The sequence below is a fragment of the Coregonus clupeaformis genome, chromosome 34 (genome assembly GCF_020615455.1).
Source record: "Coregonus clupeaformis isolate EN_2021a chromosome 34, ASM2061545v1, whole genome shotgun sequence".
Taxonomy (NCBI): Eukaryota; Metazoa; Chordata; class Actinopteri; order Salmoniformes; family Salmonidae; genus Coregonus; species Coregonus clupeaformis.
Genome location: NC_059225.1, coordinates 32,353,786 through 32,642,143, shown reverse-complemented (window position 1 = coordinate 32,642,143; position 288,358 = coordinate 32,353,786). Strand labels below are relative to the sequence as shown.

The 288,358-nt window shown below is 43.4% G+C and overlaps 7 protein-coding genes, 1 long non-coding RNA gene and 1 pseudogene across 10 annotated transcripts; 5 read left to right on the top strand and 4 right to left on the bottom strand.

The window, feature by feature from the left end:
* Window positions 1-45,047: 45,047 nt before the first annotated feature.
* LOC121549560 lies at window positions 45,048-72,104 on the bottom strand (annotated as a pseudogene).
* LOC121549573 (delta-type opioid receptor-like) lies at window positions 71,753-83,672 on the top strand. The gene is made up of 4 exons (XM_041861361.2): window positions 71,753-71,862; window positions 72,161-72,419; window positions 79,765-80,117; window positions 82,455-83,672. Exons 2-4 carry the CDS (start codon window positions 72,181-72,183, stop codon window positions 82,982-82,984), a joined length of 1,122 nt encoding a protein of 373 aa, XP_041717295.1. The 5' UTR covers window positions 71,753-71,862; window positions 72,161-72,180; the 3' UTR covers window positions 82,985-83,672.
* Window positions 83,673-113,903: 30,231 nt separating this feature from the next.
* On the top strand, window positions 113,904-116,595 carry LOC121549572 (charged multivesicular body protein 5). The gene is made up of 8 exons (XM_041861360.2): window positions 113,904-114,053; window positions 114,632-114,736; window positions 114,937-114,983; window positions 115,155-115,248; window positions 115,355-115,426; window positions 115,632-115,740; window positions 116,030-116,145; window positions 116,383-116,595. Exons 1-8 carry the CDS (start codon window positions 113,985-113,987, stop codon window positions 116,431-116,433), a joined length of 663 nt encoding a protein of 220 aa, XP_041717294.1. The 5' UTR covers window positions 113,904-113,984; the 3' UTR covers window positions 116,434-116,595.
* A 121-nt stretch (window positions 116,596-116,716) lies between these two features.
* On the bottom strand, window positions 116,717-122,833 carry LOC121550021 (FAST kinase domain-containing protein 3, mitochondrial-like). The gene is made up of 7 exons (XM_041862082.2): window positions 122,753-122,833; window positions 120,771-122,266; window positions 120,147-120,232; window positions 119,849-120,023; window positions 119,660-119,729; window positions 117,733-117,847; window positions 116,717-117,331 (listed from the first exon to the last, which is right to left on the bottom strand). Exons 2-7 carry the CDS (start codon window positions 122,230-122,232, stop codon window positions 117,233-117,235), a joined length of 2,007 nt encoding a protein of 668 aa, XP_041718016.2. The 5' UTR covers window positions 122,233-122,266; window positions 122,753-122,833; the 3' UTR covers window positions 116,717-117,232.
* Window positions 122,834-123,542: 709 nt separating this feature from the next.
* On the bottom strand, window positions 123,543-129,326 carry LOC121550020 (myosin regulatory light polypeptide 9). The gene is made up of 4 exons (XM_041862081.2): window positions 129,245-129,326; window positions 126,826-127,031; window positions 126,089-126,250; window positions 123,543-124,141 (listed from the first exon to the last, which is right to left on the bottom strand). The coding sequence occupies exons 2-4, from the start codon at window positions 127,007-127,009 to the stop codon at window positions 123,969-123,971; spliced, it is 519 nt and encodes a 172-aa protein (XP_041718015.1). The 5' UTR covers window positions 127,010-127,031; window positions 129,245-129,326; the 3' UTR covers window positions 123,543-123,968.
* Window positions 129,327-138,024: 8,698 nt separating this feature from the next.
* Window positions 138,025-189,433, top strand: LOC121550019 (M-protein, striated muscle). Of its 2 annotated transcripts, XM_041862079.2 has the most exons (37): window positions 138,025-138,192; window positions 138,966-139,181; window positions 143,996-144,127; window positions 144,269-144,443; window positions 150,561-150,718; window positions 151,082-151,174; window positions 153,011-153,099; window positions 153,348-153,389; window positions 155,087-155,248; window positions 155,481-155,642; window positions 156,543-156,684; window positions 157,286-157,485; window positions 157,642-157,695; window positions 157,975-158,099; window positions 158,363-158,546; window positions 158,946-159,120; window positions 159,305-159,426; window positions 162,491-162,687; window positions 162,802-162,928; window positions 163,271-163,455; window positions 163,978-164,092; window positions 164,237-164,393; window positions 164,486-164,592; window positions 164,765-164,809; window positions 164,923-165,059; window positions 165,245-165,389; window positions 165,813-165,872; window positions 165,972-166,039; window positions 166,167-166,280; window positions 170,825-170,912; window positions 171,010-171,048; window positions 171,201-171,306; window positions 171,849-172,012; window positions 173,833-173,869; window positions 182,648-182,670; window positions 182,816-182,871; window positions 188,036-189,433. In XM_041862079.2, exons 2-37 carry the CDS (start codon window positions 139,018-139,020, stop codon window positions 188,282-188,284), a joined length of 4,398 nt encoding a protein of 1,465 aa, XP_041718013.2. In that variant the 5' UTR covers window positions 138,025-138,192; window positions 138,966-139,017; the 3' UTR covers window positions 188,285-189,433. The 2 variants fall into 2 exon arrangements, with proteins under 2 accessions (XP_041718013.2, XP_041718014.2); XM_041862080.2 differs by lacking the exons at window positions 138,966-139,181; window positions 143,996-144,127; window positions 144,269-144,443 and having other exon boundaries at window positions 138,026-138,192.
* Window positions 189,434-191,134: 1,701 nt separating this feature from the next.
* On the top strand, window positions 191,135-193,212 carry LOC121549604. The gene is made up of 2 exons (XR_005996840.1): window positions 191,135-191,905; window positions 192,992-193,212. It is a non-coding gene; the product is annotated as an uncharacterized LOC121549604 (long non-coding RNA).
* A 14,633-nt stretch (window positions 193,213-207,845) lies between these two features.
* On the top strand, window positions 207,846-252,614 carry LOC121550018 (phosphatidate phosphatase LPIN2). Its single transcript, XM_041862078.2, has 20 exons — window positions 207,846-207,942; window positions 232,364-232,564; window positions 234,931-235,026; window positions 235,225-235,541; window positions 235,733-235,849; window positions 236,270-236,402; window positions 236,635-237,130; window positions 237,768-237,870; window positions 238,000-238,187; window positions 238,444-238,537; window positions 242,446-242,515; window positions 242,590-242,673; window positions 243,208-243,305; window positions 243,766-243,913; window positions 244,147-244,295; window positions 246,471-246,557; window positions 247,084-247,236; window positions 250,623-250,737; window positions 250,831-250,934; window positions 251,140-252,614. The coding sequence occupies exons 2-20, from the start codon at window positions 232,373-232,375 to the stop codon at window positions 251,282-251,284; spliced, it is 2,889 nt and encodes a 962-aa protein (XP_041718012.2). The 5' UTR covers window positions 207,846-207,942; window positions 232,364-232,372; the 3' UTR covers window positions 251,285-252,614.
* Window positions 252,615-253,604: 990 nt separating this feature from the next.
* LOC121550017 (EMILIN-2-like) lies at window positions 253,605-283,766 on the bottom strand. 2 transcript variants are annotated; one of them, XM_041862076.1, is made up of 9 exons: window positions 283,492-283,766; window positions 282,928-283,053; window positions 280,798-280,985; window positions 278,546-280,564; window positions 255,516-255,731; window positions 255,291-255,341; window positions 255,157-255,210; window positions 254,858-254,974; window positions 253,605-254,642 (listed from the first exon to the last, which is right to left on the bottom strand). In XM_041862076.1, the coding sequence occupies exons 1-9, from the start codon at window positions 283,647-283,649 to the stop codon at window positions 254,305-254,307; spliced, it is 3,267 nt and encodes a 1,088-aa protein (XP_041718010.1). In that variant the 5' UTR covers window positions 283,650-283,766; the 3' UTR covers window positions 253,605-254,304. The 2 variants fall into 2 exon arrangements, with proteins under 2 accessions (XP_041718010.1, XP_041718011.1); XM_041862077.1 differs by lacking the exon at window positions 255,157-255,210.
* Between the last annotated feature and the right edge of the window lie 4,592 nt (window positions 283,767-288,358).

The following is a 288,358-nucleotide window of genomic DNA, read 5'->3' as shown; positions in this document are numbered from 1 at the left end:
TTTGTAACACATTTATGTAGTGCTCATGAAGGCATTATGAAGGCTTTATGTAATATCTTGTTTGGAACATTATAGATAAAAATTTGGTCAACACAAGACTTTGATTTAGATGTAGGACTCGATGGCTAGATTATCTTAGGTCTCAATGGTGGCTACCACTCGAGCAGCAAGATGAATGGTTGCTCTGTCTTGTCATTTTTTATTGGGTTTTGATGCTGTTTGTTAAACCATTCAGAGAAACCTCTTAATGTTCCTTATGGCCCTATAACATTTCTTTCTGAGAGGAAGATAGAAGCACAGGGAAGATGGTAATGGACAGACATAGTCAGCATTCACACCTCATTCACTGTCAAACAGCCACACGGTGAGCACAGAAATGCCTGAGGACTGGATGCCAAGAAATACATTAAGCATGCACAAGTCCAGCCCTTGATGGCATTCTGATGGCGTTTTAGTTCCTTAGCACTCAACTGGTCTACCTGCGTTGAAGACTCCTGGTTTCTCAAGAGTGGGTATGTTTCTCATTAAAAGGCAAGGGCAAAACTCTCTTTCTCTGTCAGTTGAAAGTGCTGCTCTAGATATATTGTTTCCAAGAAAGGCTTGAAATGACATTGTACGTCACTGGTCGCTAGGCGCTCACCACAGTCCAACATTATGAGGCCTATTGTTCACTGGTAACTGTCAGAGAGACTGTTAGCTTCACAGCCATCCTCCACATTACTTTATTCCTTGTCTTAACTCACCTGCAGCTCACAGAAGCTCTGGAGGTACAGGGACTAATTGGAGCTCTGTGGCGAATTAAGAAGAAAAAGAGAGTCCCTCAATAAATAATTGGCCATGATAATGACTGCAGATGTACTGCCTCAATTAGAAACTAAAATGGAGCCCATCCGTCCCGTCCCCTCCCCTTCACTACCGCTCTCCACTGTCACAGTACCTTGTGAACTTTATTTTATGTTGGTTAGGCTGTAAGGGGGTGCATTTAGATGACAATGCCATATCCACATCGAAGAAAATAAAAGGACGTAAGTTATAGCTTTATAGTAAGCAGGCCAAATCATAGTGTCATTGATAAACAAGCTGGGTAAAGGAACACTCATTCCATGCATTCCTTTTCCCCATTGCAAAAACTTGAGGCATTTGTCTTTCCCCCAGATTGTCTCTACCTTTTTCCATCTTATTTTTTCTCTTTTCCTATAGCGTCAGCAGCAGAGAAACTCTCTTCTCTCTTGTTTCCTCTGCCGTGATGCGATGCTGCTGTTACTGCCAGGGGTGCTGCCTCACCAGATCATCATGATAACCGTCAGAAGGTGAATTTCTACTAAAAGCCACTGGACCCTTTACTCTTAAGTTTCTAACGTTGTTGTTTTTAATCATTGCACGTTACTGACATTGAACACTGGTTGAAGCATACTCTAGAAATCTATTTTTGATTACACAAGGATGAATAGGATTTTACCTGAATCAAGTTTATCCCTCTGGTGCTCCCTGCTATATTCCATCTCCCTGAGTTATCAAAGGAATGTATCCTGAAAACAAGGCCACTTATTTATCAGAACCCACAACAGCATGCAGTCATGCTATCTTTACAGCAGCAAGCATAAACAACAGGGAGTATGTGCTAAGGCTTCCTCTCAGAATTGTACCCCCCATTTTGTCATTTACATTTTTTACATTTTAGTCGTTGAGCAGACGCTCTTATCCAGAGCGACTTACAGTTAGTGAGTGTATATATATTTTTTCATACTGGCCCCCCGTGGGAATTGAACCCACAACCCTGGCGTTGCAAGCGCCATGCTCTACCAACTGAGCTACACGGGGCCCATTTAATCTTAGCTGGTGCTGGAGAATGTTCTGGAACAGACAGGTTTTTCGCTGTTACAAAGAGGCCGTCAGATTGCTTATTGTTATTCAGCCGGATAAAGGGATGATTCAGGTGTAATCCCTCTGACGTGGGTGTGAGCCAGATGAAAACACGGTGGGGGAATGGGGGGGTTCATTGACAGGGTCAAAGTGAACAGGAGTCTGCAGGAAAATCAAACGCTGTGTTACTTAAGCCGGGGGGATAAGAGGATTTAAGGCAATCCCGTTGCAACCATTATTTGTAGGTTATGCATTATTTTGTCCCAAGCTGATCACAGAATGATAGTGTTGTGTCTGAATCATTGGTATGATGATAGACATTTTCCCCAAACACGACCTGAGGCATCCCCTGACAGCCGGAATGTTTGTCGACATGCCCTCTGACATGCGTTGATTTGTTTTGGCAAAGATGTGTTGTTATTGCCAAGATGTAGGGATTTGTGGCGTGTGTGTGCGTGTGTGTGTGTGTGCGTGTGTGTGTGTGTGTGTGTGTGTGTGTGTGTGTGTGTGTGTGTGTATATTCACCATACTATGTATTCAGCATATACACGCTGGAAGTCATTAATTTAGCTTAATATCCCCTGAGTAACTCCATCTTATCTCCCCATCATAACAATAACTATGATAGGCACTGAGGTGAGACTATTCCTCAGATTTTCTCATCCATATAAGAGTTAGAGGCATAAACACCATTAAAAGCACCAGTGTGTGAGCTATGTGTGAGAGCTTGGGCAGTCTTCTGTACTCCAAAGTAATTTAGAGTCAATAAGATGGAGTCCACTGAGATCAGCACACAGCTTAAACTGGAGACAAGCCAACCGATCGCTCCCAACAACTCTTCAAGCAACTTACTTTCTCTGCCAGAAAGTTTAGGAATACTTTCTGTGAAGTTAAGATTGTTTTCTCTCCTGGGAAAGATGTTACCTGCTCTCTCTCACCTGTATTCGGTCCTTGGCTTTTGTGATTCTTTCCGAGAACCCGCTGATGTCCTCCTTGACACCATTGATAGTTGTCATGACACCATTAAGGTGTGAGGAAAAGTCCGTTTTCAGGCCACTATTGCGGGCAGAAATCTCTGGTTGCCTGCGTCATCTTGGGCCAGAGGCTGCCCCGCTGCTTGGGCCTCTATGTCATTTTTTCCCCACCATTTTCTTCTGGTGACGGGTTTGCTGCATTAGCCTTATTGTTTCCACTGTCTTTGTCCTGACTGAGTCAAAGATCAGGTTTCGTTGCCATTCTCGAATGCTAGGATCTATTGTATTTAAGTGACAATGCCCGAGAAGCCAGTGTTTGGAGGATATATTGGCATGGGTGTCGAGGACCGGCAAACCGTGCCAATATATCCTCCAAACACCGGTTTCGAGGGCAATATCACTTTTATACAACGGGTTACCAACATACTCAAATAATGATTGACATATTTTCATTATTTTGATTAATTTATTCATACTATTTCATCCTTCCACAAAATATACATTTACATTTTAGTCATTTAGCAGACGCTCTTATCCAGAGCGACTTACAGTTAGTGAATACATATTTATTTTTATACTGGCCCCCCCGTGAGAATCGAACCCACAACCCTGGCGTTGCAAACGCCATGCTCTATCAACTGAGCTACATCCCTGCCGGCCATTCCCTCCCCTACCCTGGACCAATTGTGCGCCGCCCATGAGTCTCCCGGTCGCGGCCGGCTGCGACAGAGCCTGGATTCGAACCAGGATCTCTAGTGGCACAGTTAGCACTGCGATACGGCGCCTTAGACCACTACGCCACTCAGGAGGATATAGTCCCGACACAAATCTAGGGTTGCTACCCAAGGAGGCTGGTCATTCATTCTATCGGTTCGGTTGCCAGAAACGCAACCCAGTCGTTTAGTCTTTTTGTTCTGTATCTATGGACGCAACCCAGTCGTTCGTTCTAAATGTTCCATTGCCATACTGGCTGGCAACGTTCTTATCCCTTGCTTGCTAGCTAGCCAACTACGGCTAACTTACAGTCACGTCAAACAGTGCAGCCAGAATAACAACAAAGTAGCTGCATTTGCATTTGTTTAAGCTGTTTTCAATTGACATTTCTTGATATATATCCATGAAAATGATGCCAGCTGATTCATGACTTTGACTGGAGCTGGAAAGACTGCAAACTAGCTGCACTTCGTTTCGGTTTACCTTTTTTCAATTGACATTTCTTTGTATATATCCATAAAAATGATGCCAGCTGATTCATGATTGCGACTGGCTGAGAAACGCTGCCTGATTGTCTCGTGCTGACTCCTGACACATTCATTACTATGGGACAGCTGGAGATCTAATTTGAATATATAATTTGTTTTGCAAATTTCGGAGAGACAGACAGCAATGTTTATACAAATGTTAGTCTAAAAGAAATAATGTCTAGATGCCTTCTATTGTGGAGATCTGTCACGGATTCTGCCGAGACTGCTCCTCCTCCTGGTTCGGGCAGGCTTCGGCGTTCGCCGTCCCCGGAGTACTAGCTGCCACCGCTCTATGTTTCGTAGTGTGATTGCTTTTGTCTGTCTTTTACACCTGTGTCCATTTGTGTGTTGATTACTTGTCTTATAAGTTCCTTGTTTTGCATTAGTCTGATTGTGTGTTGTTATTTTCTGCCTGTCGTGCGGAGCTGCGTGTTTGTACTCTGCCTATGTTGGATTATTGTTTACGCGTGTTTGCGTAATTGCCTCGCCTCCGTCTGTTTTCGAGGTCGTGTTTGTTTGTTGCACTTGGGACTATTAAAGTCTTTTGGACGTATCCTCTGTGTCCTGCGCCTGACTCCTCCACCACATCCACATCGGAACTACTGACAGAACAACACACCTAAACTATGGAGTCAGCAGGAACAGCGGCGGCACCCGAATCCCTGGAAGACCGGATCAGCTACCAAGACACCATGATCCGGCAACTTAGGGCCGCCATGGACGAGGTGTCCAACACTCTGCGCCGGTTGGTGACTCGAGAGGTGCCCACGCACTCTTACACCATCCCATCACCAACGGCCAGTCCTCCTCTCTCAGCACCGGAACCCAGTGGCATTCGGCTCTCGCTCCCGAGGGCATATGACGGTTCTGCAGCTGGGTGTCAGGGATTCCTCCTGCAGGTGGAACTCTACCTGGCCACCATACACCCGGCGCCCTCGGGATACGAGAGCGTCTCCGCCCTCATCTCCTGTCTATCCAGCAAGGCGTTGGAGTGGGCCAATGCCGAATGGAGGGGAATAGACGCCGCTACCATCACCTACGCGGAGTTCTCCCGCCGCTTCAGGGCTGTCTTCGATCATCCACCTGAGGGGAAAGCGGCGGGAGAGCGTCTGTTCCATCTCCGACAGGGGAAGAGGAGCGCACAGGAGTTCGCACTGGAGTTCCGGACGCTAGCGGCGGATGCGGGGTGGAATGAGAGGGCCCTCATCGACCACTACCGGTGTTGCCTACGAGAGGACGTTCGTCGTGAGCTGGCCTGCAGGGACACCAACCTGTCGTTCGACCAGTTGGTGGACATTTCCATCCGTCTAGACACCCTGCTGGCTACCCGCGGACGTCCCGAGTGGGGGTCGTCCATTCCACCCTCCAGCGCCTCCGAGCCGATTCCCATGGAGCTCGGGGGTGCTGGCGCTAGAGAGAGGAGGAGAGAGAACCCGAGGGGGGCCATCCCCTGCACCAACTGTGGTCGTGGAGGACACACCGCGGCCAGGTGCTGGGGAGGGTCTCCTGGGAGAGGGGACAACAGGTCACGCACTGGGGAGTCATTTCAGGTGAGTAGGCGCCCCACTTACCCAGAGCTTTCTGTTGGTCACATGAGTATTCCTGTGAGATTTCCACAGGTGGCACCTCATTCCCAGCATAAGGCGCTAGTAGATTCAGGCGCAGCTGGCGCAGCAGGCGCAGCTGGGAACTTTATTGATTTGTTGTAGGTTAGGAATTCCCCTTCGGCCGGTGGAAGCTCAATTTCCTGTCCACGCCTTAGACAGCCGGCCGTTGGGGTCGGGCCTGATCAGGGAGGTCACAGCACCACTGACGATGACGACGCAGGGGGGTCATGAGGAGATCATTCAGTTTTATCTGATTGACTCTCCTGCGTACCCCGTGGTGTTGGGGCTTCCCTGGTTAAGCACCCATGATCCTACCATTGCGTGGCAACAGAGGGCTCTTATGGAGTGGTCTGCCCAGTGTGTAGGGAGATGTCTAGGTGTTTCCGTAGGGGCGACCTCGGTAGAGAGTCCGAACCAAGTGCCCGCACTGCGCATTCCCCCTGAGTATGAGGACTTAGCACTTGTGTTCAGCAAATCGAGGGCAACACGGCTACCTCCTCATAGACAGGGGGACTGTGCGATAAATCTCCAAACAGGAGCGGCTCTTCCACGGAGTCGTGTGTATCCCCTGTCTCAAGAAGAGACAGCGGCTATGGAGACTTACATAGCCGAGTCCTTGGCACAGGGATACATACGGTCCTCCACTTCCCCGGTTTCCTCGAGTTTCTTCTTTGTGAAGAAGAAGGACGGGGGATTGCGCCCGTGTATTGATTACCGTAGTCTCAATCAGATCACAGTTAAGTACAGTTACCCACTTCCACTGATTGCGACTATGACGGAATCGTTACGCGGAGCGCAGTTCTTCACAAAGTTGGATCTCAGGAGCGCGTACAATCTGGTGCGCATTAGGGAGGGGGATGAATGGAAAACAGCATTTAGCACCACCTCGGGTCATTACGAGTATCTCGTCATGCCATACGGGTTAATGAATGCTCCTTCAGTCTTCCAATCCTTTGTTGACGAGATTTTCCGGGACATGCATGGGCAGGGTGTAGTAGTGTACATCGACGACATCCTAGTGTACTCTTCTACACGAGCCGAGCATGTAGCCCTGGTGCGCCGAGTGTTGAGAAGACTGTTGGAGCATGACTTGTATGTCAAGGCAGAGAAATGCCTGTTCTTCCAGGAGTCCGTCTCCTTTTTGGGTTATCGGTTGTCCGCGTCTGGTGTGGAGATAGAGGTAGACCGTGTATCGGCCGTGCGTAATTGGCAAACTCCAACCACTGTAAAAGAGGTGCAGCAGTTCTTGGGTTTTGCTAATTACTACCGGAGGTTTATTCGGGGTTTTGGACAAGTTGCAGCTCCCATTACGTCCCTGCTAAAGGAGGGTCCGGTTCGTTTGCAGTGGTCGGCTGAGGCGGACAGGGCATTTGTCAAACTGAAGAACCTGTTCACCTCGGCCCCGGTGCTGGCGCATCCGGATCCCTCTTTACCATTCCAAGTAGAGGTAGACGCATCCGAGACCGGTATTGGGGCAGTCCTGTCACAACGGTCCGGCAAGCCACCTAAACTCCGCCCCTGTGCGTTCTACTCCAAGAAGCTCAGCTCGGCGGAGCGCAACTATGACGTTGGGGACAGGGAGCTGTTAGCCGTAGTCCAGGCCCTAAAGGTGTGGAGGCATTGGCTTGAGGGGGCTCAACACCCTTTCCTCATTCTGACTGATCACCGTAACCTGGAGTACATCCGGGCAGCTAGGAGATTGAACCCTCGTCAGGCTAGGTGGAACATGTTCCTAACCCGGTTTGTTTTTAAGATCACATACATCCCAGGGTCCCAGAATGGTAAGGCAGACGCCCTGTCCCGGCGGTATGACACAGAGGAGAGGTCCAACGAGCCTACTTCCATACTGCCGGAATCTTGTTTGGTGGCTCCGGTGGTATGGGAGGTCGATGCGGAAATCGAGCGGGCACTGCGTACCGACCCTACTCCCCCCGAGTGTCCTGTGGAGCGGACGTACGTTCCGCTCGAGGTTCGTGATCGTCTTATTTATTGGGCTCATACATCACCCTCCTCTGGACATCCAGGTATTGGCCGGACCGTGCACTGTCTTAGCATGAAATACTGGTGGCCAACGTTAGCTAAGGATGTGAGGGTTTATGTCTCCTCCTGCTCGGTGTGTGCCCAGTGTAAGGCGCCTAGACATTTGCCCAGGGTAAGTTACATCCCCTGCCCGTTCCACAACGACCATGGTCCCACCTATCGGTGGATTTTGTAACCGACCTGCCCCCTCCCAGGGGAATACCACCATTTTGGTCGTTGTGGATCGGTTTTCCAAGGCCTGTCGTCTCCTTCCAATGCCGGGTCTCCCTACTGCCCTACAAACCGCTGAGGCCCTATTTACCCATGTGTTCCGGCACTATGGGGTCCCCGAGGATATTGTGTCTGACCGAGGTCCCCAGTTCACCTCCAGAGTTTGGGGGCGTTCATGGAACGATTGGGGGTCTCGGTAAGCCTTACCTCGGGGTACCACCCAGAGAGCAATGGGCAGGTGGAACGTGTCAACCAGGATGTGGGTAGGTTTTTGAGGTCCTATTGCCGGGACCGGCCGGAGGAGTGGTCTAGGTTCATCCCCTGGGCAGAGATGGCCCAGAACGCTCTCCGCCACTCCTCCACCAATTTAACAACTTTCCAGTGTGTTTTAGGTTATCAGCCGGTCCTGGCACCATGGCACGAGAGCCAGATCGAGGCCCCTGCGGTGGACGAGTGGATTCGGCGCTCGGAGGAGACGTGGGACGCTGCCCATGTACATCTGCAGCGTGCCATCCGTCAACAAAAGGCGAGCGCCGATCGCCACCGCAGTGAGGGACCGGTGTACGCACCGGGAGATCGAGTCTGGCTCTCGACTCGAAACCTGCCCCTCCGCCTGCCCTGCCGGAAGCTGGGTCGGCGGTTTGTGGGGCCCTTCAAAGTCCTGAGGAGATTGAACGAGGTGTGTTACAGGTTACAACTGCCTATAGAGTACAAAAATATTAACCCCTCGTTCCATGTGTCTCTTCTCAGGCCGGTGGTAGCTGGCCCACTCCAAGAAGATGAGATAGGAGAGACCCCTCCGCCCCCTTTGGACATCGAGGGGGCCCCGGCGTACAGGGTCCGGACCATCTTGGACTCGAGGCGCCGGATGAGTGGTCTCCAGTATCTCGTGGAGTGGGAGGGGTACGGTCCGGAGGAACGGTGCTGGGTGCCCAGGAGGGACATCCTCGATCCATCCCTCCTGACTGAGTTCCACCGTGGGCATCCCACGCGCCCGGGTCCGCGTCCTCCTGGCTGTCCCCGAGGCCGGGGTCGGCGCACGGCTGGAGCCGCGCGTCAAGGGGGGGGGGTACTGTCACGGATTCTGCCGAGACTGCTCCTCCTCCTGGTTCGGGCAGGCTTCGGCGTTCGCCGTCCCCGGAGTACTAGCTGCCACCGCTCTATGTTTCGTAGTGTGATTGCTTTTGTCTGTCTTTTACACCTGTGTCCATTTGTGTGTTGATTACTTGTCTTATAAGTTCCTTGTTTTGCATTAGTCTGATTGTGTGTTGTTATTTTCTGCCTGTCGTGCGGAGCTGCGTGTTTGCACTCTGCCTATGTTGGATTATTGTTTACGCGTGTTTGCGTAATTGCCTCGCCTCCGTCTGTTTTCGAGGTCGTGTTTGTTTGTTGCACTTGGCACTATTAAAGTCTTTTGGACGTATCCTCTGTGTCCTGCGCCTGACTCCTCCACCACATCCACATCGGAACTACTGACAAGATCAAGTTTATAAATTGCCTGGCTGGGCTGATGAGACAGTGGAGTCAGATGGAACAGAGTAAATAGGCATTTTAACATCATATATTTAGCCGGTGGTAACTTGTGTAATAGACACCGGCTGGAATGCGGTTTTAACCAATCAGCATTCAGGATTAGCACCACCCGTTGTATAAATAACATTAAAAACAAGTGTTTTAGCATGGCTTTCAGGGCAGTATGAAAATAAATTAAAAAGAATTGGTCGGAAGGTCAGAAAAGTCAGCCTTTCAGCAGTCCTCCATAACCGGAAGCCCTCTCTGATCTCTATTTTCCAATGAGAATGGTATTCAGACTAACCAGAGGCAGCACTGTGACATGCAGTACAAACACAAAGAGCATGCACAGTTACCATACCGACCAGGATCAAAGGATGAGTACAGTAACCACAGCAAATACAGACAGAAATGATTCCGGTAATAAATACAAAAGCATGCATCCCAAATGGCAATCTATTCCCTATATAGTGCACTATTTATTTTACATGGCCCCTAGGGCTCTGGACAAAGGTAGTACACTGTATAGGGAATATAGTTCCATTTGGGAGGCAATCACTGTTCTGGTCTTCATCTCACACAACTCCAGCTAGCAGAGTTTATTTCTAGATTGGGCTAATTGATGTGACATTTTGTGTGCTTGTGTGTCTGTGTGTGAGTTTAGTAATGGCCTCTTTTCATAATAAATCAATTGCTTTTCATCTTACTAGCCCAATGTCCTGCTTTGTGGTATAACGTTATGTATCATTTATTAAACGTAGTGAACTCATTTCTTTGAATGTGTCATTTGGGTGACTCATGTTCAACATAAAGGTAGTACTCTTGCTTTCCATGACGCACACACATTATCTAGATTCTCGTGTATATAAAGCAATTTGATTGATCCTGCCTTATGAATTCCGTCCAGTTTTGCAGCATGGCTCTTCTTTGAATATATTTCCCTGATCCTAAGAATTCTAGTTGTCAGAATTATCCCAATGCACTGTCTGTAACTATACTGCTTTAGGAGCCTTGTACACAGGACAAGTTGCTTATAGCCATGAAAATATCAGTGTGTGAAATCTCTGCAGTGATGACAACAACATAACCTTGAGAGTGTGAGTTGCTATCACTGCACATCTGGTCTGCGACAGACACCACAGATGAACGAGTCTTACTGGCTGACACGTTCCACAACACATCTGTAAAAATGTCTACACACTCCAGCTGAACCACATCTGGCATGTCAAACTAAATCAATGTGGCTACGTTGCTTGGCTAAGTCTCTTGCCATTCATTGTACAAACGTTATTTTCATTGGTTTAGAGCGAAGTTGGTTCAGTTGAGCGAAGATGGAGCGCATTTAAGGATGCATCTCACATTGAGCCTTGTGTTCCTCATTGGCTTTGCTGCATTGTTTTAGTGGTTCAAGGACAAAGACAATACTTCAGTGGGAATTGTAATACCTTAAATTATAAGTGGAGACAGTACTATATAATATGGAGACTGATACTCACTGTACCATGTTTGATTGATCATTTGTTTTGCCTTTCTTCTTCCCAGGTAGTATTGTTCTGATGTTTTGTCTGCTGGAAAACAGCCATCTGGGCTGTGTGTGTGTGTGTGTGTGTGTGTGTGTGTGTGTGTGTGTGTGTGTGTGTGTGTGTGTGTGTGTGTGTGTGTGTGTGTGTTTGCGTGTGCATATTTGTCTGCCTGTGTGCGTTGGTGTGTGTGTTTCCTTAAACTTGAAAGTTTGATGATGCTGCTGGGTTGGGGGGCCTCCTGTGATTTGGCCAAGAACACAGAATCTCTGGCCCATCTGGAGCCATGGCGTCTCCAAAAGTATGCTTCTCCTCTGAATTATGGATGCAGCTCAATGGGCCTGTTTGGCTGGAAATGGGATAAGCAGAACAACACAAAAATAACTAATGAATTCCCTATACAGCTCCATGCTAAAGGAACATTCATATTGATTCACACTCACATTGATACTAAACATTAATTCAAATACCCTCTTCCACGTGTCTTCATCGTGATTCTTTTTGAACTGAAGCACAGAGTGGATCATTTATTTGTGAAATATTTAATTGTATTTCCTCTCTCTGCTCATCAATTTCCTGAAATGTAGATGTAAAAAATACAATCGACACTAATCCCGTTCGAATAGGGCTTTAGATACAATCTGAGAGTAAGATAGCCTCATCTGATTCGTGATGATATTGCGGCCTCTCACTCCTTCAATTTTGTGCTTTGAATCATATCAGACAACAGTATTTCTGATAGGCTTATGTTCCTGATGTCCTGGTGTCTGTCTGGGTCATGTCATAGCACACAGTCTTCACACCTTGTCACTCTTTCTCTCTCAGTCTCTCTCACAGACCCCCCCTCTCTCTCTCTCTCTCTCTATCTCTCTCTTGCCATGTCTGTCTCTACACTTCTTCATGCTTTAATGCTATGTTTTCATTATATTTTTATCAGGCGCACAGTATGATAAAGAACATACAGGGATAAGTCTCTCTAACTATGAAAATCAGAACATCTCCTGCAGGCAAAGTTGTAATTCTCTACATGTTGCTCTCTGAATCCTAATTACACCCTGTATTTGTTACATTGTTCTCTAGTCATGATTCATGTTAGATATTCATTTTTAAATGCCAAAATGTACAATGAATAGGACAACTTTCTTGTACTCATTCTTGGACTTGGACAGTTCATGGAACAAATGAACAAATTCAAAGAGTGTGTGCATTTCAGACTCTTGGCTGCAAAGGGTTGACCGATCAGAAAAGTATTGAAATTCCTCCCAGGCAGCACCGCATTCATCTGTCTCATTCCTCTGCCTACTGGAGTTGCTATGGGAGGTCATGGTCATGGTCTGTTAATAATAATAATAATTTCTTACATTTGTATAGCGCTTTTCATTATAAAATTATAATCTCAAAGTGCATAAAATTAAATAGAAAATAGTTAAAGAATAATATATACAATATATACTGTATATCTAACCATATCATGAAAGCAACATTCAAAGTCTAGAAAGAAGGGTAGGCCAGCCAATAAAGAGGAGTCTTAAGTCCTGCTTTAAAAGCTTCAACAGTCTGAACAGAGTTCCATAGGTGTGGTGTGTGGGAGGAAAAGGCACGGTCCCCCATTGTGCTGAGCCTGGTCCTGGGGGCATGACAGCCTGGTCTCATAGCCTAGATGTAACATAGTAAATGTATATCCGGCCCAAATAGTATGATATGTTACGCTTGGTATGTCTACATAAAACAGAAGGTTACTTAAAGCAAAAATTAAAGTAGGGTGGTTGGTTGGTTTGGGCAGATGGGTAGATTTATAACGCAAAGCCAAAGGTTGTGTGTTCGAATCTCATCATGGACAACTTTAGCATTTTGGCTAATTAGCAACTTTTCAACTACTTACTACTTTTTAGCTACTTTGCAACTACATACCATGTTAGCTAGGCCTTTCCTAACACTAAACCTAACCTTAACCTAACTCCTAACCCTAACCTTAACCCTAACCTTAACCATAACCCATAGCCTAGCTAACGTTAGCCACCTAGCTAATGTTAGCGTTAGCCACCTAGCCACCTAGCTAACGTTAACCACAACAAATTGGAATTCGTAACATATCATACATTTTGCAAATTCACCACATATCGTACAAATTGAAATTCGTAACATATCATATGAATTGTAATTCATAACATATCATACGAAATGGATGATGAACATCCACAAATGAATACATAACATAACATGGGGGGGCTAGGGTCAGTCTGTCCTATCTGGTGTAATTCTCCTGTCTTATCTGGTGTACTGTGTGATCTTAAGTATGCTCCCTCTAATTCTCCCATCATCTCTCTCTCACTCTCTCTTTCCCCTCCTGGACTGGCCACCCCTCAGAGCCTGGTTCCTCTCTAGGTTTCTTCCTATGTTCCTGCCTTTCTAGGGAGTTTTTCCTAGCCACCGTGCTTCTACAACTGTATTGCTTGCTGTTTGGGGTTTTAGGCTGGGTTTCTGTATAAGCACTTTGTGACATCTGCTGATGTAAAAATGGCTTTATAAATACATTTCATTGATTGATTTGTGCCATCTGCCTTGGCATTAACTGGTAGCAGTCTACCCCTGTGTCCAGGTTGGGCATGAAGGAGTTTGGCGTGGCTTGAACGTAGGGTATGTGGAGGTTCATAGGGGGAGAGTAGGTCTAACAGGTAGGCGGGTCTGATGCCATATAGAGTAGATCTGACAGGTAGGCTGGTCTGATGCCATATAGAGTAGGTCTTACAGGTAGGCGGGTTTGATGCCATATAGAGTAGATCTGACAGGTAGGCTGGTCTGATGCCATATAGACTAGATCTGACAGGTAGGCGGGTCTGATGCCATATATATAGTAGGTCTACCAGGTAGGCGGGTCTGATGCCATATAGAGTAGATCTGACAGGTAGGCTGGTCTGATGCCATATAGAGTAGATCTGACAGGTAGGCTGGTCTGATGCCATATAGAGTAGGTCTAACAGGTAGGCGGGTCTGATGCCATATAGAGTAGATCTGACAGGTAGGCTGGTCTGATGCCATATAGAGTAGGTCTAACAGGTAGGCTGGTCTGATGCCATATAGAGTAGATCTGACAGGTAGGCGGGTCTGATGCCATATAGAGTAGATCTGACAGGTAGGCTGGTCTGATGCCATATAGAGTAGGTCTAACAGGTAGGCGGGTCTGATGCCATATAGAGTAGATCTGACAGGTAGGCTGGTCTGATGCCATATAGAGTAGATCTGACAGGTAGGCGGGTCTGATGCCATATAGAGTAGATCTGACAGGTAGGCTGGTCTGATGCCATATAGAGTAGATCTGACAGGTAGGCTGGTCTGATGCCATATAGAGTAGATCTGACAGGTAGGCTGGTCTGATGCCATATAGAGTAGATCTAACAGGTAGGCTGGTCTGATGCCATATAGAGTAGATCTGACAGGTAGGCTGGTCTGATGCCATATAGAGTAGGTCTAACAGGTAGGCTGGTCTGATGCCATATAGAGTAGGTCTAACAGGTAGGCTGGTCTGATGCCATATAGAGTAGGTCTAACAGGTAGGCGGGTCTGATGCCATATAGAGTAGATCTGACAGGTAGGCGGGTCTGATGCCATATAGAGTAGGTCTAACAGGTAGGCTGGTCTGATGCCATATAGAGTAGGTCTAACAGGTAGGCTGGTCTGATGCCATATAGAGTAGGTCTAACAGGTAGGCTGGTCTGATGCCATATAGAGTAGGTCTAACAGGTAGGCTGGTCTGATGCCATATAGAGTAGGTCTAACAGGTAGGCTGGTCTGATGCCATATAGAGTAGGTCTAACAGGTAGGCTGGTCTGATGCCATATAGAGTAGATCTGACAGGTAGGTGGGTCCGAAGACATTTAGGGCTTTGTAGACAAGGAGGAGAAATTTGAGGAACAGGTAGTCAATGGAGATCAGCAAGGATGGAGGTGATGTGGGCAGACTTTTTTGTTTGTGTCAGAATCCTTTCGGCACTGTTTTGGATGAGCTGTAGTTTATGAATTACATTTGCAGGCTGGCCCCCAAGTACTGCGTTCCCGTAATCAATTCAGAAGACTAATGTGAGCATTGAAGGAGAGAGCAGGGTCGAATTTCACATCCAAATTAGTGATGACTGAGGTGAGGGAGATTATGTGGCCATATATGGCAGGGCGGATGCTGCAAGAATTGGTGATCTGCTGGTAGGAGCCTATCAACATTGCCTCTGTCTTGCTGCTGTTGAGTTGGAGGAAGTTGTTCTGCATCCAAGATTGGACCTCTTCCAGACAGTTGGACAATGTTGACAAAGCAGATGTTGTGTCAGGCTTTGTTTTAATGTACAGCTGTGTGTAATCTGCGTAGCAGTGGAATTGGACACTGTGTTGTCTGAAGATCTGGCCAAGTGGGAGCATGTAGACTAGGAAGACGATAGGTCCTAACACCGAGCCTTCTGGGACACTGCAGGTTATGGTGGGATTCTCTGATCTTGCCTCACCAATGGTGACGTACTGCTTGCAGTTAGAGAGGTAGGAGGTGAACCAGTTTAGGGCAGTCCCACAGATTGCAGTTTGCTCTCTAAAGCGCTGCAGTAGTATGGTGTGATCTACTGTGTCAAAAGCAGCACTGAGGTCCAGAAGAATCAAGATCCTGTATCTGCAGCCATGAGCAGGTCATTTACAACCTTCACCAGGACTGTCTCAGTACTGTGCATAGGCCTGAAGACAGACTGGAGAGCCTCATAAAGCTGGTTAACACTGAGGTGTGACTGGAGAGCCTCATAAAGCTGGTTAACACTGAGGTGTGACTGGAGAGCCTCATAAAGCTGGTTAACACTGAGGTGTGACTGGAGAGCCTCATAAAGCTGGTTAACACTGAGGTGTGACTGGAGAGCCTCATAAAGCTGGTTAACACTGAGGTGTGACTGGAGAGCCTCATAAAGCTGGTTAACACTGAGGTGTGACTGGAGAGCCTCATAAAGCTGGTTAACACTGAGGTGTGACTGGAGAGCCTCATAAAGCTGGTTAACACTGAGGTGTGACTGAAGCTGAGTTGCCACTGTCTTCTCCAGAACTTTAGATAAAAATCATAGGTTGGAAATAGACCTGTAGTTTGAGAGGAGGTCTTGGTCAAGGGATGGTTTCTTGAGCAAGAGGGTGATGGCAGTGATTTTGAACAGTGATGGCACCTGCCCAGTGTGGAGGGAATTGTTGAACAGGTTGGTTACAAACTGAATGAGAGCAGCTGAGCATGTTTTGAACAGTGATGTTGGAATAGGGTCGAGAGGGCCACTGGTAGTTTTCATTTTGGAGATTATTTCTAACACAGCAGCAGATGAGACCAGAGCAAAGTCACTTTGAGAGGGGGGCAAATATGGGTGGTGGGGTAGGAGCCAGAGTGGGGTTGAGGTTGAAGGATACAACAGTCCAAGCTCTTCTCTGGCCTGGCACCCCAGTGGTGGAACCAGCTTCCCCCTGAAGCTAGGACAGCATCTTCTGAAAGCACCTGAAACTCTACCTCTTCAAAGAGTATCTTAAATAATAGCCCCAAATGTTTTTAAATAAATAATTCCTGAACCAATACTTGCACTTGACTCCCCCTCCCCCTCCCCCATTTCTAGCTCTGATTTAGCTGATAACTACTTTATTGAGGAAAAGTGTACTTACTATGCCTGTGATATGTGGTTGTCCCACCTAGCTTTCTTAAGATTAAAGCACTAACTGTAAATTAGAGTGTCTGCTAAATGACTAACATTTTAAAATGTTAATGTTCTGTCGGATGGTGTTGATTTTAGCCTTGAAGACCTCTGCAAATCTGTTGCATTGTTTGGTAGTTGCTGTGTGGGGGTCAGAGTCTGTAGGGAGAAGGAGGCGACTGATAGTGGAATACATGGTCCTGGGATTTCCTCGGTCGGTGTCTATCATGGCAGATTAGAAGGTGGAACGGACTGCTTTTAGTTCTTTGAAATAGCAAGCCTGATGGTCTTTATAGGCCAGTAGGTGGACAGGTAGGCCAGTACTTCTTCACAGATGCTCTAAACTGCAGCCATGGGCCTTCATGCTGCCAGCTCCTCTGTGAACCATGGGGAGGACCGTTGGAAGGATATTTAAGGCGTTGCTTAGAGTGCTATTATACAGGTCGACCATCTCGTCAGGGTTGGACTCAATGCAGTCAGCTTGTAGGGCAGGGCGAACAGACTCCTGGAAGAGGGATGTGTCAAGGGACTAGATGTTTCTGCATTGAATAGTTCAAGGGACTAGATGTTTCTGAATTGAATAGTGTGCTTGGGGTGGAGCTGAAGGGCTGGAGTAATCACAGACATTGTCACGGCCCTATGGTCAGATACACCTAGCTCATATACATTCAGGTCTGAGGCAGGAACTTCTCCAGTGGTGATGTCTAGTGTATGCCCATGATTGTGTGTGGGATATTGAGATTTGGACCAGGTTGAGACAGTCAAGCATGTTCAGGAAGTCAGTAACAGAGGAACATTTTGTTCAATCAATGTGAATGTTGAAATCACCTAATGGGGTATTGACAGGGGGTCTAGCCTGAAGACTCAACACACATTGCCAGATTGTACTCCAAGATGACACTCAGAGGTGATTAGCCTTTTACTGCAGTGGGATAAATCAGGGTCACACAAAGTGATTCTTGGTAGTCTTAAACAAATCTACTTTGAAACAAAAGTATACACCTCACACACATGGCTATGGAGTGCCAAGTCTAGGTCCAAAAGACTTCTCAACAGCTTCTACCCCCAAGCCATAAGACTCCTGAACAGCTAATCATGGCTACCCGGACTATTTGCACTGCAAACTATTTGCACCCATCCTTTTTACGCTGCTGCTACTCTGTTAATGATTTATGCATAGTCACTTTAACTCTACCCACATGTACATATTACCTCAACTACCTCAACTAGCCGGTGCCCCCCGCACATTGACTCTGCAACGGTACCCCCTGTATATATAGCCTCCCTACTGTCACTTTATTTTACTTCTGCTCTTTTTTTTCTCAACACTTTTTTTTGTTGTTGTTTTATTTTTACTTTTTTTTGTTTAAAATAAATGCACTGTTGGTTAAGGGCTGTAAGTAAGCATTTCACTGTAATGTCTGCACCTGTTGTATTCGGCGCATGTGACCAATAAAATTTGATTTGATTTGATTTGATATGGGCTTCAAAGAAGAAGACACCTGTACCATGTCAGATATAGAGTTGAAATGTATTATATTTTGAGTTTGCATCCCAATATTGGACTTTATATACATCACAGAAGACTGAAATATAACAAAACTGTTTGACATAGAAACACCGGATTTCGTCGTAAACAAGCTTTTATTAATTATGAAATTATAAAAAATATTAATAACATTCCACCCATGAGGGCAAAGAGGGCGCTTTTGGTCATTGACTGCAGGAAAGGGCTACGTAATTGAGTGATAACCTTGAAAGGGTCTATAAAAGTCAATTAGGAAAAAATTTGACTTATTAACCTTTGTCGAAGCATGTGAGATGGTTTTTAATGAGTGTCTATGACATGCCTGATAAGGTATTTTAGAAGAGACTGGTCACTCGACATGTCTGTGTGCAGTAGCGGTGCGTGGGTCAAATCACTGAGGAAGCGAAGCCAGGAAAAGCCATATTACAACCTATGTGTTGTGATAATTGCATTGTTTGCTCTATAACCTGTTAGTTCATATGCCTTGCCACCGTGACATATAAGCCTAAGGCCGAGACAATAGGAAGACACAGTGGCAGAATAAATTCAACCACACCTTTGTTTCATCACAAAGCTGGAGAGCAACATCTGTCCGGTGTGGCCCACAAAGCATATTGCATATAATAAACAGTTACATGACCAACAGCATGGTCAATCAGGTTAATGTTTCCAACATTTTTGGACTACTAAACAACTATTGATTTAAAACACTGGAGAGTTACCGCAAGTCGCAAAGAAACAGGAGCTGCCTCCAGTTTTCCAGAACCATTTCAACTTCAACATTTCAACATCATCAAATCACCTATGCATAGATTCAAAAAACAATTTAGTCCAATCAACGTAAGCTAATTATCCTGTGGCTGTCCATGGTACTGATTTCTGTGTGTGTGTGTGTGTGTGTGTGTGTGTGTGTGTGTGTGTGTGTGTGCGTGTGTGTGTTTGTGTGCGTAAGTAGAAAAAACATGTTGACTCACCCTACTTGTAGAGAAACACCAATGCCATCCTCCTCTCTTTCATGTTGCCGAAACGGTCTATGACTCTGTCACACAGTTCATGCTTTTAGTATTTGTTGTTCTAGGCTACCTGGCTAAAATATTTGCTCGCTAGTCTAACTTCCTTTCATGGGCAACGATTAGCCAGATAGTTAACATTAGCCTACTACATCTAGCTACATATTGAACTTCCATCCTCTCAGGCCAGAGGCACAATGTATGAATTTATGGTTGGATCAGAATCGCCATTATAATCATTGGCCAGTATGGAAAATTAAGTAAAACAACAAGTCCAAATCCCTATCTCTGTCTATGGCTAATTTAGGAAAGCGCCAATTTTAGCTAGCTAGCCACCGGAGGACAACAACACATCGAGATGCAATAATTGAAGTTTTTTTCTGTCAATGACATTTGGATTGATGTGATTGATGTGAAGCCAAATCCAAACTGGCTTCCCTTGCTAAATTTTTTTGGTGCGCCAGGACCATTCACGTGTGACCAAACACCGCCAACATCGCTGCTGCATGTGGCTGATAAGAATGGTTTGTGTTCCACTAGTGAGGGACCCTGTTCAAGACGTGTAATATTATTCCAACAGAGGCATAGGATACAAAGGACAGAATACGAAACCAGCCGAGCGAGCGTCCGCCAAGGACATGATCTGGTGGAGACTTTGGGTCTGCTTGTTACATCAGTAGTTTGTTACATCAGTGTCTCAGTGTGTAATTATAATTTTGCACTAGATATTAGATATCATCTATGAAGTGGATAATGACAGCAGCCAATCATATCAGCAGAGTGCCTCATACTGGAGTGCCAATTAGATTCAGAATGAGTGTATGGCATTGGCATGTTCTCTGTACTATAACTGTGGCACCTGTGACTCTCGTGAATGGGACTCTGATTACAGCACCAGATGCCATGCCTCAGCATGCCTCAACTAATATTGAGGGTGATAATTCACTGAGCCATAGTCTTACAATAGCAATGACAGATCCTCCGACATTTTGTTGTGGATGACATGCATTATTGAAGTAGCTAACAGAAGAACAGAAGAATTTGAAATATACACAGAACAAAAATTTAAACGCAACATGCAACACTTTTTTAGATTTTACTGCATTACAGTTAATAATTTATAAGGAAATCAGTCAATTGAAATACATTCATTAGGCCCTAATCTTTGGATTTCACATGACTGGGAATACAGATATGCATCTGTTGGTCACAGATACCTTTAAAAAAAAAGTAGGGCCGTGGATAAAAAAAACCAGTCAGTATCTGGTGTGACCACCATTTGCCTCATGCAGTGCGACACATCTCCTTCGCATAGAATTGATCAGGCTGTTGATTGTGGCCTGTAGAATGTTGTCCCACTCATCTTCAATGGCTGTGCGAAGTTGCTGAATATTGGTGGGAACTGGAATATGCTGCCGTACACGTCGATCCAGAGCATCCCAAACATGATCAATGGGTGACTTGTCTGGTGAGTATGCAGGCCAGGGAAGAACTGGGACATTTCAGCTTCCAGGAATTGTGTACAGATCCTTGCGGTATGGGGCCGTGCATTATCATGCTGAAACATGAGGTGATGGCGGCGGATGAATGGTACGACAACGGGCCTCAGGATCTCATCACGGTATCTCTGTGCATTCAAATTGCCATCGATAAAATGCAATTGTGTTCGTTGTCCATAGCTTATGCCTGCCATTTCCATAACCCCACCGCCACCATGGGGCACTCTGTTCACAACGTTGACATCAGCAAACCGCTCGCCCACACAACATCATGCCCGGTACAGTTGAAACCGGGATTCATCTGTGAATTGCACACTTCTCCAGCATGCCAGTGGCCATCGAAGGTGAGTATTTGCCCACTGAAGTCGGTTACAACGCTGAACTGCAGTCAGGTCAAGACCCTGGTGAGGAAGACGAGCACGCAGATGAGCTTCCCTGAGACGGTTCTGCCAGTTTGTGCAGAAAACCTTTGGTTGCGCAAACCCACTGTTTCATCAGCTGTCCGGGTGGCTGGTGTCAGACGATCCCGCAGGTGAAGAAGCCGGATGTGGAGGTCCTGGGCTGGCATGGTTACACATGGTCTGCGGTTGTGAGGCTGGTTGGACGTACTGCCAAACTCTCTAAAATGACATTGGAGGCAGCTTATGGTAGAGAAATGAACATTAAACTGCATCGCAGTGCTAACTGTGCCACTAGAGATCCTGGTTCAAATCCAGGCTCTGTCGCAGCCGGCCACGACCGGGAGACTCATGGGCGGCGCACAATTGGCCCAGCGTCGTCCAGGGTAGGGGAGGGAATGGCCGGCAGGGATGTAGCTCAGTTGATAGAGCATGGCGTTTGCAACGCCAGGGTTGTGGGTTCGATTCCCACCGGGGGCCAGTATAAAAAAATATGTATTCACTAACTGTAAGTCGCTCTGGATAAGAGCGTCTGCTAAATGACTAAAATGTAAATGTAAATTCTCTGGCAACAGCTCTGGTGGATATTCCTGCAATTGCATGCTCCCTCAAAACTTCAGACATCTGTGGCATTGTGTTGTGTGACAAAACTGTACATTTTAGAGTGTCCTATTATTGTACCCAGCACAAGGTGTAATGATCATGCTGTTTAATCAGCTTCTTGATATGCCACACCTGTCAAGTGGATGGATTATCTTGGCAAAGGACAAATGCTCACTAACAGGGATGTAAACAAATTTGTGCACAAAATTTGAGCGAAATAAGCTTTTTGTGCGTATGGCAAATTTCGGGGATCTTTTCTTTCAGCTCATGAAACAAGGGACCAACACTTTAGATGTTGCGTTTATATTTTTGTTCAGTATATATGCTTCCACATTAGTGCTGTTTGTCTGTGATTCCTTCAGCTCTGGGCAAGTATTTTCTTTAAAGCGTTAGACTCAAAATGTGTCTGTTACCCCCACAATGAAGGTATAGAGGAGGTACATTTTAATCATTTAGCAGACGCTCTTAACCAGAGCGACTTACAGTAGTGAGTGCATACATTTTCATACTTTTTCATACTGGTCCCCCATGGGAATTGAACCCACAACCCTGGCATTGCAAGCACAATGCTCTACCAACTGAGCCCCCCTCCTTTGCTGTGTTAAGTGTTAAATGATTTTTTAAGTGGGTTGGATTGATTGATAATGGTCTGTTAATTACCAGAGGTGTTTTTGAGAAGAGCTTATTAAATATCACCCAGAGGGTTTGCTGTCAGACCAAGGGGAGGGATACAGCACTCATTAGCGGCCTGCCTGCCAAGCTGCCAGCCCCACTGACCATTAATATCCAGCCTGAGTCTGCTAGATACTAGCCCCACTGACCATTAATATCCAGCCTGTGTCTGCTAGATGCTAGCCCCACTGACCATTAATATCCAGCCTGTGTCTGCTAGATGCTAGCCACACTGACCATTAATATCCAGCCTGTGTCTGCTAGATGCTAGCCCCACTGGCCATTAATATCCAGCCTGTGTCTGCTAGATGCTAGCCCCACTGACCATTAATATCCAGCCTGTGTCTGCTAGATGACAGCCCCACTGACCATTAATACCCAGCCTGTGTCTGCTAGATGCTAGCCACACTGACCATTAATATCCAGCCTGTGTCTGCTAGATGCTAGCCCCACTGACCATTAATATCCAGCCTGTGTCTGCTAGATGCTAGCCCCACTGACCATTAATACCCAGCCTGTGTCTGCTAGATGCTAGCCCCACTGACCATTAATATCCAGTCTGTGTCTGCTAGATGCTAGCGCCACTGACCATTAATATCCAGCCTGTGTCTGCTAGATGCTAGCCCCACTGACCATTAATATCCAGTCTGTGTCTGCTAGATGCTAGCCCCACTGACCATTAATATCCAGTCTGTGTCTGCTAGATGCTAGCGCCACCACCATTAGCCTCTGAACCTGTCTGTCTCTACGACTCTCTACTCCTCTACCACCACAGCCCTCTTAATGGTGAATGAAAGGGCTGATGAATGAGCTGGAGTCATCCAGAGGCATTACCGGTTCAATCATTGTGTTAAAGGGTGAAATACCACAGTGCAAGGGAACAAGAGACAGAAACAGCTCTGATTCTGACGGAAAGGAGACAAAGCACTTTGTCCATCTGTTTAAGCTCAATTGAGCTCATGAGGAGCACAGATGAATGCATTTATAGATCCTGTAGGCGGACTTGAGCAATAATAAACTACTTGGCTTGATCATAAATTGCTCTTGACAGATTGCTTCAATCTGTGTTGACTGGATTTGATGCAGAAATATGGTTTTCTTCTGTACCCAGATGATCCGTGTGAACTCCCATGCTGATGGCTTCGGTTGAAGTCAATGAAGCCTTAGGTAAGATCAGTCATATACACTGAGTATACAAAACATTAGGAACACCTGCTCTTTCCATGACATAGACTGACCAGGTGAATCCAGGTGAAACTATGATACCTTATTGATGTCACCTGTTAAATCCACTTCAATCAATGTAGATGAAGGGGAGGAGACGGGTTAAAGAAGGATTTTTAAGCCTCGAGACAATTGAGACATGGATTGCTCAATTCAGAGGGTGAATGGGAAAGACAAAATATTGAAGTGCCTTTGAACAGGGTATGGTAGTAGGTGCCAGATGCACCGGTTTGAGTGTGTCAAGAACTGCAACGCTGCTGGGTTTTTCACGCTAAACAGTTTCCCGTGTGTATCAAGAAAGGTCCACTACCCAAAAGACATCCAGCCAACTTGACACAACTGTGGGAAGCGTTGGAGACAACATGGGCCATCATCCCTGTGGAACGCTTCTGACACCTTGTAGAGTCCACACTCCAACGTATTGAGGCTGTTCTGAGGGAAAAAAGGGGTGCAACTCAATATTAAGAAGGTGTTCCTAATGTTTTCTACACTCAGTGTTTATAGAGAGTTAGCCTAATGTGGTTTCTGTCTGAACGTTCCGAGAGCGCCACTTTCTCCTCCATAGCTGTTGCTAAGTGATAATTGATGCTTCCACGTGTGCTGTTTATTTCTGATAGTTTTCAAAACCTATGAAGATGTCCAGTGAAAGCAGATATACAATTTGTTGATACAACAACACAGTATAGAGTTGGATACACATTATTGCAAATTCGAATCAATAAAAACATATTGTTAAATTCACAGCTATGTTTTGCCTGTTTACGGAGGGTCATTTCAGAGGGAATTGTCTCCTGTGTTGTTGCATCACCAACATGTGGAGAATAAAGGCGCTAACATGCCGTCCATTCTAAAACCTGGCTGAACTCTCTTATTACATGGCTCTGGGTAAGATAACCAGCGGGAACCTATGAGTTCTATGGTCGACTAGGCAGGCAGCTCTGTAGATGTTGTACATATTTAATTATTTGTAAGTGTTTTTTGGTTGATTTTCTTGATCAACTTTTAAATGTTTTATTAGCCTGTGTTTTAATTGCACAAATATTGTGGTCTTAACTCACAGTGATGAAGGACTGTGATGGCAGGAGTGGAAGTTTGACTTGGCTAGCTAACGGTTAGCTAGCTTGTAGGTAGGCTACTGTTCCAGACCACTGTCGAAGTGTGGTGGGCTTTCTGCACTTTTCCAGCTGCAAGGGCAATCCCACAGGTGGGTGCTACACTTTCAGCAATGGAGGACGAGCAACCTACGATCGGGGGTGCGGCTGTGGAGGAACCTCAAAAGTCAGACACGGTGAGGTGCCCTACCGATCAACTCCTATCTGTCTAGAGACTCCATCACTCTCCATCTTGTACACACAGTACATACATTTTAAAAACGTGACAGGGATAACACAAAAAAGTTTGACTGTTTTTTGAAACTGGCAAATAAAATCAATTATTACATGCCCTTGTAATTCTGACTTGGGAAAGTGAGACGTAATATCCCTGAAACAAAGGCAATTTGACTAGAACTTGGTCCACAAATCATGCATTCCCAATTAAGTGTCAAGGTCTCACAGGACCATTTTTCTCCCAACTTCTAATCAGAACTAATCAGCTCCTTCTCAGCCGATGAAAACTCTGTCATGTCCTCATAAATCCTCTACCTTTGAGGGGGGGAAAAACAGACAGATCTGTGATCTCGACTGTCCTTACAGAGGCGATTAGCATGGCAACAACATCCTTGTTTTAGGCATTCAAGGTGGACCGATGTCTTGAGGCAGGATGGAGGATGGGTCTTTTAGCTGTCCCATTTCAACAAAGTAAGAGTAATGCCCGCTGTCAGGATGCCACCTCTGCCCCAGCTGATTGCATCTGCCTGGCATGGCAGGATGAGCTGTTACTTTTGGGGAGGAGGGCAAATGTGTCATGCCTGCTCGAAACAGACATACAGTATGAGTGTGTCTGCAGGGTGAGAGAAACTGTCGTTGTATTGTACTGTAGATTTTCTCCTGTAGAGCTGTGACAAGCTGTGACAGACATAGTCAATTCTCTATCCAGACAAAGTATAAACAACATCATGTATTTTCACAATGACCAGGATTTTGTTCTTTCTGAGATTTTTGTGGCACCGTCGAGGTCCCTGTAAAAGCCTCTGGTTGTTTTTAGCATGACCCACTTGGCTTTTATATATAGCTCAGTTTCTTGTTGTTTCACAACATGGCGTGAACAACCAAAAAATGAAATACCATGCCCAGTGGGCTGATGTCTGTAGAGTAGAGAGGTACTTTAAAGCCTCGAGATACTGTCACAAAAACTGTGTGTGAAGAATCAACTCTGACCTTCACACAATCCATGCACACTGTCTCATCTGGGGAAGCACCGGTCTGGACAAGCTCTGAAGAGATATCATTGGAGCTTCTGTATTTGATCAGGAACGGTGATGAGACATAGGGAAGATAGTAGTCTGAGTATGCTGGGGGGAAATAGGTTGTTGTACACTCTTAGACATTTTTTATCTTCATTTATCCCCATAAGAGAACCCTTTGTGTGTCCAGGTAGAACACTTTGTTGGTTGAAAAGGTTATTCACAGAACCTTTTAGTGGTGAAAGGGTTCTACGTAGAATCTTGTATTAGTGAAAGGGTTCCACTTGAAACCAAAAATAGTTATTTTCAGAGGGTTCTCCTTTCGGGACAATTTAAGAACCCTTTATGGTATATACTGAGGTGGACTTCCAAGGTGAGGTGCTGATGGAAAGAAGACACCTGCTGGGCAGGCGGGGGCTTATGGTGGGTTCCTCTGATGACTGATCCAGAGTAACATGCTGCCCCATCCTCCATCCCCCATCACCAATTGTAGATACCTACCTGACTGGTATCTGTTTCTTCTCACACTTTTACAATTTGACAAGGACTTACAGTATAGCTTGCTCTAAGTCTGTTTCCTTGCTGTCATGGAAACATTATACGCCTATGGTGAAGCTGTTTGGATTGGATGGCAATGTGGATGCCATTAATAGCCTGTGTTTCTGTTACACTTGCCATATATGACAATACATCACTTGGCAATCTGCAGGTGCTCTCTCCAGTTGACTGAGATTTAATTCATATAAACCCAAGAAAGGAGAGTTGGTGTTGATTTTAAAACACATTAATGATGCAACAGGGTATTATTTAGTAGCCTCACACCCTCCCCCTTCCCTCTCCATCCCATACACTCTGTGAGGACACATTCACACCGTCTGAATTATAAAAACAGCACACAATGTTGTACTTCATATGCAATGGAATACTTCCCTGAGCTAAACCTTTGCCATTGAAGAAGAAACATTCTTTCCGCATGCCCTCAAGGTTTGAATTATGCACCTTTTCTGTATGATTCCTCGCAGTGACTCAAATGTTTCTGCTTACCTATATTTAAACAGTACACAGTAATGCACGTTGCTATGGTAACATTCACCACAACCACTCCAAAGGCCCTGCCTGCATTCCAAATGGCACCCTATTCCCTATACTGTATATTGCACTAATTTGACCAGGACCCATAGATGAGGGAGAGAGAGAGAGAGAGAGAGAGAGAGAGAGAGAGAGAGAGAGAGAGAGAGAGAGAGAGAGAGAGAGAGAGAGAGAGAGAGAGAGAGAGAGAGAGAGAGAGAGAGAGAGAGAGAGAGAGAGAGAGAGAGAGAGAGAGAGGGAGAGTATACATTAACTCAACCTTAATCTGATGCAGCTGTGATGAAGAGGGCCCATCTGTATTGTATGGGGCTGCCCAGAGTCTGATTAGTTTGGGCTTGTCATTATCCAACAGGGCTTAGGGAGAGACAGGGATGTTACATAGTCAGGGTCTCTACATGCAGTCTCCTATTCACTACTGGCAATATCAACGTGCATAATGAGATGTCAGCACACTGAGTTGGCTTGATTAAGTAAGTAAGAGGCTTACAGATTCATTCAATTTAGTGAAAAAAATCAATTGGTGACAATCTGAGCCAGTCACTCATTTACTGGCAGGGTTTTATATTACATTTGAGTTATTTAGCAGACACTCTTATCCAGAGCGACTTATAGTTAGTACGTGCATACATTTTGCATACTGGCCCCCCCGTGGGAAACAAACCCACAATCCTGGCGTTGCAAGCGCCATGCTCTACCAACTGAGCTACAGGGTTTTATATTGAGGGAAGAGTCTCTCTGTCTCTACTGGCATACTGATTGTTCAGGATTATTCAGTCACCAAGGTCTTCTACTCTTGTTATGAAGCCCTGACTTTGAGGCTACTTCTTTAATGTGCATTTTGGAGAGCCTGATCTGCCTACATGGTTATTATGATAATGGGGGTGAAGGCTACATGAAGTGCACACAAACTCTCTATCGCTCTCTCTCTCTCTCTCTCTCTCTCTCTCTCTCTCACTTTCTGTCTGGTGCTCTCTCTCTCGCTCTCTCTCTGTCTCACACACACACACACGCACGCACGCACGCACACACACACACACACACACACACACACACACACACACACACACACACACACACACACACACACACACACACACACACACACACTCCTTTTCTTGAGACTTTTCAGTGGGTGAAAATAAGATATGTTGAGACAGGAACAACAATAGGTGGCTGCAGGTTTTAGACAGCTGAAATACTGTACCATAGCCATAATGGAGTGTTCTGCATTCCTAAATGGAAACCAATATGTCCTCTCCCTCCAGGTAGCTGCTTCTGAACTGTAGATTCTATAGATAAAATCACCGCATCTTGGACACCTGTCAGTTTCTCCCCAGGAGGACTCTTTCTCAGTCCGCATCTATGATCCTTTCAATTCTACTTTCTCTTTTATTTTCCTTTCTTCCCTTTCTTTTTTGGTCGAGCACTTAGTGAAAAGGCTTTCTTTCTATTCGCAAACAAAAGCCACCCTTATATTATAGCTCTATAAGCGCTCTCTGGCCCTCCAGTCTCTATAAGTGGCAGAGTAGCATGTTCCACTGCTTCCCTTCCTGCTGCTCATATACTGATTCTCTCTGGATCTCTGATTCATCTTTTGATTCATTATCAGCAGCTGCAGCTTTCTAAATGAGTGTAATTGAGTCTAAATTCGATATGTTCCAAAAAGACATGTGGATGTGACAGTCTTGCCCTTGGGCCCCATATAGCTCAGTTGGTAGAGCCTGGCGCTTGCAACGCCAGGGTTGTGGGTTCGATTCCCAGGCGGGGCCAGTATGAAAATGTATGTACTCACTAACTGTAAGTCGCTCTGGATAAGAGTGTCTGCTAAATGACGTAAATGTAAAATGAGATTGGATCTGGTTATTTCAAATTGATGGGCCGAGGGAGTGAGTAGGTCACTGGCAGAGAGAGATGCCTCCAGCCCTGTCGTTCACAGAGAGACGCTTCCTCGGGGACGAGGCCACTACTCACTCTCCCAGGGAAGCACACCGTCCTGTACCCCTGGCCTTTTGAACCCACTCTCAGATGTGCTTAGGACCACCTTGTTGGTCTTCATTTGTGGTCCCCTGCTGTTAAATGACAGTGGCCAGGGTGACGTGAAGTGGTCTTCTCAGTGTGAGTGTGTCTCAGTAGAAAAGCATCGACACCAGTTACTCTGGCAGGAAATAGCATCAGCAGGTAACTGACTGCATAGGCTGTGTCTCAAATGCGACCATATTCCTAATAGTTCACTACTTTTGACCAGAGCCCTATGAGCAGTGGTGGAAAAAGTACCCAATTGTCATACTTGAGTAAAAGTACAGATACCTTAATTGAAAGTTACTCAAGTAAAAGTGAAAGTCAGCCAGTAAAATACTACTTGAGTAAAAGTCTAAAAGTATTTGGTTTTAAATATACTTAAGTATCAAAAGTAAATGTAATTACTAAAATATACTTAAGTATCAAAAGTAAAAGTAAAAGTATAAATAATTTAAAATTCCTTATATTAAGCAAAGCAGACAGCACCATTTTCTTGTTTTTAAAATGTATGGATAGCCAGGGGCACACTCCAACACTCAGAGTACTTTTGGTTGTCAGGGAAAATGTATGGAGTAAAAAGTACAATATTTTCTTTAGGAATGTAGTGAAGTAAAAGTAAAAGTTGTCAAAAATATAAATAGTAAAGTAAAGTACAGATACCCCAAAAAACGACTTAAGTAGTACTTTAAAGTATTTTTACTTAAGTACTTTACACCACTGCCTATGAGTCCTGGTCAAAAGTAGTGCAATATATAGGGAATACGGTACCATTTTGGTACACAGCCATAGGCTACTTATCATCATTCAGATTTTAAAATACGGCCAATTCCTCTCCAGCCCTGTTTAATGTTCACCTTCCCAAGTCTATTTGATTTACCGTGTCGTTACAGAAACTTTCTAAGTCCCATCCTCACCTCTTCATTTATAAAAAAAAATTCAACAGGCAGTCATGCTGAGACCAAGGTCTCTTTCACAAATGAGCCCTGCATACACATCAATACACATCAATATACACTATACACATCAATATACATTATACACATCACTATACACTATACACCACCATAGACTCTTTAAAAAAAAGTGCAAAGTAGAGGATTCTACCTAGTACCCTCTATGTAGGGTTCTTCAAATAACCCCTGTATATGGTTCTACCTAGAACCCTCTTTGAAGTGTTCTACCAAGAACCCTTTTATCTTTCAAAAGGTTCTTCCTATGAAGCTTTTGTCTTTTGAGGGTTCTTCCTAGAACCCTCTTATGAACGGTTCCACCAGCCTTATTAGCCTTTTGAATGAAAGGATTTATGATAGTAAATTACATACAGTGCCTTCATAAAGTATTTATACCCCATGATTTATTACACATTTTGTTGTGTTACAGCCTGAATTCAAAATGGATTAAATATTATTTATTTCTCACCCATCTACACGCAATACCCCATAATGACAATTACCCCATAATCATCATTTTCCTGCAAATGTCTTGAAAATGAAATACAGAAATATCTAATTTGCACAAGTATTCACACCCCTGAGTCAACACATGTTAGAATCACCTTTGGCAGCGATTATTTAATTAAATTTTTTTATAATTTTTTTTATCAGGTAGTCATACTGAGACCAAGGTCTCTTTTACAAATGAGCCCTGAATTACATAAATTACAGAAAATACACACATCAATATAAATACAAAATGCAAGTACAAAGAAAAACATGGTCATAAAAAACAAACACATTCGTCAGTAATAAGGTCCTCAATCAGCTTTCTGAATTGCCCTAGAGGTACCAAAACATCACATTTAAGAACATTCTGAAGCTTGTTCCACAAATAAGGTGCAAGAAAACTAAAAGCTGATATACAGTGGCTTGCGAAAGTATTCACCCCCCTTGGCATTTTTCCAATTTTGTTGCCTTACAACCTGGAATAAAAATGGATTTATATCATTTGATTTACACAACATGCATACCACTTGTGAAACAAACAAGAAATAAGACAAAAAAACACAAAACTTGAGCGTGCATAACTATTCACCCCCCCCAAAGTCAATACTTTGTAGAGCCACCTTTTGCAGCAATTACAGCTGCAAGTCTCTTGGGATATGTCTCTATAAGCTTGGCACATCTAGCCACTGGGAATTTTGCCCATTCTTCAAGGCAAAACTGCACCAGCTCCTTCAAGTTGGATGGGTTCCGCTGGTGTACAGCAATCTTTAAGTCATACCACAGATTTTCAATTGGATTGAGGTCTGGGCTTTGACTAGGCCATTCCAAGACATTTAAATGTTTCCCCTTAAACCACTCAAGTGTTGCTTTAGCAGTATGCTTAGGGTCATTGTCCTGCTGGAAGGTGAACCTCCGTCCCAGTCTCAAATCTCTGGAAGACTGAAACAGGTTTCCCTCAAGAAATGTATGTATTTAGTGCCATCCATCATTCCTTCAATTCTGACCAGTTTCCCAGTCCCTGCCGATGAAAAGCATCCCCACAGCATGATGCTGCCACCACCATGCTTCACTGTGGGGATGGTGTTCTCGGGGGTGATGAGAGGTGTTGGGTTTGCGCCAGACATAGCGTTTTACATGACGGCCAAAAAGCTCAATTTTAGTCTCATCTGACCAGAGTACCTTCTTCCATATGTTTGGGGAGTCTCCCACATGCCTTTTGGCGAACACCAAACGTGTTTGCTTATTTTTTTCTTTAAGCAATAGCTTTTTTCTGGCCACTCTTCTGTAAGCTCAGCTCTGTGGAGTGTACGGCTTAAAGTGGTCCTATGGACAGATACTCCAATCTCTGCTGTGGAGCTTTGCAGCTCCTTTAGGGTTATCTTTGGTCTCTTTGTTGCCTCTCTGATTAATGCCCTCCTTGCCTGGTCCGTGAGTTTTGGATGGAGGCCCTCTCTTGGCAGATTTGTTGTGGTGCCATATTCTTTCCATTATTTAATAATGGATTTAATGGTGCTCCGTGGGATGTTCAAAGTTTCTGATATTTTTTTATAACCCAACCCTGATCTGTACTTCTCCACAACTTTGTCCCTGACCTGTTTGGAGAGCTCCTTGGTCTTCATGGTGCCGCTTGCTTGGTGGTGCCCCTTGCTCAGTGGTGTTGCAGACTCTGGGGCCTTTCAGAACAGGTGTATAGTTACTGAGATCATGTGACAGATCATGTGACACTTAGATTGCACACAGGTGGACTTTCTTTAACTAATTGTGTGACTTTTGAAGGTAATTGGTTGCACCAGATCTTATTTAGGGGCTTCATAGCAAAGGGGTTGAATACATATGAACGCAACACTTTTCCGTTATTTATTTTTTAAAATTTTTTGAAACAAGCTATTTTTTTAATTTCACTTCACCAATTTGGACTATTTTGTGTATGTCCATTACTTGAAATCCAAATAAAAATCAATTTAAATTACAGGTTGTAATGCAACAAAATAGGAAAAACGCCAAGGGGGATGAATACTTTTGCAAGGCACTGTAGACAGGTGTGTGCCTTTCCAAATTACATTTTCGTCATTTAGCAGACGCTCTTATCCAGAGCAAATTACAGTTAGTGATTTTATTTTTATTTTTTTTATACTGGCCCCCCGTGGGAATCGAACCCACAACCCTGGCGTTGCAAACGCCATGCTCTATCAACTGAGCTACATCCCTGCCGGCCATTCCCTCCCCTACCCTGGGCCAATTGTGCGCCGCCCATGAGTCTCCCGGTCGCAGCCGGCTGCGACAGAGCCTGGATACGAACCAGGTTCTCTAGTGGCACAGTTAGCACTGCGATGCAGTGCCTTAGACCACTGCGCCACTCAGGAGTACAAATCATGTCCAATCATGTCCAATCAATTGAATTTACCACAGGTGGACTCCAATCAAGTTGTAGAAGGATAATCAATGGAAACAGGATGCACCTGAGCTCAATTTCGAGTCTCATAGCAAAGGGTCTGAATACTTATGTAAATAAGGTATTTCAGTTATTTATTTATAATACATTTGCAAAGATTTCTAAAAACCTGTTTTCGCTTTGTCATTATGGGGTATTGTGTGTAGATTGCTGAGGATTATTACTTTTAAAATGCATTTTAGATTCAGCCACCTATATGCTTGAAAATATGGAGAATGGTACTCAGTACTGGATTGGATTGGATTTGCCCCAAACATAACACTTTGTATTCAGGACAATAAGTTAATTGTCATTTTTTTCAGTATTACTTTAGTGCCTTGTTGCAAACAGGATGCATGTTTTGAAATATTTTTATTCTGTACAGGCTTCCTTCTTTTCACTCTTTAAATTACATTAGTATTGTGGAATAATTCCATCCTCAGTTTTCTCCTATCAGAGCCATTCTGTAACTGTTTTAAAGTCACCATTGACCTCATGGTGAAATCCAGGGGTGCAACTTTGGTTTTAGAAGTGGGGGACACACAAATGTGGGACACACACAAATGTTAGGGGGTAGATCAACTTTAATATTGCAGATAGATTGTGGCTTCCATCAACGTAATTGTCTGCATCATTTCCAATCCCCCATACATTTTTTGGGAAATACATATATTTTTTAAAATATATTTTCCTTTATTATTTTTCCCTAACCCTACCATCCCTCCCCTAATTGGAGTAAACTAATGGACAACAACACTTAGGCTTTTACTTCCAGCTTATACATACAATATACAATTTACGGACACAGTATATTTTACAATAGTTATCTTTTGTTTGTTTTTAGTCCCATCGTTCAGCTCCACTCAACCCCTCACATCTATCTCTGAACACCCTCCAGTTTAGATTTCTATTTGCCATGCATTTTTCAACTGTGCTGTGATGTTTCACAAAAGTTCTGAACCTTTCTATTCTCATAGATTCTACATATTGTAAATTAAAATGATTATTTTTTGCTAGAGTATTATTATATTATTGATCGATTTACTATTACTTTTTAAATCATCCAGCAGTGCTATTTGCAGAGGGGGACATAACTTGGCAGAGGATCTGGGGGTCCTCCCATTTTTGGGGGCATCTAATGCACATTTCTTGCATTTCTACCCAATCTAATATGACCCATCGCCCTTCTAGATGTCTCTATTTAGAACAACAAAAAGTAAGCAAAAATGCCCACAGTCATCAAGCTAGGTAAGAGATTATTAAATATGTTTAAGTGATTGATAAGACTGAACTAGATCCATGATAATTCAATAATCAATATTGTGTTGCACCTTTAACCAATAGCCTAACAAATGAACAACTCCTACAAATAAAGTACAAAGACAACTTTTGATTGTCTTTAAGACATCCTCTATATCAAATTTCAGCCAGACCGCCCAGCCAACCCGAGCCGCCTACACGCCCGACCCCCACCAGTCTAGTCAATAACTCAACTCTCTCCCCAACACAACTTCCTTCCCATCTTTGTTTTTATGTCTCAAGGGAAAGGTTTGGAAAACAAAAGTTGAATGAAAACACACGTACACCTCCACATTAACACACAGAAACAGTACACCCTCCATATAATTCATATCATAGGCCTAATAGTACTGTAGAGTTATTTTTACTTGCACACAATATAGCTGGGTCTCCCCGTCCTGCCTTTAGGGGTCCACGGCCCTGTAGCGTAACCAACCAACACACCCCACTCAGCTTCAGGATCTTAGTGAAACATTCATTATTGGTTTCAGGTGTGTTAGGCCAAGACCAGAGTGACAACAGTACACCAGACCCCCAGGGCCAGGACTGAGCAGCCCAGCAGCTAGGGATTACCTAAATCAAATCAAATCAAATCAAATTTTATTGGCCACATGCGCCGAATACAACAGATGTAGATATTACAGTGAAATGCTTACTTACAGCCCTTAACCAACAATGCATTTATTTTTAAATAAAAAAGTAAAATAAAACAACAACAACAAAAAAGTGTTGAGAAAGAAAGAGCAGAAGTAAAATAAAATAACAGTAGGGAGGCTATATACAGGGGGGTACCGGTGCAAAGTCAATGTGCGGGGGCACCGGCTAGTTGAGGTAGTTGAGATAATATGTACATGTGGGTAGAGTTAAAGTGACTAGCAGCAGCGTAAAAATATGGGGTGGGGGTGGGGGGGCAGTGCAAATAGTCTGGGTAGCCATGATTAGCTGTTCAGGAGTCATATGGCTTGGGGGTAGAAGCTGTTGAGAAGTCACTCTGGTACCGCTTGCCGTGCGGTAGCAGAGAGAACAGTCTATGACTAGGGTGGCTGGAGTCTTTGACAATTTTGAGGGCCTTCCACTGACACCGCCTGGTATAGAGGTCCTGGATGGCAGGAAGATTGGCCCCAGTGATGTACTGGGCCATACGCACTACCCTCTGTAGTGCCTTGCGGTCAGAGGCCGAGCAGTTGCCATACCAGGCGGTGATGCAACCAGTCAGGATGCTCTCGATGGTGCAGCTGTAGACGTTTTTGAGGATCTGAGGACCCATGCCAAATCTTTTCAGTCTCCTGAGGGGGAATAGGCTTTGTCGTGCCCTCTTCACGACTGTCCTGGTGTGTTTGGACCATGATAGTTTGTTAGTGATCTGGACACCAAGGAACTTGAAGCTCTCAACATTCTCTTTGCCAGAATTCAGCCAGCCTTCACAAGACCACAGCATATGCAAATATGTCACCTTTTGTGCTTTACACCTCCAGCAGAATAATACAATTTCTGAGTGCATGATATTCAGTTTCACTGGCATATAGTACGTTCTATGGATGGTCTTAAACTGCAGTAATTTATGTCTGAAATTATATGAATATGACTGGGCATTCTAACATCTGTATCCATTCATCATCATCAATAGCGTCTCCCAGGTCTTCCTCACATTTTTGTTTTAACATGTTTTGTGTCATCGGGAAAAGCCTCTATCAGCCCTTGATACAGTTTGGAAATCAACTTTGGAGGTTTGTCAGACTGCCTTAAAATAGCATCTGGCTTGTCCAGTGTTTGCTGGACAGAGAGAATAAAGTGTTGTATCTGCAGTTATTTACCTCACCTCTGTCACAGACTGGTCTTCCCTGGCTGCCTGACTCCACTGAGACTCCTGTCACCATCTGATCCTATTAAAATGAGACATGACAAATAATTATCTTGGTGTACATTTATACATTATATTATCCAAGAATAGAATCAATGGTTCAGTAATTGAAATCACCATTATTCCCAGATCCCAGACTGTAGCTTTAAGCTGACGCTGCTGTCCTGTAGCTACTGTAGGTCTACCCATCAATTCAAGATGAAACTTTGTATCATTCACTGAATATACTGCTAAATTCTCCTGAGCTCCATAGACTGGTCTTCCCTGTCCCAATCTGATCCTGCTAAAACATGATGAGCATAGCGTTGTGTACTGACTGCTCTAGAGGGCTGCCTGCGGGACCTGTGGGTCCTGATCGAGATCATTGCGGCGCGGTCGGCCTGAAATTATTTTTGTTGTCTCACAGATTATTTTGAAACGGTCCTCTTTCTGTTTTGTATGCGTTAGCCTACCTATTGTATTAAAAATCACATCTTTTTTGCATTATTCACACACTCAGAATTCGCTGCTTCAATTTCAGTAGCCTACCTCTCCTAGTTGGGCGTGAGAGTTCAAGTGTGCCTAGTATGTGTGGTCTCATTGAAATAGAGTAGGCTGTCTATATGGGCGGAGAATCACGTGGCAGTTAACTTGAATATGATAAGAAAAGAGAATGAAGAAGAATCCCGCACACTGCTCTTGCTAGTATCACTGCTTTTTAATAAACTTTATGTATCAGCCTCAATGCCTTCGTCAGAGCTTTTGTGAATATGAATATGAAATTAAACACTACATTAGATTCACTGTTGCTATTGAAGTTATTCCAAAGGGTAGGTTAAACAGAGCAGATTAAATGCCTTTACATCCATCTGTGTATAGTAGTACATACAGTGGGGAGAACAAGTATTTGATACACTGCCGATTTTGCAGGTTTTCCTACTTACAAAGCATGTAGAGGTCTGTAATTTTTATCATAGGTACACTTCAACTGTGAGAGACGGAATCTAAAAAATCCAGAAAATCACATTGTATGATTTTTAAGTAATTAATTTGCATTTTATTGCATGACATAAGTATTTGATACATCAGAAAAGCAGAACTTAATATTTGGTACAGAAACCTTTGTTTGCAATTACAAAGATCATGCGTTTCCTGTAGGTCTTGACCAGGTTTGCACACACTGCAGCAGGGATTTTGGCCCACTCCTCCATACCTTCAGGTTTCGGGGCTGTCGCTGGGCAATACGGACTTTCAGCTCCCTCCAAAGATTTTCTATTGGGTTCAGGTCTGGAGACTGGCTAGGCCACTCCAGGACCTTGAGATGCTTCTTACGGAGCCACTCCTTAGTTGCCCTGGCTGTGTGTTTCGGGTCGTGGTCATGCTGGAAGACCCAGCCACGACCCATCTTCAATATTCTTACTGAGGGAAGGAGGTTGTTGGCCAAGATCTCGCGATACATGGCCCCATCCATCCTCCCCTCAATACGGTGCAGTCGTTCTGTCCCCTTTGCAGAAAAGCATCCCCAAAGAATGATGTTTCCACCTCCATGGTTCACGGTTGGGATGGTGTTCTTGGAGTTGTACTCATCCTTTTTCTTCCTCCAAACACGGCGAGTGGAGTTTAGACCAAAAAGCTATATTTTTGTCTCATCAGACCACATTACCTTCTCCCATTCCTCCTCTGGATCATCCAGATGGTCATTGGCAAACTTCAGACGGGCCTGGACATGCGCTGGCTTGAGCAGGGGGACCTTGCGTGCGCTGCAGGATTTTAATCCATGACGGCGTAGTGTGTTACTAATGGTTTTCTTTGAGACTGTGGTCCCAGCTCTCTTCAGGTCATTGACCAGGTCCTGCCGTGTAGTTCTGGGCTGATCCCTCACCTTCTTCATGATCATTGATGCCCCACGAGGTGAGATCTTGCATGGAGCCCCAGACCGAGGGTGATTGACCGTCATCTTGAACTTCTTCCATTTTCTAATAATTGCGCCAACAGTTGTTGCCTTCTCACCAAGCTGCTTGCCTATTGTCCTGTAGCCCATCCCAGCCTTGTGCAGGTCTACAATTTTATCCCTGATGTCCTTACACAGCTCTCTGTTCTTGGCCATTGTGGAGAGGTTGGAGTCTGTTTGATTGAGTGTGTGGACAGGTGTCTTTTATACAGGTAACGAGTTCAAACAGGTGCAGTTAATACAGGTAATGAGTGGAGAACAGGAGGGCTTCTTAAAGAAAAACTAACAGGTCTGTGAGAGCCGGAATTCTTACTGGTTGGTAGGTGATCAAATACTTGTGTCATGCAATAAAATGCAAATGAATTACTTAAAAATCATACAATGTGATTTTCTGGATTTTTGTTTTAGATTCCATCTCTCACAGTTGAAGTGTACCTATGATAAAAATTACAGACCACTACATGCTTTGTAAGTAGGAAAACCTGCAAAATCGGCAGTGTATCAAATACTTGTTCTCCCCACTGTATGCACATTGCTTTATCAGCCTACATTTTTACATGATTTGGAAAATAAGAATAACATATACCAATTTCAGTTCAACAAAGGCATTTTTGCAAATAGACCAACATAGAGACAGTGTCACTGATCCCCCAGGTAATGCTGCTCATTCCGTTCACCAGCTCCGGAGATCTACGTCACCTGTCTTCTAGGCGTCAATGACCTGGATCATTACCACCAACCTCGGACTGTCTTGTCTCATTACCCCCTGGTTCCCATTTCCCCTGATTAGTATGTGTATATATGTGCCCTCTGTTCCCCATTGTCCTTGTCGATTATTGTCCCATGTCCATTGGTCTCGTGAGTACATTGTATTACAGTTTACATGCCGAGTAATTGTGCTCTTGTTATTACGGGTCTCGTCCCGTGTATTATTTAGATGTTTACACCTCGCTCTTTTGTTTGGGTTACAGCCCTGTGTTATATATATATCCGTATTTGTTTTAGGCTTCGTCCCCTTCGTTTTCCATGACGTACCTTGTGTTGGGTGGAGTAACAAAAAAAAACAATACGTATTCCTGCACCTGTCTTCTAATCATTATACAACGTGACAGAATAATCGACCCAGCATGGCGATTCGGTTTATCCGCCCCTCTCCGTCACCAGCCTCCTCAAGCTTATTTTTTGTTAAGAAGAAAGATGGGGGACTGCGCCCCTGCATTGATTATCGAACACTGAAGAAAGCCACCGTTAAGTTCAGCTATCCTTTACCCCTCATCCCAACCATCGTCTAACAAATGCACAGGGCGCAGTACTTCACGAAACTGGACTTGAGGAGCGCCTACAATCTGGTGCGCATTCGTGCAGGCGACGAATGGAAAACAGCCTTTTCCACGACCACGGAGCATTACGAGTATCTTCCAGGCCTTTATTAACGAAGTGTTTTGGGATGGGGGTAGTAGTTTATATAGACAACGTTTTGGTCTATTCTGCTGACCGAGCCCAGCGTGTCTCGTTAGTCAGGTCTGTGCTGGGAAAACTGTTGGAGCATAACCTATATGTTAAACAAGAAAAATGTTTGTTTTTCCAGCGGTCCGTGTCCTTTTTGGGATACCTCATATCCACGGAGGGAGTGGAGATGGAGGAGCAACGCGTCAGCGCAGGCAGGTCATGGTCCATCCCCAACTCCATGAAAGCAGTCCAGCGATTCCTAGGATTCGCCAACTATTTCTGGAGGTTCATCCGGAGCTTCAGCACGGTGGTCGCGCCTCTTACCTCCCTACACTGAAGGCACGCTTCACCACTGCTCCCATGCTGGCACATCCCGACCCCTCACTCCCCTTCATCATCGAGGTGGATGCCTTCGAAGTAGGAGTCAGGGCAGTGCTCTCCCAGCGCACCGGAACCCCTCCAAAACTGTGGCCCTGCGCCTTCTACTCCAAGCAGCTTAGCCCCGCCCAGAGGAACTACGACGTAGGGGACCGGGAACTCTTGGCGGTCAAGAAGGCTCTGAAGGCGTGGAGGCACTAGCTGGAAGGGTACAAACACCCTTTCCTGGTGTGGACGGACCACCGAAACCTGGAGTACATCAGGGCAGCGAAGAGGTTAAATCCGAGACAGGCCAGGTGGGCTCTATTCTTCGGCAGGTTTCAATTCACGCTTTCCTATAGGCCAGGCTCAAAGAATGTGAAGGCGGATGCCCTGTCTCACCTCTATGATGCAGAGGAGAGGCAGGGAGAGGAGACCCCAATCATCCCTCCATTCCGTATCATTGCGCCAGTGGTGTAGGACGTGAACGCCGACACACGGCAGGCCCTGGGTACGGAACCCGCACCTGCACAGTGTCCGGAGAACCGCGCCTACGTGCCCATGGGTGTGCGGGACCGCCTCCTTTCCTGGGCGCTTATGGCGCCTATGTCGGTTTATCCTAGGATAGGCCGTACCATCGCCTGCCTGACTGAGAAGTATTAGTGGCCCACCTTGGCTTCATTGTTTTGCAATGAATGTCTACAGTAGCCTCAACAGCACTCTGTAGGGTAGCACCATGGTGTAGCCGGAGGACAGCTAGCTTCCGTCCTCCTCTTGGTACATTGACTTCAATACAAAGCCTAGGAGGCTCTTGGTTCTCACCCCCTTTCCATATACTTTATTATGACAACTTCAGGAGGAAGTCCTCCAACCTATCAGAGCTCCTTCAGCATGAACTGACATGTTGTCCACCCAATCAAAGGATCAGAGAATTAATCTAGTACCGAAAGCATAAGCTACAGCTAGCTAGCACTGCAGTGCATACAATGTGGTGAGTAGTTGACTCAATGAGAGAGAAAGACAATAGTTGAACAGTTTTCAACAAATTAAGAAGCAAGAGAGAGATTTCGTCATTTTTTTTCACTTTCAGTTTCACTTACTTAGCTAGCAAATGCAGCTGGCTAGTTTAGTTACTCAAACACCCAGCTCAAACAGAGGGATGCTATGTTAGCTAGCTGGCTATGACTATCCAACACAACACTGGAACTCTTCCAAGTCATGGTAAGCTTTTGCTTTTATTAATTTATTGCCACCGTATTGTTACTGCATGATTGTAGCGGGTTTACTAATGCATTAGTTCTATTAGCTATGTTGACTAGGACGTTATTTTAGCTAATATGGTGACAACGATGTAGGCTGTGTGTAGCGGTTATGACATGGTTTGACTTGGAACGTTTTTTTTGCCTGGTCACATACAGCTGATGTGTTGTTCATTGAAGTCCACAAACGAAGGGAAAAGGTGAGAGGAGGAGAGTGCATAGAGGCTAGAATGAATACAACATGGCTGCTATGAAAGTGAACTCTGTTTATGCGTGATCAGGGGTGTATTCATTCCGCAGATTCTGTTGAAATTTTTTTCTTAAACAGAAGCAAATGAAACGGGGATGAAAATACCTGCATTTTCCAATAGAAACTCTTGTTTGCAACTGTTGGACTAAGGATTACACCCTAGATAAGATAGATGCAGGCAAGAGTGTGCAAGGCGGTATTGAATGTGTCACTGTCTGTCCATGTGTCACTGTCTGTCATCTCAAACTTTTCTCTCGAACTGTGTGGACCTACATTGTAAACTTTCATTCATAGGCTAGGTTGTAGCAACATCATGATGGGTATAGGGAAAATTATAGTATCATGTTATAGCCTAAACCTATCTATATTACATTGAAGATGCTGGAGATGTTGCATCTCCCCTCCATCCACCATAGAAAACCCATAGCCAATTCTACATTTATAACAGTTCAACATTTGTTATACACTGAGCTCGCTGCCTTTACATCCATCTGTGTATAGAAGTAGATATGCACATTACTTTATGCATACCTGAGAGTGCTAAACAGGCTTTTAGTATTCTTAACTTGACTTGTTTGTCTTCATGCTGTAACAATACATTAGATAAGGAGGAACTTCATGTACAGTCCTGTGACTCCTCTTCATATTACCTTCCTCTCTCTGTCTAATTCAAGGAACACCCTTAAAGGGATAGTTCACCCAAATTAAAAAAGGACATATTGGTTAGCATTTGGAGACAGTGGCCAGGTAAACAAAACCAAAGCATGGATTGCTGTCTTGCCTTTTCCATAGACTGTTTACAGGGTAAGGAAAGCAATATCATATCAAGTCATGTTGTAATTTTGGTGAACTATCCCTTTAAGACATTAGGGGAGCGTGGGGTATGCCGTGCCAAAGGGTTAGTTGAGCCACCCCTTGTTTCTAGGAACATTGAATACTGTGACCAAATATTTAGGAAGAGGTCATCATGTCATGCGTCTGTGAAGGAAGAAACCACATGGAAAAAGTGGTAAGCAAGTTAGGTCCAAAAAACTGATGCTCACAAAGTCAAATGAATTTCTTGTGTTATAGGTTTCATGATGCTTGTATCTAAACCAAAGTAGATAGTTTTAAGACTGTACATCAGCTGGGGTCTCTATAAGCTACAATATGAGGTCCTAAACCTAACATGAAAGTGCATCCTTGTAACTGTGTGGGCTAATATAGTAAAAATGGTTGCTTTTGGGTAAATTGTGCCATTTGACCAGGGGCAAGTTGAGCCAATGGCTCAACATACCCCATACAAATGATGATATGCATAGTAATTTTTCAATTTTTCATGCATATGAACTCAAGATAGTGCAGTTTTATTGTTACAGAGCAAGCTTCGTCCCAAATGGCCCCCTATTCACTATTTAGTGCACTTCTTTTGACCAGGGCTCATATGGTAACCCATAGGGCTCTAGTCAAACGTAATTCACTATATAGGGAATAGAGTGCTATTAACTGGGATGCAGACAAACTGGAACCACCACAGCACCCAGAGGTTAGGAGAAAGTCAGGGTTTTTGTTGATATTTATCATCTGTTCATCTCCTCTTGGCTCCTGTCTGTGTAGCGTTTCACACTGGTCTGTGTATGTATCAGATGTCTGGCTTGATTTATTAATGTTATATACTGAGCTGAATGTCCGGGGGATTATGATGAGGCTATAGGAGCAGCCAGTCCCATAGAAATATAATTACTATTTAATGAATAATATTTATTTGAGCAGTGCACACTTTAGAGACGGGCCCGCAAATCGTGTTTCCTCAAGATGTCCCCTGTGGTCATGTTCTTAAAATGTCATGTACTATAGGAAATGTAATCACAATTTACACTAAAATGTACAGTGAAGGGTGGATGAGAAAACAAATCATTATAAGCCGAAATGATTGGACAGGTGTTAGGCTTGCTGTGGTTAGGCTTTCTGTGAACCGTGATGACAGGCTCTTGCCAGTATCACTTAATTTATTTAAGCATACGTATCGTCCTATTGGCCTTTGTCAGAGCTTTTGGAATTTTCTGGCTAGAGCAGTCGAAGATATCATAACATTATTCCCACGCACCCACAACAAGCAAACTCAGATGTGTGAGTGTGTTTTCTATTTGGAAACAGGAAGTATGTCTTGCCGTTGTGCTCATCTGCTTTGACAGTCCAGGACTGTTACAAGATACTCATCTTAGGAGATGCATAATTGTCTGAGCCATTGTCATTGCACTGAAGTGAAGTGTTGAAGTGGTTGTATATTTCCAACTGTATACACAGTGAATTTGAATGAGTCTGTATTTTCAGCGGCATTTGAATTCCTACTGGGATCAAAGGATGTGTGAGTTGGAGGGAGACTGTAGCTAAAGGAACTAGGCAGTGGCTTTACAAGCTCCCATCATTATGCCATAGCTGGGGGTAACTTCTAATTAGAGAGAGAGAGAGAGAGAGAGAGAGAGAGAGAGAGAGAGAGAGAGAGACTTTCTCCCCTCACTTTTTATGTAGGCACTTTTTCTTGAGATATAACTCAGGTCATTATACTCTCTGGTAGTCTTGATGGAAATGTCACTAGCTGTGTAAAGTTAAATCCGTATGTGCTGGTTGTCAAGTCCCCATTGAAGTGAAGTGTTAGGCACCCACCGGTGTTGAGTGCAAAGTCCATATCACCTCAGAGAGCGTATTAGAATGTATATATTTACCCCCACCCTGTAATCCCTCTTTTAAAAATGGTCATCAATAACACACTGCTTCTCTCCTCATTCAGGTACTAGTGGTGATAAAGCTCAGTATAAATGTACAGCTATTTGGAAAGCCTGTGCTCTTCAAGCTCTCTGGCACAACAAATGTAAAATTATATTCGGGTTATTTAAGGTTACCGACAGCCTCTAATAGGCCTCCATACTCTTTTCATCCTTCAGAATGAATGTTTGCCTCTAGTCACCCAGCAGCACTCTTGTAGCAGCTGCAGAATGAATGGGAATGAGATTGCTTGATTTATTGCAGGCGGTGGGCTGAATCGTCGTATCTGCTTTAGTTTCCAAGATTGTTTTTACATATTGGGTAATGTCTTTCTTCTGAACAAATTTCTGTTTGTTGGCAATGTCAATTCTTGATTATTTTTTTCTAAATACTTACTTTTATGTTTGCTAGCTGGACAGGCTGCCAAGTACTAAACAGCAAACCAATCAATACTTGTGTACTATCCAGGTACTATTTATTCTGATCACATCTGCCAATCACGTTCTCCGTACCTAACATACTAAACACAGCTGGTGACAGCTTTAAAGAGATCTCCGTCCGACAAACTGCTATCAGGTAAAGTATTTTTTATATTTGTTATCTATTTAGTTATAGAAACATGATACCATCAGTGTAAGCAGTAAAATAACTCCCAACTTTACTTAGAAGGCAGCAACCATTTCAAAGGAAACAAGCCACATTAATATCAGGTGTGGATAATTAGTGCAGGGGTTCTCAAACTTTTTGGTTCCGGGGACCTCTTTTGTGATAGCAAATTCATCAGGGAACCCCTCGTAATCAGGACACAACTCCAGTGAGATACAAATAGCAAACAAGGAGTTTTTCTGATTTTGGCAGTGCATGGCCGGACGAACCTAGTCTCAGGCCCTGGGAAGGAACATTTTCAAGGCTGCCAGCATCGGAGAGAACATTTTGTTTTCAAGTTAATTTCCTGTAACTCTACACCAGGGTTTTTTCTGGATCAAAAAGGGGCTGAGGTGGTGGGCGTGACAGGGGGCGTGGCAATGGGTGCGGTCGGCCCGTCGGCGCGGCTGAATTTCTCTACAGCCCCATCTTGGCGGTGTAGAGAATAAACATTTTAGACAATATCCTGCAATTCTACAATTTTCTCCATGGAGCTGAGAGGAAATGTTGCCATTTTAAAGTTAATTCTATGCGATTGTATATATTCTGGCATGGAGCTGAGAGACAATTGTGCAGTTTTAAAGGTAATTTCCCGCAATTTTATGCATTTTGACATGCTAATGCTAAGTTATTTTGCTCAAATATAATAACAAAATAATTACTGCTAAAAGGAATTTTCAATTCTCCCTGACTGTCTAGCTTTTATTTTAGTGATCTATTACCTTTCTACATACTTTATATCTGGTTTTTGTCGTTTAAGTTTACGCTGAAAGCATTTTCCATCCTGAATATTACACTGGTTTGGCCCGCCCAAGGAACACAATGGCAGAAATATCCCTGTACACATTTTCGGCGCATTCGAGCTGATCACTTTTGTCAAGTCGGTGACTATCATTGGACACCGCCTTTCAGTGTGTTGCATTATGTGATAGAAATTGTCTGACTTGCGCCTACATGTCATCTGCATGAACTTTACAAAAATTATGTGATCAAAGGTCATGAAGCTTTGACTGCAGTCGACTGCAAGTTTCTGTAGTTGCTCTTCACCAACTTCTTCCTGCAGCCATCCCCTGCATTGTGGGAGGCTCTATTGTCATCCAATCATTAGGGTGTTTTTGATTGACCCAGCAATTCATATATACAGTGGATATACACTGAGTGTACAAAACTTTCGTCTGCAGTCGGTTGCTTCAGCCTTACCACTCTAAGGAGCCCATTGTCATGGGGCACAGAGATTTTTTGTTGTTGCAGCTTTAACATGAATGTAAGTCGCTTCGGATAAAAGTGTGTGCTTATTAACACTAATATACTACAATTCTACACATTTTTCCATGAGGCAGTGAGAAAACCTAGCATTTTTTATGCTGAAATTACAGTGCATTTATGTAAAATATATGCACTACCGTTCAAAAGTTTGGGGTCACTTACAAATGTCCTTGTTTTCCATGAAAGCATACATGAAATGAGTTTGAATGGGAAATATAGCAAAATGCATAGGAAATGTAGTCATTGACAAGGTTAGAAATAATGATTTTTCATTGAAATAGTAATTGTGTCCTTCAAACTTTGCTTTCGTCAAAGAATCCTCAATTTGCAGCAATTACAGACTTGCAGACCTTTGGCATTCTAGTTGTCAATTTGTTGAGGTAATCTGAAGAGATTTCACCCCATGCTTCCTGAAGCACCTCCCACAAGTTCGATTGGCTTGATGGGCACTTCTTACATACCATACGGTCAAGCTGCTCCCACAACAGCTCAATAGGGTTAAGATCCGGTGACTGTGCTGGCCACTCCATTATAGACAGAATACCAGCTGTCTGCTTCTTCCCTAAATAATTTTTGCATAGTCTGGAGCTGGGCTTTGGGTCATTGTCCTGTTGTAGGAGGAAATTGGCTCCAATCAAGCGCCGTCCACAGGGTATGGCATGGCATTGCAAAATGGAGTGATAGCCTTCCTTCTCCTTTTACCCTGTACAAATCTCACACTTTACCACCACCAAAGCACCCCCAGACCATCACATTGCCTCCACCATGCTTGACAGATGGCATCAAGCACTCCTTCAGCATCTTTTCATTTGGTCTGCGTCTCACAAATGTTCTTCTTTGCGATCCGAACACCTCAAACTTCGATTTGTCTGTCCATAACACTTTTTTCCAATCTTCCTCTGTCCAGTGTCTGTGTTCTTTTGCCCATCTTAATCTTTTCTTTTTATTGGCAAGTCTGAGAAATTGCTTTTTCTTTGCAACTCTGCCTAGAAGGTCAGCATCCCGGAGTTGCCTCTTCACTGTTGACGTTGAGACTGGTGTTTTGTGGGTACTATTTAATGAAGCTGCCAGTTGAGGACCTGTGAGGCATCTGTTTCTCAAACTAGACACAATGTATTTGTCCTCTTGCTCAGTTGTGCACCGGGGCCTCCCACTCCTCTTTCTATTCTGGTTAGAGACAGTTTGCACTGTTTTGTGAAGGGAGTAGTACACAGCGTTGTACGAGATCTTCAGTTTCTTCGAAATTTCTCGCATGGAATAGCCTTCATTTCTCAGAACAAGAATAGACTGACGAGTCTCAGAAGAAAATTCTTTGTTTCTGGCCATTTTGAGCCTGTAATCGAACCCACAATTGCTGATGCTCCAGATACTCAACTAGTCTCAAGAAGGGCAGTTTTATTGCTTCTTTAATCAGCTCAACAGTTTTCAGCTGTGCTAACATAATTGCAAAATGGTTTTCTAATGATCAATTTGCCTTTTAAAATGATAAACTTGGATTAGCAAAAACAACGTGCCATTGGAACACAGGACTGATGGTTGCTGATAATGGGCCTCTGTACGCCTATGTAGATATTCCATTAAAAATCAGCCATTTCCAGCTACGATAGCCATTTACAACATCAACAATGTCTACACTGTATTTCTGATCAATTTGATGTTATTTTAGTGGACAAAAAAAATGTAAGGACATTTCTAAGTGACCCCAAACTTTTGAACGGTAGTGTATACAGTTAAAGTTGGAAGTTTACATACACTTCCACATATATTTCTATGTACATATATATACAGTGCATTCAGAAAGTATTCAGACCCCTTCACTTTTTCCACATTTTTTTACATTACAGCCTTATTCTAAAATGTATTTAAAACATTTTTTCCATCATCAATCTAGACACGTTACCCTATACAGGTTTTTTGAAATGTTTGCAAATGTATTACAAATAAAAAACAGAAATACCTTATTTACATAAGTATTCAGATCCATTGCTATGAGACTCGAAATTGAGCACAGGTGCATCCTGTTTCTATTGATCATCCTTGAGATGTTTCTACAACTTGATTGGAGTCAACCTGTGGTCAATTCAATTGAATTGACATTATTTGGAAAGGAACACACCTGTCTTTATAAGGTCCCACAGTTGACAGTGCATGTCAGAGCAAAAACCAAGCCATGAGGTTGAAGCAATTGTCCATAAAGCTCAGAGACAGGATTATGTCGAGGCACAGATCTGGGGAAGGGTACCAAAAATGTCTGCAGCATTGAAGGTCCCCAAGAACACAGTGGCCTCCATCATACTTAAATGGAAGAAGTTTGGAACCACCAAGACTCTTCCTAGAGCTGGCAGCCCGGCCAAACTGAGCAATCAAGGTAGAAGGGCCTTTGTCAGGGAGGTGACCAAGAACCTGATGGTCACTCTGAAAGAGCTCCAGAGTTCCTCTGTGGAGATGGGAGAACCTTCCAGAAGGACAACCATCTCTGCAGCACTCCACCAATCAAACCTTTAATAGAGTGGCCAGACGGAAGCCACTCCTCTGTAAAAGGCACATGACAGCCCACTTGGAGTTTGCCAAAAGGCACCTAAAGGACTCTCAGACCATAAGAAACAAGATTCTCTGGTCTGATGAAACCAAGATTGAACTCATTGGCCTGAATGCCAAGTGTCACGTCTGGAGGAAACCTGGCCCCATCCCTACGGTGAAGCACGGTGATGGCAGCATCATGCTGTCGGATGTTTTTCAGCGGCAGGGACTTGGAGACTAGTCAGGATCGAGGGAAAGATGAATGGAGCAAAGTACAGAGAGATCCTTGATGAAATCCTGCCCCAGAGCGCTCAGAACCTCAGACTGGGTTCACCTTCCAACAGGACAACGACCCTAAGCACACAGCCAAGACAATGCAGGAGTGGCTTTGGAACAAGTCTCTGAATGTCCTTGAGTGGCCCAGCCAGACTCGAACCCGATCGAACATCTCTGGAGAGACCTGAAAATAGCTGTGCAGCGACGCTTCCCATCCAACCTGACAGGGCTTGAGAGGATTTGCAGAGAAGAACGGGACAAACTCTGCAAATAAAGGTGTGCCAAGCTTGTAGCGTCATACCCAAGAAGAGTCGAGGCTGTAATCGCTGCAAAAGGTGCTTCAACTAAGTACTGAGTAAAGAGTCTGCATACTTATGTAAATGTGATATTTCAGTTGTGGTTTTTTATTTACATTTGCAAACATTTCTAAAAAACCTGCTTTTGCTTTGTCATTATTGGGTATTGTGTGTAGATTGATGAGATTATTATTTTTCAAAGGCTGTAACGTAACAAAATGTGGAAAAAGTAAAGGGGTCTGTATATGCGGCGGATGCACTACCGGTCAAAAGTTTTACAACACCTACTCGTTCAAGGGTTTTTCTTTATATTTTACTTGCCCAAACCAGATGGGATGGTGTATCGCTGCAGAATGCTGTGGAACCATTCTGGTTAAGTGTGCCTTGAATTCTAAATCACAGACAGTGTCACCAGCAAAGCACCCCCACACCATAACACCCCCTCCTCCATGCTTTACGGTGGGAAATACACATGGGGAGATCCTCCGTTCACCCACACTGCATCTAACAAAGACACAGCGGTTGGAACCAAAAATCTCATGTTTGGACTCCAAACCAAAGGACAAATGTGCATTGCTCGTGTTCCTTGGCCCAAGCAAGTCTTTGCAGCAATTCGACCATAAGGGCCTGATTCACACAGTCTCTTCTGAACAGTTTATGTTGAGATGTGTCTGTTACTTGAACTCTGTGAAGCATTTATTTGGGCTGCAATTTCTGAGGCTGGTAACTAATTAATTTATCCTATGTAGCAGAGGTAACTCTGGGTCTTCCATTCCTGTGGTGGTCCTCATGAGAGCCAGTTTCATCATAGCGATTGATGGTTTTTGCGACTGCACTTGAAGAAACTTTAAAAGTTCTTGAAATGTTCCGTATTGACTGACCTTCATGTCTTAAAGTAATGATGGACTGTCATTTGTCTTTGCTTATTTGAGCTGTTCTTGCCATAATATGGACTTGGTATTTTACCAAATAGGGCTATCTTCTGTATACCTCCCCTAACTTGTCACAACACATCTGATTGGCCAAACGCATTAAGAAGGAAAGAAATTCCACAAATTAACTCTTAAGAAGTTAATTTAAATGCATTCCAGGTGACTAACTCATGAAGCTGGTTGAGAGACTGCCAAGATTGTGCAAAGCTGTCATCAAGGCAAAGGGTGGCTATTTGAAGAATATCAAATATCAAATATATTTAGATGTGTTTAACACTTTTTTGGTTACTACATGTTCCATATGTGTTATTTCATAGTTTTGATGTCTTCACTATTATTCTACAATGTAAAAAATAGTAAATATAAATAAAAACCCTTGAATGAGTAGGTGTTCTAAAACTTTTGACTGGTAGTGTATATATATATATATATATATATATATATATATATATATTGTGTTGTAGTTCCCTGTTTTGTATGTTATTATTTATTCATTAATTAATACGTGTCACATATCAGTTTGCAAACAATGTAAATAAATAATTGAGTTAACAAAACTGCATACAAACGTTGTCTCTTTTTTGCTTTCTTGAGTAAGGCAGCTCCAAAATGCAGGTGTTTCAGCCTAGCTCAGTGCTTTCTGTGGTGGTGGGGGAGCCAGCGGAAAATACGGAGTGTAGGGGTTGGTAATGTTCTCTAGCTGCGCCGTGATTGGCTTAGTGTTCTGTCACTCATTGGGACACTACATCACTGCAAAATCTACGGGGAGAGCTTGAAAATTCAAGCCCCTTGGGTGCTGCCATAGAGTTACTTTAGAAGTGCCCATCCAAGAAGGCGCAAGGTCATTGGCCACAGATAAAATGACGTCAAATCACGTTATATCTACCATAGCTTTGATTGGACTGATAATGTCAACATCATACTTTCAAAATCTTAGCTAGCAAGCTAGACAAGCAGTCATCATCATGAATCAAGTCGACAATCTGCTGGCAAATCCTTTTCAATCCTTGTCATATGAAGATAAATTATAGATAAAACGAATCGGTGGTCATTGGCCATTGGACATAAACATTACACAACAAGTTTGAAATTGCAAATTCAACAATGAGTGGTTTGGAAGGAATCAGTGGCAAACTGCAAGCGTTGCAAAGCAATCACTAGCCTGCTATTCAGTGGAGTGGGTGTGTGGTCCAATTGTGGATTTAAGTGTCTCTTTTCCAAGCTTAAAAGGATGAACATTCACATGCAACACCATGGGCCAGAAAATATTGAATACATTGGCCATGCTGTCAGTCCAGCATGACTTCTGCCGCGTTCAAAACAACTGGAAACTCTCAGACTTCAGTGAGTTCAAGTCAACTGGGAACTGAAAAAAATTAGCCCCGACTGGGAAAATAAGTTTTGAACAGTCATCCAACTCGGAATTCCAAGTCGGGAACTCAGGCCTCTTTCTAGAGCTCCGACCTGAAGATCACTGACGCCATGATTCAACCTTGTTTTTTTCCAGGTTCCCAGTTGTCTTGAAACCACCATAAATCCAGAGAATGCCAGACTTTGATGACAAAGTTTGATGACAAAATTTGCCCACAAGTAGGACCGCCGCACAGCACAACAAAGTGAGTCTAAAAATGTATTGTATGCTGCTGCATAAATTATGTAATATGCCAGGGAGATATGTATACTTTAGCAAAGAAAATAATACTAAGTGTATATTGTGTAGTAAGCTGTTAGTAGCCCATGTGCCTCACCCTAATAATTTGGTCCCTTTTCCCCTCATAACTTAGCCTACTGTTCTGACTTGGTGGTGCACATGTAGCCTATAGCCTGTTTTAGAGAAATGTAATCATTGAATATTGAAGAGCTTTCATTGTCTGCTTATATGCCCCCTTTATTTATCCTACGGTTCTGACTTGGTGTACAGGGAGAATACTGTAAGAACGGCCCATGTTCTGAGTTCTGTCGCTGAACAAATAGTTATATTGACTACGGCCATCCTAGCTCGCTCATTAATGTCTTAATCGAAATTAAGGATTGCATCTTATTTGCTCGTCGTTCCCTTATGCCATAGTTTGTACATCTCAATTGTCAGTAGAAACCACATTTGTTTAAGCAAGTCAGCCATATCAGCTATGTTTTTTTAATAGCCAGGTGTAGCCGTGTTAAGGAAGCACTCTCCACTGGCGGGAGTTTGGAGAGCGCAAGTGAAGAGCCACGCCTATGGTGCGTCTTAGCCTCTGTAATAATTCATTTTAAACAAATTCCAAATGCAAGCTTCGAAAGTAAATTAGCAATTTCAAGCAATTGTTACATACCAAAATACCAGTAGGCCTATGCTAGTAATTGTCTCTGGCTACATGTAGAGTAATCCACATAGACTCTGTGCCACAAAATGAGTGACAAAACATTTAAAAAACCTTGTCAGATAAATTCAAGTCATCAGTCTCAAGTCAAAGTCGAGTCCCGAGTCTTGAGGCTCCAAGTCCAAGTCAAGTCTCAAGTTATTTTATTTTCTATTGTCGTGTATGACGATTATGACTATTTTAGAGGAACAAAGAAAATAATGTTTATCTTAGTTCAAAAGTAGCCGTTTGTGGGGTGACGCCCCAGGGGAGACTGGTGATTGGACCGCAGATGGAGCAACCCATATTTTTACATTGTTTATAAGTATATGCTGGAGGCACAGGAAAGCAGAGCGGCCATTGCAATCTGGGATGTTGCTCTCCGGGGGTTTCATGACACCTGTAACTCATGCTGAAAGCTTGTGATATCAATAAACTTATGATCAAAGGTTCAGTATGAGCGGACTCCTTTGTTTATCAGCAATAATTGCCAGCATTTACTCGATACGACACTATCAAGTTGAGTCTTAAGTCATCAAATGTGTGACTTGAGTCCACAACTCTGCTAGCTAGGGCTGCAGTCCAAGCATGTTATTTTTACCCCCTCAGCCCTCGTGCTAGACACTTTCCCTATGGGGAATCCCCGTCAAAATCGGATGCAGTTTGATTGCCATTTTAAGGTCCAATTCACAAACGTTGCGCCCTCAGCCCTAGATTTAGCTCAAGGGAGGAGTGAAGTACTTTGATCACTGGCGGTGTTGATATGACCCACAATTCAATGCAAACTGTAGTCGTGTCAAACTCCAGTGGCCGCGAAGTGTCAAATTGCATCAACATGGCTGCATTTTCAGCATGTCAGACAACATTATGATGTTAGCTTGCTAATAAATATCTAAATTACATGGATTTTAGCATTAGCAAATTGCCTAGTCGCATAGTGAGGAGCCTATAAAACATAGCTAGCTTCATAAACATATTTTTGGGAATTCTGAACTGTATTGGAATAAATGACCAAGCTATAAAACTAGCTGGCCAGCTATGGGTAGCTAGGTACCTGACAGGAGTGCTAGCTAGCTATGTTAGCTTGCTAGGTACATTAATATCAAATCAAATCAAATTTTATTGGCCACATGCGCCGAATACAACAGGTGCAGACATTACAGTGAAATGCTTACTTACAGCCCTTAACCAACAGTGCATTTATTTTTAACAAAAAAAGTAAAAATAAAACAACAACAAAAAAAGGGTTGAGAAAAAAAGAGCAGAAGTCAAATAAAATAACAGTAGGGAGGCTATATATACAGGGGGGTACCGGTGCAGAGTCAATGTGCGGGGGCACCGGCTAGTTGAGGTAGTTGAAGTAATATGTACATGTGGGTAGAGTTAAAGTGACTATGCATAAATAATTAACAGAGTAGCAGCAGCGTAAAAGGATGGGGTGGGGGGGCAGTGCAAATAGTCCGGGTAGCCATGATTAGCTGTTCAGAAGTCTTATGGCTTGGGGGTAGAAGCTGTTAAAAAGTCTTTTGGACCTAGACTTGGCACTCCGGTACCGCTTGCCGTGCGGTAGCAGAGAGAACAGTCTATGACTAGGGTGGCTGGAGTCTTTGATAATTTTGAGGGCCTTCCTCTGACACCGCCTGGTATAGAGGTCCTGGATGGCAGGAAGCTTGGCCCCAGTGATGTACTGGGCCGTACGCACTACCCTCTGTAGTGCCTTGCGGTCGGAGGCCAAGCAGTTGCCATACCAGGCGGTGATGCAACCAGTCAGGATATCCTCGATGGTGCAGCGGTATAATTTTTTGAGGATCTGAGGACCCATGCCAAATCTTTTCAGTCTCCTGAGGGGGAATAGGCTTTGTCGTGCCCTCTTCACGACTGTCTTGGTGTGTTTGGACCATGATAGTTTGTTGGTGATGTGGACACCAAGGAACTTGAAGCTCTCAACCTGTTCCACTACAGCCCCGTCGATGAGAATGGGGGCGTGCTCAGTCCTCTTTTTTTTCCTGTAGTCCACAATCATCTCCTTTGTCTTGGTCACGTTGAGGGAGAGGTTGTTGTCCTGGCACCACACGGCCAGGTCTCTGACCTCCTCCCTATAAGCTGTCTCATCGTTGTCGGTGATCAGGCCTACCACTGTTGTGTCGTCTGCAAACTTAATGATGGTGTTGGAGTCGTGCCTGGCCATGCAGTCATGGGTGAACAGGGAGTACAGGAGGGGACTGAGCACGCACCCCTGAAGGGCCCCCGTGTTGAGGATCAGTGTGGCAGATGTGTTGTTACCTAATAGCTTTAGGTTGGTTGTTTTTAAGTTCAACTTCAAGATTTCCACATTGCCTCTCCTATCACTCTCTCTCGCTTGGGCAAGGGACTTTTAAGCTACACTCGGATATGACAATGTAAATCATCATTCGAGGGCTGTCTACTTTGAGTTTGGACTGCAGCTTAGGACAGTTACTGTTAACCATTAGGCTGGAATGGCATATGAAAACAAGGTACGTATTCAATAGGGCACACCGTAGCAAAACATTTTACAACGGAAGCGAAAAGAGTGTTTGTTATTGGATATGTTTACATAGTCCCTCCCTGTTTCAGTACGTTTTCTTCCGTTTGGTGCTAAATGAATACAACCCTGTGTATTTGATCACTGCGTTTAGACTAACATAGAAAATGTTTAGACTAACTTCAAAATGTTTTCTTCTCAACACTGAATACCATTTGTGTCGGGAAGAAAATGTGTTATGTATTTACACCCGGGGAACCCTTTGCAGGACAGATAGATCACGGAGAAAGAGTTATTTTCATCTGTCAGGGTAAAAGCCACCTGTAATTCCCAGCCTCCAGAACTGTAAACCAATTTAGAAAATGGATGAGAGGAGATGGGTAATGTCCTGGGGAGGGAAACATAATGTTGAGGTTTTTGGGAGGAAAACACAGCGTGATCTGAAAATGGTAAATGATGCACCATGGTTTGTCTTTTTCTCTCCCTCTCTTCCCCTTCTCTCATTTTCTCCCTCCCTCTCTATCTTTGATCTGCAATCCTGCTTGTTCTACCCCAAGGCCTGTCCCCTTGCTCATCATTTTCTGGTCCCACACTAACTTTTGCTCTCCTCCCTCCCTCCCTCCACATCCACTCTCTCCCTCCAGCCCTCTCTCTCCCAATCTCCCTCAATTGTTGATGGAGTGTGCGCTGTGAAGTGGGTATGCACTCTGTGGTCCGGTTGGCTCTGGCACCGGCCATAAACGTCCAGGCATCCCGTAGTGCACCGTCAGCGTTTTGGAGAGATGATCACCTGTTCTTCAGGGCCATACATCAAACAGGAAGCCCTGCTGACTGGCTTCACTAAGGCTAAACTGACCCCGGCCACACGCATTGCTTTGTTTACTGGGCATTTTGTAGTTTTTAGTTTAGACATTGATTTGTTATGGATTTTTGATATACAGTGTACAGTCGTGGTCAAAAGTTTTGAGAATGACACAAATACCAATTTTCACAAAGTCTGCTGCCTCAGTTTTGATGATGGCAATTTGCATATACTCTAGAATGTCATGAAGAGTGATCAGATTAATTGCAATTAATTGCAAAGTCCCTCTTTTCCATGAAAATGAACTTAATCCCCAAAAGCCATTTCCACTGCATTTCAGCCCTGCCACAAAATGACCAGCTGCCATCATGTCAGTGATTCTCTTGTTAACATAGGTGAGAGTGTTGACGAGGACAAGGCTGGAGATCACTCTGTCATGCTGATTGAGTTAGAATAACAGACTGGAAGCTTTAAAAGGAGGGTGGTGCTTGAAATCATTGTACTTCCTCCGTTAACCATGGTTACCTGCAAGGAAACACGTGTCATCATCATTGCTTTGCACAAAAAGGTCTTCACAGGCAAGGATATTGCTGCTAGTAAGATTGCACCTAAATCAACCATTTATCGGATCATCAAGAACTTCAAGGAGAGAGGTTCAATTGTTGTGAAGAAGGTGTCAGGGTGCCCAAGAAAGTCCAGCAAGCGCCAGGACCATCTCCTAAAGTTGATTCAGCTGCGGGATCGGGGCACCACCAGTGCAGACCTTGCTCAGGAATGGCAGCAGGCAGGTGTGAGTGCATCTGCACGCACAGTGAGGCAAAGACTTTTGGAGGATGGCCTGGTGTCAAGAAGGGCAGCAAAGAAGCCACTTCTCTCCAGGAAAAACATCAGGGACAGACTGATATTCTGCAAAAGGTACAGGGATTGGACTGCTGAGGACTGGGGTAAAGTCATTTTCTCTGACAAATCCCCTTTCAAATTGTTTGGGGCATCTGGAAAAAAGCTTGTCCGGAGAAGACAAGGTGAGCGCTACCATCAGTCCTGTGTCATGCCAACAGTAAAGCATCCTGAGACCATTCATGTGTGGGGTTGCTTCTCAGCCAAGGGAGTGGGCTCACTCACAATTTTGCCTAAGAACACAGCCATGAATAAAGAATGGTACCAACACATCCTCCGAGAGCAACTTCTCCCAACCATCCAAGAACAGTTTGGTGACGACCAATGCCTTTTCCAGCATGATGGAGCACTTTGCCATAAGGCAAAAGTGATATCTAAGTGGCTCGGGGAACAAAACATCGACATTTTGGGTCCATGGTCAGGAAACTCCCCAGACCTTAATCCCATTGAAAACTTGTGGTCGATCCTCAAGAGGCGGGTGGACAAACAAAAACCCACAAATTCTGACAAACTCCAAGCATTGATTATGCAGAATGGGCTGCCATCAGTCAGGATGTGGCCCAGAAGTTAATTGACAGCATGCCAGGGCGGATTGCAGATGTCTTGAAAAAGAAGGGTCAACACTGCAAATATTGACTCTTTGCATAAACTTAATGTAATTGTTAATAAAAGCCTTTGACACATATGGAATGCTTGTAATTATACTTCAGTATACCATAGTAACATCTGACAAAAATATCTCATAACACTGAAGCAGCAAACTTTGTGAAGACCAATACTTGTGTCATTCTCAAAATGTATGACCATGACTGTACTGTAAGGTCCCCATTTAAAGATTTGAAGTGTAGTAGTGTATTTTACAGGTTGGTAAATGTGAAATATGCCTGCATACTGTACTTATGAATGTCTTGGTGACATGCTCAGCTGTTTTATTTTCTCCTCCTGTTGTGTCTTTGTCTTTCGACTCATTCTTCAAGAGTGGATGATGGTTAAGATTTTCTTACTCTACTCCATACTACATGGGAGACTGGTTGGTAGAGATTATCCCTGTAGATTATCCCTGTAGATTATTCCTTATGTCAACCCACCATTCCTGTTGCCAAGACTCATTCAGGCCTAATGGCTAGAAGACATGCTAGCATTTTCCAATAAGCATCATTGAATTAGAAGATAGCCAGTCGATGTCATTGTTGGAAGTAACTCCACACAGACACAGAAAACAGCAGTCAGTCACATTTAATCAGGGCAATTTGACACTGATTTCTTGACAGCTGGCTTCTCCATTCCTCACTCTGTCTCCAGTGATTCAAATCATAACCAAAGCTAGACAGCGACATCTTAACTTCAGCCATACCCATACTAAAGCGAAATAAATCTGAAAATATTGATTAATTAGAACTGTTCACAGTCTTGCTCCCATCTGCAGCTAGTCTGGCCAAGCGATACTGAACTGCTCACAAAACCAACATCTATTTATTTTCACCCAATAAATCAAAAACAATTCACATGTATTTCTGAGAGAGGCAGTGGGGATTTTTCAGAAGGTTCTCTAAGTATGCAATTAGACCTATACTCTGGTTGCTATTCCCTTCTCACTTCTCAGTTTAATGACACAGAAATGGAAAGGTGTCCCAGTGGATTAGAATGAGTTATGTACAACTATTATGCATAAAAATGACTGAGTAGTAGCATTCATCATGCATGAAAGTGAGTGAATAGACTGTTCAAATACCAGCCCAAACTCCAGAGGATTGCAAAATTCCATGTGTGTATGCATTCACGCGTGCATGCGTGTCAGTGTGTGAGCATGTGTGTGTGTGTGTGTGTGTGTGTGTGTGTGTATGTGCGTGTGTGCTTGTGCGTGTGTGCTTGTGTGTGTGAATTAGAAAGAGACTGATGTAGAGCAAGAGAGACACTAATAGAAAGTGTGTGTGTGTGAGAGAGAGAAAGAGAGACACCTCAGAGAGCCTCAGAGAGCTCAAGGTTCACTGGTTCACATTGAGAATTTCTTCTTTTTCAATCAAGCTCCATTTTATATTCCTGCTGTCTCAACAATCCCTTCATGTCCAGAAATCCAGGATAATGGCATTGATACTAAGACTCTAAACATACTCCCAAAAGAAATCAAGACAGGACTCAAAACACACACACGCCGCACACACGCACACACACAACATTTCAATCTCAATTTGTGATCTCACTGCAATCCCAGAGATTCCTCCAGGGACTAGACACAATCATCAAATGACTGGAGCAGATTGAGATTGATCTTTGACCCACACTGTTTCAATAAACATCAAGATCATAAATTAATTTCCAGCAGCAGTAGATTTGTGGGAGGATAGATGCGTAAACTGTTCTCCTGCTACCATCCCACTGGGCACAGACATCAATTCAATGTCTAATCCACGTTGGTTCAAAGTTATTTCATTGAAATGATGTGGAAACAACGTTGATTCAACCAGTGTGTGCCCAGTGGGATGAGATTGAAACCCATAGTCAGTGGACTGCTACCGACCAGAGAAATATTACAATATCTGTGCAAGAGATGTAAATATGGTTTGAAAGATTAAAGGGGCAACCTGGCATTCAAACATCAACAAATACAATGGAAACTTCTTAGCTAGGCTAAATAGTTACTTGACACATTTAATGTCAATTCATAATTTCATGTTCGATGGATCGATCAAGGAAATGACAATGACAATCAATACGATTTTAGTTCACTGAGAATATAACACTTTCTCATGAGAGTATTTACAAAAACAGAAGCTCTTCACTGTATTTCTTAGAACCTCTTTATAATCGATGTATTTTTCAACCTTTTGGCCTTTGTTTGTTTAATCCATAGCCATGGTAATGCAGCTCACAATGCTCACAGGAACATTATTGTTTTTCTCTTCACATATACTTGTCAATCATCCTTAATGTTCACCTAACACATGAGTCATGACATGTAAACACTGCAGCAGTACTACATTCTTATGATCTGTAAGAAGAACCCTTCATTTGTTTATAGTACAATCGAGGTGTTTTTAAATGAATTGTACAAACATATATTAATCATTGACACACAGGTCAAAACAATGAATTCCTGTTTGGATTTTGATTTCTGCATTGTGAATGTTTTCAAATCAAATCAAATGTTATTTGTCACATGCGCCGAATACAACAGGTGTTTGGAATGCTTACTTACGAGCCCTTAACCAACAATGCAAAGTTTTTAAAATGTAAGTAAGGAAAATGTGCTAAATAAACTAAAGGAAAAATAGTAACACAATCAAATAACAATAACGAGGCTAAATACAAGGGGTACCGGTACCGAGTCAACGTGTAGGGGTACAGGTTAGTCAAGGTAATTGAGGTAATATGTACGTGTAGGTAGGGGTAAAGTGACTATGCATAGATAAAAACAGAGAGTAGCAGCTGCGTATGTGAAGAGTGTGAAGGAATGTGAATGTATGTGAATGTACAGTAAGTGAGTGTGTGTGTGTGGCGTCAATATGAGTGTGTGTGTTTTCTGTTTGTGTACGTGTGTGTGTGTTGGAGTGTCAGTGTAGTATATGTGAGTCCAGTGAGTGTACATCGAGCCTGTGCAAAGAATAATAATAAAATAAGGGGGTTAATGCAAATAGTCTGAGTAACCATTTGATTAACTGTTTAGCAGTCGTATGGCTTGGGGGTAGAAGCTGTTAAGGAGCCTTTTGTTCCCAGACTTGGTGCTCCGGTACCGCTTGCGATGTGGTAGCAGAGAGAACAGTCTATGACTTGGGTGGCTGGAGTCTTTGACAATTTTGGGGCCTTCCTCTGACTCTGCCTGGTGTAAAGTTCCTGGGTGGCAGAAAGCTCGGCCCCATTGATGTACTGGGCCCTGCGCACTACCCTCTGTAGCGCCTTGCGGTCGGATGCCGAGCAGTTGCCATACCAAGCAGTGATGCAACCAGTCAGGATGCTTTCGATGGTGCAGCTGTAGAACGTTTTGAGGATCTGAGGTCCTAAGCCAAATCTTTTCAGACTCCTATCTTGGTGTGTTTTGACCATGATAGGTCCTTAGTGATGTGGACACCAAGGAACTTGAAGCTCTCGACCCGCTCCGCTACAGCCCTGTCGATGTGAATGGGGGCGTGCTCGGCTTTCCTTTTTCTGTAGTCCACGATCAATAATAATATAATAATATGCCATTTAGCAGACGCTTTTATCCAAAGCGACTTACAGTCATGTGCGCATACATTTTTACGTATGGGTGGTCCCGGGGATCGAACCCACTACCCTGGCGTTACAAGCGCCATGCTCTACCAATTGAGCTACAGAGGACCACAACTCCTTTGTCTTTCTCAAGTTGAGGGAGAGGTTGTTGTCCTGGCACCATACTGCCAGGTCTCTGACCTCCTCCCTGATACAGTTCTGAATATATATTCTAAACACGTGATTTAAAAAAAATATATATATATATTTTTAAACATTTTAGCAGAAGCTCTTATCCAGAGCAACTTACAGGAGCAATTAGAGTTAAGTGCCTTACTGAAGGGCACATGGAAAAATGAGTACCAAGTCGGCTCAGGGATTGGAATCACCTACCTTTCGGTTACTAGCCCAATGCTCTCAACCTCTGGACTACCTGCCACCCTAACAAGTAATACTGACATATGATAACTTTGTTGACTTCCTTCCCAAAAGAAGTTGCTACTATATAGAGGGAACTAAAAACGGAAAGGGACTGACTCGGGCAGCCCCGCAACGGCACAGTGACAGGGTTAAGGGAACCGTTCCTGCTGAAGAACTTGGTGAAGGCCTCTTCTAGTACAGTGGCCATCCTGCTCTGGTCCACCTCGCTGATGAAGCCCAGTTGGACCAGCTCAACAGCCAGTTCCTGAACATTCTCATTGGGTAACAAATCACAGCTTACAGTACAGTGTATTCACACCCCTTGACTTTTTCCACATTTTGTTGTGTTACAGCCTGAATTTTAAATGGGTTACATTGAGATTTTGTGTCACAGGCCTACACACAGTACCCCATAATGTCAAAAGGGAACAATGTTTTTAGAAATGTTTACAAATTAATTGAGTCAATAAGTATTCCACCTTTTGCTATGGCAAGCCTAAATAAGTTCAGGAGTAAAAATGTGCTTAACAAGTCCCATAATAAGTTGCATGGACTCACTGTGTGCAATAATAGTGTTTAACATGATTTTTGAATGACTACCTCATATCTGTACCCCACACAATTGTCTGTAAGGTCCCTCAGTCGAAGAGTGCATTTCAAACACAGATTCAACTACAAAGACCAGGGAGGTTTTCCAATGCCTCGCAAAAAAAGTGCACGTATTGGTAGATGGGTTAAAATAAAAAAATAAGACATTGAATATCCCTTTGAGCATGGTGAAGTTATTAATTACACTTTGGGATGGTGTATCAATACACACAGTCACTACAAAGATACAGGCGTCCTTCCTAACTCAGTTGCCGGAGAGGAAATCAAATCAAGTTTTAATCAAATCAAATGTTATTGGTGGCATACACATGTTTAGCAGAAAACTAGGAAAACCTAGTTCAGTCTGCTTTCCAACAGACACTGGGAGACAAATTCAATAACCTAAAACATAAGGCCAAATATACACTGGAGTTGCTTGCGAAGATGACATTGAATGTTCCTGAGTGGCCAATTTACAGTTTTGACTTAAATCGTCTTGAATATATATGGCAAGACTTGAAAATGGCTGTCCAACATGACAGAGCTTGAAGAATTTTAAAAATAATAATGTGCAAAGCTCTTAGAGACTTACCCTGTAATCGTGCCAAAGGTGATTCTAACATGTATTGACACAGGGGTGTGAATACTTATGTAAATGAAATATTTCTGTATTTCATTTTTAATAAATGTAAAAAAAATTCTAAAAACATGTTTTCTCTTTGTCATTATGGGGTATTGTGTAGGTGGGTGATAAAACAATATATTTAATAAATTTTGAATTCAGGCTGTAACACAACAAGATGTGGAATAAGTAAAGGGGTATGAATACTTTCTGAAGGCACTGTAGGTGTCTGTCCAGTTTGTCCTCCAGCTTCCACAGTAGTGTCAGATTATGTTTTGCACACTCCTCCACCGGCTCAATATTACACTGCATCTGAACAACCTGTAGTTTAGCCAGACTGGTCTCATAGACTAGGCGTAACATAGTAAACGTAAATCTGGGACACTCAAATTAGTATGATATGTTATGTTTGGTATGGTTACATAAGACAGAAGGTTACTTAAAGCAAAACAAAAGGAGGGTGGTTGGTCGGGGTGCATGGGTGGGCATATAATGCAAACGTCTAGCAATCCAAAGGTTGCGTGTTCGAATCTCATCACTAATTAGTAACTTTGCAACTGCTTACTACTTTATTGCAAATACTTTGCATGTTAGCTAACCCTTCCCCTAACCCTAAACATTTACATTTACGTCATTTAGCAGACGCTCCTATCCAGAGCGACATACAGTTAGTGAGTTCATACATTATTTTTTAAAATATATTTTTTTCATACTGGCCCCCCGTGGGAATCGAACCCACAACCCTGGCGTTGCAAACGCCATGCTCTACCAACTGAGCTACATCCCTGCCGGCCATTCCCTCCCCTACCCTGGACGACGCTGGGCCAATTGTGCGTCGTCACTAAACCTAAACTTAACCCTTTAACCTAACTCCTACCCTTAACCCCTAACCATTAGAGTTAGCTAATGTTAGCGTTAGTCACCTAGCTAATGTTAGCCACGACAAATTGGAATTCATAACATATCAGACAAAATGGATGATGGACATCCACAAATTAATACATACAGTACCATACGAAACATATCATACTAAATGGATTGTCCCGGATTTACGTACAGAATAATACAAAATACACTGAGACAACGTTAGTTCAGCAGGTTCTGGGGTGGGGGTTTTGACGGAGGGGGTGACAATGGGGGATTTGACAGGGGACTGCTGGGGCTGCTGGAGAGAGAGCAGACCGAATGCTGTCAGGATGTACAGTGGGGAAAAAAGTATTTAGTCAGCCACCAATTGTGCAAGTTCTCCCACTTAAAAAGATGAGAGAGGCCTGTAATTTTCATCATAGGTACACGTCAACTATGACAGACAAATTGAGATAAAAAAATCCAGAAAATCACATTGTAGGATTTTTTATGAATTTATTTGCAAATTATGGTGGAAAATAAGTATTTGGTCACCTACAAACAAGCAAGATTTCTGGCTCTCACAGACCTGTAACTTCTTCTTTAAGAGGCTCCTCTGTCCTCCACTCGTTACCTGTATTAATGGCACCTGTTTGAACTTGTTATCAGTATAAAAGACACCTGTCCACAACCTCAAACAGTCACACTCCAAACTCCACTATGGCCAAGACCAAAGAGCTGTCAAAGGACACCAGAAACAAAATTGTAGACCTGTACCAGGCTGGGAAGACTGAATCTGCAATAGGTAAGCAGCTTGGTTTGAAGAAATCAACTGTGGGAGCAATTATTAGGAAATGGAAGACATACAAGACCACTGATAATCTCCCTCGATCTGGGGCTCCACGCAAGATCTCACCCCGTGGGGTCAAAATGATCACAAGAACGGTGAGCAAAAATCCCAGAACCACACGGGGGGACCTAGTGAATGACCTGCAGAGAGCTGGGACCAAAGTAACAAAGCCTACCATCAGTAACACACTACGCCGCCAGGGACTCAAATCCTGCAGTGCCAGACGTGTCCCCCTGCTTAAGCCAGTACATGTCCAGGCCCATCTGAAGTTTGCTAGAGTGCATTTGGATGATCCAGAAGAGGATTGGGAGAATGTCATATGGTCAGATGAAACCAAAATATAACTTTTTGGTAAAAACTCAACTCGTCGTGTTTGGAGGACAAAGAATGCTGAGTTGCATCCAAAGAACACCATACCTACTGTGAAGCATGGGGGTGGAAACATCATGCTTTGGGGCTGTTTTTCTGCAAAGGGACCAGGACGACTGATCCGTGTAAAGGAAAGAATGAATGGGGCCATGTATCGTGAGATTTTGAGTGAAAACCCCCTTCCATCAGCAAGGGCATTGAAGATGAAACGTGGCTGGGTCTTTCAGCATGACAATGATCCCAAACACACCGCCCGGGCAACGAAGGAGTGGCTTCGTAAGAAGCATTTCAATGTCCTGGAGTGGCCTAGCCAGTCTCCAGATCTCAACCCCATAGAAAATCTTTGGAGGGGAGTTGAAAGTCCGTGTTGCCCAGCGACAGCCCCAAAACATCACTTCTCTAGAGGAGATCTGCATGGAGGAATGGGCCAAAATACCAGCAACAGTGTGTGAAAACGTTGTGAAGACTTACAGAAAACGTTTGACCTGTGTCATTGCCAACAAAGGGTATATAACAAAGTATTGAGAAACTTTTGTTATTGACCAAATACTTATTTTCCACCATAATTTGCAAATAAATTCATAAAAAAATCCTACAATATGATTTTCTGGAAAAAAAATTCTCATTTTGTCTGTCATAGTTGACGTGTACCTATGATGAAAATTACAGGCCTCTCTCATCTTTTTAAGTGGGAGAACTTGCACAATTGGTGGCTGACTAAATACTTTTTTCCCCCACTGTAGATACCATTCCTGACATCCTCCAGGAACTTATCCAGTTCCAAGGCAGGAAACTGAAACAGCTTGAGCTGCACGTCCGCCTTTATCTCAGTGATGATGAGGTTGTGGTCCATATCCTTAATGATCTCCTCTAAGGCATTCTCAGGGATCATATATGACTCACAACCTGGATTTGGTCTTATGTAGCAAAATTTGAAATGCTGTTTTTTACATTGGATAAAAGTAGCGACTCAGAGCTACAAAATTGTATATCATACACTGCATTTTTGAGGAACAATGGGAAAGTAATTCTGCTTTGAAAGTTGATAAACTTGTAAACTCACTTTTGAGAAAATGGCATTTGAATGTTTTGTCTACACCCATTCAGCATCGTTCACACCCTCTTTAGCTTCAGCCCCACCCATCTCGTTTCGCTCTGGCCGATGATTTGTTTACCTCTGGATGATATGAAAACAGCATAACCAGCTCTGCTGGCAACAATTTCATTAAGATTGTTTGCCGACGTTTACTGACACCGGCCATATTCAACGGGTGTTGTACCGTTACACTTTAGCTTAAGACATGTAGCTAGCTAGGTAAACAATTATGTAAGATCACACACGTCACGTAACGTTAGCTAACGAGCCAGCCAGCCAACGTTAGCTAGTTGAAAAACAATGAATAATAATGTCATACACGTAACGTTAGCTAGCTAGCTAACAGTACACTTTAGCTTGAAATTAAACCACTTTCTGTCAAAATTAGAAACTTGTAATATCTGAAAATATAGCTAGCTAGACTATCTTACCCGTATACATAATCATGCATGATGGGCGCGTCTCCCTCTCACGGATGCATTGCCACGGTTGCCCTTAGTTTGAAGATTTTCGCCATCTCTTTTGCTATCATACTCTAATTCCACTGATTTAAAAACTCGATCCTCCAGAAAGTGGAGAGCAACACTTATGCAGCTCCACTACATTATATATATTTTTTTAAACAGCGTTCGACAGGATTACCAACACAATTCTGACCAGCTCAAATAGACAGAAGGCTTCAACATGGCAGCAGTGATGCCAACTTAGCAATTTTGTTGCTAGATTTAGCAACTTTTCAGACTACCCTGGCAACTTTTTTTTCAAACAGCACCTAGCAACAAATGTAGCTACTTTTTTAAAAAAATATTTGGAACATTTAGCAACTTTTGAAAAGTGACTAAAATGCTAAAATGCACACATTTTCCCTCTAAATGACACAAAAACGATTTTCTCTGTCACACACTCAGTCACAACACACGTGCCTGGCTGCAAAAGTGCATTGTGAGTGACGTCAGCACAGGCAGCAGCAGGCCAGCCAAGCAGCACAACAACCTGGAGAGAGCTGGAGAGAGATGCCTAGCGCACACATCATTATTTGAGTTAAGTTGCTTGTTCGATAAGTTAACATATATACCTTGTTATTAGTTTGTACCTATAATTGTTGATCAGTTTGGTAGCATGTTAACTAACTACCAATACACTTCTTAAAACTATTTACTAGTTAATAAGAAAATAAATCAAATGTAATTGCTTAATAATGTGTAATGTGTAATTGTTCAATAATTCAATGTGTTGTGTTTAAAAATAAAAATATCTGATCATATAAAATGTGTTGTGTTTATATTACTTTTACAAATAAAAAATATGTGATAATAAACAAACAAATCTACACTAGCAAATGTCAAATCATATTTGTCGCCGAGATGGCCAGTCAATTTGAGTAACGTTATTGTGTATTTTACGTAATGACTCAGTTTTACGTTATTACATAATGACATCATCACGCAATGACATCCCAACGTTATTTAGCAACTTTTAGCAATAAATCGACCTGCTTCTAGCAACTTCCCTGAAAATTTGTTGGCAACACTGCATGGCAGACCAATCCGAACTCCGAGCTCGGCATGTCCAGCCCACTCATTATCTCAGCCAATCATGGCTAGTGGGAAGGTTGCTGTCTTTTTCTGTGGCTTAACCAACAAGGCTCGTAATTTAACAATTTTATTCGTATTTACAGATGGCATACAAGTTTGTTATTAAGGCACATGTAAGTTTACATGTTCCAGAAGGCATTTCTGCCAAAAAAACGCATTTTGATTAAAAAATCAAAAAACTTTCAAATGGCTCTCCTGTGAAGTTGTGACTTGCGACATACGCCTGGTTTGCTGAAACAGGTCACATATGCTGGTGGCTAACGATGCAGTGTGCAGCTAGCAGCTTTAACAGGGGCACCTAAAACAGAGACTGGTGGAAAAGCAGCTCTCTGGCTGTAGGCCTCTTAAACAGGTCAGCATCCAGAAACTTCTGAATAAACTCCCTCTGTAGGGGTCTTCCAGTGACTCTATGGTGTTGTTGATGGCCTCCTGACATAGGAAGTTTCTCAGTTTCCCTGGATCTCAGACACTGCCATCTCCAAGGCACACATCCCAAAGGAATAGATATCCATTGCAGTGTTGACATCTACAACAGTTCCATATTCAGGGAAGAAGAAGTGCAGGTCTTTCTGTTCCTCTCTGCAGGTCTTCACATGGTTGTTGATGGTGTCTGGAGACACTGATCCCATCTTGATGAATCCGTTGTGTTGGATGAAGATGGTGTCACAAGTCAGGTTACTGTGGATGATGGGCGGCTCACAGGAGTGGAGGTAACTGAGCGCTGAGAGAATCTGGGTGCACGAATCTCTGTACAAGGTTGATTTTATTCTGCACTAGTGTTGAAATTACTGCATATCTCATCTTTGTCTCTCATCTCATCTCAATACATTTTGCAGCAGAGGAACAGCGTGTGCCTCAATCCCTCTCCTTTAAATCAAAACAGTTTCTCATACCACATATGAAAATGTAATATCTAAATGTACTACCGCCCTTGTCCCTGATACCTCTAATCAAGAAAGCTGCTTATGCAGAATAAGTCTGCGTCTCGAATGGCATCCCATTCCTTATAGGGCTCCCCATAGGGCTCTGGTCAAAAGTAGTGCACTATAGGGAATAGGGTGCCATTTAGAATGCTGCCTAAGAGATATCAATCTAGGCTTCTTCGCCTGGCTTACTTTTGGGGATCTCTTTATCAAATGTCCACTGTTACAAATTAAAGTAGACTCCGCAAGGTGACACGATCATTCATTGTCATGTGTCTGATTTGCCTGACGTTGTGAGAGCCGTGTGTGATGGAAGGTGTGAAATACAGTTTCCTTAAAGCTCAGGAAGATTTCAGAGCTTAAGTCCAGAGATGACTTGAGCCTTGCATCAACACCTACCAGAAGAACAAGACATGGGAAGTGATCCACATTGAAATGACAAGACATCCACATTGACAATTGATACAGTGGGAAAATAAATGACATTGTAATTTACAAGAACTATATTACATTTCAAACTAACCCTTATTCATTTCAGCCATTGCAGTAGAATACGCTTTGTAAGTACCTGGGACTGACTAGTACCTTCAATGCATGTAATAATGGAGGACTTATGTGTTCTCTTCATATATTTTACCAGAAAACGTAATTAACACAAGGTTAAACCCTTGAATAATGCTACTCCTTTATGTAATACATAGTGTTGCTGAAATGCCATGACATTTTACCATTATTACAAGCAACAAACTAGTTCACCCATTCAAAACATTATGAGAAATGCATTAGGATGACCCCCTATCCCAGCAAATAAAACATATTGTACAATGCTTTACAGAGAACTTCCAGGAAATAATTTTGCTGTACTAGTGTTTGAACAAAATATGAGACGATTGCCACTGAAAATACCCCTGTTCAACCAAAGGAAATTCTTTTTTGAGGGAAAAGGGCCTTGAAAATACGACCCTTTAGAGTATGACTAAAAGCTCATGGACAGAAGAGAGTGAGGTGGGGAGCCATAGTGGATGCCCTATGCTCCCAAGGGGGCCAAGATGACTAAGTCAAGTCAGAGTATGACTCAGTAATCATCAGTACTGTAGCAGTACAGAATAAAAGTGCACCAATCAATTGATAACTGCTAAACATTTGCATGACCAGCGCTTAAGCGTTTCAATCTGCTTCCTGTTGTTTGTGTATCTGTTTAACTTATTTGAACTGAGGACCCATCATGCATCATATCCACTATGTGAATCACTGTGGGAAAATGTTGGGCTACATTAACAAGGTTTGACTTCTCATTTGCTTTCTTCTCTGATTAGTTGTACTTAGTGTTAAGAGCTCATGGATCCTTGGCTTCCCTCAGGCTACCGAGGAGACTACAAACCGAGACTGAGACCCAGCATTTCCACTCACATCAGTTACAGCCTGTACATGCATTTCAGGACATACACAGAGTAGCCTATATTTACCTACATTACAGGATAGAGGGTATGCAATGTATCATTATACAGTGAGGGAAAAAAGTATTTGATCCCCTGCTGATTTTGTACGTTTGCCCACTTACAAAGAAATGATCAGTCTATAATTTTAATGGTAGGTTTATTTGAACAGTGAGAGACAGAAAAAAACAAAAAAAATCCAGAAAAACGCATGTCAAAAATGTTATAAATTGATTTGCATTTTAATAAGGGAAATTAGTATTTGACCCCCTCTCAATCAGAAAGATTTCTGGCTCCCAGGTGTCTTTTATACAGGTAACGATCTGAGATTAGGAGCACACTCTTAAAGGGAGTGCTCCTAATCTCAGTTTGTTACCTGTATAAAAGACACCTGTCCACAGAAACAATCAATCAATCAGATTCCAAACTCTCCACCATGGCCAAGACCAAAGAGCTCTCCAAGGATGTCAGGGACAAGATTGTAGACCTACACAAGGCTGGAATGGGCTACAAGACCATTGCCAAGCAGCTTGGTGAGAAGGTGACAACAATTGGTGTGATTATTCGCAAATGGAAGAAACACAAAATAACTGTCAATCTCCCTCAGCCTGGGGCTCCATGCAAGTTCTCACCTCGTGGAGTTGCAATGATCATGAGAACGGTGAGGAATCAGCCCAGAACTACACGGGAGGATCTTGTCAATGATCTCAAGGCAGCTGGGACCATAGTCACCAAGAAAACAATTGGTAACACACTACGCCGTGAAGGATTGAAAGTATGGTCCCCAAGGTCCCCCTGCTCAAGAAAGCACATATACAGGCCCGTCTGAAGTTTGCCAATGAACATCTGAATGATTCAGAGGAGAACTGGGTGAAAGTGTTGTGGTCAGATGAGACCAAAATCTAGCTCTTTGGCATCAACTCAACTCGCTGTGTTTGGAGGAGGAGGAATGCTGCCTATGACCCCAAGAACACCATCCCCACCGTCCAACATGGAGGTGGAAACATTATGCTTTGGGGATGTTTTTCTGCTAAGGGGACAGGACAACTTCACCGCATCAAAGGGACGATGGACGGGGCCATGTACCATCAAATCTTGGGTGAGAACCTCCTTCCCTCAGCCAGGGCATTGAAAATGGGTCGTGGATGGGTATTCCAGCATGACAATGACCCAAAACGGCCACTTCCCTCACTGTATGTCATATTGGCACAGGATATGATTATTCACAGTGCGTAATCACATAGAGTACATCCAAGACATCATCTTTGTTAGAGGGTATTTTGTGTGTCTCTGATCATGATGGTTAATGATGATGGATGATTGGTTGTGTGTTGCTCTATCACTACATAACATGCATTTTAATGTAATCAGAGGTTATAGCAAGGGGCACAGAGGAATTATCAGATTTCTCTGATAAATCTGATTATTGATGTATGTTATATCAGCTGGTATTATTACTTTGATGTTATGGCTATATGTTTTATAAATAATTTAATAAATTAAACCAATCAGAGTATTGCACAGTTGTTCTCCAGAACATGTTGAAGACCCCTGCTGTCACGGTCGTTATGAGATGAAGCGGACCAAAGCGCAGCGTGATATGCGTACATATTTTATTGAAGTACACCACACGAACAAAACAACACAACAAACGATACGTCACGTCCTAGGTTAACACCAAAACAAACCTTACGGAACAAGATCCCACAATGACTAGTGAAAACAGGCTGCGTAAGTATGGTTCCCAATCAGAGACAACGAGCTACAGCTGCCTCTGATTGGGAACCACCCTGGCCAACATAGATCTAAACGATCTAGAATGAAAACATAGAACAACTAAATATAGGAAATCCACACCCTGGCTCAACAATTAAGAGTCCCCAGAGCCAGGGCGTGACACCTGCAGAATAGAACAGTTCTGGAGTTAATTCAAACAATTCAAGTGAGTCGATAACATGGTCAATAACTTCCACATATAATATAATATAGTGTGATATAATAAAAATACTATTGTTGTGATTTAAATAATGTAATAAGGAAATGGATGTCTGTGTTTTCTTTGCGCACTTTGTCTCTCACCGTTGCAGGCTAATCCATGGTTACATCGAATTATATGGTTACATGGGGACGTTAACTATGCCTTGAGGTTATTGTCATTTCTCTGATGTCATATTTGTGCTGGATAGGGGGGGCGTTGGGTAGGCTACTGAGCGGGAGTGGCTCGAGTCTCTGCCGAGCCGCGGTGCTGTGGTTGTCGCTCTCATACCCCACTCTACAAAGTTTGGCGAGCCACATCCTTCTGCAATCCAACAGCAAATATCTTACATCGTTTCGCACAAATTCCATGTTCTACAAACACAAAAAGGAACAGAAGGAACTAATATCCAGAGGGTAAGTTACCATGGGCTCGGATGGGTGAAATTACGCATTAAGCTTTAATTGATAATATCACATAAAAAACAGGTTTGAATCAACCTGTATATATATATATAATGGAAATTGATCGTTTCATTTGTTTTTTGAACGGCATATAATAGAAAGTTGGTTTCATATACAAACTATGATCATTTGACGCATATCTTCAACTTTCTTACTGTTATTTTTTCTTCTTCTTACGGGCTTCCTTCACGCATAGCCAACAGCCAGTCAAAGGCATATGCTGGTAACCAGCTTTTCTCCTTTTTGTTAGGTGGTCAAACATAACCAAAAATGGATGCCACCCCGGTTGAAATTTTCAAAGACGACAAGTGCATCTTGGCGCTCGCGGAAGACTGTTATATGAATTCTACTTCGCAATCTGGATATGCAGCAGATCACAATCTGACTTTTGACTCTGACGGGGAAGAGGAGTCAATGTCCCCAATCATCCCAATTATCACAGCTGTGTACTCCGTGGTGTTTGTGGTGGGCTTGGTGGGCAACTGCCTCGTCATGTATGTTATCATCAGGTAAGGTTTATTATCATTTATTTGCACACTCACCTCAATATTGCATTGATATCAATTGCCAATATATTAGCTATTTCTAAAGAGTTTTGGCTAATGAAGGGTTACACCAAGTATGCTAAAAATACAACATTTCAGTCAGATGCCCATGCATACACTTTACCACATTTTCGCACAAAAAACTAAACAAAAAAGTGAAGTTTTCTTTAAACATTTGGAACACTTGTGAGCCACCCAGTGGCAGGTGCATGTTTAAACTTAATAGTACAACATGTACAATCACTATATGGTTTGTTAGGATTTATTATTTTTGTTTCAATCATAACATACTGTACAGTTCAATTGCAGGGTAAAATACCTTTTTACTATTGGGCCTTTTTACAGTTGGAATGCTACATCTGTTGGGGCAATGTTTAAAAGTGTTCTAAATGTGTCAAGCCTATGAGAAATAGTGTTATTTTGGCAGAGAGAGAGAGCATATTAATTGCATTTAATACCAGTGGCCCTCTATCATGCTGATAGGGTTGCTTGCACCTCATTGGGTTTTATTTATGGTGTGTAAGACAGATAAAACAGTGCTGGTGTCATGCGCAGTGCACCAACGCCTCACAAAGCACTCCAGACTAGAGACAATTACCTCAAATCAGATTGATTGCACATGATCTTCCGGTGAGCAAAATTACGTATTTTAGACGTCCATGGACGTCTGCGTCCGAATATGCTCACAGGGCCATTCCGTCACCTCCCCAAGTTAGTTCCATTGATGAGCTAATAGCGATATACTCTCAGCTCTCTGTTTCATGTAGACAGCTCAGTTTACAATTGGTATATTTTTTATCCGGTTGATTGATTTTGTCTTACACATTTTCTTCTCAACAGAAGAAAATGTGTAATCAGAGCTGTGATTTATTCTAGTGTAGGCCTAGATTCAATCAGATCGAGCGTTAACCATCGTTAATCAGTATTGGCCGACATCCGCATACAATATGTTTTGGCTGTGTTGGAGCTGACATATCGGTGAATGGCTGCTCTTGTGTGTCACAAACCCTTCCTTATTATCCCTACCACGTTACATTTTCAAAATAGCAATGGTAAGTGTAGAATCTATCGATAATAGTAATAATGAATCTCAAATGTCAAATGCTTGTTTTCATGTTAATTTGGATGGGGAATTTATAGCCGCTTGTGGATTTGACAGCTCTATCGCAGTTCCATCGCCAAAACAATGCTATGTGGATGTCAATCTGATTAAATCTAGTCCCTAGATTGGGGTTTCAGTCCCGTTGTTTTGGAAATATTTTACTGTGGTCTGTCCATAAATCAGCTGTGACAGAAGTCATTGGAAGACAGAGGCCTCATCAGCCCTGCAGTGGCTGGAGCTTTATCATGTGCTCCCAATGACTAGGATTTGGCTATGGCTATGTCACAAATGGCACCATATTCCCTATATAATGGACTATTTTGACCAGAACCCTATGGGTCACATACTGTATGTATTGTGCAAAATGCAACAAAATGAGATACAAGCTTTTTGTGGGATGGTTAAAAGATATGCAAATAGATTATACACTGACATTTGCTTGTTCTTCCTCTCAACACCTTTGAGGCAGTGGTCTCCACAGCAATTACCCATTGCATGCTCCAAAAAAATAGGCTGAGTGAAATGGAGCATGTCCAAGGTATTGATCCAAAAATACAGGCTCAGCTAACTTCTAGTGGATCATGTGTATGGTAACTGACCAATAGTCTATAACACTATACTGTATGTAGAGTGCATTCGGAAAGTATTCAGACTCCTTCCCTTTTTCCACATTGTTACGTTACAGCCTTGTTCTAAAATTGAATGAATATAATTATTTCCTCATCAATCTACACAAAATACCCCATAATGACAAAGCGAAAACAGGTTTTTAAAAATGTTTGGAAATGTATTAAAAATATAAAACAGAAATACCTTATTTACATAAGTATTCAGACCCTTTGCTATGAGACTCGAAATTGAGCTCAGGTGCATCCTGTTTCCATTGATCATCCTTGAGATGTTTCTACAACTTGATTGGAGTCCACCTGTGGTCAATTCAATTGAATGACATGATTTGGAAAGGCACACACCTGTCTATACAAGGTCCCACAGTTGACAATTCATGTCAGAGCAAAAATCAAGCCATGACGTCAAAATAATTGTCCATAGAGCTCCGAGACAGGATTGTGTCGAGACACAGATCTGGGGAAGGGTACCAAAACATTTCTGCAGCATTGAAGGTCCCCAAGAACATAGTGGCCTCCATCATTCTTAAATGGAAGAAGTTTGGAACCACCAAGACTCTTCCTAGAGCTGGCTGCCCGGCCAAACTGAGCAATCGGGGGAGAAGGGCCTTGGTCAGGGAGGTGACCAAGAACCCAATTGTCCCTCTGAAAGAGCTCCAGAGTTCCTCTGTGGAGATGGGAGAACCTTCCAGAAGGACAACCATCTCTGCAGCACTCCACCAATCAGGCCTTTATGGTAGAGTGGCCAGACGGAAGCCACTCCTCTGTAAAAGCCACATGACTGCCCGCTTGGAGTTTGCCAAAAGGCACCTAAAGACTCTCAGACCATGAGAAACAAGATTCTCTGGTATGATGAACTCTTTGGCCTGAATGCCAAGCGTCACATCTGGAGGAATCCTTGCACCATCCCTAAGGTGAAGCATGGTGGTGGCAGCATCATGCTGTGGGGATGTTTTTCAGTGGCAGGGACTGGGGGACCAGTCAGGATCGAGGGAAAGATGAACGGAGAAAAGTACAGAGAGATCCTTGATGAAAACCTGCTCCAGAGCACTCAGGACCTCATACTAAGGCGAAGGTTCACCTTCCAACAGGACAACAACCCTAAGCACACAGCCAAGACAACGCAGGAGTGGTTTCGGGACAAGTCTTTGAATATCCTTTAGTGGCCCAGCCAGAGCCCGGACTTGAACCCGATCGAACATCTCTGGAGAGACCTGAAAATAGCTGTGCAGTGAGGCTCCCCATCCAACCTGACAGAGCTTGAGAGGATCTGCAGAGAAGAATGGAAGAAACTCACCAAATACAGGTGTGGTAAGCTTGTAGCGATCATACCCAAGAAGACTCGAGGCTGTAATCGCTGTCAAAGGTGCTTCAAAAAAGTACTGAGTAAAGGGTCTGAACACTTATGTAAATGTCATATTTCATTTTTTTCTTTTTTATACATTTGCAAAAATGTCTAGAAACCAGTTTTGGCTTTGTCATTATGGGGTATTGTGTGTAGATTGATTAGGGGAAAAAATAATTTAATCCATTTTAGAATAAGGCTGTAACGTAACAATGTGGAAAAAGTCTGAATACTTTCCGAATGCACTGTACCTTATGCTGTAGCCATTTCAGATCTTAAAGATTAAGTTCTTTAAAGGGGTAATCTGGGATTCAAACAACAACAAAGGGTCACCCCATCCCTTCTTGGGGTAAACAGCTGAGGAACGGGGCTAGAGAAATGTAACCACACTAAAATGAGACAGAGCAATGAATGCAAGGACTGGCCATCCATGAGATCAACATTTTTGTTTCAAGCTTATACAGTTGAGACAGCTACTGACAGGGGGAAGAGTTGAACTAATCTTTTGAGACATTTATAGGTTATCCTGATTTCTTCAAGAATCAATGGCTATACAGTGCCTTGCATAAGTATTTTTCCTATTTTGTTGCATTACAACCTGTAATTTAAATGAATTTATATTTGGATTTTATGTAATGGACATACACAAAATAGTCCAAATTGGTGAAGTGGAATGAAAAAAATTACTTGTTTCAAAAAATTCTAAAAAATAAATAACGGAAAAGTGGATCGTGCATATGTATTCACCCCCTTTGCTATGAAGCCCCTAAAGAAGATCTGGTGCAACCAATTACCTTCAGAAGTCACATAATTTGTTAAATAAAGTCCACCTGTGTGCAATCTAAGTGTCACATGATCTCAGTATATATACACCTGTTCTGAAAGGCCCCAGAGTCTGCAACACCACTAAGCAAGGGGCACCATGAAGACCAAGGAGCTCTCCAAACAGGTCAGGGACAAAGCTGTGGAGAAGTACAGATCAGGGTTGGGTTATACAAAAATATTCGAAACTTTGAGCATCTCACGGAGCACCATTAAATCCATTATTAAAAAATTGAAAGAATATGGCACCACAACAAACCTGCCAAGAGAGGGCCGCCCACCAAAACTCACAGACCCGGCAAGGAGCATTAATCAGAGGCAACAAAGAGACCAAAGATAACCCTGAAGGAGCTGCAAAGCTCCACAGCGGAGATTGGAGTATCTGTCCATAGGACCACTTTAAGCCGTACACTCCACAGAGCTGGGCTTTACGGAAGAGTGGCCAGAAAAAAGCCATTGCTTAAAGAAAAAAATTAGCAAACACGTTTGGTGTTCGCCAAAAGGCATGTGGGAGACTCCCCAAACATATGGAAGAAGGTACTCTGGTCAGATGAGACTAAAATTGAGCTTTTTGGCCATCAAGGAAAACACTATGTCTGTTGCAAACCCAACATCTCTCATCACCCCGAGAACCCCATCCCCACAGTGAAACATGGTGGTGGCAGCATCATGCTATGGGGATGTTTTTCATCGGCAGGGACTGGGAAACTGGTCAGAATTGAAGGAACGATGGATGGCGCTAAATACAAGGAAATTCCTTTCAGTCTTCCAACATGGCTGTTGTCATTTTCTCCCCTAGTTACAGATATCGTTTTTTTCAGAGATATCAAAAGACCTTGTCTGATAATTTTGTATTGTTTTAGTCTGCCTCATGTTGTTGGGATTATCAATAGAAATAAAAAAATCACCAGCTCAGATGATGGCAAGGTAGACCCCTTTCCTGCAGTCAAATGACAAAATCGCCCTCTAGAGGCCTCATGGGTGGAATGTTATTCATATTTTTCATAATTAATTAACATTATTATTTTTTTAACTCAGAAAATCCGGTGTTTCTATGTCAAACGGTTTGGTTATATTTCAGTCTTTTGTGATGTATATAACGTGTAATGTTGGGATGCAAACTCAAAATGGAATACATTTCAACTCTATATCTGACATGGTACATGTGTCTTCTTAATTAAGCCCATAACCTTGTGTGTGAGTTGTATACTTTTGTTTCAAAGTAGATTTGTTTAAGACTACCAAGAAACCCTCTGTGTGACCCTGATTCAGCCCACTGCAGTAAAAGGTTTAACAGATTGGGTTTCATTTAGTTCTTTCATCAGCTGTCAATAACAATAATTGCCTGTGTTCAAATACTATTTGAAATCTTTCAAATACTGTTGGCATTTGCTCTAGTCTAGCCTTCTTCAAACCTCTCCATGGGGATTCCCAGCCATTCTATGTACAGTGCCTTCAGAAAGTATTTATACACATTGACTTACTCCACATTTTGTTGTGATACAGCCTGAATTCAAAATTGTTGAAATATATTTTTTATCAGCCATCTACACACACTACTCCATAATGACAAAGTGAAAACATGTTTTTAGACATCTTTGCTAATTTATTGAAAAATGAAATACAGAAATACAGTATCTAATTTACATACGTATTCACACCACTGAGACAATACATGGTAGAATCACCTTTGGCAGCGTTTACAGCTGTGAGTCTTTCTGGGTAAGTCTAAGAGCGTTGCACACCTGGATTGTACAATTTTTTAAATTCTGTCAAGTTGGTTGTTGGTCATTGCTAGACAGCCATTTTCAAGTCTTGCCATTGATTTTCAAGCCGATTTAAGTCAAAACTGTAACTAGGCCACTCTGGAACATTCAATGTCGTGTTGGTAAGCAACTCCAGTGTAGATTTGGCCTTGTGTTTTAGGTTATTGTTCTGCAGAAAGGTGTATTAATCTCCCAGTGTCTGTTGGAAAGCAGACTGAACCAGGTTTTCCTCTAGGATTTTGCCTGTGCTTAGTTCCATTCCGTATATAATATGATGCAGTCACCAAAATGCTTGAAAATATGGAGAGTGGTACTCAGTAATGTGTTGTATTGGATTTGCCCCAAACATAACACTTCCTCTCCGGCAACTGAGTTAGGAAGGACGCGTGTATCTTTGCAGTGACTAGGTTTATTGATACATCATCCAAAGTGTAATTAATAACTTCACCGTGCTCAAAGGGTTATTCAATGTCTGTTTGTTTTTTTACCCATCTACCAATAGGTGCCCTTCTTTGTGAGGCATTGGAAAACCTCCCTTGTCTTTGTGGTTGAAACTGTGTTTGAAATTCACTGCTCGACTGAGGGACCTTACAGATAATTGTATGTGTGGGGTACAGAGATGAGGTAGTCATTCAAAAAACATGTTAAACACTAACACACTGAGTCCATGCAACTTATTATTTGAATTGCACATTTTTACTACTGAACATATTTAGGCTTGCCATAAAAAAGGGGTTGAATACTTATTGACTCAAGACATTACAGCTTTACATTTTGTATGAATTTGTAAAAGATTCTAAAAAAATAACTCCACTTTGACATTATGGTTATTGTGTGCAGGCCAGTGGCACAACATCTCAATTTATTCAAATTTCAATTCAGGCTGTAAACAATAAAATGTGGGAAGAAGTCAAGGGGTGTGAATACTTTCTGAAGACATTGTATTTATACTATTCCAGAACTAGCACACCTGATTACATTTGTCAACTAATCATCAAGCCCTTGACTACTTGAATCAGGTGTGCTAGTTCAGGGCTACAACAACATTGTGAAAAATCTCAAGTATGATATATCTCAAGTATGGGTAACTGCATACATGGAATGTGTCTGAAAGTGGGCGTGGCAAAATAAGTGGGTGGATCATCAGCGATGGGTGTAACATCAGCGCTCTGTGATTGGTTAGACTGTTTTGATTGAGCGGTCTTGTTTTTAGTTTCTAAATGTGTTTTCATTGGTCAGTTCCTGTGTGTTGATACTGATGGTTTGTCGGGACATTTGCAGCCACGCAAAACGTTTTTTACTGATAAAAAATCTTCCCATTTAGCTGTTCGCTTTCCATACACCCACTTGTGTTGATACGCCTGTATATGTTGACACGCATGTTCCGGCAGCCATGTTGACTTCCAGTTACCCATGACTCAAACGTCTGGGGGTCCCTGAGGAGAGATTTGAAAAAGACTGCTCTAGTCTGCCAGATGGACGGGGTTAGCACTCTTCTCGCTATTCTATTGTTTCCACTGTGCCATGCAGTTAAGCTCAATCAAGCCCAGATAGAGTATTTAAGATGATTTCATATAGTATTTAAACTCAGGTATGGACCTTACACAATCTACCCTACATTATTTACTCTATGCTGTTTTTGAAACAGGTACACAAAGATGAAGACGGCCACCAACATTTACATATTCAACCTGGCTCTGGCCGACGCCCTGGTCACCACGACAATGCCTTTCCAGAGCACCGACTACCTGTTGAACTCATGGCCATTTGGCGAGGTGGTGTGTAAAGTGTTCATATCCATCGACTACTACAACATGTTCACCAGCATCTTCACCCTGACCATGATGAGTGTGGACCGCTATGTGGCCGTGTGCCACCCGGTCAAAGCCCTGGACTTCCGGACTCCCATCAATGCCAAGATGATCAATGTGTGTATCTGGATGCTGTCCTCGGCAGCAGGGATACCAGCACTGCTACTGGGGGGCACCCAGACCAACAATGGTGAGAACGCACGCAGACATACACACAATCATGAAGCACGCACACAAACATGAATGCATATGCATGCATCCACACACGCACACATTTCCCAAGAGAACATAATGAAAATGCCCCTGCACTGTTTGAGCTGGTTCATTGAATGTCTCTGTTTAAGTGAATCAAAGTGCAGAAGTGCCCATCTAATCTCAGAACATAGAGGCCTAATACAGCCCAATCTCGCACCTATTTTGAAGAGGGGAAAATCATTCCATCTAAGCCATCTGTTAGTAATGAGCTTGCCATTATCTTTAAGCCACATATTATTGTTTCTAAATACAGATGAAACTGTGAATACAGTTGAAGTCGGAAGTTTAAATACACTTAGGTTGGAGTCATTAAAACTAGTTTTTCAACCACTCCACAAATTTTTTTTAACAAACTATAGTTTTGGCAAGTCGGTTAGGACATCTACTTTGTGCATGACACAAATAATTTTCCCAACAATTGTTTACAGACAGATTATTTCACTTATAATTCACTGTATCACAATTCTAGTGGGTCAGAAGTTTACATACACTAAGTTGACTGTGCCTTTAAACAGCTTGGAAAATTCCAGAAAATGTGGCTTTAGAAGCTTCTGATAGGCTAATTGACATAATTTGAGTCAATTGGAGGTGTGCCTGTGGATGTATTTCAAGGCCTACCTTCAAACTCAGTGCCTATTTGCTTGACATCATGGGAAAATCAAAAGAAATCAGCCAAGACCTCAGAAAACAAGTTGTAGGTCTCCACAAGTCTGGTTCATCCTTGGGAGCAATTTCTAAACGCCTGAAGGTACCACGTCTGTCTGTACAAACAATAGTATGCAAGTATAAACACCATGGGACCACGCAGCTGTCATATCGCTCAGGAAGGAGACATGTTCTGTCTCCTAGAGATGAATGTACTTTGGTGCGAAAAGTGCAAATCAATCCCAGAACAACAGCAAAGGACCTTGTGAAGTTGCTGGAGGAAACAGGTACAAAAGTATCTATATCCACAGTAAAACGAGTCCTAAATCGACATAATCTGAAAAGCCGCTCAGCAAGGAAGAAGCCACTGCTCCAAAACTGCCATAGAAAAGCCAGACTACGGTCTGCAACTGCACATGGGGACAAAGATCATACTTTTTTGAGAAATGTCCTTTGGTCTGATGAAACAAATAGAACTGTTTTGCCATAATGACCATCGTTATGGTTGGAGGAAAAAGGGGGTTGCTTGCAAGCCAAAGAACACCATCCCAACCGTGAAGCACGGGGGTGGCAGCATCATGCTGTGTGGGTGCTTTGCTGCAGGAGGGACTGGTGCACTTCACAAAATAGATTGCATCATGAGGAAGGAAAATTATGTGGATATATTGAAGCAACATCGCAAGACATCAGTCAGGAAGTTAAAGCTTGGTCGCAAATGGGTCTTCCAAATGGACAATGACCCCAAGCATACTTCCAAAGTTGTGACAAAATAGCTTAAGGACAACAACGTCAAGGTATTGGAGTGGCCATCACAAAGCCCTGATCTCAATCCTATAGAAAATTTGTGGGCAGAACTGAAAAAGTGTGTGCGAGCATGGAGGCCTACAAACCTGACTCAGTTACACCAGCTCTGTCAGGAGGAATGGGCCAAAATTCACCCAACCTATTGTGGGAAGCTTGTGGAAGGCTACCCAAAATGTTTGACCCAAGTTAAACAATTTAAAGGCAATGCTACCAAATACTAATTGAGTGTATGTAAACTTCTGATCCACTGGGAATGTGATGAAAGAAATAAAAGCTGAAATAAATAATTCTCTCTACTATTATTCTGACATTTCACATTCTTAAAATGAAGTGGTGATCCTAACTGACCTAAGACAGGGATTTTTTACTAGGATTAAATGTCAGGAATTGTGAAACTGAGTTTAAATGTATTTGGCTAAGGTTTATGTAAACTTCCGACTTCAACTGTAAGTGAGAAAAAGTGGATGTTCCCTTTTGAGTTTACATTAGGCATTCCATAACAGCATCGCAGAGTGAGAGATGAACCAGGCACAGAGGGAAATGTATGTGTTCTCAGAGCACTTTGTTTGAGCCTAGGTGCATTTCATCAGTGCTCTCTTTTTCTCGACCTCTCCTCTCCTCTCCTCTCCTCTCCTCTCCTCTCCTCTCCTCTCCTCTCCTCTCCTCTCCTCTCCTCTCCTCTCCTCTCCTCTCCTCTCCTCTCCTCTCCTCTCCTCTCCCTCTCCCTCTCCCTCTCCCTCTCCCTCTCCCTCTCCCTCTCCCTCTCCCTCTCCCTCTCCCTCTCCCTCTCCCTCTCCCTCTCCCTCTCCCTCCCTCCCTCTAGGTACCACGGAGTGTGCCTTACAATTCCCCGAGCCGTACGTGTACTGGGACACCCTGATGAAGATCTGTGTGTTTGTGTTTGCCTTCGTGGTGCCTGTGCTCATCATCACCGTGTGCTACTCCCTCATGGTGCTACGACTCAAGAGCGTGCGTCTCCTCTCTGGCTCCCGAGAGAAGGACCGCAACCTGCGACGCATCACCCGCCTGGTCATGGTGGTGGTGGTGGTGTTCGTAGTGTGCTGGACGCCCATCCACATCTTCATCCTGGTCAAGGCGCTGGTGAGCGTTCCCGAGACCACCGCCGTCATGGCCGCCTACTTCTTCTGCGTAGCGTTGGGCTACACCAACAGCAGCCTCAACCCCGTCCTCTACGCATTCCTGGATGAGAACTTCAAGAGGTGCTTCAGGGACTTCTGTGTCCCGACAAAGCTGAAGAAGGGGGACAAGGGGTCGGGTAAAAACAACACCGTAAGGTCCCGGGAGGCACCGGTTCCACTGGAGAACCCACATGGGACTATAAGTCCGGCATGACTAGCCATGGAAATGTCTTTCATTTCCCAAGTTGGAAAGGAAGACTCTACTGATCTGGGCCTAACCCAGGCGACATCAGGAATGTGAGCACAGCAGTGCTACTGTTCCTCTCTGTAAATAGCTCACACTAGATGACTGGTGTTCCATTGGTTCTCTTTCAGTTATTCGTTTCGATATCTCACAAAGGGATTTGCTAGGATCACCTACTCTCTGAAGAATCTATCAAAAGCGGCTGTTGGAGACAGAGCCATAGAGTGGTGAATGAGGTGAGCCCCTCACCTCCTTTAAAGGAGCCACTCTCCCGCTCTCTGGTTATTCTTGCCTCTCTTCCAAATGAAGAGTATTACTCTCTAGGTCACCTCAGATCAACAGGATCCCTGTTTTCCTGCTTAACGGCTCACAAGTGAACCGTGAAGGATATCGCTTCTGAGCGTAGGTCTTCAGACCCTGTCAAGAGGTTGAGTACTGACCGAAAGGTTTGTGTTTTGTGCAGAAATTTATTTTCTACTTCTCAGTCTCCATTGGTAGCTAGCTTCATGGCTATTGAAACTCGGTTAGCCCACGCTGCAAGGCTAACTTAGCTAACTTGGCTAGCTCGCTTAGAGCCAAGCTAACCTCACTAGCATATCCTACCTGCAACACCGTAGCATTGCTAGCTCCCTTCTCTCGTCTAGTTTAACCTACGTTCACCCGTTTGTGTTAATTAGACCGACCGTCTCAGCCTCACGGCTCCTTCGGTCGCGGGAGCACACTATCTGAAGGCTAACTCTGCCCGCACTTGGTTTCCTTCAGCCAACACTGAGCTAGCTACGCCACACATTCACCAAGTGGTAGCTGCTAGCTAGTTAACAGCCCACTAGCCTTGGGGCTATAGCGTACTACTGTGCTCATTATTGCTAGCTGTTAGCCACAAGGCTTCTAACTAGCTAGCTTATTACGCTGTTTACATGAGCTACTATTTCCTAGCCACCAGCCGCAAGGCTTCTAACTAGCTAGCCTATGCCATCTACACGTTGTTCTTACTAAAGGTGTTGCTTTGTCCCCCTAGCAAGCCCTAGCAAGTTCCTCACAATTGCCACTGCTATCCCATCCCAGGATGAGCCCACACAAACCCCCACGTTCTTCAAATCAAACAAGTTTATTGGTCGCATCCACAGATTTGCAGATGTTATCATAGGTGCAGTGAAATGCTTATGTTTCAAGCTCCAACAGTGCAGTAATATCTAGCAATACAATAACCAAAAAGTAAGAAATATCAGAACAAGCAATATCAGAACGAGCAATGTCAGAGTCCGAAACATATATATATATATATATATATATATATATATATATATATATCTCTATATCTATATATATATCTCTATATCAGTACCATTCAAAAGTTTGGACACACCTACTCATTCCAGGGCACACCTACTCATTTGGACACACCTACTCATTCCATTTTCTACATTGTAGAATAATAGTGAAGACATCAAAACTATGACATAACACATATGGAATCATGTAGTAACCAAAAAAGTGTTAAACAAATCCAAATATATTTTATTGATGACAGCTTTGCACACTCTTGGCATTCTCTCAACCAGCTTCATGAGATAGTCACCTGGAATGCATTTCAATTAACAGGTGTGCCTTCTTAAAAGTTAATTTGTGGAATGATTTCCTTCTTAATACGTTTTAGCCAATCAGTTGTGTTGTGACAAGTTAGGGGGGGTATACAGAAGATAACCCTATTTGGTAAAAGACCAAGTCCATATTATGGCAAGAACAGCTCAAATAAGCAAAGAGAAATGACAGTCCATCATTACTTTAAGACAGTCAACACGGAACATTTCAAAAACGTTGAAAGTTTCTTCAAGTGCAGTCGCAAAAACCATCAAGCGCTATGATGAAACTGGCTCTCATGAGGACCGCCACAGGAATGGAAGACCCAGTAAACCTTGCTGCAGAGGATAAGTTAATTAGAGTTACCAGCCTCAGAAATTGCAGCCCAAATAAATGCTTCACAGAGTTCAAGTAACAGACACATCTCAACATCAACTGTTCAGAGGGGACTGTGTGAATCAGGCCTTGATGGTCGAATTGCTGCAAAGAAACCACTACTAAAGGACACCAATAAGAAGAAGAGACCTGCTTGGGCCAAGAAACACGAACAATGGACATTAGACTGGTGGAAATGTGTCTGGTCTGGAGTCCAAATTTGAGATTTCTGGATCCAACCACCGTGTCTTTGTGAGATGCGATGTAGGTGAACGGATGATCTCCGCATGTGTATTTCCCCCCGTAAAGCATGGAGGAAGAGGTGTTATGGTGTGGGGGTGCTGTGTTGGTGACACTGTCTGTGATTTATTTAGAATTCAAGGCACACTTAACCAGCATGGCTACCACAGAATTATACAGCGATACGCCATCCAATCTGGTTTGGGCTTAGTGGGACTATCGTTTGTTTTTCAACAGGACAATGACCCAACACACCTCCAGGCTATGTAAGGGCTATTTTATATCCAATGAGTTTTGAAGCATTTGGCTGAATCTGAGCAGATAATATAACCCTAAACACTTAAGAATTCATCCTGCTGCTTTTGTCAGCAGTCACATCATCAATAAATACATTGGCAGCCATACATGCCCACGCCATAACACTACCTCCACCATGCTTCACAGATGAGGTGGTATGCTTCGGATCATGAGCAGTTCCTTCCCTTCTTCATACTCTTCTCTTCCCATCATTCTGGTACAAGTTAATCTTTGTCTCATCTGTTCATAGGATGTTGTTCCAGAACTGTACAGTTTTTGTAGATGTTTTTTGGCAAAATCTGGTCTTCCTGTTTTTGAGGCTTACCATTGGTTTACATCTTGTGATAAACCCTCTGTATTTACTCTGGTGAAGTCTTCTCTTGATTGTTGACTTTGACACAGATACGCCTACCTCCTGGAGGGTGTTCTTGATCTGACCAACTGTTGTGAAGGGGTTTTTCTTCACCAGGGAAATAATTATTCTGTCATCCATCACAGTTGTTTTCCGTGGTCTTCCAGGCCTTTTGGTGTTCCTGAGCTCACCAGTGTGTTCTTTCTTTTTAAGAATGTACCAAATAGTTGATTTGGCCACACCACATGTGTTTGCTATCTCTCTGATGGGTTTGTTATGATTTTTCAGCCTAATGATGGCTTGCTTCAGATTCCAAATGCAAATGCTACACTTGAAATCAACTCTAGACCTTTTATCTGCTTGCTTGTAAATGAACTAATGAGGGAATAACACACACCTGGCCATGGAACAGCTGAGCAGCCAATTGTCCAATTACTTTTGGTCCCTTAAAAAGGGGGGGGGGACCACATGTAAAAAGTGCTGTAATTCCTACACTGTTCACCCGATTTGGATGTAAATACCCTCAAATTAAAACTGTGGTAGACAGCTAAAATAATAATAACTTGGTCAATGTCCAAATATTTATGGACCTGACTGTACAAAGATAGTGCATTCGGAAAGTATTCAGACCCCTTGACATTTTGTTACATTACAGCCTTGTCATCAATCTACACACAATACCTCATAATGACAAAGCAAAACAGATTTTTAGATTTTTCTTTGCTAATTTATAAACAAATAACACACTGAAGTATCACATTTACATAAGTATTCAAACCCTTTTATTCAGTACTTTGTTGAAGCACCTTTGGCAGCGATTACAGCCTCAAGTCTTCTTGGGTATGACGCTACAAGCTTGGCACATTTGTTTTTGGGGAGTTTCTCCCATTCTTCTCTGCAGATCCTCTCAAGCTCTGTCAGGTTGGATAGGGAGCATTGCTGCACAGCTATTTTCAGGTCTCTCCAGAGATTTTCGATCAGGTTCAAGTCCAGGCTCTGGATGTGCCAATCAAGGACATTTAGAGACTAGGCCTGAAGCCAATCCTGCATTGTCTTGGCTGTGTGCTTAGGGTTGTTGTCCTGTTGGAAGGTGAACCTTTGCCCCAGTCTGAGGTCCTGAGCAGGTTTTCATCAAGGAGCTCTCTGTACTTTGCACCGTTCATCTTTCCCTCGATCCTGACTAGTCTCCCAGTCTGTGCCACTGAAAAACATCCCCACAGCATGATGCTGCCACCACCATGCTTCACCGTAGGGATGGTGCCAGGTTTCCTCCAGACGGGATACTTGGCATTCAGGTCAATTAGTTCAATCTTGGTATCATCAGACCAGAGAATCTTGTTTCTCATTTACATAAAAAAACAAAAAAACATTGTCATTTTAGCAGACGCTCTTATCCAGAGCGACTTACAGGAGCAATTAGGGTTAAGTGCCTTGCTCAAGGGCACATCGACAGATTTTTCACCTAGTCGGCTCGGGGATTAGAACCAGCGACCTTTCGGTTACTGGCACAACGCTCTTAACCACTAAGCTACCTGCCGCCCCATTGTCTGAGAGTTCCTTAGGTGCCTTTTGGCAAACTCCAAGTGGGCTGTCATGTGCCTTTTACTGAGGAGTGACTTCCGTCTGGTTACTCTACCATAAAGACCTGATTGGTGGAGTGCTGCAGAGATGGTTGTCCTTCTGGAAGGTTCTCCCCTCTCCACAGAGGAACTCTGGAGCTCTGTCAGAGTGACCATCGGTTTTTTGGTCACCTCTCTGACCAAGGCCCTTCTCCCCCGATTGCTCAGTTTGGCCGTGCGGCCAGCTCTAGGGAGAGTCTTGGTGGTTCCAAACTTCTTCCATTTAAGAGGTCAATGTGTTGTTGGGGACCTTCAATGCTGCAGAAATGTTTTGGTACCCTTCCCCAGATCTGTGCCTCGACACAATCATGGCTTGGTTTTTGCTCTGACATGCACTGTCAACTGTGGGACCTTATATAGACAGGTGTATGCCTTTCCAAATCATGTCCAATCAATTGAATTGACCACAGGTGGATGATCAATGGAAACAGGATTCACCTGAGCTCAATCTCGAGTCTCATTGCAAAGGGTCTGAATACTTATGTAGAGAAGGTATTTCCGTTTTTAATTTTTATACATTTGCAAAATTTCTAAAAACCTGTTTTCACTTTGTCTTTATGGGGTATTGTGTGTAGATTGATGAGGGAAAAACATATATTTTATCCATTTTAGAATAAGGCTGTAACGTAACAAAATGTGGATAAAGGGAAGGGGTCTGAATACTTTCCGAATGCGCTGTATATATACACTAAAAAGTATGTGGACACCCCTTAAAATTAGTGGATTCTGCTATTTCAGCCACACCCATTGCTGACAGGTGTATAAAATCAAGCGCACAGCCATGCATTCTCCATAGACATACATTGGCAGTAAAATGTACTGAAGAGCTCACCGACTTTCACCGTCATAGGATACCACCTTTCCAACAAGTCAGTTGGTCAAATTTCTGCCCTGCTAGAGCTGCCCCGGTCAACTGTAAGTGCTGTTATTGTGAAGTGGAAACGTCTAGGAGCAACAACGGCTCAGCTGCGAAGTGGTAGGCCACACGAGCTCACAGATCGGGACCGCTGAGTGCTGAAGTGCGTAAAAATCGTCTGTCCTCGGTTGCAACACTCACTACTGAGTTCCAAACTGCCCCTGGAAGCAACGTCAGCACAGGAACTGTTCGTCAGAAACTTCATGAAATGGGTTTCCATGGCCGAGCAACCGCACACAAGCCTAAGATCACCATGTGCAATGACAAGTGTCGGCTGGAGTGGTGTAAAGCTCGCCGCTATTGGACTCTGGAGCTGTGGAAACGCGTTCTCTGGAGTGATGAATCACACAGTCCGACGGACGAATCTGGGTTTGGCGGTTGCCAGGAGAACATAGTGCCAACTGTACATTTTGGTGGAGGGTGAATAATGGTCTGGGGCTGTTTTTCATGGTTCATGCTAGGCCGCTTAGTTCCAGTGAAGGGAAATCTTAACGCTACTGCATACAATGAATGACATTCTAGCCAATTCTGTGCTTCCAACTTTGTGGCAACAGTTTGGGAAAGACCCTTTCCTGTTTCAGCATGACAATGCCCCCGTGCACAAAGCGAGGTCCATTCAGAAATGATTTGTCGAGATTGGTGTGGAAGAGCTTGACTGGCCTGCACAGAGCCCTGATCTCATTTTCCAACATCTAGTGGAAAGCCTTCCGGAAGAGTGGAGGCTATTATAGCAGGAAAGGGTTGACCAACTCCATATTAATGCCCATGATTTTGGAATGAGATGTTCGACGAGCACATACTTTTGGCCATGTAGTGTAATATATATATATACATAGAAAGTGGGTGAAACAGTATGTAAACGTTATTAAAGTGACCAGTGTTCAATTACTCTATGTAGATAGGGCAGTAGTCTCTAAGGTTCAGGGTAGGGTACCGGGTGGTAGCCGGCTAGTGACAGTGTCTAAGGCTCAGGGCAGGTTGTCCTTGCACATGCGGTTTCATGATTGCGGGGAAAGATTCCCACCCTCTTTGCATGAATTGCTTGGGTAAGGAACATGCCCAAGAGGTGCTAAACAACCCTTAGTCCTGTGAGCACCGCAAACTGCTGACGAGGGCAGGTCTGAAGAGGAGGCTTAAATGAGTTTCTATCTCGGTAGCCCCTCTCGCCTCTGAGCCAACAGCGACAGATGAGGCTCAGCTCCCCGCAACCGAGCCCAGTTGGGGCGAGGCCATGGATAGCCTTGACTCCCTCCCCTTACTGTCTGACGACGTAGTGTCAGAGCTAGGGGATGACGAGGATGACGATGGGATTAATCTCACGGATATCCTCGAGCTAGCTCAGGAGATCGGCTTGACGACCCCGTTCTCCCGCCCTCTCAGGCCCGCAGGTCTGACGGCCCGACAGCAGTGAAGCTGCCCCTCCTCCATTGGAGTTTGAGCTCCTTCATGTCTGCAAGCGGGCTGCGGCCTGACTCGGCATCGAGTGGCCATCTCCTGTAGGGGCTGAGGGCCCGTTAAGAACCTATACGATGGGAAGAGACTCCTGCAGTACCAGCTTGCCTCAGGAATGCTGAGAGGTTGAGGGACAAAGTCCTCACTAGCAATATTCTTGCTATTGGCAACCCTCCCACGGTGGAGCCATTACTGGCTGACCAACTCAGCCCCTCGTTTTGTGTTACTATCTACATAAGCGCCTCATTTCCTAGGAAGACGGAGCGCTTTACTGCCTCCGTTTTTCAGAAGACGTATAAGGCCTCGGCCTAAGCAATCAGAGCTCTCAATGTGACCTCTTTATTGTTTTCTGAGATACTGGAGGAGGTAGGGAAGCAACTGGACTTGGACACCCTAGACCCAGATGCTTGGGAGGAGATCTGTGTAATTACAGACCTAAACCTCTGTTCCTCCCGTAGTGCCATTCAAGGCTGTGCTCATACCATGATCCTAGCAGTGGTGGGAGAAAGGGCTCTTTGACTGAGCTTATCCAGCTTAACAGAGAAAGAAAAAGTGGACCTCCTGGATGCCCCAGTGACACCCAAGGAGTTTTTCGGGCCTACTGTCGCCGCCGGCAGAAGTGTGACATGTGCAAGAAAGAAGGCGAAGGGGGGTGCCGAGGGATTATTTAAAATACTCTTTGAAGAGGTAGGGTTTTAGATGTTTTCAGAAGATGGGCAGTCTGCCAAGAATCAGGCTAGGCACCTGAACCAGGCCAAACCTGTAGGAAAGCAGTTATATGCTGCAGCCGCAGTAAGGATCCACCACTCTAACCCTCCTAAGGGAGGTAATAAGGGGCGGCCAACCTACGGCTCCCTGCCCTACCCTCTCTCTTCGGGTTTGACGTTTGCCACTCTGAAGTTTTCGCAGCAGTGGGAAGGCATGTCTGCATTAAGACAAATCCCTATTCTCTGTGCAGCGGTGAGGCTGCCTCTCACCCGACTCACCGTCCCTCCGCTCTCCCTCCCTGGTTGAGAAAAGGGGACACAGTCTTCCAGCTGATGGCAAAACTTGTGTCGCACTGCATTATTTCTGCCTCATGCACCAATTCATGTTGTTACTCCTATGACCAGAGAAAGTGAAATATTGCTTGATATTAAAAAAGACACAAGCCGCTAATAATAACAACGCAAGCTTATCAAAACACTTTGCTATATTCATTCATTGCAACTGCAGTGCTGGTTGTAGCGTGAGTGGAAGTAGGGAGAACGTGCATTTTATGGCTTATAAAAGTGTTGAACAAAGTGTTGACAGTGCTGAAGAACAACTTAAAGATGAACTTTCTTATAAAAACATCAGCTCTTTGCTGTATTCATTGAGTCTGTCTCTAGTCATGGTTTTAAACGTTTTTAAACCTCACAGTATCAACTTTGCTGTGCGCACAAGGCTTCTTTTTACAACCTATGGCTTGAGAAAACTGTTCAGACATAGTGATCTGAGCGCTAGGGCTGCTGAATCAAGTGCACCTACCGGCAACAGCGCTAAACAGAAAAATATATAGGAACGCAAGGCTTTATCGTTGTTATTTTTTACAGAAATGTTTGGGGATCGACTATGAATGCCTTGGAGATCAACCACTGGTGTATTCTATGGAGTTGTTGAGCCAAAGGCCTCTGCATTGTGGTCTGCATGATGGTTGCTGCAAAATATCTGCAAAAAATTAACTTCAGTCAGAGTATCGTTTAGAAATGTTTAAAGGTGAAATCCTCAGGGACATAGAATGGGTAAAATATTTCTGCCTTGTAATATAGATACTGGTGAGAATTCACTCTAAAATATGTTAAGTGCTACAAGTTTTATTTGCTATTTTCTATAAATGTATGTAGTGGTACTCTATTTATTTACATATCTTATTGACTGTTTATTTTTTGTCCATTAATGTTTAATGTATCTATTTATCTATATTGTATCTATATTGTTCTGTCTCTTTCTGTGATTTCCAAATGGCATCCTATTCCCTATATAGTGCACTACTTTTGACCAAAGTACAGTATGTCAAAGGTCAAAGGTAGTGCACTATATATGGAATAGGTTGCTATTTTGGACACAGATTTGTCTTTCTGTATGTTTCTAGACTATATATGCCTTTTACAGTCCAGGATACAGTGGGATACATCTCCAGGCAAAAGTAAAGATGTAATACTACAACATGTTAACTTGAGTCAAGTAACTTCCCATTGAGCTAATTGAAAATATGTATTTTTGGTTGAAAAGACGTTAAATATATGAATTCTACTGATTTTGCTTACTGGGAACATGGTCATTAAGAAGAGGAAGAATTAAGCTTACCGTATGCTTCCCAATCTAAACAGTTTGCGCATATGTAATGACGACATTCCTTGAAGTTTTTATTCAACAGGTTGTTTTTGGGCTGTTCTTGCACACACATTTTTTTATTCATGCAAGTCGAAGTTCGGTAGCCGAAATCTACACCCCTTTGTCAGTGATTGGTCAACAGTACTACTCCTGGTAGGAGTGGGAACTATGGGCGGGATTCTTCAATTAAGTGTTTGTTGTCATTCAACGAGAGACGACTAGTTTTCATGCACATTTTTTCACTTGAGAAATACTGCATCAAACATTTAGTTAGATTTAAAATTGCCTGACTAAGACCTCCTCTGCAAAAATGTCAAAATTAATGTCTTAGATTAATTCGGCCTATTTTGAGAAAGTGTTACTGGGTATGTTGTTGCTACGGTGGCTCAAGAGGGACAAACAACAGTAATATTGCCGCTTTTTTCTTGTTTTTCAAGTGAAGTTCTTTAGGGAGTATGCGAGCACAGACGTTCGTTTCGCCTAGCTGAGTTCTGCTAGACGCAAACCAAACCTATGTATGCAGACGCCTTTACTGTAGGTGACTTGAGACAGGCTCTTGTGAAAATCCTGGACTTGAATGTTTATAGTATGAATTTTTTACACAGGGCTTACATCAACTTTGACGTCTGGAGCTATCTCCTGTATGTCAAGTTGTTAATTTTATGATATCCAACTTGCGCCTGGATACAAATATTCATATTTGGATATACATATTCTTACAGTAGAGAAACGTGAGTAAATCAATGCAATCTAAGAAAATAAAGACTGCTTATATGAATTTGTCATGCATGTGGTTGAATATTCAGATTACTGTATGATAAAATATACATAAATAAATACTGTATGTATGGTATATATCTTTGCACAGACATCATTTGTACCATCAAATGTACCAGTATTTCAAGCATGTCAATGAGCATTGCAAACGGGACATATAAGAGTTTAAACGTTTGATCAAGCAACGTTAACAAAGTAAATGCATGATAGTCAGCTCCGTCTGTAAATGTTCTAATTTTCGCCGGTTCTCCTTTGGAATGTATATTCAATGACTAAGATGTACTGTGTATCTTACATGTCATTCATTCTTAGAACCATTTCATTCATATAACAAGTGATTAATTCTCAGAGACATATAATACATAATAAATACATTCCTCTTCAGTTTAAAGGGGCAATCTGGGATTGGTACATCCATTTTTGGACTATTAAATGAATGATATATAACCATTGATTCTTGAAGAATATAACTTATGAATGAGCTTAGTTCAACAATCATACCCCATCACCTTTTAGTCATTACAAAGGCACATGCACACAGTTATATAAGTGCCTCTCTACCTGTGAAAACACAGAAGAACAAACATTTTAAAATGTGTTTAGAGTTACTGACAACAAAAGCCTTTGGGTTATGATACAGAAAAAGAAGTGGTGATATGGCTGCTATATCTAAGGAGCTGAAGGAGTGCAATTAGGCCTACACTAAGTGTGTGTGTGTGTATGTGCACAAAGTTAATGAAATAAAAACGTAATGTCATCTCACTACTACAGTACATCTCATTGACTGGGATGAGCTTTTAATCATATTTATCTCTCAATTAACTTATTCCTTTTACTACTACAAATATATCATAGATATCAAGGGCTATTTGCATGTGGACATTTAATTAACCTTTTAACTCTTATATGTTAAGTCCCCTATTTAGGGAACTTTGAGCGGTTCTGGACCAGTGCCGACTGACATTGTAGTGTACAAAACGCTCTGTGAACATTGCAGGGTCCAGTGCCTTATAGTGCCAGAAAGCCCCATCTCTGCTTCCCGCTACCACTCTGTCAGCAGAGCTGACCCGAAGTGTCAGGTTTCAAACCCGACATTTGCATATGGAGTGATGTGTCACATTTCTTGGCATATCCAGACAAATACTGGATTTCCTCTGCCTCTGAGCGACGGAGCCTGGCCTGGGAGATGGCACATTAAAAGGAACAGTCTAGCAAATCCAGCAATCATGGGTTCAACTCGGATTTAGAGCTCTCAACATAAAAAAATACTAAATCAGTTTGTAGAATTGAAGCACGACCACTTTCTCTTGGTCACAGAGGGACAAAATCACTGTGTGTGTAAAGCTGAAGTTGTAACGAGTCTGCAGAATGGTGTCTCTGCGTCACTCAGAGGACGCTTGGCAGAAAATGCCCTATCATCAGTTATATGAAATCTGACGAAATTCGTCACTAAATATGATCATATTTATTTTTACAGTTAAAAGAAAGGTGAAATCTTAGTTGTTTATCATTTAATTGTTACTATATTTAGAAAGCATTTCAGTAATTTCAAGCCCTATTCCCCCACTTTTGTTGAATAGGGAAATAATATATAGGATTTTTAATATTTTAATAATATTTAAGCTTCTGTCCTCAAGTGAGTACACCTCAGCAATTTATAACTATTTTTACCAGAAAGGTGAGTTCCAGACCTTTCTAGAACTATGCAGCATTACTAGTTATTGTTTATGGCCATCTCTATTTGGGAGGAAATCTACATTTTGCCATAACGTTCAAGAGGCCTTTTAAGAGGGTCTTTGAGCCAAAACATATTATGTGAATAGGCTGCTGTAATAGTTATGGATCACATAATGCATGTTTCTGGAGCGTCACCTGTTGGAAAACAAATGTTACTCTCTTAATATATACAAAAATATGTGGACACCTGCTCATCGAACATCTCATTCCAAAATCATGGGCATTAATATGAAGTTGGTCCTCCCTTTGCTGCTATAACAGCCTCCACTCTGGGAAGGCTTTCCACTAGATGTTGTAACATTGCTGCAGGGACTTGCTTCCATTCAGCCACAAGAGCATTAGTGTGGTTGGGCACTGATGTTGGGCGATCAGGCCTGGATCACAGTCGGCGTTCCAATTCATCCCAAAGGTTTTCGATGGGGTTGAGGTCAGGGCTCTGTGCAGGCCAGTCAAGTTCTTCCACACTGATCTCGACAAACCATTTCTGTATGGACCTTGCTTTGTGCACGGGGGCATTGTCATCCTAAAACAGGAAAGGGCCTTCCCCAAACTGTTGCCACAAAGTTGGTAGCACAGAATTGTCTAGAATGTCATTGTATGCTCTAGTGTTAAGATTTCCCTTCACTGGAACTAAGGGGCCAAGCCCGAACCATGAAAAACAGCCCCAGACCATTATTCCTCCTCCACCAAACTTTACAGTTGGCACTATGCATTTGAGCAGGTAGCATTACTCCTGGCATCCGCCAAACCCATATTCATCGGTCGGACAGCCAGATGGTGAGGCGTGATTCATCACTCCAGAGAACGCGTTTCCACTGCTCCACTGCTCCAGAGTCCAATGGTGGCGAGCTTTACACCACTCAAGCCAACACTTGGCATTGCGCATGGTGATCTTAGGCTTGTGTGCGGCTGCTCGGCCATGGAAGCACAATTTGGAACTCGGTTGTGAGTGTTGCAACCGAGGACAGATGATTTTTATGCACTACACACTTCAGCACTCGGCAGTCCCGTTCATTGAGCTTGTGTGGCCTACCACTTTGCGGCTGAGCCATTGTTGCTCCTAGTCGTCTCCACTTCACAATAACAGCACTTACAGTTGACCGGGGTAGCTCTAGCAGGGCAGAAATTTGACGAACTGACTTGTTGGAAAGGTGGCATCCTATGACGGTGCCACGTTGAAAGTCACTGAGCTCTTCAGTAAGGCCATTCTACTGCCAATGTTTGTCTATGGAGATTGCATAGCTGTGTGCTCAATTGTATTCAACTGTCCGCAATGGGTGTGGCTGAAATAGCTAATTTGAATAGCTAATCGACTAATTTGAAGGGGTGTCCACATACTTTTGTATATATAGTGTAGCTCTGGAGGAAAGATAGAAGAGTGTGCTGAAATAGCAGTGGGCCGGATTTGAACCCATTTGCAGAGGTATAAACTGTATGTGAGGAAGCGGCTAAGACCCGTAGGCCACAGGGATTTTCATTGTTTGCGTTGGATTACATTGCTCACTCTTCCTCCCTCTAACTCCACCTCCTGGCAGAACAAGGAAGTCCCTCCCTCTCCTACAAACTTTCTTCCAAGAAAATACAATGTAAGAGTCTCTGTTTCTATGTCTGTGTGAGAGTGAACAACAGTCCAAATGGCTCAGCAGGGAAGCCCTCATGTTCTGTCTGGTGTCTTCTTGCAAGACTCACCTCCAGCCTCACTACAGTGTCCCTGCACTAAAGAAGGACCAGCTGGTCAAAGCCTCCACACATCTACAGGAGAAGATCTGCTCCCATCATGATGAACTGCTGAAGATTTATTGATTGTTGCTGCCTTCTTGGCCAGGTCTCCCTTGAAAGAGACTCTGGGTCTCAATGGGCTTTTCCTAGTTAAATAAAGGTTAAATAAAAAATGTACTACCTTACTGATCAGAATTGTATTGGTTATCTGTGTATGATGGATGAACATAAAGGCCATGATACAGTGTCAGCTGCAGCAGAGAAGACAGAACTAGGTTAGACCAGAACAACTTGTTGGTGACTCTGATAAAATGTGTAAGAACTCCATAGGTGTACGAGTGTGTCACATGCGTGGTCGTGCAAAACCAAGAGTCAGACAAGGCAATTCAGTTCTCAAATGGGGATTTATTAACACAAAAAACATAATGTCCCAAAATAAGTTCTCACTCAAACATGGCAAACGCTCCAAATCAAACACTGGCCCTTTAAGGCAATAACTAAAGTAAACTTATATACTTGGGAAGATAGTATTTTACCCCAGGGCAGAGAGAGCTTCAAACCTTAATCATATTGGGGTTCTGTTCTGACTGATCCAACGACTGTGACAGAGCTTCAGGTGTCCTTCTAAAGCAGAGTTCACATTGGCAGTTTGAATTGAGTCAAATACTATTTATTTGCATATTATTTTCCTGCAGTCTGAACTGCCAAAAAGCACATGGAATCGGATATTTCAAGGCACATTTCAAACCACCTTCATAGGTGGTTTGAAGTCAAATACAAATCTGATTCCTGGCCATGTGACTTGTCTGAACGGTCAAATCTGATGTATTTGCCCTTGTGTTTTTTTTTTTACTGTTATTCAGCATATCTTGTCGCTTGCTAGCTACTCTGTTGACAGTTCGACAAGAACATGTGGTAGCTAACTAGCTTGTTAATTGTTTACAAACAAATTTGTGAAAATGCTAGAAAGCTAAACAGCTAGCTAGTTGACTGCTGTAGCTAGCGAAAAGGGACTCATTTTGAAAGTTGGATCATCTTCTCCTTTGAGGCTTTAAACTTGTTCTTACCCTATGGGAAATGTCCATGGCAGGCATTGTCACCTTAGCTTGCTACATAACGTCTGAGTGGTAGGACGCAGCAGCACCACCAATCAGCCTACACCACTGCACACACCAGTCGTTACTATGACAACTAGTGTCGCCTTGTCAGCAAATGAATGCTGTCTGAACACACACAAATCTGATTTGGTCACTTGTAACCTGCTGTGTGAATGCAGCCGCATGGCCTATCTGCTGCAGCCAGGTGTGTAAGATGTGCAGCTGCAGTCAACTATGAATCTGTGGAGAGCTGCTACACCTTGTATAGAGTAATTTAGCCAAAAGATGGCCTTTCCCACCCCTACACCCCTTGGGTGTTCACAATATAATTCATTGAAGATACAGTAGGATGGCTGTTTGAATATGAGAGAAACATACATAGTTAGTTATTCACATGAAAAATATTCTCCAAATGTATCACAATTTGCTGTAGTCACACATCATAATTTTCTTTTGAGTTCAAAGTTCAGTTTAAACTATCTGATATGAGTACTGTAAAACTATAATAATTCAACTAATATCATAGATTTTAGTTGAAAATGGACTTAGTCTACAATTTAATTCCTACCTTCTATGTGCCCTATATCATAACACTATTTCACTACTGGACAAGTAAATCTTGATAGCTCAATGAACAGTTTTTCTTAATAGAGTCAGCTGGGGATGAGTTAGCAGAATTTCCAGCAGAGTATCCAGGAGAAGGATGAGGAGCTTAAGAATCTCCAACAAGCTGTGGAGTCTCTCAAGGTAAATATTATTGATCAGAGGACTGGGCCCAGTTTTTCAAAAATAACTTTTGAAAGACTGGGCCCTGTAGGTGCACCATTTAACTTCCCTCCTACAGTCAGCCAGTCAGAGAGAGATGCCACTCTCCAATCCCAATGAAACCCACTGTGGGGAGCGGGCTGTCTTCAGTGCTTTTAGCAACGTAGGTGTATTTACATACACTAGCGTTGCTTTCAACTGTATTGGGTTGCACAAAAACAGTCAGTGGTAAGCCAGAAGTTAAATACAATTCCATTTCAACTTAATGTGCCAGTGGACAGGACGGTTGTTCATTATGAATGGGGGAATTTGTGACAAAATATCTAAAGGATCGTATTATTCAATCAAATAAAATAAAAGTTTATTGGTCGCGTACACAGATTTGCAGATGTTATCGCAGGTGCAATGCTATCTAGCTCCAACAGTGCAGTAATACCTAGCAATAAAAAACAATACAGATATTTTTATTTTTATTAAATGTATAAATATCAGAACGAGCAATGTCAGAGTCCGGAATATAAATATATATATACATATAATGGTGTGTATAGACAGTATGGACAGTATATGAATAGAAAAGGTGTGTACAGCAGTAGTTATATAGGATGAGACATGACTAGAATACAGTATATACATATAAAGTGGGTAAAACAGGATGTAAACATTAATAAAGTGACCAGTGTGACCAAATAGGGCTATCTTTAGGATACAACCCCTACCTTGTCACAAGACAACTGATTGGCTCAAACGCATTAAGAAGGAAAGAAATTCCACAAATTAACTTTTAAGAAGGCATACCTGTTATTTGAAATGCATTCCAGGTGACTACCTCATGAAGCTGGTTGAGAGAATGCCAAGAGTGTGCAAAGCTATCATCAAGGCAAAGGGTGGCTATTTGAAGAATCTCAAATATAAAATATATTTTAATTTGTTTAACACCTTTTTGGTTACTACATTATTCCATATGTGTTATTTCATAGTTTTGATGTCTTCACTATTATTCTAAAATGTAGAAAATTGTAAAAATAAAGAAAAATCCTTGAATGAGTAGGTGTTCTAAAACTTTTGGGCAACAGTCTCTAAGGTGGAGGCTAGAGTACCGGGTGGTAGCCGGCTAGTAACAGTGATTAATTTCCTCGTTTGATATCTGGTACTGACTTCGAACCAAGTAGGCCGGTGGGTGGGGTTACAAATAGCCATACTCAATGATTGGTCTCACGTAATGATCACAGTATCGCGTATGTTGTTAATACTCATGCACGAGTCACTGGTGCCATTTCTATAAGAGAAGGTACGTCTGACTACAAACGGTACAGCCACAGATAGAACTTGGTACAGCTACACTAACAAATAAATTGCTCAGTTGGAGCGTTTTTTAGCAAATATTGAATAGGTTAGCCGAGATGGGAATCAATCGGTCAGTAAAACAGTGCAGGGAAAATTAAGAAACTCAAACAAGAATATAAAAAGATCATAGACCAAACAACAAAAGTGGATCAGAGTCAGACAGTGATATTTGAAGCCATGATGACGCCCGGTAATACATTGTTTTTAGCCAAATTACTATCTAGCTAGCTACCAATGTCTTCAGCGTAGCTAGCTGTAGGGTGTGAGAGTGAGCACTGTGCGAGACGTGAACCAGGGTCGACAATTTGTCATATAAACATGGATGGAAGGCCAACTCTGTGGATTGATTGATTGAATTTATAGAATTTATTAGACTTTTTTTTTTTTTTTTTGCAGCAAGATGGCCGCTGGAAAGTTTGGTGTGTTGGCAGCATTTTGAATTTACAGTTTTATATTAACCTTTATACATATTGGCCCTTTTTGTACATCAAGTTGTACGCGGTTTTAATCAGAAGATTTGTCTCGAAGGCCAGTTTGGCACTAAGCACTTTGGCCACGGCAAAAACACCCTATTCAACACGTTCATATATATCAGCTGGTACAGTCCCTCCAAAAGGGCGATTAAGGTAAACGCCAAATAGATGGTGGAAACCTCATAATTACTCTATGCCTGTTACTGTTGGGTGATGTTCATCAGTATCCCGGCCCATTTGCCAGCGACCCATTGGAGCAGAGGCATGCTACAATGGAGAGGGACAGAAGGAACCCTCTCTTTCAGGTATGCATAATAAACAGATCATTTTCTGACCTTGGTCATGACAACCAACCTAATCCTCCTGCTTCCATCTGCTGTCAGTGTGCGGCAAGGAGACCATCAAAAGATGCTGTGGGAAGACCCGTAAGAGACGTGGAGCGTGCCGAATGGACGTGGAGCGGACCGGGGATAGGGACGAGGGACAGGAAAGGCAAACCCTGGGTCAGATGCCAGCGCGACCCCTGGATTAAACTTCACTGCTGCAATTGGACTACAGGGAGTCAACACTCATCTCAAGTGAACAAGTTCGGCTGACAGTTCCAACAGATGAGGAGAACTTGACTTTAGAAAAGGTGTTTTCTACGAGAGGACTACACATCCGTCATCTCAACGTTAGAAGCCTTTTTCCCAAGATCGAGGAAATGTGTCTACTCTCCAGCTGCCATGCTATGTTGTTGTCTTAGGTCTCTCTTTATGTAGTGTTGTGGTGTATCTCTTGTCGTGATGTGTGTTTTGTCCAATATTTTTATTTTTAATCCCAGCCACCGTCCCCGCAGGAGGCCATTTGCCTTTTGGTAGGCCATCATTGTAAATAAGAATTTGTTCTTAACTGACTTGCCTAGTTAAACAAAGGTTAAATACAAAATAAAATAAAAATAAAGATTGACGTACATTACTGAAGTGGGAACATTTTCACGCTGGGAGACATTTTACAGCATGACGTCACAATCAGAACGATTGGGAACTATTTCACACTGGGAAGATTTTTACACGACACCCTGAACCCCCAGGTGCCAAGGGTCCATTCTCAAATGGTAAACAGTTCAATGTCACTTCTTTAACCCTAATCACACAATTTAGCTGTCTTCAACAGGGGTGGGCAATATCATCCACAGAGGGCTTTTGTCATGGCAGGGTTATGTTCCTAAACATTATTGAAGGAGACAGTGTGGATCTAGGAATTTACACACTCATTCAATTATTCATATTCTGACCCAAGACCTTTATTATTTGCATCATTGGTGAATCTGGTTGGTAGATCATGTTGGTCCCTGTTATGAGGCGGCAGGTAGCTTAGTGGGTAAGAGCGTTGTGCCAGTAACCGAAAGGTCGCTGGTTCTAATCCCCGAGCCGACTAGGTGAAAAATCTGTCGATGTGCCCTTAAGCAAGGCACTTAACCCTAATTGCTCATGTAAGTCGCTCTGGATAAGAGCGTCTGCTAAATGACTAAAATGTAAATGAGAATTATTTAACTAACTATTTCAGTGTCTCTGTGCGTCTCCCAAAAGGTTGTAAGGCTTTTGGATCAAGAAACGGACAGAGTCCAGTCTGCATAGTCAGGCCTTTATTCATTGAGAATTCTGCCACAAAATGGTCATACAATATTTGTATACGCATATGTCATACGTAAATCCCACCCCTCTGTAGGCGGGCTGTAGTTTTCCACTTTAAAACCATCAGTTCACACACACACACACATACATACATACACACACACACATACATACACACACACATACATACACATTTTCTTATCATAGTCTCTCTCCTCCCTAAATTCCTCAGTTATCGCCGTTCTCACAATATTCTGCACCATGTTTAACAGTTCCCCTTCTTCTTCGCCGTCCGGTCTAACTCCTACTCACATTGCTAAATAGTAACACAATGTCATAATCTTTACTGGTCCTACACTCAGACATTACCAGGTAGTAGATTCTAACACATCTCACACAGTTTCGGAGTATAATAATTAGTTACTGCTAAGAAAGTACTAATCATACTTAAAACAAGAACATTTCACAACTATATTTAAGGGTGGAACATTTAGTCATTACTTTTAACCTGTATATATTTTAATTTCTATATCAATCCACCCTTTGACTAAATTATCCACACTTTAATACACAGAAAATCATTACAATTACTTTTAAACTAGAGATGTATAGTTCTAGGTAAACATCCAGTCACAGCTCTTCGTTAGATTTTCACTGCAACCTTCACACATTAGAACTAAGAAAAGTTTCATCCAGTCTCAAACTATTTGAATCGTCGTCATCCTCCACCAAGCCTGGTGGGTCCTATTCTTCATTCCTTAGGTTGGAGTCTGGGATTGGGCCGTATCTCACCATCTGTTGGGAAACTGCATCTCCAACACCCTGCTCACCAACCCTCGGACACAGGGAATAAGACAACATCCACAAAGAACAAGCATACCCATAGAAGCTATAGCTGCACCCAGAATAGTTGCAACAATAGCTTTCCATTTTCCAAACATGTTATCAAACCAACCAGTCATTGATGTATTCACCCCCCAGTTCTCAGCCCATTCTTTACTTAATGCAGTGAGACCTGCCAGTGCTCTAGTTACTGTACCATCTGGGGCTGTATTGTTGGGGATAAACATACAACAATGACCTCCCACCATCTTGCAAATCCGCCCTTCTCTGCTAAAAGCATATCGAGAGCCAAACTTTTCTGTCAGGTCATGAGTGAGGTGGCGGATAGTTGGTCTGAAATTCCCTTCACTGCATCCCTTGTCTAATTAACAAACCTTTGTAGATGTAATTAATCCAGTCAACATTTTTATCAATTGTAACCCACCAGAAAAACGTTGTTGTAAACCCTTCTCCAATTTGATCTGTGATTTGCATTACTTTGGTGTCTATAACATTGATAATCTCCGGGGGTCATGGTGAATTGGGGTGCCTAAGTAATATCCTTTTTAAGAGTGGTTATTTTAATATCAGAACAATTAGGTGAGGTTTGGTTTGATCCCAAATCTATCACAGAAGAGAACATGGTCCGAGGCATAGGTGCAGTTAGAAGGGTTGGCCTACTTGTTGAACAGGCATAACAATTAGTTTGACCCAACACCCTAGCTGTGTAGTTATCCACCTTACCCAGAAGTTCTCATTTGAAATTCCTTCTACTTCTCCTTGGTTCATTTCCTGCAAGAGGAAATATTCTACCCTTGGTGGTTTAGTGCTATTTAGGATTCCTTCTGACGGCCTTCCAAGGGGTATTAGACTAGTTTTTGATACCTCTGGTGATAACATTAGATCTACCTGCTGTTCTGTCTCGGGGGTGGAAGATACATTTCTCTCCTGAAACATGAGCCTCACACATGTATTTGCCCGACATCATCAACACAGACCCAATAGTTCCTTGCTATGTCATCTTGCATTATTGACTTTACCGTTATCACCAGTTCCGTTTTACATTCATCATGGGTTTGTTTAATTCCCCATCGGTGTGCTGCATCCATTCCATTCTCATAGTATGTTCCCCAGGTATGTTTAAACACCCTTGCCCAAGGACATGAGCGTTCCCCAGTGCAAATGTATTTACCATACCTTCTAGGACCTAACTTTCTTGCACACGCCCCCTTCTTACCAAAGCCCCCAAAACCTCCTATCTCTTCATGGGAGAAGTCGAATAGTATCTTGAATACCCCATCTCGTCCTAAACTGACTTTAACTATAAAATAATAATTCCCCCAATAGTCTTTCTTGGTTTCAGTATTTCTACGAGATCGAATCAGTGCCTTGGTATTATTTTGTTAATCATTTCCCTGTTTAGGTTGACCTGGATTAATCCATAATATGGTTAACACGATGATGCAGCTCAGAGTCCCCCAAAATCCCCAAAACCACCATCCCAATCCTGTCCCTGACCCACCTGGTGGGCTGGGATTACACGGATAACTCCATGTTTCATTAAATTCACTAAACCTATAAATAACAAGCCCATAACCACCTTCCGGTAATCTACTGATTTAAACCTGTTGCATTAATTTATTAAAATATAAACCTATTGTTTAATAAATCCACTGTTTGCATTGAACACATCTCTCAGTCTCTCTAGGTATTGACGAATAGTCTCACTGTCTCCCTGCTTACACTCGTGGACTTTGGAGAAGTCGGCATGTCTGTGATAATATTCTCTCAGATTATCACAGAGTTGTGCCAATTTATCACCATAAGCCCCTCCCTCTTCCCACTCTAACACCAGCGAGTTCCCATCCCCGGGAACCCAGTTTCCCTTTACTGCCACCCAGTCCTTCAACACTATCTGTCTGACTGCCCTCTCTAGTTCCCCTGTATTCAGCTTAAAGCTGGTGGTCAGCCCTTCCATATCTCTTCTGAACTGGTGTACCCCCGTTTTAGGGTGGGGTATCCCTTCCACTGCTCTCACTACATCTCTCTGTTTCGTTTACTAAATCCTGGCATTAGTAAATTCTATCCACACACCACCAAAAACGAATAACATATTTGCATACACATAACTAGAAAGCATGAATTTAATACCATTCTTGCTTAAACAATGCAATTCAACATTTCTCATCACCCAATTTCTATTACTTTTTTCACACAGGAAACCCTGTACAATCTCTATCCTCTATTGCTGACTTTCCATCTAACATTACTTTTCAACATTTCTCAAATCTAATTACCTCTGTTATCAACTAAAATTATAGCCACCTCTTATGAAACCCCCAATCTGTCATTGTTTAGAATACAGCAGATATAGGTAACTGTCCTTTCTAAGTAGGCTACAAATAACACCAAACACATGCCGTAGTTGACCAGCATATATTGAATTTATCTCCATAGTATTAATATCCAATGTAGTGATTGACGTTTCTCAATGGAAACCCTAAATTGGCTTTGTACAATAATATATTAATTATGTCTCACCCATGACGTATGTCTACGTTTGGGTGAGCAAGTTAATATATAATTATTATTCCAATTATTATTTTATGAAGTCTCTAGCCTCTCATTCAACACAAATCCCCATCATCAAATATACTCCCAGCAGAACTGAAAAAAAACAACAACAAAAAACTCACTGTGATTTCCAGGACACTGCCCCTTTGTTTCTGGCCTCACTATCTCCCAGAGAGTTGGCACTCCCTTAAGGTCTCTCCCAATCTGCTCTTCGTAAACTGCATACCTTTTAACCTCAATATGTGTTGCTGTGCTTTTCTCCACCCTATCAAAGTATTTTTAATGGTCCTGCTTATCTCTGGTCTCATTCCACTGAGGAAGACTATATTTTTAATTGCTGATGGTAGGGCACATCATTCCCCTGTCTGGTCTGGCTCGGGTAAGCCACTGTTTGCGTTAAACACATTTTTAACCCTCTCTAAGTACTGGCTGACAGTCTTACTATCCTCTTGTTTACACTCATGTGCTTTAGAGAAGTCTGCATGACGATGGTAATGTTCTCTGAGGCTATTACACAATTCAGTTATTTTCCCAACATACTCTCTGTGATCGGCCCATGGCAAAAGTGCCCTCTGGGCATCCCCTGAAACCCACTGCCCTCTAACGGCAGCCCAAACCTTACTATTCCTGTTTTGGGGTGGGTCATTCATTCTACCGCTCGGGCCACGATGTTCATGGCCTGTATACATCTAAGGTTGCTGGGGCCCCTTCATTCCCTGCCAATAGATTAGGTAAGGCTATCAGTGGGTACTGGCCCCTCCTACTCTCTCATCTCCTGACTCATACTGACTCCCTCCTGAGCTCAGCTCGTAACTGGACTTTTGTTGTGGGGTTCAAGTCTCCTCAGGGACCTGGGTCTTCCACCCTTCGGTCCCTTGACCCCCCTATTGTACCCTAGTACTCCAGTTACTTTCTTAGCCTTCTCTTTCCATCTCTCTCTATCTTTCTAATTTCTGCAATGACCAATTGGGTTGCTGCTGTTGTTCCAAAAATGTCCTTAGAACCTCAACTGTACTATCTTCCTTTGCCTTATCCTCAACCCCCCTCTGTGCTCCCTCAGCTTCCCCTTGGTTCTGGTAAGGGGGTGGAAACTCCAAAACGGCAGCCTGCTGTGGCACCCTTCCCCTCACCACCACTACCTAATTGTCTGGATTTTCCCTCCAGGCCTAATCTGCCAAGGAGGGGTATAATCTGGATCCAAACTGTTCTACAGGAGGGGCTGTGGGTTCTGTCTTAGACCTTTCTTACTTACTTTTTCCTTCTGCATAACTTACTTTTTCCTTCTCTGACCCTCCTCTCTCTTTCGAGACTCAGAGGGCCACACCTTGGCTGTATCTAGCCCTCTCTTTTCTTTAGATCATTACCACAATTTACATGCATTTGTTTAATCATGGACTCTAGTTTAATTACTCTATTTTCTGTTTAATTTAGATCAGTACCACAATTTACATGCATTTGTTTAATCATGGATTCCAGTTTAATTACATCAAGTCGCCCAGTAAAGCCATTTATTTCATACTCTACGGAGGAATTTATCCCCACAATGTAATCTTGATAATTCCTGACAGTCTCATACAACAGGAATGGATTCTCCCTCTCCTCCCTCTCCTGATCTTAACCGTCTAAATTTACTCAATTATATCCTCTCTTTTACTTTTTGTATTTGTTTAACCCGGATTATTTGTTGAACATCACTGTTCTATAATCTACTACAGGTTACATCCCTTAGGTGTACTTTTAATAGTTCCTTCTATTTCAACACCGGGTACTTTCTTTTGGTAATGACCTATTACCGTGAATCTTTACGGTCCCACCAACATTTCACTTTAAATTGGCTACGCATTGATCAATTTGCTACTTTAAATTATGACGTTTAAACTTCAGTCAATATTTTAGCAAGTTCTCAAATCAATTTCACCAATTAATGAATAAAGACTGCCGACCTTATCCTTGCAGCCGAGATTCAATGTAGGTTTGGATTCCGTCACCGTCTCTGTCATTAATTAGGTGTCCTCTGGCCTGTCTTAACCCTTAATATCAAAGGGCAGGACTTTCTATTTACGAATGTATCATTTGCCCGTCAACGGCTTTCAGAGTTACCTGGAATGACAGAGGCAGGTATTGGATTCCGGCTCAGAAGGACCAAGCTGTTATGAGCATTATTTAACTAACTATTTCAGTGTCTCTGTGCGTCTCCCAAAAGGTTGTAAGGCTTTTGGATCAAGAAACGGACAGAGTCCCGGTCTGCATAGTCAGGCCTTTATTCATTGTGAATTCTGCCACAAAATGGTCATACACTATTTTTATACACACACGTCATATGAAAATCCCACCCCTCTGTAGGCGGGCTGTAGTTTTCTACTTTAAAACTGCTCTCCTGACCATCAGTTCACACACACACACACATACACACACACACACATATACACACATTTTCTTATCATAGTCTCTCTCCTCCCTAAATTCCTCAGTTATCACCATTCTCACAATATTCTGCACCATGTTTAACAGTTCCCCTTCTTCTTCGCCGTCCGGTCTAACTCCTACTCACATTGCTAAATAGTAACACAATGTCATAATCTTTACTGGTCCTACACTCAGACATTACCAGGTAGTAGATTCTAACACATCTCACACAGATTCGGAGTATAATAATTAGTTACTACTAAGAAAGTACTAATCATACTTAAAACAAGAACATTTCACAACTATATTTAAGGGTGGAACATTTAGTCATTACTTTTAACCTGTATATATTTTAATTTCTATATCAATCCACCCTTTGACTAAATTATCCACACTTTAATACACAGAAAATCATTACAATTACTTTTAAACTAGAGATTTATAGTTCTAGGTAAACATCCAGTCACAGCTCTTCGTTAGATTTAGTCATTACTTTTAACCTGTATATATTTTAATTTCTATATCAGTCTCACACTGGCCTTTGCTGGAAAATATTTAATACATTTGATAATGGGCCTCTGAACGCCTATGTAGATATTCCATTAAAAATCTGCCGTTTCCAGCTACAATAGCCATTTACAACATTAACAATGTTTACACTGTATTTCTGATAAATTTGATGTTATTTTAATGGACAAGAAAATTGCTTTTCTTTCGAAAACGAGGAAATGTCTAAGTGACCCCAAACTTTTGAGCGGTAGTGTATACACATACATACATATAAATATGTATACACACATATATACATATATATATATATATATATATATATATATATATATATACAGTGGGGAGAACAAGTATTTGATACACTGCCGAATTTGCAGGTTTTCCTATTTATAAAGCATGTAGAGGTCTGTAATTTTTATCATAGGTACACTTCAACTGTGAGAGACGGAATCAAAAAAAAAATCCAGAACATCACATTGTATGACTTTTAAGTAATTAATTTGCATTTTATTGCATGACATAAGTATTTGATCACCTACCAACCATTAAGAATTCCGGCTCTCACAGACCTGTTAGTTTTTCTTTAAGAAGCCCTCCTGTTCTCCACTCATTACCTGTATTAACTGTACCTGTTTGAACTCGTTACCTGTATAAAATACATCTGTCCACACACTCAATCAAACAGACTCTCCTCTCCACAATGGCCAAGACCAGAGAGCTGTGTAAGGACATCAGGGATACAATTGTAGACCTGCACAAGGCTGGGATGGGCTACAGGACAATAGGCAAGCAGCTTGGTGAGAAGGCAACAACTGTTGGCGCAATTATTAGAAAATGGAAGAAGTTCAAGATGACGGTCAATCACCCTCGGTCTGGGGCTCCATGCAAGATCTCATCTCGTGGGGCATCAGTGATCATGAGGAAGGTGAGGGATCAGCCCAGAACTACACGGCAGGACCTGGTCAATGACCTGAAGAGAGCTGGAACCACAGTCTCAAAGAAAACCATTAGTAACACACTACGCCGTCATGGATTAAAATCCTGCAGCGCACTCAAGGTCCCCCTGCTCAAGCCAGCGCATGTCCAGGCCCGTCTGAAGTTTGCCAATGACCATCTGGATGATCCAGAGGAGGAATGGGAGAAGGTCATGTGGTCTGATGAGACAAAAATATAGCTTTCTGGTCTAAACTCCACTCGCCGTGTTTGGAGGAAGAAGAAGGATGAGTACAACCCCAAGAACACCATCCCAACCGTGAAGCATGGAGGTGTAAACATCATTCTTTGGGGATGCTTTTCTGCAAAGGGGACAGGACGACTGCACCGTATTGAGGGGAGGATGAATGGGGCCATGTATCGCAAGATCTTGGCCAACAACCTCCTTCCCTCAGTAAGAGCATTGAAGATGGGTCGTGGCTGGGTCTTCCAGCATGACAACGACCTGAAACACACAGCCAGGGCAACTAAGGAGTGGCTCCGTAAGAAGCATCTCAAGGTCCTGGAGTGGCCTAGCCAGTCTCCAAACCTGAACTCAATAGAAAATCTTTGGAGGGAGCTGAAATTCCGTATTGCCCAGCGACAGCCCCGAAACCTGAAGGATCTGGAGAAGGTCTATATGGAGGAGTGGGCCAAAATCCATCCTGCAGTGTGTGCAAACCTGGTCAAGACCTACAGGAAACGTATGATCTCTGTAATTGCAAACAAAGGTTTCTGTACCAAATATTAAGTTCTGCTTTTCTGATGTATCAAATACTTATGTCATGCAATAAAATGCAAATGAATTACTTAAAAATCATACAATGTGATTTTCTGGATTGTTGTTTTAGATTCCGTCTCTCACAGTTGAAGTGTACCTATGATAAAAATTACAGACCTCTACATGCTTTGTAAGTACGAAAACCTGCAAAATCGGCAGTGTATCAAATACTTGTTCTCCCCACTGTATATATATATATACATATCTTTAAAAAATATATATTTCCCTTTATTACTTTCCAACTCAACGACCCCTTCCCTAATTTGAGTAAACTAGTGAACAACAACGCTTAGGCCCCACTTCCAGCTTATACATACTATATACATTTTATGGACACAGTCAATTTTACAATAATTATATTTTGTTTGTTTTTACTCCTGAACTTCCTCTACCCTCAAACTCTTCTCTAAGCCATATCTTTCTAACTGTGCTCTGTCACAAAAGCTCTCAACCCATAACCTATATACTTATTATGGACACAGTATGCTTTACATTAGTTATCTTGTTGTTATTAGTTGTTATTAGTCCCATCCTTTAGCTCCATTCAACACCTCCCATCTATCTCTTAACACCTGTCACGCCCTGATCTAGAGAACTCTTGTTGGTTGGGTCAGGGTGTGAGTTTCAGTTGAGATCTATGTCATTGTATTTCTATGTCTAGATCTAGTTTGATATTTCTATGTTTGGCCAGTCGTTGTCTCTGATTGGGGATCATACTTAGGCAGCCATGTTGCCTACCTTAGTTGTGGGATCTTGTTTGTGTTCCTGTTGGGCTTGTTGTGTGTATAGCCCATAGGATTCGTTGTTTTGTAATTTTGGCAAGTGTTTATTCGTCTAAATAAATATGTACGCATATCATGCTGCACCTTGGTCTGACCCGTCTCTCAACGATCGTGACAACACCATCCATCTATTTGCCATATATTTCTCAACTGTACTGTGATGTTTCACAGAAGTTCTGAACCCTTCTAGTCTCAATGTTTCTACAGATTGTAAATTGAAAATAAACATTTTTGCTAAAAGTATTATTATATTATTGATCGATTGACTATAACTTTTCAGATCACCCAGTAGTGCTATCTGCAGGGTTAGCTCCAGGTAAATATTGCAATCCTTCAGCCATTCCTGGACCTGTGTCCAAAAACAAGCTACAAATGGACAGTACCAAAACAAATGATCTAATGATTCTCTCTTCGTAGCAAAATCTGCATAAAAAAACTGTTCGCTAGGCGTAGGCAAGACCGTAAGCAAATAGGTAAACTGGGATAATACTAAAGAGTTGATCAGGGTGATTTTTACACAAATAGACGGGTATTTACCTTTCCATGGTAGCAAGATCTTATCTATTTTTGCTAACTTTCTATTAAATGTATTGGAGTGAGATCATTTATTTCATTTGGGATATGTATTCTGAGTATATCCACATCACCATCAGACCATTTTATTGGTAAACCGCATGGTAATGTATTTTTTATTTTTTTTGTGATCCAATACGTAATATAGTACATTTATCATAATTTGGTTGTAATCCAGAGAGGTTAGAAAATGTATCTAGATCCTCTATGAGGCTGTGTAGGGATTCAAGTTGTGGATTTAAAAGTAAACAACATATCATCAGCGTACAATGACACCTTTGTTTTTAAGACCTGGATTTCTAATCCCTTGATATTATTGTTGGGTCTGATTTTAAAAGCTAACATTTCAATGGCCATAATACATAGATATGCCGATAGTGGACAACCTTGTTTTACTCCTCTTGACAGTTTAAAACTTTCTGAGAAATAGCCATTATTTACTATTTTACACCTAGGGTTACTATACATGATTTTAACCCATTTTATAAGAGATTTTCCAACATTGAAATGCTCCATGCATTTATATATAAACTCCAGTCGTACTTTATCAAATGCCTTTTCAAAGTCTGCTATGAATAGCAGGTCTGGTTTCCCAGATTTTTCATAGTGTTCTATTGTTTCCAGTACTTGCCTTATATTATCTCCAATGTATCGTCCATATAAAAAAACATGTCTGATTAGAATGAATAATGTCCGACAATACCTTTTTAATTCTATGTGCTGTACATTTTGCTCAAATTTTACATCACAACACTGAAATGTAAGGGTCCTCCAATTTTTTTTATGGACTCTTTATATTTCCCACTTGTATCCTGTTTCAGTAATAATGAAATCAGACCTTCTTCTTGAGTGTCTGATAATCTACCATTTACATTGGAGTGGTTAAAACATGCTAATAACGGTCCTCCGAGTATATCAAAAAAGGTTTGGTATACCTCGACTGGTATGCCATCCAACCCTGGAGTTTTCCCGGACTTAAAGTATTTAATTGCATCCAGAAGTTCCTCCTCTGTAATTGTCTTTCTGTATGGCTTTTAATTTTACATTATCAATAGAAACAAAAATCCCTACAATTAGCTTCAGTTAGAGGAGATGGATGTGACTGCAAAGAAAACATATGCTTAAAGTACTTATCTTTCCTTCAAAATATTGTTTGGTGAATCATGGGTGACTCCGTCATTTGTAACCAGTTTAAGTAAATTATTTTTGGGAGCATTTCTATGTTGAAGATTAAAAAAGAATTGCAAGTTTGTTAGCACAAGCTTCAGGCTGGACCAAGTTGATAGTTGTCAAGTTCCTTGCAGACAGGCCATGTGTAGCCAATGTGATTTATTTTTAATCAGGATATTTTCTACCTGCAGGCTGCAATGTTTTTATTTGTTGGCTTTATGTAGGCTATTTTTACATAGTTGGCAATGGCAATAGAAGTTACTATTAGATTTGTATAATTTTCATTTAGATTTAGATAGGGGCAGGGCTGATCCCAGAGCTAATTCTAACAATGGTTTTGAGATACGACGACTTTATTATAAAATAAATGAAACTGTTCCACGGAAATGTGCATCTGAACTGGCACGCAGATCAGTAGAAATTGTAAGATAAATTGGCACTGCAAATGGAAAAGGTTGCCGACCTCTGGTGTAGCCTATTACCGGCAACTTCGGGAGCTTAATGGCAGAATCTGTGAAGGCCAGCAGCAGCGGGAGGAGGAGGTTCGGGAAAAGTTATTTTTCTTCTGGTTAGGCTATCTTGATCTCTGGCTCCCTCTTGAGTCATTTGTGTGTCTTAAATATTTAGTCACAGTGTGCTTAAAGCATCAGACAAGCTCAGTAGCCTACATATAGTTGATTTTATTAAAACACATATATGGAAAAAAACATGTTTTAAAATTTTCGGTGGGTGAAAACAGAGTTGGCTCCTCTTTTTCCCCAATTGGTAGTTACAGTCTTGTCCCATCGCTGCAACTCCCGTACGGATTCAGGAGAGGCTAAGGTCGAGAGCCATGCGTCCTCCGAAACACGACCCTTTTCCAAGCCACACTGCTTCTTGACACACTGCTCGCACCAATGTGTCAGAGGAAACACCGTACAACTGGCGACATGAGTCAGCGTACATGCGCCCGGCCCGCCACAAGGAGTCGCTAGAGCTCCGCGTTAAACGAAAGGGGACAATAGATGTGAATTGTTTTGCTCTCAAGAAAAGGGCGCAATTGAAAGGAGTGATTACTGGGGTAGCAGTAAATGTGAAACTTGACCAACTGAAGGGGAAGAGTCCAGGTGTTTGTGATGCTCGTTGTTTGGTGCGACACAGACAGGGTGGCGTGATTGGTGAAACAGAAGAATCGTTGTCTGTTCTTTTGAGTTTTGATGTTGAGTTATCCCGTACAAGCTTTTGTGCCGAATACATTACGTTGCTACAGGTGTCAAGCTCATGGACATGTGGCAGCAGTGTGTAGGAGGGATGTTCCTAGGTATGACAAGTGTGCATGAGACAAAGGAATGTGTAGCATTGGGGAAAGTAGTGGTATGTGTTAATTGTAGGGCTGCCCATGGGGCTGGGGATCAGAAATGTCCGGTGCGAGAGAGGCAGGTTGAGGTTTCCAGGGTTAGAGTAGTGCAGAAGTTGTCTTATGCTGTAGTATAAGGGAGTTATACTCCAGTCTAGTAGGTGGCGGTAATGCAACATTTATTGGATGCCAGCCGCCGTTAAACATCATGGAAGAAGGAGAAGAAGTATGTGACGTCAGCTCGATGTTGCTTCCGGGTTTGCTTTATTTCCTCGACGGTCAGGTAGATTCTTTGTTGATTTGAGTTATTGGATATTTATTTCAAAATGAACCGTATTTTCGGTCGAGGAAAACCTAAGGGACCACCACCAAATCTCACAGACTGCATAGGGAGTGTAAGTCTCTATTGACATAACTTACAGAGCAGGTTTCTATGACAAACGAAATAACTTGGCTTGCTGGCTAGCTAACGTTAGCTAACTAGCTGGACGACAGCTGATTGTTCCAGCAACATGGTAGAAAGTTGTGACAGCCCATAGAAGACCTATAGTGCATAAAATACTGTTTAGCTACTTAATGTTATCTTGAAAGTTAGTTTGATTAGCCTTGTAATAGTGTCCTAGTGACTTAGCTAGCTAATGAGCTAGATGAAGAAAAAAAAAAGGGGGAAAAAGACCAATCGTCAATAGGGAGTTCAGTAGGGTGATGCTGGTTTTCCAATGTAGGCTAAAAGGTGTTGTTCCAACCAGTTTTACATGTTTGACCAAATCAGGTATTTAGCTAGTGCCATTGACTGTAAACATTGAAGGAAATGTAACATTGATTATTTGATCATTATAATAACTAATACATGCATTTAAATAACATTTTCTGATACCACAAGTTCATTACAAAGTCTTCAGACTCTTACAAGATCATTGAAGTATGAAACCAGTCTGCCTGGCTAACTCTTGCCCATTCTTTCTCTCTTAAGGTTGACTCACGAGCGGAGTCTATTGACAAGAAGATTGCCAGACTAGATGTTGAACTGGTCAAGTACAAGGATCAGATGAAGAAGATGAGAGATGGCCCTTCAAAAGTAAGATTGAACCCTACCCTGAGTGAAGCAGGCTGTGATTTTAGACAGATATGTTTACCTAAGTCATTCTATTATACATGTAGGCTAATGCTGTTATTGGACAAAACACAACAATACACAAGTAGGGTCCCACTTGTTCTCAGCAGTATCTAGCTATGTCTGATGTCACGTGAATTGTTTCCTGTTAATGTTTTCATCAGAACATGGTCAAGCAGAAGGCGATGAGGGTACTGAAGCAGAAAAGAATGTGAGTAACTTATGAAGGGAGTCTGCCAACGCATCAATAACCTCAAATCAATCAGGACAAATATCACAGTAACCTAATGAACCACATAAGTAGCAGTGGACTGTCACCAAAGTCAGGATATGAGTGCATAAAAACATCTGTATTGATCATTTCAATCTTGTTCTTTTTCAGGTACGAGGGCCAGAGAGACAACCTCACACAGCAGTCCTTCAACATGGAACAGGCCAACTACACAATCCAAACTCTCAAAGACACAAAAACAACAGTAAGGGGCCACAGTAATGTACTGACTGTAGCACTCAGTCACAATTTACTGTAGTTGTCATTCCAGGCTGTTCTCTGGGTTAAAAATCTCAGATTTTGCATTATAGGTTGATGCCATGAAAATTGGAGCCAAAGAGATGAAGGCGGCATACAAGAACGTGAAGATCGATCAGATTGAGGTATTTGTCTTCTTCGAGTCTTAATGCACTACAACACCATTTGGTGGTCTAACGTAGAAGTGCAGTAGAATTATACAGACCCTCGTCTTGAAAGACTCAATATATTTCAGTCATCTGATCTGGGTCATATTCATCCAGGTAAAGTGAATGGCCTATTGTGATTGAGAGATGTTTGGGTTAAGAGTTCCATGTTTTCGTGATGCAGGATCTCCAAGACCAGCTGGAGGACATGATGGAGGACGCCAACGAGGTGCAGGAGGCGATGAGCAGAAGCTACGGGACGCCAGAGATCGATGACGATGACCTGGAAGCAGGTCAGTGCTTTAAGAGTATGACAAAGCCACAAGGAAGACATTACACTGAACACAGTACATAACTGTAATTGTGTTCCAACACAGTTGGTATTGCTCCAGTACAGTACAGGTCTATATTATAACATAGCTGTAGGTCAATAGATGGCATCATTTCCCGCCGCACTACAGATAAGTTTTGTTTACTTCAGCACAGTGATACAACAGCAGTCAATGCAGTCCTTATGTCAATAGACTGCGTGTGGATGCATGTAATAACTGTGCATCAATGGCTGTGCGCGTGTGATCTCAGAGCTGGATGCCCTGGGAGATGAGCTCCTGCTTGATGATGACAGCTCCTACCTGGATGAGGCCAACACTGCCCCCTCCATCCCAGAGGGAATACCCAGCGACAGAGCACCAAACCGGGTACACATATCTCTCTCTGACCACTGTATTCTTGTTTACCCAGTTTAGTCTTGAATAATTCACTGGAGTATTATGTTAAAATGCAATCACAACTGACACTGTTTCATCAGTATAGAAGACGGATGCATTGTTCGAAGGGTTCAGTTTTGTTTTTAGGACATTGGATGAAGACACATTCTGCACCTATTTAGACATAACTGGAGTTTCCTACAAAATTGTAATTTGTCTGTTTTACAGGATGGAGTTCTGGTGGATGAATTTGGCCTGCCACAGATCCCTGCTACATAATGGATGGACAGCATGCAGAAACCAATGGCAACACTCCAAACCAATTTTTTTTTAATGTATCATACCCTTTTTAAAACATATACACTGAGTATACCAAATATTAGGCACACCTTCCTAATATTGAGTTGCGCATCACCTCCACATACCCAACAACCCCCTCCATCTACACTGATCAATAAGGGATCATAGCTTTCACCTGGTCAGTGAAAGAGCAGGTGTTCTTAATGTTTTGTATACTCAGTTTACATCCGACTGACCTACATTACATGGTGGTGGACAGAGAAAAACAACTTGCCTTAATTAGGTTCTCTTGAATTTAATCATTTATCAAAAATGTAAATCAATAATCGATAGTGATGCTTGGCTATGTTCAAAATTCTTGTTCTTTGTATGAACAAATGTACTTTTTCCCCCTCCAAGGTGATTCTTGGTATTTGGTTGTTCTAACTTTCTACTGCAGCACTGTGTTGCCTACTAACAATAAATATACATGTATTATATATTTCAAATTTTGCCATGGCGAAGTCCATCATGGTGGATTAAAGCAAAGGAGAGAAACAAGACTAAATAATACCTTTAATTATACAATAGAACACTAGTAGTGTGTAGAATTACAATCACTCAAAAGCAATAAATACATGATTTGTTGACGGTATTCATATAGTTGAACGATATGCTTTCTCTTCCGGTAGAAATGTTGGACAATGTGGCACTTTGAAAAGTCAAAAACAGTGCCCAAACTGTATAGCTCACAGTGTTATAGCTGTATGGCAGCAACAAAGACCTTTTGTGCCAGTCATCACCAACTGAGCCTGTAGCTGAGGGGGAAGATCTTTTTGTGAAGATATTCAACAACCTCGGTCTTGTTCCGAAGCTTCTCAAATTCATAGTAAGGAATCTACAAAAACAAAAGACTTCTATTAGTAACAGATGGAGCAAAGAGTAGATCCAACTGAATACAGATATGCTCTTTCTTGACAGTAGACGCCTAGAGACAGGCAGAACACTAGCAAAGGGGCTGAAATCAGAATTTACAGCATTTACATTTTAGTCATTTAGCAGACGCTCTTATCCAGAGCGACTTACAGTTAGTGAGTGCATAATTTTTTTTCTTTTTTTCATACTGGCCCCCCGTGGGAATCAAACCCACAACCCTGGCGTTGCAAGCGCCATGCTCTACCAACTGAGCTACACGGGGCCAGCAGACAGAACACATATAATTTACAGCAGACGGAACACTCAAAAAGGTCAAAACATCAGTCAAACGTGGTATTCAGGGTTTCAGCATGGGTTTCTGACCTGAACAACTTCATATCCCAGAAGCCTCAGGTGCCGCTGCTTGATGGCCTCTTTTCCCAGCAGCTGTCTTGTGTTCACAGTGAACCTCTTGTGGCCGTCAATGCAAACTGCTATCCTGCAAGTACACAACAAAATAAGAGTGCATGAATAAAATAGCTATAGTACAACAATTTGATCACCTACAGTGCATTCAGAAAGTATTCAGACCCCTTGACTTTTTCCACATTTTGTTACATTACAGCTTTATTCTAAAATTGATTAAATTATACTTTTCGCATCTACACATAATACCCCATAATGACAAAGCGAAAACAGGTTTTTAGAAATGTTAGCAAATTTAAAAAACAGAAATACCTTATTTACATAAATATTCAGACCCTTTGCTATGAGACTTTTTAATTGAGCTCAGGTGCATCCTCTTTCCATTGATCATCCTTGAGATGTTTCTACACATGTCTATATAAGGTCCCACAGTTGACAGCGCATGTCAGAGCAAAAGCCAAGCCATGAGGTGGAAGGAATTGTCCTAGAGCTCAGAGACAGGATTGTGTCGAGGCACAGATCTGGGGAAGGGTACCAAAACATTTCTGCAGCTTTGAAGGTCCCCAAGAACACAGTGGCATCCATCATTCTTAAATGAAAGAAGTTTGGAACCATCAAGACTCTTCATAGAGCTGGATGCCAGGCCAAACTGATCAATTGGGGGAGAAGGGCATTGGTCAGGGAGGTGACCAAGAACCAGATGGTCACTCTGAAAGAGCTCCAGAGTTCCTCTGTGGAGATGGGAGAACCTTCCAGAAGGACAACCATCTCTGCAGCACTCCACCAATCAGGCCTTTATGGTAGAGTGGCCAGACGGAAGCCACTCCTCGGTATAAAAGGCACATGACAGCCCGCTTGGAGTTAGCCAAAAGGCACCTAAAGGACTCTCAGACCATGAGAAACAAGATTATCTGGTCTGATGAAACCAAGATTGAACTCTTTGGCCTGAATGCCAAGCATCACGTCTGGAGGGAACCTGGCACCATCCCTATGGTTAAGCATGGTGGTGGCAGCATCGTGCAGTGGGGATTTTTTTCAGCGGCAGGGACTGGGAGACTTGTCAGGATCGAGGGAAAGATGAACGGATCAAAGTAGAGAGAGATCCTTGATGAAAACCTGCTCCAGAGCACTCAGAACCTCAGACTAGGGCGAAGGTTCACCTTCCAACAGGACAACGACCCTAAGCACACAGCGAAGACAACGCAGGAGTGGCTTCAGGACAAGTCTCTGAATGTCCTTGATTGGCCCAGCCAGAGCCCGGACTTGAACCTGATCGAACATCTCTGGAGAGACCTGAAAATAGCTGTGCAGCGACACTCCCCATCCAACCTGACAGAGCTTGAGAGGATCTGCAGAGACGAATGGGAGAAACTCCCCAAATACAGGTCTGCCAAGCTTGTAGCGTCATACCCAAGAAGACTCGAGGCTGTAATCGCTGCCAAAGGTGCTTACATCTTATCCAGAGCGACTTACAGTTAGTGAATACATATTTTTTTATACTGTTCCCCCGTGGGAATCGAACCCACAACCCTGGCATTGCAAACGCCATGCTCTATCAACTGAGCTACATCCCTACCGGCCATTCCCTCCCCTACCCTGGACTACGCTGGGCCAATTGTGCGCCGCCCATGAGTCTCCCGGTCGCGGCCGGCTGCGACAGAGCCTGGATTCGAACCAGGATCTCTAGTGGCACAGTTAGCACTGCGATGCAGTGCCTTAGACCACTGCACCACTCAGGAGTATGCTTCAACAAAGCTTTGTCATTATGGGGTATTGTGTGTAGATTGATTGATTCTATTTTAGAATAAAGCTGTAACGTAACAAAATGTGGAAAAAGTCAAGGGGTCTGAATACTTTCCATTGTTTGAATGTCTATTGTTTTTACCTCTTGAAGATATCATCGATTTGACTGGCAGGCAATACATATCCTTCCTCATCAAGCTTTATTTCCACATCTGAAACAAACATATTTATCTTTGCACCTTCATTTTCAGTAGGTATAACCATAACATAGTCTGAAGCATTGAATTAAAGGTTACCTGTGTTGTATCTTACAATGTGCTGTCTGCATTACCTAGTGTGTAGCAGTATGGAGTGAGGATTCTGGAAGCGAAGTAGGCGCGGGCCCCTAGTAGATCCACCAGTCCAGTTTTCACATAGTTGTAGAGGTGTCCGTCAACCGGCGTCTCCAGAGACCGACCAGGAGTAAGGAAAGACTTGACATGGTACTTAGGAAGGAGCCTTGGACCCTGGGGTTAAAGCAGGGTGTTAAAGGTGAATCAGAGGATAGTGTGCTAGGATTGCAACACAGCAGTTGAGCAGAAGTGGCAATGCTATCATAGAATGAATATTGATTTGTAGTAACTCGTTACCTCATAGAAAGGACATTCAAGCTTCACAGTCATGTAGAGTTGGGTCAGTTGGGCCAGTACAACCCGGTCGACCCCCGTACCTTGCTCTGGAACACAAATTAATTTACAATTGTTAAACCAAAGATACTGCAACAATTGCAATTATGAAGAAGAGTAAAAAGGTGTGGGGCAATTCAGTTTAAAATATACCAAACAAGCCTCCCGAGTGGCGCAGCGGTCTAAGGCGTCACTACAGACCCGGGTTCACAACCGGACGTGACCGGGAGTCCCATAGGGCGGTGCACAATTGGCCCAGCGTCATTAGGAGAGGGTTTGGCCGGGGGGCTTTACTTGGCTCATCGCGCTCTAGCGACTCCTTGTGGCGGGCTGGGCACCTGCAGATTGACTTCGGTCGTCAGTTGAACAGTGTTTTCTCCTACACATTGGTGCAGCTGGCTTCCGGGTTAGCGGGTGGGTGTTAAGGAGCGCGGTGTGGCGGGTCATGTTTCGGAGGACGCATGACTCGACCTTCGCCTCTCCCGAGCCCGTTGGGGTGTTGCAGCGATAAGGCAAGATTGTAATTGGGAGAAAAAGGGGGTAAAACACACCAAAAGAAATGGCCTGTGGGCTTATCAATGAGGGTACCTTGTAATTGCTGGAGGAAGTAGCAGTTGAAGACCTTGGACACAAAGTTGACAGGGAACCTCTCTACCAGGATGCAGGAGTGCAGCAGGTTGAGGAGTGTTCTGGGCTGGAAATGAGAGAAGCGTGCGCGCAGGATGGCCTCCACCTTCCGGAACACCTCCCCAGCGTTGGGCGGCAGGTAGCCCAGCTTCCCGAACGGCGTGATCTGCCTGGCCACTTGGCCGGTGCTGTAGTCGTCCGCCCGGTACACAAAGCTCTCCGCCACAGCGTCAAACACCGGCAGCGACAGGATGTTCCGGCGCCCAAAGTACTCCATCACCTTGGTGACTGTCTCTGGGTGGGAGGTAAACGCCATCTTGGGCACGTGTCTCTCCATAGCCTTCACCAAGAAGTGGTCGCTGTGTCCAAAGTGCATGAGCGCCCCGAGCACTAGCCCCAGCTCCTCGTCTTTGAAGTGGGGTACGTGCCTGACCGCCTGCTTACACAGACTGATGACCAGGGGCATGGCCTGGGTCTGGTTCAGGACAACCAAGGCACTGAACACCCCGCTGACAGCAGGGGGGTCCATATGGGAGGTGACTGACACAGCGTGGGTGTGCATAGCGTTTAGGAGGTCTTGGTAGCTGCCCTCCTCCCCTACTCCTGCCTGCAGCAGTCCGTATACAGCAGTGAGCTCTGCTAGGCTCCACTGGCCTGGCTCCTGCTTCTGTACCTGCTCCATCACCTGCTCCAGCATCCCACAGCCCGGGCCCTCCAGGGCCAACAGGGCCTGGCCGAGGGTGCACAGCTGTCCTATGCTCATCTGGCCCCTGTCCAGCCGCTCCTGGCTCTCCGAAACCAGCCGCACCACCAGCGTGCTCCAGGGGTCCACGTAGAGGCGTGTGCAGGCCAGCAGGGCAGAAACCAGCCCGGCCTCTGTCAGACGTCCAGAGTCCTGCTCTAGCTGGCAGCACAGCGCACTGAGAGGGTCCTTCTCCAGCACTGAGGGGTCCTTCAGGGAGGTGCCATCCTGCTCCAGGTCAGCCACTCGGTGCAGGGCTGCCGCTGCCATGGTGTCAGACATGATCTCCACAGTGCGGAGGAGTCGCAGGACCTGTCTAGAGGAAGAGCAACTGCTGAGGCGGTCCAGGAAGGCTTTCTCCTCTGCAACAGTGGGCCGGTGCAGCTGGCTCAGACGGAACCTGGGGACGGAGTCTTTGTGGAGGCCGACTGACCCAGTGGTGTAGAAAGCGTCCTTGGCAATGGTGGACAAACTCATCCTCCCACAGGCTGGCTTACTGAGTCTCTGACAGCGGTGTCTCTGGATACAGCTTCCCGCTGAGGTCCATAGGCACGCCACACACAGGGGCTCCCCTACCGGAGCACTCAGAAGTCTGGAGATGCGACCCAGCCTGCCTGGAGCACAGAGGTGTGCCCCTGTCTGCCCGAGTAACTGAATCCTCTGGATCACCTTTAAAGCCATGGCTCTGTTCCAGGACTCACCAGGCGGTTCCAACCTGTATGAGCATGAGAGCAGATTAGCCTTCAAAGTTCTGTTAGTTACCAGAACCACTACAGTAAAATAGACTACGGTGCGGTGGAATATTTACATCTGATTCAAGCGTTTTCCATAAAAACAGGTCCATGGAATGTCCCATTCATTTTGATGTTTACTAAGTAACCTTGGCTTGTTGGTTATCAAACCACTCGCAACATATGCCTAACAAAACATACCACGACCTAGCCATACTGTAAGAAAATCCATTCAAATGTCAGCTTTTGGACAACTAATACACGGGATGTCACAAAACATCATTTCGCCCTTGTCATGTAAGCTAGCGAGCTACAAAGCGGAAGTTCATGTTACGTATGGCCAACAGCTAGCCTGCTAGCTAGTTAGCAAACCAGACAAAGTCCGACAACGAAGGCATTGAAATGCTAAATTCGCTTACTTTATAAACTAAACAGCTGGCAAGATGAGTACTATGTAAAACTATGTTTACCTTTCAGGGAACAGGGAAAACAGAGAATATGTGAAAGATCCATCCACCGGTCCAGCGTGGTTCCGTAACGAAGGAAGGTGCTCAGTCGTGATTGGCCCCGTTAACTAAGCCAGTGGGGTGGGTATGAGGGCGGGTTAATATTTTTCACAAAGCCACTAAGGGGCGCTACAATACAATGTCATGAGTTACCAAAATAGACTCACTGTGAAGTTAGAAAAAGTGTTTAAAAAAGTTACAATGTAATGTATATTTCAATATTGTTCATTTAAACAGTGTAAAGATGACGGGAACAAAATACAAGTGTTACCGAAATATTGTTATGTGTGAGTGGTAATATTTAGATTATTCTCAGTAAATCCCCAAATGTTGCATTATGGTCTGGTATCTTTTGCTGTGGCAGTGCCAGTTGATGGTTGACTGCTGCTTTATGTATCTTTTGGGAATTTATTTAAAATAAACTGAAGACTCAAGGAGGATCTGATACATTAGTTTAGTACTTAGATATCATCTCAGGCTGCATTTACACAGGCAGTCTAATTCAGATGTTTTGCCAATCCTTTTTGCTAGATATCCCTCTAAAATGTGTGGTTGTTGCAGTCTTTAAGATGGCTGTATATAGATTTAATCGATTTTAGCATTATCTAGGAATTTCAAACAAACCCCTTCACTATAGCTCCCTCTTCGACATGTCCACACACGCTAGGTGGAAAGGGTAATGACTGAGAACTCCATGTTGGGACATAACATACCAGCACAGGAGGAAGGGAAAATAAGGGAACCAGCAGCTTACTAGACATAAGAGACAGCATTTTATTTCAACAGTTAAGTCATGATTTAAAATAGGGTAACGAATGGAGCAAAATACAAGTTGATAGAGTACTTTATTTCAAGTTTATATTTATTATAAAATGTAAAAATTCAGCTAGACCAGGCCATTTGAGTAGCGTTGGAGCTTGCTTCCAGAGTTGCATTTTCAATTTAATGTCACAGACTAGTACATTGTTTTGCAAATTCACAATTACCAGCTACATTTCTCAATACAGATGTGCAAATCTGGCAGTATTGAAATGGGAGCTCACGGGTATGGTCGAAGCCATTGTTTCACCTTGCTAAACATGGGTTTATAGAGCTGAGACATGCAGCAAGATGGTCTAGCTGGAGGTAAAGGAGTAGAGGGGTAGAGAGAAACCATAATACGACTGGCATGGCTGTGGCCTTAATCGTCCTTGTCCTTGGCTCCGTGTTTTAGGATGCGTGTGAACTCCACATAGTTGAAGTTGCTCTTTTTGTCGATGGGCGCCTCCCTGAAGAGCTCATCCACCTCCTCGTCTGTGAAGCGGTCGCCCATTGTGGTCAGTAGCTCTCGGAGGTATTCCTCCTGGATGACACCTGAGGACAGACAGGGTGATGCAGTGAGACCGGTATGCGATAATGCCCATGTCATGGTTACTTCCCCCGGGCAGTGATGCATGGGTTATTAATTTGTTGACTCACACCCAACCCCTCAGCGTTATCTTAAATAACATGCATCTGGCCAACCCAATATGAAACAAAAACATTAACCAAGACATTTTATCAAAGTTGATAAAGCATATTTCTGTATTTACAATCCATTTAAGGAAAATGCAGCCCCCTCAAGCAGGATATTTTGAAATGAAGTTTTGGGGTAGCGATCCTTTCAAGGAAATTAAACAAAATGCCCAATGTGTATTTCTGTAAGCATGAATTTCCCATATGGACCAGAGCCCTCACCTTTTAGCCAGGCAGGCTAACTCAGGGCTAACTCCATTTATCCTGAATAAAGTGTCTTAGCCACGAGTTGAGAACCAATGAAATCAGATACCCTCCCTCTTGCAAAGATTGTCATCATTTGAGGAAGTGATTAAATATTACATTTTTTGTGTGTAAAAAAATGGTAATGTTAAAATACCTATCACATTACACATTTAAATGGCAGCATTTGCTTTCCAAACTGTACGTTTTTCACACTATTGTATTTTGAAATTTGCGAAAGACTGACAGCCACAACCATAGACATAATCCATAGATGGCAGGTCCCATTCAAATCAAGACTGGCAGCAATTGCTAGTGTACCTGAGTTTGATTCAAATTGCCAGGGTTGGAGGTTCCAAAACCCTTCTATAGATGATATGTCTATAGCCCAACGCAACAAGCTGTTCCACAGATAGGAGCGATAGTGGTGGGAATAAGCACACCAAAGACGGCGTTAACGATAAGTAATAAAATAAAGGCGGCACCTCTACAAGCCCATTTCACGCCATAGCCTGATGCATTTGTAATAACTTCTTTCATTTTGATTTCGGCACAAATTTTAAATGAGACACTGACTCACACCCATGGATTGAGGTTTCAGCATTGTCTCAATGAAGAGTTTGGCGTTCGACTAGCCACGTGCGAAATGCACGCGCAATTACAAGCCTGCTAGAGCTAGCGGCAGGCAGAGGAGCGATATACATCATCTTAGTACGGATGAAGCCTGGCCTGGAATGTGAAGCTGGCTAGCTTTATAAAAGCCTGAGTAGATCTAGCTTGCTTCGTAGTATACCACTGGTTCCATCATTATTTGGGGACTAAACCCCTGGGAGCCATGGTTTAACCCAAAGGACCTGTTAATGGTACAGCCCACACATCCAGAGGCACTGAGGAAGCTAGTACAGTCTATCCAGCTGAGAATGAGATTAGGAATATCCTGAAAAGCAAACAACTCGGGAATTGTATCTTCTTCATCAAGAAACCCACACACGAGATGTGCTCTCCCTTACCGGTCAGGCAGACTGAGAATAAGGTCTGATACCAACAGGCTCAGAGACAGTTTCTATCCACAAGCCATCAGACTGCTGAGCACTTGAACTGGACTGACCACCTGCTCTGATTCTCCGCACCTTAGCACACATACATATATACATTCATTCTACACACACCACAACTGCTGCTACCAGACTTATTATACTGCTCAATTTATACACTTGCCCCCCACCCCAATACACGTGTAAATGTTGGACTATAAATTGTTCCTTCCTATATTACTTACACTAAAACGTTTATTCTATTCTACTGCCATTCACTTGGTTCGCATTCTTCTTTTACTATTTCTTATTGTTGTTAGCAATGTCGAGAAGGAACCTGAAACTAATCATTTCGTTGGATGATGTATACCATGCATATCCCGTACATACGACTAATAAAACGTAACTTCTCTACGCAACTACGGCATCCATTATCAGTATCTACAACAGTATGAATTTATACAGCCCGACAGCGTTCCTATTTCCCCCCCCCTCCAAAAAAAAAGCCTGAGATTTGCTATAGTCTTACCTGTGCCCTCTTCGTCGAAGCAGGCAAAAGCATTCCTGATGACGTCCTCAGGATCTGTGCCATTGAGCTTCTCTCCAAACATGGTGAGGAACATGGTGAAGTTGATTGGCCCAGGCGCTTCAGTCATCATCGCCTCCAGGTACTCATCAGTCGGGTTCTTTCCTAAAAAACAAAAGGACGATCACACAGTGCCACATTAGAACAGACTGCATTCAACTCCCTGTCAACAGTAATAATAATAAGCCATTTAGCAGACGCTTTTAGCCAAAGCGACTCAGTCATGTGCGCATACAGCAACCTAGTTTTACAATAATATCTGCATAAATGGTTTCAATCATATAAAACACAATGGGAACAGGGTGGTAGGGAATGCTGGACAAATGAATGTTCTTTGTTAATGGATGACTGTTTCAATAGAATGCCTCTCTCCTAACACCAACTTACCAGCTGGGAGACACACCCAACCTTAGCCAGGGGGTAAACATACTGTATCCCCTTACATAACAAACCTAAACCCTGTCAGCAAGACTGACTGGGTCCACAAACACTACAAAGTCTAACGCCAAGCAGTGATCAAAAGACATACAGGCAATAATTTAAAGGGGGAGCCCAACACAAGCACACAAGAGATAACACGAAATCATTCAGTGCCTCAGTTTCACATTGAGTGAATCAAACGAAGTCTATGATAAAACAATTGACTGATTTCAGATAAGGGGAGCTTCAGAGATACTCACCCAGTGAGGCAAGCATGTCGTGCAGGTCCTCCTTGTCGACAAACCCGTCACGGTTCTGGTCGATCATGTTGAAGGCCTCCTTGAACTCCTGGATCTGAGACTGGTCGAACATAGCGAACACATTGCTGGTAGCGCGCTGGGGGCGCTTCTTGGTAGTCTTTCCCTTGGCCCTTTTGCTCGACATTTTAGCTGTGTTGTGTGTGTACCTGCAAGGGTGAAAATAGCATATTCCTGAATAAGACCACAGCACCAGATTTGTAATATCCTAAAAAAGTCACTTAGCTTTTACCATTTCAATCAGACTTAGAAATAGTGTTTTAATGATGTCAATGAAGCTCAATTCTAGGGACAATAACATTTGAGGTTACATAAGGGGCTATGAAAAACAAGCAGGTAACCTGGCTCATGTCATTACCCAAAATAAGATTTGACCAGTCATGCCCAGCTTTTCGTGGCTATGGGCTACTCTAATTCAAATATTCCCCAGAGATGTGTCCTCACTGTGCTATAAATGGAAATGTTCTACTGCTGTGAAGGTTGTTCTATCTGTTCCCTTTGCACAGGATAGGAAAAAACTACAGATGTGAGAATAAATTCCCTTTTCAGGCAAGTTCAACAACCTCTTATTCGAAGAGGGCCACTGCCTCTAATATGCCTCCCTACCTAGCAAGTAAGAGGGAGCCAGTGGTCCACACCATTGATTCACTATTATGGCAACAGAACACGGCTGGATAAGACTGATGCAGTGACCTCATTTTCTAATTTGAGGTTGTACAATAATAGGGGGACTGAATTAAGACTGAAGTTCTTTCCGAGACCACATCGACTTCTCTCTTGTTGAGATAGGTGAGATAAATCAAGTTACAGTTTAGCCCTCATTAACATTCTATAATGATACTTTGAGAAAGAATTGAGGGGAAAATTCTCATGCGAAGTTAGGTCTATGTCATGAACGGGGCCTATAAACTGCTGCCATCTGTTACTACTTGCATAACCTACAGTAACGTAGATAGTAGTTTCGTAGAAATTAAAATGAAGCACGAATATCAATTGACACATTTGGAATGGCTATGAGCAATATGATAGAGATAGACAGCTGACGTTGGGAAGGCAGGTAGCTTAGTGGGTAAGAGCGTTGTGCCAGTAACCGAAAGGTCGCTGGTTCTAATCCCCGAGCCGACTAGGTGAAAAATCTGTCGATGTGCCCTTGAGCAAGGCACTTAACCCTAATTGCTCCTGTAAGTCACTCTGGATAAGAGCGTCTGCTAAATGACGTAAATGTAAAAATGTAAATGTTAGGACTTGTGTCCTGAACAACATTAGCAACAATAGTGGAATCGGCAGTTCGCCTTCAATATAAAAGTCACCAATTGAAACTGATGCAGACTGATACAAATAGTGGAATCATGCCACAATTGGACTAGAAAATGCTAAACAAGGTTGGAATGTTATATAAATTCAACAAAATACACTTAGTTATAATTTGACCAAAAAATGAAAATCAGTTGAAATCTCACTGTGGATGCATTTGAATTCAGAATTGTATTGGGGGCATACTTATTTATACGCACTGTACAGCCTAACCTATGAATTGTGCTCCCATGAAATGGGGTATCAGACTACCCAGTGGCACTCACAGAACATAACTATTTAGAGTTTCCACAAATATCAGCATCTTAGCTCTTATTGCGGGACTCTGAAACTAGCAACATTAAGCCCACCAATCAACCGATGTGTAGACGTATGACCCCAATGAAATTCTGAATTCAAATACACCCACAGTGAGAAACATTTAGAATTTTGGGGGTAAGATTAACGAATAATTGTATTGACGAATTTATATAACATTCCAAATTGGTTTAGCATTATCTAGTCAAATTGTGGAATGATTCCCAAAATTGTATCCTTTTGTATCAGTTTCAATGGGGGACTTATTTTGAAGGCAAACCGCCGATTCCACTATCGTTGCTCACGCGGCTAATGCTGTTCGCGACACACTGGTGACGTTAGCGACATTGTTGAGGAGATGACAAAAACATTACGAAAACCAGGACGTTAGCTACGCTAGTAACGTTAGCTACCTACTTTGTTTTGGCACACATATTTGCGTCGTTATAATACCTAACTAGCTACCGTACGGTCTGTTATGTAATTTAAAACTATTTCAATTTGCTAGTTAGAACGAAATGTTATTTCTCCCCGTGCAGGAACTACTGTAATCTTGGCAGCTACTAGGAACAAGCTGATTTCGCTAGCTTGCTAGCTATTGCTAATCAGCCAGCGAACACATACTTCCATATGAACACGACTGTAGCTTAGACATTTTACACTGTATAGTTGACAGTTAAATAATAAGTAGCATGGAATTGGCAAGTGAAATAACACATTTTACGTTCAAATAGGCAAATATAAGACCTACCTAATTCCGAAAAGATGGATAGTCAGCTAGCCCGTGTTGCCCTATCTCTCAACCACCGCCCTAACTTCCTAATAATGGTTCCGCACAGGAAATGCAGGCCAAACCAACTTCGGGAAATGGGGAGGACTTTAGAATTTCTAAATTATTTATATTTGTATTCAATTATGTTTTCCACTGTACAATAAAACAATACATATTTAGATATTTCTTTAATGTTTTTTGCTTTGACTATACACAATTGATGTAAATGCTCGTGAATCAGTTCATTTTTACTTTGGTATACCCCCCACTGGAGTTAATGGTGTTTTCTCAAAATACATTCTTGAGATATGCCCAAATACGGAGAAAATAAATGCATCTTCCTGTGCCTAATCATGAGTAAGATAACATTGCTATAATTTTCATTATATTAAAACTCGGATTTCCTTCATTTCACAAAACATATACAAAAATACAATGATTATAGCTAAGCCATGTTCAACACTAGTTGAGCCCCCCTCCCTTGTCATAGGCCAAAGGAACAGTAAACATAAATCATTATCCCTAATAGTGCTATTTAACTATTTAATAGTTTGGTTGTTCAAGATATGAGCTATTGCTAGTTTACTACTATGATCCAATAACCATCTTTTTAATTAAAAAGGAGTGCATTCTGCCTGTTCCCAAGAGAGCTGGAATGGTTCTTAGTTTGTTGAACAGGATAACACTCTTTTCATCACCAAGTTCAGCAGATGGGAACCAATACAATGGCAGGAATTAGCAATGGAGAACTCATCTTGAGACCATAATGTGTTCATGTTTACTGAGAGGAGAGAGGGTCGCTGCTCCAAACTGGGATGACGAGGAGAGCTTATCATGGTTTAACATTCACCAAAAAACAAGCTCTAGGCTATGTCTAAACAAGTAACAACCATATATATTTTCAAGGATTTCTGGGATCCATGAAGACAAACAATAATATTAACATTTATAAAAATAATAGTAAATCTCTAGACCATTAAACCAATACGAACACACTTGATTCAGTTCATTAATAAGCCATTGATTAGTTACTTTAGTGTGTTTCTGCTGGGCTAGAACAAAGGCTGTGCCTGTCTGACCAAAATCAAAGAATATTGCCTGGAAACATGACCTCATACTGCACTGCCCATATTCAACCACTTGAGGGTACTAGTCTCATAGGGTGGACTAAAACAAAGTGTTCATTCATAATCACAATCGATCAACTTCTAGGAGTTTCACAGAAGACTAGCCTGAAATGTCTCCCGAGTGGCGCAGTGGTCTAAGGCACTGCATCGCAGTGCTAGCTGTGCCACTAGAGATCCTGGTTTGAATCCAGGCTCTGCTGTAGCTGGCCGCAACCGGGAGACCAATGGGGCGGCGCACAATTGGTCCAGCGTCGTCCAGGGTAGGGGAGGGAATGGCCGGCAGGGAGGTAGCTCAGTTGGTAGAGCATGGTGTTTGCAACGCCAGGGATGTGGGTTCGATTCCCATGGGGAGCCAGTATAAAAAAATAAAATAATAATAATAATAAAATAAAAATACAAAATATATATAAAAACAATAAAAATATATGTATGCACTAACTGTAAGTCGCTCTGGATAAGAGCGTCTGCTAAATGACGTAAATGTAAATGTAAATGATTCTGACTCTCCACGATCTAACACGCCCACTCCTACCCAGTTGTAAGGGCCTGGTCAAAAGTAGTGCACTATATAGGGAATAGGTTGCCATTGGGAACACAACACATGGTAGTGCCATCCGACCATCCCTCTGATTTACTGCAGGTTGTGATATGATGACGTCATTAGACCACACTTTTATCACATTCCTGGCTGGGAAGGCACTTGAGCTTACAATGGAAGCGTGGATACTTTTTTTGAGGAAAATATCCTCCATATGAGTTATGATCGCCACGCTGTCAGGTAATTGGGGTTTATCTTTAGATTAGAGTAAATTACTGTACGTTTTAGTTTAAACCCTATTGAAAAGCAACCCAATATCCTTTGATGTTCAGTCACACAAAGACAGCTGGTCTTTTGTTATATTGTATGTACCATAGAAATATGTGATTCAATATGAAATTCTATGGTAAATGTACCTCCATAAGTGTCTGATTGGTCAATGTTCTCTCTATCAGTAGGAACTACTGAAGATACCAAAAAATGCATTCATGATCTGTATTCTGGAAATAGCATTATGAAGATGTTTGTATAGCGATGCAAGGAATAAGGCATAGGCTAAACATGGATGACCTGTCTTGGAAAGTTGTTCACGTAAAGAAAGAATCACAGACTAGTGGTCTTATAGTGTTTTGTGTAGTCTGTAAAATCCTTCATCGCCTCATAACAAAGCAGGAGCATTAGTATTCAATCACTACTCAGAGGACGTCACATTTGTCAGTTTCACATGCAGGGTCAAAAGGCTATTGACTGCAAGGAGTAGGGCTCCACCCAGATTATTAAACGATGGGCATGTACTCTCTCTTTCTCTCTCTCACACGCACGCACACACAAACACACAATGCTAACTGGCATTTGTTATATGTGACACAGCATCGCTATACTTAGTCACAGACACAGCTGAAGCTCTCTAAGATATTGTGAGGAGCCAAGACAACCGATAGTGAATAATAATATAATAATATGCCATTTAGCAGACGCTTTTATCCAAAGCAACTTACAGTCACATGTGCATACATTTTTACGTATGGGTGGTCCCTGTCACAGTTCCCTCAGACAGAACCCAGAAGCAGACCAGGACAAGGAGAGTTGAACGAAGGTGAGGGTTTATTACAGATTCAAAAGGTGCAGAATAATCCAGGGAACAGAGCGGGCGGCGTGGATGAGTTGTTGAGGGTGCAGTTGTTGGTCCAATGATGGCTCGGCAGCCGCCGACCATCAGGCAGAGGTAGGGTGAAGGTTCCGGACGAGTGACTGTAGATGGAACAAAAACGGAGGTAAGTAAACAATAGACCAACAAGGTACAAAACAACAAAACTAACGCTAGAAGCTCTAGGACTGATACACTGATAAACCTACTGTTCATGGCTAACGATCCGGCAGGAACTGGATGTTCGGCCAGAGCCTAAGAAGGGTGATGATCAGGACCAGGTGTGCAGATTGCTGATGGGATGCAGGTGCGGAAAACAAGAGAGCTCCCCGAGCGTTCCCGAACCCTCGGGAAACTGGAGATCACGAACAGGAAAAACTAGTCACCAGACAGGACCCGACTCAGACTGCCGGGATCGTTACAGTACCCCCCTCCGACGAACGCCACCGGGCGGACTTCCCGGAGCGCCAGGATGGAGGCGGTAGAAATCACTGATGAGGTCAGCATCTAGGACCTGTCGCCGCGGAATCCAACTCCTCTCTTCAGGGCCATACCCTCCCAGTCCACGAGATACTGAAACCCCGGCCCCGCCGTCTGGAATCCATGATGCGACGCACCGTGTAGGCAGGACCACCTCCGATCATCCGAGGAGGAGGAGGAGGAGGCGGAGGAGGCAACAGAGGACTGAGGAAGACAGGCTTGAGGCAGGAGACATGAAAGGTGGGATGGACTCTGAGCGTCCTCGGTAGTTTGAGTCGAACTGCCACTGGATTGATCACCTTCTCCACCACAAACGGACCAATGAACTTCGGTAACAACTTCCTAGACTCAGTCCGTAAAGGAAGATCCCGTGTGGCCAACCAGACCCTATCTCCGATGGTGTAGGTGGGAGGCCTGGAGCTGATACCGGTCCGAAACTCTAAGGAGTGCCTTTCTGGCCCGATGCCAGGTCCGGTGGCAACGACGAATATGGGCCTGAACAGAAGGCACTGAGAGCTCCTTCTCCTGAGAAGGGAACAAGGGAGGTTGGTAGCCATACAGGCACTGGAAGGGAGACATACCAGTGGCAGATGTAGGGAGAGTATTGTGGGCATACTCAACCCAAGGCAACTGAGAGACCCAGGAGGTGGGGTTGGAAGAAGCCAGGCAGCGTAGCGTGGATTCCATCTTCTGGTTGGCTCTCTCCGCCTGACCATTAGATTGGGGGTGAAAACCAGATGTGAGACTGACTGTAGCTCCAATGGCCAAACAGAAGGACTTCCAGACAGCAGAGGTAAACTGAGGGCCACGGTCGGAAACGATATCACTGGGCAACCCGTGGACCCTGAAAACCTCCCTAACCAGGATCTCGGACGTCTCCGAGGCAGAGGGAAGCTTGGCAATTGGCACAAAGTGGGCGAACTTGCTGAATCTGTCCACGATAGTCAGAACGACCGTGTTCCCCTCAGAAGCGGGCAACCCAGTGACAAAGTCCAGGGCCAGATGCGACCATGGTCGCCGGGGAGTAGGAAGGGGGTGAAGTAGTCCAGAGCTGGGCCGATTGGTACTCTTATTCTGCGCACACACTGGACAGGCAGCAACATAACCCCGAGTATCCTCGGCCATGGCAGGCCACCAAAAACGTCTGCGAAGAAACGCCATCGTCCGAGCCACGCCAGGGTGACAAGCCATCTTGCTGGCGTGGGACCATTTGAGGACCGCAGGACGAACCGACTCCGGCACAAACAACCGACCGGGTGGACCGTTACCGGGACCGGGCTGCGTCCGAAGAGCGCCATCACCTCCTCCTCAATCTTCCACCTAACAGCTCCCACGACGCAGTTCCGGGGGAGAATTGTCTCGGTCTTGGACCCACTCTCCTCCGTCTTGGAGAACATCCGGGACAAGGCGTCCGCCTTGCCGTTCTTAGATCCAGGTCGGAACGTCAGGACAAACTTGAATCGTCCGAAAAACAACGCCCACCTGGCCTGACGGGAGTTGAGACGTTTAGCCGATTGCACGTAAGCAAGATTCTTGTGGTCAGTCCAGACAATAAACGGTTGCTCCGCCTCCAACCAGTGGCGCCACTCCTCCAAGGCAAGTTTCACCGCGAGAAGCTCCCGGTTACCCACATCGTAATTCCTCTCCGCAGGCGAAAGGCGACGAGAGTAGTAGGCGCAGGGATGGAGTTTACTGTCCGTGGAGCATCGCTGCGACAGGATGGCGCCAACTCCCACATCAGACGCGTCCACTTCAACGACGAACTGACGGGCCGTGTCCGGTTGAGAGAGAATCGGTGCGTTGGTGAATCGCCTCTTCAAATCCAGAAACGCTCGATCCGCCTCCGGATTCCACTTGAAGGTCCTGATACTGGAAGTCAAGGCAGTTAATGGAGGCGGCCACACGGCTGTAATCCCGGATGAATCTGCGGTAGAAATTCGCAAACCCCAAAAATCTCTGGAGCTGCAATCTCGCACCGGGCTGGGCCCATTCCAGAACCGCTCTAACCTTCTCCTGGTCCATCCTAATCTCTCCCCTGGAGATGATGTACCCGAGAAAGGATGTCGTGTGGGCGTGAAACTCGCACTTCTCGGCCTTCACGAACAGGCGATTCTCCAACAATCGCTGCAGAACCTGCCGGACATGCTGGACGTGGTCGGAAGGTTCCTTCGAGAAGATCAGAATGTCATCCAGGTAAACAAACACAAAGAGACCGATCATATCTCTCAGGACGTCGTTTCACCATACTCTGGAATACCGCTGGAGCATTGGTCAGTCCAAACGGCATCACCTGATACTCGAGTGACCCATCGGTGTATTGAAACCCGTCAACCACTCGTCCCCCTCTCTGATCCGGACCAGGTGATACGCATTGCGTAGGTCTAGCTTGGTGAACACCGTAGCACCCTGTAAGGAGTCGAAGGCAGAACTCATCAAGGGCAGGGGATACTTGTTCTTGACCGTGATGTCATTCAACCCCCCGATAATCAATACACGGTCGAAGAGAGCCATCCTTCTTACCCACAAAGAAGAATCCTGCCCCCAGGGGTGATGACGAGGGACGAACGAGACCAGCAGCTAGGGACTCCTTGATGTAGGTCTCCAACGCCTCACGTTCAGGTCGGGAGATACTGTATAACCTTCCCTTGGGGTAGACAGCTCCAGGGAACAGGTTGATGGCACAATCATATGGTCGGTGGGGAGGGAGTGACAGAGCCTTCTGCTTACTGAAAACTTCCCCCAAATCGTGATATGTCTCGGGAACCAGGGACAAATCTGGGGGTTTAGCCTCAATCACCTGACTGGGAACCGAATGGGGGCAGGCAGTCTTGAGACAGTTAGCATGACAATCAAGGCTCCAACTCGTTACCTTGCCCGTCACCCAATCGAACGTGGGATTGTGTTCCTTCAGCCAGGGGTATCCAAGGACCAGAGGAACATGGGAAGACGGCAGAATGAAGAATGAAATCATCTCAGAATGATTCCCCGACAACCGCATCTTAACCGGTTCAGTCCTCATCGTGATACGTGCCAGACTACTGCCGTTCAGAGTGGTCGCTTCAATGGCTTCCCGCAATTGCTCCTTGGAAAGCCCCAGCTGTTCCACCAACTCGGCATCAAGAAAGCTTCCATCGGCACCTGAATCGATAAAAGCGTTAAGCGCTAAGCTCTGATTCCTGTTCACAAGGGTAGCCGGGGAACGGGGTCTGACAGAGGTACTGAGAGGTTGAAACTGGCTCGCTAAAAGTCCTCCCAACTTTAGCGAGCCGGGCAGTTTGACGACCGCCGGGAACAAGTGGAGATGTAATGTCCCGAGCTACCACAGTAGAGGCAGCAGTTGGTCTTACGTCTATGTTGACGCTCCTCCTTGGTTAACCCGTGCCGCCCCACTTGCATGGGTTCAGAATCGGGAGAGCGGACCTCTCCACTAATCCATTGTGGTGGAGAATGATCGACGTGTTCTGGTCCACCACCCGACCCGACTGGGAACTGAGAAGCTGATCGATTGGACGGACCCCATTGCTTCTCCCTCCTTCGCTCTCGGACTCGATTATCCACCCGAATAGACAAGGCTACCAAGCTGTCCAGGTCACTAGGCTCCGGATAGGAGATCAACTCATCCTTGAGCTGCTCCGACAGACCCTGGTAAAAGGCCGCTTGCAGAGACTCCTCGTTCCACCCACTCTCCACCGCCAACGTCTTGAACTCGATCACGAAGTCGGCCACGCTACGAGTTCCTTGGTGAAGCGAAAACAGGCGCCTAGCTGCGTCCCTCCCTCGGACGGAATGGTCGAAGAGCTTCCTCATCTCGGCCGTGAACCCCTGGTATGAAGCCATGCAGGGATCCTGTCGTTCCCAAACGGCTGAAGCCCACTCCAGCGCTCGACCACGCAGCAACTCAATCACAAAGGCTATCCTAGCCTTGTCTGTGGCATAAGAGTAGGGCTGTAGATCGAACACTAATCCACACTGCATAAGGAAGGAACGGCATCTTCCCAGCTCCCCTCATATTTATCCGGCGGCCGGAACCTTGGGCTCACGGAGGGACACAACTTCAGAAGCGGCAGGCGAGATGGGTGAAACGGTAGTGGGTCCTCCACCGGACACTGGCGTTGGTTCTGGACCTCCGTCAGACCGGTAGAAAGGTTCCGAACTGACAACGCGATCTCCTGTAGTACCGTGCTATGATGGCCCAACATCTTCTCCTGCTGGGTAATGGCATGGCGAACAGAGTCCAGGTCCGCTGGGTTCATTACTGGCGGATCGTTCTGTCACAGTTCCCTCAGACAGAACCCAGAAGCAGACCAGGACAAGGAGAGTTGAACGAAGGTGAGGGTTTATTACAGATTCAAAAGGTGCAGAATAATCCAGGGAACAGAGCGGGCGGCGTGGATGAGTTGTTGAGGGTGCAGTTGTTGGTCCAATGATGGCTCGGCAGCCGCCGACCATCAGGCAGAGGTAGGGTGAAGGTTCCGGACGAGTGACTGTAGATGGAACAAAAACGGAGGTAAGTAAACAATAGACCAACAAGGTACAAAACAACAAAACTAACGCTAGAAGCTCTAGGACTGATACACTGATAAACCTACTGTTCATGGCTAACGATCCGGCAGGAACTGGATGTTCGGCCAGAGCCTAAGAAGGGTGATGATCAGGACCAGGTGTGCAGATTGCTGATGGGATGCAGGTGCGGAAAACAAGAGAGCTCCCCGGAGCGTTCCCGAACCCTCGGGAAACTGGAGATCACGAACAGGAAAAACTAGTCACCAGACAGGACCCGACTCAGACTGCCGGGATCGTTACAGTCCCGGGGATCGAACCCACTACCCTGGCGTTACAAGCACCATGCTCTACCAATTGAGCTGCAGAGGACCAGTATATGAATATTGAACATTGGCACAATATGAGACAGAAATTACACAATTTATTCCTTTTTAAGATGAAGTCCAAGTTATGGGGTCAGCCCAATAAGATTGATCAGAGTAGTATATAGGGCTGCCATGCAACCAGAAGTTCAGGTGTCAGGCTTAAAGTGACCTTTCTATATGTGAATATCATACATTGACAATAACCTTGATAGTCATTAATACATCTAAGGTCTGCTGTAAGAGGAAATACCCATGTTTAAATACGAAATGTATAAAGTAATCCATTAATGGGACACTGATAATGAGTTGGGCTATACTCTCTCCAATAAGTGGTGTCAAAAATACAGTAACACTGACTAATGATGACAAGCTACAGATTTGTTGTACAGTAGGCCTAGTCTAAAATATAGGCCAACAGGTAGAGAGGGTCATTTTTGACATTGCAAATAGTCGCACTCGTCAATGACCAACATATTCAAAAGTCACCGGACTAGGTTGGGTCTGCTGCTCTCTCCCTAGAGTTGTGATAGCTTCCCTCTGCTCTGCTCTCGTCTATATTTATCGGGCCTCCACGCCATAAAAGGACGTAACTGCGGTTTGGCCATTCCATCGAGTGCCAATTTTATTTATGTTGTGTAGACGGCTGCCTTTCCTCTGCTACCGCACCTACCTGCGGCTTTGCCTGGATTTCAAACTTCGTTGACTTACACCTGGAGTTGGATCACTTTTTCCTTTGCTTTCAGCAGTTGGTGGCTTTTTGGGCCTAGGTAAGTTATCTCGATACGAATAACTGATAAGATTTCCGCTTCATCAACCAAATAGAAGTAACCAGAGGTTATTTTTTGATAATTCGTTGTTGAATATTATGTTATGTTTAGTGTGCATTTTGATGGTGTGATTGTTTGCAATGTGAATCCTGTTCTATGCCAGCCTCAGGCGCACACTGCAATTTGGAATTCCAGAGTCACAGGCTCTTCTCATGTTAAAATCATGCCATTATTAGATAGAACAACTACTGAACCAGTGCACCTGTTGCCCTCCACTCATGTCAGTTAACATCCTATGCCTATTGCAGTTTAGAACAGCCATAAAGTATTTTCAAAACAAAGAAGTCTGGAAATCCATTGATTTCCATTAACAGTAAATAGGCCTAGGCTACATCAATCAAGTTATTTGGAAAAACTAAAAAATATTTAAATTCTACATCTACCGAATCAATTTGGCTAATTTTACTATCAGAAAAAGTTGTGCATTTTATTCCTCATCCATTGATGTTGATAGTAAGCTACACTTGAGTTGTGTACAGAGCATGAAGATATTGATCTGGCACAATCATTATAATTTCCCCCTAATCCAACAGAGACAATGAAGGTCATGACCTTTCCTCTGTGATTATATCAAGTAACATAATACAATAACAACAATTATCATCAAGACAAATTGTAAATGAAACCAAAACATTAAACAACTAATAGCTTACAAAAGGTCATTTTGCAGCAATGCTTTAACTGTATTGATCAAAACCATTCTCAAACACTAGCTAAGCAGACAGGCAGGCTACAAGAGACTCTGTGCCAGGAACACCGTGCAGGATGTCTGGGTCCATACCTTTCTACCAGAAACAGCACCGCCACTATGATCGTGACTACCGCAGCAAGGAGGTGGAGTCGGCTGTTAGCCAGTACCAGTCGAGTAGCAGCAGCTATGCCACCCGCAGCAGAGCCAGTGCCAGTGCCAGTCTCAGTGCCAGCAGGGGGTAAGGAGGAGAAGGATGCCCTGCAGTACAGTAGCTCTGGCTCATATCCATGCATCCCATCCATACTGGTGTCAGAAGATGGCCCTGCTGCCCCTGTAACCCCATCACCAACCTTACCTCCTATCTCATACTTCTGTCAACTTTTCCCATGCCATCCATGGCCTCCACATCAGTCGGTCCTGCTTAGTAACCATCATTTCTCTGCTTTAAATGATTCTTCTTCCACTTCCTGCTTCTACACCTGCAGTATTAAGGTGTTTGACCACTCCCAGTAACATTCTCTAACCTTATCTCTTTTCTCTAAAACCATTCCATAAATATAATATGTCTGTGAATCCTGCATGAAGTTCCAAGTAGTCCTTTATATAGATACTGTGCATGTCGGTGTCTGTTGCACACTGCCCTGTCTGCTTTTGAACTAATGCACTTTTTCTTTTAAGACAACCTTCTCCTAGTTCCCACTATAGTTCAGTTAACCAGAAATAGAGCATCTCACATTCACATTGACTCTGTCGTCATAAATGTTTGATGCAGGCTGGGTGTAAGCAAGCTTTAAAGGAATGCACTGTGTTGCATAATGCAGTGTTATGCTATAGGCCTATGCCATGGCCTATAGACTGAAATAGCATCCTGACCCGTGCATACCATGTCTCTGGGAATGTGAGCTGTAGTGTAGATTCTCTGCCCTAGTTCTCTAAACCCCAGTTTTAATGGTTTCCTTTCTTGAGGTCTTGTTTCCCTGTTAAGATGTTTTATTTTGTTCAGCCAGTACCTCCATTGGGGGCTTCCTCTCGCACTAAACAACGATGCTATTTTGCGTGAGTACGTAAGGCTTTTTAGCATGCTTCTCTTAGAGCCTTGTAGTGCATTGTGATCTGGAGACATGGCTGAAGTTGGCTATGAGTTGAGGTCTTGTTTGGGGTCAGCAGCAGGTAGCCTAGCGGTTAGAGTGTTGGTCCAGTAACTGAATGGTCAATGGTTTGAATACCCGAGCCAACAAGATGAAAGATCTGTCGATGTGCCCTTTCGCAAGGCACTTAACCCACATTTTCTCCAGGGGCGTTGTACTACTATGGCTGACCCTGTAAAAAAACACATTTCACTGCACCTATCTGGTGTATGTGACAATAAAACATATTTTTGGGGGGGAGATTGCATCCACCTGTGGATTTCCCAGAATTGTTGAATGCAGTGGTCATTAATGTCTTTCAGTGGGTCGTTATTTGCTCTTTGAATTGTTTTATTTAAGGAATTATCGATGAGATATAGGAGTATTTACAAGACTATTCTGGCAATCTATGGACGGCCTAACAACAGTGGTTGTGATTGTATTGAATCACGTGTTGAAATGTTGGCGGTCTCACTCTTAGGAACACCTGCCATCTCTAAATACACTGGCCTTGACAGTGTGCATAGGAGGTCAAAGGGTTTCTGTGGAGCTAATGGTCCCTCATTTGGGCCTTTATGGTTGAACCTCATGCTGTCAGGAATTTACCCAGCTTTCCCTGCCTTTGGGTTAGTGACACCATTGGTCGAACCATAGTACTCTACCTTGTCGCATAGAAATGTCCCTATGGCATAGGCATAGGGAATATAAATGGTGCATTGACAAGACGGATTCAGAAGCCTCAGTAAGAGACATTTTCTCCCCTGTTGATTTTGAAATTGAATAGCCTTTTGCTGTTTATTATAGTCTGATGGTGACATAACAAAAGTTATGAACTGGAGATTGTCCTGGTATTGTGCAGACATACCAATTGTTCCATTAGGAATACTCATTGAATGGGGATTACCTTTCATGCATTCCCATTCTGCAATAAGAGCGATCCTTATCGTAATCCGTCTACATTTATTTATTGATCCTTATTTTACCTGGTAAGGTGACTTATTCTCTTTTACCGCAATGACCTGGAGAAGAGTTACGGGGGGAGGAGAGGGGATAAATGAGCCAATTGGAAGCTGGGGATGATTAGGTGGCCATGATGGTATGAGGGCCAGATTGGGAATTTAGCCAGGACACTGGGGTTAACACCCCTACTCTTACGGCAAGTGCCAGGAGATATTTAGTGACCGCAGGGAGTCAGGACACCAGTTTTCACGTCCCAATCCGAATGACGGCTGAGTGTTTTTCCAACCCTGATTCTATGACTGATACTATGAAGTGGTATTCTCAGGGGTCTTGGAGGGGCAGGGTGGGGAAACAGTTTTCCTGTTCCATAGTTGTCGGTGTTCTGTTGCCTTTCCTCTTTGTTTTTACTCTGAGCCAGACGCTGTGTGGGGATGGAACCCCTTCACCCCTCCGTTTTTACACCCACTAGACTTGTCACCGCCTCCCTTCCCAGGTCACCAGATTTTACAGGGGAGTAATATAGATTCTACATATGAGTGACATACACTGAGTTTACCAAACATTAGGAACACCTTCTTAATATTTGCCCTCAGAACAGCCTCAATTCGTTGGGTCATGGACTCTACAAGGTGTTGAAAGCAATCCGCTGGCCCATGTTGACTCCAATGCTTCCCACAGTTGTGTCAAGTTGTCTGGATGTCCTTTAGGTGGTGGACCATTCGTGATACACACAGGAAACTGTTGAGCATGAGAAACCCAGCAGCGTTGCAGTTATTGACACAAACCGGTGCGCCTGGTACCTACTACCATACCCTGTTCATAGGCACTTAAATATTTTGTCTTGCCCATTCACCCTCTGAATAGCACACATACACAATCCATGTCTCAATTGTCTCAAGGCTTAAAAATCCTTCTTTAACCCGTCTCCTCCCCTTCATCTACACTGATTGAAGTGGATTTAACAAGTGACATCAAAAAGGGATCATAGCATTCACCTGGATTCACCTGGTCAGTCTGTCATGAAAATAGTAAGTTTTGTACACTCAGTGTACATTATATGCACACACAGGAGATACATATGGCTCCATTTCATATTGTCTGGCAATTGTTTTGTTGCCTATAATGCAGTGTACCGTTAATTACGTGTTGATGTACACTACTGGTCAAAAGTTTTACAACACCTACTCATTCATTGTAGAATCAAAACTATGAAACAACACATATGGAATCATGTAGTAACCCAAAAAGTGTTAAACAAATCCAAATATATTTTATATTTGAGATTCTTCAAATATCCACCCTTTGCCTTGATGACAGCTTTGCACACTCTTGGCATTCTCTCAACCAGCTTCACCTGGAATGATTTTCCAACAGTCTTGAAGGAGTTCCCACATATATTGAGCACTTGTTGGCTGCTTTTCCTTCACTCTGCGTTCCGACTCATCCCAAACCATCTCAATTTGGATGATGTCGGAGGATTTTGGAGGCCAGGTCATCTACTGCAGCATTCCATCACTCTCCTTCTTGGTAAAATAGCCCTTACACAGCCTGGAGGTGTGTTGGGTCATTGTCCTGTTGAAAATCAAATGATAGTCCCACTAAGCCAAAACCAGATGGGATGGCGTATCGCTGCAGAATGCTGTGGTAGCCATGCTGGTTAAGTGTGCCTTGAATTCTAAATAAACCACAGACAGTGTCACCAGCAAAGCACCCCTACACCAGAACACCACCTCCTCCATGCTTTACGGTGGGAAATACACATGTGGAGATCATCCGTTCACCCACACCGGGTCTCACAAAGACACAGCGGTTGGAACCAAACATTTCCACCGGTCTAATGTCCATTGCTTGTGTTTCTTGGCCCAAGCAAGTCTCTTCTTCTTATTGGTGTCCTTCAGTAGTGGCTTCTTTGCAGTAATTCGACCATGAAGGCCTGATTCACGCAGTCTCCTCTGAACAGTTGATGTTGAGATGTGTCTGTTACTTGAACTCTGTGATGCATTTATTTGGGCTGCAAATGACTGACCTTCATGTCTTAAAGTAATGAAGCACTGTCGTTTCTCTTTGCTTATTTGAGCTATTCTTGCCATAATATGGACTTGGTCTTTTACCAAATAGGGCTATCTTCTGTATACCCCCCTACCTTGTCACAACACAACTGATTGGCTCAAATGCATTAAGAAGGAAAGGAATTCCACAAATTAACTTTTAAGAAGGCACAGCCGTTAATTGAAATGCATTCCAGGTGACTACCTCATGAAGCTGGTTGAGATTATGCCAAGAGTGTGCAAAGCTGTCATCAAGGCAAAGGGTGGCTATTTGAAGAATCTGAAATACAAAATATATTTGGATTTGTTTAGCACTTTTCTGGTTACTACATGATTCCATATGTGTTATTTCATAGTTTTGATGTCTTCACTATTATTCTACAATGTAGAAAATAGTAAAAATAAAGAAAAACCCTTGAATGAGTAGGTGTTCTAAAACTTTTCACCGGTAGTGTACTTGTGATAATCAATTTGGTGCAACCTAAATAATGGTTGTGTTGGGTGTTTGGTTTGTAGTGTCAGGTGTGTGGGTTTTGAGCTGAGAACCCTTTGTATTTTTGGAAGGATGAGGATGTCTGTGTATCTTCCCTTCACCTACTCTCCTATGACCCCCAAGTTTCATTTTCATTATTATTATTATGTTTAAAGAGTTTGATATATTAAAACAAGTTCCAAAACTGCACGCTGGTGACGACAGACGATCGACTTTGTCTTAATTCTATCTTATACTTTGTCATTGCAGACATGTCATTGCAGCTTAACCCACCTAAGCCACCCTCCTTGTTGATGATTAATATACCCCATAATACAACCTTTCTCCTCCTCATCCAGCCCTTCAGATTACATTGACATTAACTTTGATGTTATTACACTGTGTTAGGTTGACATTGCTGTATTGACACTATCCTGTGTCTTAGACTTAGTGCATCATACTCTGTGCTGGAGGAGAGCAGACTGAGCCCAATCCCCAAGAGAGCCAAGCCCACCTACCTGGCTATGGACCAAAAGAACCAGATCATCGGCTATGTAGTGCCCATCTTCAGGGGCAGGTAAACTAGTCAACGATCTTTGAACCTTAGTGATGTGGAGAAGCCAGGGACATTTTGATATCAGTGAGTGGTTCTGACCAATGACCATGAAAATGACCCCACTGCCCACTCTCCTCCCTGGCTTTGCTCCCCCCACCTTAGTCAGGAGTATGCCAGTGGGCTTTCAGATACGGAGGAGGCCCGGCTGAAGGAGAGTACTGGATATATGGCCCGGAGGAATCTGTTCACGAGTGGGTTGGAGATGGAGAGGACGGAGCAGACGTCTAGGAAGGTGTCCATGCGCGAATCAGCCGAGCGCATCTCCCTGAGCAAGAGGGTTAGTGCAGGAGTCTTTGTGATGTCATAGAGGGCAGTATTCCTTTGCCACATCACATTGAGGAATACAGAATAATACGCACCTTTGTGACATCATAATGGGGAATATTGAGTCTTTGTCATGTCATGGATGTCAGTAGGGCTGCACAATGAATCGAATTCACATCAAAATCGCAATATTGACATGTACAATATCCATATTGCAGAAGCATGCAATATTTTGAAACGCCACTCAGCCGCATGTAACGTACTCTCCTCAAGTATGGGTAGCTGCAGCCCAATATGGCGACCGGAGTATAGGCGAGTGGGTGTGTCGAAAGGAGTGGGTGTATGGAAAGCAAATCAGCGAACGTTTTACGTGTCTGATTAGGCTGCACAGTGAGCCGAACTGAGTTGCTTCTTACTGGGTATCGGTCGTGTTGCCGGCGGTAGCTAACATGGCAATTTTTTCCCTCCCATTATTTTATTTCAAGTAGGATAGCAGCCTACACAAGAAAAAACGAATATTGATAACCATCTAGATGTCACCTTGATACATACATACAGTCTACTAATCAATGGGGAGCAGGGGAGGGCATGAATGGAAACAACACCGGGACACAGTACCCTTCGCTCCAGCTTGACAAGCACTACTGTCCTGCAACGGCGTGGGAAGTTGCTACCTAGTAACCAATATCAGGGGGACAGTCAAAGTAAGCACACGCATACAATGCATGAAGCAACAGTACACCCATCATCAGTACTTTTAATAAAAAATAAACAATCGTCAGTTTTATAACTGAAAATGTACAATTATTTGTGTAAAACTAACAGTGAAGTACAACTCCGACTCATCCTCTGGCTTCAAAACAGAAGTCCAAACCCCCGCGGCACGTTAGGTAAGAAACGTAAGAAAAAAAACAGCTCAATCAAACCATTTAACCTATAGCAGAGTGCTTTTGACACATTCACTCCTTTCCACCCGCCCACTACTATCCTTTCGACACACCCACTCCTTTCCATACCCCACTACTTTCCTTTCGACACACCCACTCCTTTCCATACCCCACTACTTTCCTTTCGACACACCCACTCCTTTCCACACGCCCACTACTTTCCTTTCGACACACCCACTCCTTTCCATACCCCACTACTTTCCTTTCGACACACCCACTCCTTTCCACACGCCCACTACTTTCCTTTCGACACACCCACTCCTTTCCATACCCCACTACTTTCCTTTCGACACACCCACTCCTTTCCACACGCCCACTACTTTCCTTTCGACACACCCACTCCTTTCCATACCCCACTACTTTCCTTTCAACACACCCACTCCTTTCCATATCCCACTACTTTTCTTTCGACACACCCACTCGCCCATACTCCGGTCGCCATATTGGGCTACAGCTACCCCCTGTCACTCAAGCAGCGCAGTTCCTCCTATCTGTTAGATTCAGGTTGCATGCTGTTCTGTTAGGTCAAATGCAGTCAATACATTGGGCGGATTAGATTATGCTGAGATTAGATTATGCTGATACTCGGGCGAAAGCGGGGAGGGAGGAGCGCCATCGAACAGAAATCTGTGCCGCTCTGTCATTTTGTCAACAAGGCAGCACTGTGCATTGTCTAGAAACATACATCTCTTTTCCATAAAATAAATATTTGAATTTTGTAACTCGTTTTCATTGAGAAGGCAGATAAAGCTTGAAAGCAATCACTTTTGCATGTGAAAACACAAAATCCTACTCAATACACCACGTGCTCCTACGTCCCTTTGTTTTGAGCCGACTTCACCATGGGCTTTGAACGGGGCACACAGGGCACCTGGCTTTGGAACCTGTGTAGGGTGAAAGTTGATTGCGTTCGTTTTGGAACCAGGCTAAAATGAATGCAATCAACTTTCACCCGGTGCAAATCATGCCTACACAGGAGCCAGGCGAGATTAATCGAACCCCCCATTGTTCCAAACAAGAATGATGCTGCTTTACACTTTGCTTCTTAATATAAATCATTTTATTTCTATAATTCCAACAGTTCACCGAAGTGTTTGGATTCATATCGCAAATCCAATTGCAATATTTGGATACAAAATCAATGTAGCCCATATTGTGCAGCCCTACAGTAGATGCCGGAATCAGATTGGGGAATACTGGATAATACTCATCATCATAATGGGCTATTCTTAGTTTGATGACTTCTGACTGAACAATACCTTCTCTTGTTACATCACAGAGTGGCATTATTTCCCTCATTGACATCAAAGAGAAGAGTACAGATGTAGGCTATTCATTTGATCACTCTTTTGTTAATTAGAATGTTCCTGCACAGCAGGAAATGCACACTTGTAGTCTATTCACGGTTTTAAAAGGCTTCTAAAGTTAGTAATTTCCATTTCCAAATTTCAGACTTGATTTGCCGTAATGTAAAATGTATCAACCCCTACAAAAAATTGTCCATTAATTTGATCCACATAATAATTCACATTTCCCTTTGCTGCATGATAATTTTCCTGCTGTAGCAAACTGGCTCAAATTAAAGATCCTACATACCAAGTCACAATAATGTGCAGTGCGTTCGATTTGCCTACTGTTGGGGGGGCAGGGCAACCCCCAGCTCCTCTAAAACCATTGTCAACAGCTTGCTGTTTTCAAGGGATTGTTAAATAAATGTTAACTATTTGGTTGTAATCTCATCACCTCTTGAAGAGCATAGTCAGAACTACAAATGTCAGATTATTCCATGCAAAACAATTAGCTCCATCATCAGAGTTATACAGCAAGTAACTGCATGCTTTTCATGATCAGTAATTTAAGATAAGTGAGCGTAGCCTCACAATATCTCTCAATATTGGCCACCATTAATTGGAGATTTGAGTGATAAAAAATAAAAGTGAACTATACCTGGCAAGTATGCGTGGTTTATGTTCATTTCCCATCCTTTGTGGGCTCTGCCTTTCAAGCAGCAGAAGGGCGCATTTGCCGTGGTACTGTTAGCTGATAATGTTTACTTTGCAAGCTACTGGTAGAAATGTTGTACAGTTAGTTGGCTAAACATAGTGGTAAGTAGACCTAACCCACTGGGTACAGACATCAATTCAATGTCTATTCCACATAGGTTTAATTGAATTGATGTGGAAACAACATTGATTCAACCAGTGTGTGCCCAGTGGGTAATGTACTTTTTTCTCCAACCAACGTAGGCCTACCTATCAAACATTATCCCCTTTTTAAACATTGCTTTTAAGAGGGTTTAATCACGATTGCTGCTGACAGACATGATAGGCTACATTGATTAATGGACCACGTCAAATTGGCTAGCTAGCTAATAGGCCTAACAGATCACGTCAATATGGCTAGTTAACAAGCTAACGTTCAGGGGATAAACTAGATGGCTATATCCAAATATTGTTTGATTTGCTTGCCATCTATAGTGGTGATAACAGTAGTCTGACTGACAACTTTACCAGGACGAGGACTTGCCGATGTCAAGCTCTTTCCAAAAGCCTAATGTCTATCGAAGCAAGCTAAATTACACATGTTGTTTGCTTAGCTAGCTAGCTACATCTCAAATGGATAGGCTACCCTCACATATCTGAAAATACATGATAAATTGATGTTTACTGATCAGGAAAAGCATGCAGTTACTTGCTGTATAACTCTGATGATAGAGCTAAATGTGGAATAATCGGAAATATGTAGTTCTGACTATACTCTTCTTCAAGGTGATGATATTAAAACCAAATAGTTATAACATTTATTTAACAATCCCTTGAAAACGGTACGTTTACGTTTGTGAGATCACAGAGGAGAATAATCACTAAATTGCTATAATGGATGGGAATACCGTAAGAAATCCATTAGCAAAGTATCACAGGAAATGTATTGCCACAAGCAATGTTTCATTCCATGGATTCATTCTGCTCTGGTTATTTGAGTCCCTCATTCAAATATTTATGTCAAGGAATATCCTGCCCCATTCACTCAGGAGGATCATAAAAGCTACAGTGTCCCTTGAGTGGGGCACACACTGTATTTAGACTTCTGCCAGCACGTCATGCCACTAAGTGATACAGTTGAAGTCAGAAGTTTACATACACTTAGCTTGGAGTCATTACAACTTGTTTTTCAACCACTCTACAAATGTATTGTTAACAAACTATAGTTTTGGCAAGTCGATTAGGACATCTACTTTGTGCATGACACAAGTAATTTTTCCAACAATTGTTTACAGACAGATTATTTCACTTATAATTCACTGTATCACAATTCCAGTGGGTCAGAAGTGTACATACACTAAGTTGACTGTGCCTTTAAACAGCTTGGAAAATTCCAAAAAATGATGTCATGGCTTTAGAAGCTTTTGATAGGCTAATTGACATAATTTGAGTCAATTGGAGGTGTACCTGTGGATGTATTTCAAGGCCTACCTTCAAACTCAGTGCCTCTTTGCTTGACATCATGGTAAAATCCAAAAAAATCGTAGACCTCCACAAGTCAGGTTCATCCTTCGGAGCAATTTCCAAATGCCTAAAGGTACCACTTTCAACTGTACAAACAATAGTAAGCAAGTATAAACACCATGGGACCACGCAGCCGTCATACCGCTCAGGAAGGAGATGCGTTCTGTCTCCTAGAGATTAACGTACTTTTGTGCGAAAAGTGCAAATCAATCCCAGAACAACAGCAAAGGGCCTTGTGAAGATGCTGGAGGAAATAGGTACACAAGTATCTATATCCACAGTAAAACGAGGCCTATATCGACATAACCTGAAAGGCCGCTCAGCAAGTCACTGCTCCAAAACTGCCATAAAAAGCCAGACTATGCTTTGCAACTGCACATGGGGACAAAGATTGTACTTTTTGGAGAAATGTCCTCTGGTCTGATGAAACAAAAATAGAACTGTTTGGCCATAATGACCATCGTTATGTTTGGAGGAAAAAGGGGAAGGCTTGCAGGCCGAAGAACACTATCCCAACCGTGAAGCACGGGGGTGGCAGCATCATGCTGTGGGGGTGCTTTGCTGCAGGAGGGACCGGTGCACTTCACAAAATAGATGGCATCATGAGGAAGGAAAATTATGTGGATATATTGAAGCAACATCTCAAGACATCAGTCAGGAAGTTAAAGCTTGGTCGCAAATGGGTCTTCCAAATGGACAATGACCCCAAGCATACTTCCAAAGTTGTGGCAAAATGGCTTAAGGACAACAAAGTCAAGGTATTGGAGTGGCCATCACAAAGCCCTGACCTCAATCCTATACAAAATTTGTGGGCAGAACTGAAAAAGCGCGTGCGAGCAAGGAGGCCTACAAACCTGACTCAGTTACACCAGCTCTGTCAGGAGGAATAGGCCAAAATTCACCCAATTTATTGTGTGAAGCTTGTGGAAGGCTACCCGAAACGTTTGACCCAAGTTAAACAATTTAAAGGCAATGCTACCAAATACTAATTGAGTGTATGTAAACTTCTGACCCACTGGAAGAAATAAAAGCTGAAATAAATCACTATTCTGACATTTCACATTCTTTAAATAAATTGGTGATCCTAACTGACCTAAGACAGGGAATCTTTACTAGGATTAAATGTCAGGAATTGTGAAAAAAGTTTAAATGTATTTGGCTAAGGTGTATGTAAACTTCCGACTTCAACTGTACATTCAGTGTTCAAAGAGCATTATCGGATTATGTGTTAGGGGTTATTGGATCCACAAGTAGGTGCTTATGTCCATAGTTATTCAAAGATCATAAATCAATTACTCATTAGGACTGTGACACGTGCATGGAGTCTGCATATGTAAAGAAGACAGAGACTCGAATCCATAACTCGATATCAGCCCATGTAACTTCAATTTGTTTGCCCTTTGATGTCTTTGAAACTTTTGTTATTTGCACGGATATCAAGTTTGGATTCAGCTCTAAGAGATTCATTGCCAAGCAAATGCCTTGTGAATGCTTTGTATTTGCTTCAAGGATGCATCGTCAATGTTTTATGAATTGATGGGGAATGCCTCAAATGTTTTCTACAGGGTTCTGGAGGTATAGTGTTTTACAGTTGCACCTGAGAATGTGTTATTATAAAGGGTCCATGAATGCCGTACGAAGGCTCTATGAAGGTTAAATGAACACGCTAATCCCCAGATCAATGAGAACGAGGAATACCACAAGTGTATGAACAAGGATAGCCTGATGCATGCCCCGGAGTTTGTGATTAAACCTCGCTCCCACACGGTGTGGGAGAAGCAGTGTGTGAGGCTGCACTGCACCGTCTCTGGATGGCCTGACCCACGGGTTGTCTGGTGAGTACTGCACACACACAACACACACACACACACACACACACACACACACACACACACACACACACACACACACACACACACACACACACACACCACTCTGGATACACCTTGACATGACCAACTGATCACTAACACAACACACACCAAATCAATCCCTTATGGCTAGAGCACCAGCAATTGTTGCCCTCTTAATTCTATCGTCATGTCATTGCACTAAATCACCATAGAACCCACTATACATACTTCTCTGGTGTCTACCTAGCTTCTCTTTCTGGTCTCTATCCTGATTCTGATCTGTACTTTTAAACTCTATTTTCCTTCTTTTCATCTTCTCTCCTCCTGTCCTTGTTCCACAACAAGGTACAAAAACAATGTGACAATCGATCCAATGGCCCACCCGGGCAAGTATAAGCTACAGAGCAGCTACAACGTGCATTCACTGGAGATCGACAGGTAGGCACAACCCCAAAGCCACAGGGTCTTTCAGTATGTATCAATCATCTCAGAGTAGGAGTGCTGATTTAGGATCAGTTTTTCATTTTAAATCACAGTGAATTAGATTACATGGACAGGTGGGCCCTGATCCTAGATCAGCATTCATACTCTAAGGGTGCTTTCACACTTGGTTCCTTTCAGCCTATTGTTGTGTACTGAGTGCGGTTTGCTTAAATGTATGTGCAGTGTGAATGCTCCAAAGGAACTCAGACCCCTCAAAAGAGCCCCAAAGTGAACCGAACTGAGACCATCTCTAGAGGTGGTCTGAGTTCGGTTCACTTGAAGTCTGTGGTTCGGTTCCCTTTTTTCAGGGGAATGTGAACACAAAGCTCGCCAAGTCCACTTATAATTATTCCCACACCAAGCACTAGGTTACTGCAATACCGTTTCCCCTGCTATAGCCCCTCATGTTAATGCCAAAAACAAATGTGCAGGTTGGCGGTACAATTTGGAGTACACAATTTTCAATTAAAGCATTATTTAATTTGCAATTATTCTTCTGCCATTTATCCTGTTACCAGTCAATTTTACATGTAAATATAGAATTTTGATTATAATTTGTATGTCTTCTTTTTTAACTAAATGCAAACTATTAGCTTCCACAAAATGTATGTAGGTTCATCCTTGGCTGTCCGATAACAGGTTCTGATGGTATAGCTTGTCCTGCACTGTTTATTTACCCAGAGTACATTGAGTGAATGTTGGAAAAATATCTTGTTTCCTTTCTAAACATAGCAATGTGAATGCAAACAGGTCTCGGACCACAAAATATGTGAAGTTAACTAGCAAAAGAGTCCTCATTAAAAGGCAAGGGCAGTGTGAATACAAAGAGAACTGAGTCATTTAGCATTTTTTCTTTTACCCAAGAGTTCACTTTAAAGAGGACTGAGATCGGTTCTTTTAAAGAAGAATATATGTGAAAACACCTTGACACTTCATACATACAGACCAGGTCTTCTCTCTGTGGTGGCTCATTGCTGTGAATTAACAGATACTATCAAACAACACAGTCATCGCTGGCCATGGTATAATGTCATTATGATGTCACGACCACGTCCCTTTAACACCCCTTCATGGTGTAATACAATCGCCACTCTCAGGAAAGGTCGTGTTAGGCCAGCGTGTGTGGGCAGACTGACAACCCTGGGAATGTTTGGATGAGCTCACACTGTGAACTTGAGGGACAGTGGATTACAGTTACAGAAATGTGATTTCAAATGTGTGAAATCAATACCCCTCTCTGACTCACGCTGTATCTATCGGTCTGTCGGTCCGTCCGTCTGCCTGTCTGTCCATCTGTCAGTGCCCTGAGCTCTGTTAGGTATAGAAAGCTGTTGGTGAAGATAGAGGGCCGATGTTGTATTTTAAGCCATTTCACAAAGGACTAAACACTTAAGTGTCTCGAGCTGTTTCAGACAGAACAGCTTTTTAAGTTCTCTCATAGACTCAAACTCAACCACGCATGTTGTATGTACTAAGCAGTATAGCTAATCAGCCATGGAAAGTTAGATAGTTATGTGTGGTTAGATTCTCTCACGGAAACATGCTATCATACAGAAGCCCATACCACCTGACACATTATGACATCATCACAGTGTCTATTTATTCCCAGAGTATTCCCGGCCTGGAGTTCTGGAGCATTTTACAGTCCCAGCTCACATGGCTGTGTGTTGATTTACATGGCTGAGCGGGGAGGGGTGAGGGTATTTATGTACACGTGAACCATTAGGAGAGAGAAACGTGTGTATACGAGACATTGATTCAGCTGGTCTTCTCTCTCTCTTCTCATTTCAGATGTGATTTTGATGATACTGCACAGTATCGTGTTTCTGCCATGAACAGCAAGGGAGAGCTCTCTACCTTTGCCTCCATCGTTGTTAAGAGTATGTTTATAAAATATAGTTCTCAAAGTCTGGTGCCTCCACAATGAACTAGACAATAATCCCCAATATCACCCCATTACTTGGGTGGATGCACAACGATTAACCTATTTTACAGTCTTTCTTAGTGCTGCTTTCACTTGGTCCAGTTTCAAGTATCCTCTGTGTAAAATGATCACATATGTTTCTGTTGACTACAACACAGTAATAACATGTTAATAATAAGTACTTATGTGTTCATTCTACTCTAGGATTCAAAGGAGCGGTAGAGGAGGCTCTCCCAATGCCCAGACGTAAGTCAGAGGAATATAATTTCATTGGAAAAATATACTCATTACTCAATACTCATAATATCAAATACTTTATTCATAACCATCCATATGTATTTATGGATGTGGGCATACCACCTTACTAAACAATATTAACATAACCTATTCACATTATGCTAAGCTGGAACACTGTGGTGAGTTGAGGAGGGAGGTGGTGGGGGGGACCTGGGGATGCTATGGGTGCTATTGCACTAACAGCTTATTTGTTCCCTTGACGCTGGGCGCAGCAAAGTCAACAGACAGCGAAGGTTACGGGGTCACTAAAGCTCTGCTCTGGTTTGATTACGTTTTGGTCAACTTGGTGCATTCACTGAGTGTCACTCAATGTGTATGCATGATCACTATTATGTGTATCTGTTTGGAAAGATCCTGTGATAATACCTTCGTAATAATCTTTCAGTTGCCTGGGAAAGACCCACAGATGGTTCAGCATGACAAACGTGGCTCTTTTTTTGTCGTAAACAACAGAATACTTGAACATTTTGGCAAGTATGGGTTTTTTGAAATTGTATGCAAGTCATAAAGCCTTGGAAGTTAAATACTGTAAACTAGAGTGACATAGAGAAGATATTAAGTCATATAGAGAAATATACACTGTAGTTTACAACCTGGATCGTTGATTTGAGACTATAGATTACTGTACTTAATTGTTGTTGATTAGTCACATCCATTACCCTTTCTTAATTCATAAACAGGTCTTATTAGATTGTAAAATCGGACAGAAGTGGGATTGAAGTCTTCAACTCCTACTGGGTTTAATATGTAAAATGTGCATCACTGTCTACGGCATGATGTGCCCCCCAGTTTCCCCAGTGCTGTTTGTACACAATCTGTTGTGACTCTTTGGTGTCTGAACACTGTACTTAATGATGTTAATGGTGTTTTTGTGTTGTCCTTCCGGTACATTGTCTCCCTGTACACGCCTCTGTCTGTTTGAAGAGCTTTGCCGAAGTCTGTGTGGGGTTCTTTTTATGTCACTTGCTCTTGGGAGGGGAGGGGTCAAATGTGATGCTACTGGATAATGTTTAGTTACATCATCAATCATTCCAAAGTGTCTAAAATATATTTTGTAGCTCAATAAAGTTACTATAAAATGGACATGAAATGTGAACGCGAGAAAATGCTACTGGCCAGTGTTTCCCAACTCTAGTCAGTACCCCAACAGTACATACTTTTGTTATAGTCCCGGACAAGCACACCTGATTCAATTTGTCAACTAATTATCAAGCCCTCAATGAGTTGAATTAGGTGTGTTTGTCCGGGGTTACAACACAAATGTGTCCTGTTGGTGGTACTCGTGGATTGGAGTTGGGAAACACTGCTATAGGGGATACTGACTTTGGTTTTTGGACAGAAATGCAAATAAGTTAGCATTTGGAGACAGTGGCCAGGTAAACAAAACCAAAGCATGGCTTTGCTGTCTTGCCTTTTCCATAGACAGTTTACAGGGAAGGAAACCAACGTGTTAATTTGTAATTTGGGTGAACGATCCCTTTAAGACCAGTTACTTGCTCTTTGTTCGTCCATCTCTTTGATTTGAATAATAATGCACACAGGTGTCTGAAGTTGAGGTGTGTCACACAACGCACACTGTTGCATGATGGGAACACAATAGCAACCTGACCTCTAACCCCATGTTACTTGACGCGCCTTCCTGTCAGATGGCCTGGTCTCTGAGTATGGTATCACCTTCGAGACCCACATCGTGGACGGGTTTGGCGTGTCGTTCGGGCGGGAGGGCGAGACCATGAGCCTGGGCGCCATGGTCATCATCTCCCCCAACCTGGCACGCTACCAGCCCGAGGTGCAGTGGTACAGAGACGGTAGGTGAAGCCCCAGAGCTCTGGGAACTCTTGGCTGAGGTTTAGTAGGTTACGTGGACAGGGAAGATCTGATCCTAGATCAGCACACCTATTCTGAGCTGCTTGATACATACATACACCCCTGGGCTATGGGATTTATTTAAGATACTTCTTGATGAGGAAGGGCTCTGACGACATTAGGGCAGATCTGATGATGATGTCCAGCCATTATAACCTTATCTCTCGCCTTCAGATGTTCTTCTGCAGCCCTCCAAGTGGTGTCACATGCACTGGAGTGGAGACAAGGCCACGTTGACCCTGACACACCTGAACAAGGAGGACGAGGGGCTCTACACCCTGCGCATCACCACCAAGACTAAATATGAGACATACTCCGCTTACGTCTTTGTCAGAGGTGGGGACCTTACCATGAGCAATACTGAACACCACTGCTCTCTGTCACATTATCACTCCTCCTCAGTCCATTACATGCCTTGTTTACTGATTCACAAGTTTAACTGATGTTATTTTTCACATTCACAGTGTGTGTGTGCGTACGTGCGTGTGTGTGTATGTGCGCGTGTGTGTGTGTGTTTGAGTGCAGACAGTATGGCCACTTGTTTACCCCCTCTCTGTTTCCATTGACCTGTCTCATGTTCTATATGGAGTGTGATTAACAGTTTATCAAGGTCAAAGTCACACAGAGACCTCAACTGACACCAGATAACAATGTTATCATGGCCCATCTGTTTGTTTGTGTGTGTGTGTTCTTAAATATAAATGGCAGTTGAACCATAGCAGTCTCTGGTTACCTCCACACACAATGGAACCCATGCATTATGACCATAGTAGAGTCAATCAACTCCTGTCACAATCTCTGGCCTGGTTCTGTATAACATGGAAATAATGATGCACACAGACACAGCCAACTTATTCATTAAGGTACACTCTTAGAAAAGAAGGCTCTATTTAGAACCTTAAATGGTTCTTTGGCTGTCCCCATAGGAGAACCATTTCAAGAACCCTTTTTGGTTCCAGGTAGAACCATTTTGGGTTCCATGTAGAACAGTGGAGGCTTCTGAGGGGAGGATGGCTCATAATAATGGCTGGAACGGAGCGAATGGAATTGCAAACATGGAACATGGAAACCATGTGTTTGACATATTTGATACCATTCCACCCATTCCGCTCCAGCCATTACCACAAGCCCGTCCTCCCCAATTGAGGTGCGACCAACCTCCTGTGATGTAGAACCCTTTCTACAGAGGGTTCTACATGGAACATTTGACTGGCAATGTGTGTGTTCCTGTATCAGATGCCGATGCGGAGGTGGAGGGAGCTCCTGGCGCCCCTCTGGATGTGAAGTGTCAGGATGCTAATAAGGATTACGTCATCGTGACCTGGAAGCAGCCGGCTGTGGACGGTGGCAACTCCATCCTGGGCTACTTTGTGGACAGGTCAGTACCATCACCCATCACTACATGCCAGTTCTGGTAGGGCCCCAAACCTTAAAGTTAGGTTCCACAGTGCCACCTGGATGAGAGACCAGTGGAGTCGAAGGGAAAATCCTTGGCTTATTATGACACAGCTAGGCAAAGGTTTCTCTCCTTTATAGCACCCCCTGTACTGGGGCGCCAGGTAGCTTAGTGGTTAAGAGCGTTGTCCCAGTAACCGAAAGGTCGCTGGTTCTAATCCCCGAGCTGACTAGGTGAAAAATCTGTCGATGTGCCCTTGAGCAAGGCACTTAACCCTAATTGCTCCTGTAAGTCCCTCTGAATAAGAGCGTCTGCTAAATGACTAAAATGTAAATGTGCTGCCATTCACTGCAGTTACAACTGCAGATAACCTATAAGAAGAGGGCCATATGTTTTTCCTGATCATGTGACCTGACCTCTAAAAACCATGTGACCTTGTGAAATGACCTTGTAAGGGGCTATAACAGAGTTTCTCCCAATCTTACCAATAGGCCTAACTCTGGGCCTTATCAAGAAGCCCTTACCAAGTTTGTTATTGAATGGCTGATGGCATGAATTCTGTCTCTTTATGCCCTGTGTTCAGGTGTGAGGTTGGCACCACCCACTGGAGCCAGTGTAATGACACCCCCATCAAGTTTGCCCGTTTCCCCGTGACGGGGTTGGTGGAGGGGCGCTCCTACACCTTCCGTGTGCGTGCCGTCAACAAGTCTGGCATGAGCCGGCCATCCCGCGCCTCTGAGGTGGTGGCAGCTATGGATCCTGCCGACCGCGCACGTATGAGAGGTATGGTGGGCACCCCGATCTGGCATCTGCCCCTCCCTGTCTGTGTTCTCTCATATTGTCTTATGGTACGACTAAATTATTATATTGTGAGTATGTACCTTTGTGATGTCTGATGGTTTTAGTATTATGCAATTATCCTCTTCCCATGGCCTTCAGGTACCTCTGCACCCTGGACCGGCCAGATCATTGTCACTGAGGAGGAGCCTGCAGGTGGGAAGGAAATGCTTTTGCACTATTCAATGATGATCAATACTCTGATGCGGCTATGGTTCTAAAAATACCTACAGTGTTCTTTGATTGGAAGGGTAATGAAAGCTCGAGTCTAGATCGATAGCCTGGTTGCCAGTCCGTTGCTCTTGCCAACTCCTTATGGAATTGTCATGTTTGGCTTAACATTGACAATGGAGCAGGCAAGAGCACAAACGGATCTGGGACCAGGCTACGAGATCAAACCCCTGATACATTTTCTTTCATATTACTTCCTATCAGAGGGTGTAGTCCCTGGCAGACCCAAAGAACTGGAGGTCACTGAGGCCACCAAGAACTATGTGGTTCTGAGCTGGAAACCCCCTGGAGAGAGAGGCCACGAGGGCATCATGTACTATGTGGAGAAGGTGAGAAATAAATACCTCATTAACATCAAATACCTGATCTGTAGTGTGATTCATCTGATCAATATAACATTTTATCACTGTTTCTCTTCCATAACAACCACCATATCAAAGTCATTCAATAAGTAATCACAATTCTGTTCTTTTTCATTTCAATCTCTATCTGAAAATAGAGTATTATATACTGTAGTACTGCAGGTTTGGAGGGTTGGTTTTTGGAGGGTTGGAGACGTACTCTAACTGCTTTGCGTTGCATTGTGTGCTAGTGTGTGTCCGGCACAGACAGCTGGCAGAGGGTGAACACAGAGATCCCAGTGAAGTCTCCTCGCTTCGCCCTGTTTGACCTGGCTGAAGGGAAGGCCTACAGCTTCCGTGTGCGTTGCTGCAACTCCGCTGGTGTGGGCGAGCCTTCAGAAGCCACCGAGGCCACCACTGTCGGGGACAAGCTGGGTGAGGGGTCACAGGTCACACTTCACACGCCACCTCCACAACCTCCAGCCCTGCAACACGAATACCTATGGACCGAATCCTAACATTCTATACAGTATTTGAAAAATTACAAAAATGTATCCACTCACTACTGTAAGTTGTTCTGGATAAGAGCGTCTGCTAAATGACTAAAATGTAAAATATAAAATATACAAACCATCCTGTACATCCTGCATTTAGATCAATGCATCTATACCTCAAGTTAGGATTCTGCCTAATGTGCAATCCCCTCCTTTATCAGTCTACCTGCGTTCTAGCAAACTATCTGGAGTGAAATCTAATTTAACATGCACTCATTCAAAATAGAATCCTAATGTGCTTTCATTTGATCTTAGTTCAATAAACCTCTCCTGTCCCCAGATATCCCATCTGCCCCAGGCCGTGTGGTTCCCACCAGGAACACTGACACGTCCGTGGTGGTATCCTGGGAGGCTTCCAGGAATGCTAAGGAGCTGGTGGGATACTACATCGAGGCTAGCATCGTGGGCAGCAAAAAGTTTGAGCCCTGCAACAACAAGCCTGTCAAAGGCACCAGGTACAACGGTCCTCTCTGATGTTTCAATAGTTGTTTTACAGAAATGCTGACCATAACTCAAATTTGGTGTTAAACCGTAAATGCTGTTGAGCTCAAGACGATTTCATCCACTCAAATGAAAATGTCCAAAAATGTATAAAAATAAAATGTCTTTCTCAAAGCGTTTGTGTCCTGGTACTCACAGGTTTATCTGCCACGGTCTGGTGACAGGAGAGAGCTACGTGTTCAGAGTGAAGGCACTGAACGCCGCTGGGCTCAGCGAGTGTTCTCAGGAGTCTGAGGCTATTGAGGTGAAGGCTGCTATTGGTGAGTGAGACAGAGGGTGTCATGGCACACCCACACAACGGGATAGGATGGGAAGTGTTTTTAGGAAGAATGTGAAGAGCCACAGGCCTATACAAGGAACCTAATTTTTTTAATGTTTAGATGAAATACTATAAAGTAACCTACAGTAAGGTATCATGTTATGGTAGGACCAGGGAAGCCTCTTAGTTCTATGGAGATTTGAATATTGAGTCTTATGCATATTCTTTACTGTCGGTATATGTCGATGATGAAAAAAAGGCCATGTGTCCACACTGTGTTGTACCGTTGTATAATTTTTTTCTGTCCATCAAGACATCACGTTAGACTCTGTGTACCATCAGCATTAGACTCCTCCCACATGTTATGTTCCATGGTTCCACCAACCCACCCCCCTGTTGAGTCGCAACCTATCCCCACCCTCCCTGCACAACCTGAGGCCAGGCCAGGGTCAGGAGTTGTAGACGTCCTCTAATTTGGGTCAGTGCGATCCAACTCAGCGGTTGTTACAAACCAGCCCACCTTGGTTCCTCTGTCACGCGCTATCCATCCCCCCCAACCAACCACCCCCGCCCCTCACCTATCCTGGGCACAAGATGTGTCAGCCACCACCACCCCACCTGGTGTTAAAGGTACATTGAGTGAACATATCAGTACATACACTTGATCAATTTAGCCCATGTAGAGCATATAATGAAATCCACTGGCATCTTTACTAAAGTATAGTGTGGCTTTTTCATGAAGGGTTGGCGCAAAGCCCGCACACGCTCACTTTCTCCCCTCACATGCTCGTACTTTGTCTTTAACTCTGCAAATTGCTTCCTCACGCAGATGTCACTTGTTGGCCATCTTGTCTTCATTTTTCATAGTCTGTCCGATGAAGATATTGTACTGTATTTGATATGGTATTGGTAACATTTCTTGCTCTCTCTGCCTTACTCTGAGTGTTCTGACTTGTTCTGATTTGAGCTGTTTGTGAATGGTTGTTCTTCTCTTTGCCTGTGTAAAATGGCATTTGCTTTTCTCTGCTAACTCTTGTAGGGAGCGGCATTCCTCATGGTGTGTTGCCGGAGTGGGAGTTACCAATGGGTGGTAACGTGGGTGGACTAACCGAGCACACGCCACGCTGGACGGGCACGCATGAGGCCGTTCAGTACTCCCCTTACACTACGCTAAAGCGCAATGCTCAGACTGAAAGTGTGCCTGTGGCAGGGGCTAGGGCAGGGGCAGGGGGCCACTAGCTCAAGCCCCTCAGGCTCCTGGCAGTAAAGACAAGGGAGGCAGTGTGACCTGGGCCCCTGACCTGGTCACAGACTTGGTCATAGAGCCGGCCAAGACCACGGATGAGGTTAAAGAGCAGGCAAAGGTGTCTGTGGCCGGGCAAACACGTAAGTCCTCTGTAGATGCTTCAGCCAAATGGGGGACAGAGAAAGAATCAGCCCACAATGTGGGCTGGCCCAGGACAGACTCAGACCCAGGTGAGAACAGTGACATTTTAGTCATTTAGCAGACGCTTTTATCCAGAGCAACTTACAGTAGTGAGTGCGTACATTTTCATACTGGTCCCCCATGGGAATCGAACCCACAACCCTGGTGTTACAAGCACCATGCTCTACCAACTGAGCGACACGGGACTATACTTAGTCAGGCCACTCCAACCCATATATCCTCAAATCCTCCAAAACAAAACAACTCTTTATTTCCCCCCCCAAGGATTTTTGTTCCTTTTTTAAACTGTTTTTTTTTCTACACTTTTTTTTCTGGAATTGTGAAACATTTTTATCACTTTGGTAAGAAGGTAGAAAACTATTTTGAAAAAGGAATCTGCCACTGTAATATTAGTATAGTGATCAAATCAAATCAAATGTATTGGTCACATACACATGGTTAGCAGATGTTATTGCAAGTGTAGCGAAATGCTTGTGCTTCTAGTTCTGGCAGTGCAGCAATATCTAGCAAGTAATATCTAACAGTTCTACAACAAAAACCTAATACACACAAATCTAAGTAAAGGAATGGAATAAGAATAACACTTTGAACGTATGTGGTTCTACTGTAATATTCACAGGTAAGTCATTAAAACACAATACAAGTTCAGTTTTTATCCGAAGGTAAATTTCTATAACAGCTTTCTCAGGTTTAACTAAACAGTCACGCAGCCTTTCAGGCAATCTACTGGCCACCTCTAGCACAGGGCTGCTTCACACACACAGGGGGGCTTTTGGTCCCCCCTCCACACGTGTTCCGGCACTGTGCTGACCACCTCTCAACTTACTGTAGCCTGGCTGGCTCACACACAGTCACCTTGAGAGATCAGTGCACATTAACACACACAGACACTGTGACATAGCTGGAGCTAGCCTATCACGGCTTGTCTCTGAAGTGGGTCAGCCAATCACAAGCCAGAAATGGACACCTATGACCTGAGACCTTTTTGGTGGTGTACTTCCAAGTCAGATTCTTCGACATACCCCCTCCCCCAAATTATGGAGAACGCCATGTCCATGTGACTATTTGTGTGACAGGTCAATTTATTGTATGTAATGTTATCCAGTCAGCTGTGTGCGCCCCCTCTATCGAAGACGACACCGAAGACCAGCCACTGAGATCATAGGTGTCCTCACAGCTCCTGTGGCTAAAATAGTTTGTCCCATGTCTGTTCAGTCCAGGTCTCTGAAATGTGTCCCCATAATTCTGTCAATGTATTATGACTTAGTGTCTGGTTGAACCATAGCTTAAGGTGAAAGGTTAAGGGTTAAAGGTGCAGACAGTAGTGTCTTATAGAAAGTATTGGTGACACAAACTGTATGGCATTAGCTGTTGTACCTTAATAATATTAACTAACATTTAAAAGAACTTTGAACCAACCCACTGGTTGAATCAACGTTGTTTCATTTAAATTAAATTACGTGGAATAGACGTTGAATTGACGTCTGTGCCCAGTGGAATGTTCAGAAATGTACAAGGGAATGATTGCCCAATACTTGCTCTAAGAAAACCGAATGTTAGCAGGTCTAAGTGATGGAAGACACAGCATGATGCTAACTGGAGTCCTCTGCTGTTCCAGCGTCCCCTACTCCACCCTATGGCATCAGCATTCTGGAGTGCGTGCGGGACTCTATGGTGTTGGCCTGGAAGCAACCCACCTTCATCGGAGGTGCTGACATCACCGGCTACTTCGTGGACTACCGTGAGGTCATCAATGGGGTGCCAGGGAAGTGGCACGAGGCCAACGTCAAGGCTGTCAGCGATCGAGCCTACCGAGTGAGTCAGCCGTTTTGTTTCTTTGGGATTTAGCTATCCTCTTTAACCTGAATTTTCAGCCACCTTTTGTCGTATCGGGAGAAAAGGGAGAATGATTTTTCACTGTCTGTCCAGGTGTCCGACTTGAAGGAGAACAGGAAGTACCAGTTCCAGGTGCGCGCTGCCAACATGGCAGGTGTGGGCATCCCGTCTCTGCCCAGTGAGACGTTTGTCTGTGAGGAGTGGACCATTGCTGTGCCAGGTGGGTAGTGCCACTAACATTCACTTGCAAACCTGAGCAAGTATGAGAATTACACTTTAACATATAACAATCAATTACACATCACAGTACAAGTTATACTGTGTGTGTCAAAAAAAGAAATAATATACTTTTATTATTGTGGTAATGGTCTGTTGAAGCTTGCATGCACAGCAAATGATTTATGTACATTGCATTGTCTATGAGTGTGTCCCAAATGGCAGCCCTATGGCCCCTGGTCAAAAGTAGTGCACTACAAAGGGAATAGGGTGCTATTTGAGACACTAGCCTATGTTGTGTCTGTGTTCTTTAACTCTGAACCTAATTACCCCTAATTTTCCACAGGACCTCCCCATGATCTGCAGGTGACAGAGGTGCGCGCCAACACTCTGGTGTTGCTCTATAAGCCACCAGTGTACCAGGGCCGTGACCCAGTCAACGGATTCTACATTGACATTAAGGAGGCTGATGCTGAGGAGGAGGCCTGGAGAGGAGTCAATGAGAAGGCTGTCTCCACTAACTACATGAAGGTCAGGACCCTATCCACTCCTATCGCTCCAGGGTCAAGTTTCCCCTGTAACAGATCGAAGATCCGCTTCCCCCTCCCCCAATACTAACCTTAACCATTAGTGTTGAAAATGCTAAACTGACCCAGGATCAGCGTCTAGGGGCAACTACACCATTTCTATCCACTTAGTCAATCATACCATTGAGCAGACATTCTAATTCAGAATTTGAATCCAGATTGTGTGATGCAATATGGTGACATAGTCTACTTGTAAGTGGGATGTGATTGGTGGAGGTGTTTGTCAGTTAGAGGGTGTGTCATGCGTGTAAAGGGATTTTCAACACCACTCAAATCACATTTTATTTGTCACATACACGTGTTTAGCAGATGTTATTGCGGGTGTAGCGAAATGCTTGTGCTTCTAGCTCCGACAGTGCAGTAATATCTAATCTGCTTTCCTATGTGAGAAAGTTTGTCTCCGTAGTAACATATTTGATGTATGTGACTAACATGTCTATAATGTGACTCTTTCTTCCATGAACAGATTAAGATTCTAAAGGAGGGGGAGACCTATGTGTTCCGTGTGCGTGCTCAGAATAAGGCAGGTGTAGGAAAGGCCTCTGAGCCCACAGAACCAGTCCTGGCCGAAATCAAACCAGGTAGGACCATGTTAAAGACCCCTCAACAGAGAACGACATTGTTATACAAGTAAAGCCATACCTTTAAGTCACCCTGTACCTTTGCATATTTGTGTATTCTATGAGTCTCCAGCCATATTTGACTCTTGTTGTATTCTCTCTCAGGCACTACGGAGATTGTTGTGGACGTTGATGATGATGGAGTGATCTCCATGAACTTTGCCTGCTCAAACCTGACTCCAGACTCCAAATTCGTGTGGTCCAAGAACTACGAAGAGATCACTGATGAAACCCGCATTACTGTGGCAACCAGTGGGGAGAAGTGAGTGCGTGTGTGTGTTTGAGCGTGCGCGTGCGTGAAAGAATATAAGGTTAATGTTTCTACAGTAGCCTGTGTTAATTGTCTGCCCTCAGGTCCAAGGCCATCTTTAACATGCCTGCTGAGGATGACATCGGCATTTACTCTTGTGCTGTCACCCACACCAATGGCGATTCCTCCAGCTACACCCTCTCAGCAGAGGGTGAGTCCCATTGTGTGTCCGTGGTACTGTAGCACTGTCCACGTTACTGTGCTGACCACGCTATCACTTTGGAAGCTAACTTAGCAGGCTAAGAGGTTAGCAGAGCTCCATTGCTCCTGGTGTCATTTCTACTTTCTAATCTCTGATTAATCTTTGTGTCCTTTTTTGACAGAGTTGAAAAAACTGCTGGAGATGAGCCATGACCACAAATTCCCCAGTAAGTAACATATTATTACCGACGTTCCCCATTTTTTTCATTGTTTATTATTACATGCTCCTCCGTCCCTGCTCTCACGTACTGTTGCTCTCTCCTTCTTTTTCCCTCTCCAGTTATTCCCTTGAAGACCGAGCTGGCTGTGGAGCTGCAGGAGAAGGGCAGAGTTCGCTTCTGGCTGCAGGCTGAGAAGATCTCTGCTAATGGCAAAATACAATATGTGTTTAACGACAACACTCTCTCCCAGGGAGAGGTAAGTAGGCACACTTTGGGACTGAAATAAAAATACTCTCCGACATGCTTCTAAAAGAGGTCCTCTGACCTTAGACTTCTTGGATAAATAAATAAATAAATAAAATGAAACTACTGTAATTCATGTTCAGGTAAAGTATATTAGACAACACTGAAAAGGCTCTGTCTATGGCCTTTGCTTTTCAGAAATACAAGATGAACTTTAACAAGGACACAGGTGTGATTGAGATGACCATGGAGTCTCTGCTCCCAGAGGATGAGGGAACCTTCACCTTCCAGCTGCAGGATGGCAAAGCCACCAACCAGTCCAGCCTGGTGCTGATTGGAGAAGGTAGGATTAACTCCGCCCCTCCTTTTCTCCTCCTCCTATCACCTTCCATCATTCTCACTCTCTCCTCTCGCCTGAGTGCCAGTTAGTTAGTGCTATCATGCCAACTCCTTGTCACTCATTGTTATGCTTTGACAAGGACAGCAATGGAGTAAGCAATAGCACAGACAGATCTGGGACCAGTCTAACGCCCATCTGTTATAAAGAAAAAACAAGCCCCACTATGGCTCAGAAGTTAGATCTTAACATATTCCACTAGGGGGCAGTAAAAGATTACTATGAACCATGAATGAATGAACTACATACAAATGTATAAAACATTTATTTGATTAGATAATATCCACGTCAATGTACAAAACACATCATAGATGAATGTGATTGTAGATAAAGTTTTGTTTCCTAATCAGGAATCGTGTGTTTTTCCAGTGTTCAAAGAGCTCCAGAAGGAGTCTGAGTTCATGTGCAAAGAATGGCACAGAAAGCAAGGTATGGGATTTTTATTTAATTAAGAAAATAGAATAGTGCTATGTTATGATACAATATTGGAGACTACTGAATAATTCCTGCTTTGTTTTTCTTTTGCAGGTCCTCATTTTGTTGAGTACTTGAGTTATGAAGTGACCCCAGAATGCTGTGTTTTCCTGAAATGCAAGGTAGGAAAAGAATGCACAAAGTGATGCATGTGTATGGGTTTTATGAAAATACTTTTTAGACCACTGTGCAGCTGAACAACATCTGGACAACAACCTGAACATTGTATCTCTCTTTCGCCTCCCGCAGGTTGGGAACATAAAGAAGGAGACTGTTGCACTGTGGTACAAGGATGGGCGTGAGGTCAAGGGAGATGAGAATCTCACCTTCACCGAGGGAGTGCTCAAACTGGAGATTGCTCAGGTGAGAGGAATTATAAAGTTGTTTCATGCACATCATACATTAGAAATTACAGCACTATAAGACCGTATTGCAGAACACCTGTATTTAGAGTTTAGAGAGTATTGTTTTGCAGATTACTGTAGACTATATGAATTGCTCTTGTATACAGTATAGGCTAGATAAAGGTAGGAAAATATGATATATTACAATGATTATACGGCACATGTATCAACATACTATATGTATTGACTGTTTTGTGATATGTTACACAAACATTATTATGTGCTGTTCATTTGCATACTGTATGTAACTATGAAACTGTATCATCATCGCACATCTCTATTTATGTTCATATATGATAAATATATGTTCCTCACACATCATGGATACTATCTTCTGGCTACAAGATTAGTTGGTGGTAAATTGAGCATAAGGTGGTCTAAAGAGGTTGTGACCTTGTGAAAAGTTATCTTACAGTAATCTTAAAGAATGTCTTTATACAATAGCCTAATATCTCACTCTTAACTGAATTCATCAACATTTCTCTCATTTCCAGTCATAGCATCTAACCCAACCCTATGAGGGGCTAGCTATGTGTTTTATGGAGAATAATGCATGACGTGGAAGGTGAAGCATTATTTTCCAGAGAACGTATAGAGCCCTGAGTTGATTATCCTGCTTATACCACGCTATAATGTAACACATTTGCTGCTAGAAATGTGTTCAGCATCCACTGTAGCTAGCAATTTTACTAGATAGCTACAGTAGTTGCCTTGGTAACCAAACAAACAGACTTGCTAGTTTAGCTAACCAAACCATCAGTCCTTGCTATAGAGGGGTTGGCTAACAAAGTCACAAAAATGATGCTTGCCTGCGCATCAATGAGGCAGAAAGCCATGTGGTGTTATGATTCTGAACTGTCAGATAGCTAGCAAAAATGACAATAAGTTGCTATGTGGGGAATCGTTGGTGGTTCGTTTCAGCTAGTTGTATCTTGTTATTGATACCATGTCGTGTTTTGACTCATGTCATGTCTATGCTAATAATATGGAAAAAATTCACTAGCTAGTTAATCAACAACCGTAACAATGTGCAAATGTATTTATGTTTTCAATAAACGTTTGGAGAAGAAATATAGTTTACATGTTGTCAACAATCTAAGCTAACCCCGTCAGTTTTGTTGCTAAACAACCAACCCGTCTATTATGAAAATCGAATTCAACAATATTACAATTATTGATCTTAACATCTTCAGATATCAGCGATTCTGACAGATATTTGGGCAAATTCTTACCATACTTCAGTAAATAATTTAACATCTTTATATATCTGGCACACCTGGCTCATTTGGTTGTGTATTCTACATCATAATGAACATTTTAAGATATTATTGGGCATACTACAATTATATTTCATACAGATATGGTCCAATAAGACCCCATTGAGATGTTTGGTGGCCATATTGGAAAAAGGCTTCTGTGGGGTTAATGCATGAATCCTGCAATGGCCATGTACCTACAAATCTGTGTGTGTGCAATTAGCTGCTTCTATCACCAAAGTTACAATCCATAAACATAGACTATATACTGAACAAAAATATAATGCAACATGTAAAGTGTTGTTCCCATGTTTCATGAGCTGAAATAAAAGATCCCTGACATTTATTTATATTTTTTTTATTTAACCTTTATTTAACCAGGTAAGCCAGTTGAGAACAAGTTCTCATTTACAACTGCGACCTGACATTTTCCATACGCACAATTTTTTTTACATCCCTGTTAGTGAGCATTTCTCCTTTGCCAAGATAATCCATCCACCTGACAGGTGTGGCATATCAAAAAGCTGATTAAACAGCATGGTCATTACACATGTGCACCTTGTGCAGGGGACAATAAAATGCACTCTAAAATGTGCAGTTTTGTCACACAACACAATGCCACAGATGTCTTAAGTTTCGAGGGAGCGTGCAATTGGCATGCTGACTGGAGGAATGTCCACCAGAGCTGTTGCCAGAGAATTTAATGTTAATTTCTCTACCATAAGCCGCCTTCAACGTCAATTTAGAGAATTTGGCTGTGCGGCTTCACAACCGTAGACCACGTGTAACCACGTCAGCCCAGGACCTCCACATCCGGCTTCTTCACCTGTGGGATCATCTGAGACCAGCCACCCTGACATCTGATGAAACTGAGGTGTATTTCTGTCTGTAATAAAGCCCTTTTGTGGGGAAACACTAATTCTGATTGGCTGGGCCTGGGTCCCCAGTGGGTGGGCCTATGCTCTCCCAGGCCCACCCATGGATGCGCCCCTGCCCATTTATGTGAAATTCATAGATTAGGGCCTAATGAATTTATTTCAAATGACTGGTTTCCTTATATGAACTGTAACTCAGTAAAATCGTTGAAATTGTTGCGTTTATATTTTGTTCAATGTACAGTACCAGTCAAAAGTTTGGACACACCTACTCATTCAAGGGTTTTTCTTTCTGTTTACTATTTTCTACATTGTAGAATAATAGTGAAGACATCAAAACTATGAAATAACACATATGGAATCATGTAGTAACCAAAAAAGTGTTAAACAAATCAAAATATATTTCAGATTCTTCAAATAGCCACCCTTTGCCTTGATGACAGCTTTGCACACTCTTGGCATTCTCTCAACCAGCTTCACTTGGAATGCTTTTCAAACAACTTTTCCGTCACGCTGCCGTCCGACTCATCCCAAAAATCTCAATTGGGTTGAAGTCTGGGGATTGTGGAGGCCAGGTCAACTGATGCAGGACTCCATCACTCTCCTTCTTGGTAAAATAGCCCTTACACAGCCAGGAGGTGTGTTTTGGGTCATTGTCCTGTTGAAAAACCCACTAAGCCCAAACCAGATGGGATGGCATATCGCTGCAGAATGCTGTGGTAGCCGTGCTGGTTAAGTGTGCCTTGAATTCTAAATAAATCACACTGTCACCAGCAAAGCACCTCCACACCATAACACCTCCTCCTCCATTTTTTACGGAGGGTACTACACATGCAGAGATCATCCGTTCACCCACACTGCGTCTCACAAAGACACAGCGGTTGAAACCAAAAATCATTTCCACCGGTCTAATGTCCATTGCTCGTGTTTCTTGGCCCAAGCAGGTCTCTTCTTATTATTGGTGTCCTTTAGTAGTGGTTTCTTTGCAGCAATTCGAACATGAAGGCCTGATTCACACAGTCCCCTCTGAACAGTTGATGTTGAGATGTGTCTGTGACTTGAACTCTGTGAAGCATTTATTTGGGCTGCAATTTCTGAGGCTGGTAACTCTAATGAACTTTTCCTCTGCAGCAGATATAACTCTGGGTCTTCCATTCCTGTGGCGGTCCTCATGAGAGCCAGTTTCATCATAGCGCTTGATGGTTTTTGTGACTGCACTTGAAAAAACTTTCAAAGTTCTTGAAATGTTCCGTGTTGACTGACCTTTATGTCTTAAAGTAATGATGGACTATCGTTTCTCTTTGCTTATTTGAGCTGTTCTTGCCATAATATGGACTGGGTCTTTTACCAAATAGAGCTATCTATCTTGTCACAACACAACTGATTGTCTCAAACGCATTAAGAAGGAAAGGTTAGCTTTTAAGAAGGCACACCTGTTAATTGAAATGCATTCCAGGTGACTACCTCATGAAGCTGGTTGAGAGAATGCCAAGAGTGTGCAAAGCTGTCATCAAGGCAAAGGGTAGCTATTTGAAGAATCTCAAATATAAAATATATTTTGATTTGTTTAACACTTTTTTGGTTACTACATGATTCCATATGTGTTATTTCATAGTTTTGATGTCTTCACTATTATTCTACAATGTAAAAAATTGTAAAAATTAAGAAAAACCCTTGAATGAGTAGGTGTGTTCAAACTTTTGATTGGTAGTGTATATATACACCTTACCTAAATACTTAAAATATATTATACTAAATTTCAACATTACAACACTATTCTCACAAAAAAAATATCTCTAACATAACATATTTCACAGATTTTTCTAATCTGTATTATAAAATCTGTTTTGTGTCTTTTATATCACATGTTCCTCTGTAGGCTAATTCACCAGTTTTTCACCCTACATCTGTCTCCATAGTCTTCATCTACATCCCTGTGTGTAGTCCAATGTGCGTGTCATCAAAAGTGGCACAGCGTGTGCACGTGTGACAAGTGTCGTGCCTTAGCCTTAGCATTGTTGAATGTAAACATGTCACGTCCTATTATAGCGTGATGCTCCTCCTGCAGCCTCATGCTCCTGCAGCCTGTCTGCAGCCGTAGCGACATACCTAGACAATTCCCTCGAGGACCTTATCTGGAGAATACTCAAAGTTGCGATAAGTGTTATCTGTCAACATAAGTGATAATTCCGCCATCTTCTTGGTTTTTCTGTTTTGAGAATGTTTTTTTGCTTTTGCGTCCTATAAATGTGTGTCCTGCAGCACCCATAGCAGGGGAGCTTGTCTTTTCGCTTGAGATGTAAATTTTCTTCCTTTACAAAATGGCAGCTGTGCGTTTTTAGATGTCTCTCAAACCTGGCCTTCTCTTATAGATCTCAAAGAAGGATGCCGGTGTCTATGAGATTGTTATGAAGGATGACAGAGGGAAGGACACATCTACGTTGAACCTGACAGAACAAGGTGACTAACCCCTCAAAGCCATACCTCATTGTGTGTACAGTAACGCCACAACAAGTCTGCATCATTTTTACGAAGTTATGTCATTTCTGTTCTCCAGGTTTCAGAGACTTGATGAATGAAGTGTTCAGTCATATCGGTAAGTACATATGTCTCACTGCAGTAGTAGAAGCATCATCTTAAGTTCTACTTGTGTTCAAAACATCCCTAAAGTATCCCGCTGTAATGTTGCACTGTGTAACTTCTTCTCTGTAATGTTGCACTGTGTAACGTCTCTGTAACCTCCGCTAGCCAACTCCTCCACTGCACTGAAGATCCAGAGCACAGAGGAGGGCATCAGACTGTACTCCTTTGTCAGCTACTACAACGAAGCACTCCAGGTCACCTGGCACCACAAGTGTGTACTGCCCTTACTTCCGTGTGTTTATGTTTGTGTGTGTCAGTGGAGGCTGGTGGGAGGAGCTATAGGAGGACGGGCTCATTGTAATGGCTGGAATGGAATAATTGAGACCGAGTCAAACGCGGTTTCCAAATGTTTGATGTGTTTGATACCGTTCCATTTATTCCATTCCAGCCATTACAATGAGCCCTGACCATCTATAGCTCCTCCCACCAGCCTCTGGTGTGTGTGCGCATGTAGCACATGAAGACTTACTCCTCAGCCTGAAGTGTCCCCACTTGCACTGCAGAATAGCTAGCTTTTTGGTGGCGCCGACCTGGTAAGACGCTTTGGGAGGTCGGTCACGTGTGCTAGCAAGGCAGAGGTCCGGGGTTTGAGCCTTGGTGTGAGCCGAAGCAGTACTCGCTAAGCAAGCAGCGTTATGCGCGTGTCTGCATGTGTGAGTATGTTTGCAAGTAAATTTAACTGTCAGGTGTGTGTCGTCTGTTTGATGCAGCCTATATGTGTGTAAGTCAGTGATCTGTTTTCCTCTCTCGTAGGGATTCAGCGATAGCCTTCACAGATCGCATTAAGAGTGGTGTGGTGGGAGAGCAGCTGTGGCTCCAGATCACAGAGCCCACAGAGAAAGACAAGGGCAAATACGCCATTGAGTTCCATGATGGGAAAGGCGGTCTGAAGAGGACTGTGGAGTTGGCCGGCCAGGGTGAGACTACATCTGCTTCCCAAATCGCACCCTATATTCCCTATATAGTGCTCTAATTTTGACAAGGGCCCGTAAGGCTCTGGTCAAAAGAAGTGCACTATGTTGGGAATAGGGTGTCATTTTGGATATGGCCTACATCTACAGTGGGGAAAAAAAGTATTTAGTCAGCCACCAATTGTACAAGTTCTCCCACTTTAAAAGATGAGAGAGGCCTGTAATTTTCATCATAGGTACACGTCAACTATGACAGACAAAATGAGAAAAAAAATCCAGAAAATCACATTGTAGGATTTTTAATGAATTTATTTGCAAATTATGGTGGAAAATAAGTATTTGGTCACCTACAAACAAGCAAGATTTCTGGCTCTCACAGACCTGTAACTTCTTCTTTAAGAGGCTCCTCTGTCCTCCACTCGTTACCTGTATTAATGGCACATGTTTGAACTTGTTATCAGTATAAAAGACACCTGTCCACAACCTCAAACAGTCACACTCCAAACTCCAATATGGCCAAGACCAAAGAGCTGTCAAAGGACACCAGAAACAAAATTGTAGACCTGCACCAGGCTGGGAAGACTGAATCTGCAATAGGTAAGCAGCTTGGTTTGAAGAAATCAACTGTGGGAGCAATTATTAGGAAATGGAAGACATACAAGACCACTGATAATCTCCCTCGATCTGGGGCTCCACGCAAGATCTCACGCCGTGGGGTCAAAATGATCACAAGAACGGTGAGCAAAAATCCCAGAACCACACAGGGGGACCTAGTGAATGACCTGCAGAGAGCTGGGACCAAAGTAACAAAGCCTACCATCAGTAACACACTACGCCGCCAGGGACTCAAATTCTGCAGTGCCAGACGTGTCCCCCTGCTTAAGCCAGTACATGTCCAGGCCCGTCTGAAGTTTGCTAGAGTGCATTTGGATGATCCAGAAGAGGATTGGGAGAATGTCATATGGTCAGATGAAACCAAAATAGAACTTTTTGGTAAAAACTCAACTCGTCGTGTTTGGAGGACAAAGAATGCTGAGTTGCATCCAAAGAACACCATACCTACTGTGAAGCATGGGGGTGGAAACATCATGCTTTGGGGCTGTTTTTCTGCAAAGGGACCAGGACGACTGATCCGTGTAAAGGAAAGAATGAATGGGGCCATGTATCGTGAGATTTTGAGTGAAAACCTCCTTCCATCAGCAAGGGCATTGAAGATGAAAACGTGGCTGGGTCTTTCAGCATGACAATGATCCCAAACACACCACCCGGGCAAAGAAGGAGTGGCTTCGTAAGAAGCATTTCAAGGTCCTGGAGTGGCCTAGCCAGTCTCCAGATCTCAACCCCATAGAAAATCTTTGGAGGGAGTTGAAAGTCCGTGTTGCCCAGCGACAGCCCCAAAACATCACTGCTCTAGAGGAGATCTGCATGGAGGAATGGGCCAAAAATACCAGCAACAGTGTGTGAAAACCTTGTGAAGACTTACAGAAAACGTTTGACCGGTGTCATTGCCAACAAAGGGTATATAACAAAGTATTGAGAAACTTTTGTTATTGACCAAATACTTATTTTCCACCATAATTTGCAAATAAATTCATAAAAAATCCTACAATGTGATTTTCTGGATTTTTTTTCCTCATTTTGTCTGTCATAGTTGACGTGTACCTATGATGAAAATTACAGGCCTCTCTCATCTTTTTAAGTGGGAGAACTTGCACAATTGGTGGCTGACTAAATACTTTTTTCCCCACTGTACATGTTTGAATTAGGCAGCTTCTCCCCTTCACTAATGCTTTGATAGGCTTACTAACCTCCTCTTTTTCTTGCAGCATTTGACGACGCATATGCTGAATTCCAGAGGCTCAAGTAAGTGACCTACAATTTGTGAATTTTTGTACATGGCAGATGTGTCAGTAAGTACTCTTTACACCTGTCCTTCTTTTCATCTAATTGCTATTTTTGGTGTTTCAGCCACTCTCTTTGTGCATGTATGTATGTATGTATGTATGTATATATATGTATGTGTATATATATATATATATATATATATATATATATATATATATATATATATATATATATATATATATATATATATATATATATATATATATATATATTAAATAAATACAACTCAGCAAAAAAAGAAACGTCCCTTTTTCAGGACCCTGTCTTTCAAAGATAATTCGTAAAAATCCAAATAACTTCACAGATCTTCATTGTAAAGGGTTTAAACACTGTTTCCCATGTTTGTTCAATGAACCATAAACAATTAATGAATATTAAGACACTACCAGCTTACAGACGGTAGGCAATTAAGGTCACAGTTATGAAAACACTAAAGAGGCCTTTCTATTGACTCTGAAAAACACCTAAAGAAAGATGCCCAGGGTCCCTGCTCATCTGCGTGAACATGCCTTAGGCATGCTGCAAGGAGGCAGGAGGACTGCAGATTTGGCCAGGGCAATAAATTGCAATGTCCGTACTGTGAGACGCCTAAGACAGCGCTATAGGGAGACAGGACGGACAGCTGATCATCCTCGCAGTGGCAGACCACGTGTAACAACACCTGCACATGATCGGTACATCCGAACATCACACTTGCGGGACAGGTACAGGATGGCAACAACAACTGCCCAAGTTACACCAGGAACGCACAATCCCTCCATCAGTGCTCCGACTGCAATAGGCTGACAGAGGCTGGACTGAGGGCTTGTGGGCCTGTTGTAAGGCAGGTCCTCACCAGACCTCACCGGCAACAACGTCGCCTATGGGCACAAACCCACTGTTGCTGGACCAGACAGGACTGGCAAAAAGTGCTCTTCACTGACAAGTCGCGGTTTTGTCTCACCAGGGGTGATGGTCGGATTCGTGTTTATCGTCAAAGGAATGAGCGTTACACCGAGGCCTGTACTCTGGAGCGGGATTGATTTGGAGGTGGAGGGTCCGTCATGGTCTGGGGCGGTGTGTCACAGCATCATCGGACTGAGCTTGTTGTCATTGCAGACAATCGCCACGCTGTGCGTTACAGGGAAGACATCCTCCTCCCTCGTGGTACCCTTCCTGCAGGCTCATCCTGACATGACCCTCCAGCATGACAATGCCACCAACCATAATGCTCGTTCTGTGCGTGATTTCCTGCAAGACAGGAATGTCAGTGTTCTGCCATGGCCAGTGAAGAGCCCGGATCTCAATCCCATTGAGCACGTCTGGGACCTGTTGGATCGGAGGGTGAAGGCTAGGGCCATTCCCCCCAGAAATGTCCGGGAACTTGCTTGGTGGAAGAGTGGGGTAACATCTCACAGCAAGAACTGGCAAATCTGGTGCAGTCCATGAGGAGGAGATGCACTGCAGTACTTAATGCAGCTGGTGGCCACACCAGATACTGACTGTTACTTTTGATTTTGACCCCCCCTTTGTTCAGGGACACATTATTCCATTTCTGTTAGTCAGCTTGTTCAGTTTATGTTTCAGTTGTTGAATCTTGTTATGTTCATACAAATATTTACACGTTAAGTTTGCTGAAAATAAACGCAGTTGACAGTGAGAGGACGTTTCATTTTTGCTGAGTATGTATATATATATATATATATATATATATATATATATATATATATATATATATATACACACACAGCTCTGGAAAAAATTAAGAGACCACTGCAAATTTTTCTTAAATCAGCATCTCTACATGTATGACAGCCATTCCATTCCAGTGTCTGTTGAATTCCAACACAGGCACACCTCATTCTACTGAATTAGGTACTGATTAGGTGATCACCTGAACCAAATCTTATTTAACAAGGAAAAGTATAAAAACCACTGCTGTGGTCATCACTATCCTCTTGCAATAGGACCAGCTGGGTGGCAAAAACAGTGCTAATAGTATCTCAAAAGTAATATTAATCAAAAAATAACTATTGACCATGTCAAAAGAGTTGAAAAGGAAAGTTTTGAGTGAGGAAAAGAAGGGTTCAATTCTGGCTTTACTGGCAGAGGGATACAGTGAGCGTCAGGTTGCTTCCATCCTTAAAATTTCAAAGACGGCGGTTCATAAGAACAAGGTCAAGCAGCAGACATTGGGGACAACAAAGCTACAGACCGGCAGAGGGCGAAAACAACTCTCTACTGACCGGGATGACCGCCAACTCATTAGAATGTCACTCAACAACCGTAGGATGACATCAAGTGACCTACAAAAAGAACGGCAAACGGCAGCTGGGGTAAAGTGCACGGCGAGGACGGTTCGAAAGAGGCTCCTAGGGGCAGGGCTGAAGTCGTGCAAAGCTAGAAAAAAGCCCTTCATCAATGAAAAGCAAAGGAAAGCCAGGCTGAGGTTTGCAAAAGACCATAAGGATTGGACCATAGAGGACTGGAGTAAGGTCCAATTTTCAGCTTTGCCCAACACCTGGTCGTCTAATGGTTAGACGGAGACCTGGAGAGGCCTACAAGCCACAGTGTCTCGCACCCACTGTGAAATTTGGTGGAGGATCGGTGATGATCTGGGGGTGCTTCAGCAAGGCTGAAATCGGGCAGATTTGTCTTTGTGAAGGACGCATGAATCAAGCCACGTACAAGGTTGTCCTGGAAGAAAACTTGCTTCCTTTTGCTCTGACATTGTTCCCCAACTCTGAGGATTAGTTTTTCCAGCAGGACAATGTGCCATGCCACACAGCCAGGTCAATCAAGGTGTGGATGGAGGACCACCAGATCAAGACCCTGTCATGGCCAGCCCAATCTCCAGACCTGAACCCCATTGAAAACTTCTGGAATGTGATCAAGAGGAAGATGGATGGTCACAAGCCATCAAACAAAGCCGAGCTGCTTGAACTTTTGCACCAGGAGTGGCATAAAGTCACCCAACATCAATGTGAAAGACTGGTGGAAAGCATGCCAAGACGCATGAAAGCTGTGTGTCACGAGTTGCTAAGCCAGAACCCAGAAGCAGACCAGGACAAGGTAAGTTGAAACGAAGGTGAGTGTTTATTACAAATTCAAGAGTGATGCTGAATAATCCAGGGAACAGAGCGGGCGGCGTTGATTAGTTGTTGGGGGTGCAGTGGTTGATCCCATCCTGGGTCGGGCAGCCGCCGACCACCAGGCAGAGGTTGGATGAAGGTTCCGGACGGGTGACTGCAGATGGAACAAAACGGGGGGTAAGTAAGCAACAAACCAACAAGGTGCAAAAACAACAAAACTAACGCTAGGCTCTAAGACTGATACTCTGGTAAACCTACTGTTCATGGCTAACGATCCGGCAGGGAATGGATGTTAGGCCAGAGCCTAAGAAGGGTGATGATCAGGACCAGGTGTGCAGATTGCTGATGGGATGCAGGTGCGGAAATCAAGAGAGCTCCCCGGAGCGTTCCCGAACCCTCGGGAAACTGGAGATCACGAACAGAAAAACTAGTCACCAGACAGGACCCGACTCAGACTGCCGGGATCGTTACAGTACCCCCCTCCGACGAACGCCACCGGGCGGACTCCCCCGGAGCGCCAGGATGGAGGCGGTAGAAGTCACTGATGAGGTCAGCATCTAGGACCTGTCGCCGCGGAATCCAACTCCTCTCTTCAGGACCATACCCCTCCCAGTCCACGAGATACTGGAAACCCCGGCCCCGCCGTCTGGAATCCATGATGCGACGCACCGTGTAGGCAGGACCACCTCCGATCATCCGAGGAGGAGGAGGAGGAGGCGGAGGAGGCAACAGAGGACTGAGGAAAACAGGCTTGAGGCAGGAGACATGAAAGGTGGGATGGACTCTGAGCGTCCTCGGGAGTTTGAGTCGAACTGCCACCGGATTGATCACCTTCTCCACCACAAACGGACCAATGAACTTCGGTAACAACTTCCTAGACTCAGTCCGTAACGGAAGATCCCGTGTGGCCAACCAGACCCTATCTCCGATGGAATAGGTGGGAGCGGGGATCCGGCGACGATTCGCCTGGAGCTGATACCGGTCTGAAACTCTAAGGAGTGCCTTTCTGGCCCGATGCCAGGTCCGGTGGCAACGACGAATATGGGCCTGAACAGAAGGCACTGAGAGCTCCTTCTCCTGAGAAGGGAACAGGGGAGGTTGGTAGCCATACAGGCACTGGAAGGGAGACATCCCAGTGGCAGATGTAGGGAGAGTATTGTGGGCATACTCAACCCAAGGCAACTGAGAGACCCAGGAGGTGGGGTTGGAAGAGACCAGGCAGCGTAGCGTGGATTCCATCTTCTGGTTGGCTCTCTCCGCCTGACCATTGGATTGGGGGTGAAAACCAGATGTGAGACTGACTGTAGCTCCAATGGCCAAACAGAAGGACTTCCAGACAGCAGAGGTAAACTGAGGGCCACGGTCGGAAACGATATCACTGGGCAAACCGTGGACCCTGAAAACCTCCCTAACCAGGATCTCGGACGTCTCCGAGGCAGAGGGAAGCTTGGCAATTGGCACAAAGTGGGCGAACTTGCTGAATCTGTCCACGATAGTCAGAACGACCGTGTTCCCCTCAGAAGCGGGCAACCCAGTGACGAAGTCCAGGGCCAGATGCGACCATGGTCGCCGGGGAATAGGAAGGGGGTGAAGTAGTCCAGAGCTGGGCCGATTGGTACTCTTATTCTGCGCACACACTGGACAGGCAGCAACAAAACCCCAAGTATCCTCGGCCATGGCAGGCCACCAAAAACGTCTGCGAAGAAACGCCATTGTCCGAGCCACGCCAGGGTGACAAGCCATCTTGCTGGCGTGGGACCATTTGAGGACAGCAGGATGAACCGACTCAGGCACAAACAACCGACCGGGTGGACCGTTACCGGGACCGGGCTGAGTCCGAAGGGCCGCCAGCACCTCCTCCTCAATCTTCCACATAACTGCTCCCACGACGCAGTTCCGGGGGAGAATTGTCTCGGTCTTGGACCCACTCTCCTCCGTCTTGGAGAACATCCGGGACAAGGCGTCCGCCTTGCCGTTCTTAGATCCAGGTCGGAACGTCAGGGAAAACTTGAATCGTCCGAAAAACAACGCCCACCTGGCCTGACGGGAGTTGAGACGTTTAGCCGATTGCACGTAAGCAAGATTCTTGTGGTCAGTCCAGACAATAAACGGTTGCTCCGCCCCCTCCAACCAGTGGCGCCACTCCTCCAAGGCAAGTTTCACCGCGAGAAGCTCCCGGTTACCCACATCGTAATTCCTCTCCGCAGGCGAAAGGCGACGAGAGTAGTAGGCGCAGGGATGGAGTTTACTGTCCGTGGAGCATCGCTGCGACAGGATGGCGCCAACTCCCACATCAGACGCGTCCACTTCAACGACGAACTGACGGGCCGTGTCCGGTTGAGAGAGAATCGGTGCGTTGGTGAATCGCCTCTTCAAATCCAGAAACGCTCGATCCGCCTCCGGATTCCACTTGAAGGTCCTGATACTGGAAGTCAAGGCAGTTAACGGAGCGGCCACACGGCTGTAATCCCGGATGAATCTGCGGTAGAAATTCGCAAACCCCAAAAATCTCTGGAGCTGCAATCTCGTACCGGGCTGGGCCCATTCCAGAACCGCTCTAACCTTCTCCTGGTCCATCCTAATCTCTCCCCTGGAGATGATGTACCCGAGAAAGGATGTCGTGTGGGCGTGAAACTCGCACTTCTCGGCCTTCACGAACAGGCGATTCTCCAACAATCGCTGCAGAACCTGCCGGACATGCTGGACGTGGTCGGAAGGTTCCTTCGAGAAGATCAGAATGTCATCCAGGTAAACAAACACAAAGAGACCGATCATATCTCTCAGGACGTCGTTCACCATACTCTGGAATACCGCTGGAGCATTGGTCAGTCCAAACGGCATCACCTGATACTCGAAGTGACCCATCGGTGTATTGAAACCCGTCAACCACTCGTCCCCCTCTCTGATCCGGACCATGTGATACGCATTGCGTAGGTCTAGCTTGGTGAACACCGTAGCACCCTGTAAGGAGTCGAAGGCAGAACTCATCAAGGGCAGGGGATACTTGTTCTTGACCGTGATGTCATTCAACCCCCGATAATCAATACACGGTCGAAGAGAGCCATCCTTCTTACCCACAAAGAAGAATCCTGCCCCCAGGGGGTGATGACGAGGGACGAACGAGACCAGCAGCTAGGGACTCCTTGATGTAGGTCTCCAAAGCCTCACGTTCAGGTCGGGAGATACTGTATAACCTTCCCTTGGGGTAGACAGCTCCAGGGAACAGGTTGATGGCACAATCATATGGTCGGTGGGGAGGGAGTGACAGAGCCTTCTGCTTACTGAACACTTCCCCAAATCGTGATATGTCTCGGGGAACCAGGGACAAATCTGGGGGTTTAGCCTCAATCACCTGACTGGGAACCGAATGGGGGCAGGCAGTCTTGAGACAGTTAGCATGACAATCAAGGCTCCAACTCGTTACCTTGCCCGTCACCCAATCGAACGTGGGATTGTGTTCCTTCAGCCAGGGGTATCCAAGGACCAGAGGAACATGGGAAGACGGCAGAATGAAGAATGAAATCATCTCAGAATGATTCCCCGACAACCGCATCTTAACCGGGTTCAGTCCTCATCGTGATACGTGCCAGACTACTGCCGTTCAGAGTGGTAGCTTCAATGGCTTCCGGCAATTGCTCCTTGGAAAGCCCCAGCTGTTCCACCAACTCGGCATCTAGAAAGCTTCCATCGGCACCTGAATCGATAAAAGCGTTAATCGCTAAGCTCTGATTCCTGTTCATAAGGGTAGCCGGGAAACGGGGTCTGACAGAGGTATTGAGAGGTCGAAACTGGCTCGCTAAAAGTCCTCCCAACTTTAGCGAGCCGCGCAGTTTGACGACCCGACTGGAACCTGAGAAGCTGATCGGTTGGACGGAACCCATTGCTTCTCCCTCCTTCGCTCTCGGACTCGATTATCCACCCGAATCGACAAGGCTACCAAGCTGTCCAGGTCACTAGGCTCCGGATAGGAGATCAACTCATCCTTGAGCTGCTCCGACAGACCCTGGTAAAAGGCCGCTTGCAGAGCCTCCTCATTCCACCCACTCTCCACAGCCAACGTCTTGAACTCGATCACGAAGTCGGCCACGCTGCGAGTTCCTTGGCGAAGCGAAAACAGGCGCCTAGCTGCGTCCCTCCCTCGGACGGAATGGTCGAAGAGCTTCCTCATCTCGGCCGTGAACCCCTGGTATGAAGCCATGCAGGGATCCTGTCGTTCCCAAACGGCTGAAGCCCACTCCAGCGCTCGACCACGCAGCAACTCAATCACAAAGGCTATCCTAGCCTTGTCTGTGGCATAAGAGTAGGGCTGTAGATCGAACACTAATCCACACTGCATAAGGAAGGAACGGCATCTTCCCAGCTCCCCCTCATATTTATCCGGCGTCGGAACCTTGGGCTCACGGAAGGACACAGCTTCAGAAGCGGCAGGCGAGATGGGTGAAACCGGTAGTGGATCCTCCACCGGACACTTGCGTTGGTTCTGGACCTCCGTCAGACCGGTAGAAAGGTTCCGAACTGACAACGCGATCTCCTGTAGTACCGTGCTATGATGGCCCAACATCTTCTCCTGCTGGGTAATGGCATGGCGAACAGAGTCCAGGTCCGCTGGGTTCGTTACTGGCCGGATCGTTCTGTCACGAGTTGCTAAGCCAGAACCCAGAAGCAGACCAGGACAAGGTAAGTTGAAACGAAGGTGAGTGTTTATTACAAATTCAAGAGTGATGCTGAATAATCCAGGGAACAGAGCGGGCGGCGTTGATTAGTTGTTGGGGGTGCAGTGGTTGATCCCATCCTGGGTCGGCAGCCGCCGACCACCAGGCAGAGGTTGGATGAAGGTTCCGGACGGGTGACTGCAGATGGAACAAAACGGGGGTAAGTAAGCAACAAACCAACAAGGTGCAAAAACAACAAAACTAACGCTAGGCTCTAAGACTGATACTCTGGTAAACCTACTGTTCATGGCTAACGATCCGGCAGGGAATGGATGTTAGGCCAGAGCCTAAGAAGGGTGATGATCAGGACCAGGTGTGCAGATTGCTGATGGGATGCAGGTGCGGAAATCAAGAGAGCTCCCCGGAGCGTTCCCGAACCCTCGGGAAACTGGAGATCACGAACAGAAAAACTAGTCACCAGACAGGACCCGACTCAGACTGCCGGGATCGTTACACTGTGATTGAAAATCAGGGTTATTCCACCAAATATTGATTTCTGAACTCTTCCTAAGTTAAAACATTAGTATTGTGTTGTTTAAAAATGAACATGAACTTATTTTCTTTGCATTATTCGAGGTCTGACAACACTCCATATTTTTGGTTATTTTGACCAGTTGTCATTTTCTGCAAATAAATGCTCTAAATGACAATATTTTTATTTGGAATTTGGGAGAAATGTTGTCAGTAGTTTATAGAATAAAACAAAAATGTTAATTTCACCCAAACACATACCTATAAATAGTAAAACCAGATAAACTTATATTTTTGCAGTGATCTCTTAATTTCTTCCAGAGCTGTATATATAGCAGGCAGTCTTTGACAGGATTTGATGAAGGGAAGTGGGTAGACAGATAAATTCTATACTTAGACATGCTTCCTGGCTCCAAACACATTCTCTGCATTTGTTTCTCTTATCTTTGTTCTTCAATCTGTTCTGTTTCTTCCATTGTCAGAGCGGCCGCAATTGCAGAGAGAAGTAAGTTCTCACTCACTCACACCTCAACTTTTAAAAACGTTATTATAAGATGGGGTTGAGAGGGCTGCTCTCCGTATTTTAGTGGGTACTGATATTTTCAAACTGATCTGAGGTCAGTGGCCTAATTTGGTGCTCTTTGTTTCAGATCGTGCTCGTGTGGCGGGAGGCCTGCCTGATGTTGTCACCATACAGGAGCTCAAGGTAACCATGTCTGGATGGATCTGTATCTGTCTATGTATGTCCACAGTCCCAAACTGGCCATGCAGGCTTGATAGTGAATGACACTACTACGGCTGCATCTGAAATGGTACCTGTAATAGGGATTTTCAAAGTGAATAAAAGAGCAGAGCAATCGCAGATAGACAATCAAAATCAATCTGGTTTAATACATGTTGCAACAGGGAGACACCTCCAGAACAGAAGCAAAGAAAATGTCTAACTGCCAGTATCACACAGCACCGAATGTTCTGTAAACACCAGCCTAAGAGGCTTGTAGGAAATCATAACATCAGCTGATACAGAATCACAGTGTCACAGATACATTATCAGTGTGTCCTCGAATCTAGTCTGGTGTCAAACTTTAACCATAACTTTCAACACTGGCAGACATTTGATACTGGCAGTTAAACAGGTCAAAGGTACTTAGTTACAACAGATAATGATAGACTAACAGGTGCAAACAGAGGTGTAAAGTAACGAATTACAACTACTGTCGTTACTGTAATTGAATAATCTCTAATATTAAGGAAGTCTCGAGGTTCTGCTCGCCTGAGTTAGAATACCTCATGGTAAGCTGTAGATTATACTATTTACAAAGAGTTTTCATCCATATTTTTCGTAGCTGTCTATTTACCACCACAAACCGATGCTGGCATTAAGACCGCACTCAACGAGCTGTACAGTGGGGAGAACAAGTATTTGATACACTGCCGATTTTTCAGGTTTTCCTACTTACAAAGCATGTAGAGGTCTGTAATTTTTATCATAGGTACACTTCATCTGTGAGAGACGGAATCTAAAACAAAAATCCAGAAAATCACATTATGATTTTTAAGTAATTAATTTGCATTTTATTGCATGACATAAGTATTTGATACATCAGAAAAGCAGAACTTAATATTTGGTACAGAAACCTTTGTTTGCAATTACAGAGATCACACGTTTCCTGTAGGTCTTGACCAGGTTTGCATACACTGCAGCAGGGATTTTGGCCCACTCCTCCATACAGACCTTCTCCAGATCCTTCAGGTTTCGGGGCTGTCGCTGGGCAATATGGACTTTCAGCTCCCTCCAAATATGTTCTATTGGGTTCAGGTCTGGAGACTGGCTAGGCCACTCCAGGACCTTGAGATGCTTCTTACGGAGCCAGTCCTTAGTTGCCCTGGAAGACCCAGCCTCGACACATCTTCAATGCTCTTACTGAGGGAAGGAGGTTGTTGGCCAAGATCTCGCGATACATGGCCCCATCCATCCTCCCCTCAATACGGTGCAGTCGTCCTGTCCCCTTTGCAGAAAAGCATCCGCAAAGAATGATGTTTCCACCTCCATGCTTCGCGGTTGGGATGGTGTTCTTGGGGTTGTACTCATCCTTCTTCTTCCTCCAAACACGGCGAGTGGAGTTTAGACCAAAAAGCTCAATTTTTGTCTCATCAGACCACATGACCTTCTCCCATTCCTCCTCTGGATCATCCAGATGGTCATTGGCAAACTTCAGACGGGCCTGGACATGCGCTGGCTTGAGCAGGGGGACCTTGCGTGCGCTGCAGTATTTTAATCCATGACGGCGTAGTGTGTTACTAATGGTTTTCTTTGAGACTGTGGTCCCAGCTCTCTTCAGGTCATTGCCGTATAGTTCTGGTCTGATCCCTCACCTTCCTCATGATCATTGATGCCCCAAGAGGTGAGATCTTGCATGGAGCCCAAGACCGAGGGTGATTGACCGTCATTTTGAACTTCTTCCATTTTCTAATAATTGCGCCAACAGTTGTTGCCTTCTCACCAAGCTGCTTGCCTATTGTCCTGTAGCCCATCCCAGCCTTGTGCAGGTCTACAATTTTATCCCTGATGTCCTTACACAGCTCTCTGGTCTTGGCCATTGTGGAGAGGTTGGAGTCTGTTTGATTGAGTGTGTGGACAGGTGTATTTTATACAGGTAACGAGTTCAAACAGGTGCAGTTAATACAGGTAATGAGTGGAGAACAGGAGGGCTTCTTAAAGAAAAACTAACAGGTCTGTGAGAGCCGGAATTCTTACTAGTTGGTAGGTGATCAAATACTTATGTCATGCAATAAAATGCAAATTAATTACTTAAAAATCATACAATGTGATTTTCTGGATTTTTGTTTTAGATTCCGTCTCTCACAGTTGAAGTGTACCTATGATAAAAAATTACAGACCTCTACATGCTTTGTAAGTAGGAAAACCTGCAAAATCGGCAGTGTATCAAATACTTGTTCTCCCCACTGTATATAAGCAAACAAGAAAATGCTCATCCAGAGGCAGCACTCCTAGTGACCGATGATTTTACTGCAGGAAAACTGCTTTTCTACCGGCATGTCACCTGTGCAACTAGAGGCGGAATAAACTCCTTTACTCCAGACACATACAAAGCTCTCCCTCGCCCTCCATTTTGCAAATCTGACCATAACTCTATCCTCATGATTCCTGCTTACATTCAAAAACTCAAACAGGAAGTACCAGTGATGCGCTCAATATTGATGTGGTCCGATGAAGCGGATGCTAAGCTACAGGACTGTTTTGCTAGCACAGACTGGAATATGTTCCGGGACTCATCCGATGGCATTGAGGAGTTTACCACATCAGTCACCGGCTTCATTAATAAGTGCATCGACGATATCGTCCCCACAGTGTACATATACCAACCAGAAGCCATGGATTACAGGCAACATCCACACTGAGCTAAAGGCTAGAGCTGCCGCTTTGAAGGAGCACCCTCCGACGAACCATCAAACAGGCAAAGCATCAGTACAGGACTAAGATAGAATCCTACTACACCGGCTCTGACGCTCGTCGGATGTGGCAGGGCTTGCAAACTATGATGGATTACAAAGGGAAACCCAGCCGCGAACTGCCCAGTGACACAAGCCTACCAGATGAGGAAAATGTATTCTATGCTCGCTTCGAGGCAAGCAACACTCAACCATGCATGAGAGCACCAGCTGTTCTGGACAACTGTGTGATTACACTCGCCGTAGCCGATGAAAGTAAGACGGATTACCAGGACGCATTCTCGGAGCATGCGCTGACCAGCTGGCAAGTGTCTTCACTGACATTTTCAACCTCTCCTTGACCCAGTCTGTAATACCTACATGTTTCAAGCAGACCACCATAGTCCCTGTGCCCAAGAACACTAAGGTAACCTGTCTAAATGACTATCACCTCGTAGCACACACATCTGTAGCAATGAAATGCTTTGAAAGGCTCCTCATGGCTCACATCAACACCATCATCCCAGACACCTTGAACCCACTCCAATTTGCATACCACCCCAACAGATCTACAGATGACACAATCTCCATTGCACTCCACACTGCCCTTTCCCACTTGGACAAAAGGAACACCTATGTGAGAATGATGTTCACTGACGACAGCTCAGCGTTCAACACCATAGTACCCTCTTAGCTCATCACTAAGCTAAGAACCCTGGGACTGAACACCTTTTTCTGCAACTGGATTCTGGACTTCCTGATGTGACGCCCCCAGATGGTGAGGGTAGGCAACAACACATCTGCCACGCTGACCCTCAACACGGGGGTCCCTCAGGGGTGCGTGCTTAGTCCCCTCCTGTACTCCCTGTTCACCCACGACTGTGTGGCCACGCACGACTCCAACACCATCATTTGCCAATGACACAACGGTGGTAGGCCTAATCACCGACGACGATGAGACAGCCTATAGGGTGGAGGTCAGAGACCTGGCTGTGTGGTGTTAGGACAGCAACATCTCCCTTAACATCAGCAAGACAAAGGAGCTGATCGTGGACTACAGGAAACGGAGGGCCAAGCACACCCCCATTCACATCGACGGGACTGTAGTGGAGCGAGTCGAGAGCCTGAAGTTCCTCGGTATCCACATCACTAAGGATCTATCATGGTCCAAACACACCACCACAGTCATGAAGAGGGCATGCCAACACTTCTTCCCCCCGAGGAGGCTGAAAAGATTTGGCATGCCCTCAGATCTTCAAAGTTCTACAACTGCACCATTGAGAGCATCTTGATTGGCTGCATCACTGCTTGGTATGGCAACTGCTTGGTTCTGCTTGGAACTCCCTGCCATCCAGGACCTCCATAACCAGGTGGTGTCAGAGGAAGGCCCTATAAATTGTCAAAAACTCCAGCCACCAAAGTCATAGGATGTTCTCTCTGCTACCGCACGGCAAGCGGTACCTATGCACCAAGTCTGGAACCAACAGGACCCTGAACAGCTTATACCCCCAAGCCATAAGACTGCTAAATAGTTTGTTAAATAGTTAGGCCGGGTAGCTATTTGGTTATCTGCATTGACCCTTTTTTCAGTAACTTTTTTGACTCTTCACAAATGCTGCTGCTGCTAATATTTACTATCCATCACTTTATTCCTAGTTATATATACATATCTACCTCAATTATCTCTTACCCCTGCATGTCGACTCGGTACTTGTATCCCTTGTATATAGCCAAGTTATCGTTACTCATTGAGAATCTATTTATTTTATTATTACATGTTTTACTTTTCAATTATTTCTCTATTTTCTTTCTCTCTGCATTTTTCTTTACAAAGCATTTAATTTAATTTTAGTACTTGTACTTTAAGTACATTTTTAAGTCAGTAATTTTACTTCTACTAAAATGTAATGTAAGTAACAGTACTTCTACTTGAGTAGGATATTTCAGTACTCTTTTTTTTTTTACATGTCTTTTTAAAGTAATTTTTTTATGATTGACTTCTTATTGAGTAAAATTTCATTAAAGTAACAGGACTTCTAGTTGAGTAGGATATTTCAGTACTCTTTCCACCCCTTGGTGCAAAACTACTTTATTAAATATGTTACTTAAAGATACATGGTTAACTCCTGTTTCCATTCACCAAGGGAATGCATTGGTGTGCATCACCCCGCACATACAATCATGTTTATTACATATCAATCCATATCAAATACAGGAAAAGGATAACTCAAATAATTTTCCATTACAGTACCCTAGTATTCCCTACATAGTGCACTACTTTTGATCAGAGCTCTTGTCAAAAGTAATGCACTATAGAGGGAATAGGGTACCATTTCGGACGCACACTACTGTATATCTATGTGATCCATAGACCATAATGTGTGACACCGTCTCTCTCGCTCCCTCTCTCCCACCAGGCCCTGAACCTGACCTGTAACATTTCAGGCGACCCCGTGCCTGAGGTCGTCTGGCTGAAGAACGAGAGGGAGATTGTGTCGGATGACCACTACCTCATGAAGTTCGAGTCGGGCAAGTATGCCAGCTTCACCATCACCACGGTGAACACGACAGACTCGGGCAAGTACAGCATCCTGGTGAAGAACAAGTACGGCACAGAGAGCGCAGACTTCACCATAAGTGTCTTCAGCCCCGACAGCAAGAAATAAAGAAGAAAGAAAGAAGGCTGGCAAGAAATAAGGAAGACCTCAATCTTTGCGTAAATATCATGTATAAAAAACAGACCGAGTCCTGAGCATTGGTTTGAGATGGTTTTTATGGTAGTATAAACAGTATTTAAATCCAGTTTGAAAAGGTGTATCGTTTTAGTCAGCATGAAATGTCTAAAGGTTCAGAGAGAAATAATAGAAGAGCTGTTTCAGCATTTTATCTTTCTAAAGGTCGTTTCCTTTATCTTGACACAACGATGAGTTTAGTTATACATTCATAGCATTTCCACCATGTATTACAAATAAGGCTGTCAGAGTTAATCAGCTAACCTGAGTTAACATTTATTCATTTGAGTGCACACATTTATTTTTCACAACTAATCGCATTGTCTGAAAGCGTTCAAACTACACTGAAAACATCCAAAATACATCATCATCTATACAGCTAAAAACAACAGTGTGATGTGTAAACAAGTTGACATTTAGGTTCAAGGAAGTGTGCTTAATTAATCTAATTGATTTTGCTTACTGTTACTTTGGACAAAATCAAGACATCAATATTATTGTAATCCTTTTTGTAGAAAGAATCTTAAAATACAGCTCAATTTGAGCAAATTCTGAATTTGCGACTTAATCACAGCAAATCCTGGAATTAACTCGATTACATTTTTTAAAATCGTTTGACAGCCCTAATTACAATATCCCACTGGGCACACACTGGCTGAATCAATGTTGTGTCCACGCCATTTCAATGAAATTAAGTTGAACCAACGTGTAATAGACATTGAATTGACGTCTGTGCCCAGTGGGATGTTGCTATAGCTAAAAAAGAAGAGGAATTGATGTACTAAAAAGGCACATACACATTTGTGTTAATTCAAATGAATTCAATGTAATTATTTGTTCCATTTCATTCACTGTGTACTGATTGATGTCACCACCTATGTTACTCAGTAGTGTTATTACATCACTCCTTCTCTCACTGTAGTGATTATGACACCACTCCCTCTGATTATGACATCACCTCCCCTGACACTTAGTAGTGATTATGACAACACTTCCATTGTCACTATGTAGTGATTATGACATCACTACTTCTATCCCCTGTCTCACTAGAAGGACTAATAAAATGGAGCATGTATTTCCTCACCTCCTCTTCCTCTGTGTTTTGTTCCCACTCTATGGCACCCCACTCTTCACTCTCTGCTTCAGTCTCCTTTTCACTTGTCTGATATTGTCTGTTGGTCATCTAGTCTCCGAAGGCCAAGAAGGCCTCTATCAGGAAAATACAGTGCATTCGGAAAGTATTCAGACCCCTTGACTTTTTCCACATTTTGTTACGTTTCAGCCTTATTCTAAAATGGATTAAATCAAACATGTTCCTCATCAATCTACACACAATACCCCATAATGACTAAGCAAAAAAAGGTGTTTAGAAAATTGTTAATGTATAAGAATTAAATGGAAATATAACATTTACATAAGTATTCAGACCCTTTGCTATGAGACTCGAAATTGAGCTCAGGTGCATCATGTTTCCATTGATCATCCTTGAGATGTTTCTACAACTTGATTGGAGCCCAACTGTGGTAAATTCAATTGATTGGACATTATTTGGAAAGGCACACACCTGTCTACATACATGTCAGAGCAAAAACCAAGCCATGAGGTCGAAGGAATTGTTCGTAGAGCTCCGAGACAGGATTGTATCGAGGCACAGATCTGGGGAAGGATACCAAAAAATGTCTGCAGCGTTGAAGGTCCCCAAGAACACAGTGGCCTCCATCATTCTTAAATGGTAGAAGTTTGGAGCCACCAAGACTCTTCCTAGAGCTGGCCGCCCGGCCTAACTGAGCAATCGGGGGAGAAGGGCCTTGGTCAGGGAGATGATGAAGAACCCGATGGTCGCTCTGACAGAGTTCCAGAGTTCCTCTGTGGAGATGGGAAAACCTTCTAGAAGGACACCCATCTCTGCAGCACTCCACCAATCAGGCCTTTATGGTAGAGTGGCCAGACGGAAGCCACTCCTCAGTAAAAGGCACATGACAGCCTGCTTGGAGTTTGCCAAAAGGCACCTAAAGGACTCTCAGATCATGAGAAACAAGATTCTCTGGTCTGATGAAACCAAGATTGAACTCTTTGGCCTGAATGCCAAGCGTCACGTCTGGAGGAAACCTGGCACCATCCCTACGGTGAAGCATGGTGGTGGCAGCATCATGCTGTGCGGATGTTTTTCAGCGGCAGGGACTGGGAGACTAGTCAGGATCGAGGGAAAGCTGAACGGAGCAAAGTACAGAAAGATCCTTCATGAAAACCTGCTCCAGAGCGCTCAGGACCTCAGACTGGGGCGAAGGTTCACCTTCCAACAGGACAACTACCCTAAGCACACAGCCAAGACAACGCAGGAGTGGCTTCGGGACAAGCCTCTGAATGTCCTTGAGTGGCCCATTCAGAGCCCGGACTTTAACCCGATCGAACATCTCTGGAGAGACCTGAAAATAGCTGTGCAGCGATGCTCCCCATCCAACCTGACAGAGCTTGAGAGGATCTTCAGAGAAGAATGGGAGAAACTCCCCAAATACAGGTGTGCCAAGCTTGTAGCGTCATACCCAAGAAGACTTGAGGCTGTAATCACTGCCAAAGGTGCTTCAACAAAGTACTGAGTAAAGGGTCTGAATACTTATGTAAATGTGATATTTCCGTATTTTATTTTTAATACATTTGCAAAAAAATCTAAAAACCTATTTTTGCTTTGTCATTATGGGGTATTGTGTGTAGATTGAAAAGAAAAAAAACAATTTAATCCATTTTAGAATAAGGCTGTAACGTAACAATGTGGAAAAAGTCAAGGGGTCTGAATACTTTCCGAATGCACTGTATACTGCTATATAGGGTCTATGATATGATGTACAGTGCTCCAAGCCACCATGATAAAGGAAACAAACAACGTATCCGCAACTTACACACGACCACATTATGAGTGCTGAATGGAAAAAGTCTTAGTCATATGTTTAGTCTGTCTGTGCCACCATTTTAGAGTCATTGACCGGAAAATATGGATGGTAGAACCAGGGAATGTGATTGTAATGACATTAAAACAAATAAAGTGTTAAGTCACCAGAATATAATGAGAGCAGCCTGTCACATACCTCTAACATGTGGATGGACCAGGATGTGGGTTAGTCAGTATGAACCATATGTCTGAAACAAGCATACCAGGGCCCATATCCATAAAGGATCAGGTCCCACATGTTCATACAATCATAATCATTATAGTCTGAAAGGCTAAACAAACTGAGATGCTTTAAGAATACAGTCCCAGGTTCCAGTCACTTATCTTATCTCTGTTGTATTCTTAAACTTTTTTCGCTGTAGGCTTTTCTATGTGGTAGAAAAGGCTTCTCTCTGCTTTCAGACATGAGCTAAAGTGTGTGTGTGTGTCCGTGCGTTAACCCTTTTCTATTTACCGGTTGGTTGTAACAGAAGGCAAAGGGGACTTGGGAGTGACCTCCTATTTGACTGATGCTGATGGTAACGTGATCATTGGTTCTAAAAGTAGAACTACCACTCCATCAGAGAGGAGGAAGTCAGTCACTGGGAAGAACATGCATAAGAGAGAGGGTGAGGAAACAACGGGTGCAAGAAAATACTTACCCTTATACCTCTAACACAAAATTATTTTAATGTGAATAAATGCTGATTTATTTAAACATTTAGTCCATAATGTTGCTTAATCAGTGGTTAGGCTTAGTTGGCCAAAAGTAGGCTACATGAAAAGTGCAATACAGTTAATATAACCATGTGTTAGTGTGGGTTTTCAGTGAATTTATGTAAATCATGAAGCCCATCTGCATTTCCTGCTGTGCAGGAAAATTCTCAGCAACAAAAGTGATCAAATTAAGATCCTACATCTGTAAGTTGTCTAAAAACAGTGTAGACTCATTTCTGATCAGTCATGAGTCAGGCCTTATATACCGTATTTTCCGCACTATAAGGCGCACCGGAGTATAAGCCGCAGCAGCTAAATTGAATGATATTGAATGATGTGTACATATATAAGCCGCACTGGACTATAAGCCGCAGGTGTTTTAATGTTTAATTACCATATGTAAGGGTTCGTGCACAGAGGGGATTGTCGGGAAAGAGACAAACTGTCTCGCTCTCGTAATGTCTGTCTGTCTTGCTCTCGTTCTGTCTCGTTCTGTCTCTCGTACCACTCTCGGTTCCACTTTTACTTTTGCGCGCTACCTGTCTCACTCTTTTCCGGCCTCCAGCTTTTCCTGCTGGAGCCCGACGCTTAAAGTTGGGGGGCGAGGACCGGTCATAGAGTCCATAGAGTTAAAGTTGGTGGACTGTAACCTGTAAAATCCATAGATTTAGGAGGTCTTCTAGTGGCCGTTAGCTGTAAAAATCCATAGATTAGCCGCACCGTTATATAAGCCGCAGGGTCGAAAAATTTGAAAAAAGGCGCGGCTTATAGTCCGAAAATTACGGTAATCTCAGAACCCAGAACTGGTATAACAATCTGTCACAAGAGACTAGGGCTTATCTCACTACAATGTGTCAGTTTAGTTCAACACCTTCAGAAGAAGTGGGGCGAGCCTCATCGTCATGTTTATCCTTTTAGAGGGTTGTGAAATCCAGAGATATTGGCAAAATTATTGACCTGTATATGTGTGTTCTTCCTAAAATTCTGTAATCCTGAAGCCTCCAGAGTAGGAGGGGCAGAAAGAGGAAAACAAGACTGAGAAGGAGGAAGAAAAGATGGTGGAGGACAAAACTGATGCTGTACCCACAACCACAGACAAGAAAGAGGCTGCCCTGGCTCTCTGCAAGCAGGAGACCCTGCAGCAACCCACTGCTACAGCAGATGAGGCAAAACCAGATGATGTCCCCACATCTGAGAAACTGGCAGAGAAACCACAGACTAACAAGGGCAAAAAGGATCAAGAGGGGTAACAATCAGAAAGCTGGTTACATTAGTGAAATAGTTATTTTGGAGTTTGTGGTTTATACATCTTGCATGAATGTGTCTTTGAGCATCACTGAAACACCACTGGAATAACTTTTTCCCCCAACATCGTAATTCACTCATCCCTTTCCTTACAAGCAGGGATGATTTAAAGTACACTGAGGGGATGTCATTTCGTATTACAATGTAGGCCTATAACTCAAACATGTAGTTATAAACCTGTAGCCCAAAGGAAGGGCCACAAAAAAGGCATGTCTTCTGTGATTCACAGTAATACATTTCATAATCTTCAAATCTTTTAACATATAGTTGTGTTAGTGCATGCATTGTTTTTGGATTTAATATTATTTTGATTTAATAAAATGCAGTATTAGGCCACTTCTCATTCCTTCTCATACAAGGTTCTCATGCACAGGCCTTAAATATAACCACATTGAATCGTTTTTTCCCTGTATAGACACATATAATATGCCATTTAGCAGACGCTTTTATCCAACGCGACTTACAGTCATGTGTGCATACATTTTTACGTATGGGTGGTCCCGGGGATCGAACCCACTACCCTGGCGTTACAAGCGCCATGCTCTACCAATTGACCTACAGAGGAACTGAACATATCATTCTTGTATCGTATCTACATACGTATCGGATCGTCCTGATATACTGTATAGCGTTTTAGAATGACATTTCTTCAAATGTATTTTATGTTTTAACATCAGCTATGCAAAAAAACAACTGTTACATGACATACAGTAACTTGTGTAACAGCCCACCAACACAATGCTGATCTGTGAAAAAAGCAAAAATAAGCCTTGGCAACATATTGTAAAAACAGTCCTGTTGATATTATCCTACCATGACAGTTATCAGTTATGCCACTGGTATGACAATATCACTAGCTACCTATTACAGTTGTCACTCAGCAATAAAGTGAAATGCAGCACAGCCTAACAAAACTCTGGTAAGGAGAATACACCACTCTATTTATTTATTTTTTTCTTCTGCATTTGTAAGTGAGAGTGCACACAGACACAGATGCACACACAGAGAGGGGGTGGAAGTTTAAACAACATTTGGACCTGATCATGATTTTTCGCGCTTAAAACATGTTTGACTAACTAACTAATACAAATGGTGCAGTAATCAAATGTATCACGGCAGAAAAGTGCGTGCTGGCGCATCAACAGTAGATACATTTAGCCAACCCCATTCCCCTCTCTTAGCGCCATATTAAGCCCCTCTTACGAGCTAGTTAGCTAACTATGATAGTTGGATAACTACAGCAAGCTAGTTAGCTAGTTGGTAAAAGAGCTAGCTATGCTTTCCCACCTTGTTTACTAGCTAGGCAACTTAGCATTTGACTGCAGGTAACGTTACCCAGAGTAGCTAACGTTAGCTGCTATAGAAAAAATATTTGCTAACGTTAGCTAACTAGCTACATAACTAACGTTCGTTAGCTACAGGCGGTGTTTAGCCAATGACTAGCTAAACACCAGTAGTAATTAACTAGCTACATTTGGCCAACTCATTGTCCTCATCTCCCCTTCTTAGTGGCTTATTAATGCCCCTTTCTCACGAACTATGATAGTTAGATAGCTAGTTAACCCATACAGCAAGTTAGATAGTTAGCAAATCACTTAGCTATACTTTCCCGCCTTGTAGCTAGCCAAAGATATTTAGCTACCCACTTCTGTCAGTGTTGTAACGTTAGCTAGCTACTTAGCTAGCTAGCAGCTGCACTCTAGAGAAAAGAAAAAATAATAGTTTGCGACCTGAACAGATTACAAAATGTTTAGAAAATTATTCTGACATAAATGTGAATGTACTGTCCCCACTCTCGCTTGTCCTCAACTTTTTGAAAGTCATTGCTGTGCTGTGCGGTCGCGAGAGGAGCAAATGGTGGGAATCGCTTGCTCAAAGTCTTTTGTCACCCCCTAACACTTGCGCAGTAATAATCAACACTTCTTAATATTAAATCAATGGTTTGTGGTCAGTAAACCCATGGAATATGGTGTTAAGTAAATGTGTAGCTACTGTTAATAATTTTTATAAAAATCAAGTAGTGCATAACTATATCGTCCTTTTCATTGAAGATGTTTTTTGGGGAAAAGTATGTATTATTTTGTTGCAATATTTCCATAAACCATGTCCAATATTTGATCTGTAATTTAAAAAAAGCTTAATGTTGATGTTGGTCACATTACTGGTAACTAATGTCCGTTTGTCGTGCGTCACTGTACAGTTCCAACATAATCCAAAGGGTGGCAGCCTAGACCACAAATTAATGTTTTGCATTAAATAATGTTGTGGTTACGTACAATATAGCAGGATTGGGATTTTAGGGTACCATCTTTTGGATTATGTTGGGCCTGTACAGGTCAATTAGCTGCTGGACAACATTTCTACCTATTTAATTACACAAAAACAAATACATCCCCCCCAGTGACAACACTTCACAATTTTACACACATGTACCAGCATACAATCCTTTCTCCAACTAAATATCCACAATGTTTGTGAGTTATATTACACAGTAAAAGGATGTTAGTCCATCCATGCAGATTAGAAATGAAATGAAACAAAATGATACTGTAGGTAAAACATCCGAACTCTTTGTGCGTGTGTTGCGTTACTAAAGTAAAACAAAGCTACTTACCGCCTATTTGTCAGCTGTGCAAACCTGTCAATGACATCACTCTTTCCCAAGCGTGTTAGAATGCATGATCATGACAAAGAAATACTATCTTGGGTCATTGTGCTCCTAAGCCAGGAATGTAGACTCTTAATGCTGCAGCTTCTAACTGGGATTGTCAGCGCGGCTTGTATGATTGCCTTCTGTGATGGGATCAGGGTCTAACAGTGTATACACTACCAGTCAAAGGTTTGGACACTGATCAGGGTCTAACAGTGTATAGACAAAGGACATTTCAGAAGTGGCATCTTTCTTTTTTTGATAGGTCATGTTTAGCAACAACTACTTCCTTTGGCTTGAGAGGAATATGATACATGTTTGTCTTGTGTGGGCCTCCCCTCTATCTCTATGTTCTCTCTCTGTCATGTCTGCTCCTTTCTCTCGCTCCCCTCTCTTCCTTGCTGTCTGAAGTTCTGCTTTCCTGGATCTCCAATATTATTACACAGACGGAATAGTATTAGTGCCGTAGCAATATAGAGTATTCTGAACACACACATACTCTCACACACACAAGCAATATGAACAACAGGCAAATAATATGTTTAGTTGAATTGAACTGAATGATATTAGCAGTTCACTCAATCTTAAACCTGATTAACATTTAGTCAACCTATCACTAACCAAAATACCTGTGTTCTCTCTCTTTCTCTATGTTCTCCTGTACGCTCCTTTGTCTCTATAGACAGGTTGGTTGTTTAGCAACAAAAACGACACGCGCAACCATAGAGCAAAACAGAGGTTGGCTTAGATTGTTGACAACATGTAAGCTATATTTCGTCTACAATGTTTATTGAAAACATAAATACATTTGCACTCTTCTCACTATGACAGGTTGTTATGATAAACGTATGCCTGGTAACAGAAGAGGCGGGGAACAGCCGGTGCGCCAACGGATAGGCTGAGTAAGTCTAAACCACGCTCAAGTCTCTACTCTGATTGGCCAGCAGAGAGGTGGGAAACTCTCTCTGTAAGAGTATTTGAAGAACAATCTGAAACAATGGATTTAGTTCTCTGAAGTGCCCTGCGAGGTATTTCAAAGAGCCCGTATATACGAAACATCATATTTACCATTGAAGGTTTTTGCATTAATTAAAATAACTAGTATATCTTAGTCGTGTTGACCTCTTTTGTTCCTAATGCCAGATTTGAATTGACGCAACTTTGACAATTGGTGACTTCCGACGTGATCTGGTAGAAGGGACTTCGCTGGGTATTGTCCGGCCCATTTGGTCACCTCTTTCATTGGACTGTGTGTTTCACAAAAAGTCCGGACCACTACAAAGGTAAGCAGATACCTATTGTTAAATAACTAAAGATCTGCACATTGGCTTTATCCAAATTAATTTTGTGAAACAACTGGTTGATGTAAGTGAACTAAATTATGAAACTATTATGAGTAGATAAGCACAATATTGTGACAAATAAACCTTTGGTAAATGTGATGTTAAACCATGGTACCAGAGAGTATTGGTTCTACCGGCAAGGTCCGTAACTGTGGATACGGCTAGGTTCAGGAGACAATACTGACATCTACCGGCAAGGTCCGTAACTACGAGGATACGGCTAAGGTTCGGAGATACAGGGAATTATTGGCTAGGATCAGAGGAGCGCCAAAATTTTAGTTGAGTATTGTTTCTTTGACACATATCCAGAGAGATATGGCTAGGTTCTGAGAAAATACTGAAGTCCCCAGGCTAGGATCACCAGGGGTGAGAACTGGAGACACAGGGAATTATTGGCTAAGGGCGTTGGCTAGTGGCACATATCCACTGAGATACGGCTAGGATCATAACGGGCACTTACATTTTAGATAGTGTTACGCTACTGACACGTATCAGAGGGCTAGATACGGCTAGGATCAGGGGGACACTGGGTGTTGTTGTATGCATGAGTGCGCGAATGATCACAGATGAAATAAAATAGTGAATAGGGGTTATTAAAAATAATAAACCTGTATATTAAGACGTCTGTGGCTGTCCAAACTGTATAATTTGTGAATAACTGTTGGGTTTGTGGTTGCTTAAACCGTATAACCCGTTAATAACAAATGGGAATATGAAGGTAAAATAATGAATAACTAGTATGACTAAACTGAAACATTTGAACTGATATAATTGAATTGTAATGTTTAATGTTTGACATAGCATAACACTGGTTTTAAATAAGTAAATTGAAGTAATATGGTGTGGCGCTTGATTTGATATAACAACCATTGGTTAAATAATTGAAACACTTGGGTTTATTCGTTCGATTTACCATTTGATGTGTGGCGTTTAATTTGATGTATCAACCATTGGTTAAATAATTGAAACACTTTGGTTTATTTGTTTTGATTTACCATTTGATGTGTGGCACAGTAAGAACACTGCTTTCAAACAATTAGACTGAAATAATTCGGTTTATCGTTTAAATATAAACGTGCACCAACTTTAACTAATTAGGTGGGAATTATTTGATTTAAATAAATAGACTAAAGGACCTTAATTAACGGCAGAATATTGAAAACAAGAAACACATAAACTGACCATAACTAATGTTGTTTTAGATGTAATGTATAATATAGTACAAAGCAGATGGAGGGTTCAATTGAACTAATTATCATGGTAGAGCTAACGTAGTACAGTGAGGGAACTTCATTTTGTGTTAGAGGGTAAGATGAGAAATCATTGTAATATGCTATTGGTGGAAATCTATTTATCATTTCAAGGCATGGAGTAACAATCTGCATTTATGAGTGTAAATTCCACTGCTGATGTATTGATCGAATGGGTACGATGGAGTAGTTGGTTTGGTAATGTTGAATGGACTATTTGTAGCGTGTTTTGGGGTTAAATAGAAAGACTCACTTATTCAATAGGGAATGGGTAGAGAGAGAGAGAGTTTTTACGTGTATTAAAAGTTGCATAAGATAGCTTTAGTAGTATTCTAGATAGGTCTATGAAAATATGTTACAAGTACGAATGACATTATTTCCTAAGAAGGAAGATTGTAGGGAAGTTTCCCGCGCCTCCCCCATAATGTAGGAAGGAGCAGGAGAGGTGAGAGACAGTACATAGTTCAAATGATAGGAATGTCATTAAATGTATGCTTATCAACGATAGCAAGTATTTGTTTTATTAATTAGGGCCTAATCAGAGAGAACAGTTAAAGAAATTGAATAGCGAACTGAAATGGGTTAGCGGGAAAATACAAAATTGTTGGTACATTCTAGAACGATAATTTATTTTGGTTACGGGGATGCAAGTATGCATTGGCTGTTGTGCTGGGGAAATAGCGCCAGCCTGTGGTGGGTTCTGGATTGGTGAAACAGTGGGGACAGGAACAATAGAAGGGGAGACAGATTTTCCTAGGGGGTTGAACAAATAATTGATAATGGATCATTTGAGATGAGATCACATGTAGCAGAGTTAGGGTAATCAATTAAATAATCGTTGTATACTCGAGGAATTTTTAGTGGTTTAATGGATTAGTTATGAGGAATTAGATTGATACAAACAATTATTGATGGGTTAAGACTGGGGATATCTGTATCATGTTTTGTGTATACTACCATCTTTAGATTATAACCAGGAGAAAGAGATTAGCTCATCTCAGTTAGGCAGTATTTAGGTCATAAAAGTGAGCTACCAAATTAAGTGAGGCCTGGCTATTTGTGGTTGTTGTTTTTCAAATTGGGCTAAAATGGGTTCACAGAGCCAGAGGCTGTACAGAGAAAGGTGGAGCCCCCATGTTGCCCTAGTGAAAGAACATTCAGAGGAATGGTTATCACTAGGTAAATGGATAAAACAGGGGAAAAACATTACTGACTGGCAGAAAACACCAAATGGGGATCAGTATGGCCACTCCACTGGGAGATATAGAATAAAGTTGAATTGGAGAGCAAAAACCCTGCCCGGGGTCCACTTGGAGACAAGTTTTAACGGATGACAGGAAGAGATTTTCTTAACTCAGGAACAGGAGGCTGAGTTAGCAGCAATTCCGTTCAAATTATGGTCACAAGGACCAGCCGATGTAGGACTAATTAAGGGGGTAGCTCCAGTACAAGTGATTCCTCGATCCGATAATAGACCATACCAAAAGCAATACCCTATGAAACCAGAAGCAATAAAAGGGATAACACCTACATTTCAGCATTTACTTAAGAGAGGGGTGATAATTCCTGGAGATGAGGCACAATGCAACTCTCCAGTATTTCCTGTTAAAAAGGCGGCACCTAGCGCCGACTGGAGGATGGTCATGGACTTGCAGGGGGTTCATAGAAATATAATTCCCAGAGCTCCATGTGTACCAGATCCACATACATTGCTGAACCAATTGAAACCAGAGAACTCCTATTTTACAGTGATAGATTTAGCTAATGCTTTCTTTAGTATCCCAGTTCATCCGGATAGTCAGGGGTGGTTTGGCTTTACTTTTCAGGGAAGGAAATGGACTTACGCTAGGATGCCTCAAGGCTACTCGGAAAGTCTTACAATCTTTGTCCTGGCTATAACTATGAATTTGGGAAAGTTTGAACCTGGGGAAGGAAGCCAAAAATGTTAGTTTATGTAGATGATATTCTATTGGCTAATCCCACTCAGGAGGGATGTAAGAGGGATACAATCCAATTGTTAACCTTCCTGGCAGAACAGGGACACAAAGTGAGCAAAAAGAAACTTCAACTTTGGCAGAGCGAGGTCATTTACCTAGGACATACTATAACTCAGGAGGGGCGAATGTTAAACTCATCCAGGAAAACTGCTATATTTGAAGCGCCAAAACCGTTAAACAAAAAACAAATGATGAGCTTTTTGGTAATGATAAACTGCTGTAAAGCTTGGGTACTCCATTATGTACTGTATACGGGTAAATTAAGTGATCTTATCTATGGGAAGGCAATGGTAGCCCATGGTAAAATAATTTGGAACTCTAAGGAGGCATACATACATCAGGGATGTTATCCAAATGGTAGAGAGTAAAGAGGGATATGACATTGGTCGTGATTTAAAGATGATTAGGTTTTTTGGTGGGCTATTAGATATAACTGGGTTAATCATGAACATAGAGGTTTTTATTCTTTGTTGCTAGGCAGAAGACTTAGGTGACCTAAATATGGACTTGTCATGTCCAACAATCAGTCTTCAGGTCAAGCCCGGGAGAGCCTGGGTAGAACAGAGTTTGAACTAAACATGAGTGTTTTTACAAGATAAGAGATTGATGATTGGATTACTAATTGATTCTGAACTGGATGAAAGTCGAATTTAGCTGCCATAAAAGACAAAGGAAGTGGGAGGAGCAATAAAGAAGCAAAAGACAATCTCGAAAATGAAAGGCATGGCAATTGGATGATAAATTACCTAAGGGATGGTTTAGGAAGGTGCTAATATTGACACATGGGCAAATCATGTGTCAAAAAGGGGGAGTGATATGATTAAATAATAATGATAGGATTAAATAAAAAATACTTTAAAAATAAAAATAAAAAATAGAAATTGAGAGCTCAACATGTATGTGTGAAGATAGTTTATTAACCACAACCGTATGTCAGAGGTTTTGTGCCCCACAGGTGAACTAAAGGAGAAGGTGACCCACTCTATCTCACCAAGAGACTGGGTGTGGATCCAGTCCCTAAAAGAAGAAAAACTGGAAGCAGGCCTGTTGGGAAGGGCCCTACCAAGTCCTATTAGATCCACCTGGGTGCATGTCACACACTGCAAAAAGGTAAACCCAGTTACACCTGATGAACAAACACAGATTTAGGAGAAAGAACCGATCACCACTAGGGCTCGGGGGTTGGCTCCTTAACGAAGATTCCCTTACCCTGTCTGATCATCCCTGTGTGAGTTTGGTAGAAGGTGAAGCAATGGGTTGGCGTCTGACATGTTCTCAGGGCGAGGGTGGGGATTCACAGGTCTCCTGACGGTAGGTAGCTGTCTGATTGTGGGGGCCATATTCCTAACACACTCAGACCCTCCTGATCAGCCAGAAGTAGTAGTTAACCTAACACAAGTTGATAAAATAATACCTGAGCACAGTCTACGAAGGCATAGGAGACAGCTAGACGTAGGGAAAGGGGAAGTACTAGGGACTTTAGGGAAGGACATCACCATATGTATGTCACCATGTACATCCTGGGACTATGTAGTTGCTCATACCGAGCGGGGGGATATGTAAATCTCCATACACAGTTTAGGGACAGGTGTAGTATTGTGAAAGTAGGGAATTACCAGAAATGGCAGTGCGACCCATAGAAGGGTAGGTACTGTCTGAAAGTCTGAAGTACGCAAAAACAGGTTTATCCTCCATGCAAGCCACCTGGGAATGTGGTGAAAGAGTCTTGTAGTAACTTGAACTATCTGTATCCCCCGATAACAAAGTCATTCCGACCTAGGTTGCCTACGTTTGAAGTCTCAGGGGATTCTAATTGTTTTTCTAGGACTAGTAAGATAGGATACAGAGTAGGGCATCTTAGCTCCTGCTCCTACACAGAGAATATCACAACTAAAAGAGACCATGACTAATCTCTCCTCTTTGTTGCAGCCAGATGATTTTAGGAACCAAAACCAGGCCCGTGCTGACATCTGATGGTTGTGTGGTGATAACTGATTGTGAACTCACCTACATATGTAAACAATCAAACGTGTCAGAGACTGGTGAGTTGTCACGTAGAAAGTAGGACCTCCTCCCGGGATCCTTTGATGAAAGGATCCTTTGATGGGATAGGAGTACCTTGAGGGGTTCCAGAACAATTCAAAGCTAGGAATCAGATTGCAGCTGAGTTTGAATCAAGTCTTTTTTAGTGGTAAACAATTAATAAAAACGTAGATTGGATGAATTATATTTACTATAACCAGCAAAGATTTATAAACCACACTCTTGATGCAATAAAGGGATTCGCTGAGCAGACAGCGGCAACTAGCTTAATGACATGGCAGAATAGAATAGCTTTAGATATGCTTTTGGCTGAGCGGGGCGGAGTTTGTGTTCTGTTTGGATATATGTGCTGTATTTTCATCCTCAAACAACATAGCACCGGACGGGTCCGTGACAAAAGAGCTTCAGGGAGTAACCACGTTGGCGAACGAACTGGCTGAGAACTCTGGTATTGATAGCTCCATAAACGGTTGGTTTGATAACATATTTGGTAAATGGAAAACTATTGTTGTAACTATTCTGTGTGAAGTTATAGCTTCTATGGGTATACTTGTTCTTTGTGGATGTTGTCTTATTTCCTGTGTCTGAGGTTTGGTGAGAAAGGAGATGGAGAAGGTGGTTTCCCAACAGATGGTGAGATACGGCCCAATCCTGGACTCCGACCTAAGGAATTAAGGATATGACCTACCAGGCTTGGTGGAGTGACACTAGAGGGTGTCTAAAGGGGGCCAAAATATACTTCTATGTTTGTGTTTTATGTTTTAATAGTCTTATGTTTTGTGTTTTATTAATCCTGTGTTTTATGGTTTGAAGTTCCTTGGTGACTGGTAACAATTTGCAAGTTGGGTGTAGATGGACTGAGGGTTTACATTTTTTTGTATCATTATGGCCTATTAATAAAAGTGTGATTATTTTTGTTTGTATTGTATTATAATGAATGACACCCTGTGTTTTCTTATTTTGAATCACACCCTAGTGGGTGTGAAAAGAGGGATTATGGGGGATTTATTATTTTTATAATTGATGGGATGACTAACTTAGAAAGAATGCATTCTTGACTGGGCTAATGTAGGTTGTGTCACCTGGCAAGCTGTGATTGATGTGAAGAGCTGTTTTAGGGGGTAAAATGAGATAAGGATTTGTGTCTCCAAATGCTAGACTATACTGGTTCTTTGTGATCTGTGAACCATCCTTGGACGTAGGAATGGTGTCTAGGGGAGCTGGCTCTTCTCACTATGACAGGTTGTTATGATAAACGTATGCCTGGTAACAGAAGAGGCGGGGAACAGCCGGTGCGCCAACGGATAGGCTGAGTAAGTCTAAACCACGCTCAAGTCTCTACTCTGATTGGCCAGCAGAGAGGTGGGAAACTCTCTCTGTAAGAGTATTTGAAGAACAATCTGAAACAATGGATTTAGTTCTCTGAAGTGCCCTCGAGGTATTTCAAAGAGCCCGTATATACGAAACATCATATTTACCATTGAAGGTTTTTGCATTAATTAAAATAACTAGTATATCTTAGAAGTCGTGTTGACCTCTTTTGTTCCTAATGCCAGATTTGAATTGACGCAACTTTGACACTAGCTAGGGAATTTCTGCCATATTAGCATTGATATGAAATCAGTCAAAACACCTCAACAAGAAATTAGCCACTTACGATTCCCCACATGGAAGTTTCTTGTCTAGCTAGCTAGCTTAACATTATTTGTCAGTGCAGCTTTTGAGTCAACATGTTGAAATGTAAATTACTCAAATCTGGCTTACTGTGAGGTCAATAACTCTAAATAGCCTCATCATGGGCTAACAAAATTAGCTATATTAGTAGCAAGCCAAAAAAGTGTACCTCCGGGTCTCCTCATCTTTGCGCTCTCTCTGTCAGAGAATGAACACGTGCCGAAATATAATTAAAAATCACTTTGACACTGCCTCCTAAAGTGCCATCGTACACAGAAATGCTGGTTTTAGGCATCACTAAAAAGGCAGCGCAGGCCGGGGCTCATGATTGGAGTATTCATTGCATTGTGTAATGCAGTGTAGTCTGATTTGTTTTATACCATCCCAGCAGAGCAAAAAACTCGGGCTGAGACAAAATCATTCGGGGCTAAAGCCCCGAAAACCCGGGTCTGGTATCGTCAATGCCAAAAGCTGATGATGAAGGAAGATAAATGGCACATACGTTTGTTTGCTTAGCTAGCTAACGTTAGCTACATGCCAAATGGATAGGCTACCCTCACGTATCTGAAAATACATGATAAATTGATGTTTACTGATCATGAAAAGCATGCAGTTACTTGCTGTATAACACTGATGATAGAGCTAAACGTGGACTCATCGAAAATGTGTAGTTCCGAGCCAGTGGAGGCTGCTGAGGGGAGAACGGCTCATAATAATGGCTGGAAAGGCCAAATAGAAAGGTATTTGATACCCAATTCTCCCCAATTAAGGTGCCACCAACCTCCTGTGGTTCCGCCTGTGCTCTTTAAGAGGTGATTATATTAAAACCAAATAGTTATAACATTTATTTAACAGTCCCTTGAAAACGGCATGTAATTGTCAATGGTTTAAGTGGAGCTGGGGATCTGCTTGCCCCCCAGCAGCCAAATCGCTATGTTTGCACCGTTTTATTGATAAATACATGGTCAGAGTAAGGATGTGTTCGTAAATTCACCCTGCCAATCTACTCCGATTTCAGAGCACTCTGGTTTGAGAGTTCCAGAGCACAGAATCATTGAGGAATTTATGAATGCCCAAACTCGGTTTGTTACGACAGGTGTAAGTACACATCAGCTAAATGTTTTTATTAAATTGTTACCAGTAACACAGTTACAGTCACTAACCCTCTAACATGAACACACTAACAATCTCTGCTAGGGCGAGTAAAATGTTCAGAGGTGTTTTCTCATTTGTGTCTGGAAGTAGCTAGTAAGCTAGCCAACTTTAGCCAGTTAGCTTGCGCACGGATCTACCCTATTCCTCGGCCAGAGCGTCCAGTGTGCGCTCTGAATGCTCCGAGGGCGAAATGCACTGAATTTATTAAAGGACAATCTGACAATACCAGTGGCGGCTCCTGAAAAAATTCTCAGGAGGGGCAATTTTTCTGATGATTTAGGTGACCTACACACATTTTAAAAAAGATATGTCCAGCAACAACATGAAGACAGGGGCAGCATATAAGTCAATACCAGAAGCATTTATTGACTGATCTGGGGAGATGGATTCCAGTTTCTGTGACAGATTATAAATAATCTCTGATGCCTTTGTTATATTAGCTTTTGGTTGAATGTACTGTCGTAGTAAATATATAATGTTATAGCTTGGTCTGACTAAAATCTTGTGCATGACCCATTTTGTGTTGGGCGTTTGTTTTCAATCAATGCTGTTCCTATCCTATAACAATGGACAAAAGAGTCCTATCTTGTCAGCCTTGTCAGCAGGTGGCCAAGGACAACACCCACGCCATAGGTCTCTCAGTTCTTCCAACTCATGAGTTCTTGCTCTGAGGACACACACACACACACACACACACATCATCACTGATAACACACACACACACACACACATCATCACTGTTAAACACACACACACACACACACATCATCACTGTTAAACACACACACACACACACACACAAATCCCCTCTCTTTAGGCTGAACATTTGAAGACAGAGAACCCGACTCAGAGCCAATGCAACAGTGGAGGGGACCTCGCCCAACTCATCAGGACCAATCAGAAGATCAGAACTACTAGATTCAACCTACATCATTTATTGTATAAAATGTCAGCACACAATGTTTTCGGGGCTCTCTTCAGATAGCTCCCTAAGAGTTTGACGAACGAGTCCGTGCACGCGATTCCAGATATCTTTACCTCTGAATAAACTGCCTTTATTATACCATATCCACCCTGTCCAAAGTCTCTACTTGGTCTCAGTTCTCCAGTAAACTTGTGATTATCAACAGTACACAACGGTAACAAACAATTGGGGGAACTCACGGGGCAGATAGTAAGGTCACAGTGACACAGAAAGCAGTTCAATGTCGGGGCTCGGGGGTACAGAGTCGCTCTCTTACCAGGATCGATTTTCCCTGTGACTGTCAGATCGAGGTCCGCTCCGACCAGGGTGAAGCCGGCCGGCTCCACTTCTCTGTCCGGGACTCTGTCATCCAGCCAAGTCTCCCAGCTGTATTGGATTCCGCTGCCAGCAACGTTTTCATTATTTAGTCCGTTCGTAGCGGGTATGTACACGATCAACAAGATCAGTCCAAAACCCACCACTCGAAATCCATGGTTGGCAGAATGTTTGTAAACTAGGTGTACAAATTAAAAACATAAAATAACGCCACTAAGTGTACAAATTAAAAACATAAAATAACGCCACACTGCAGGTCGCAAAGAGACGCTGCTAGCCGCTATTTGCTTAGTTACGTTCATGGTTACGTCACGTATGACGAAAGCGCGTAAGTGCAAGCCCACAGACACCCATAGAGAATGTATTGAAAGCTTTGAAATTTGAAAAAATAGATTTTACATGACAGGCTATGAGAGACTTCTGGGCGATTTTCAACCTGACTGAAATCGCCCAAAAACGGGCGGGGCCATTTGAAGCACGACTTTAGCCTGATTTGACATTTAGTGGCAGTCAGATCAGATTACAACACTGATAACTACTGTTGCCGTGATATAATTGATTAGAAAAAAAATCCCTTCCTTTTCCCGTTTGGCAGTGCGTCGCCCATATCGCCCTATTGAACAGGCCGTCCCTGGACAATACTCCTAATTTACACACACCCAGAGCGCAATTCTGACACTCCAAAGTGAATGTATGAACGCACCCTAACAGCGAGAGTCTGCGTGGAACATGATACTGGTAAAAAAACTGATTCGGAAGAGGAAGCGAGACATCCCACTCCCTCGTTTTTTCTGGTTAATGAACTAACACATTCGGCTCACACTGGTTGAATCAACATTGTTTCCACGTCATTTCAATGACATGACGTTGAACGAACTTGGAATAGACGTTGAATTGACACGTGCCCAGTGTCAAACAGACCAGACCAATGACTGTATATGACGGACCAGACCCAGCTGTAATTCATTGTTGCCTATGGCAGAGCCACCCCGTTAAGCAGCCCGGAACTGACCATTTTTTCAACGGTAAACGGACTGAGTGGGACATCTTTCTTTATCCATCATCTTTGACTATAACATTGTATCACGTGAAAGAGTGGTTTACGTGGTCACATGGTCAGATCATAGAGCCGCTAGACGATTCAATGTCGAGCTGAAGTGAACTGCGAATATTGAGGAGAAACGACCGTGATAAATAAGGGACACTGGCTGGCAAATGACTGTCTGCAAACGGTATGTATACAAGTACTACTCTCGCCGCTGAAGTTGATACGCTGGTGAAGTTGATAAGCTCCAGTTTTCTGAGAAACAGCAGGTTTTTCATAGAGTCTTTGGTGTGAAGCTCACGTTTGTCTGGGCTATGTAGGGCAACACAGTATCGGCTTTAGGCTACTGTATGAAGCTATAATGAAAGTTATTTTTTTAGGACTTCTGACGACCAGATTCTGTTAGCTTTCGCTCCTGTAGTTCTAAATTGTTGGCTAATTAAATATACATACACATATTTAAGCATATATGTAGATTAGGGTAGGCTTGCCTCTGTAGTTTGTCTGTCCTGACGCGTAAAGAGTGGCCATAGATATTAACATAATTTCAGGAAATGTGAATATAACCACAGCTAAATATCACACAATCTTACACAGAGTAGTGAGGGCAAATGAAGGTGCTGCTGCACAGTCACTATGGAAACTACTTCTAGAACTCCCTGTTAAATTGTGCATAGGAGCATTTTTAAACTCTCAAAATGGTTAAACTAGTGAGCAATATGTGATTATTGTAACAATCTATGGGTTTGCTTAATTTACTATAATCAAAAATGAAACTATAATTATTTTTGCCATATTTAAAGAACTGCAATATGTAACATTTTGGGGGACCCGACCAAATTCAAATAGAAATGCCAATTATAGATGTCATTCTCATTGAAAGCAAGTCTAAGAAGCGTTAGATGTGTTCCACGTGCTCTATTTCTATGCTTCCAGCAGTTTTTGTCCTTTTACTTTCGGTTTTGTACACCAGTTTCAAACTGCTGAAAATACAATATTTTTGGTAATTGAAAAGATATTTCAGAGCGGTTTAGATTGTACAATGATTCTCTACACTTGCTTGTTTTGTCACATACACGGAAATTAGGCGAACTATTAGAATTTGAGCAACTTGAATTAATTTATATTATGCTACTTGTTAATATACACGTTTATAGCCAGCACGATGACACAAGATCAATTGCTTAAAACAGTTTAATATATTTGGTTTTGTACTGTTGATTTTGTCATACTGCGCTGGAGGTTGTAGGACTTAGAACTCTTGCTGTCATTTTCGAACTCCAATGGCACTCCAATGAGAAATCAGGGCTGTCTCGCTATAAGTCACTTGCCTCACACCAATACACGGATTTGAGAGTCAAACTGTCACTCAATTAACAGCCAACCCTTGTCAGTGTTGATATACTATGTCGGGTCGTGTTTCGTTTTAAGTTAAATAACAAAGCAACTGATTTGTTTCTTCCCCGTTTGGGCAGCCTCCCAGAATCTAGACCACTGTCTTTAGCAAATTCTCTTCTAACCAGAGTATGGGAGCGGAGCGGAACGAGGAGTGGAGCGTTCCCAATTTGACTGGAGCGCGGAGCGAGTTGCCCAAAGGCTGGAGCATCTGCCTTCTCGCCCACTCCAATTTCGCTCCAGTAGCGCTCACTTCACGAACTGAGGGCATGCCCATGCCAGCATGCATTTGTAGTCTACTTGTGTGCTGCTATAGCCCCTTGCTTTAGCTACTGTCATGGAGTTCGCTAAATATTCTGCGATATCTCCTTTTCTTTCTACTGCGAATGACGGGGATGAGGGCCCTGTCGGGTGTCTGGGGCAAATCCCTCTCGTCCGACTCATTAAAGAAAAATTATTCGTCCAGTTCAAGGTGAGTAATCACTGTTTTGATGTCCAGAAGCTATTTTCAGTCATAAGAGATGGGAGCAGCAACATTATGGACCAAATAAACAAACAAAATAGCATGGTTAGTTAAGAGTCCATAAAACGGCAGCCATCCCCTCTGGTGCCATTCTCCAACAAACTACAAGATATGCTGAATAACAGTCTAAAAACTACTTGAGGGCAAATAAATCAGATTTGACCGCTCAGACACAAGTCACATGGCCAGGAATCAGATTTATATCTGACTTCAAACCACCTACGAAAGTGGTTTCAAATCAAATCAAATTTTATTTGTCACATACACGTGTTCAGCAGATGTTATAGCGGGTGTAGCGAAATCCTTGTGCTTCTAGCTCCGACAGTGCAGTAATATCTAACAATTTCACAACATTTACCCAATACACACAAAACTAGTAAGGAATGGAATTTAAGAATATACACATATATGGACAAGCAATGACAGAGCGGCATGGACTAAGATACAGTAGAATATTATAGAATAGAATACAGTATATACATAAGAGATGAGGAGTGCAAGATATGTAAACATTATTAGTGACTAGTGTTCCATTTCTTAAAGTGGCCAGTGATTTCAATAGGCAGCAGCAGCCTCTAATGTGCTAGTAATGGATATTTAACAGTCTGATGGCCTTGAGATAGAAGCTGTTTTTCAGTCTCTCGGTCACAGCTTTGATGCACCTGTACTGACCTCGCCTTCTGGATGATAGTGGGGTGAACAGGCAGTGGTTCGGGTGGTTGATGTCCTTGATGATCTTTTTGGCCTTCCTGTGACATCGGATGCTGTAGGTGTCTTGGAGGGCGGGTAGTTTGCCCCCGGTAATGCGTTCGGCAGACTGCACCACCCTCTGGAGAGCCCTGCGGTTGCGGGCGGTGCAGTTGCCGTACCAGGCGGTGATACAGCCCGACAGGATGCTCTCAATTGTGCATCTGTAAAGGTTTGTGAGGGTTTTAGGTGCTAAGCCGAATTTCTTCAGCCTCCTGAGGTTGAAGAGGCTCTGTTGCGCCTTCTTCACCACACTGTCTGCGTGGGTGGACCATTTCAGTTTGTCGGTGATGTGTACGCCAAGGAACTTGAAGCTTTCCACCTTCTCCACTGCGGTCCCGTCGATGTGGATAGGGGGTGCTGTTTCCTGAAGTCCACTATCGTCTCCTTTGTTTTGTTGACGTTGAGTGAGAGGTTATTTTCCTGGCACCACACTCCCAGATCCCTCACCTCCTCCCTGTAGGCGGTCTCGTCACTGTTGGTAATCAAGCCAACTATTGTTGTGTCGTCTGCAAACTTGATGATTGAGTTGGAGGCGTGCTTGGCCACGCAGTCATTGGTGAACAGGGAGTACAGGAGGGGGCTGAGCACACACCCTTGTGGGGCCCCAGTGTTGAGGATCAGCGAAGTGGAGATGTTGTTTCCTACCTTCACCACCTGGGGGCTGCCCGTCAGGAAGTCCAGGACCCAGTTGCACAGGGCGGGGTTCAGACCCAGTGCCTCGAGCTTAATGATGAGCTTGGAGGGTACTATGGTGTTGAATGCTGAGCTATAGTCAATGAACAGCATTCTTACATAGGTATTCCTCTTGTCCAGATGGGATAGGGCAGTGTGCAGTGTGATGGCGATTGCATCATCTGTGGATCTATTGGGGCAGTAAGCAAATTGAAGTGGGTCTAGGGTGACAGGTAAGGTAGAGGTGATATGATCCTTGACTAGTCTCTCAAAGCACTTCATGATGACAGAGGTGAGTGCTACGGGGCGATAGTCATTTAGTTCAGTTACTTTGAAATGTGGCTTGAAAAAACAGATTCCGTGTGTTTTTTGGCAGGAAAAATAACAGATTTGAATCGGATATGCAAATAAATAGGATTTGAGTCACTTCAAACAGCCAATGTGAACACGGCTTCAGAGATTCTGGTAAATCCCACAGTGAGCTATCTTACTCATAATAACAGAAAACCAGGGTTACGCAAGTAACCTTAAGATTTCCACAGTCTCATTTTTATTAATGAATAGTATCCCCCGTGAATTGAGGAATAAGATCTTACCTTGTCATAAATACTAAGGACATATAATACTCGATTGTTTTATGTTATTGTTTTCATTAGATACTTTGTAAACAAATTATATAGCTTCAAGTCAAAGTAATGTTGCTCTCATGAATGTCATTCCTTGAGCATTACAGATGCAGTATTATATACATTGAGTGAACAAAACATGACAGACTGACCATGTGAATCCAGGTGAAAGCTATGATCCCTTATTGATGTCACCTGTTAAATCCACTTTAATCGGTGTAGATGAAGGGGAAGAGACAGGTTAAAGAATAATGTTTAAGCCTTGAGACAATTGAGACATGGATTGTGTATGGTTGCCATTCAGAGGGCGAATGGGCAAGACAAAATATTTAAGTGCCTTTGAACTGGGTATGGTAGTAGTTTGAGTGTGTCAAGAACTACAACGCTGCCGTTCCCATGTGTATGAAGAATGTTCCACCACCCAAAGGACATCCAGCCAACTTGACACAACTGTGGGAAGCATTGGAGTCAACATGGGCCAACATCCATGGCCTGACGAATTGAGGCTGTTCTGAGGGCAAAAGGGGTGCAACTGAATTTTAGATAGGGTTCCTATAAATGAAGTGCTATTTCCATTTGAAAATGAAATGACATGGGATGCATTTGCTCTATAGTCTATTGTTTACATTTTTGTTGGTGGCCCACTCTTTGATGTTGTGCACATCTTACAGAATGTGGGTTTAACAATTACCAACGCGTGATAGTGTGTTTTGCCATTCAGTTGGCAGAACTGAACGCACAATCTTTGCAAAGCACATTGCTAGGCACTTGGACTTGGAGCAGTAGAAGAACGTGCCAACAGTAGACAGGGAAAGACCGATTTGTACTGTAAGCTTGTAAAAAAGATTACCGCCACCCAAGGTTCTCTTTAGTAGTCCTAGCAGCCACAGAGTCTAGGATGATAACAGGTCTTTCCACCTCTGTTGATTAGACAGAGCAAACTTATCTATACCATTTAAAAGGTGTGTCTGGCGATAACATTGTTATGTGTATATGTGTCTCGATATACAGTGGGGGAAAAAAGTATTTAGTCAGCCACCAATTGTGCAAGTTCTCCCACTTAGAAAGATGAGGGAGGCCTGTAATTTTCATCATAGGTACACGTCAACTATGACAGACAAAATGAGAAAAAAAAATCCAGAAAATCACATTGTAGGATTTTTTATGAATTTATTTGCAAATTATGGTGGAAAATAAGTATTTGGTCAATAACAAAAGTTTCTCAATACTTTGTTATATACCCTTTGTTGGCAATGACACAGGTCAAACGTTTTCTGTAAGTCTTCACAAGGTTTTCACACACTGTTGCTGGTATTTTGGCCCATTCCTCCATGCAGATCTCCTCTAGAGCAGTGATGTTTTGGGGCTGTCGCTGGGCAACACGGACTTTCAACTCCCCTCCAAAGATTTTCTATGGGGTTGAGATCTGGAGACTGGCTAGGCCACTCCAGGACCTTGAAATGCTTCTTACGAGCCACTCCTTCGTTGCCCGGGCTGGTGTGTTTGGGATCATTGTCATGCTGAAAGACCCAGCCACGTTTCATCTTCAATGCCCTTGCTGATGGAAGGAGGTTTTCACTCAATCTCACGATACATGGCCCCATTCATTCTTTCCTTTACACGGATCAGTCGTCCTGGTCCCTTTGCAGAAAAACAGCCCCAAAGCATGATGTTTCCACCCCCATGCTTCACAGTAGGTATGGTGTTCTTTGGATGCAACTCAGCATTCTTTGTCCTCCAAACACGACGAGTTGAGTTTTTACTAAAAAGTTCTATTTTGATTTCATCTGACCATATGACATTCTCCCAATCCTCTTCTGGATCATCCAAATGCACTCTAGCAAACTTCAGACGGGCCTGGACATGTACTGGCTTAAGCAGGGGGACACGTCTGGCACTGCAGGATTTGAGTCCCTGGCGGCGTAGTGTGTTACTGATGGTAGGCTTTGTTACTTTGGTCCCAGCTCTCTGCAGGTCATTCACTAGGTCCCCCCGTGTGGTTCTGGGATTTTTGCTCACCGTTCTTGTGATCATTTTGACCCCACAGGGTGAGATCTTGCGTGGAGCCCCAGATCGAGGGAGATTATCAGTGGTCTTGTATGTCTTCCATTTCCTAATAATTGCTCCCACAGTTGATTTCTTCAAACCAAGCTGCTTACCTATTGCAGATTCAGTCTTCCCAGCCTGGTGCAGGTCTACAATTTTGTTTCTGGTGTCCTTTTGACAGCTCTTTGGTCTTGGCCATAGTGGAGTTTGGAGTGTGACTGTTTGAGGTTGTGGACAGGTGTCTTTTATACTGATAACAAGTTCAAACAGGTGCCATTAATACAGGTAACGAGTGGAGGACAGAGGAGCCTCTTAAAGAAGAAGTTACAGGTCTGTGAGAGCCAGAAATCTTGCTTGTTTGTAGGTGACCAAATACTTATTTTCCACCATAATTAGCAAATAAATTCATCAAAAATCCTACAATGTGATTTTCTGGATTTTTTTCCCCTCATTTTGTCTGTCATAGTTGACGTGTACCTATGATGAAAATTACAGGCCTCTCTCATCTTTTTAATCTGGAGAACTTGCACAATTGGTGGCTGACTAAATACTTTTTTTCCCCACTGTAAGAGAAGAGTATTTATTTGTTAATTGAATACACCATCAAGGACTAATAGTATGCTCTGGAAGGAGCTTATTGTTGTTGACAGCAACATACCTCTAGCTAGTGCAGTCAACATATTCTGATCCACAAAATAGGAAACAGTCCCATGGGTGCAATGCCTCACAGATAAGAAAAATACCTCCACGTGCAAGTGACACATTTAGAATGAGAATGAAACAGTCTCTGTTGTCTGGTCTTGCCATTCTATAGTTCACATCAGCTGAGCTCAGCAAGATTATTTGTAGCTTCCTTTTGTGTGTGCATGACATATTTTGTCAGTTTCCTCATCAAACTTGGTCTGATGTCTGCTTTACTGAAATTATACTTACTGATTTCTGAAAAACCAAGGAATTTATTGAAAGTTCCCAGAATGTTGCAACCCTAGGCAGTGTAATAATAATAATAATATGCCATTTAGCAGACGCTTTTATCCAAAGCGACTTACAGTCATGCGTGCATACATTTTTGTGTATGGGTGGTCCCGGGGATCGAACCCACTACCTTGGCGTTACAAGCGCCGTGCTCTACCAGTACTAGTACATGCAGGTCTCTGACCTAGCAGATGTGTAGCCAGCTGAATCCTCCAGAGTTCTGACATGCACTGTAAAAAGTGGGACGGCACTGTTGTTAAGTGGGACGGCACTGTTGTTAAGTGGGACGGCACTGTTGTTAAGTGGGACGGCACTGTTGTTAAGTGGGACGGCACTGTTGTTCATCTGAAGTGCTTTTTCTGATTGGTGTGATCCAAAATTAGGCTTTGGTTCATTCAACCTATTCTATTAAATTAGTCTGAAATCAAATAACGAATTTGACAGATCAGTGTGATTGATTTTTTCATTGAATGAAATCTAAATTGCTTTCAACACGCCATGTGCATCCGCATTACATAGCAGTGGGTGCAATACAGTGGTGGCGGCCTATCAGAAGAGTTGGAGTCGTGGCCTATTGGGGCCATGGCCACCTGTGAGAGTGAATGTCATTCCAGGTAATGTGTTCTGTTAATATATATTTTCTATGATTATATGTTTACTGCCAGCACTGAATCTTAAATGATACAGTATCTGTATAAGTACTGTGATACTCAAGAGCCTGGAAAGGTTTCCATTGATGATATGTCACCATTTGGTTACAATATTGGAACCTGTTAATGTGTAAGTCGTTTGTCATTATTTCATGTTTTGGAACCAACTTAATATTTTAACAGGAAATTGATTAAGTTGCTTGTAACCCAATTGAAAAAATGTGGATAGATAATTCCAAAGTGAAAAATCTACTTTGTACAACATGAAAACATTTGTTGTATAGTCTTATCTATTAGTTTACATTTGTTATTTATTAGGTTTAAAGGCCCTATGCAGTCAGAATTCTGTAGTTTTGTATCATACTGTACAACAGCTAATGAAACTAACTGTAAAAGTGTGAGAGAAAAAAATATCAGTGTTAATTCCTGATAGTTGATGGTTAAAAATACAATGTACACAGGACCTTCTAATCAGCCTGTTTGCATAGGCGGGTGTTTCTGCTTGCCTGGCGACATCACCAGGTAGGAAATTGGTTAATAGACCAATAACAAAGAGTTCCAAACGTCTCTGCCAATAACAGCTAGTCCTAACAAAAATGTTTTTGTGAAAAGTTTTTGCTTAGAAGCTATTTTTGTCAATTTGAATGGAAAACTATTACAGGAAGGTACTTAATTATTACCCAGAAATTATTTGATATTGATATAAAGTCAGCTACATTGGGCCTTTTAACCAAAGGGGAATTTAAGTTCAGTGTTGAAAGAAATAGGTTGCAACTTGAAATATAGGCTTGTTAATAATCAAATATAACATATATTTGGTTTTAAAAAATGTCGTTTTTTTCAATTGAGAACCCAAACTCATTCGTTTGTAACCAGTGTGGCTGACATTAGGGTTGGGCGGTATCCAGATTTTCATATCGCGGAATTTACCGTATTATCGGCTTTATACACAAGGGGGCACCAAAAACACAAAAAATGGCCATTGGGCATCTATTACCAGAACACTAACAAAATTAGCACAAGTAATAACGAATTTCCATGGAGGCTGCTAGCTAAATATGCTAACAAGCGCAAACAGATATATATTTTTGCAAAAACAGGCAGTCCAGCTCATAAAGTTATTTTGCAACGGGCCTGCCTGCTCTGCTCGGAGAAATTGGGGAGGAGCAAAAGATAGCAGTGGCAGCTGTACAGACAACTCATCCAAAGGGCTTTGACTTCTCAAACACTGCAGAAAGCCAACACAATATGATGCCCCATCAACTTATTAATTCAGCCACTTACTTCGATAACTATCAAGTTAAACTCATGGGTTGCGTTAACGCAGAATTCTTTGTTTTTCACACAGGAAAAAAATAAAAACGCATAAGAAATACAGTATCTTACTGTGTTTTGTAAAAAATGCTTATTGTAATTTCTGCTTGGCATCAGACTAATTTTGTGCTTCAGTTGCACTTCTCCACTCGAATGAGAATTCACAAACGGGCATTTTATCAGCAGACAGCACTCTGAAAACTATAGTTGCACGTCCATGATCACTCTATTGAAGAAAAAAAAAAAACACTGTCCCGTGTCAATAATAATAGCGGAGGATATTGCCACTCCTATTTGCCATATCTTCAATCCAAGCCAACTAGAAAGTGTGTGCAAAAGTAATTCCAAGAATAGTAAAGCCCTCTTTACCGGCTCAAATAGCCGACCAATCAGCCTGTTATTAACCCTTAGTAAACTTTAGGGGAAAATGGTGTTTGGCCAGATATTTCACTGTAAACAACTTGACAACAGACTTTCAGCACGCTTATAGGGAAGGACATTCAACAAGCACGGCACTTACACAAATGACTGATGATTGGCTGAGAGAAATTGATGATTAAAAAAAAGATTGTGGGAGCTGTTTTGTTAGACTTCAGTGTGACTTTTGACATTATCGATCAGCCTGCTGATGGAAAAATGTATGTGGTATGGCTTTACACCCCCTGCTATATTATGGATAAAGAGTTACCTGTCTAACAGAACACAGAGGGTGTTCTTTAATGGAAGCCTTTCCAACCTAATCCAGGTAGAATCAGGAATTCCCCAAGGCAGCTGTCTAGGCCCCTTACTTTTTTCAATCTTTACTAATGACCTGTCACTGGCTTTGAGTAAAGCCAGTGTGTCTATGTATGTTGATGACTCAACACTATACACGTCAGCTACTACAGCGAGTGAAATCACTGCAACACTTAAGAGCTGCAGTTAGTTTCAGAATGGGTGCTAAATATTAAGTTAGTCCTAAATATTTCAAAAACTAAAAGCATTGTATTTGGGTCAAGTCATTCACTAAACCCTAAACCTCAACTAAATCTTGTAATACATAATGTGGAAATTGAGCAAGTTGAGGTGACTAAACTGCTTGGAGTAACCCTGGATTGTAAACTGTCATGGTCAAAACATGTTGATCTGTAGCTAAGATGGGGAGAAGTCCGTCCACAATAAAGCGTTGCTCTGCCTTTTTAACAACACTATCAACAAGGCAGGTCCTACAGGCCCTAGTTTTGTCACACCTGGACTACTGTTCAATCGTGTGGTCAGGTGCCACAAAGAGGGACCTCGGAAAATTACAATTGGCTCAGAACAGGGCAGCACGGCTGGCTCTTAAATGTACACAGAGCTGCTAACATTGATAATATGCATGTCAATCTCTCCTGGCTCAGTGGAGGAGAGATTGACTTCATCACTACTTGTTTTTGTAAGAAGTGTTGACATGCTGAATGCACTGAGGTATCTGTTTAAACTACTAGCACACAGCTCGGACACCAATGCATACCCCACAAGACATGCCACCAAAGGTCTCTTCACAATCCCCAAGTCAAGAACAGACTATGGGAGGTGCACAGTACTACATAGAGCCATGGCTACATGGAACTCTATTCCACATCAGGTAACTGATGCAAGCAGTAGAGTCAGATAAAACAAACAGATAAAAATACACCTTATGGAACAGCGGGGGCTGTGAAGAGACACACACATACACATGATAAGACACGCACTCTACACACACATGGGTTTCATATCGTAGATATGTGATTAGGGCTGTGGCGGTCACAATTTTGTCAGCCGGTGATTGTCAAGCAATTAACTGTCGGTCTCACGGTAATTGACCGTTAATTAACATAAACACATTTTGCATGCTTCCACACATAGCCTACAAGCCACTGATGCTGACCTTTGGAACATCAACATTTTCTAATAGTCTAATAAATCGATGTAATATTGCCTACACCTTCACAATAAATCCATTATTTATTTTAGACAGGTCTAAAGAAGCATGATATGAAGAAAATATAGTCTATTTCAGAAGAACAGAATAGCATACTGTGAGTGGTCCTTATGTTAGGTCCTGATCTGGCTATGTCAAATGGCTAGTTCATTTAGCAGACAAGATTTGCTTAGAATTCTGTGGCATTATTTTATAGTATGAAGAATACAATTGAACAAAGCTGAATAAAATAGAAAGGATATTTTCTCCAAACGATTTGAGGGAGTGCGTACATGCAGCTATTCTGTGTTGAGCGGTTAACAAAGAAATAGGGATTCCTATATGCTTAATTTAGAGTTATTAATGTAACTTTAGTTGTTCTACAAATGTTGGGCTATAGGGTTTGATTTTTAATACATTGTAAGGCTGCATGATGCGACTCTAATGATGATTTGAAAAAAGTAGCTTGAAAGGCATGAGCTCTTAGTTTTTTGCGCAGGCTGTACACACTACATCAGTCACTCATTCACAATTTGACAAGCACTTGATAATGCCTCAAATTTCACAGCGGCATCCCCTTTGTGTGGCTGTAATGTACCCAAAAAAAATCCATGCCTTTTGTGGCCAGTGGCCATTGTGCCATTCTCCCTGAGTGCTGCGCACTCCATCACGTGATCGGGTCTTTCTCACAGGCTACAAGTAAAGACAGACACATTGGGGATGCAAATGTGCTCGTCCTTATCCAATTCCGAGGTGCATATTGAAGATTTTGGAAGAACTGTCCACATTTACTTTTCGTCAGCCAACAAGATGAGTAGGCAAAACAAACAGCAAAAGCACTAGCCAATGTCAATCTACTATCCCCCATAGTACAAAAGCCGACCTATTCTGTGTGAGAAATAAATATTCCAAACATAGTCTGGGACAGTTGTGGGATGCGATAGATCCCAAATTAATACAACCACTATCATCAAAAATATGTTTTATGCAATGTGGCTGACGCAACGGATCAGAACATTTAGCTTAAAATGTTGATAAACTATTAGGCTATTTCTTCACTTTATAAGCGCAGCAATGTGCACATGGTAGTAGGTTATAAGCGCAAACACCATTATCAAACACCATTAATGTTCCATTAGCGGAAAACACCATTATCAAAAGTGACCGCAAATGCAATTATGCATGCAATGCTTTTATTATAAAGGTGCATTATTATGGTGAAAATGATTTTCCCCAAACTTGAAACTCACGTGCTGCTTATGTATGCCAGTTAGGCTTTACACCCATTGTAAAGCTGATTTAATATGCTTAATTTTAAGAAGTTATTTGGCCACTTTAGTTGTGATACAAACCTTATTAAAACATATAGGCCCATGGGCTAGGCTACATGAGGTGTGCGACTATGATTAGAAAAAGTCGCAAAGGCATTGTTTCTTATGCTGGGCATCATTCACAACTGATAATATATAATTCACAAGTGATATGCTAATATTGTCACCCATCAGACTATTCTTGAAATAACACATATGGAATCATGTAGTAACCAAAAAAGTGTTAAACAAATCAAAATATATTGTATATTTTAGATTCTTCAAAGTAGCCACCGTTTTCCATGATGACAGCTTTGCACACTCTTGGCATTCTCTCAACCAGCTTCATGAGGAATGCTTTTCCAACATTCTTGAAGGAGTTCCCACATATGCTGAGCACTTGTTGGCTGCTTTTCCTTCACTCTGCGGTCCAACTCATCCCAAACCATCTCAATTGGGTTGAGGTCAGGTGATTGTGGAGGCCACGTCATCTGATGCAGCACTCCATCACTCTCCTTCTTGGTCAAATAGCCCTTACACAGCCTGGAGATGTGTTTTGGGTCATTGTCCTGTTGAAAAACAAATGATAGTCCCACTAAGCACAAACCAGATGGGATGGCATATCACTGCAGAATGCTGTGGTAGCCATGCTGGTTAAGTGTGCCTTTAAGTCTAAATAAATCACTGACAGTGTCACCAGCAAAGCACCATCACACCTCCTCCTCCATGCTTCACGGTGGGAACCACACATGCAGAGATCATCCGTTCACCTACTCTGCGTCTCACAAAGACAGGGCGGTTGGAACCAAAAATCTCAAATTTGGACTCATCAGACCAAAGGACAGATTTCCACCGGTCTAATGTCCATTGCTCGTGTTTCTTGGCACAAGCAAGTCTCTTCTTCTTATTGGTGTCCTTTAGTAGTGGTTTCTTTGCAGAAGTTCGACCATGAAGGCCTGATTCATGCAGTCTCTTCTGAACAGTTGATGTTGAGATGTCTGTTACTTCAACTCTGTGAAGCATTTATTTGGGCTGCAATCTGAAGCTAGTAACTCGAATGAACTTATCCTCTGCAGCAGAGGTAACTCTGGATCTTCCTTTCCTGTGGCGGTCCTCATGAGAGCCAGTTTCATCATAGCGCTTGATGGTTTTTGCGACTGCACTTGAAGAAACTTTCAAAGTTCTTGACATTTTCCGTATTGACTGACCTTCATGTCTTAAAGTAATGATGGACTGTCATTTCTCTTTGCTTATTTGAGCTGTTCTTGCCATAATATGGACTTGGTCTTTTACCAAATAGGGCTTTCTTCTGTATACCACCCCTACCTTGTAACAACAGAACTGATTGGCTCAAACGCATTAAGAAGGAAGAAATTCCACAATTTAACTTTTAAGAAGGCACACCTGTTAATTGAAATGCATTCCAGGTGACTACCTCATGAAGCTGGTTGAGAGAATGACAAGTGTGTGCAAAGCTGTCATCAAGGCAAAGGGTGGCTACTTTGAAGATTTTCAAATATAAAATATATTTAGATTTGTTAAACACTTTTTTTGGTTACTACATGATTCCATATGTGTTATTTCATAGTTTTGATGTCTTCACTATTATTCTACAATGTAGAAAATAGTAAAAATAAAGAAAAAACATTGAATGAGTAGGTGTGTCCAAACCTTTGACTGGTACTGTGTGTGAAATTTGTTTTGATTTAGAATGGACCATTATCATGCAATTGTATCGAAACAGGGGCAGCTGAAAAAATACATGTCATCTATGCACTTAAATAGCGAATGGAGGACGCTTTTCCCCGTGGTTTATTTTCATGGCAGCCAGGTAGGCTATACTCCTTTTGTAAATATAAGCAATGTGCTTAATATTAGGAAAGTAGAGAAATAAATATAGCAGGCCTAGCCTATAGAAAGCTGATGGGATCCTCCTCTTTTTAGTAGAGGCCATAACTCTGTTTTCTCACACAATTGCATCGCCTATTGAAATGTTGCGCAACATGAGCTCATCGGTTCTCATGAAGTGTTTGATTAGATTTTCGAAAACATTTGCATTGATGTCAGAGTGATTAGAGGGCCAATAGAGTGCTGAGCACCAGGCAGTTAGCAAGTTTGGTAGGCTACTAATGACCAGCAGCAGCATCAGAGCTTTGAGAAGCCTAATTACCCTGACTGAATGATCACGTGGAATCTGACTGCCTTCATGACTCTTGACCGCCGGTGTGGCGGTAATACGTTCACCGCAACAGCCCTATATGTGATAGTAAAGTAGTGGCCTGAGGGAACACACTGAATGTGTTGTGAAAAGTGTTATAAAATGTAATGTCATGTGTATATAACTGCCTTAATGTTGCTGGACCCCAGGAAGAGTAGTAATGGGGATCCTTAATAAATATCAATACAAATACACAGTTGGACTCACCTGCTCCCGCTTTCTCCAGTTGTGCTATTTACAAACGTGACTGGCTCAACTGTTCTGGGGAACTACGGTAATACATAATAACATAATGTAAAATAATGTGACAAGTGAAATGAAGAATGCAATCTGCTTTATCTTCTAACGTATTGCACAAGTTGACTGCAGGTATTTACATAACAAGTATCTACAAATAAAAACTTCAAATAAATAGTTTCAATGGTATTGACTGTATTGAAAAACCATCCTGTGGCTATTTCCAAAGACCCCGGTATAAGGTATATACAGTATACCGCCCAAGCCTAGTTGACATGCCAGCAGCATACCACCCTGCATCCCACTGCTGGCTCGCCTCTGAAGCTAAGTAGGGTTGATCCTGGTCATCCTTGGTGGGAGACCAGATGCTGCTGGAAGTGGTGTTGGAGAGCTAGTAGGGGGCACTCTTCCCTCTGGTCTAAGGACATTGCCCTGCCTAGGGTGCTGTCTTTCGGATGAGACGTTAAACGGGTGTCCAGACTCTCTGTGGTCATAAAAAATCCCAACCTGGCCCCATTCCATCATGGCCACATAATTATCCCCCTCATTCCTAATTGGCATATCGCTCCTCACCTCTCCACCTGATAGCTGATGTGTGGTGAGCGTTCTGGCTAAAACATGGTCAAAGTGTATCACCCTGGTGGGTGCTTCACATTGGTGGTGGATGAGGTGAGTTTCCCCCTTACTATATAGAGTGCTTTGTGTACCTCCGTTGGTAGAAAAGCGCTATATACAGTGAGCTCCAAAAGTATTGGGACAGTGACATTTTTGTTTCTGTTGTGGCTTTGTACTCCAGCTCTTTGGATTTGAAATGATACAATGACTGCGAGGTTTAAGTGCAGACTGTCAGCTTTCATTTGATGGAATTTACATCCATATCCGGGGAACTGTTTAGAAATTACAGCGCTTTTTGTACATAGTCCCCCATTTGAAGGGACTAAAAGTATTGGCACAAATTCACTTATGTGTATTAAAGTAGTCAAAAGTTAAGTATTTGGTCCCATATTCATAGCATGCAATGACTATATCACGCTTGTGACTCTACACATTTGTTGGATGCATTTGCTGTTTGTTTTGGTTGTGTTTCAGATTATTTTGTGCCCAATAGAAATGAATGGTAAATAATGTATTGTGTCATTTTGGAGTCACTTTTATTGTAAATAAGAATATGTTTCTAAACACTTTTACATTAATGTGCATGCTACCATGATTACGCATAATCCTGAATGAATCGTGAATAATGATGAGTGAGAAAGTTAGACGCACAAATATCATACCCCCCAAAATGCTAACCTCCCCTGTTATTGTAATGGTGAGAGGTTAGCATGTCTTGGGGGTATGATAGTAGCACTCTCTGAGGTGAACAGGCCTTGGGCCCCAGGTAGAGGGCAATGGACCTCAGTAGGGTGCCCTGATCCAAGAGACTCAGTGGAGAACCAGGACTTACATCTCCAGGACCGAATCCCATATTAGACTGTCTGCGATTTTGGAGGTATGGCAACACGAGACAATCTGCAACTAGAGAGAACGTTGCGGTGCGTATTTTTAGCAATTCTACAAATTTTTCCATGGGGCGGAGAGAAAATGAAATGAGTGAGAATTACTAACAAAATCAATGGGGGCCCCCTGGAGGTCAGGGCCCCTGGGCACGTGCCCAGTCGGTATTCAACCATGATTACTACAAATTTAGATAGCTGGCTAGACTACCAATCAAAAAATTGTTAGCTGACATGGCTAATTGAGTGACTGTCAGTGACTGGCATAAACTGCTGATGCACAACCACATTTCGAAACCACATTTGGGGGGTAGGGGGCCCCCTAGTGGCCAGGGGCCCTAAGCGACCGCTTATGTCGCGTATGCCTGGATCTGGCCCTGTGCTTAAACATTGTTATTGTGGAGTTTTGTTATTTTGCCTTATTCTGTGTCCTACTTCTGTGTTAAAGAAAATATACATTCTCCTATACCACACACAAAGATGTTGTTTTGGAGCCATGCCTTGGCAATGACCTCTACTGTGTGTGCACTGTACTGTAAACCTTTTCTATATGTCATGCATTTTTTTTTTTTCATCCATCGACTCACTCTTCTACAGTGGAACATGTAAATGAATGGGCCCAAAATCATCTAGATCAGCAAAATCTGGCCCAAACAAAATAGCATTTTAAGTGCCACTGTGGCACTGTTTATGGCTGCGTCCCAAATTGCACACTATTCTCTACATAGTGTACTACTTTTGACCAGGGCCCATAGAGATTAGGGTACCATTTTGGACACAGACTATAGGCCGAACTGACCTCTGTGCTGCAGACAGCAGTAATCTGCGCCTGGGCTGCAGTCACGAGGGTACTGCTAAACCCTGTCTATAAACTGTACGGGGGGCAGCAGATAAAACTAAATATTTGCTGAGGCTGTTGTTACCAACAACGCAAGTGCCATCAGGTTATTAGAGTTACACAGATGAGAAATTGTGTGACGACAGCATTATGCGATTGTCAGGAAACAAAATGACCTTACAAGCCTACAGTGGGCGGGAAGTAGCCTAGCGGTTAAGAGCATTGGGCCAGTAACCAAAAGGTCGCTGGTTCGAATCCCAGAGCCGGCAAGGTGGAAAAATCAACCGTTCTGCCGTAGAGCAAGGCAGTTAACCCCCAACTGCTCCCCTGGTGCGGATGACGTGGATGTCGATTAAGGCAGCCCCCCGCACCTCTGATTCAGAGACACATTTTGGTTGAATGCATTCAGTTTTGCAACTGACAAGGTATCCCCTTCCCAGTGTAGATAAACACAGAGTGTACAAAACATTAAGTACACCTTCCTAATATTGAGTTGCAACCCCTCTTTTGCCCTCAGAACAGCCTCAGTTCGTCGGGGCATGGACTCTACAAGGTGTCGAAAGCGTTCCACAGGGATCCTGGCCCATGTTGACTCCAATGCTTCCTGCAGTTGTGTAAAGTTTGCTGGATGTTCTTTGGGTGGGGGACCATTCTTGATACACACGGGAAACTGTTGAGCGTGAAAAGCCCAGCTGCGTTGCAGTTCTTTACACAAACCGGTGCGCCTGGCAACCACTACCATACCCCATTCAAAGGCACTTACATTATTTGTCTTGCCCATTCACCCTCTGAATGGCACACATACACAATTCATGTCTTAATTGCCTCAAGGCTTAAAAAATCCTTCTTTAACCTGTCTCCTCCCCTTCATATACACTGATTTGAAGTGGCTCTAACAAGTGACATCAGTAAGGGATCATAGCTTTCACCTGGATGAACATGGTCAGTCTATGTCATGGAAAGAGCAGGTGTCCTTTGTTTTGTACGCTCAGTCAAGCCCTCCCTACAACTTTTCATATATTTCAATGCCTTTCTGCTCTCTCATTTAGGCCAGGCCACAAACTGGTAAACAGCCAATGTATGGTTTTACCTTGATGGATGAGGCCAGAGTATTATGCCTGTTGGCTAATAAGAACTCAATAATAACTTAGGTTCATATGCCATGATGACCATTGCCTCTGTAATGCCCCTGGTTATAATGGGTGTGTTCGTAAATTCACTCTGGAGTGCCAGAGTGTTGTCGTGGTAATTATTCTAATCAAAGGAGAGTTCAAAACAATTGAACTTTATTAATTACTGCAGTAATGGAGTTAGTCAGTAACCACCTTTTGGAGGTGATCACTGAGAAATCAGAAGAGCAGAACTGAGTTTACAGCTCTTTATAGCAAAGACACATCCTTCTGAATACATGACAAACAGCAGATGTGTGGAATGGGTCAAAAGGTACATTGTGCTCTCATGCAACAGACATCAAGATTTACATGGAGCCAAATATCTGTCTCTAGTTCATTTACTGCCTGTGTATACATAAATACTAATGTAACCTAGAACACTAGGTCATTCCCTCAAATGATTAAGTCCAGTGTTCGTCTTCCATATAGGATAAATAAACTGGAGATTGGGTTTCCCTGGCACCGACAGACAGGCACACAGACACTAATCATGGAATGGAATGTTGTCTTATCACCAAGTCATCGCAAATCAACTGTCAGCGTTTAAATCTCAGAGGCTCATCTCAGTTCCACACAGACACAGGAGAGTTCTAAAAACCCTATTATGTTGCCTCTCAGAAGAACAGACAGTGTGAATGTACTAATATAGGAATACATTCTAATATAAAAGTAATATGATTAACATAATGTTGTAATTCTACGACAGTGTGCTCAGAGTGTGCTTTGGGAGTTAGTAAATTCAGAGCGTTGTCAGATTGCCGTTCTGTTAGTAAATTCAGAGCATTTCGCTATTGGGAGTGTTCAGAGCGCACACTGGAAGCTCTGGTGAAGGAGTAGGGTTGATCTGAGCGTTCTGCACCCAAGCTAATTGGCTGAAGTTGGCTAGCTTGCTAGCTACTTCCAGACACAAATGAGTGAACACCTCACTCTGACCATTTCACTCACCCTAGCAGAGCTGGTTAGGCTGTTGTCGTCATGTTATCTAGAGCGTTGGTGACTGTATGTTTTTTTTTGCCGACGTTTACTGACACCGGTCATGTTCAGCAGGTGTTGCGCGTTCATAAATTCATCAGTTATTCTGCTCTCTGGCCAGAGTGCTCTGAAATCGCAGTACAGTCGTGGTCAAAAGTTTTGAGAATGACACAAGTATTGGTCTTCACAAGGTTCGCTGCTTCAGTGTTATGAGATGTTTTTGTCAGATGTTACTATGGTATACTGAAGTATAATTACAAGCATTCCATAAGTGTCAAAGGCTTTTATTGAAAATTACATTAAGTTTATGCAAAGAGTCAATATTTGCAGTGTTGACCCTTCTTTTTCAAGACCTCTGAAATCCGCCCTGGCATGCTGTCAATTAACTTCTGGGCCACATCCTGACTGATGGCAGCCCATTCTTGCATAATCAATGCTTGGAGTTTGTCAGAATTTGTGGGTTTTTGTTTGTCCACCCGCCTCTTGAGGATCGACCACAAGTTCTCAATGGGATTAAGGTCTGGGGAGTTTCCTGGCCATGGACCCAAAATGTCGATGTTTTGTTCCCCAAGCCACTTAGTTATCACTTTTGCCTTATGGCAAGGTGCTCCATCATGCTGGAAAAGGCATTGGTCGTCACCAAACTGTTCTTGGATGGTTGGGAGAAGTTGCTCTCTGAGGATGTGTTGGTACCATTCTTTATTCATAGCTGTGTTCTTAGGCAAAATTGTGAGTGAGCCCACTCCCTTGGCTGAGAAGCAACCCCACACATGAATGGTTTCAGGATGCTTTACTGTTGGCATGACACAGGACTGATGGTAGCGCTCACCTTGTCTTCTCCGGACAAGGTGTTTTCCGGATGACCCAAACAATCGGAAAGGGGATATATCAGAGAAAATGACTTTACCCCAGTCCTCAGCAGTCCAATCCCTGTACCTTTTGCAGAATATCAGTCTGTCCCTGATGTTTTTCCTGGAGAGAAGTGGCTTCTTTGCTGCCCTTCTTGACACCAGGCCATCCTCCAAAAGTCTTCGCCTCACTGTGCGTGCAGATGCACTCACACCTGCCTGCTGCCATTCCTGAGCAAGCTCTGCACTGGTGGTGCCCCGATCCCGCAGCTGAATCAACTTTAGGAGACGGTCCTGGCACTTGCTGGACTTTCTTGGGCGCCCTGACGCCTTCTTCACAACAATTGAACCCCTCTCCTTGAAGTTCTTGATGATCCGATAAATGGTTGATTTAGGTGCAATCTTACTAGCAGCAATATCCTTGCCTGTGAAGGCCTTTTGTGCAAAGCAATGATGACGGCACGTGTTTCCTTGCAGGTAACCATGGTTAACAGAGGAAGAACAATGATTTCAAGCACCACCCTCCTTTTAAAGCTTCCAGTCTGTTATTCTAACTCATTCAGCATGACAGAGTGATCTCCAGCCTTGTCCTCGTCAACACTCTCACCTGTGTTAACGAGAGAATCACTGACATGATGTCAGCTGGTCCTTTTGTGGCAGGGCTGAAATGCAGTGGAAATGTTAAGTTCATTTTCATGGCAAAGAGAGACGTTGCAATTAATTGCAATTCATCTGATCACTCTTCATGACATTCTGGAGTATATGCAAATTGCCATCATCAAAACTGAGGCAGCAGACTTTGTGAAAATGTTGTATTTGTGTCATTATCAAAACTTTTGACCACGACTGTAGATAGCCAGAGTGAATTTATGAACGCACCCAATGTCAGCCAATGGCCTGACCATTTACTCTGTGCTTATCTCTTTGTCACTTGAGTGTGATTCAGATTATGAACTGTCCAGTGGCGACCCGTCATCCTCCTCGTTTGCCTGTTTTGCATGTTATTTTGGCATTAATACGTGTCACATATCAGTTTGCAAATAAGGTAAAAAAAGAAAGAAAAAGAAATTATTATTGAGTTAATAAAGCTGCATACAAACATGGTCTCTTTTTTGCTTTCTTGAGTAAGTCAGCTCCAAAATGCAGGTGTTTCAGCCTAGCTCTGTGCTTTCTGTGGTGGTGGGGCAGCCAGTGGAAAATACAGAGTGTAGGGGTTGGTAATATTCTCTATTCACTCCATGGTGCTGAAAAGAAACCTCTGCTGTTGGGACATCTTTATGTAGGCCCTAACAGTTTGTGGGCACAGTTTGTCACCGTTAAAGTGCAATGAATTTATTGATTAGTGTTGTGTAGTGGCTTTGCTGGCATGCATCCCCCAAAACATGTTTGCGTTTGCCCCACCAAGATTTACATGCTAAAATCGCCACTGGACCTGTCTAATGAGCAGATACACTGAGTCACAGCCACAACTCAATGGTCACAGCACGAGCAGGCAATCAGTCAATTTAATGTTATGTTTTGATATATTTTATTAAACTCTTTTTACATCAGCAGTTGTCACAAAAAGCTTTACAGTAACCCAAGCTACACCCCAAAGCAAGCAAAGCAAGAGCACAGTGGACAGGAAAAACCCTGGAAGGAAGAAACCTAGAGCGGAATGTACAGTGTAGAGATTTAAGAGTACATTGGTTTTTTTTGCAGGCAGGAGGCTTTTTGTTTGATTGCCAGTTGTTGAAGTTTGAATAACGTTAGGGCTATGGCTTTGTTGCTGTGTTTGGTTAGGCTAAGCCAAACATGCACTGCATGAAGATTTTGTTTCAGTGCAGTATTTCATCATTTATCCTCTTCGATGTTAAGGAAAAAATACAAAAGGCATGCCGAAACTAAAGACTCAAAAACAAACAAAAGGCCTCAACAAAAGCCAGCAGGCTCACGACTGGGACAGCTGGGACACTGACTGTCGATGGCCTTAATTGGCACACCTGTGTGCAAATAAAGGCTCTGCAACTAGACCCGGTTGCTGCTGCCATCTGGGGATGGAGTGTGGAAGTGTATCATGGTAGTGTGTTTGTCTATGTCCTAATACTCACCGTCCCCCATATACTAACATTAGTAACATTTCCATCTCTCTGATAAACATCCCATTTTCCGCTAGGCAGAATTGGGGAAATTTGTACCAATAAATCAGTCCTAGCTAACATGGTCTTTACAAATCCCCGGCTGAATCTGAAATGTTCTTTCAGAACTGAATCTTATTTTTATTTCTCCATATTATATGTATTCAGACGTTTCATTCTCCATTCAACTTGGTTCAACTGCTCTGATAGTTTGAAACGTTTGGGTTCAGACAGAGATTGAGATTCAAGTTCTAGTGAAGCCTGTTTCCTTTCCTCTCAACTGTCAGTGGTTGAAGCATGGCTCTGTTGTCTTGTGCTTTGTCTTTCTTTCTCATCTGTGTTTGTGGTAAATGAAAGGCGTCATTACAATGTGTGAATCATCACTGTATTTCCTGCAACTCATAGATTGAGGGGTTTATGGTACGCAAGCTTTGTATCCTGGATCTACTTGGCAACAGAGATTACCGTGTCTTGTGATTGGCTGACCTTAGATCCTTTAAACTTTTGACCTGATAGCTTTCACCTGATGATGACCCTGGTGAATCAATGGGAGATTCTCATTTAGGAAAAAGACCGTCCTCATCCTCTGAGTCTCCTCTGCCGAAAGCCGCAACACCCCCTTGAATCAGCTGTTGTTTTCTCAGAGGAGAAAAGCATGCACAAATGTCAAAACAATATGTTAATTATCCTTTTATCTCCCAATAATGGCCCATCCCTTTGCTCAGCAATACAGTAGGCAGCCATTTTACCCCTTTCAGCTCAGAGAGGTTTGGACATCAGACAATAATAAATCATTTGACCTTCACTACTGGCAGTTAATAGCTACACTTCAATTACATATGGGGCTGTATGCATCAAGCTTCTCAGAGTAGGTGTGCTGATCTAGGATCAACTCCCCCTGTCCTGTCCATCTTATTCAATGTGATCTAAAATCAAAACTGATCCCATATCAGCACTCTTACTCAGAGACGCTTGATATCTATGGCCCCAGATTGTAAGTAAAACTGTGTCCTTCCTTGACTGTGAGCCTTGCTTAAGTCTATGAATGTGTGCGAGAAAGGCATTCACTACCAACCTACCTCCTCAGTCAGTGTGAACTAGATCACACCTAATGCATTCTAAGTAGGGTAGCAAGCTTTGAGAGGAAGTAAACCTGTTTTACCTTCTAATGCCCACATTCACAGTCAGCTTGGTTTGCCTCTCTGAAGTTATGTGAGGATTTAAATGTCTGTGGTCTTGTATTCTCGCACACACATGCAAATGTGAACATTTTGCATGCTGTTCCTATGGAGTCCTATCTCTGCTCTACTGCCCACACACCACACACACACACACACACACACACACACAAAAGCATGGTTTGAGTGACACCGTACACCACACAGGTGAGAGGTCAGCGCCACAGACAGCCAAGCCCTGTAGGAAAATCTGTCTCCTCTCCATTGGAGATGGTGTCTGTCCCAAATGGCAGCTTATTCCCTATTTAGTGCGCTTCATTTGACCAGTCCCCGCACTACTTTGGGCCATTTGTTTGTTTACATTTACTTTGTTCACAAACATTGAAAAAACAAGCTTATATTTGGCTTCTGATTGGATACCACAGTTGAACTAAGCTCATGGGGCATTTATGGGTTTAATGGGTTTATATCACTAATTTATAAGTCAAAAAAATGAATTTAGTAACTGCAGATTGCCACTTTTTAATGATAAGAATATCCAGCAATAAAAAAATAGAGTTTAGGAGCACCAGAATTTTTTTTTTTTAAGATTGAGAATGAGATATAGCTTACATTGGCTCAGCCAATATATGAATCCTAGCGACTTTTGAAGCTCATCTCCTGAAGAAGTTTTCCCTTTGCTTTTCTTTCTGTGCCACCACATGGTTGTATACTACTGAGGCTGCGGGACATCCAAGAAATCACTACAACCATTTTCACATCTGTTACTTTTTTCTTCTTCTAGGGGCACTGGCGCTCCCAAATAAAAATTCCAGGTAGCACAGCAAAATATTTAGGAGCATCTGCCCCTTAAAATGGTAGCACTGTAGAGCCCTGCTTTGGGCCCTGGTCAGAAGTAGTGCACTATATAGGGAATCTGATTCTTAATGCAGCACTGCAGCGTAGTCATAGAAGGCATGATTAGTCTGCTGCTGTCAGGGACTCTTTTTGGGAAATGGGACAGACCCTCTGTGTTTAGGGAGCTCTGCATTTTCTATGATACAGGCCTCGGAACAACAGGGTTAGATGAGTCAGTGTCCCAATAGCAGGAAAGTTGTTCAGTGCTTATCTTTTCCATTCATTTGGGGTGAAGGTAAATAACTGGATCTACACAACCAATGTCTTGGGACGTGGTTTCATCTTGACATTAGAGTACTTTGGAGGACTGAAAACATAATATGTTGATTTGTAAGTGTAATATCCCTTTAAACGTGAATCTGTAAGTATTACTTTATGTGTATGTAGATGGTTGGTTGACCTATCCTATACCATTATATAATTATTATTGTGTGTGTGTGTTATCCACAGGTAGACACCATGAACTACGTGGGCCAGCTGGCAGGCCAGGTGCTGGTGACAGTGAAGGAGCTGTATAAGGGTATCAACCAGGCCACGCTGTCCGGCTGCATCGATGTGGTGGTGGTCAGACAGCCTGACGGGACCTTCCAATGCTCCCCCTTCCATGTACGCTTTGGGAAACTTGGCGTGCTGCGCTCCAAGGAGAAAGTGGTGAGTTTGTTGATAACTGAGAAAGAGGGAGTGAGACGGGTGAAGGTATAGTCAAGCAGAGGTTCCTCAAACTGTAAGCAAAACGCACGTGGCCAAGGAGGACCTCTCCCCATGTGTCCCAAATGGCACCCTATTCCCCATACAGTGCACTACTTTTGACCAGGGCCCATAAGACTCTGGTTAAAAGTGATACAATATATTAGGAATAGGGTGCCATTTGGGACGCATACCTGTTTGCTGTATTCCCCATGATATTTGGCAGATGGATGTCGACAGCCTTTGTCCAGGTCTGTCATGGCAGTTTAGCATGACAGGGTTCCATGTCTTTGTTACCCTCTGTCACATCCATTACTGACATGCAATTAGGGCCTTTTCCTGTTGCTGTGTGGAGGTGCTTCTGCCTGACACAGATCCAGGTATTAACCATTCCTCCTGAGAGTGAATAGGGGGAGGACGACCAGCCTAGCCCATCATCCCTGAGACACTGCGCTTGTGTCCCAAATGGCACCCTATTCCCTATTTAGTGCACTACTTTTGACCAGGGCCCATAGGGCTCTGGTCAAAAGTAGTGCACTAAATAAGGAATAAGATGCCATTTGGGATGCTGGCAGGAGCACCACTGTACTGCTACTGCTACCGTTCGCCTCGGTCACTATGGCAACCCAATTTTAGATTTGCCTCTGCATAGCGAAGAGGAGAGATGGCCTTGATACAGTACAGAGAGGAATGTAATGGAACAGTGTGGGAGGATTGACCCAGCATCAGGCAGTGGATTTGGTGATGATGCTATCTTTTATAAGATCCTTTTGGAAACTCATATAGCTACTGCTCTGGTTGCATTATTGATGAGCAGAAAACATTTCCTCCTCATCGCATATCTCTTGAGTCAAGTATCTCTTTATTTTCTTTACAGAAACAGACCATTATCACTCTGTCTGCTTCCCAAATAGATGTTTAGCCAGAGCCTCCTCAGCCTATAGGAAGGTCAGGCTAAACTAAGGTGGTGTCAGTATCCCTCTTTAGAGCATCTTTAACAATAGGCAGAAGGCCAATCCCTTCTGCACAAACACAGTCAAGAAGGAGGCTGTGTCCCGAATGGCACCTTTTCCCTATATAGTACAGTACTTTTGACCAGGGCCCTTCTGTCTATTGTTAGACCTGCTCTAAGGTGGAACACTGACACCGCCTTAGTTTAGCCTGACCTTCCTATAGGCTGAGGAGGGTCAGGTGATCCCACCTCAGCCAATAACACACCCCCATTATGTTGTTGATGACAGGTATGACCTACCTGCTCTCAGTGACAGGGGTGGAGGGCTATTCAGTGCAGAGGATATAAACAAACTGGAATGTTTTTCCATCAAAAATAATGATAGATCCACATCTAATTGCTTTCCTTTGAGTGGGTGATATTGTTGTCTTTGGGGGGCTGCTTTCACTCACTTAACGGAGTTTCCTAAAGACCTATGGAGAAAATAATGATTAAGGGAGAGAGATAGAGAGGGAGGGGAGGATGCATTGGTTGAAAGTAAAGATATATCTTTCCTTTAGGGATTTAAAGGAAAGATGACAAAGAGAAGAACTCCCATGTTACTGTATTCTGTACGTCATACTGTTTAGCTTAAAGGGATACTTCGGGATTTTCCCCAGAGTCAGATGAACTCGTGGATACCATTTTTACGTCTCCGTATCCAGTGTGAAGGAAGTTAGAGGTAGTTTCACAATGACTGGAAGTCTATGGGTATCTGCTAGAATTGGCTCCCAAAACTACTTGTAACTTCCTTCGTACTGGATACAGACACATACGAATGGTATCCACGAGTTCCTCTGACTCTGGGGAAGTAGATAAAGGTCCTCATTGCCAAAATCCCGAAGTATCCCATTAAGCTAAACGGTTTGACGTACTGCAGGCAGGTAATCCGTTGGCCCAGTTTGCATTCAGGAACCATAGCATAGTGTTAGCCTAAATAAAACAGTGTTATTTTGAGCACAATAAGAAGAAGGAGGCCTATGTCCAATATCTAGAGTGGTCTTGCTGACTGAAGCAAGCACACTATAACATTGTGGGCAAGCTGTTTATTAATGCCTTGGTTTATTACTGGACGTTATTTTAAAGTGTTGTTTTGAGAATGTTTGACAAATTCACAGTCATACCTTCTCCATGTGGTTACCAGGCCTCAGTTAAACGTCAGTTTCGTCTAGTAATTCAGTTGCATCTTCCAGTTAGTAGACTAGGGGCTGTATGTCCCAAGCATCTTAGAGTAGGAGTATCCCCTGTCCATGTAACCTAAATCAGCACTTGTAGTCTGAGATGCTTGATACAGAGTTCCTCCATAAATGGGTGGCTGACCTTCCCTTTACCTCTGCAGATTGACATTGAGATCAATGGAGAACCAGTGGAGCTGCACATGAAGCTGGGGGACAACGGAGAGTCCTTCTTTGTTCAGGAAACAGAGCAGCATAATGTGGGTTTTGTTTATTTTCCATTGGTCTTATGACAACCGCTGTTGACCCAGCTTGTTACTGACTGTGTGGGTCCCAAATGGCACCATATTCCCTAAAAAAATGCACTTATTTTGACCAAAATGGAATGAGGTGCCATTGGGGACGCAATCTGTAACGTAAACTTGTGACTCATCTTTCTTTTTGTCACCCCGTCCCAGGAGATCGTCCCTGCCCACCTTGTGACGTCGCCCATCCCCACAGAGGAGGCTCTGTGGAGGGGCAGAGAGTCTAGAGCTGGAGGGTCGGGAATTGAGGGTGGGCTGCAGCCGCCCCATGGGTGCTCAGAGGACCCATCCTCCTCCTCCGCCCCCCTCCTCCCCCCCAGCACCACAGCAGGGAAGAAGAAGAAGAGACGCAGGAGGAAGCACAAAGCAGATCCCCGGAAGGAGGAGCAACACACTCCCACTGCTTGTGGGGAGGAGGTCTGTGAGCTGAGCTCAGACGATGAGCACTGTGGCACACACAACAACAGCAGGTAAATGGCAAAAGGCACCCTATTCCCTAGATAGTGCACTGCTTTTGGCCTATGAGCCCTGGTCAAAAGTAGAGCTCTATGTAGGGAATAGGGTGCCATTTGGGACGCATTCTGGGTCTGTGTGGGTCTGCTCTGCATAGTGTGTAGTGTTAACCCTGTGGTTGAAGGTGTGGTCGTCTTTACCTCCTCAGGGCCTCTTCGTTCTCTACAGTGAAGGACACAGTGGAACACAGGCAGCACCCCCCCCTCCACTCTCTGGACAGCTACCCCTTCTCTGATGGAGACTGGTCTCCCGGCGACAACCTCAGGTATGACCTCCTCACACACTCAGTCAGTCAGCCATTAACTTCTTATTCAAATATTTACACAGATCATACAAACAGACAGGATCATTAGAGAGATTTTTTATTTTCATAGGATTTAACTAAACTGATACTAGGGCTGAGATTCAATGCAAGGCTTGTTGTAGACAACTGGATAACTGTCAATGCACCTTTTAAAGGCAATATCCCTGACATGACGTCGGCTCAAGCATAAATTACCTTAAAAGGTGCATTGTCGGCTGTCCAGTGTGCTGCTCTGTAACACGCCTTGGTATGAGTCCCGGCCCTAGGTAGATTTACATTTTAAGTGCACTAACGTAAAAAAATAATAGGCCTGTGGAGCTGTGAATACATGTCCTTGTGTTCAAAGTAAATGTATTGGGTTTTTTTTCTCGATTGCAACAGATCCTCAAGAGCCCTGTCCGAGCCCATGTCTCCAAAGAGCGACTCGGAGCTGATGGTGAAGTCATCAGAGAGCATGCTCAGAGCAGAGTCACACATGCAGTGGTCCTGGGGAGAGTTCCCAGAATCCACCAGGGTAAGGCCTGGGTCTTGCGTCTCAAATAGCACCCTATTCCCTATATACTGCGCTACTTTTGACCAGGGTGCATAGGGCTCTGGCCAAACGTAGACCACTATATTGGGAATAGGGTGCCGTTTGGGAAGTATACACTGTATATCCTCCATGTCAGAGATCGAAACATGCCAAAAATGTCATAACATGAAATCCCTATACCCACTGATTTCATATTGACTCTCTTTTTGTCCAGGTCAATAAGAAAGAGCGCTCGGAGCTGACTAAGACAGTAACTATAACCCCATCAGAGAGCACCCACTTCAGGGTCATTATCAGCTCTGAGGCCATGGAGGTGGAGGACACCTCTCTGGAGCCTGTGTGTGGACCTACCATCGTCAAACCAGAACCCCGGACCCCCAAACAAAGTGCCCTCCATAGCTCCAAATACCACCCCCCCGACCCTCTATCTGAAACCCATCGTCCCCCCAAACCCATTCATTACCATTGTCCCCCCCAACCTGAACCGTGTCCCCTCAAACCAGAGCCAGGTGCTCTGACGGCGGAGCCCTGTCCCACACCCACCCCCATTCTGCCCAGGCCTGAGCGTAGGGCTCGTTGGACCTCCACTCCCCCCAGTGTGCTTGGTTCCAGCCGGAGGGACAGTGGCTCTGCTGCCTGTGGGGCCAGCCATATGGCTGGGGACCTGGGGGCCATCAGCGCCAAGACTGAGTCCCCCTCCAAGAGGAGAGGTACTTATTGTGCTTGTAAAAGTATGCAGAGATGGTTTATAGAGATAGATTATGAATCAAATATAACACATGACTTAGGCCTTAGCTTATGTTAGCACAATGTACCGGATGATGGCATGTCATAGCCCTCTGTTGTTCATGACAGCTGGTATGAACAAAGGCTTCACAGGACCTTTGTGTCCCCTATTTTAAGAACCCCATAGCTTCGTCACTACAGAATAGTGTGATGGCAACAGAGAGGAAATTACTTATTCATGAGTTCAGACAGTGTTGTTGACTAACGTTAAACCCAGACAGTGTTTGGTAGAGCAGTGTTTTGTAGAAAACAATAACAGGAAGGAAGTGGTTTGCTCTGAGGTCTTGGAAGTTCTTACTTGCCTCTCAGGATGTGTCTCAAATGGCATTCTATTCTCTATATAATGGACTACTTTTGACCAGGACCCATAGGGCTCTGGTCAAAAGTAGTGCACTGTAATAGGGAATAGGGTGCCATTTAGGATGCAGACTGGGGCTTTACAGAATGCACAAAGATTTCTCAAAAGTAAAGGAAGTGAAAAAAGGTGAACAACAGTATTTGTTTATGTGAATGTTGATGGTTTATGGGAATGTTGATGGTTTCTCTTTGGGTGTGACGAAGGTGTGACGAAGAGGAGTCAGCACCAGGGGCCTGAGGATATCTACCTGGATGACCTGAACGCTATGGAGCCTGACGTCGTCGCACGCTACTTAGGTCCCAAGAGGTACCTCATCATGTCTTTCATCACATGTATTGAAGCCTTATTCCCTTTAGAGTGCACTACTTTTGACCAGGGCCCATATTGTTGTGTTGTAGTGACTGACCAGTCTGTGGTTGTGTCTGTGTGTTGCAGTGAGTCCGAGGCATTCCCTAAGCACTGGGTGGAGGTTGGCCGGCGCGATGAGTCCCAGTCTCCCCAGTCCGTGGGCAGTGCAGCGGCCGACAGCGGGACCGATTGTCTGTCTGACTCGGCTGGGGATCTACCAGATGTCACCCTGTCTCTCTGTGGCGGGGTTGGAGAGAACTCTGAAATCTCCAAAGGTGAGGTCTCCTACTGTATGTAAGTGTTATATTATAGTGACTAGTGCAGTGTCCCAAATTGCACCCTATCCCCTAGGATAGTCCACTGCTTTTGACCAGGGCCTGTAGGGAGTAGGTTACATTTGGGACGTAGCCTAGGGCCTTGATAAGTACGCAAATAACTAACTAGTACACTATTACTCACAAATGCCACAAATAATAATATGACATATGATATGATAATAGTGATGTAAATGCTATGATATTTTTATTGCAGAGAAATTCATGGAGCACATCATCACATATCATGAATTTGCTGAAAATCCAGCAATCATCGACAATCCCAATTTGGTGGTTCGATTTTCAAACCGGTGAGTCGTTACAGCCTTCATACTCATACTAATTCATCTTACTACATTGTACTAATTCTTAGACCTATGAGATTTTGAACAGAAGATCACAATTAGTAGATTTCCTTGAACTTGAAACTAATCACAATTATTTGTATTACATACATACAATATACTGTATATACACTTAGTGTACAAAACATTAAGACCACCTGCTCTTTCCATGACATAGACTGACCAGGTGAATCCAGGTGAACGCTATTGATGTCACATGTTAAATCCACTTCAATCAGTGTAGATGAAGGGGAGGAGACAGGTTAAAGAAAGATTTTTAAGCCTTGAGGTAATTGAGACATGGATTGTGTATATGTGCCATTCAGAGGGTGAATGGGCAAGACAAAATATTTAAGTGCCTTTTGAATGGGGTATGGTAGTAGGTGCCAGGCGCACCGGTTTGAGTGTGGCAAAAACTGCAATGTTGCTTGTTTTTTCACGCTAAAAGGTTTCCCATGTCTATCAAGAATGGTCCACCACCCAAAGGACATCCAGCCAACTTGACACAACTGTGGGAAGCATTGGAGTCAACATGGGCCAACATCCCTGTGGAATGCTTTCGACACCTTGTAGTCCATGCCCCAACGAATTGAGGCTGTTCTGATGGCAAAAGGGGGTGCAACTCAATATTAGGAATGTGTTCCTAATGTTTTATACACTCCATATATATATATATATATACACTGCTCAAAAAAATAAAGGGAACACTTAAACAACACAATGTAACTCCAAGTCAATCACACTTCTGTGAAATCAAACTTTCCACTTAGGAAGCAACACTGATTGACAATACATTTCACATGCTGTTGTGCAAATGGAATAGACAACAGGTGGAAATTATAGGCAATTAGCAAGACACCCCCAATAAAGGAGTGGTTCTGCAGGTGGTGACCACAGACCACTTCTCAGTTCCTATGCTTCCTGGCTGATGTTTTGGTCACTTTTGAATGCTGGCGGTGCTTACACTCTAGTGGTAGCATGAGAAGGAGTCTACAACCCACACAAGTGGCTCAGGTAGTGCAGCTCATCCAGGATGGCACATCAATGCGAGCTGTGGCAAGAAGGTTTGCTGTGTCTGTCAGCATAGTGTCCAGAGCATGGAGGCGCTACCAGGAGACAGGCCAATACATCAGGAGACGTGGAGGAGGCCGTAGGAGGGTAACAACCCAGCAGCAGGACCGCTACCTCCGCTACCTCCGCCTCAGAAACAGACTCCATGAGGGTTGTATGAGGGCCCGACGTCCACAGGTGGGGGTTGTGCTTACAGCCCAACACCGTGCAGGACGTTTGGCATTTGCCAGAGAACACCAAGATTGGCAAATTCGCCACTGGCGCCCTGTGCTCTTCACAGATGAAAGCAGGTTCACACTGAGCACATGTGACAGACGTGACAGAGTCTGGAGACGCCGTGGAGAACGTTCTGCTGCCTGCAACATCCTCCAATCTTGGTGTTCTCTGGCAAATGCCAAACGTCCTGCACGGTGTTGGGCTGTAAGCACAACCCCCACCTGTGGACGTCGGGCCCTCATACAACCCTCATGGAGTCTGTTTCTGACCGTTTGAGCAGACACGTGCACATTTGTGGCCTGCTGGAGGTCATTTTGCAGGGCTCTGGCAGTGCTCCTCCTGCTCCTCCTTGCACAAAGGCGGAGGTAGCAGTCCTGCTGCTGGGTTGTTGCCCTCCTACGGCCTCCTCCACGTCTCCTGATGTACTGGCCTGTCTCCTGGTAGCGCCTCCATGCTCTGGACACTACGCTGACAGACACAGCAAACCTTTTTGCCACAGCTCGCATTGATGTGCCATCCTGGATGAGCTGCACTACCTGAGCCAATTGTGTGGGTTGTAGACTCCATCTCATGCTACCACTAGAGTGAAAGCACCGCCAGCATTCAAAAGTGACAAAAAACATCAGCCAGGAAGCATAGGAACTGAGAAGTGGTCTGTGGTCACCACCTGCAAAACCAGTCCTTTATTGGGGGTGTCTTGCTAATTGCCTATAATTTCCACCTGTTGTCTATTCCATTTGCACAACAGCATGTGAAATGTATTGTCAATCAGTGTTGCTTCCTAAGTGGACAGTTTGATTTCACAGAAGTGTGATTGACTTGGAGTTACATTGTGTTGTTTAAGTGTTCCCTTTATTTTTTTGAGCAGTGTATATAAGGTAGTGTGTATATACAGTTGAAGTCGGAAGTTTACATACACTTAGGTTGGAGACATTAAAACTTGTTTTTCAACCACTCCACACATTTCTTGTTAACAAACTATAGTTTTGGAAAGTCGGTTAGGACATCTACTTTGTGCATGACAGAAGTAATTTTTCCAACAATTGTTTACAGACAGATTATTTCACTAATAATTCACTGTATCACAATTCCAGTGGGTCAAAAGTTTACATACACTAAGTTGACTGTGCCTTTAAACAGCTTGGAAAATTCCAGAAAATTATGTAATGGCTTTAGAAGCTTCTGATAGGCTAATTGACATCATTTGAGTCAATTGGAGGTATACCTGTGTATGTATTTCAAAGCCTACCTTCAAACTCAGTGCCTCTTTGCTTGACATCATGGGAAAATCAAAATAAATCAGCCAAGACCTCAGAAAAAAATGTGTAGACCTCCACAAGTCTGGTTAATCCTTGGGAGCAATTTTCAGACGCCTGAAGGTACCACATTCATCTGTACAAACAATAGTACGCAAGTATAAACACCATGGGACCACACAGCCGTCATACCGCTCAGGAAGGAGACGCGTTCTGTCTCCTAGAGATGAACGTACTTTGGTGCGAAAAGTGCAAATAAATCCCAGAACAACAGCAAAGGACCTTGTGAAGATGCTGTAGGAAACAGGTACAAAAGTATCTATATCCACAGTAAAACGAGTTCTATATCGACATAACCTGAAAGGCACCTCAGCAAGGAAGAAGCCACTGCTCCAAAACCGCCATAAAAAAGCCAGACTACGGTTTGCAACTGCACATGGGGACAAAGATCGTACTTTTTGGAGAAATGTCCTCTGGTCTGATAAAACAAAAATAGAACTGTTTTGCCATAATGACCATTGTTATGTTTGGAGGGAAAAGGGGGAGCGCTTGCAAGCTGAAGAACACCATCCCAACCTTGAAGCACGGGGGTGGCAGCATCATGCTGTGGGTGTGCTTTGCTGCAGGAGGGACTGGTGCACTTCACAAAATAGATGGCATCATGAGGAAGGAACATTATGTGGATATATTGAAGCAACATCTCAAGACATCAGTCAGGAAGGTAAAGCTTGGTTGCAAATGGGTCTTCCAAATGGACAATGACCCCAAGCATACTTCCAAAGTTGTGGCAAAATGGCTTAAGGACAACAAAGTCAAGGTATTTGAGTGGCCATCACAAAGCCCTGACCTTAATCCTATAGAAAATGTGTGGGTAGAACTGAAAAAGCGCGTGCGAGCAAGGAGGCCTACAAACCTGATTCAGTTACACCAGCTCTGTCAGGAGGAATGGGCCAAAATTCACCCAATTTATTGTGGGAACATTGTGGAAGGCTACCCGAAAGTTTGACCCAAGTTAAACAATTTAAAGGCAATGCTACCAAATAATAATTGAGTGTATGTAAACTTCTGACCCACTGGGAATGTGATGAAAGAAATAAAAGCTGAAATAATAAATAATTCTCTCTACTATTATTCTGACATTTCACATTCTTAAAATAAAGTGGTGATCCTAACTGACCTAAGACAGGGAATTTTTACTAGGATTAAATGTCAGGAATTGTGAAGAACTGAGTTTAAATGTATTCGGCTAAGGTGTATGTAAACTTCCGACTTCAACTGTGTGTGTGTGTGTGTGTGTGTGTGTATATATATATATATATATTTCTTTTACAGATATTACAACTGGACATTGGCAGCTCCATTGATACTGAGTATGCAAGCTTTCCAGAAGAACCTGCCCAAGGTAGATCACAAGTTATGCATTCTAATTGTATGTTAGAACTTTCTGTGCATGTACTCATAAATACTTTATCTCAGGCCACAGAAGAGGCATGGGTGAAGGAGAAGATGCCTAAGAAGTCCGGTCGCTGGTGGTTCTGGAGGAAGAGCAGCGTCAAACAGGTAGGAATTGTGTCCCAAATGGCACCCTATTCCCTATATAGTGCACTAGTTTTGATCAGGGCCTATAGGGCTCTGTTCAAAATTAGTGCACTACATAGATAATAGGGTGCCATTTGGGACGCACACAGGGTGTTCTTGCATTATGCTATAGGTCCACTTGTATTGATACTCTGTAGTACTCATAGTGAAATCGACCCTAAATGAACTGCTTTCTGGATACTATACTTTGTCAACTTGAACAGATGGTCCATGGTGTTCAGCCTCTCTTTCTTCATGCCTCTGTTTGTGTGGGCAGGAAATAGTTCCCATGTGAATGGCATTAGATTTGTTTTAATTTCCACTGTAGATGAGCCTAAGCAAGTCAGAGTGATGAGAACCATGTGCTCATTGTACTGCATGACTATAGGAAGGAGTTTTTAATGTAAAAATGGGCAGTAATTACACTATAAATCAATGAATAATACTAGGTCATATCAAATCAATGTTGACATGATGTTCCGTTAAGGGGTAATTAATGTTGTCTCCTCTCACCAGTCTTCAGAGGCCAAGATGGACAGACAGGAGTCCCTGTCAGAGACACACGGAGACACAGAGAGCCCTGTCCTTGATCAACAGAGTCCAACAGTGCCACAGTGAGTCAGCCCAGCACCACCCTGTATGTCCCCTACCACCAGCCCCGGCGTTGTTTCATAAGGGGAAGCCCAATTAGTCACACAGTGATGTAACCCTCCTCCCCCATATTCTTGACACCAACCAATGGCAAACTGGATTAGCTCTGGAAAAACAGTGACCGATAGGAAGTGCCCCTGAGAACATGCACGAGAGACCCTGTTTAGAAGTCTCATCAGCATTTTGTCTTTCAGAAGTAAATAAAGCTGAATGACAATTCAGATTGTTGGGATACTGCCCTCTAGTGGCAACATATACAAGTGCTGGGGGTTTATTTAGAATAACTGATGTCTAGACAAGCATCATTCTTCAATTTATTTTCAGAGTAACTACTCAATCTCCTCATCTTTACTCATATTAGTTTAAACTTGTACTGTTTTTAGGAAGTCTGATGTTGAAACTAGGTTGTTATTTCAAATGCAGGCAGAAAGCAGCAGCAGACTCCTCCAGTGATGAAGAATCTAAAGAGCTCAATGCAGTGGCACCTACTGAGTGCGTGCAGACAGAGATTCCAGCACCAACCGGATCGCACTCCTACAAGAAGTCTCTCCGCCTCTCATCTGACCAGATAGTAAGAGCCATGTTCATAACTTATAAAGTTACATTACCACAGAGTTGGACAGAGTGCACATCTCTGCATCCCTTGCCATAATGGCTTCTCTGACTGCATGGGCAGCGCCATTGAGGGCTTTTGGGGGCAAGTGCACCCTCTATCCAACTCTGTATATTAGCACGTCAGCAGATATTTGGAAAACCACTTGCTGTCACTCTCTCACGCACCACTTCATCTCTGTCTTCTCATAGCTGAGTCTGAAGCTGAGGGAGGGGCCTAATGACGTCACCTTCAGCATTACCACCCAGTACCAGGGGACGTGTCGCTGCGAGGGCACCATCTACCTGTGGAACTGGGATGACAAAGTCATTATCTCCGACATCGACGGCACCATCACCAAGTAAAGTGGCTTTCAATCAAATTCAATCAATCAAATGTATTTATAAAGCCTGTTTTACATCAGCAGATGTCACAAAGTGCTATACAAAAACCCAGCCTAAAACCCCAAACAGCAAGCAATGCAGATGTACATTTACATTTAAGTCATTTAGCAGACGCTCTTATCCAGAGCGACTTACAGGAGCAATTAGGGTTAAGTGCCTTACTCAAGGGCACATCGACAGATTTTTCACCTAGTCTGTAGAAGCACGGTGGCTAGGAAAAACTCCCTAGAATGGTAGAACCCGAGAGAGGAACCAGGCTCTGAGGGGTGGCCAGTCCCCTTCTGGCTGTGCCGGGTGGAGATTATAACAGTACATGGCCATTAAGGCCAGATTCAAACCTTCATAGATGACCAGCAGGGTCAAATAATAATCACAGTGGTTGTAGAGGTTGCAACAGGTCAGTACATCAGGAGTAAATGTCACTTGGCTTTTCATAGCCGGTCATTTAGAGGTTGAAATAGCAGGTGAGGTAGAGAGAGAGAGTTGAAAACAGCAGGTTTGGGACAAGGTAGCACGTCCGGTGAACAGGTCAGGGTTCCATTGCCGCAGGCAGAAGAGTGGAAACTGCTACAGCAGCACGACCAAGTGGACTGGGGACCGCAAGGAGTCATCAGGCCAGGTAGTCCTGAGGCATGGTCCTAGGGCTCAGGTCCTCTGGGAGGGGAGGGAGAGAGAGAGAATTAGAGGGAGCATACTTAAATTCACACAGGACACCAGATAAGACAGGAGAATTACACCAGATATAACAAACTGACCCTAGCCCCCCGGCACATAGAGTATTGCAGCATAGATACTGGAGGCTGAGACAGGGGGGGTCGGGAGACACTGTGGCCCCGTCCGACGATACCCCCGGACAGGGCCAACCAGGCAGGATATAACCCCACCCACTTTGCCAAAGCACAGCCCCCACACCACTAGAGGGATATCAACAGACCACCAACTTACTACCCTGAGACAAGGCTGAGTATAGCCCACGAAGATCTCCTCCGCTTCGCTCAACAGAAAAAGGGTACTAACAAATGAGCCACGGACAACCAAAACCAAACAGGTTGGGGTTTTTAAATGGGTTCTGAAAGGCATACATGTGGGTGCTTACTGAGTGCTGTACAAGCAAACTCGAGTAGGGTCTTAACCATAGCGATCATTTTTACATCTGTGCCATTATAGCGTCTGTGACAGCATGGGCAGCGTCATTGAGGCTACAACCCATAGGAATCCCCACCCAGTGGACTACTTTTAAATGGCGGAAGCATGGTGGAAGCCCTCAATGGCGCTGCCCATGCGAAAACGTCCTTTTGGCCACTAGAGGCCTCCATCATTCTCTATGGTCTTAACACACCAACCATGGACACCCACAAGATTTGCCCAGTAACAGACAAGCTATAGGAAAAGTAAACCCACACTAACTTGGGTTAGGGACTGAAAATAAACATGGAGCCAACCAACCAAACAGGGGAGAGACAAGATAAAAGGCTTTGTTTATCAACTTAAAGAGGACGAGTAAAAAAAAAAGTGGTGCAGCTCTTCCAACATCCCTCATGCCATCTGAAGCACTGGACCAACAGCTCTTAAATATCAGCTGTGCCAGAACAGGGGAAACCTCTTCTGACTAACTAGGACGACAGGTGCAACCCATCCTGACCGATGAGTATGATTCCAATCAGAGCGTGCCACACCCACACAGAACCATCCTCGAAATTGACTTTGAGAGAAAAACCAAAGCCTGCAACGCCATTCAGTCCCCTCAGTGTCAACTCCTACTGTCTGAGGCTGTGTCCCAAATGGCACCCTATTCCCTGCTTAGTGCACCGTAGGGCCCTGGTCAAAAGTAGTGCACTATATAGGGAGTTGGATGCCATTTGGGACGTAGGGCCTACTGTCTGATTCTCAGGAGACTCAACATCTGATATGGGATTAAGGTCCTCTCCTGATCTTTGAATCTCACAGTTTATGTTTGTTTGATACTGGAGGTCTGTCTGGTAATGGTTTTCTGTTCAAAACACATGATTACACTTAATGAATCAGTTCGGACATGCTTCTTAAGTTATTGGGAATCCTATAAGGGATTCACGCTAGCTAATACCATCAGGTGAAGCTAGTTTTGAAGCCTCACAAAATGCTTATTTTCTTAGGTCGGATGTGTTTGGCCAAATCCTCCCTCAGCTTGGGAAAGACTGGACTCATCAAGGCATCGCTAAGCTCTACCACTCAGTGCATGAGTAAGTAAAGCCCCAGACCAGGGGCTGTATGTGTCAAGTGTCTCAGAGAGTACTGATCTAGGATTAGGGCCTCTATTCAATCTGTATCGTGGAAGTTCAGTGTTACAGCGTGATACAAATTTAAAGGTAATGTTCCCACGTTAGCGTCGACTGCATTCACGTTAAACGCTGCATATGTCGGCTCAATCGAAAATTACCTTTTCATTTCTATTGCACATTCTGTAACACTTCAGCGATACAGATTGAATAGAGCTCCTGTCCTTGTTCTTATTTATTGTTATCTAAAAAGCTAAACTGATCCTAAAATGGCTCTCCTACTCTGAAATATGTGATACACACGGCCCCAGAGCTACCGTTTCTGACATTCACCACTTATGCATGACTAATCACATTCTTGTTTCACATTTAAAAAATATATTCCAGTAGCTCAACAATTAGATCGAGTGGGTAGGATAAGGATCTAATCTAGGCTCTATATGCATGTTGAGGTTGCAGTGACTTCAGTATGCATGTCTATTGTCTTCAGGAATGGCTACAAGTTTCTGTACTGTTCGGCGCGGGCCATCGGCATGGCTGACATGACCAGAGGGTACCTGCACTGGGTGAACGACCGGGGAACCATACTGCCTCGAGGACCCCTCATGCTCTCCCCCAGCAGCCTCTTCTCTGCCTTTCATAGGTAAAACTCACCTTTCCGTTCTCATTTGGTCAGTCTGTTTATAATTGTAATACAGTCAAATATGGTTTAGTATGAAGATATGTCGAAATCCACAATTACGCTTGTAGCTAAGTTCATGCGCAGAAACACGTCATCGGGTCTAACGGTCGTCTCACGCCGAACTGTGCATGTGCAGGCCGTCAAATCAAAGGCACTCCTTAGATATAAAGTTGTTTTTGACTAAAATGAAAACGTGTTTCACTTTCACAAGATTGGCATAATAACATGTTCAGCTACTTAAAGGGATACAGATAAATGGGACCCTTTATCTACTTCCCCAGAGTCCAATGCACTTGTGGACACCATTTTTATGTCTCTGTGTCCAGCATTTAGTGAATTAGAGGTAGTTTTGCGAGCCAATGCTAACTAGCGTTAGCGTAGTGTTTCCCAAACTCGGTCCTGGCGACCCCAAGGGCTGCACGTTTTGGTTTTTGCCCAAGGACTGCACAGCTGACTCAAATAATCAATTCATCATTTAAGCTTTGATTGCGCTAACGAGCAGATACCATAGACTTCCAGTCAATGCACTAACGCTAGTTAGCAATTGCGCTAGTTGGCAACTTCCTTCAAACTGCACGCTGAGAAATAAAAATGGTATCCACGATCATCTGACTCTGGGGAAGTAGATAAAGGGCCTCATTGCCAAAATCCCGAAGTATCCCATTAAGACATTGGCTCGAATTTCGTTTTTGCGTTTAGATTTCTAGAAAATTAACCCCCTAAGGTTGATGTCCATGCCCCCACAGAAATCTAATTAGCATAATAATAAAATATCCCCATAAAAATCTGTCAGTTTAAACTCGAGATATCTGTTTTTTTGCAATGGATGCGTCTCAATCCACCTACATTGAGGGGAAAAAAGTATTTGATCCGCTGCTGATTTTGTACGTTTGCCCACTGACAAAGACATGATCAGTCTATAATTTGAATGGTATGTTTATTTGAACAGTGAGAGACAGAATAACAACAAAAAAATCCAGAAATACGCATGTCAAAAATGTTATAAATTGATTTGCATTTTAATGAGGGAAATAAGTATTTGACCCCTCTGCAAAACATGATTTAGTACTTGGTGGCAAAACCCTTGTTGGCAATCACAGAGGTCAGACGTTTCTTGTAGTTGGCCACCAGGTTTGCACACATCTCAGGAGCGATTTTGTTCCACTACTCTTTGCAGATCTTCTCCAAGTCATTAAGGTTTCGAGGCTGACGTTTGGCAACTCGAACCTTCAGCTCCCTCCACAGATTTTCTATGGGATTAAGGTCTGGAGACTGGCTAGGCCACTCCAGGACCTTAATGTGCTTCTTCTTGAGCCACTCCTTTGTTGCCTTGGCCGTGTGTTTTGGGTCATTGTCATGCTGGAATACCCATCCACGACCCATTTTCAATGCCCTTGCTGAGGGAAGGCGGTTCTCACCCAAGTTTTGACGGTACATGGCCCCGTCCATCGTCCTTTGATGCGGTGAAGTTGTCCTGTCCCCTTAGCAGAAAAACACCCCCAAAGCATAATGTTTCCACCTCCATGTTTGACGGTGGGGATGGTGTTCTTGGGGTCATAGGCAGCATTCCTCCTCCTCCAAACACGGCGAGTTGCGTTGATGCCAAAGAGCTCGATTTTGGTCTCATCTGACCACAACACTTTCACCCAGTTCTCCTCTGAATCATTCAGATGTTCATTGGCAAACTTCAGACGGGCATGTATATGTGTTTTCTTGAGCAGGGGGACCTTGCGGGCGCTGCAGGATTTCAGTCCTTCACGGCGTAGTGTGTTACCAATTGTTTTCTTGGTGACTATGGTCCCAGCTGCCTTGGGATCATTGACAAGATCCTCCCGTGTAGTTTTGGGCTGATTCCTCACCGTTCTCATGATCATTGCAACTCCACGAGGTGAGATCTTGCATGGAGCCCCAGGCCGAGGGAGATTGACAGTTCTTTTGTGTTTCTTCCATTTGCGAATAATCACACCAACATTTGTCACCTTCTCACCAAGCTGCTTGGCGATGGTCTTGTAGCCCATTCCAGCCTTGTGTAGGTCTACAATCTTGTCCCTGTCATCCTTGGAGAGCACTTTGGTCTTGGCCATGGTGGAGAGTTTGGAATCTGATTGATTGATTGCTTCTGTGGACAGGTGTCTTTTATACAGGTAACAAACTGAGATTAGGAGCACTCCCTTTAAGAGTGTGCTTCTAATCTCAGCTCGTTACCTGTATAAAAGACACCTGGGAGCCAGAAATCGTACTGATTGAGAGGGGGTCAAATACTTATTTCCCTCATTAAAATGCAAATAAATGTAAAATAAATGTATAACAACATGTGTTTTTCTGGATTTTTTTTGTTGTTATTCTGACTCTCACTGTTCAAATAAACCTACCATTAAAATTATAGACTGATCATATCTTTGTCAGTGGGCAAACATACAAAATCAGCAGGGGATCAAATACTTTTTTCCCGCACTGTATGTCGCACTTCCGCATCTGCGGTGAAAGTTGACAGAGGTAGAGCCGTGTTTGTCAGACCATGAAACATCCCGAAAATTGGTCTTCTCACAAAATCATCTGTACCGTCCGAACGGTTTGGCTACAAACTATTATATCTATGGAAAGATGAGACTCTCACGAACACGATGGTGTTCTCCATTTTGCTCTACTACCCCCACAAGCGTCTTGGGACTCATCTGAATTCGGGACAGCCGATCTGCCAACTTCTGTCTGTAGCATCCGAATAGTTTGGGCTACACACTAATATGTGGAAAGGTGAGACTCTCACGAACACATACATGCCCACAGGCCTCACAAAACTCGTCTGAAGGTCCAGTCGAAACAATGAATGGAAGTATACCGTATATGGAGACTGTTTAGTGCAAAAAATAAGGGGTTAAATACATGTAAATAAAAAATAATACAAATCTTTTCTATATCTCAGATATAGGACAGACACTTCAGAACAAACTTCCTTTTAGATTTTTTTTGGGGGGACCATCTGTTGTTCCATGTAGTGAATTTGTTATTCAATGTGTTTATATGGGGTAATAGCAGCAAGGCCAAAAATGATTTATCCCCCCCCCCCCTTAGACAGGGCTTAGACTCGGCTTAGACTCTTATGGGTTAACAACTAAGGAATACTTTTTCCACTTCTCTCATTGACTTCTCAAACACCAAATCCCGGTCTGGTCTACCGAGTCATCTTTGCAAGCGTTCCCGGAGGTCTCGTGATGTTGGGCATCTGTGTTTAGAAACTCTCTGATACAGTTATGATATTGTTGCAAAATGGTTTGATTTAAACATTATAATAGTGTTGTAAAATGGTTACATTTCAAGCATTTTATTTTACTTTAACCTTCTATAAGGGAGGTAATTGAAAAGAAGCCAGAGAAGTTCAAGATTGAATGCCTCACAGACATCAAGAACCTCTTCTACCCAAACACACATCCCTTCTATGCAGCCTTTGGAAACCGAACAAATGTAAGCTTTGTTTTATCTTGTAATCATATACCTAATTTTGAATATTATTAGAATAGGGAGACTGTTAAAATGACTCTTTCATTTTTGAATCAGGATGTGTTTGCCTACAAGCAAGTGGGTGTCCCTGTGTGTCGGATATTCACAGTCAATCCCAAAGGAGAGCTCATCCTAGAGCAAGCGAAAGGCAATAAAACATCGTAAGTAGCCACTTTACAGGTAGTTTATCTGTCTGTATGTCAGTAGTTTGGGTTTCTTTGGACGTATTTGGGCCGGGATTCGGCTCAAGCGTAAATTACCTTAAAAGTAAAGTGCAGTGCGTTTGTCGACCATGTGCCTTTTGATTGAATCCCGACCTTGGTCAGTAAGTAACTGTTATCTAACCCCTTGCCTGTCTCACTGTAGGTACGGCCGACTGAGTGAACTGGTAGAGCACGTTTTTCCTTTACGCAGTAAGGAGCAGAGCGCCACCTTCAGTTTCCCAGAATTCAGTTCTTTCTGCTTCTGGAGACAGCCAATTGATGAAGTCTGTCTTGAGGAGCTGCTCTGAGACAACCAATCGCTGAAGTCTGTCATGAGGAGCTGCTCTGAGACAACCAATCACTGAAGTGTGTCTTGAGGAGCTGTTCTGAGACAACCAATCACTGAAGTCAGTCTTCAGGAGCTGCTCTGATTCTGATTGGACAGTTCCCACAGCTGTGGTATTATTATCAGGTATTAAGGTAGTAATTAACAGACACTTTGGTACAGTAGATAAACTTTATTTTTTGGATGAAAAAAAATCACTTGAAATCAACCTCATTGAAATCGGCATAGGCAATATTTTGTGTTGCGTAGTAATTTCATGGCTCTTTCCATTATGATTGCTTGCACTGCCTTAATATCTGCTTTGATGACTGTATACTATGTGTCTACTGATGCTGATGCTTACTCAATTGTTTAGTGCTACACAGGTACAATAGCACTCATTGCAATGATATCAATAAGAACTGCCTCACATCATACATCTAGACTGTACAGCCTTTTTAGAATACAATGTGAAGAGAAAGAAGGCCGGCTTAGTTGTAAGGTTAGTTGGTTATTTGGCTTGAGTGATAATGCTGACCTTTCACTTCTCATTTGGTTCAGTCTGCTTAGAATTATAATACAGTTATATTGTTGCAATATGGTTAGATATTAATTTGGAGAATCATGCTGCTTGGAAAGGCCTCATTGTATACAGTACATGCTAAGCTTTAACTGAGATTTTGCTCTGAGCTGCCAGTGGAACTGACAGAAGTCTTAGATACACACATACTGTATGATAATAGGTAGAGATTCAACTGATCTGAGCTGGCTCAATGTTTAAGACATACGGACAGATAGCTGTAGTGAGGTTAAAGGCGAAGGAAGCACTTTCTAAAGTGTAGCAGTTGCTCACACACACACAGCACTGGAGATTTTGGATGGAGACAGACTAATATGCACTGAAAGCAGTTTAGCAGACATTTTATGGGTTACCTTTACAATGTTTGTGTTATGAAATGAATGATTCTTTACGGGATATATTTATATTATGGCTTGTGTTTGTCTTGTATATTTGGAACTATATTTAGATGTATTTTGTCATCCTCATTTCGCTGTTGTATTTGATGATGTTCAGAGGTGTTGCAGAGTTCCGCAGTAGTAATGCTGTTCTTTCTATGAAAGTGATATTGTGTGGAGAGTACACACATCTTAATGCTCGGGTATTTGTAGTTTTTTTCAGCAACTGCTTTGATAGTGATCAGTGTAACTCAAATGCCTTTTTTTTTTTTTTACATGTCGCCATGTACATTGAAGTGTGTGTTTGAGATATGAATCTTTACCAAAATAATAAATAAATTCTAAGATTCCATGCAGATGTTTGGTGTAATGAGGGTGTGAATTTTGGAACAGCTCTTCTTGTGCCAACAATCTAGCTAAACAGCGCTGTTAAAAACACAGCATGACGTTTTGCTCAGAGATATTTTTTAGAATGGAGAGTGTCACACCTTCTGATGCATCCGATTATTCAAATTAGCACCTCTACTCCAGTTGTTTGAACACGCAATCCACTTTTTCCTAAACAGCTCTCACTGTAATTCATGTAAGAAACACCTGTGATACCATTCTGTCATGATACTATAAACAGTAGGCCTATAGAATAATAACACTACAATACCCTAGTTAATGAACACTCATGACCACTGTTTAGACAAAGCTTTTATTACAGGCCCCAGTGGCTGAATTTAAGTCCTCTGATCCAAGAAAAGGCACTGAAACATTTCCATTTCAGGCATTGGTCCTAAAGAACATTGGGAGTCATTGGGAGGAGGTGAAATACAAAGACCTTTCAAAACAACTGTCCTTGTCGAAATGTTCTGTATCCCTTGTCAAGTAGAAAAAGGACCAGCTTATTTGTTTAACGTTAGTTCCTCTAACAATGCTACAGGTAAATGCCAAAATAATGGAAACACTTGAGTAAATGAGGGATACAAAGTATATTGAAAGCAGGTGCTTCCACAGAGGTGGAACATTGAGTTAATTAAGCAATCAACATCCCATGTATAAAAATGCTGGGCAGGCCAATATTTTGGCCATTTTTGGGGGCTACCTTGATAATGCCCCCATCCACAGGGCACGAGTGGTCACTGAATGGTTTGATGAGCATGAAAACGATGTAAACCATATGCCGTGGCCGTCTCAGTCAACAGATCTCAACCTAATTGAACACTTATGGGAGATTCTGGAGCGGCGCCTAAACGTTTTCCACCACCATCAATAAAACACCAAATGATGGAATTTCTTGTGGAAGAATGGTGTCGCATCCCTCCAATAGAGTTCCAGACACTTGTAGAATCTATGCCAAGGCACATTGAAGCTGTTCTGGCTCGGGGTGGCCCAACGCCCTCTTAAGACACTATGTTGGTGTTTCCTTTATTTAGGCAGTTCTCTGTACTGTATGTAAGGTACTGTGTAATTGATTGTCCTCATAAAATAGTCTTTAGAAAATATAAACAATTACACAGGTTTAAAATAAACACTACAACAAATGTAAACAAATTGAACACACACATCAACACAAGCACACATTCAAACATGTAACATTTCAAATATAATCAATCACCAAATTTTAATACTCCATAAATGGCAGTAGCCTGCCCTGTCCCCTCCATAAGGATCCTATGATCAAATATTTGATACACATTTCTCTTTTTGTATGAAAGCTCTGTCATAAGATTGCTTTAAAGTACTATCATGAGTTAATCTACTTGTTTTACTAAAATACCAGTAAGGCATGCTATGTTGGGCATGCTACTGCCGCGTTCACATGCTAGTCGGAACTAGGAAACTCCAAAATGTCCGTCTTGCTAACTGGTTGAACACGACATGTGTAGAACTACAACCAATTAGCAAGTCACATTTCAGAGTTTCCTAGTTCCGACTAGCACGTGAACACGGCATACATCTAAAGTAGAATGGATGTTGTTTTGAGGGTGGAGCTACATAAAGCAATATCATTGGTGGGGTTTTCTTTTTTAGGGGATAACTTTGTCTATAACATGGCGGCTATTGTTTTGAGGGGGTGGGGTAGAGAAGCACGGCGCTAAATGTTGAGAGGACCTCTGTGTTCTCTGAGATGGCAAGTTTGCCTGCGGTCAGGACTAAACCTGCCCTGTCCCCACGCTTCAGAGTTAGAACCAGGCTCAGGGAGGCAGAGCCTCCGCAGTCACAGCTGGTGGAGCCAGCCCCACCTCCACCACCATTATCAGGCAGGTAACCGGCCGTGTCCAGCCTCTGGATGCTGCGGTTGGACACAGAGAACACCGCCTCCACCCTGGCACCTCTCTGGGCTGTTAGCACGGCACTCAGCAGGTAGTGGCCCTCCATGGGAACGTTAAAGATGCCTGGAAGACATGAGGAGGGTCAGAGGAAACGTATCAGCCACAACAGGGCACTCATACATGTCAGCTGTGAGAGTGAAGTAACACGAGTTGACATTCATCTGTATTGTCACCTAGATGTACAACCATAAAACTCTTGATTATTTGGATAAGTTGTAGTTTACATCTAGGTTAGTGTGGTGATGTCCATATGTGTGTGACAGTGATGGAGTCGTTACCTGTGTGAGGGTCATAGTGTCCCCCATCATTCACCAACACCTTGTTGAAGCGGATGATGCCCACCTCCCCAGGGAAGGGCAAGCGGTTGAGCCCAGCCGAGAAGGACACCCGCTCACCTGACACAGAGATACAGGGTTAAAGTTGAATCTAATGTCACATTGACACAGCTTCTGTCCCTAATTTGGGACACACTCAAAACAATTTTTCAAGTGGTTATTGGGACAGATAATTCTTGTCCATACAGTAGCTGATTGGACTACTATGGAATTCATCTTAACAAGAGCACTACATATCTTACCTGTTAAAGTTAAATATGGTTTGTGTAATGACGATCTCAGAGGAATGTGGGCAACTGTTGAAAGAGGTTCATTTTCAGGAGACTCAATTTTATATTGATAGTAAATTAAATCAAATGAGTCAAATAGCACTTACCAGAAATCACTGGTATATTAGGCTTTAAAGACCCTGTAGATGGTGGGGAGGCTGTAAAATAATGAAGATACATTTCATGAGGTTTTGAAAGAATGCAATTAATCTTGCAAACATACCTACTTGCGTGTGCATGTGCTTGGGATATATGTGTGTGTGTAGATATGCAAATGCAAATGCATTCTGTACGTGTTCCTAGCCTCTCTCCCAGCTACCCCTATATCTCACCTGGGGCTCCAGCGAAGCCCTTGAGGGGGGACATACTGCCGTCAGCCCCCTTGGGTGGTTTGGAAGACATGATGATTCCGGGGGCTCCTGCCTCCCCAGTCTCCATCATATGTGGTAGGGCCCCGTCTGGTATTGGACCAACGGGTAAGACAGGGCTCTGAGGGACAGGCTTGGTCTCAGTGGGATTACCAGACTCCTCCACACCTACATGAACACCTGAAAAGAGGGGGTAATGACAAACCAGGGGGGTCAAGAGAAAGAAAGGATTGATCGAGGGATAAAACCCCAGACCAGCTGTGGAGAGGTCAACACATGTTAACAAACCAGCTGGTGTAAATGTGACTCCTGACACTGACAGACAGTAGGACTCTCCCAGTCTCATGTCCCCGTCAGCATTAAGTTATGGGCCAAAAATTCCAGTAAAGACAAAATGTCTGGACAAAAGAGAGGCATCAAAGAGATAATTCCTTTCAGACAGAAAGGTCAAGCTGTCACTGTCATTACTCTTAAACAGCCTCTGTGCTTCTAGAGTGAAAGCTTTCACTTTCCTTCCAGTAAAGTCAACCTTCCAGTAAAAGCTGGTTTGTGGGAACTAAGCAGTACGCAGGGCCGCCTGTAGCGTTTTGGGGGCCTTAAGCAAGATTTTGTTGGGGGCCCCCCACCCACCTCGCGGGCAAAACATTTTAGTGGCCACCCTCTTGGCGCTGGAGAGAAAATGTGCAGCTTTAAAGGTACAATATGCAGAAATCGCTCTGCCATTTCCTGGTTGCTAAAATTCTAATAGTTCGCCTAATTTCAGTTTATGTGACAAAACAAGCAATGTATAGTGTAGAGAATCATTGTACCATCTAAACCGCTGTGAAATAACTTTTCCATAACCAAATATATTGTATATTCAGCTGTTTGAAGCTGGTGTACAAAACCGAAAGTAAAAGACGCAAAAACTAAACTTAAAAAACGGGGTACATATGTACCGCTTTTTAAACTTGCTTTCATTGAGATTGATGAGTTATATATTGCAGCTTTAAAGTTAAGGTCCTGCAATTCTAAACACATTTCTTCATGGGGCAGAGAGAAACTTTAGCAGTTTTAAAACTCATTTAATGCGATTTTACTCATTTTGCCATGGGATAGGAAGAACATTTTGCTGTTTTAAAGCCGATTCCCTGCAGTTCAACACATTTTGCCATGACTTATGCAATGTTCATATGATATCTGAGTGAGAGTTTCTTACAAAATCAATGAGGGCCCCTGGGCACGTGCCTTGCGTGCCTGGTCAGTAATTCGGCCATGATTACTACAAGATAGCTGGCTAGACTAACTTACCTAGCAATCAATAACATGTTAGCTGATATGGGCTAATTGATTGACTGTCAGTGACTGACACAAGAGGAAAACTGCTGTTGTAAGTTGAGACCCCGACTGACTTTCTAGTGGTCGGGGGCCCTACACGCAGCACATAGTCTGTGTATAGGCAAAGGCGGCACTGACAGTATGTCATTGTGATGGCTTGTATTATTTTTTCTTATTGGCCCATTTCCTGTGTACTTTTTAGCTACAGTATATCTTCTCTTTCAATTTTTGGGGGGAATTCCACTCCCTCCCCTCAGTATTTACTTACTTTATTTGACAGTTATGAAACAGATGGGGAGATAAATAGGTTGGAGACACAGGAGGAAGAGTGGATACGGGGATTTCAAATCAAATCAAATGTTATTTGCCACATGCATCGAATATAACTGGTGTAGACATTACAGTGAAATGCTTACTTACAAGCCCTTAACCATCAATACAGTTTTAAGAAAAGAAAAAAAAGTGTTAAGTAAAAAATAGATAAGTAAAATATAAAAATAGCAAATAATTAAAGAGCAGCAGTAAAATAAAATAAGAGTAGGGAGGCTATATACAGGGGGCACCGGTTAGTCGAGGTAATTGAGGTAATATGGACATGTGGGTAGAGTTAAAGTGACTATGCATAGATGATAAACAAACAGAGGTAGCAGTAGCATAAAAGAGAGGGGGGGGCAATGCAAATAGTTAGGGTAGCCATGATTAGTTGTTCAGGAGTCTTATAGCTTGGGGGTAGAAGCTGTTAAGAAGTCTTTTGGACCTAGACTTGGCGCTCCGGTACCGCTTGCCATGCGGTAGCAGAGAGAACAGTCTATGACTAGGGTGGCTGGAGTCTTTGACAATTTTCAGGGCCTTCCTCTGACACTGCCTGGTATAGAGGTCCTGGATGGCAGGAAGCTTGGCCCCAGTGATGTACTGGGCCGTACGGACTACCCTCTGTAGTGCCTTGCGTTCAGAGGCAGAGCAGTTGCCATACCAGGCGGTGATGCAACCAGTCAGGATGCTCTCGATGGTGCAGCTGTAGAACTTTTTGAAGATCTGAGGACCCATGCCAAATCTTTTCAGTCTCCTGAGGGGGAAAAGGCTTTGTTGTGCCCTCTTCACGACTGTCTTGGTGTGTTTGGACCATGATAGTTCGTTCGTGATGTGGACACCAAGGAACTTGAAGCTCTCAACCTGTTCCACTACAGCCCCCTCGATGAGAATGGGGGCGGGCTCAGTCCTCTTTTTTTCCTGTAGTCCACAATCATCTCCTTTGTCTTGATCACATTGAGAGAGAGGTTGTTATCCTGGCACCACACGGCCAGGTCTCTGACCTCCTCCCATAGGCTGTCTCATCGTTGTCGGTGATCAGGCCTACCACTGTTGTGTCATCGGCAAACTTAATGATGGTGTTGGAGTCGTGCCTGGCCTTGCAGTCATGGGTGAACAGGGAGTACAGGAGGGGACTGAGCACGCACCCCTGAGGGGCCCCCGTGTTGAGGATCAGCGTGGCAGATGTGTTGTTACCTACCCTTACCACCTGGGGGCAGCCTGTCAGGAAGTCCAGAATCCAGTTGCAGAGGGAGGTGTTTAGTCCCAGGGTCCTTAGCTTAGTGATGAGCTTTGAGGGCACTATGGTGTTGAACGCTGAGCTGTATTCAATGAATAGCATTCTCACGTAGGTGTTCCTCTTGTCCAGGTGGGAAAAGGCAGTGTGGAGTGCAATAGAGATTGCATCATCTGTGGATCTGTTGGGGCGGTATGCAAATTGGAGTGGGTCTAGGGTTTCTGGGATAATGGTATTGATGTGAGCCATGACCAGCCTTTCAAAGCACTTCATGGCTACAGACGTGAATGCTACGGGTCGGTAGTCATTTAGGCAGGTTATCTTAGTGTTCTTGGGCACAGGGACTATGGTGGTCTGCTTGAAACATCTTGGTATTACAGACTCAGTCAGGGACATGTTGAAAATGTCAGTGAAGACACTTGCCAGTTGGTCAGCGCATGCTCGGAGTACACGTCCTGGTAATCCGTCTGGCCCTGCGGCCTTGTTAATGTTGACCTGCTTAAAAGTCTTACTCACATCGGCTACGGAGAGCGTGATCACATAGTCATCCGGAACAGTGTTGCTTGCCTCGAAGCGAGCATAGAAGTGATTTAGCTCGTCTGGTTGGCTTGTGTCACTGGGCAGTACGATTCAATCTTAGTCCTGTATTGACATAACAGGATTTCTTATAAGCGTCCAGGTTAGAGTCCCGTTCCTTGAAAGCGGCAGCTCTACTCTTTAGCTCAGTGCGGATGTTGCCTGTAATCCATGGCTTCTGGTTGGGGTATGTACGTACGGTCACTGCAACGAGGCAACCAAAAACAATGAGAGCTGAGAGTAATTGTTGTAACTATTCAATCTTATTTTTTGAGGGTTTCAATGGAATTGCTTTGTCCCCATTTAATTGTCACTTCACTACCGTCAATGGCGGAGCTGTTACATGGACTTATGCAAGTGTTTATAGCAATAGAATCGCCTCTCTTGAATAAGATTCCATTTGAAATGGAACTCCAGAAGTCCACCTGTTTAGGTTCTTAGTTTGACAATCATCCACTGTTAATATTAGCACCTTCATGCTGTCTTTTCTTTGATTCACCAGTACTCTGTCGGATTTATTTATAACATTTGTGGATATGCATGTCCTTAGCTGGAGAGCAAAATCGAATACAAAAATGTGTTGCATGTACCGTTCGAATATGAACATTTGGTGCATATACCAGCCATTCTTTTTGGTACTTTTCGATGGACCTTTGGGGTAGGGGAGCTAGAAGTAAGGCCAAGATATTGATACTCTTCTCTTTCCTCATCTTTTTTTGTCCTGACCACTGGTCTGTAAGGGCTTGGTAGGTCAGGTGGCAGCGCAAGTTCGTTCAGCGGACTTGTAAGTAACAGAGAATAGAAAAGGAGCAGCTTTTAGAGTATTGAGACACACTCAAGCTCCGTGTGCTCTGTGACCCCAGGTTAGGGTCATTCACGTCCCCTTTTCACTTCCTGTCGTGTCTATAGTTCTGTCTCTTCCTGTTGCTTGACTATTTCTTAGCAACCGTGCTTTGAGAGAATACTTTAAACATTGCATTTGTCTGAAGTTTTGTCAAGGATATGTCACTTGGTATGTCCTTACTTTTCAAGAGGCTAAGAGGTGTGAGTGAGAAACTCTTGACCTTAACTCTGTAACCAGGGCTATATGTGACTCACTGTTCTTACACAATCCCAAATGCTGTCATTTGAATCTAATGTAATCCCAAGGTGTAGCGGAAGATGGATTTCATGCTATGTTAATTCCAAAATGCTGTAATTTGAATGGAATGTAGCCTAAACCACATGAGTGGCCCCGTGTAGCTCAGTTTGTAGAGCATGGCGCTTGCAACGCCAGGGTTATGGGTTCATTTCCCATGGGGGGCCAGTATGAAATGTATGCACTCACTAACTGTAAGTCGCTCTGGATAAGAGCGTCTGCTAAATGACTAAAATGTAAAATATCACAGTGAGGATGACGTCATCGATGCACTTATTGATGAAGCCAGTGACTGATGTGTACTCCTCAATGCTATCGGAAGAATCCCGGAACATATTCCAGTCTGTGCTAGCAAAATAGTCCTGTAGCTTAGCATCTGCGTCATCTGACCACTTCCTTATTAACCGAGTCACTGGTGCTTCCTGCTTTAGTTTTTGCTTATAAGCAGGAATCAGGAGGATAGAGTTATGGTCAGATTTGCCAAATGGAGGGTGAGGGAGAGCTTTGTACGCGTCTCTGTGTGTGGAGTAAAGGTGGTCTAGAGTTTTTTTCCTCTGGTTGCGCATTTAACATGCTTGTAGAAATTAGGTAGAACGGATTTAAGTTTCCCTGCATTAAAGTCCCCGGCCACTAGGAGCGTTGCCTCTGGATGAGCGTTTTCCTGTTTACTTATGGCCTTATAGCTTATAGCTCATTGAGTGCAATCTTAGTGCCAGCATCGGTTTGTGCTGGTAAATAGACAGCTATGAAAAATATAGATGTAAACTCTCTTGGTAAATAGTGTGGTCTACAGCTTATCATGAGATACTCTACCTCAGGCGAGCAAAATACTTCCTTAGTATTAGATTTTATGCACCAGCTGTTGTTTATAAAAATACACAGACCGCCACCCCTTCTTACCGGAGTCAGCCGTTCTATCCTGCCGATGTAGCGTATATCCCGCCAGCTGTATGTTGTCCATGTCGTCGTTCAGCCACGACTCGGTGAAACATAAGATATTACAGTTTTTAATGTCCCGTTGGTAGGATAACCGTAATCTTAGGTCGTCCAATTTATTTTAACCCCAGTCTCCGGTGGGGAGGCATTATGTGCTGTGAGTGTTACCCACTTGACCACAGCTCTGCACTTTTACATCTTATTACTGTACTTTCTCTAGTCATGAAAGTACAGTTATTGTATAGAATGTTTCTCAATATGCCTGAGAGATTCTGACTGTCATTAGCATCTAAACAGTGAGTAATTACATCTCCCTGTCATCAGTGACCTAAACAGAGGGAATTAAAGACCACACCACAGACCAGACCCAGCGCCAGGATAAAGTGACACATTTTTTGGGGTTCTTGCATTGGAATATTATTGAATTCCCCTTATATCAGGCTATACCACAATAAACATACAAGTTCTAATGCTTTTGACCAAGAAGTGACAGGTTCAATGGCACTAAATCTCCGCTGCACTCTTTTATCACCATGGGCAGCGCCCTACAGACGAAAGCAAGATTTTGATGAAAACCAACCAGCTACATTGTTTCAATCTATTCATTTTCAAAAGAGTTGCAGCCTCCTTGATGCTCAAATGCCAGTTGGATTATTTGAACATTCCTCGGGTGTAGCATGCTTCTTCTGTGCTGACTGAACACGTTTGTCAAAGAAGAAAATGAGTTCTGGCATGCAGCTGTGGACGCCCCAAAGTCAGTCCATGTCATTCGGAATAGCGGAGAGGGGCCCAAAGAATCGTTGCAGGATATCAAGTGGGGTCCATTTGTCCTCATTGGAGCCAGAGTGAGCGACACTAAACCTAACGTCCACCAACTCTGTTTTTGCTTAGATCTAGCAGTGGTTTCACCTTTTTCACAACTAGAAAGTCATGTCTCTCTGGGTCAAAGGGCACACAGGGCCTCCACCAGTAGTTGGCTGTTGCATTCGCTGAATCGTTCGGACATTTCACCAATGACAGCATCCAACATGCCGAAGAACAGTCTTTTACACTCAGTCTCTTCTCCTCTGTCCTGCTGGCCTACTGTACTCTCCACCATGTATTGCTGGAGATTAGTACTTACATAACGTCGTCATTTGCTTGGAGCTGGTGGTGGTGCGTCAGCGGCACTGTGCCCAAATGGCTTCAAACTCACCGTTGCACCTCAGCTTCTCGACGCACTCCAACGCACTGCGGACCACTTTGAATCTGTTGCTTTTGCCTGGAGTAATTTGTTTGGCGGATCGAGAAGACTGAGGATTCTGTGCACCATGGTGGCTGTAAACTTAACGCCGGGGACCGTCACTGCCTTTAGCAGCCCTGTAGCCTCAAGTCTTACTTCTGTGTTGTAGGAACGCATGCATTCGATGTCAGAGAGGAACTTCACAATGCTGCACAACTTTTAACAACCATTGACACAGTAGCCAGGTGTCCGGTCCACCTTTTTGATCAAGTAGCCTTTTCAAGGTTTCTCCAGTGTACAGGGCAGCCACTGTTGGTTTCTTTAAGAACTTGTAGAGTGAGTCACAGACATTAGAAAAGTCCTCAAGTGCATTCCCAGACGACATTGCGTGAACAACCGCTAAGTGAAGCTGGTGGTTGAAACAATTAACAATATGGCACTTCTCTGTTTACTTTGTCCTGCAATATTTTCTGCATTTTCTTTTTACCTGACATGACACGAGCGACTAAGTATATTTTCTGTGCCAAGGCCAACCTTTGTTAGCTCAGTAAGAACAAGGTTTGTAAGTGATAAAGCATCACAGTATTTTGTAGTTGTCATTGGCAGCAAACGTTATTGTTTTCATCCAGGTAAAGTGTTGGTCCCATGTTTCATGAGCTGAAATAAAAGATCCCAGAAATGTTCCATACGCACAAAAAACGTATTTCTCTCAAATGTTGTCCCCAAATTTGTTTACATCCCTGTTAGTGAGCATTTCTACTTTGCCAAGATAATCCATCCACCTGACAGGTGTTGCATATCAATAAGCTGATTAAATTGCATGATCATTACACAGGTGCACCTTGTGCTGGGGACAATAAAAGGCCACCCTAAAATGTGCATCTGTGGCATTTTGTCACACAACATAATGCCACAGATGTCTCAAATTTTGAGGGAGCGTACAATTGGCATGCTAACTGCAGGAATGTCCACCAGAGCTGTTGCCAGAGAATTTAATGTTAATTTCTCTACCATAAGCCGCCTCCAACGTCGTTTTAGAGAATTTGGCAGTATGTCCAACCACCCTCACAACCGCAGTTGCAACTGTACCGGGCAGATGGCAGACTGCGTGTATGGTGTCGTGTAGGCGAGCGGTTTACTGATGTCAACGTTGTAAACAGGGTGCCCCATGGTGGCGGTGGGGTTATGGTATGGGCAAGTATAAGCTACGGACAACGAACACAATTGCATTTTATCAATGGCAATTTGAATGCCCATTGTTGTGCCGTTTATCCGCCGCCATCACCTCATGTTTCAGCATAATAATGCACAGCCCCATGTCGCAAGGATCTGTACACAATTCCTGGAAGCTGAAAATGTCCCAGTTCTTCCATGGCCTGCATACTCACCAGACATGTCACCCATTGAGCATGTTTGCGATGCTCTGGATCGACGTGTACAACAGTGTGTTCCAGTTCCCATTCTACAGGCCACAATCAACAGCCTGATCAACTCTATGCGAAGGAGATGTGTCGCACTGCATGAGGCAAATGGTGATCACAACTGATACTGACTGGTTTTCTGATCCACGCCCCTACTTTTTTTTTTTTTAAGGTATCTGTGACCAACAGATGCATATCTGTATTCCCAGTCATGTGAAATCCAATGATTAGGGCCTAATGAATTTATTTCAATTGACTGATTTCCTTATATGAACTGTAACTCATTAAAATCCTAAGTTTGGACAGCACAGTATAGCACAGTAAAGCATGGTAGAGAACAGCACACTAGAGTAGAGTACAGTATAAGGTACTGTGCTGTACTCTACAGTGCAAACTTGTGAAACATAGATGTCTATGATTGGTTCAGATTTGGTCTGGTCCGGACCAACCAAATGTGGTCTTGTTTGGGGGCGGAGCTGATATAGAAATTAATTCTATATACAGGTTAAAAGTAATGACTAAATGTTCCACCCTTAAATATAGTTGTGAAATGTTCTTGTTTTAAGTATGATTAGTACTTTCTTAGTAGTGACTAATTATTACACTCTGAAACTGTGTGAGATGTGTTAGAATCTACTACCTGGTAATGTGTGAGTGTAGGACCAGTAAAGATTATGACATTGTGCTACTATTTAGCAATGTAAGTAAGAGTTAGGCCAGACAACAAAGGACAAGGAGAACTGTCTACAGGCAACTGAGAAACCAAGATAACTGAGGAATTTAGGGAGGAGAGAGACTATGATAAGAAAATGTATGTGTGTAAATGTGTATATGTGTGTGCATATGTGTGTGTATGCATGTGTGTGTGTGTGTGTATACATGTGTGTGTGTATGTATGTGTGTGTGTGAACTGATGGTCAGGAGAGCAATTATAAAGTGGAAAACTACAGCCTGCCTACAGAGAGGAGGGATTTTTGTATGACGTATGAGTATAAAAGATGGACTCTGAAATTGTGATGGCAGAATTCTCAATGACTAAATCTCTGACTATGCAGACCGGGACTCTGTCCGTTACTTAAATCCCAAAAGACTTACAACCTTTTGGGAGACGCACAGAGACACTGAAATAGTTTGTTAAATAATTCACAGGAGCTCATTAGAATAATAGCCAGTGTGTAGAATAATACCCAAATATGCAAAGGAGGATATTGAATAATTCTAGCTTTGTGTACCTATTCAGGATACATCATCATGAAGAGAATGATATTCATAGCCATAATTATGCATTTGATACAGATCAGGGACCCATAATGTAATTCCGTTTGCGTAATTCTGTTACCAGATGTAAATCCACTTCACTTACTGTAGTTCAATAACCCAAATAGATTTTTAAAAAGTCTAGGTGTAATGTCATAACTGACACCCCATTCTTTCTGCAGACATCTTTGAATCTTAATTCAGAGCAGATATTTAACAGAGTTTTTGGAAAATGTGGTCACATAAACTGAGGGAGATTTTCCCAAAATTCTGTTGCCAAACTTAGCATCTGCACAGTTCTTCCAGTAAGTGTGTTTTTGTAAAGTGTTTTGTGGAAATTGTAAAAATGTGTCCTTGTGCATAGAGTCAATGTTTTTTGTTTGGTAACATTTTGAAGTGAAATATCTGCGTCTCAGCGTAATTCCGTTACCATCGAATTGCCCATATGTGAAAATAGCGCATTTCCACGTTTTGTTAGAAAAAAATATAAAGTTAAGAGGTTCTAGCCGATGACATAATCAAAAGTTAAAACATTTTTAAAACATTGATTTTCAAACACTGAGATTTGCGGGTGACGTGGGGAGCTAGAAACTCGATGCAGGTTTTAAAAATCAGTTTTTCTTACTTTTAATCCTACCGTGTGATATCACAGAGAAGCATTTTTTAGGACCTATCTTTATAAGAATCACGCCGTTTTCACATACACTACATGACCAAAAGTATGTGGACACCTGCTCGTCGAACATCTCATTCCAAAATCACGGGCATTAATATGGAGTTGGTCCCCCCTTTGCTGCTATAACAGCCTCCACTCTTCTGGGAAGGCTTTCCACTAGATGTTGGAACATTGCTGCGAGGACTTGCTTCCATTCAGCCACAAGAGCATTAATGAGGTTGGGCACTGATGTTGGGCAATTAGGCCTGGCTTGCAGTCAGCGTTCCAATTCATCCCAAAGGTGTTCGATGGGGTTGAGGTCAGGGCTCTGTGCAGGGCAGTCAAGTTCTTCCACACCGATCTCGACAGCCGATTTCTATATGGACCTCGCTTTGTGCTTCGGGGCATTGTCACGCTGAAACAAGGAAGGGCCTTCCCCAAACTGTTGCCACAAAGTTGGAAGCACAGAATCGTCTAGAATGTCATTGTATGCTGTAGCATTAAGATTTCCCTTCACTGGAACTAAGGGGCCTAGCCCGAACCATGAAAAACAGCCCCAGATCATTATTCCTCCTCCACCAAACTTTACAGTTGGCACTATGCATTTGGGCAGGTAGCGTTCCCCTGGCATCCACCAAACCTAGTTTCGTCCGTCGGACTGCCAGATGGTGAAGCGTGAGTCATCACTCCAGAGAACGCGTTTCCACTGCTCCAGAGTCAAATGGCGGCAAGCTTTACACCACTCCAGCCGACACTTGGCATTGCACATGGTGATCTTAGGCTTGTGTGTGGCTGCTCGGCTATGGAAACCCATTTCAAGAAGCTCCCGACAAACAGTTATTGTGCTGAAGTTGCTTCCAGAGGCAGTTTGGAACTCGGCAGTGAGTGTTGCAACCGAGTATAGACTATGTTTAGGCGCTTCAGCACTCGGCAGTCCTGTTCTGTGAGCTTGTGAGTCCTACCACTTCGCGGCTGAGCCGTTGTTGCTCCTAGACCTTTCCACTTTACAATAACAGCATTTACAGTTGACCAGGACAGCTCTAGCAGGGCAGAAATTGGACGAACTGACTTGTTGGAAAGGTGAAATCCTATGATGGTGCCACGTGGAAAGTCACTTAGTTCTTCAGAAAGGCTACTGCCAATGTTTGTCAATGGTGATTGCATGGCTGCGTGCTCGATTTTATACGTGTCAGCAACGGGTGTGACTGAAATAACAGAATCCACTAATTTGAAGGGGTGTCCACATACTTTTGTATATACAGTGGGGGGAAAAAAGTAATTAGTCAGCCACCAATTGTGCAAGTTCTCCCACTTAAAAAGATGAGAGAGGCCTGTAATTTTCATCATAGGTACACGTCAACTATGACAGACAAATTGAGAGAAAAAAAATCCAGAAAATGACATTGTAGGATTTTTTAGGAATTTATTTGCAAATTATGGTGGAAAATAAGTATTTGGTCACCTACAAACAAGCAAGATTCTGGCTCTCACAGACCTGTAACTTCTTCTTTAAGAGGCTCCTCTGTCCTCCACTCGTTACCTGTATTAATGGCACTTGTTTGAACTTGTTATCAGTATAAAAGACACCTGTCCACAACCTCAAACAGTCACACTCCAAACTCCACTATGGCCAAGACCAAAGAGCTGTCAAAGGACACCAGAAACAAAATTGTAGACCTGCACCAGGCTGGGAAGACTGAATCTGCAATAGGTAAGCAGCTTGGTTTGAAGAAATCAACTGTGGGAGCAATTATTAGGAAATGGAAGACATACAAGACCACTGATAATCTCCCTCGATCTGGGGCTCCACGCAAGATCTCACCCCGTGGGGTCAAAATGATCACAAGAACGGTGAGCAAAAATCCCAGAACCACACGGGGGGGACCTAGTGAATGACCTGCAGAGAGCTGGGACCAAAGTAACAAAGCCTACCATCAGTAACACACTACGCCGCCAGGGACTCAAATCCTGCAGTGCCAGACGTGTCCCCCTGCTTAAGCCAGTACATGTCCAGGCCCGTCTGAAGTTTGCTAGAGTGCATTTGGATGATCCAGAAGAGGATTGGGAGAATGTCATATGGTCAGATGAAACCAAAATAGAACTTTTTGGTAAAAACTCAACTCGTCGTGTTTGGAGGACAAAGAATGCTGAGTTGCATCCAAAGAACACCATACCTACTGTGAAGCGTGGGGGTGGAAACATCATGCTTTGGGGCTGTTTTTCTGCAAAGGGACCAGGACGACTGATCCGTGTAAAGGAAAGAATGAATGGGGCCATGTATCGTGAGATTTTGAGTGAAAACCTCCTTCCATCAGCAAGGGCATTGAAGATGAAACGTGGCTGGATCTTTCAGCATGACAATGATCCCAAACACACCGCCCGGGCAACGAAGGAGTGGCTTCGTAAGAAGCATTTCAAGGTCCTGGAGTGGCCTAGCCAGTCTCCAGATCTCAACCCCATAGAAAATCTTTGGAGAGAGTTGAAAGTCCGTGTTGCCCAGCGACAGCCCCAAAACATAATTGCTCTAGAGGAGATCTGCATGGAGGAATGGGCCAAAATACCAGCAACAGTGTGTGAAAACCTTGTGAAGACTTACAGAAAACGTTTGACCTGTGTCATTGCCAACAAAGGGTATATAACAAAGTATTGAGAAACTTTTGTTATTGACCAAATACTTATTTTCCACCATAATTTGCAAATAAATTCATTAATAATCCTACAATGTGATTTTCTGGAAAATAAAATCTCATTTTGTCTGTCATAGTTGACGTGTACATATGATGAAAATTACAGGCCTCTCTCATCTTTTTAAGTGGGAGAACTTGCACAATTGGTGGCTGACTAAATACTTTTTTCCCCCACTGTATAGTGTATATAGACACTGGTATGGTGCAGGAGATAGTGAATATGTGGTTGAAAAGTGGTGGAATTGCCCTTTAACCATTAGTGGGTAATAGGCATAACAGACCCAAGATCAGTGTCTAGGCAGGGGCAACTTCAGCCTACTCCTACAACATTATTCTCCTGAGCAGTCTGAATGAGACAACAGGCAATAGGTTCAAACTCTTTCATAAACGGACTAGGCTGTACACTAAAGGCCTACCTACATACTAAGGCATGGCTGCATACCAAGTCACCAGGCTGCCTATCCCCCACATCAAGACTAAAGAGCTCTGGCTTTTAAAAAGTTTATCTAGGATCAGCTTCCCCTCCCCCAATCCCAACCTTAGCCATTAGTGTGGAAAATGCTAAACTGACCCCAAGATCTGTGTCTAGGGGCAACTTCACCCTACTCCCAATTAAACACTACACAGAGAAGTGACTACTAGGAACCTGTAAAACACCACAGGAGGGACTGAGTCGGCATTTGCAAATGTGATGTTTAGTGTGTGTGTAGCTGTCGGTTGGGCCTTGATGACTCCGACTGAATGCCAATCTCAGCCCCAATCCCAGGGTAATGATTAAAGGATGGAGCTCCAACGTGTGTGTGCATGTGTGCACCATGATTAAAGAGTTGGATGTAAACAATTGCAGCTGGGGGCCCCTGGCTGTAGCCCTGGGGCCCCTGGCTGTAGCCCTGGACTGGGAGGGAGTTACAATGTATCCGGGAAACCCTACACTCACAGCCGGCCACTCGCACAGTATTCCCTCCACCAGTCTGAGGACACGTAAGAATCCCTGTGTTCAACCCTGTTACATACCACATCATAACCACTGTACAGCAATTTAGTACCACAGACTAGATTTATGAGTCTGCCTGAGCCAAAACGGACACAATCCAGAGCCTGGGATTTAGGAATAAATACATTCACTCCCAGAATTCAGACCTAAAGTCTACTTTCAGGGGAAAAAGTGATCATTGAATATCTTCATCTTAAACCTGTCAGAATTAATATATCACATTTGTTTGGTAGGACAGGGTGGAATAAAAATGAGCAGTTACATGGTGGTTTTAGCAAGAGACTAAAGTGACATGTTTACTGCAGTGGGAGCCCAGTGATTTACTGTGCTGTATGCCAGGTCCTAGCATGTCTCTGGGCCAGTGCAGGCTCCCCAGAGGAGGAAGGGGAGGATCATCCTCCTCAGTGAATATCATAAAAATAAAAACAGTGAAAGATGAAGTTATCCTTTTTAGATCAAATTATACTAAATATATTCACGTCACCAAATAATTGATTAAAACACATTGTTTTGCAATGAAGGTCTACAGTAGCCTCAACAGCACTCTGTAGGGTAGCACCATTGTGATAGTTTCAGTCCTCCTCTGGGTACATTGACTTCTATACAAAACCTCATGGTTCTCACCCCCTTCCATAGACTTACACAGTAATGATGACAACTTCCGGAGGATGTTCTCCAACCTATTAGAGCTCGTGCAGCATGAACTGACATGTTGTCCACCCAATCAAAAGATCAGAGAATGACTCTAGTACTGAAAGCATAAGCTACAGCTAGCTAGCAATGCAGAGTATAAAATGTGGTGTGCAGTTGACTCAAAGAGAGAGAAACACAATAGTTGAACCGTTTTTAACAAATTAATTTAAAAAATGAAGGAAAAGTGAGAGAGAGAGAGAGAGAGAGAGAGAGAGAGAGAGAGAGAGAGAGAGAGAGAGAGAGAGAGAGAGAGAGAGAGAGAGAGAGAGAGAGAGAGAGAGAGAGAGAGAGAGAGAGAGAGAGAGAGAGAGAACACCGGAACTCTTCAGAGTCAAGGTAAGCTTTTGGTTTTATTAAATGTATTGCCACCAGGGCCCGCCGGTGTAACTGCTAAACTGCTTTCTGTCTGTACACTGTACTGCATGATTGTAGCGTGTTTACTAATTCGTTAGTTCTAGTAGCTATGTTGACTATAATATTAGCTAATATGTTGACGACGATGTAGGCTGTGTGTAGCGGTTAGCGGTTATGATATGAAGGTTTAGTTTGGAAAGGTTTTTTCGCCTGGTTACAGACAGCTCATGTGTTGTGCACTGAAGTCCACAAGTGAAGGGAAAAGTTGAGAAGAGGAGAGCGCGTAGATGCGAGAAGGAAATATACAACGAGCAAATTGTTCGTGCTGTTTGTATGTGGTTGCTATGAAAGTGAACTGTGTTTGCGTGTGATCAGGGTGTATTCATTTAGCCGATTCTGTTGAAAAAAGTTTCTTCAACGGAAGCAAACGGAACGAAACGGGGATAAACATACCTGAATTTGTCCAATAGAAACTCTTGTTTGCAACTGTTGGACTAATGATTACACCCTAGATCAGCTAGATGCAGGCAAGAGTGTGCAAGGCGGTATTGAATGTGTCACTGTCTGTAAATGTCTCTCGACCTGTTCACCTACGTTGTAAACTTTCATTCATAGGCTAGGTTGTAGCAACCTCATGATGGGTATAGGGAAAATTGGAATATCATGTAGTAGCCTAAACCTATCGATGTTACATTGAATGGGTGAATGGAATATGAATGACAGTCATCCAATATGCTGTAATAGAAGGCCATGCTCATAAAAACAAAATATTGTCCTCCTTAAACGGCACTGACCGCCACTGCTCTGGACTATCTGGGCCAGCACCTGTGATGCCACAGAGCCTTGTGTCCCAAATGGCACCTTTTTCCCTTTGTAGTGCACTACTTTTGACAAGAGCACATAGGTTCCTGGTCAAAAGTAGTGCGCTATAAAGGGAATAGGTTGCCACTTTGGGACACAGCCATCTCTCTCTCCCAGGGTTATCACACTTGGCCAGTGTGTCTGTCTGTCACCCTACAACCTGCCGTATTTATCATAAGGTCATTGACCTGAACAATATAGACTCTGAGGCGGCAGAAGAGGCAGGAAACCATGCTAGCTTATCTCTTTACTGCCCGTAACGGAATCCTTAAGTGTTGTGTTGTCTGTAATGGGCTTTTAGTGACCCGAGGCCACCCTGTCAAACACAATGAAAAGGATGTGCTGTTATGTAAGCATACTCACTTTAGACATAGACATCTGCACATTCACAAGATATCATATACACTGAGGAAGTAGTACTTAGTATAGTGTGGACAGAGATCCCAATGTCAGGAAACCTCTGGATGGTGGTGAGGCAATGCAGAGTTAACAAGGGTGGGCAAATTGCATGTGTGGTTCTCACAGACACACATGGGTGAACACACATGCACAAGCACGCACGCACAGCTAATCTCTGGGGAGTGATTGGTAGGTTCAGGAGAGACCTCATTAGCTGCTTGATTGTCACTAATTGTTTTGGAAATTGCCCTAATTAAACTACATTTTTGATAAACCTAACTAAATCTATTTCTCCCGAGCACGGGTGGATAGGTTGGCCCTGTAAAATGTATGTTGTTTTGCAATAGAGCACCAAACCATTGAACACAAACATAAATACCCAAGCCAGATCTGTTAGCGGTTTTAGACTTGTGATTTTCAGACTGGTCAACAAGCCAAGCTAAATTTGGCACTTGTCAAGCCGGGAGTGTCAGTCAGTAACCAGCCAAACATGCCATTTTAGGAAAATCTGATTGTTTCCTTTCAGCAATCAAGATATCCATTATCTAAACCATTGAGGAAAATTGAGGGTCCCAAATCCCCAATCTCAGTCCACCCATCCAGCGCTTACTCACTCTCTAACTTCAGGGGGAAGGGTGTGTATGATGTCATGGCATTACAGAGCAGAACATGTGGCTCAGGGGAAAGCCTTGACTGCTCACTGTGGCTGAGTCCCAAATGGCGCCCTATTCCTTCTGTAATGCCCTACTTTTGACCAGGTCCCTTAGGGCTCTGGTCAAAAGAAGTGCACTATATAGGGGATAGGGTTCCATTTGGGATGCAGACTGTGGGCTCCATTTTAACAAACCTAACACAATGGTAAATCTTAGCTCTGGCGGTAGCGTTCTAGATTCGGGGGTGTCAGAAATATTTTTGCTATTTTCACAACCGGAATTATGGGTGCAGTAGTGGGTGGTGGCGCGAAAGGGCTGGGTTTTGATGAATAAACAAGTTGTGGGTGTGTCAAAGGCTTGGCCCCTCACTGGCCAATCAAAACGTGCTCCATGGCTAAATATGTGGTTGCTTCAAGATGTGTATTTACTTTTATGTATTGCGTTGTCATCAACTCCAATTTGAATGTTAGTCCATTATAGCCTAATCCGTTAAATAACCTGCTCCATATTTGCTAAATATGTTGAACATGTTTGCAGTCCACATTGTTCTAATAGCATTGCTTCAATATGGAAATACATTGTTAAACATAGGCTATAGCATTCGCACTGATTTAGGGGCTATGCCTACTGTAAATTGCAGCAAGATTAAATTCACTAGGCTATTGATAAGGCCTAAACAGTGTATAATTCTAATCAAATTCAACAACAACAAAAAAAACGGTTCTAAATACAGTTACAAGCACCATAATTTCTCCCCGTGGGTGTATAATACAGACAAGGAAATTTAAGACTATGGAGGGTTTTACACACATCCAAACTTTTCACGGGAGCTGGATAAAGATCCAATATAACGAGAGGGGAAATACTATTCTGCTCGCAAATGTAATGTTTTATAAACATCATGGAACCACCTTACAGATCATATTTGCACTTCTCCAGAAATAGTGGACGAAATTGCATTGCATTCGAGCCATGTCCGTTCTCACCATAAACCAATGAACGGTCAATCTTTCTAATAAGGTTGGTTTTTAATTAAATTAAACAAAAAACTATCTGTTTTTTAAACCACCAACAATATTTCTAAATAGGGTCGGGTCAGATGAATGTCATAAATCGCTTCTCTCGTTCCATGGCACTGTGTGCACATGTACTGTAGGCCTAAATGTCTTTACGTATAACATTTGCACATCTATACAAAATGCTAGGCTCCTGTCAATTGTATCATTGCCTATGTGCTCCCTCTAATTCTCTCTCTCTCCCTCCCCTCCTGAAGGACCTGAGCCCTAGGACCATGCCTCAGGACTACCTGGCCTGATGACTCCTTGCGGTCCCCAGTCCACCTGGTCGTGCTGCTGTAGCAGTTTCCACTCTTCTGCCTGCGGCAATGGAACCCTGACCTGTTCACCGGACGTGCTACCTTGTCCCAAACCTGCTGTTTTCAACTCTCTCTCTCTCTCTACCTCACCTGCTATTTCAACCTCTAAATGACCGGCTATGAAAAGTGACATTTACTCCTGATGTACTGACCAGTTGCAACCTCTACAACCACTGTGATAATTACTTGACCCCGTTGGTCATCTATGAACAGTTGAACATCATGAAGAACATTCTGGCCTTAATGGCCATCACTCATTTATAATCTCCACCTGGCACAGCCAGAAGAAGACTGCCCACCCCTCATAGCCTGGTTCCTCTCTGGATTTCTTCCTAGGTTTCTGCCTTTCTAGGGAGTTTTTCCTAGCCACCGTGCTTCTACATCTGCATTGCTTGCTGTTTGGGGTTTTAGGCTGGGTTTCTGTATAGCACTTTGTGACATCTGCTGATGTAAAAAGGGCTTTATAAATACATTTGATTGATTGAGGTATGTGAATTGTGAATAAGGAAAAGCATGAGGGCAAAAACCTCAAAAACATTTCAAAGGACTCTCAGTAGACCATTTAAAACTCCTTTATTTATAGGCTACTTTTGGCTTATGGCCAGGATAAAAACATGCAGCTATGTAATGGTGCTAAACCAGCCTTGATTAATTAAGGGGAGGGTAGGCTATGCTTGGTTTTTAATCAAATTAAACGAAATGGGGGATTAAAAATATATATAATTACAAGATTCACCAGGACAAAAGGCACATCTCTCCTTCCATGGGCACTGTGCGTCATGGCTGGATAGGCTGCGCTTCCGCTCTCAAAACCCATGCCATTATCAACTGGGTTACTGATAAGACCTGCTTTTTGTCGGTCTTAAAACTTCCCATTATAGCTGCATGAAATTGTCACTATTGCACTTGTTTTTAAGGACACACCTCAAATATTGCCACCCCTCCCACCTCAGCACAAGTGAGCTGAAGTTAGACAGGTAAAATGACAAACCTGGTGTTAGGGCTGGAATATGCCAGTACGCCAGTTTTTACATGACGAAATGGCAAACCAACGTGCATTTGACACTTGCGCCTCCTTAGCGCCAGTCGGAAATAGAGCCCTGTGTGTTTATTTAGAAAGAGGAGAGAGACAGGGCCATGAGTGTGCTAAACATATTCAACAACACCCGAGCAAGAGGGAGCAGGGAGAGAGGGAGAAAGAGAGAGGGAACACAAGGGCACTGAGCGGAAGAGTAAGGAGGTAGGAGGGTGTGATGTCATATCAACCCAGAAGCACCTGATCTGAACCCACTGAGACACTCGGGCCACTCAGCTCTCGAATAACAAACCATCTGATTGGTTCCTATAAGTAGACAATTGATAAGCCAATGACAGACCTCCCTATAATGGACATCACTTTCCACTTCCTTATAAGTAGTCAGCTGTGCAAGCCAGAGACCAGTCCAGGACAAAAGAGAAGCAGTGAGCCAAGTATGAGAAAAAGACATCCCAATGTGACTTGTGGTAAAACAGCATCCAGTTTGGAACATATGAATAGCGAGCTGCCCTCTGAGGGGTACAACCCAAACATTCTAGCTGACAGAATAATAATAAGTTGTTACAAGTGAAGGGCGGCGTACTGACACTACATTTATCAGGATCTCCATGTGCACATTTCGCACGATGGGAAAAGTGTGACATCCGCCTTTCAAAGTAGGGCGGATATTAAGGCTCACACTTGACTTCCAGAGCTACACCCAGGAATGAGAAACAGTGACTCCGATCCAAAGACTCTACCTCTGGCTTCACAGCCAGGACAGGAGTGTGCAGAGCTGCTCTGTAAACCAGTAAGTCATGTTGAGCTGTATTCAGAAGAAGAGGCGCTATGCTCATAAATGTTATGGAGTGTGCTTCTAGCGTCTTAATTCCCCGTTGTGGGACTCAGCTGAGTCCAGTTGACTCACCTGGGCACCATCATTTATAACTGAGTCCATGTCCACACTAGTTATCCGTCATGTCCAAGGATATGGGGGTTTTGAACTCACAGATGACTATGGGACAGCAAGATTAGTCACAACGAAAATATAGTTACAACAGAAATGCATGCATGCACGCACGGTAATAATCCCTTAAAGCCCAGGTATTGCTCAACCCAAACCGGGTCTATTAAAACGACCATGTGTGTTCAATGATTGCTGCCTACTCTGAGTCAGAACGCAGTCAGATGGAAATCCAGCTTCCCCTCTCCCTCTGTTCTCATACACTCAACTAACCGTCCTACATTAAACACAACTCAAATTGTCCCCAGCTGCAGCTCTGAAGTTCATCTTATTAGCACCATTTGATTGTAATCTCCCGTCTCTGCAACTGGAACACCTGGATGATGGTCATTTCCATGTAAAAGGGCCCATGAGCACCAATATGTGAAGTTCATAGGTCAAATCTGGAGTCAAATGAAAAGTTAGACTAAGAGAAAATAAGGCATATATACATTTTTCAATCATTTTCCATCCTAAATATTAGGGATACGCAAAGGCTTTTATTTCTGGTCAAACAGATGGAAAAGGGATCTTAGAAAACATCTACGAGAAAGTCTTGAAAGGTATTAAAAATACTTCAAAACACAATACTGTTGAAGTAAACACACCTGCCAACTAATATCAACACATAGTTTTGGAGAAATGTTTTGCCTTGTGTAAGTTTACAAACAATTGCCCTTTGCCTTGAAATCCCGTTACCAAAAACCCGCATATCGTTAAGATATTTTCAAATGTCTCTCCTTCATGAGGGAGTAGTATAATGAAGTTCACAGAAGTAACAAGTCAAGGTAGACCTACCAATTAGTTAGTGTTTTTACTGATATCTATTTGGTTTATGAATTATTAAGTGGTTAAAACAAAAAATTATGTTACCAAATTGGTAATGGCATTTCTGGAAAATCAGTAATGGAATTACTGCAATTGAATTGGCTACAATGGGAAATCATAGTAGTCACAAACCACCGTTGGGTCACCTGCTACAGTCCTCCCTTCCGCTGGCATACGGTTACGTTCAACTCATAAAGCCTTTATTTTTCTTTCTGTCGTCTGGTGGTCAAAGCAAGTGTGACAATAGTCTGGACAACCCCTCCCTCTCTCTCTCCGCCTCGCTCTCTCCAGTTAATGTCACCTCTCCCGGCTCTTACTGACACCTACCCATGAGCCTCCTCTCTTTCCATTTACTGTAACCAGCATTCTTATCTACTCAGCACTGACCGACATCGGACGTCCATGGACGCTGAAAAGTAGTTGAAATTTGGTCAGTCCGCCCCTTGCCTTGATTTCAACGTCCACAGATGTCGTTTTTGGTACGGTCCGGACCGGCTTTAATTTCAATGTCCACAGATGTCCACAGATGAACAAAACTAAACCAATCATAGACGTGTGGAGAGCACAGTACACTACAGTAGAGCACAGTAAAGTAAAAAGTTGAGTAGAGTATAGCTCAGTACAGTATAATGTACTGAACTCTCCTGTCCTCTACTCTAACTTGTGAAACAGACATCTATGATTTGTTCAGATTTTGTCCAGTCAAATTTGGCCTTGCTTGGGGGCGTAGCTCATTACAATAATAGCCAGTGTGTAGAATAATACCCAAACATGAAAAGCAGGATATTGCATATTTTAACCTTTGTGTGGGCCTACCTATTTAGGATACATCACCATGAAGAGAATGACGTTCATATCCATAATGATGCATTTCTGTGTACTACAGATCAGGGATCCATGATGGAATTCCGTTACCGCAATTCTGTTACAGAGTGTAAATCTACTTCACTTACTGGAAAACGTGGTCACATAAACACATAAATACCGAGAGTGGTTTTACAGAGATTCTGTTACCAAACTTTGCATCTGTACAGCTCTTCCAGTAAGTGTGTTTTGCAAAATGTCCAGTGTAAAATTTTAAAAGTAATCCTTGTGCATAGAGTTGTATGGTTTTTTAAACTTTGAAATCAATGGTTTTTGTTTGGTATACATGTTAAAGTGAAAAATTTGAGTCTCAGCGCAATTCCGTTACCGTGGAATTGCCCTTATATTGTAGTGGTCCTCTGTAGCTCAGTTGGTAGAACATGGTGCTTGCACTGCCAGGATAGTGGGTTCGATTCTCGGGACTACTCATATGTAAAATGTATGCACGCATGACTGTAAGTCGCTTTGGATAAAAGTGTCTGCTAAATGGCATATACACTGAGTGTATAAAACATTAGGAACACCTATTTCCATAACATAGACTGACCAGGTGAAAGCTATGATCCCTTATTGATGTCACTTGTTAAATCCACTTCAATCAGTGTAGATGAAGGGGAGGAGACAGGTTAAAGAAGGATTTTTAAGCCTTGCGACAATTGAGACATGGATTGTGTATGTGTGCCATTCAGAAGGTGAATGGGCAAGACAAAATATTGAATTGCCTTTGAACGCGGTATGGTAGTAGGTGCCAGGCGCACCGGTTTGAGTGTGTCAAACTGCAACGCTGCTGGGTTTTTCACGCTCAACAGTTTCATGGTCCACCACCCAAAAGACATCCAGCCAACTTGACACAACTGTGGGAAGCATTGGAGTCAACATGAGCCAGCATCCCTGTGGAACGCTTTCAACACCTTGTAGTCCATGCCCGACGAATTGAGGCTGTTCTGAGGGCAAAAGGAGGTGCAACTCAATATTAGGAAGGTGTTCCTAATGTTTTGTACACTCCATGTATATTATTATTATTATTATTATTATTATTATTATTATTATTATTACATACTGTAATGTAACCAGTGGGAAACTAACTTAGCAGGAGAGAGCCATCGCAGGGGAGCTGTAGGTTTAAGAACATATGGAGTATTGGAATAATCATGCACATTTTAAGCAAGCAAAGTTGTCAATCTCAATGTCAAGTCTTACCAGTGTTCTCAGGACTGGTGGTCAGATGATGTAGGTCCTGGGTGATGCCTGAGAAGTGGTCCTGGAGGTTCTGGTATGTTCTCTTCAATCCTCTGATGTCCGTGGTGTGGGCTTGCAATGTGCCGTTGATCCGGCTGATGCAGTTCCACAGGCCGGTCACATGCTTGTTCAGCCCCTCCTTGATCCTGTGCAGGCTGCTGGAGATGGGCTCCAGCCTACCGCACACGTTCTCCAAGCTGGTAACCCGGCTGTCCACGCTGGCAACGTCCAGAGCTACGCCCTCGGTCCTGTTCCTGCAGTGGTCTGCCTCAGCCCTCACCTCCCGGCCCAGCTCCTCCAGCCTGGCCCTTGGCTTCTCTCTCTGGGCCAGGTGGAGCTCTAGCAGGTCCCTGGCCTCATGGGCCGGCCCTGCACTTCTTAGGCAACAGGTGTTCAGTTGCTGGAGCTGCAGGGACTGCTGGCTGAGAGAGAGACCCAGGGCCGACAGAGAGCCCTCCTGCTCTCCCATACGTCCACTAAGAGCTCCTAGCGCTTCTTCCACGCCTATAAGACTGGCACTGTGGTTCAGAAGCTGCCCCTGGAGCTCCAGGGACTGCTGGCTGAGAGAGAGACCCAAGGCTGACAGAGAGCCCTCCTGTCCTCCCATACGTCCTTTAAGAGCTCCCAGCTCTTCCTGCACATCTGTAAGACTGGCAGTATGGTTCAGGAGCTGCCCTTGGACAAAATCTTCCATGTCTCCAAGACTAGCTGAGTGCTCATTGATGCTAGACTCCATTGTGTCCAGGCTGGTTCTGTAGACCTGGAGGTTCTGTTGAATGCTCTCTATGGCCGGATGGTCAGACTTGCACTCCGTAGAGCACAGATGTTCTAGGGCATTTAGTCTGTCCTCCAGAGCCTGAACACTGGTTTTGTGAGAGGCCACCTCACTCTGCAGTGCCTCTAGCCCAGTCTGAGCCCCAGATACGGGGCTGCTTATCTCCACCAGTAGAGTGGTGACTTGGTCCTCCATGGAGCTCATCCTGTCCTCCATAGCCTTCTTCAGGTCTGCGGCCCCCTCCGCCCCCTCTCTCCTCAGCTTCTCCTCCAGGAAGAGGCTGTGCACCTCCACACTCCTCTCCGAACTGTTCTGACGGGCCTCCAGCTCTTCCACACGGGGCAGGAGTGGGTCAGGCTTGGACTTCTTCTCTAGGCTGGACTGGAGGCTCAGCTGGGCCTCAGTGACCCGGAACAGCTCCTTCCGCAGCTCCTCCACCCCTGAAGAGGTTCCGTCTTCCCTCTGTGAATTAGGCAGCTGGTTCTTGAGGTCCTGGATCTCCTTGCGGAGGTCCATCTCTTTGGACTCGAGGAGCTCGGTCAGGCTAAGGTAGCTGTTCTCCTGGCCCTCACACTGCTCCTGCACCGACAGCATCTTATAGTCACAAGAGTTCTTCAGGTCCGCCATCTTGATCTCCATGCCCTCCATCATCTCGTTCTTCAGGGCGTGGAACTTTGTGTCCACGTAGGCGCGCAGTGTCGCATCATTGGCCGGAGGAGCGGGAGGGGGTGTGGCCGGGCTGGCCTCCATTAGCAGGCGGAGCTGTCCGTCATAGTGGTTGACTCTGACCTGGAGGTCGTCCAGTACCTTGCTCTTGGTGTTAATGGTGTCGGTGAGGTGGTTGATCTTGCTCGTGAACTTGTCCATGTCCACCGTGTTGTACTCCTTTTCCAGGGAAAGACCCTGCAGCAGCATGCTCTGCTGCTCCCCACGCACGCTGTCTGGCTGCTGCAAGATGTTGAGCAGCGTGACCAGCATCTTGCTGGCGTCCTCCTGCAGGTCCACTCTCAGGTTGGCTGACAGGCTGGTCATGGCTGCCTGCATGTCTAGAACCTGCTGGGACAGACGCTGTACCTCCTCCTCCAGCGGCTGTGTTGTCTGTTTCCCTCCCTGGCCCCCCACCGGCCCTTGGCCTGTCTGACCTCCTGGCTGCCTCCCTGCCCCCCAGGGGTGGCCACTCTGACCCCATGCCTGCTGCCCCGGACCTACAGGGGGGTTATCAGATGGTTAGGATAAATCCTATTTTCATCTAGGATATGTACATCTAATTGTGGGTGTAATCTATGTTTTACATGATTACATTAGTAGAGTAGTGCAAAACATTCCTAAACGAATCATATGAGAAAACAAGCATACTAGTCATGTATGGGCTCTATATAGGGTTTAGGGTCAGGTATCTGTCTCTACAAGGTGAGGTAGGTTTAAGCAACTCTCCTACCCTGTGTCTCTGGGACGTGACCAGGGGCAGGCGGCAGGGTGGGCCGAGGCCCCAGCACTGTCTGATGGGATGGGATGCCTTTCAGGTCTTTGCAGTCATGACCCTGGTGCCCTGGACAGCACCTCCACTCCAGCTCGGTCACCAGCTTATAGCTAACCTTATACATGGGGCGGAATTGGGTCCGATACCTGGGAAAAATAAAGATGATGGTTAGAAAGAGATGACCTAAAGGTGCATTCACATTTTCTACATTGGGGAGATCGTTTTGACTTAACTTGACTGGCAATCCTCACGAATTAGCAATGGTAATGATATTCATATTTTAAAACAGATTTAATCAATCTAACCATGAAGGACATCGGGAACAGCTCAAAGGAAAGACTTCAACCAAGACATACTCTAGCAATTATGATCACAACATAAAACCCCCTCAATGTTATTCTACAGTGACCTTCTGCTTTAAAGTTTCAATGGGCCTTTATGTTAATGAAATGTGAACAATGCTTTGTCGAGCAATAAAGATCTGTTTATTTATGACAACAAACTCCAAATGGGCTAGCTAGCCAGTCACACTCCTAATGAATCATGCACTCCTTTTAACGCTGCCTCATATTTTCCACCATTCACACCCAGTCAAATGTGGAACCACGCATCGTCACTGGCCCCAGGATATTATCTCAGAGCTGGCTGCTTGTTGCCCAACATGATGTTCAATCATAACACACATGAAAGCAGCCAACCCAAGGAGAAATGTGTCAGATGCCTCTGATGTTGCACAGGGGGGCTGGGAGTAACAGTGCCATGCGTGCCAGGACAAGCAGTTGCTTATTTACAGTTTAGGAAGATAAAGGGCCTATTCTTCTCAGCTGCACAATCCTTTATCCCCCCCCTTATCTACCATAAAGCTCAATGGCTCGTGGACATTTTACTTGTCGCAGACACTGACAAATAGACCATAAAGAATCAATCAATCAAATTCACTTGTCTCATAAACGTCTAAATCACCCAGAGATGATCTGTCGTAAATATTGAATAATCTGATGATCGGAAGGAGTGAAGACAGATTACAGAGGATGACGGGACAAGTAGGGGCCTATGTCCTAGGTTTATCACTACACACTATCCCAGTTAGTGACCCAACTGACCTAACAGTGGGTGCAAAGATCACAGAGACATACCCTCTGCTGCTGTAGTGCAGTGATAAACTTGCTGATGGCAATCATGAATACAATAGCCTACATTAACAGCTGACTAGTTATTTTCTTTGCTGAGATTTACACAGGTTTAGTTGGAATGCCAATAAACAATGCAATCATGTAACAGTGTTTTGAATACTATTTCTTAGAGACAGTCTCAGGCAGAGGATGGGACCAACCATGGATCCTCAACACTAGAGAGAAATAGTAATGGCATCTTTTTGTAGACACCAACTCCGCCATGATTCGTTAGACAAAGCCTATGAGGAAAATGAAAGGTGTTTTTGTAGGGTTTTTGAATAAATGCCGAAAATGAGGTATGTGGTAAACACAGGCTTAGATCTTATACGTTTTGTTCTATGAAATAATCTTAATCAGCTAATGTCCATTTTTTATTTTATTTGAAGAAGTTGTAAAACAAAAAAGCACATAAAGGCTTCATAATTCATGACTGCTATTATCTCACAGAACAAAACATATAAGATCTCCTGAGCCTGTGTTAACCTCAGACCTTATTTTCGGTGTTAATTCCAAAACCATATTATTTCCCCATTCATTGTTCCATAGGGATGTCTGAATGAACCAGAGGTAACTCATTTCCGGGTTTTAAGACTACACGCTGGCTAGCTCTATTGTTTGATACATATGGAAATCTTATGAACGTTCGAAATTATTGCTGCGTTCACGTGCTAGTCGGAATTCCGAAACTCGAAAATGTCCGACTTACTAACTGGTAGAAGTTATACGCGTGCTGCATTCAACCAGTTAGCATGTCGGAAATTACAGAGTTTCCTAGTTCCGACTAACACTTGAATGCGGCATAAGTGTTCAAAGTCGTCATACTTGAATGATGTTGAGTCACTACTGTAACACCGCTCTTTAGACCAATAAAAATAGCAGCACTCCACCCTTTCGAGCGTCTTGGGGCACTTACATCACTTGTTGCGCGCAGTTGGGCTGATGTTTCGGGCATGGCGCGGACTCCGGCAGCACAAAGCTCTCCGTGCCTCCAACGACCGCACAGCTCACGTTCTTGTGCACAACGTATGCGCACCAGTTTCTGGAAAAGCATTAAATGTGTCACACAAAATGACAATGACGAAAAAATGCCGCCTATTCTATAGAAATTAATCCTTGAAGTCGAATAATCTAAATAATTCTGTAGCCTACCATACATATTTGTTGATTTCATTATTTTATGAGATTGCAGCGAAATTGTACATTACCATTTTTATTCCATTCAAAAAAAAAAAGTAAAAAATAACATAGGCTATATGTGTAGGCCTATAAGAATTTGATTTTTTTGTTCAAATGTCGATGCCAAAAACAAAAACTATATCTAATTCAGTATGGGCCTACAGCGAAAGAGGCATCAGAAATAATTAAAATAAGTATACTCTAGACAATTAAGACAATAATAACCATAAATGATCAGTCAAAACTACACACAAAATTATCAAATTATACATGGCCAAACGTTTATGAAAAATGGACTCACTTATTCCTCTGTCTTTGTTCTGAGCCAGAGTATGCGCTTCCCTGGAACATGTTATACCCCTGGTTATACCGGGACGGCGTTCCATAGATCAATGGAAAGGTGAGCAATAAGGGAAATAATGCCCTTTTTAGGATGAATCCGGTGGGAAGGCAATTCATTTTTATACAACGAAAAAAAAAAAGTAGACAAATGTTAAAAATGTATATCAAGACGTTTTGTTCCCTCTCCCAGCAGCAGCTCGAAAGGCTGACAATGCAAACTTCCTTCCAGGGTGCCTGTAGAAGTGACGTTTGGGGCAAAGCGGCGACCCCCCCACCATAGCAAAATGCGCTCCAAGCTGAACAGCCATCATTTTTTCCCAGTTTCCTCACTTTTGTCATCTGCTTTAATTTGTTCTGACGCCATATGTCCACCAGATGCACATGCGTTTTGCCATATGTTGTTTTTGCAGGATGTCTAGCCCGTATTTTCCGTACATGTGCTTCACATGGCTGCAGAACGGTGTGCAGCATGAAGATAATCTTCGCCCTGTTCGACCAAAGCTAATAATTAAAACAAATGAAAGTTACTCTCCTATCTACCTACTGGTTTCATAGGCTGGCAGAGATACCAACAGACTGGCGTGCACAAGGTCGCATTACAACAATTCATCTAGTTTGTTTCTATTCTTCTGTCAAATTAATCTCTAGCAACATCAAATCATTGAACTGTTTTTTCCCCATATAGAGTACTGATTTCAAATCACTAGCTTGCCCTGCAAGATGGCATGCTAAATTACACACAGAACAGTTCTGTGTGTATTCATTTTGCATGCCATTCTGTTGGCTGGTCTGTACTACCCAAGTGTGGTAATGATGAATTGTCCCAGCGTCATTCTTATAGGAGACAAATGCCCAGTCATTCAGCCGGTATCTTCTCATCTCTAACTACACAATAGTCATTATCATTTTGGCCTCTGTATGGTGTCACCCCCATGGGGATCTTTATGAACTTGTGCATATATCACCACATGGTAATGCAATGCACTAATTGAAAATATTGTAAGGCATGAAGTACACAGAACGCACTGCAGCCTAGAGCGCATCCCAAACCTAGCGCTGCGGACTGCTCCATTGACAATGAATTACTTCCGCCAGAACGCAAAGGGTTTGATTCATCTGGTGGACATGAAGCTTGAGCTCATGTCCCCCGCTTTCTTGAGAACTCGAATTGAGGTGACCGCATGCATGCAACTCGTGACAAAAAGTCGCCAAAGGAAGTGGAACACATTCAGGTCTTTGAAGATGGGCTTCTAGCAATGATCTATCATCTTCTACTGGTATCAGGGCTGACTTAACTTGGGGGGCCCAAAACCAAAAATAAAAACAATTGTAATAAATATATATATATATATATACACACACTGCTCAAAAAAATAAAGGGAACACTAAAATACACATCCTAGATCTGAATGAATGAAATAATCTTATGAAATACTTTTTTCTTTACATAGTTGAATGTGCTGACAACAAAATCACACAAAAATGATCAATGGAAATCAAATTTATCAACCCATGGAGGTCTGGATTTGGAGTCACCCTCCAAATTAAAGTGGAAAACCACACTACAGGCTGATCCAACTTTGATGTAATGTCCTTAAAACAGGTCAAAATGAGGCTCAGTAGTGTGTGTGGCCTCCACGTGCCTGTATGACCTCCCTACAACGCCTGGGCATGCTCCTGATGAGGTGGCGGATGGTCTCCTGAGGGATCTCCTCCCAGACCTGGACTAAAGCATCCGCCAACTCCTGGACAGTCTGTGGTGCAACGTGGCGTTGGTGGATGGAGCGAGACATGATGTCCCAGATGTGCTCAATTGGATTCAGGTCTGGGGAACGGGCGGTCCATAGCATCAATGCCTTCCTCTTGCAGGAACTGCTGACACACTCCAGCCACATGAGGTCTAGCATTGTCTTGCATTAGGAGGAACCCAGGGCCAAACGCACCAGCATATGGTCTCACAAGGGGTCTGAGGATCTCATCTCGGTACCTAATGGCAGTCAGGCTACCTCTGGCGAGCACATGGAGGGCTGTGCGGCCCCCCAAAGAAATGCCACCCCACACCATGACTGACCCACCGCCAAACCGGTCATGCTGGAGGATGTTGCAGGCAGCAGAACGTTCTCCACGGCATCTCCAGACTCTGTCACGTCTGTCACATGTGCTCAGTGTGAACCTGCTTTCATCTGTGAAGAGCACAGGGCGCCAGTGGCGAATTTGCCAATCTTGGTGTTCTCTGGCAAATGCCAAACGTCCTGCACGGAGTTGGGCTGTAAGCACAACCCCCACCTGTGGACGTCGGGCCCTCATACCACCCTCATGGAATCTGTTTCTGACCGTTTGAGCAGACACATGCACATTTGTGGCCTGCTGGAGGTCATTTTGCAGGGCTCTGGCAGTGCTCCTCCTGCTCCTCCTTGCACAAAGGCGGAGGTAGCAGTCCTGCTGCTGGGTTGTTGCCCTCCCTACGGCCTCCTCCACGTCTCCTGATGTACTGGCCTGTCTCCTGGTAGCGCCTCCATGCTCTGGACACTACGCTGACAGACACAGCAAACCTTCTTGCCACAGCTCGCATTGATGTGCCATCCTGGATGAGCTGCACTACCTGAGCCACTTGTGTGGGTTGTAGACTCCGTCTCATGCTACCACTAGAGTGAAAGCACTGCCAGCATTCAAAAGTGACCAAAACATCAGCCAGGAAGCATAGGAACTGAGAAGTGGTCTGTGGTCACCACCTGCAAAACCAGTCCTTTATTGGGGGTGTCTTGCTAATTGCCTATAATTTCCACCTGTTGTCTATTCCACTTGCACAACAGCATGTGCAATTTATTGTCAATCAGTGTTGCTTCATAAGTGGACAGTTTGATTTCACAGAAGTGTGATTGACTTGGAGTTACATTGTGTTGTTTAAGTGTTCCCTTTATTTTTTTGAGCAGTGTATATACACACACACAGTACCAGTCAAAAGTTTGGACACACCTACTCCTTCAAGGGTTTTTCTTTATTTATTTTTTTACTATTTTCTACATTGTAGAATAATAGTGAAGACATCAAAACTATAAAATAATACATATGGAATCATGTAGTAACCAAAAAAGGGTTACACATATCAACATATATTTTATATTTGAGATTCTTCAAATGGCCACCCTTTGCCTTGATGACAGCTTTTCACACTCTTGGCATTCTCTCATCCAGCTTCACCAGGAATGCTTTTCCAACAGTCTTGAAGGAGTTCCCTCATATGCTGAGCACTAGTTGGCTGCTTTTCCTTCACTCTGCGGCCCGACTCATCCCAAACCATCTCAATTGGGTTGAGGTCGGGGGATTGTGGAGGCCAGGTCATCTGATGCAGCACTCCATCACTCTCCTTCTTTGTAAAATAGCCCTTACACAGCCTGCAGGTGTGATGGGTCATTGTCCTGTTGAAAAACAAATGATAGTCCCACTAAGCCCAAACCAGATGGGATGGTGTATCACTGTAGAATTATGTGGCAGCCATGTTGGTTAAGTGTGCCTTGAATTCTAAATAAATCACAGACAGTGTCACCAGCAAAGCACCCCCACACCATAACACCTCCTCCTCCATGCTTTACGGTGGGAACTACACATGTGGAGATCATCCGTTCACCCACACCGCGTCTCACAAAGACACAGCGGTTTGAACCAAAAATCTCAAATTTGGACTCCAGACCAAATTGTTCTAATGTCCAATGCTCGTGTTTCTTGGCCCAAGCAGGTCTCTTCTTATTATTGGTGTCCTTTAGCAGTGGTTTCTTTGCAGCAATTCGACCATGAAGGCCTGATTCACACATTCTCCTCTGAACAGTTGATGTTGAGATGTGTCTGTTACTTGAATTCTGTGAAGCATTTATTTGGCCTGCAATTTTTGAGGCTGGTAACTCTAATTAACTTATCTTCTGTAGCAGAGGTAACTCTGGGTCTTCCATTCCTGTGGCGGTCCTCATGAGAGCCAGTTTCACCATAGCGCTTGATGGTGTTTGCGACTGCACTTGAAGAAAGGTTCAAAGTTCTTGACATTTTCCATATTGACTGAGCTTCATGTCTTAAAGTAATGATGGACTGCCATTTCTCTTTACTTATTTGAACTGTTCTTGTCATAATATGGACCAAATAGGGCTATAATATGTATACCCCCCCTACCTTGTCACAACACAACTGATTGGCTCAAACACATTAAGAAGGAAAGAAATTCCACAAATTACCTTTTAAGAAGGCACACCTGTTAACCTGATAGAGCTTGAGAGGATCTGCAGAGAAGAATGGGATAAACTCCCCAAATACACGTGTGCCAAGCTTGTAGTGTCATACCCAAGAAGTCTCAAGGCTGTTATCACTGCCAATGGTGCTTCAACAAAGTACTGAGTAAAGGGTCTGAATACTTATGTAAATGTGACATTTCAGTTTTTTGTTGTTGTAATAAATTAGCAAACATTTCAAAAAACCTGTTCTTGCTTTGTCATTATGGGGTATTGTGTGTAGATTGAGGGGGGAAAAACTATTGTTATCAATTTTAAAATAAGGCTGTAACGAAACAAAATGTGGAAAAAGTTAACTTTCCGAATGCACTGTATGTGTATATATATATATTTTTAACAAATCGATACTTGGAGTCAAAGTATCGATATAAATCATCGTCCAAAATAATATTGAGATATGTACCTATCAATTCCTATCAAGCTATCAAGCTCCATTTTGCTCCAGAAAAAAACCCTGCATTTCATTTCCTGTTGCAAAACACTAATGAATACAACCCTGGTAACATGCTGAATGGAAAGTGGACCTAAAATACACATACTCTGGGACAA

What these genes read in the sequence shown, in the direction of transcription:
- LOC121550018 (XM_041862078.2), top strand. Translation starts at nt 232,373, where the DNA reads ATGAACTACGTGGGCCAGCTGGCAGGCCAGGTGCTGGTGACAGTGAAG. An exon ending in TCCAGAAGAACCTGCCCAAG is followed by an intron (nt 242,516 to 242,589) that starts GTAGATCACAAG and finishes ACTTTATCTCAG; the next exon opens with GCCACAGAAGAGGCATGGGT. An exon ending in ATCGACGGCACCATCACCAA is followed by an intron (nt 244,296 to 246,470) that starts GTAAAGTGGCTT and finishes TTATTTTCTTAG; the next exon opens with GTCGGATGTGTTTGGCCAAA.
- LOC121550019 (XM_041862079.2), top strand. Translation starts at nt 139,018, where the DNA reads ATGTCTGGGTCCATACCTTTCTACCAGAAACAGCACCGCCACTATGAT. An exon ending in TGAGGTGAAGGCTGCTATTG is followed by an intron (nt 159,427 to 162,490) that starts GTGAGTGAGACA and finishes CTGCTGTTCCAG; the next exon opens with CGTCCCCTACTCCACCCTAT. An exon ending in TGAAGTGTTCAGTCATATCG is followed by an intron (nt 171,049 to 171,200) that starts GTAAGTACATAT and finishes AACCTCCGCTAG; the next exon opens with CCAACTCCTCCACTGCACTG.
- LOC121549573 (XM_041861361.2), top strand. Translation starts at nt 72,181, where the DNA reads ATGGATGCCACCCCGGTTGAAATTTTCAAAGACGACAAGTGCATCTTG. An exon ending in GTCATGTATGTTATCATCAG is followed by an intron (nt 72,420 to 79,764) that starts GTAAGGTTTATT and finishes TTTTTGAAACAG; the next exon opens with GTACACAAAGATGAAGACGG. An exon ending in GGGCACCCAGACCAACAATG is followed by an intron (nt 80,118 to 82,454) that starts GTGAGAACGCAC and finishes CCCTCCCTCTAG; the next exon opens with GTACCACGGAGTGTGCCTTA.
- LOC121550017 (XM_041862076.1), bottom strand. Translation starts at nt 283,649, where the DNA reads ATGAATTGCCTTCCCACCGGATTCATCCTAAAAAGGGCATTATTTCCC. An exon ending in CACCAGTCCTGAGAACACTG is followed by an intron (nt 255,732 to 278,545) that starts GTAAGACTTGAC and finishes CCCTCTTTTCAG; the next exon opens with GTGTTCATGTAGGTGTGGAG. An exon ending in GGGCTTCGCTGGAGCCCCAG is followed by an intron (nt 255,342 to 255,515) that starts GTGAGATATAGG and finishes ATTATTTTACAG; the next exon opens with CCTCCCCACCATCTACAGGG.
- LOC121550020 (XM_041862081.2), bottom strand. Translation starts at nt 127,009, where the DNA reads ATGTCGAGCAAAAGGGCCAAGGGAAAGACTACCAAGAAGCGCCCCCAG. An exon ending in CGACATGCTTGCCTCACTGG is followed by an intron (nt 126,251 to 126,825) that starts GTGAGTATCTCT and finishes TTTGTTTTTTAG; the next exon opens with GAAAGAACCCGACTGATGAG. An exon ending in CTTCGACGAAGAGGGCACAG is followed by an intron (nt 124,142 to 126,088) that starts GTAAGACTATAG and finishes GTCTGTCCTCAG; the next exon opens with GTGTCATCCAGGAGGAATAC.
- LOC121549572 (XM_041861360.2), top strand. Translation starts at nt 113,985, where the DNA reads ATGAACCGTATTTTCGGTCGAGGAAAACCTAAGGGACCACCACCAAAT. An exon ending in TCAAAGACACAAAAACAACA is followed by an intron (nt 115,249 to 115,354) that starts GTAAGGGGCCAC and finishes TTTGCATTATAG; the next exon opens with GTTGATGCCATGAAAATTGG. An exon ending in TGAAGATCGATCAGATTGAG is followed by an intron (nt 115,427 to 115,631) that starts GTATTTGTCTTC and finishes TTCGTGATGCAG; the next exon opens with GATCTCCAAGACCAGCTGGA.
- LOC121550021 (XM_041862082.2), bottom strand. Translation starts at nt 122,232, where the DNA reads ATGGCTTTAAAGGTGATCCAGAGGATTCAGTTACTCGGGCAGACAGGG. An exon ending in CTTCCTCCAGCAATTACAAG is followed by an intron (nt 120,233 to 120,770) that starts GTACCCTCATTG and finishes TTTGTGTTCCAG; the next exon opens with AGCAAGGTACGGGGGTCGAC. An exon ending in TTGAATGTCCTTTCTATGAG is followed by an intron (nt 120,024 to 120,146) that starts GTAACGAGTTAC and finishes CTTTAACCCCAG; the next exon opens with GGTCCAAGGCTCCTTCCTAA.